The following is a 269787-nucleotide window of genomic DNA, read 5'->3' as shown; positions in this document are numbered from 1 at the left end:
CTTTGATCGCTATATTTGGGGTTCCTGGAGATCATGATACGTCTTTTAATAGTACACAATGGAATGCAATCGCTTTCACTTCACTGTTAGCACGACGTACAATATTATTGTCCTGGAAGGCTCCGCATCCCCCGACCATGGCCCGCTGGCTGAAGGATCTTATGTTCTTCTTAAAACTTGAAAAAATCAAGTTTAGTCTGAGAGGGAGGGCTGATGGGTTTTTGAAGGTCTGGCAACCTTTTGTTTCTTATTTTAGATCCTTGGAAACAATTGCACCCGATTGAACTTTATTTATTTATTTCCTATTTTATTACTATTATTATTTTTTTTTTTTTTAATTGTTAGTTATTTATCTACTTATTTTTTGTAACATCCTATGTATTCGCATTTTTTTTTTTAATTACTTGTTGTTTAATTATTTAATTAATCATTATCTATTTTATCTTTTTATCTTTTTTGTGGGCCTATGGGTGGGATATGGGGTTTAGGCATTATAGGTTTAGATAGATAGATAGATAGATAGATAGATAGATAGATAGATAGATAGATAGATAGATAGATAGTTTTAGGTAATATATAATTATCTTTTTACAATCTATTACAAGAATAAATATATATATATATAAACGTATAACAGAATGAATTATTAAACATAAAGAAAAAGGATTTAATGTAACATAAAGCTTAATCACGAGGTCTGTCTCATCTTAGAGAAGCCACCAACGTAATTTTCCAAGGTTAGAATAACATAAATGAAGAGCCCTCCAGAAAGTGGAGAAAAACTGATGAGAAAGCCCATACATCCTTCCTAGGAAATGGTGCTAAATTAAATGAGAGAATCTGCTAAACACCCCTCTTACCAAAGCTGTGTTCAGAATAATGGGAGAATCAGAATTACTGGTGGCTTTAGTTGATTGGAGGAGATGAGAAAGTTCTGAATATTAAGAGTCAGATGTCATGATGCATTAGATATGGTGATGTAATAAGGAAAATCAATAAAAGGAAGTGAAGTTTTCATTGACTGCTGACTTCATGGACTGTGACAACTGTGCACATAAAAATGTTCTGCATTCTCAGTTGGGCTCTGTGACAATCATCAAGATAGAGAAAAGTTTTTTCCATGACAATAGATTGATAGATCCAGGATGTTATTTTAAAAAGAGTTGAACAAAAGCAAGGAAACGCAGTTGAAAACATGTTAATGGTAAATATTGCACATATTTTATGAAGTCTTTCTTCCCGCAGAGAACCACAGACATGTGGAATAAGTTAAGAAGTAGTGTGGTAGATATGGGGACTTTGGAAACTTTCAAAACTTAACTTGATGTTATTTTGGAGGAATCAGGCTGATAGGCTTGGCTAGCTTTGTTAGGCTGAATGGCTTGTTCTCACTGAAGGGTTTAAAACCTTTAATTACACAAATAGTAGTTACCTTTTCTTTGTATATATGGCTATCATAATGGAGCAGGTTTCTAAACTTGAGAGTGCCGCCGCAAATATGTGGATGTGAAACAGTCTGGTTTGGTCCTCAAGTATACCTTGTAATTAACTCTTTGAGGGCTGAATATTTTTTCCAAAAAATCACAGTTTTCTGAAAAGCACAAAAAACAAAGGTTTCACACATAGATGGATAGATAGATAGATATTTTATTAATCCCAAGGGGAAATTCACATAATCCAGCAGCAGTATACTGATACAAAGAAACAATATTAAATTAAATAGTAATAAAAATGAAAAGAATTAAAATAAAATTAATGTTCGCATTTACTCCACCGGGTGGAATTGAAGAGTCGCATAGTGTGGGGGAGGAACGATCTCCTCAGTCTGTCAGTGGAGCAGGACAGTGACAAAAGTCTGTCACTGAAGCTACTCCTCTGTCTGGAGATGACACTGTTCAGTGGATGCAGTGGATTCTTCATGATTGACAGGAGTTTGCTTAGTGCCCGTCGCTCTGCCACAGATGTTAAACTGTCCAACTTTACTCCTACAATAGAGCCTGCCTTCTTAACAAGTTTGTCCAGGCGTGAGGCGTCTTTCATCTTTATGCTGCCACCCCAGCACACCACCGCATAGAAGAGGGCACTCGCCACAACCGTCTGGTAGAACATCTGCAGCATCTTATTGCAGATGTTGAAGGATGCCAACCTTCTCAGAAAGTATAGTCTGCTCTGACCTTTCTTACATAGAGCATCAGTATTGGCAGTCCAGTCCAATTTGTCATCCAGCTGCACTCCCAGATATTTAAAGGTCTGCACCCTCTGCACACAGTCACCTCTGATGATCACAGATTTTATTGTTCGTATCTGATAGTCAACACTAAAATGTTTATCGATACCTTTGGCATTTTTATGTATTTGAAGAGATGTGTATTTATGTTGCTGTTAAATGGAAAACTGATAAATAAAAGCGGAAAAAAAAAATATATATATATATATATTAAGTGTGAGATTATTTAATTTTCCTAACGTATGCAACTCTGCATTGTCCTGATATGTACAAGTGCATTAGTGAGCCTTGTAATGTACTGGCACCCTAACCTGATACTGCTGGGATAGGCTCAGGCTGACCAAGTCCATAACACTGGAATCAGGTATAACGCAATGGGAAATACGCATTCAGGAAATAGAAAAATGGACAAGTGTAAAGTTTAGTGCCTTATTAGCATTTGCTGCTGTGCTTGCTATAAAGAGCAACTCTAGTATCTACTTTTTATTTTTATCTATATGGTGGTGCGGTGGTTAGTACCGCTATTCCAAGAATCCAACTTACTAGGTTCAAATTCCACATTTGGACACCATCTATGTGTAATCTGAACATTCTCTTATGTTTCTGTGGGATTTCCCCTCCCAAAGACATGTGTGTTAACCACTGTAAACTGGCCCTCTGTGTAACTGTGGTGTTTAAAATACAATGGCACCCTGTCCAGGGTTAGTTCATATTTCAGGGGTAATGCTGCCAGAGTAGGTTGTGGCTACCTGTGACCTTGAATGTGAAAAACTGGATTAATGTTTGGCATTTTCATTGTTAATATTCTTCCCTGACGTTTTTTCTGTCCCAGCCTACCTAACTCCTTTGTCTGAAAACACTGAAGAAGATCGCTTGCTCTCTCTTCATACTACCAACACTGAGCTTCAACACAGGATTAGAACTGCTCCATATCCACTGATTTTCAGGATTATCTTAAAGACCTACAGCTTTACACAGCACCATGTTGCTTAAGTAACAAACTAGAAATACTACATTACTGTAACTGATTTTATTTTAAGAGTACAGTGGAACCTCGGGTCACGAACGTCTCAGAACACATAAAAATCGGGTTATGACCAAAAAGTTTGCCAAACTTTTGCATTTGTTCACGACCACACATGCAATTGATGAACAAGCCAGTTTCCCTTCCGGTTCATACGTGCCAATGATTTCCGCACGTGTTCAGTCTCTCCCTGTGCATTCGCTGTGAACTCTTTGTGCTCTATTTCATTTCCCTTCTGGTTCGTACGCGCCATGATTTACGTACATGTACCGTCTCTCCCTGTACAGTACATTGTTCTCGGTCAGACGTGCATCACACAGAGGGACTTTACCTCAAAACTATCTCCTCTCCATCCAGTTCATCCTCACTTCCTTCATGCCAGAACTTGACTCATGCAAGGTTAGTTTTCTTGGTTGTTTATGGTTAGTTTTTGTATAAATTATGGATTTTTCAAATGTTCATTTTTTTCCCTGTGCTTAAATCTCATTAAAAAAAAATGTTTACAGCAAGCGGATCGTAAGGCTGTAGCGTGAACTCTTAAATGTTAGTTTTCTCTGTTCAAAGTTTTCTCAGTGTTTTTCAAACTTTTTACATTTAGTTTACTATTACACTGTGTATTCTATGGTATAATTAACTATTTTTGTGCTTAAAAATCTTTAAAAAAATATATTTACATACAGCTCGTACGGTCCAGAACGGATTAATTGTATTTACAGTACATACAATCCTATGGGGAAAATTAGTTCGGGTCACGACCAAATCAGGTTGTGACCAGAGTTTTGGAACGAATTACGGTCGTGACCCGAGGTTCCACTGTATTTCTAATTTATTTGAGTATAAAATGCAATGTCTGCTTTTACTTCACTGCATTTTCAAATACCTATGGCTACTTTTAATTTGATATATATTTTGCTGAGCACATTCACTAGTGCAATATTAAACCAGAAAACAAAAGGGCTATTGTTTTACTCAGTTAATTATTTAAAATATGGGCTTTCCCCACTTTAAAAAATGTGTGTATATGAAAAACCTGGGACAGTTTTCGTGTGTCCTGCTTGTGCTAATTCCCAATCATCTACTCAGTAATTCCAAGTACACCTCGCCACTGCTGAGAGGGTGGCAGGATGAGATGAAGTCAGATGTACACAAAACCCCAACCATACTAATCCCTAACCTTGATTTCTGTCTATCCACAGTAACTTAATGGTGACACTGCTGCATTGTAGTACATTAGGGGATGGTATTTACCCTGTACAATGATGAATAAATAAAAATATCAGTAATAGATAATTGAATACATAAAAATATCCATAGCAAACTGAATACATAAAAACATGTCTAAAATTATACCATCCTTATATGCTAACACTATTATTGCGCAACAAGGGGTGGATAACTGAATACAGGAGGGGTCTGACAGTCACAGCTCCATCCTGCATCCCGCTGCAAAGAGTAATCGCCACAGCCTGGAGAATTGTGTGGGTCTGGATGTTGTGGGAGGTGCTGGACATTGGTGGTGTGCAATCCCAGTCTCAGCTCTTTCCAAAGCTGACTCTGCTGTGTTTAGACAGCGTCTTCATTGCATGCCTCAGAATTGACGGGGCTCATCCGTAGGCTGCAGAGAGGTGTACTTGCATGCTTACAATCCGTGGTGTGCCCACCTTGTTATGTGTGTTGCTCAAATGTCTTCTCAGATGGGTTACGACGTCTCAACATACGACATTTCGAGTTTACAAAGCTCACTCCCATAAAAACTTAAAAAAAATTGAGAAGTGAGTGTTTCGGCTTATGCTGTTAGCGTCGTACTTACAGACTACATGGGCGAACTAGTAGTACATGGCGTTTGAGTAAGGGAGTTGGCAAACTAGTTTAGTTCCGTGCAGCACAAGTGCTCCATTTGTGTTGCTTTGTTTGGCAACCTTTTGGCCCTCATCATGGCTCCTAAACGAAAGTCAGAGTCTTCAGATGGTAGTGCTTCGAAGAAGAGGAAAGCCATCACAATTGAAGTGAAATTAGACATTGTAATGACATCAGAAGGAATAAAGGTAAGGAATTTTTTTCACACTCATTTTTTTCTGTTACTAGAGTACAGTATATTTATGTCCTTTGCCTTTTTTCTGTGGCTTAGTTGTGTTTTTATGTTCTAGATTATGATTTTGTAAATGGATTCAGATAGGTAAGTGACTTAGGCTAGGGTGTGTTTCGACATAAAAATTCAGGTTACATCAGGTTATATCACTGTTGTAGGAACGGAACTGTGTCGTAACCCGAAGACCCCCTGTATGAAACGATTGAAAAAGCACAAGAAAAACTGAAAGTCCATTCAATGAATGTGAAACTAGAAGTGATAAAATATAGGTTAAGCATGTTATTAAACATTATTAGGGTTTGTCCTCTTGACTAGTGTTATTAAACCAATTCTGTCCGTTTTCATGTAGTTCTTTGTTAGTTGAACAAAGAGGAGCCATTTTGGGGCCAGGCAATCTTTTAAAATGTTTTCAGTTTTAATGAATTCTACTTAAATGTTCTTGTTACAAAAAAAACCTTTTACTAAGAGGATGTTAGGAATGGATTAGCTCCTTCTTGGGTTTTTAGTTGCCTATATGCCTCTCCTGCCGCACCCCTGAATTATGATGCAATCATTAAGATGTCCAGCGCTGTATATCAATACTTCAAGTTGCAGTTACTTGGCTCATACTATAGTAATATTAATACAAATCACACTCAAAAAATAATCTGACTTATTTTAAGCTTGTAATGTTTTTGGCTATATATAAAGAGGTACCACAGTGGTAACCCTATTGTCTCACAACAAGAAGACTGGGGTTCACGTCCGGGCGATCCTGGTGTGCTGCTAGCATGTTTTACCTGTGGGTTTCCTCACTGTGTTTTAGTTTCCACTCATAGTCCAATGACGTGGGTTACGTGGATTGGCTTATGTGCAAATTTTCCATTTATTTGAGTAACTTTTCAGAAAGATTTCAGCTCTTGTACTCAACTTTGGGTGCTGAGTACTTTATACAACACTGCACGACACCTCTGGTCACATTATGCTATCTACTATTCATTCACACATAGAGAGTTTTAATAGCATTCTCCAACAGCATTTAGTCTTGATTGACCAACATCCTGTCTATATGACATTATTCTGTTGTCAGGTACTGCTGCTAACTGCAGTAGTCAACTTGTCATTCTCAGCTGTCTGTTATGTGTATTTTATTTATCTTAATTTTGTAGTGTCATTAGAACAAGTAACTATGAATAGGGTTGTATCAGAATTATGGATATCAGCATGCACATCAGAACAGATGTGTATAAAAATACAGTGGAACCTCGGTTTGCAAGCATAATTCGTTCCGGAAACGTGCTAGAAGTCCAAAGCACTCGTATATCAAAGCGAATTTCCCCATAAGAAATAATGGAAACTCAAATGATTCGTTCCACAACCCAAAACTATTCATATAAAAATGATTAATACAAAATATAAAGCAAAAATACATAAAACAAATGAACCTGCACTTTACCTTTGAAGAGAATCAAGGCTGGTGTAAGTGAGTTTCTAAACTCATGTGGGATTCAACCCAACGGGACGACACGCAGAAGAGTGTCCCAAAGCAATCGCAGTCTCCCAGCGCTGTAGCAGTTCACCGTATAAGCACATCCAAAAAGATCGCGGACATGCTATAAGCGCCTGCCGTCAATGGGTGATACAAGGAACATTATAAAGATAAATAACAGCGCTGTTGCTGTTTCAAGCTGAATAAAGCTGGTGCTGTTAAAGTACTGAGACTCCACTTCGTGTTTTGAAGCGCAAGATGGGGGACTCGGATTTCACAGCACACACATGCACGCGCACGCGCACGCACACACACACACACAAAAACACAGTCACAATGCTGTAGTAAACAATATAAGCTCGTACGGATGGTGACTATATGAGTGAGGCACACAGACTCAGACGGAGAATAGGAGACGATTGCCCTCAAGAGAAGAGAGAGAAAGAGAGAGAAAGAAACGCGCGTGCGAGAGAGAGAAGAACCATCAGCTCAGTTGTGATCACATGACACTCAGCAGACAAAGTGTATCCATACTACTCGTATTGCAAGACATCGCTCGTTTATCAAGTCAAAATATATTTAAAAATTTAGTTCATCTTGCAAAACACTCGTAAACCAAGTTACTCGTAAACCGAGTTTCCACTGTATTCCAAAATGATGCCATGTTGGTACAGATATCCAGCCTATTGGTGACATGAGCATCTATGTGTTGGACCATGTATTGACAAGAAGTGCTGACTGGTGTTCTCTGACACATCCAAATAAAAATCAGGCATTTGCTGTTCCTGTGAAACTGTGATCTGAAGACAGTGTGAAGTGGACACTGTTTGGAATCTCAGAATATTGTATACTTGTTTAATTAAAGGTAGGTCCAGAGACAGAGCTGACAAAGGGGAGGAGAGGGCATCATTTACACAGATACACCAGGGAAATGGCAGCTATCTGTCATGTTACAAAATATTACCATGTAGGCCTGCCTTGATGTGTCAATGTGAGGTCACAATGTCTATAATAAGAAGCAGTTTCAACCTGGTATCCTAAGTGAATCTTACTGTTGAAGTGAGGTGCCATTCATGCACAACTGTTCATTTCCATGTGCCAGTTTGGTGGTCATCAGCTTGATAGGCAAAACAGGACTAATTGCCAGTTTACAGCAGCTGGAATTGCTGAACTGCAAATCCATGTCAAATGCAGCCATGAACTGGGACCAGTTAGCGGCACACATCAAAAGTCACTTTGAATGCACTGAACTCTTGGAAAGAGCTGATGGAGGTGCTCTAGCAGTCTGTGGCATGGTCTGCTGGTTCTTCTCTAATGTTGCTCTTCTGGGACTGTCCAAAATGGGTCCAAAGTGAATAATTTGGTACCAAGGACCAAAAACTTAAAAGACTAAAGGCTAACCAACAGCTGATTTTAAGAATATTATAACAGTTTTGATAAGAACAGGCCATTCAGTTCAACAAGCTCACCAGTCCTATTCACCTCGATTGTCCAAAGTCCAAATTTAAAGGTTCCTAAAGTCACATCACACTACTTGGTAGTTTATTTCATGTGTTTATGAGCCTTTGTGTGAAGATAAACTTTCTAACACGTGTGAAATTTGGCATTAACAGGCCCTATAATATTGATGAAGGATTTATTTTAAAGTAACACCAGAAATTCACTGCACTAATTCCCTTCATAATTTTAACCAAATTGTTCATTTCACCTATTAATCATTCTCCACTTGTTTCAAATGAAAAGGTTCATCTCCTTCAGTGTTTCCTCATGGGTCATACACCTCAGTCTAGTTGCTCTGCTCTGGACATTACCTAACGCGGCTATCTCTTTCTTGCAATATGGAAACCAAAACTGTACACAGTACTCCAGATGAGGCCTCACAATACAGCTTAATCATAACCTCCTTTGGCTTGTACTCGATACATCATGCTAATCTAACATTGTATTGCTCTTTTTGGTCACCTCTGTACATTGGAAATAGTTAATGATAAGTCCACTATGACTCCAAGGTATTATCAAGTTTTAAACCTCTTAATGTGTATTCAAATGTAACATTGTTACTTGCTACATATAATACTTTACATTCCCTTGCATTAAATTTCATCCACCACAAATCTGCCCAAGACTGTATGCTATTCATTTTTCTGTAACAATTTAACTTATTATACACTATCAGCTTTTCCACCAAGTTCAGTACCATCTATACATTCTTAACAAGCCTATTGATTATTTTCTTATCCAGATTTATATGTGTTAAAAAAGAGCAGCAGCCCCAGCACTGATCCCTGAGAGACACCAGTTTTAACATCACCAAATTCTCAAAAAGTTCCTCTTAAAATAACTCTTTGATTTTGGTGTTTAAGCCTATTTTGTACCCAACTACACACATCACCCTTAACTCGCACTTCTTTTTAGTTTTAGTAATAACATTTGAAGTGGTACCTTATCAAAAGCCTTCTAATCACATGCTTTTGTTGTTTCTGTATTGAATTCTCCCAGTCAGATCCCACGATAACTATTTGCGAATAAACATTTTATTGACATATTTTGCTCAATCTGCTCTTTAATAATTCCTTACGTTAATTTACCTGTGATGCATGTTAAACTTAGTAGCCTATAGATACTTGGATCTACCCGATCACCCTTTTTACAGTATATAATGAATGGCACAGTGTTTGCTACCTTCCAGGCATAAGGAATTTCTCCAGTATGCAGAGATTTTCAAAGATATGTGCCATGGGTTTTGGTATGTACTCATAAGGGTTTAATACATGTACTCAAAAAGGAAGTAAACGCAGCCAGATGATAAAATTAAAGGTGAAACAGGAGCAGAAAAAGGTCCTAACCATAACTAAGATCTCCATTCCCTAACCACAATGATCAGCGATTCTTTGTGCAAAGTATTCTTTTTATTCAAAAGCATGGATACAAAGTAATGAACACCACTCTTAGATAGATAGATAGATAGATAGATAGATAGATAGATAGATAGATAGATAGATAGATAGATAGATAGATAGATAGATAGATAGATAGATAGAAAAATGTTCTAAAGCATAATCAGATTTGTAAAAAATGGAATCATGAATCTACTGGAGTCTCCAAGCAAACGAGGATTAGAATGTGGAGCTGAGGTATTGTCTGTTCCTGGCTTTGATCTTTGGGGTTGAATTAACATAATGCTTATTTGTGTTATAACTTGATTTATGGATTACTTATTTGCTATTTTTTCATACTGAAATATTACCTGGGTTACTACAAGCACCAGACTCATGTAGTTTACTTTACCACACTTGTGGGAAGACTCACGAATTTCAGAATGCACAAAGGAATGCAAAAAACAGAGGAATTAACAGCTGGCAAAAACATTCAAATGTGTCGCATTACCGGAGGCATTTTGGTGGCATGTTTAGTGAAGATTTAAACTACAGGTTGATGAATTCAAAGAACCTTTAAATTTACTTTATTTGTTTCTAATCACTGAGGTTTATTGTAGGTTTATTGTAGTTTTAATTCTTGAGCAACACAATTTATTGTTGGATCAATTAAGTAGTTGCTGCATTGGATTTTAGATTTCTACAGCCAGCTCCATTTAGACTTCACCAATTGATGCTTATTATAATAATAATTCATTACATTTACAGTATACAGTAGATAGATAGATAGATAGATAGATAGATAGATAGATAGATAGATACTTTATTAATCCCAAGGGGAAATTCACATAATATGATCATTGTCTTGATGTCATACGCAATTGCGGCACCAAGTCATGAGCAAAGCAACCAGTGCTGTTGCCAAAAAGAAATATTAATGATAAAGATTTAAGTTATCTTCAGTTTCGTTGTTCCTTTGTAAAAGTGACAATGACAGTAAAGATCTATCTATCTATCTAAAAACCAAAACACCTAATTTCAAGAAAGGTTCAAATCATAACATGGTGGTCCATTCAAATGGCAAGATAGTATTTTGCAGTGATTGTCACCAGCATCATATCACCTTCACATTCATACTGCAATATGCATCTCACAAAGGCTGGAAATAAAATAAATCATCTCTTTCTTAACAGATAAAGGACTCCATAGATACTTCATATAAAAAATATCATTTATGACGTCATACACAGGCACAAGTATGGTTTTAATAAACACGGCCTAGAAATGGTACTATCTGTGGGCTTCCAAATGTTAATGATGGCCAAACAAATTAAGAAAGTCAGAATTATGGATTTGGTGAGAGAGGACATGCAGGTGAAGGGTGTAACAGAACAAGATGTAGAGGACAGAAAGATATGGAAGAAGATGATCCGCTGTGGCGACCCCTAATGGGAGAAGCCGAAAGAAGCAAAAGAAGAAGAAGAATGTCAGAATCACTCACTTAACTGTGCAATTGATGGATGCGTCATCAAAGCATTTTGGTGTCCTGTAGCTGTAATGTGCACACCGTTAGGTCACCATGAGCTGACCACATACTGATACCTTTGTACATGAAATCTACTACACTCATGAATATAATAGACAAGAAAGACTTATCAGTTACATATCTGGTCATAATAATATCTCTTTATTTATTCGTAATCATGGTATATATTAATTTACCACATGAAATTGTGCTCTAAAGTGAAGCGTTTTATTTCAAAATGTAAAACTACCTAGCATGTTCTTGTGTTTTTTAATGGATGTGATAGTGCTGCTGTCCAAATGTGAAACCAAAAGCCTTAGAATATCGAACACACACATTTCCCAAGCTAGGAGTGTTGTTGAGTATCGATACACATCTTGTGATTGCACAGATACTGAAAAAATGTGTTGTTTTAGGAAGGAAAAAAGGAAAATGCAAAGCATTTTTGTGCGATTCAATCATTTTAAAAGGAGACCTCATAGCTTGTCTTTCTCTGCAGCAAATCTTCAGCCACGCAGCATGTTTTCATTTTAAAAAGTCGTCTCCAAGTGATGTTAACATTGAAATTACTGAATGCTGAAGCTCAGATGTAAATTTCTGCCTCTGTTCTATAGACAACTGGACAATAACCACTGAAAAAAGTCACACTTATGATCACTCAGAATGTGCTTTAAAACTCAATAATTGATTTGTGGCTCTTCACTGTGGTTTGGCTCAATCCTAAGACTGTGCACTTAGTATTGATGTGCAATTGCCTTTGGCAAAATCAGAGGCATATGTCAAAAATAAAATGCATTGTAATCAGTTCAGTTCAGATGTATTGTTATGTGTACAAAGTACAACTTTTGTGTGCACCTTTCACCCACACACATCTTGCTGCCACTGGATATGAACCTCACTCTGTAGGCTACGTAAAATAACACAGAATGCAATTGGAAAAAATAGATGCAATTTATGAAAAAAAATCATATGATTTGAGTGCACATTTGTCAATAAACCATTGTGTCTCTGCAAGTGATTTAGTTTGTATGCCGGCAAAGAATTATTTGATATCACTTGTTTCAGGGCACTCTGACTGCTCTGCAGCTATATATTCGTGGTAGTTTTGTGTAAAGCATCTTTTGTTACAAGCCATGTCAGAATGTAACCACTGCAGAAACAGAGCACAGAAACGTATGGTATATAAAGCCTAAAGCAGTGGAAATCTGGTGAATTCAATCAATCAATCAATCAATCAATCAACATTTATTTATATAGCACATATTCATACAAAAAAATGTAGCTCAAAGTGCTTTACAAAATGAATAGAAAAATAGAAGACACAATAAAAAATAAACATAAGTCAACATTAATTAACATAGAATAAGTAAGGTCCGATGGCCAGGGTGGACAGAAAAAAAAAAACTCCAAAAGCTGGAGAAAAAAATAAATCTGTAGGGGTTCCAGACCATGAGACCGCCCAGTCCCCTCTGGGCAATCTACCTAACATAAGTCAAACAGTCCTCTTTGTATTTAGGGTTTTCATGGAAGGACCTGATGATGATGGTCACGTAGACTTCTGGCTTTCAGTCCATCAATGTTGGTGCATCATGATGCTTTGAGTAGGTGGTGGTGGCGTAGGTCGTACCCAGGCTAAATCTGCTGATAGCCGTAGTGTGCAGGCAAGTGAACACGAAATGTATTTGTACTGTAGTTCAAGATAACATTTATTAATTTTTTTTTACTTGTGTTGTCACAAACATACCTCAGAAACACGGAAAGTCTATTTTTCTTAAATCAAAACCTTTGCTGTGGCATCTCTGCAAGAGAACCACCTCTTTCAACCTTCACAAACATATGCAGTTTTTAATATCTGGAAAAAATGTGGAATTAACTTGCTTAGAGATCTTTATATAGACAACGTCTTTGAATCCTATGAACAATTACATTTCAAATTTAACATTCCAGCTACACATTTCTTTCACTATCTTCAAATCAGGAACTTTGTTAAACAAAACCTTCCAGATTTTCCTCATCTTGCACCCTCATCCATGCTGGAAAAAATATTGCTCAATCTCAAGGAATTAGACTCTATCTCTGCAATATATAAAATCATTTTACAATCCCTCCCCTTCAAAGATCCAAGAGGACACTGGGAAAAAGATCTCTCAATTAACATATCAGAAAAGGAGTGGAAAGTAGCAATGCAGAGAATTCACTCGAGCTCCATATGCGCAAAGCATACAATTATACAACTCAAAATTATATATCGAGCACATCTGTCTCGACTAAAACTCTCCAAAATGTATCCAGGGCATGATCCAACCTGCGAACGTTGCAACCAAGCCCCAGCCTCACTAGGTCACATGTTCTGGGCCTGCACCAAATTAACATCATTTTGGACCAAAATTTTTAATTACCTTTCAGACAGCCTTGGACTTACAATCCCTCCTAACCCATTAACAGCTGTGTTTGGGGTTCTTCCAGAGGGGTTTAAAGTGGAGAAGGACAAACAAATTGTGATTGCATTCACTACACTGTTGGCACGCAGACTCATTCTGATAAACTGGAAGAATCCAAACTCTCCTCTTTTAAGTCAGTGGGAAACCGATGTGTTATATTATTTGAAATTGGAAAAAAATCAAATACTCAGTTAGAGGATCCGTACAGACTTTTTTCAAAACATGGCAGGATCTAATCAGTAATATTTTAAAATAATCTCATAAAGCACAGAGAATCTATTAATTTATGTATGTTTATAGGTCTTAAATTTCATGCCGTTTGGCTTGCTCTCTCTCTCAGGGGTGGGGATCGATTTGTTCTTAACTCAATTTTTCTTTATGTAAAACTTGACTGATTTGTATGGAATGCAATAAAATTAATAAAAATTAAAAAAAAAAACCTTTGCTGCTTTGAAGTGGGCATAATCTATAAGTTTTAACATTTTTGTTTTCATGTCTGGACCCCATCACCATTTCCCACCATTTTAAAATACAAGAACAGACCAGATTCAGTTTAGAAAATGAACTTTTGTGGCAAATCATGGCCTCACCCTACATCTGCTCTTGATGTTAACATTGAAATTACTGAATGCTGAAGCTCAGATGTGAATTTCTGCCTCTGTTCTATAGACAACTGGACAATAATCACTGAAAAAAGTCACACTTATGATCACTCAGAATGTGCTTTAAAACTCAATAATTGATTTGTGGCTCTTCACTGTGGTTTGGCTCAATCCTAAGACTGTGCACTTAGTATTGATGTGCAATTGCCTTTGGCAAAATCAGAGGCATATGTCAAAAATAAAATGCATTGTAATCAGTTCAGTTCAGATGTATTGTTATGTGTACAAAGTACAACTTTTGTGTGCACCTTTCACCCACACACATCAGGATCCGTACAGACTTTGAAAATATACTATGATTGTGAACTTAGTAGAAACACCAGAATGAATGTCATGCAGTTCTGATTTTTCACAGATAGCTTTTTAAATACCTAGTTTCTCATCTCTGGGTGTCTGGTTGTGCTTTTTTTGTTAGATAATAATAAAAACTATATTTCTAAATGTTGTTCTTTTTGCCCTTTCACCCCACACCTCCCTTTATCCTAAAGCAGACTGCCTGGAGTAGAGGCTTACATATTAATGAGAGACCTGTGACGTTAACATTATTGTATAAATCATTGTTGTGAAGGGCTGAATTCTGCATTAAACTTTAAAGTGAATGCACCTGACAGGGTTGGTGAATTAGTATTTCACCATTTTTATTAGAAGACACATGAATCATAATGCTCTCACTAAAATCAAAGTGCCCAATTAGACCTCTAACATTTTTTAGGTCACCACTCATAACATATTAATTTCTTATGGACTTAGAGAGCCAATAATGTCTTTCTGAATCATTTGGTCAAGGGAAATCGTCATTTCTATTTGATTCCTGGTCCAACCTTTGACTCTTGTGAGTTTTTATTACACTATACTTGTGAAGGAGGATCACCTGTTAACTCTGTATGATTGATGTCATGGCTGAAAATGGCCTCACCCTACATCTGCTCCAATATGGTTTCCCAGCTTTGTGTTCTCTGCTATAAATAGAAGTCAGTAAGCAGCTGAAATAGTTACAGAACTGACTTCCTAAGTGTGCCTGGGCACTGCGGCTCAGACGGCTGCTCACATTTCTCTTTCAGCTCATCCTGGGAAGGAGCTTCACATTCCCAAAGCCTAGAGAGTGAGGAAGCATATCATTAAAGAAACAAGCCACCATGGCCCTACCTACAGATCAGGATGAAGAACAGAGAATGTACCAGCAGACATTACTTCAAGATGGCCTCAATGACTTGCTGGAAACAGACAAGTTTGTGGACTGTGTGTTGAAAGTCAAAGGAAAAGAGTTTCGATGTCACAGACTTGTCCTGGCAGCCTGCAGCCCTTACTTTCGGGCCATGTTTTTGTCTGATATGGAGGAGAGCAAAAAGAAGGAAATAGTTATGGAAGACGTGGAACCAGAAATTATGGGACTGCTCATCAAGTACATCTACACCTCTGAAATAGAGATCACTGAAAAAAATGTCCAGGATATTTTTGCAGCTGCTAATATGTTCCAGGTGCCTTCCATCTTTACCGTCTGTGTGTCTTTTCTTCAGAAGCGACTGGGTTTAAGTAACTGCCTGGCAGTCTTCAGGCTTGGCTTGATGTTAGATTGCCCACGTCTTGCCATATCTGCTAGAGACTTTATCTGCGAACGCTTCCAGATGATTTCAAAAGATGAAGACTTTCTCCATTTGGCACCCAATGAGCTGGCAGCGATAATCACAGCTGACTCCATAAACACTGAAAAAGAAGAAGCCGTCTTTGAGGTGGTTATGGATTGGGTAGCTGTGGACAAAGCCAGCCGACTCAAGGAGCTGCCAGATCTACTTGACTGTGTCCGCTTTCGTCTGATCAATAGTGAATACTTGGCTACAAAGGTCGAGAAGCACGAATTAATAAAATCCAACCCTGAAATTATTGAGAAGCTTCAAATGGTCAAAAATGCCATTGCAGGAAAACTTCCCGAAAGAAAGAAGGCTACTAGTAAGAAAAGTATTGACAAGAAGGGTGGAGATGGTACAAAAGATGATGAAGAAGAAAACTTTCTTCCAGGAATATTAAATGATAACCTGAGATTTGGCATGTTCCTCAAGGACTTGATCTTCATGACTAATGACATGGGATCAGTGGCTTACGACCCCATAGGAAATGAGTGTTACATTGCTTCTTTATCAACACAAATTCCTAAAAATCACTGCAGTCTGGTGACCAAAGAAAATCAGATCTTTGTCTCAGGAGGGCTCTACTACAATGAAGATAATAAGGATGATCCTTTCAGCTCTTTCTTTTTACAGGTATGATATTATGTCTTTTATCGTTTTGCCAGGTGAAAAAAAAATGTAGGATATTTGCTAAGTCGATTAATATACAAATTCAAAACTATATTCTAAGAAAAACTGTTAACCTTTAATTTGTAGATAATCATTAATTTCTGCTGTATTTTTTTCTGGTTTAGCCGTTCATAATATAAGTGAACACCTCACATTGATTTACACGTGATTTTAAATTACAGACTGGGTTGGCACATTTTAGTTCAGATAATGAAAAACTGTAACACAAGGGAGCAACTATAAGTTATACCACAAAATTCACACAACACATCAGTTGTTTGTATTTTTTTGTTTAATTCATTTTGGTTTTATTATTGGTAGAAGTAATAATGTGTTTCCATCATTTTCAGATTTGCTGGTTTTCACCTTAGGAGAAACCCTGAGCTGACACCAGCAGCAATGGTCATAAGTGGGGGACAAACCCAGAATAGGGTCTCAATTTAGAATACGCTTTGGGGTTATTGCCGATTGGTTATTAGAGAAACCTTTGCAATTACATTAGCATTGATGAAATCTGTTATTCTGTTCATGTGGACTGTAAGGCGTTGACAAACCTAAAGTTTAGTTCAGGGTTGAAAAGGGCCACAATGATACAGCAAGCATGTCCATTTATTGTTCTTGTTGTGTGTGTTGTTTTTTTTTTGTAGAATTATGGTTATTCCATGTGACTGATTGGAAAATTAAATTGTAATTTCTTAAAAATGTGTCCATTACTGTCTTTAGTGAAGAGAGCAAAGTGGACCTAACAAGGATAGAAAAATATGAATGACTGCATAATAGGGTAAGCACATCAGGGTGTAGTTTGAGAAACAAACACCTTACAGGTCCTCAGTTGGCTTCTTACTTAAACACACCCCAAATATCAGTGTCATCTGCAGCAATGATAACATGACTCTGAGATGCTGGCAAGAGTTTCAAGAAAAGGCCATATCTGAAACTGACAAATAAAAGGAAAAGATTAAAATGGACAAGAGTATACGGATATTGGATGGAAGATGACTGGAAAGAGTATTATGGTCTCCATCCTGGAGTTGTCTTTTCACTGTTACAGACAACACAAGTGTTTGGCATGTGTTTAAGGAAGAAGTCAACTGAGGACCTGTAAATCATTTGTTTCTCACACTGCACACTTTCATACCCTAATCCTCTTATGCGGTTGTACCAATGGGCTTCCCCCTTCTTTTTCTATTTTCACATCCAGTTAGCCCTCTTTTCTCAAGACACCTTCACTTTCTTAGCAATCTGTCACATGAAATACCTTTTTTTCTGACATGTTTCTTGAGAAAGTTGTGTCATTCTGCCCATTTTTGAACGCACAACTAGAATTTAGGTTTTCCAGTGCCTTGCAATCCAAGGAGAGACAATTTACATGCTTTATTGATCAAAATAACAGGTTCCGGGCCTACTAATGCAATTAACAAGGTTTCTCTAATTAACCAATTAGCACTTAAACAGGACTAATTAAAAATAAGCTAAGGGAGTTGACCATTAGGACACTAAAGGAATGGCTGGTGAACACACAGCTTTGCAGTCATATGTGAATGATACATTTAAAATCAGTCATTTCTAGCAGTAACAGCAATTAGAAACATTACTATTGACTTGGGTGTATTTTTAAATCAATGTAATAATATCTTGATAAAAAGGTATCAATTTCCATCAAAAACATCATTTCTGGGTGTGTACAAACTTTTCACTGATAGTATGTGAAATACACACACACTTACAGTCTATTGTGTTTTAGCCAGGGTGTCATTCCTGGCTCAAGTAGATGTTTCCTGTTTAGCTATTCTTGGCATTTATATTTAACTATTGCTTTTCATATTATGTTAATTCCACTTTTTGTTTTGTTTTGTATGTATTTTTTATTTAATATGGTGTTGTTTATTAATTATTTTTCCATTTTGTGTTAAGTTTCTATGTTGTAGTTTGCTTTGTCTACTCTACTTCCTGTATGTTGAGGCAAAAGAGGCAGCTAGTATTTAAGATGAAGCTTTGACATTGGTTTTGTTTTGTGATTCCTGTTTGTTCTTGCTATGTTTTCCTGGCTTTTCCACCTCTGCTTTGTAAAAGGCATCATCTCTGGATTGTAATTCATGGATTTGTTCACCTTAGGGTTTGCCTTTTGCACAAAGTCTGTTTTTTTTCATAGAACCTTTTGAAATAAATAAGTCTTAGCCCAATTTCTGGGCTAATGCAGGCCGAAACCTGCCATTTCACTAGAGTTAGAGTACCTCGAGTAAAACCAAGTTTTTTGAATGCCTGCTCCAATTACCTGCTTCATTAGGACAGAATAACATGACTCTGCCACATTCACACAGTGCCAATTTGGAATCACCTGTCCTGTTAACCTAACTGGCACATTACTGGGGATGCGAGAATAAAACTGGACTACCAGATTAAAATCCAATACAGACAAGGAGAGAATGTATAAACTCTACACAGTCATTGACCTAGTGCTGGACTTGAACCCAGGACAACAGACCTACAAGGCAGCGACGCAGTACTCTGTCTACATGACATCATATACAGCATACGCACACACACACATACAAGTAAGTGTGAACTGTATACATATATAATATAGACATTTATATGAAAGAGAAAACACAATGGATGGGTCATAGCTCAGAGAGACTGCATTCAAATTCCAATTTCATTGACTGTACTGTACTGGAGTTTACAAGTTTGTCCTGTGATCGACTCAGGTTCACTGTTGTTATGCATGATGCCACTGGGATTGACCATCTACCTTCTCTGATTAAGTTTATGAACATTTCATCCAAATTCTTATCCAGATAATAGGCAGGAACACCAGTTCAGCTCCCTAGCCTGTGTGGAAAAGTGATTTTGATTTATGCTCTTAATATACTTCTGTCTTAATGGTTTTAGGGTTCTGATTTGAAACAGAAAGCTTTGCTGAACTCCTTTTCTAGATATGGATAATGTCTCCAAATATACTCTTCTCCTTAGTAGTGATGGTTTTGGTTCCCCTTAGCCTATAACAGTTGGATGAACCCTTCAGGCCAGGAATGCAGATGGTTGCTCTTCTCTCAACATCTTGTATATCTGTTTTGACGGGTGAAGACCATTGCAGCAACCAATTATAGCAGTAAATTTAATTAATTTTTAGCATACAAAATTCCATACGCTAGAACAATTTGGACTATAGTTCCTTTTTGGCTGAATTAGGTGTAATTCTTTTCAGTCAACTGTATAATGATTAGCATGTACCATGAACCGGAGTTCACTTTTCCCTGTCTTCCATTTCTTTCTAAAATAACAATAGTTATCATAACTGAGTTAATCCAATGGAGTTCCCAGGATATTTTTTTCATTCTCAAATGGAAAGTACAAGTCCCTCTTTAACTAACAGAGATAATTCATTTTTTTTTTCTTTCTTGCAGTATGATCCAATAGGCTCAGATTGGCTTGGAATGCCTCCTGTGCCATCTGCTCGTTGTCTCTTCAGTATGGGCGAGGCAGAGAATCTCATCTTCATCATTGGAGGAAAGGAACTGAAGGAAGGAGAGAAGACTCTGGATAGCGTGATGTGCTATGATAGAACGTAAGGGAGACACAGGGTGGCCTGTGACAATAAAAAGCTAAAGTCTCCTTCTTAGACACACATTTTAAAAGCATAACAGGGTCCAAATTAATCTGATCCAAACATGTGCAGGTGATGTCACCTAATGATGTCTAAATTTCATATGATCAAATGGACTAACAGAGGCTTTCAGTTAGCTCAAGTGGCTTAGCAAGTAGCTCTTGTGTGGGTCAAGTGATGCAGTACGAGCAGTGTATGTCAAGTCCAGTAAAGGTCAGTGACCATTTGTTAGATCATAAATTATCCTATTGCTTAGACTGGTTCAGAGTCTTTTTTTCACTCTGGACGAAAAGGATTTAAATATGTGTTCAGATAAGGAAATTAATACGTTGTCACAAAATATGAGCTTTGTGCAAATACATAGTAAAAGAAGCTACCCTGAAACATGAATGCTTTTTCAAAGCAAATTGAAGTGTTTCTACGAGTGTTTATAAGTACGTTTTTAACTAAATATCGTTTTCCTTGGGTTTCAGTTGGTGTTGTTTGACCGTTGTCAATTAAGACTACATAAACTGTCATGAGATATCTGAAAACCCGTTCCTGAGTGTTCTGGACACTATAACAAAATGCATGCTGTCCATTTACTAAATATAAGTAACATTATATAAAATCTTTATACTTAATTGGTCCTAAATATTAGATTACAATGGACATCAAAAGTTTTGCTTTCTGAATAATTATTGATCTTGGCCTGGTGATCACAAAAATCACCATTAAATTGTCTTATCCCATAGTGTTTTATTGCAATCACCTATTTTTGCGATTTCCTCTCATTTTATGAGTGTGTATATATATATATATATATTATATATATATATATATATATATATACTGCTCAAAAGAATTAAAGGAACACTTTTTAATCAGAGTATAGCATAAAGTCAATGAAACTTATGGGATATTAATCTGGTCAGTTAAGTAGCAGAGGGGCTGTTAATCAGTTTCAGCTGCTGTGGTGTTAATGAAATTAACAACAGATGCACTAGAGGGGCAACAATGAGATGACCCCAAAACAGGAATGGTTTAACAGGTGGAGGCCACTGACATTTTCCCTCCTCATCTTTTCTGACTGTTTCTTCACTAGTTTTGCATTTGGCTACAGTCAGTGTCACTACTGGTAGCATGAGGCGATACCTGGACCCTACAGAGGTTGCACAGGTAGTCCAACTTCTCCAGGATGGCACATCAATACGTCTCATTGCCAGAAGGTTTGCTGTGTCTCCCTGCACAGTCTCAAGGGCATGGAGGAGATTCTAGGAGACAAGCAGTTACTCTAGGAGAGCTGGAGAGGGCCATAGAAGGTCCATAACCCATCAGCAGGACCAGTATCTGCTTCTTTGGGCAAGGAGGAACAGGATGAGCACTGCCAGAGCCTTACAAAATGACCTCCAGCAGGCCACTGGTGTGAATGTCTCTGACCAAACAACCAGAAAGACTTCATGAGGGTGACCCAAGGGCCCCATGTCCTCTAATGGGCCCTGGGCTCACTGCCCAGCAGCATGCAGTTCGATTGGCATTAGCCATAGAATACGAGAATTGGCAGATGCACCACTGGTGCCCTGTGCTTTTTACAGATGAGAGCAGGTTCACCCTGAGCACGTGACAGAAGTGAAAGGGTCTGGAGAAGCCATGGAGAACATTATGCTGCCTGTAACATCATTCAGCATGAGCAGTTTGGTGGTGGGTTAATGATTGTCTGGGGAGGCATATCCATGGAGGGTCACACAGACCGCTACAGGCTTGACAAAGGCACCTTGGCTGCCATTAGGTATCAGGATGAAATCCTTGGACCCATTGTCAGACCCTATGCTGGTACAGTGGCTCCTGGTGCATGACAATTCCTGGCCTCATGTGGTGAGAGTATGCAGGCAGTTCCTGGAGGATGAAGGAATTGATACCATTGACTGGCCACCACACTTTCCTGACCTAAATCCAATAGAACACCTCTGGGACATTATGTTTTGGTCCATCCAATGCCACCAGGTTGCACCTCAGACTGTCCAGGAGCTCAGTGATGCCCTGGTCCAGATCTGGGAGGAGATCCCCCACAACACCATCTGTCATCTCATTAGAAGCATGCACCGATGTTGTCAGGCATGTATACAAGAACACAGGGGCCATACAAAGTGCTGCGTACAATTTTGAGTTGCTGCAATTAAATTTTGGCAAAATGGACTAGCCTGCCACATAATTTTTTCACTCTGATTTTTGGGGCGTCTTTGAATTCAGGGCTCTGTAGGTTGATCATTTTCATTTCCATCAAACGATGTGGCATCCTTTCGTTCCTAACACATTACCTAGTCTATATCAGTATAGATATCCAGGAGGATTTCTTTTTCCCATTGAGATCTGATGTGTTTTCAAAGTGTTCCTTTAATTTTTTTGAGCAGTTATATATATATATACACAGTACATCATAAGAACATAAGAAACTTGACAAGCTAGAGAATACAATTCAGACCGTCAGGCTCGCCTGTTTAGCTTTCATCTAATTCTACAAGTGAAATACCTGTGATGATCTAAGAGTAGTGGCACTGCTCCTAGGAAAGCCACTCAGATATACCAAATGCTGTACTATTGTGTCATTTGGGAATGGAACAGCCATGCTAAAGAGTCTCCTTTGGTTAAAAAGAACAGGCCGCAAAAACAAGCCTTTGATTCCAGGGCAGAAAAGTGTGGCACAATAAACCACTTGTCGACCTAACAAATATATTTTGCCTTTATATACTTTAAATCTTAAACTGATGAAAAGTTCTCTGAAAGCAATGAACAAGGAAGGTGAAGGATTTCAATATTTCAGACAGATGTTTCCACGAATATCTTATGCCAAGTTAAAGGAAGGCATTTTTGTTGGTCCACAAATCAGCATTGACAAGAGGTTCAAATATCTGCTAGTGAAGCCAGAGGAAATCACATGGAAGGCATTCAAGGTTGTTGCTGAGATTTTTCTTAACAACTACAGAGCAACAAACTACATCCAGCTGGTTGACAGCATGCTTCAAGCATACAAAACTATCCCAAAAGATTAATTGTCACAATCACACGTGGACTTCATCCGTGCTAATCTTGGTGCATGCCATGATGAACTTAGTGAAATATTTAGATATATTTATAACGTGGAGAAGCGGGATCAGTGCAATTGCAATCCAATGATGTTGGCCTGCACTAAAAAGAGACGTTTTACAGTAAATGCAGAGTACAAGTGAAAATCAGCAGCAAAACATCATTAGCTTAGCTGTGTCAACATCATTAATCAGTTAAACACACTAAAATCAATACAAGTTCATTTCATACTTCATACAGTCAATCTGAGATTAGATTTGTCTTCAGCTTAAAGCATTTTTAAATAACCAAACATTCTTCATTGAGAAAAACTTGAAAAAAAAATCTCATTCGGTATTATTATTATATGTTTATAGCTCTGTCTGTGAGTGCATTACAGATATAACCATATTAGATTACCACACATTTACAACTACAGTATACACCTATAGCTACTGCATTATATCTGCGTCTAAAACTGCATTCAATTATATTGCATCTACAACTGGATGTCCATAACTATATTGCAGTATGATTATAACTGTTTAAATAATTGTACATCTGTAGCTGTAGGTTTATAGCTCTATTTAATTATGTAAAATGTTCTGTTTCAACAGGTCTTTTAAATGGGGTGAATCTGACCCACTGTCATATACAACCTACGGACACATGTCGGTGTCTCTCAATGGACTGGTCTACGTCATTGGAGGCAAAGGAGAAGGAAAGTAAGGAAATATTTAATGCCCTGTGTTTGTGTTGCAATGTAAATAAATAAATAGTGGTAATTTAGGGTGGAGTGGTTGCTCTGAGGCCAAGGGTCTACGCTGGTATCCTGAAGGTTGCCGGTTTGAATCCCCATCACTGCCAAAGGAGATCCTACTCTGCTGGGCCCTTTCAGCAAGACCCTTAACCTGCAATTGCTCCAGGGGCGCTATACAATGGCTGACCCCAAGGGGTATGCGAAAACTAACAAATTCCTAATACAAGAAATTGTATAAGGCGAAATAAAGAACAACAAAAAAAAACTGAGGTTATTAGCTGAGTTACAACTGAACAGTCTGCTCCAGTATTTTATGCAGTATATTGCATTTCACAGGCAATAATGATGACACTTATTTCATGCATTTATTGAACGAAAAAAAAAATGAAGGTAAGTCTTCAAATCCCTTGCACCAGTGATACTGCCTTTTCTTTTATTAGTGTATTATTGAAGACTTAAGAAAAATGACAAGACAACAATCGCATTTCTTTTCTTATTGTACATGCACAGTATGTCCATGCTCAGAATGACACCGGAGCTGTTTTGAAGTGTTTAATGTCTAAACCCATTTTATCCTGAGCAGGGTCATACTGAAGCTAGGGCCTAACCAAGTAAGCATACAAGAACCTTTTGAACAGAATGACCATTCTTTTGGTTGACTACCTAGTCTTGGTAGAAGAAGCTGAGAAAGGCTAATGGCAGTATGATAATAACCAAAGGCCCGGTATCATTTTATTTCCAGGCTTAGTATAGCTTTACAAGATATCTGCAGCAAAGCAGTATGTCTTCCATCTATAGGGAATAAAACACAATACTACATCCTAATGGGATTAGCCATGGGTGAGTGATTTATGTACAGTACATTTCTTTGTATTACTTAATATATCAATAAATAATCATTTTTGATTCAGGAAATGTATGAAGAGAGTATGTGCCTACAACCCAAAGAGATTCGAATGGACAGATTTGGCTCCTCTGAAAACTGCCAGGTCTCTCTTTGGAGCTGCCGTCCACAATGGGAAGATTTTTGTAGCAGCCGGTGTGACAGACTCTGGGCTTACCAGCACTGTTGAAGTTTACGATCCTGCCAAGAAAAAGTAAGAAAACCTGCCTTCACTGGGATGGGTTTTGGAGGGATAGATGCCACTACATATGTAGCACTGAACATTCATGGTAACCCATACCAAAATGCAGTGAGACTTACCATATATATTTAGGTTGTATGAGGATAGTCTCAGAATTATAAGTATTGTTGCAAATGTTTACAGTATTGTTTTGTTATTAAATTTGAACAATGCTGATTAGTTTAAAAAACTTACATTTGCTTTTAGGAATGTTCACATACTGTATAATGTGAAAAGCACCTACCATTATAGCCATGTCTGTCCGTCCATCTGTCCACATGAAACAACTCAGCTCCCAGTCTATTCAATTTATTGAAATTTGGCAAACTTATTCATTCACAGAAATTCATTGGGACAGTTGAAACTTTGTTTAGATATCATTTTTGAAATTTCAGAATCTCGTATGGAGAACTGGCAAATTAGTTTACTGTATCAACCATTCCACAGCCACACTTAATGGCAAAATGGTGAAACATCTGCAGTCATGCACACTGAGAGAAGTACACCTAGCGGCAGGACATGGCATAGGTCAGCTGTAAGCAGGGATCAATTGCCAAATGCTACTATATGTAGAAGGTATGGCATTAGTTCTACTGAATTTGCTAATAATTAAATTCCTTATGTATTCAACACAGTTTTAATGATATTGTTAGCTTATTCATCATTGTTCAAGGTAAGTACTGTGCCTTAACTATACCAGAATGCAGGGAGAGGTCTCTTCAGCAAAGATTTTAAATCTCTATTGGGCACTTCTGTAAAATATTTTATGTTTAAGAAATGTGTTCTAAAATTATCCCCAGATTCTCCATATCCAACAAGTAAACACTAGCACATGGATCTTTTCATCACTTGAGTTGGAACCAATTTCAGCCACATGGTATACTTTTTATTTTTACAACAGAGAGGCTTTAAGATATCTGCACATAAAGAAGCACAACAGTTAATGGCTACTAAAAACTGGGAGGTCAAGAAAAGTTGGAGGGGTGAGATTCCTACTCAGCTTCAATAAGAAACACATACCTCCATAAGTCATTCAATTTATCTGCAGGAGACATTTGTAATTGTTAATTTTAGTAGTGAAAACTGCAAGAAATAGAAGATAAATAATTTACTAGATACTAAGGCACAACAAGAAAATACAGTATTATCTGAAAAAGATAAGGAGAAATTATCAGCTACAAATTACAAATTAAACCATGAACCTCAACCAGCTTGTGTCATAATTATTTACATCTGTGCACAGAGGATGTTGCTATCTGAGATTAATATGTGGATGTTAGACAGTAACTTTGACTCAAAAGAGGCAGGTGTCACTAAGATGTGAAACTCCTTTTTTCCATAAAATGTCACTGTAATGTCAACTACTTCTTCAGCAATGGCTGCGACAGACAGTGAACCTATGGTGTCATCATTCCCACTAATAAAGAAAAAATATAAAAGATTAAAAAACTAATTCCTATCCAGGTAAGATGCAAAATGAAAAAAAGAGCATTATTCTTTAAACCTGAGGATGTGAACAATCATATCAAATCACTTTCCTAACCATATAATGTAGACTGATCTGCTTCACTTACAGTAAAAAGTGTGTGATTAAACTGTTAGCATTTTATGTTGATAATGTCAACTTGCTCTGAAAATGTTAAAATTAATTTAGCATCAATTTAGCCTCAAACCTTCATGTCATTATATGCCTAAGTTGTGGTTTAATAAGTTTAAACAGATGGTTTTTAAAGGTAATGCACTGCAGTTTGAGAGTAATGGTACAGTTTGGTAACATTTTCTTATCTTGTCTTCGTCCTTCAGATGGGAGGAATTTCCAGAATTCCCACAAGAACGCAGCTCCATGAATCTAGTCAGTCTTGGAGGTTCTCTTTATGCCATTGGAGGCTTTGCAATGGTTCCCAATGAATCAGACGAGATTGTACCAACTGAAATGAACGATATTTGGAAGTAAGTGCCACCAAATTTCAATTAAAACTAAAGCCTCAAAAATGATTGCATCTGACAGGTTAAACTGCAACAATAATCAATCTGATTTCCATTGTCTAAATGATCAGTCCATAGGCCTACAGCCATTTTTTTCTTTTGCCTGGTCTGGAACATTCCCTTGGCATCTCCCAAGCTTTCAACAAATTTTATGTTAAACCCATGTGCAAACCTATTTACTGTATTATTATTTAAAAGTCAATGGCAAAAACAAAATCTTTTAATAACTTCATCTAATCCAATATTAGACCATAACCGGTACCGCATCAAAATTTAAATTCAAAAACAAAATCCAAAAAATACAGTATTCAAAAACATCCCTAAACTACAAATTCCCAAAAGATTATTAAGTACAAATCCAGAAAGCCAAAGATTCTGTCTTTGATGTTGAAACACTGCTCCAAAGGCCACATCAAAAGTCTGCTGAATGGGGACTCACACTGTTTTGAAATAGATGGTGACATTACACGACTAGTCCTGCCAACAGTTCAGATAGTGGAGAACCCATAGGCGCGCTTTTTTTCTGTTGATAATATTTCCCATTAAAGTGAAAAAAGGTTTTAAGGCAGTGACTCAATAATATCATTATGTTTTTAACAGATAATGTTTTTTGTGTACCCAAGGTGATGGTATCCTTTAGGTTTGTTAGTAATGTCTCTGTGGCCAGTAAGACAGGTATTGATGTAAATTGGAACACCACGTCAAAAGAGACCATTATCTTGTCATCTCTGATGGACTGGGAATGAAAAAGTTTTAATGCCATCTCGGAATTGTGTACGGAATGATCTGAGTTATTCGTTAAGTGTTTTAATGTCTGGAAAAAATGTTTAGAGAGACCTTAAAGGGGATCACCTTGTAAGATGCCGATTGGTTGCTCTCGTATGCATAGGATAAACATCTAAGAAACTGGGTACACATATCCATGGCTATCAAAATGTTGTGAAGAGAAAAGATCCAAAATAAATAGTGTTCAGCCACATTGGCTCACTCGGACAAAACTTTAATTGGTGTGAACGCTGGCCCGGACACAGACAGACGGACATCATTAGTTCACCCAACACACCCTTTATCATGTACAATATTTACAGTCAGTGCACTTCCCAGTGCCTCCAGCACCGTTCCCCCAAAGTCCAGGGTCCACAGTCCAATTACCTTTCTCCTGGCCGCCTCCAGTCCTCTCTCCAGCTCCGTCTCACTTCCACACGACTTCCGCTCTCGACTGAAGGAAGGCGGCCCCTTAAATAGTAACCCGGATGGGCTCCAGCTGCTTCCCGGCACTCCTCCGCAGACACGCCCCAGTGTGGCGGAAGTGCCGGCTGCGCACCCGGAAGCCCTCCAGGTGTCCCCTGTCTTCTTCACCCCAGCACATCCTGGTGTGGCGGAAGTGCTGGGCTCCAGGGTTGTACAGGCACCAGGGCGCCGCCTGGCTTTGGCCACGGGTCCCTACAGGGCTGGGCTTCCAAGCCCTTTACCCGTGGCCCACAACATAACCAGGGCGGTCGCCCCCTTGCGGTCTGGAGGAGGTACAAGCCCTCCTCTGATCCTCCTGGTCGTCCCGGCCGGGCTCCAGCCCCGGCCGGATGCCACATTGGAAAGCATCTCGAGTTTGGACAAAGGGAATTTGGTGAGGCATGGCTCACCGATGAGAAATTGATTAACACATGCATTGCACTGAATTCTGCTTATGCACAGGTCAGAGGCAAATCCACTATGCCATCAATAACTGACTCACACCTCCTACAACATGAAATGCTCTTCTCCCCTTATGTCTAATAATTCATCCTCAGATAAATATGCCTGACAATCGTCAAAAGCTCAGAAATAAAATGCATTTTGATATGTTCCACTCTTTTATCTACAATAAATGTAGATATATATACATACAGATACAGATGTAGACAAATACAAGTATCTAAAGGTAATAAAACATCATTGGACAACAGATCAAGAGAATGTGTTGGCTTTCTACCACTAGATGTCGCTGGGATGTTATGGTTTGAACATTCCCAAAGATCAAATCTTTCTGAGAAGCAATTGTTTTAGTTCATTGAATCTCTCAGATGTTCCATTTTGCCATCCCTAGATTCTATGCAACAAAAAAACTTAAACTTTCTAACAGAAAAAAGAGGAAACAGTGCACAAAGAAACGGATTCAACAATTTTGCAAAAGCCTGAGGCCTACCCGCTTTATTTAGAATGCAAAGGCCTAATCACAGCATCTGGAGCCTGTTATCTAATGAGAAGTCTCACTTTGTCACCACTAACAACAATTAAAAAATAAATTACATAATTAAGGAAAAATGTGGAGGAAAATATTTAAAGTAGCAGAAGAGATTAACAAAGGGTAATTCACAAAACAATTAAGTAACAACGACTAAGAGAAAAATGCAATAATAAAATGCAAAAGACACAAAACAAAAAATTAAAGGGTAGGTATGACCCATGCCAAACTACAACACACTGCATATTACTATACTTTCTCTTTTTATTTCTTCATTGGGAATATGAAAACCCTCTGTGGTATATAACCTTAAACATCAAAAAGCATGGGTCCTGCAGATCTTTTTACAGTTAATATTCAGTTCACCATATTTCTATCATAAAAGTCTGCTAGCCACCTCAACAAGAACTTCTTTGGTTAAGTTAGGCTTACCTAACAATACTTTAGCCAAAGTACATATACTGTATGTTAGAGATGCTATAAGCATGTAACTGGGTAATTGTCATGTGGATTACGTAACATGAGAACTTTACAGTTTTCTTCTTGGTTATTATGAAATTGTATGCTGTTGTTCAATGTGGGTCTTCATTGAAGCCCATTGTATCAGAAATGCTGTCTCCATATATACATACATATATACATTCTGTGGGAAGCAGCCCGGACACAGACAGACGGACATCATTTTATAAATCCAACACACGTTTATTCTACAATTTGGAAGTGCACAAACCCAGTGCCGTAGCACCAATCACCACAACAGTCCAGGCCTCTGTCCACAATGCCTTTCCTTCAGACCGCCTCCTTCTCTCTCTCTCTCTCTCTCTCTCTCTCCCCATCCATCCATCCATCCATCCATCCAGACCTCGTCCTCTTCCACTCGACTCCAGCCCTGAATGAAGGGAGGCAGCCCCTTTTATGCCCCCCCAGATGTGCTCCAGGTGTGCTCCGGCAATCTTCTACCAACACGCCCCAGTGTGGCGGAAGTGCCGGTTGTATCCCCGGAAGCACTCCGGGTGTCCCTGCTCCTTTTCCCCCCAGCACTTCCTGGTGTGGCGGAAATGCTGAGGTCCAGGACTCTCCAGGCATTGGGGCGCCCCCTGGCGGTGACCACGGGCCCCTAAAGGGTTGAGCTTCAAAGCTCTGCACCACTGGCTCCCAAAGCAACCAGGGCAGTTTCCCCCTCATGGTCTGGAGAAGGCGCAAGCCTTCCTCCGGTCCTCCTGGGCGTCCCGGCTGAGCAACACCCCCAGCCGTGTGCCACAATATATATACATATGCTCATGGAGTCCTGAATGAGGCACATTACCTGCATTGTGAGGGAGCGTCAACTACGGCACTATGACCATGTGGCGCATATCCCTGAGGGTGATCCAGCTCGTAAGATCCTCGTTGTTGGGGACCTGAGTGGCTGGATCAGGCCAAGGGGTCACCCACGTAACACCTGCCTGCAGCAGATAGAGGGTCATTTCTGGAGGGTGGGACTGGAACGCGTGTCTGCCTGGGGGGTTGCCAACCAGGATCCTCTGTTGTTTCGTCAAGTAGTGGGTGCAGCAACGCACTGTACCAGTACATGCTCCCCATCTTGACTTGACTTGACTTAAATTACCTTAAGACTTAGCTGGAATGAAATTTCAAAGTAGCCTCACTTCAACTGATTTTGAGGTAAATTCCTGAGTGTTTTATGCCTAAAAACACAAATGTGAAAACTATCACACCATACATTACCAAATATCCTAAAATAAAAACTTTATGATCATATATGATCATACTTTTCAAGTTATCCCTTTTACTTGTAGCAGTTAATACTGTTTTAGGACTCTGCCCTTATGGGAAGGATTTATTTTTCTAATTGTCAATACATAAAGAGTTACATTTTCAAGGACATGTTTTCAAGGTTTTAGCACAGGGATGGTCACTGTAGTCCATACAGGACTGTCGTTAACAGTCTGATAATCTGAGCCGATTTGTGGCCTCAGCCAGGATTTCTTCATAAGCAAGAAGTATCATCTGAATAAATGTTTACCATTCAATAAATGAGAGATATTATGTTAATTTATAAACTATTTATTTTTGCACAGCACTGCACTTGAATTATTTTGAAATAACTTTACATAATGGGTTGGGCGGCACGGTGGCGCAGTGGTAGCGCTGCTGCCTCGCAGTTAGGAGACCTGGGTTCGCTTCCCGGGTCCTCCCTGCGTGGAGTTTGCATGTTCTCCCCGTGTCTGCGTGGGTTTCCTCCGGGCGCTCCGGTTTCCTCCCACTATCCAAAGACATGCAGGTTAGGTGGTTTGACGATTCTAAATTGGCCCTAGTGTGTGCTTGGTGTGTGTGCCCTGCGGTGGGTTGGCACCCTGCCCAGGATTGGTTCCTGCCTTGTGCCCTGTGTTGGCTGGGATTGGCTCCAGCAGACCCCCGTGACCCTGTATTCGGATTCTGCGGGTTAGAAAATGGATGGATGGATTTACATAATGGTTCAAAATACAGATTGTTTATAACATTGCAAAGATTCTTAGTAGACAAAACGTGCAAGTTAAATTTTGTTAGCCGATTAAAGACAGATCCCATGGCATCGATAGGTTAACCATCCCAGAAACTTAGTGGAATTCACGTGTGCAGATTTAAAGGATTGACTCACGAATTTCCAGAACTGAAAAGAGACTTGTGGAGAAAGAGAGGATTCTGGAAGTAGTATGACATTTCCTTGAAAACCAAAAGAGGAAGGGTTTTCTGTTTACTTATAAGCTTAGTCATTACTCTCCCGATATCACACACATTCAGGAACATCTAAAATTGTGTTGCATTCCAGGCATTTTGAGGTATTGAGCTGCTCACACTAAAAAAATAAGAATGTGTTCATTTCTCATATCATTCTCATATGCACAGATCAGTCCCATGTTGTGGAAGATTCAAGGGGTCAGAGGTCCCAGAACCTGCTTGAATGGTTCACGACCAACAAGGCCCAAAGTGTTTTCAGTTTTTACACAGCCAGTTTCCCACGTCTCCCTATACTATAAGTATTCTGGAACTTTTAAAACTTTGTACTACACTACTGCATCACTTTGTTCTTCTAAATTTTACATTACAATGTCTTCCTCAGTTTGGATAGAGTGAGACTCTTATACTTCTAGACATTCAAACAGCTTAAAATGCAAAACGTATTAACATAGAAACTTTTAACTAACATACATCTGGAGCTACAGAGTGAATCTTAAGGACCACAAGGTCACTGCTGCCTCCAAATCTCTCACCCCTTAGTCAAGGAAAGGAACAAGTTCTCCAAACGTGTGTAAACAAGCATACTCTTTTTAGCCTTAAATACTTAATGAACCTACGGGTATTGCACCCTTTCTCTTGTTATCATCACCAGGTCTTGTCCTCACACATGATGAAATCATTTGTCATATGTCATTCCCAGGTTTGAAGAAGACACAAAGCAATGGCTGGGTATCCTGCGAGAGATCCGTTATGCTTCTGGGGCCACCATCCTCTCAGTTCGCCTGAATACACTGCGGCTAACCAAGATGTAACTTCATCTAAAGAAATAAATGATACTGTAGGTTTGAAGTGAGTTTTAAAGGACTACTTTTTAAGCTGTTTTTGATTTCACCCACCAACACAGTAGGACCAAATTAAAATTACAAGCTCTGCTTATCTCTTTCTGCCAGGCCTGCGAAGGTCCACAGAAAATCATCCTCAACATGGGATGCCATCAGCTTTCATAGACAAGTAACTATTGTGGGCTGCGAGTATATAAATTGAATTGTGTGCCCTAAGTCTCTGCTGTCGGTGTCATGTATCTGTAGAACAATTCCCAGGATTTATTTGTACTCAATCAGGTTTATGCTTTCCAAATAACCAACTAAAAGAGTTACAATCTGCGTGCAAGGCAGCTGGATGATATACAGCAGATAGCATGGTTACCTCAAGAGTGTATACTTCAATTAGAGTGTCATCGGAGAGGACTATGCATGTCCATCCCTCCAGTTTCCTCCCACAGGTCAACGGGCAATTGTACTTGCTGTATGTTTGCCCTGAGATGAACTAGCATCTGACCAGGGCCATGTTCCTATCTTGTGCTCTCACTGCAACATTAGGCTGCCTCTCCCATTAAACGTGAATTACAGTCTTGGCTTTGTCACCACCTTTGTGGAGTTTGCATTCTCTCTCAACCCCAATTATATGTATTTTTCTTTAGCTACTCCTATTACATCCTACTGACATGCAACCTGTTTGTCAAATTTAAATTTGTCCTGTGTGAATACAGGTGGGCATATGTGATAATGTGCCCTGGAATGGATTGCCACACACTTAGGTTTGACTCCAGCCTTACTACTCTGACCTGCCATTAATGAAATGGTTTTAATTAAGGATAAGTGATTTGATGATCGCTGCCGCCTCACAGTTAGGAGACCCGGGTTCGCTTTCTGGGTTCTCCTCGTGTCAGCGTGGGTTTCCTCCGGGTACTTCAGTTTCCTCCCACAGTCCAAAGACGTGCAGGTTAGGTGCATTGGCGATTCGAGATTGTCCCTAGTGTGTGCTTGGTGTGTGTGTGTGTGTCCTGCGGTGGGCTGGCGCCCTGCCCAGGGTTTGTTTCCTGCCTTGTGCCCTGTGTTGGCTGCGATTGGCTCCAGCAGACCCTCGTGACCCCGTAGTTAGGATATACCGGATTGGATAATGGATGAATGGATATGAGGTATAAGTGGATAAGGATAAATAGAAAGGGTCATACAGATTTGAAGAGTATAACAACCCGACGGGACTTGTCTCTGTAACTGTGTTTGAAATAATGAAATAAAGAGATGAAAAAGAGCTGGGGTTGCAGATGGAATACCCAGTTAATTGCAGTTAATGAAAGGCATTAATTAGCGTGCAAACCCACCACTGATGCCAACTGTTTCAACGAGGAAAACAGAGACTTGCCTCCATGCAGTTTACACATAGAATACAGAGTGTGACTGTGTAAAATCTTTAAACAGAGGTTTTCTAGTGAGTGTGGATGAAAAATGGGGTATGAGTGACCTCAGACCAGACTTAGTGTTCTTTAATCTGGGTCAGTAACTTCTGAGCTGAGCTGTGCTGGAAGTAGACAGACATGCGAGCGACTCTCTTTGGTTTCTCCTGCACCCCCTTTAGTGTATGCTCAGTAAGTTCTGCCCCTTTATACTGTCAATTAAGGAATTATTAGTAAAAATATGTGGAAAAATGGTTCACCGACAAAAGCGCCCCGACAAAACCGCGACCGACAAATGAGCGCCGACAAAATCACCAAGAGAGTGGGACGCGTACGTGCGCATTATGTACACATTATGTGTTAGGTTATAACTGTTGATGGCATGCCGCGAACAAATAACTCAGTCGAGGGTTGGCATAACGCGTCATATACAAAGCGGAATTACCAGCAGTCAGGCAGCCAGCAAGTCTAAATACGCTCAACTATCAAGACGTCTTGCTGCAATTCTTCCTACATATGCAGGGCGTGATCTTAAGGACTATCTGCGTGCCGTGCTGATGGCATGCCGCGTCTCATAATATTGACTTCTAAAAAGAAACATTATTATATATGCTTTAAACTAGTACAGTAATTCATATTTAATAAAACTTTCGCGATTTTGACGGCGCGTTTTAATCGGCGCTATTTTGTCGGCGTGCATATGTCTATCGCGCAAATTAGGGTCACCTTCAAAACAAGAGAAAAGATGTTTACAATAATTATTTGTTTATTTAGTGCTCCATGTTAACAATATTTTTTGTTAACTGGGCAGAACCAGCACTCATGCCCCACACTGCAATGGTTCTCTAGGTCAACCCTGGGGACCCCTTGTGGAAGTTTTTCATCCTAACCAGTTTCATAATCGGTGTGATTTTTAGCTTTAAATGATCTCATTACTTAAATTAGCTGACTTTTTTCCTTCCCTTATTTTACATTCAGAAAGTGCACTAATATGAGATTTAAATTTATAAAAAACAAAGATGTATTTGCATTCTTACATAACACCACGCTGAAAGGTAAACGTGAGCGCCTATTTCAGTGTTACCTATTTGTGTGTTATTAGTATATGATGGCTGCAATAACAGAACATTAAAAAAGAACATTAAAAGGCACAAAGAGTTCATTATTGTCCGTCTATATACATCACTTCTTGGTTCAATCAGTAAACATTTAACATAACCAGTTTGTAACTTCTGGACAGAAATCAAAACCATGAAATCTGAAAAAGTCCGATTAAAACAAGAAACTGGTTGGGTGAAAACTTGCAGCCTGGTGGGGTTCTGGAGCCGAACCCGAGAGCCACTGTGGCCACCTGGCATACTCAGATGCAATGATTACAAAAGCCACTAGAGGGCAGCAGGACTCCAGGACCTGTAAGTGTGAGAACTGGCAGCATGTTATTTTACAGTTTGTGCTTTTATGAACTGAACACCTACCTGCGTAACCATCTCAGGTTCTGCAGCCTTCAGGAAAAAGGACACATTAAAAAAAAAATATGAAAAGCTGTACCTTTCATCTTTGTGAAATTTAAACATATGTAACACGTAAATGACTTTCTTAACACAGGAAGAGGACTAAGGGTTACTTGTATTTTTATCTCCTACCTTGTTGCAGATATTTGTGAACAATCTGTTTTTTATACTGTGCTCATGAAATCCTAAATAAAATATTTGCAATGGTTTTGTGTTTACCATTATTAAAAACAGTGGCATATCCTGATGTTTGGCTAGTTTCTCAGCACCATGGCTCCGTTCGATACAGTGGAGCAGAACTTTGAGGGTGCAGGATTTTGTTCCATCTATTCAATTCAATTCAATTCTTTACTGTCATGTGTACAAGTACCATGTACAATGAAATGCTTGCATGTATGTTCCCCCGCAGACAGTGAACATAGACAAAAAACACGCAATAAATAAATAAATGAATATCCATCCATCCATCCATCCATTTTCCAACCCGTTGAATCTGAACACAGGGTCACGGGTGGATTGGAGATTCTAAATTGTCCCTAGTGTGTGCTTGGTGTGTGTGTGCCCTGTGGTGGATTGGCGCCCTGCCTTGCACCCTGTGTTGGCTGGGAATAAATGAATATAAATAAGTAAATAAATAAAACCAGAATCCTAGGAATAAATAGAGACAGTGGCAGAAGTATATGTGCAGGCAGCAGTGGAGGTGACACAAGGTTACCGATTGTTCATGAGTCCGATTGCAGTAGAATGGGTAGAAACTGTTCCTGAACCTGGAGGAGCGCGACTGAATGGACTTTAGTCGCTTCCCAGATTGGAGGAGGGTGAAAAGAGACAGTGCTGGGTGGCTGGGATCCCGCCTGATCCGGCTCACTTTCCAGAGATAGCGTGTAGTTTGGATGTCATGGATCGCCGGGAGCTGTGTGCCCGTGATCTGCTGTGCTGTATTTGATGAAGAGAAAATCGTCGGAGCAAAAGACGCACCAAAAGGTCTTCATCCGGAATGAAGGCTCTTAGGAGTCAGAGGATGGGCAAACAGAGTACTGTATATTGTTTTATTGCAATGAAACAATAACACAGACTCAACCCAATTCAGCCAAATCAGGTCGAGCCCCGATCAGTTCAAAAATCACAACTTATATAATCATTTCTTATCATTCTGACCTCGCTAGACCTATTCGTTCCTTTCCCTGACTCCCTTTCTGTAGTCGGTCTAATTAACTTTTATTAAAACCACCAATATTTCTTATTTTCTGTCAATTATCTTTATTTTTCCTGTTTCACTTATTTTTAGGTCGGCTGAGCGCCAACAGGTGTTTTCCCTTCTTCCACCCTTGCGCTGTCTTTATCTCATCATCCTCCCTTCCTGGGTCCTCTAGCTAGAGCTAAGCTTTAATTAAAAAAGAAATATGGCATGTGCCTTTATTTAACCATTTGTTTAGCAGGCCTAACTTGTATTAATATTTGCACTAAGGTTAATGCTTATATATTTTTCTATATTTATTTATGCTAATACATGAATACACTAATTTTATTTTCCATATATTCACCACATGCTGCAGAGCTCTGCAGTCCTGAACTGAGCAGTTGCTGTACCAGGATGTAGTTTAACAAACAGCAACTTATTCCCACAGGTCACTGCCTTCCTTTTTTTAAATTGATCTAACCATTTAGTAGTTTCATACTTCTGTCAGACAAATACTACAGCATTTGATTTCCCATTAAAACAACATTTATTTTACACATTTTGGTCAGTTTATTACCATAATTGGCGGAAAGGCGGTAACACTTTAGTTAGTTTAGGTTCTGCAAAAATGCATCTCTGCCTCACCCGTTGCACAGCTGCACTCGAGTCCTCACCTGGGATGCTGAGGTGGTCCGTCGTGTGGTGGATGTGGCAACGCGCTGTATCAGTGTAAGCTCCCAACATCAACTCAGTTACCCTTATATAACAAGACCTTCACGCAGGCTTCTTCTGGTCTTCATCACCCTTACAAAGCATCAGTTGATAGGTTCTGCATCTCTGAGCAGTGTGGAGTATTGACATGATTGTAAAATGACTTGTCAATATGAAGGACTCACAGGTCTAAATATACTAAATATGTAAGAAAGAGAAATATGTCTCAGTGAAGCCACCCCAGACCACTCCAAAGTGGTTCTGTTAGTAGATCACATTTCAGAGATTAATAAAAACTTTACAACAACAACAACAACATTTATTTCTATAGCACATTTTCATACAAACAATGCAGCTCAAAGTGCTTTACATGATGAAGAAAGAGAAAAAAGACTAAGTAAATAAGAAAATAGAATTAGGGAACACTAATTAACATAGAATAAAAGTAAGGCCCGATGGCCAGGGAGGACAGAAAAAAAACTCCAGACAGCTGGAGAAAAAAATAAAATCTGCAGGGGTTCAGAGACCACGAGACCACCCAGCCTCATCTAGGCATTCTACCCAACATACAGTAAATGACCTCAATCAGTCCTCATGGTATTCAGGCTTCATGAGGAAGAACTTGATGATGACGGTCAAGTGGACTTCTGGCCTTTAATTTATCAATGTAGGGACATCACGGTGCTTTGATCAGGTGGTGGTGGCGCAGCTTCTGTAATGCTCTATTAATCTTATCCATTTATTGACAACTAGTGGGCAGCTCAGTGGTGTGGTGGTTAGCGCTGATGCCTCACAGCTCCAAGCTCAAATTCAAATTCATTGTCAGAGTACCGTGAAATTCTTTCCTGCAGGTCTGAACCGCATGCAGATGTTGCCAGTGCCAGTACCCTGGATTCAAAACCAATGTGAGAAGTATACAAGTTCTGCGTGGGTCTAATGCCCACATCTTAAAGATGGGTATGCTAGGTATACTGGCAATTCACACTTGGCCCTGTTTAAATGTGTGTCTCAGCAGACTCTGCAGTTCCCAGGGGTTGATTCCTCATTTTTGTCCCATGCAAACAGGATAAACTCCTACCAAACATAACCAAGAAATGGAAGAAAACGGATTGAGATAGTTATCTAATTAACCAAGAACAGACATGGAAGACAGCAATAATAAGTTTCAAACAGGAGCTACTGTATCATTGTGATGTTCACAAAATCAGTGAGCGATGCACATATCCCTACATATTAAACACAAAATCTGTTTTAGCAAGGATGGTATGGCGGGCACAGTGGTTAATGCTGCCTTCTGATACACACAAAGACCCAAACTCAAGTCCTGGCTCAGTCACAACAAGTGTACAGTTTGAATGTTCTCCCTGATCTTAGCGGGTTTCCTTCAGCTAAGGAAGCAGCCAAAGACTGACAGGTTTAAATGATTAGATAGATAGATAGATAGATAGATAGATAGATAGATAGATAGATAGATAGATAGATAGATAGATAGATAGATAGATAGATAGATAGATAGATAGATAGATAGATAGATACTTTATTAATCCCACATTAAATAACAGATGCTTTCCTCAGGGATTTAAATAATGACGGATTTTTATCATTCAAGGTCATTGGAGTCTTGCAGATATTTTTGTAACATGGAAAGGAATCTATATATATAATTCACTAAGGCAAGACACCCATGGAAAGCACGCCGGAAGGGGCGTGGATACACTAAGCCGCCAACAAGTAAGACACCTATGGCACACGTAGGGAGGAGCCACGCCCACCAACTCCAAGACCATTGGATATGACGACAACTCGCAGAGCCACGCCCACCAACTCGGACGCGACGACACAGAAGGAACGGCATCATTTATATTCGTCTGTCGTAGAGGCCTCATGTACCTCTGAGCCACCTTGACTGTTCATAGAGGCATGTTTCTCGCGGAGGTGAGTCGCCATATGCAGCGTGTAAAACGGTTTGTGAGGGGTATCCCATGGGATCCTTAAAACAATCCTTTACAACTGAGGTTAAAACACAATGATGTAAGCAGTCTTTAAAAACCGAGTTTTCGGTTACAACGCACGACAGCGTGCACCATAGCAAACTGTTTTTACACGCTACATACAGCAATTCACATCCGCAACAAACATGCGTCTTCTTCACTCACGGACAATTATATGTTGCTCTCTCCAGAGTTCCATCTTTTCATTCACTTTCTGTTGTATCCTCAAACCCTCCCTTTTTAGACGACTGTGTCTTTCCAGAAGTGTTCAACCATCAATAAATAATTATGCAGCGTTTGTTATGCCGCGGGTTCACTATTGTGTTGTATTTTGCTCTCTACAGAGTTCCATCTTTTCATTCACTTACTGTTGTATTCTCACACCAACCCGTTTTAGACAACCGTGTCTTTCCAGAAGTGTTTAGCATTCAATAAATAATTATGCATGAGATTGAGTGTGTGTCTAGGCGTGGGTAAGCCGTTGAACCCCATTCGGGCTGCAAACCGTGGAATTCCCACTAAGTGCGACTCATATGCTCCCAATTCTTTGTACACACCCCCCCCAACTCGCTACTACTGTGGTCGGGTGTCTTGGTGGATTATATACAGAAAAGCAGCCAACACCGCACAGAGCAATGAAACGTCTACGTGAGTCACAGGTACATCTGGACTGTGCAAAGACGACAACGACTCAAGTGACGAGTTGGAGGTGGGCACATGAGCGGGCAGTGCATACTGAACGAGAAATCAGCAGACTAGCATGACGGAGGGAGCTGAATGGACGTCCTTCTCCTCTCCTCCCGTTCCACACTCCTCTCCGTGCACCCCCATCCCTCCGTCTGGCAGGAGAAGGCGCGATGGCGGTCCGCCAGTTTTCAGTCACGGACGATTGTGTGTTGGTTCGTTCCATGCATTGTTACAATGTTGCTTTTCTTGCTGATTTATTACATTACCGATGTTTCAAATGTTCATTTTCTCCCTGTGCTTAAAAATCATTAAAAAACTGGCCTGGTTATGCGGCGTATGGTATGCCGCAGGTTAGCCAGTGGTCTATATTTCCCGAAGCGCAGGATACTTTGAGTTCTTTCTCGTGCACATCCTGCTTTATGATATCAGAGTTTAAAGAGGATTGTCAGAAGATGAATGTTTTGTTGCTGTTTCAGAAACAGAAACCTTACAAGATCAGATCCTGCAAATTATGGATGGAATGTGTGACAGCACGGCATTGAAGGTTTGCATTGCTTAATGAAGCACCCAGTGTCGAAGCTTGTATCGAAGCCTCATTTCTATGTGACTGATGACACCCAAAGCTCTGAAAATGTCTGAATCACCAGGCTTCAAAGCTTTGTGCTGTCGCACAAGCTATGAAAGAGGATTTGAAACTACAGGTCACATTTTATACAGAGAAGACATTAAATTAGATATGTGGTCCAGAAGTGTGGAACTTGCTACTATAAAGCAGACACAATGGGATAATATTGCAATGTGTCATTAATATTCTAGCCTACTATAGATCCCTAATTATTACCCGGTTTTACAAGCATACTCCCTAAACCCTATGATGATTCTCTTTGTCCAGTACTGTAATTATTTTCCAAACACAGATGGAAAAATATGAATCTTTCACACTGTTTCACAGCGAAAAAAATCCCAGAAATGAAAAAGTTGTCACATAAATATGAAGCATTGTTGGCTTATAATGCATTGTAGCGTTGTGCTGGTGCTCGCCAGCTGCGATTGCCAATGGATTCTTCCTATTTACAATGCTATTGTAACACTGCTAACAAATGGCATCAGCCTGGGGATGAGGTGCCAGCAGTGTTAGTTGCCATTCCATCATACAAATTAACTTTAACCTGAAAATTGTTCCAGGGGCACTGTACAATGGCTGACACTGCGCTCTGGCTCACAAAGGTCATACAAAAAGACCCCATTTCCCTTTGGGAATTAATACAGTGTTACCAGGTGAAAATCAAATCAAATCAAATTATATGGCAAGCATGTCATAGTTGCAAATTAATTCCAAGTAGTATGGAAGCAGCAAGCTAAACGAGCAGTGTAATGAGAAATAATTCATTAGCGGTCGGTGCAGGTGAGCACTAATATTCATAATGGCAACAAATTACATTTTTAGGACAAGATTGTATAAAATTGCTGTCCATAGTAACATTTTTATTTATTGCAGCATTTTAATGACAACATAATTATCATAAGATCAAAATGAACACAGAGAGCGTTTTTAGGCTTTTAGTGCGCTTGTCTGATTGAAATTATGCAATTTATCAAAAGCTCGTTTGCTTCCTGGCCGGCAGGGAAGCGCTCACGGCTGCTATTATGTCTGTACACCACAAGGTGTCGCTGTTTTCCAAGCTTTGAGTCTTTTTCTGGCACAATAATAGCAGTAGTGTGTTGTACCGCGTTAGCCATAGATTGATACAGGAGAAATACTGGCACAATAAGAAAGAAGCCTCTAAATGTTAACAGGGCACATCACTACTGTAAACAGCTGAACTGCAATGGAAAAAATTCAGGACGGACATTATAAACAGTAAAAAAAAAATGGTGACAGCTGAGACGCGTATCTTGTTACGGCTCCGCTCTGTTACACTCAATTTGACTCCGTGGTTAACGGGAAAATCCTTCAGACTCATTTTCATACAAAGGAATTTCTCAGGTGGTCAGGAACAGCTTGCAAATGACAGCTCTTGTTTAAGTTTCGTTCTGTTCCTATAAAGTGAAATGGTACGGAAGCGCCTCCTGTCTGAATCATTCTGGACGGGTAAAATGTTAGAATTGCAAGCCGCCCTGTTTAAAGTGGAATGCCAGGACATCATCCAGGCTCGGTCCGTCTCGCACAATAATCCAGTTTAAAAAGAGAAGCACAAAATGTACAATAACAGTAAACACCAATAACTCAACACAAACCATAACGAAACATCTAACACGGTCCCGTCAAGTCTAAACAGATGCATAAGAGGATTGTGAGGCTTACAAAACTTTTATGAACAGTTTGTTTTCCCAAAACATTGATTGAGTTTGTCTTACCGCAAATCATTTTCTCAAAATCTTCCGTCATCCAGGAAGCAAAACTGTCATCTAAATGTGAATGGCAAGTTATTGTGGTCCATTAATTAAATACATTTAGCGGCTGTGGTGTGGAATCCAAAAATTACCTTCAAACTTTCGTATGTGCCGCTCAACTGTTCCCATCAGCCTCTGCGCAACATACAGTCACACAGCCGATGGCCTGCTGGGAAATGTAGTTCAAAGTCGTGCGCATGCACCCAATTCACGTAGCAGATTATTCATTCCTTCATGAATTCGTTCATTTTCAAAATGATTCATTTTCAAAACTGAAGTTAAAAGACAGTTCACACCAACCACAACAGTTGCATATGGAAAGAACATGCAGTCACTACATTTAGAGAGTTTGGGCCCAGTGCTTCAAAGTGAACATATGGATAACATTCTCATTTTAAACCCAAAAGCATCCCATCCCCAAGACTTGGATGCCATGAAGAAGCATTGTCCATTTGAGAAGTTTTACTGCCACTCTTTCTACATGTGGATATTCCAATGTCCACCCACCCATCTGTCTACTTGTTTAACAGCTCACTTGTCCCAGTTCAAGATTGCAGAGAGTAAAGTAAAAACCAACCACAATACAGGGTGCCAGTCTGCTATAAGAGTGATTAAAACACACATCCACTCTCACTTATACACAGCCAATTTGGATTTGCCAATTAACTTAGCTTGTACACCTTTGTGATGTATAGTGGCAAGTAAAAAGTATCTGAATCCCTTGGAAATTACCACTTTTATGTATAAATCTGGCACAGTGGTAATAGTTTGAAGACCACGGTTTTCATGCCAGGTCCTCCTGGTGTGGAGTTTGCATGTTCTTCCCGTGTCTGCGTGGGTTTCCTCCCACAGTCCAAAGACATGCAGGTTAGGTGACCAGGCAATGCTAAACTGTCCTGTGGTAAAGTGAGGTCTGCAGCTGATTGGCGTCTTTTAAATAAATAATCTCTGCACTTGTGTCTTCAGGTGGAGGTGTGGTAGCAGGGCGAGAGTGGCTCCTGTGCGCAATGCGGGAGCACATGGCCCTGCACTTTCTGCAAACGTCCAGGATCCCCAATGAGCCTACTGGATGCCGGGAGCTGCTGATTGCCGCAGCTGTGCCATGTCCCCATTTTAAAAGGGAAATCGTGAGTGTGAGGAAAGAAGAGAACGGAGGTTAAAGGGAGAAAGAGAGAGAAGAAGGCAGGAGGTGGAAGGAGCCGGTGCGAGAGAATGAGCGAATGAGCGAGCGAGCAGAGACAGTATATGGTATGGAGAGCCCCTGGAGAGGAGCGGGTGGCCAACGCTCAGGGGGCTGCTGGAGTGGGATCCTTCCACCGGAGTTACATGGGCAAGCGCGGGGGTGCGGGGGTAAATCAGGTGGCCACAGAAGCCCAGGAAGGCAGCTGGAGTCAGAGCCTTGAACTGAGAGCCCCATTGTGAGCACCACAGCCTTTGGAGTCCCGAGCCTAGGTCCATTTTAGGTAGCCTTACCATAGCCATGGGGTACAACAGGGACCTGTAGGAGGTCAGCTGTGGCTGTCGGTAGAGCAACTCCTCTGCTGCAAGGCCCATACAGGATGAGCAGGGGAGCCGCCAATTAACAGAACGATGCACCAGGTTTTTAGAAAAGGACGGTTTCCCTGCCAGATGGTTTTAACGGATTTCTTTATTCTGGTTTTAACCCCCACCTCACCTTTCTTTTATCAGATTATTTATTGGACAATTGTTTTTTTTTTTCTTGAATTTCTTTAATAAAAGCACTGAACCACTTTGTATGGCGTTCTCATTTGCCAAGCTCATCCCTCAGAATCGTTATCGGCGGTGGCCAGTTGAAGAGGCTCCTGGTGGGATCCGGTAACGTGGAGCAGACCTGCACCATCACATGTCCTTAGTGTGTGGGCACCTGTAGGTGTGTGTGTTCACCTTGTGATGAACTGGCACCGTGTTCAGGGTTTGTTCCTGACTTCAGGCCTCTGCTGGCTGGGATAGGCTACAGTACCCTCTGTGACCCTGTTCTGGATTAAGTGGGTTAAAAAAATTATATTATTGTACAAATTTGTCTTAAAATATGGTCTGATCTAAGTTACATTAATATATCTTTTTTAACTTAGAATGCACAAAGTATTCTGTTATTTCTGTACATACTGATTGGACGGTTGGGAGACAAAGTCAGAGAGGCGAGATTGAGTTGGACATGTGCAGAGGAGAGATGCTGGGTATACTGGGAGAAGGATAGAGCTGCCAGGGAAGGGGAAAAGATGAAGGCCTAAGAGAAGGTTTATGGATGTGGTGAGAGATGACCGGCAGGTGATGGGTGTAACAGAACAAGATGGAGCGGACAGAAAGATATGGAAGAAGATGATCCGCTATGGTGAACCCTAACGGGAGCAGCCGAAAGAAGGGGAAGAAGACGTTGCGTTTGTCTATACTTGCGACTTAAGGTTGATTTATATTTCCGAGTCAAGCCAACAGTGCCGCTAGGCGCATTGCCTACTACACCATCGAAAGCAGTTTACACTTGTGAGTCGCACCACTGGCACATGCCTGAACGTTATTTGGCAGTTTTTGTAGCATGCAGGAAAAGCGAATGATCCACTAAAATGCAGGCAGTTTTGCTCTCCAGGATCACTGCTGCACATTTCTTTCTATAGATGAATGTGTTTTCTACTCTTTCATTACATTTACTGTATACAGTAATCCCTCCTCAATCGCGGGGGTTGCGTTCCAGACCCCCCGCGATAGGTGAAAATCCGCGAAGTAGAAACCATATGTTTGTATGGTTATTTTTATATATTTTAATCCCTTATAAACTCTCCCACGCTGTTAACATTATTAGAGCCCTCTAGACATGAAATAACACCCTTTAGTCAAAAGTTTAAACTGTGCTCCATGACAAGACAGAGATGACAGTTCTTTCTCACAATTAAAAGAATGCCAATATATCTTCCTCTTCAAAGGACTGTGCGAGTCAGGAGCAGAGAATGTCAGAGAGAGAGAGAGAGAGAGAAAAGCAAACAATTAAAAAATCAATACGTGCTTTTGGGCTTTTAAGTATGCCGAAGCACCGCGATAAGGCGGCATTTTTTAGAGGAGCGTCCATATCTTCTAAGCAAACAGCCCCTCTGCTCACACCTCCTCCATCAGGCGCAGAGAATGTCAGAGAGGGTGAGAGAGAGAGAAAAGCAAACAATCCAGAACCGCGTGGGAAGCATATCTTATATCATTGAGGAGTTTTAGTTAATATGTAATACGTGCTCTGATTGGGTAGCTTCTAAGCCATCCGCCAATAGCGTCCCTTGTATGAAATCAACTGGGGAAACCAACTGAAGAAGCATGTACCATAAATTAAAAGACCCATTGTCTGCAGAAATCCACGAACCAGCGAAAAATCTGTGATATATATTTAGATATGCTTATATTTAAAATCCGCGATGGAGTGAAGCCGCAAAAGTCGAAGCGCGATATAGCGAGGGATCACTGTATACTTGCCTATACGTCGGGTCTTGAAACCCAAAAAATCGATCATAAAATCAGACCCCGACTTATATGCCCGTTCAAAAATGCGACACATTGTTTTTTTAACATTTTCTTGCCTCCTCCAATTTCACATCAGTTTCTCAGACACATCAAATTTTGTTGCAGCAGCGCAGTTATCAATTTCTTTTGGCACTTCGATGACTTTTTAAAACCAGCTTTATATTTTCTTCTGATCGAACGCTCCATCGTAGATAAGGGGTGCTCTTACGATAAAGGTGTATGACGGTGAGAGACACAAAAAACACTAAACAATGCAAACGTTGCTTCGGAATAGTTCAGGTATTACCGTGAGTTATGCACAGTCAACTTATACGACCAACATAATAAAATACTGGAAATTATACGGTAAAATCAAGCCCCGACTTATCTGCGGGAGAATTTAAACACGAGTATATACAGTACTTATTTGGCCGACACCCTTATGGTGTCTTATTGGTTACATTACTTTTGGTTTTCCAAATGCTGCACAGGCAGGTCAAATGACTTCCTCAGGATCACACAGTGTCAGTAGCAGAATTGAAACCTACAACCTCAGGGTTTGCAGTCCAAAGCCTTAACCAGTACACCACCTTGCCTTATTTTGGTATGATTTGCATACATTCACCAAATTCCAAACTGGAAGACTAATGTAAAAGCACTTAAGGAATGATGTAATTAACAATGGCTTGCCCATTCAAGAATTTACGTTTTTTAGCTTTGAAAAACTCTGGTGTTGCCTCAGATCATTTTCTTGTTGTAGGGTGAAGGTGTTACAGAACTGCAATGAATTTGTAGGCATCTACCGGAACTTAAACAGATGAAATATTTCTCTACACCTCAGAATTCATTGTGCATTGTCAGTGAAGTGAAGTGTGTCAGTAACTGTGGCAGCTGTACATGCCTAAGCCATAACACCCCAAGCACCATGTTTAACAGATGAGGTGGTCTGCTTTAGATCTTGGGCAGTTCCTTCTCATTGCCACACTTTGCTCTCTCCATCACTCTGATGCAGGTTCATCTTTGTCTCATCTGTTCACAAGACCTTTTCCCAGAATTCTGTAGGCTCTTTTAAGTCCTTTCTCACAAACTGTAATCTGACCGTCCTGTTTTTCTACTTGTGGTTTGCATCTTGCAGTGTGTCCTCTGTATTTCTGTTCATGAAGTCTTCTGCTGATAGTCGTCTCTGACGCACACACATCGGCCACTTGAAGACTGTTTCTGATCTGTCAGACAGGTGTTTGGGGCTTTTTCTTTACCATAATGAGGATTCTTTTGTTATTGGCAGTGGAGATCTTCCTTGACCTAATAGTCCCTTTGTGATTACTGAGCTCACCCATGCATCTTTCTTCTCAATGATACTCCACACAGTTGATTTAAGTCATCCTAGGGACTTTCTGATGTCTCTAATGGTTGTGTTCTTGTTTTTCAGCCTCATAATGGCTTCTTTGACTTTCATTCGCACAACTCTTGTCCTCATGTTGAACAATGGCAACTACAGACTCCAAAGGGTAGGAGCAAGCCGAGGTATCTTATGAAGCAATGAAACATACCTGACGAATCACAAACACCGGTGACGCCAATTGTCATAAACATTATGATGCTCTGAAACAGGAGGGACTATATAGAAAAGGTGTTGTCATGTCTACATGGTGTGACTGAAATGTATGCAAATCCCCTTAAATGAAAGTCTGCAATGTGCACTTTAATCACAATGTATGAATCGTTTGATATGTAAATTTAAACTGGGGAGGAGTCAAGGAAAAATGGGTCTTTGTCTAAAAACGTTATGGAGGGCACTATATCAGTATTTATCATTGAGAGGGGAGACTGCAAAAGTAAAATACAGACACAAAATCATATTCATAACAATATAATTTTAATAAATTGATTCCTTTATTAGTATAATGAAAGACAGGTTCAGTCTCATTAGAGGATCAGCTAAAAGCAGCATTATATTGTGCAGAAATAAACAAAATCACAAGTTACAGAATAATCAGAACTCGGAAACTTGTAGCTTCTTCTGACTTTCTGTTATTGTTCTTTTAATACAGTCGTCCTTGGAGAGTTTTCTGAGATTATTTGATTGAGAACAAATAATAATAAACTGACTCTTGGTTTAAGCTACCTAGCATCACAGGATTCGTAATCCGCGTTAGAACCATTAGGTTGGTATGAAAGCACTCATCCCACAATTCAACACAGTCATTTTGGTACACATATGGCTTATAAGCCTTTTTAGTAATTAAAAAATAGTTTTTCTGAACTAATGTGGTGAGTTGGGAAAGTAAATAAACAGGTTTTAAATATACCAAATTAGATTTCAAAATCACGTTACAGTACATGTTCCAATCAAGCGTGAATATTAATTTAAACTGTAAAGTTTCATTAATCACAGAGGTCTTCTGACATGAAATAATACAGTGACGCTTTTCTTCCTGCATTCGTTTTTGCGCTTATCTACCTCTCTTATACAAATGCATATAATAAATAAAACATGCATGGTGGTCAGTAAGTCCATCAGTGTCTATAAGCAGCAGGGAATGTGAAAGTGAACTCAAAAGCTGGGGAGTAGTGGGAGCCCCCGACCATATTCTCCATGACTGCATTAAGCCACCTCAGTTTAGTCATGGGCGCCGTCATTCCATTCTAAACGCTGCAGGACAACCTGATTAATATATTTAGAGACCAACTGATAGCTATCAGCTTCTCAATTTGAGGAGCTGTGTCCCACCACATCCTAACCCAAATTGTGCCCAACTGGTTGTAAAAACACTGCCACCTGCACATTTTGTTGGAAGTTGCATCCTAAGCTGTAAGCTACTCATACCGTTAAGAAGAAAATGGGGCATCTGTGATGCAAGGAGCATGTGGAGCAACAGCAGCAAAGGGTTACGGTGAATATTATTACACCATGTGCTATGTGTTTAGCCATTTTTTCTTAATGTCTAAAAACAAAAAAATGAGTTTGTTATTGAAAACCAGACTGTGCAAATTTTCAGGCTTTTGAGGAACCTTCAGGGCCTCCAACTCTCTAAATAAACAAGTAGTTTAGCTTTTTGTCCCCAGAGCCAGCTCAAAAGGGACCGAAATGGCTGACCTCAAGGCTGACACAAGATATCTGAGCCTTCACAAATGACACAAGATCAGTTTGAGGCCAGATCTATAAATGAGGGAGTGGGGAGTCCTGACATTGAGCACCAACTTCGGGTGCAGCCACCATCAAGGATGATCAACACGTGTGCCACACGGATGCACTGCGTGTCCCGTTTCACACTTAATGAATTATCCTGCAGTCAAGGCAGCAACATGAAAGTACGAAGTAACTACAACAGACCCACCGCCACAAGCTGGGACAAAACGTGATCTCCTCCTGCAAATGGCTCCGCTAAGAGCGCTGTGCAATTCAACTTCGCGACCCCTACTGTTTGCACAATAAGGCACAATGATCTCATAATAAAATTCTCCAATTAGATTGTTTCTATAAATTACAAATGTAAGTGCAAATAAAAAATAAAGGGAAGGAGCAGCCAGTCTAACTCTGTAAGAAGTTCTTTCCTATTATGCGTATAGCGTTTTTTTTTGCTTTTGTGTTTTATTTAGGTGCTATTACACTGTTTAGCTCACAGTAAATTCTGGATGATGATCATTATTATATTTATGAAAAAAACAAACAAAAAACAATATTAAGTAACATTTTTAGTAACAATGCCTATTCTGTAACGCTGTTCTAAACTGCATACCTCAATGGAAGGTTAAAAGGGAACGAGGCAAAAGCATCCAAACCTATGACGAGCAGAACAAACACCACCACAAATTGCTTAACATAAGCAAAATTAAACAGATTTGACAGTTGCAGTACATCCTGCAATTTGTAACCTGTTTCAAAAATAAAAGCGTTTGGTCTTAATCTAAGAAATTAAGATCACAGAACTTTAGGGTCAAGTCACTAACACAATGCAATGGGTTCTAGTGCTTGAACACCCTCACGTTAAATATATACGTGTGTGTGTGTGTGTGCGCACACCCATCTATAAACATCTTCAGTATATGTGATAATTTTGTTCATTAACCTTACAAAGCACCCTGAAAAGGCTGACTGTCAATACCGTTTATGCATTGATGACGTTACAGTATCATAAGTTGGTTTTTACCCTTCACATGACACAAGTTCATTCAGAATGTGCATAAGTTTGTGTGTGTGTATATATATATATATATATATAAAATCGGCCTGAAAGGGGCACTGCTGAGCCCCACATCATCATTCACAATTGTATTACAACATTCCCAGTTCAAATAAAGTGCTTTTAACTTAGACAATACCTTCAAGCAGGCTTCTTCTGTTCAAAACACAACACAGCACAACACTTTTCTTTCCTTGTCTCTTCCTTTTCTATTTCCCCGACTCCTTCCTCCACACCCGACTCCAACCAACCTAAGTGAGGAGGAGCGGCTTCCTTTATACTAATATAGGACTATTTCTGGTGCCATCATAATGTATCCAGAAAACACTTCTGGGCCTGGTAGAACTCCTCTAAAACAAGGAATGCTCTTTTCCAAAGTACCCCTCTAGCAGCCCCTAAGAAAAACAGCAGCTCTGCAGATATGCACATGTGATTCTGCCACTTATCATTCTGGCAGGGAAACCTGGGCCCAGGGACTGCTTCCCTTCATCAATCCAAAATTCATTATAAGAGACTTACCCAGCCGGGCAAGGTATCATCTTTCTTGGCTGGGATATCCTTCAATATACACACACACATATATACATATATATGCACTCTTCCAGTAACTAGGTATATATATATATATATATATATATATATATACATATATATATTACATATATATACACATACAGTATATATATATATATAGCACCCACATAATGGTTTGGGGCAAAGATATATTTTTCCCTTGATTTATCCCTCAGCTCCATAGCTTAAGATTAATTACAAATCAAACAATTCAGACGTGATTAAAGTGCATATTGCACACTTTAATTTAAGGGCATATGCATACATTTTGGTCACTCACAGTATGTAGAAACAATAACATGTATTCTACATTCAGGGCACCATAATGTTTGGAACATAGTAATGACAGGTCTGTTAAAGCCGACATATTTAAGACTTTGTCACATATCCCTTGCATGCAATGACTGCTTGAAGTCTGCAATTCATAGAGGATCTTCTCTGGTGATGCCCTGCCAGCCTCTAATGCAGTGATTATCTTGTTGTAAGGTGAAGAACACATCCCATGAGTTTAATGGTATTTATTAGAATGTGAGCAGATCAAATATCTCTATAGACCTCAGAATTCATTGTTTGGCTGCCGTCAGCAGTTCCAGCATCAATGAAGGTAAATGTACCAGTACCTGTGGCAGCCGTACATGCCCAAGTCATAACACCCCCAGAATCACAATTAACAGATGAGGTGGTCTGCTTTAGATCATGGACAGTTCCTTTTCATCTCCACACTTTGTTCTTGCCTATATTCTGCTCATGAAGTCTTCTGCTGAAAGTCGTCTCTCACACGTCCACATCTGCCTCATGAAGACTGTTTCTGATCTGTTGGACAGGCGTTTGGGGCTTTTTCTTTACCTTTACGGGGATTCTTCTGTCATTGGCAGTGGAGGTCTTCCTTGGTCTACTAGTCCTTTAGTGATTACTGAGCTCACCAGTGGGTTCTTTCTTATTAATGATATTCCAAACAGTTGATTTAGGTCATCCTAAGGTTTTACAAATGTCTCTAATGGTTTTAGTCTTGTTTTTCAGCATCAAAGTGGCTTCATTGACTTTCATTGGCACAGCTCTTGTCCTCAGGTTGAACAACGGCCACTACAGACTCCAAAGGGTAGAACCTGAGGTGTCTTATGAAGCTAAGAAACACACCTGAGGAAACACAAACACCCGTGACACAAATTGTCCCAAACATTGTGGTGCTCTGAAACTGGGGACCATATAGAAAAAGAGTTATCATGTCTACATGGTGTGACTGAAATGTAAGCAAATCCTCTTAAAGTCTTTAAGTCTGCAATGTGTACTGAATTATTTGATTTGTAATTTTAAACTGTTGAGCAGAGGGGACAATAAAAAAAAGCTTGTTTTCCCAAATATTATAGTGGGCACTATATATTGTATGTCACATATTTATACATACATATTATATATATATACACATACATACATACATACATACAGTACATAGAAACATGCACATACATACATTACCTTGAAGAATGATTCAGCCCCAAAACTATTTTCACATTTTATTGTCTTAAATTCTGAACTTATATTAAAAGTATGATTTTTTTTTCAGGCTAACCTACAAAACCGTGTACATCCAAATCAATGCCAATCATACCATATCAAAATAAACTGCAAATCTTTTAACAATGTGCAAAAAAGAAAAAACTAAGTTGTGTAATTTAAGACGTATTCATACCCTTGGGAAATACAAGGCTTACTTTGCTCATGTGCAGGGTATTGCCTTGCCAGTTCAACCAATTTGTTAACAGTTTCCACCTGGTGAATCACCGGTTCTCAATTTATGAGGATGTATTCCCCCTCTCTTGGGGAGGTCCACCCAAGCAAGCCAATATGGAGACAAAAGATCATTCAAAACATGGCAGGGATATCATTACAGAGAAGTGCAGATTTGTGGAAGGGTACAATACCATCTGAAAGGCACTCAACGCTCGGTGTAGTCCATCATTAAGGAAGTCGATGAAATATTAAACTATAGCCATATTGCCGAGGCCAGACTGCCCCTTAGTTGTTGAACAAGAACAGCACTGTGACAGCAGCTGCCATTCTGATAGAGGTGCAGAAGTCAGCAAGTATAAAAGGAGCATGTTCATGGCTCAACAATCTCCAAGGCATTGCACAAAAATGGCCCTTATTGAAGAACGGACGAGGAAGAAGCCCCAGCTGAGAAAAGAAAAAAGCAAACAAACTGTATGCCCTTGCCCATCACTGGGAAGCTCCAGCAAAGATGAGGCAGAACATCTTGTGGTCTGATGAGCCCACTAAAATGCAACTTTTTGGCTTCAAGAATATGTGGTATGTGGGGTGTAAATCTAGCAGTGCACACCAGCCTCGTATCACCACCTACAATGTAATAAGCAGTGGTGGCAGCATCATATTATGGGGGTGTTTTCCAGCAGCAGGAACTGACCACCGGTCAGAATTGATAGGAAGATGACTTATACACTGTTCAAACAGAAAGCAAGCCCTGGGTCAATAAGCTGAAACCGTGGAGGAGGATTTTCCTTAAATAAGACAATTACTCAAAGCACACTGCTAGAGCAATGATGGAGAGGCTTAAAAATGAAGAAAATGGATGTCTTTGAATAGCCCAGTCAGAGTTCTGATCTTAACACCAACAAACATTTGTGCCAAAGCTTAAAAAATGCTTCACTCCACTACTCCCTAACTAAACTGACACAGCCTGAGCAATTTTACAAGGAAAAATGGAAAAATCTGGCACCATCTAATTTTACAAAATTAATAGAGACATATCCAAAATAAATATTTGCTGTAATACTTGCAAAGAAGTGCTTTAACCAAGTATTAAAATTGGGGGAATAAATACTTACTATACATGTTGTCGACATTTTAGTGTTTGAAATTTTTTTAAAGGTACCTATTTTTTTGTGTGCAGCACTGTTAAAAAGCATGTTTGATTTACAAATAAATATTCACAGTCAGATTCATCAAAATCCCAGGGTGACAATCTTTTATGTGAAAAAATATTGGAGCTGAATACTTTTTTTAAGGCATTGTACATAAATAAATAAAGAGTAAAGACAGATGTAAAAGGAGCTATATTATAGATACTGTAGATAGATAGGCACACACCAAATACAGTATACTGTATATATTTGTATTTGTGACTGTTTATATAGCAGATTACATAAACTCTCTCTCTCACACTCACACAAACACAAACAGTGAATTCAGAATGTATTTAGACCCTTCACTTTTGGTACACATTGTGTTGTAGATTTAGTTTTAAATGCATAAATTTGCCATTTATGCCCATCAATTTACAGTCAATCACACATGATAAAAAAGTGAAACCATATTTTCAGAAAGGTTTGTAAATTTATGAAAAAATCCAAAACGAAAATCTCTTATTCCTATAAGTATTCAGAGCTTTTTCTGTGTTCAGGTTCATCCTTTTCAATTTAATTCTCTTTAAGATGTGTCTAGGATGTGACTGTGGAGTCCACCTGTGGCAAACTGAATTGACAGGGTATCATTTACAAAGGCACACAGCTGTGTATATAAGGTCCACAATTCACACTACATTTCAGGACTCTTCCTAGAGTTGGACGTACAGACAAACAAATACTGTAACTGGGCAGGAAGGTGACCAAAAAGTCAATGGTTGATCTAACAGACCATCAGAAGTTCTCTGCTAGGATGTTAGACTCTGTTGGAAGGATGACCATCTCAGCAGCTAGACAGAAGCCACACTTGAGTAAAAGTAGATTAAAGGGGAAAAAAGGATTCTCCTGTCTGATCAAGACCAGAACTGAGCTTTTTGGGTAGAACTCCAAGCACCATGTCTAGTGCTCATCACTTACCTAATAACATCCCTACAGTGAAACGTGGTAGTGGCAGCATCATGCTATTTGGATGCTTCTCAGAGCTGGGGACACGGTGAAAGATTGGTTGGACTTGAAAGAATGCATCCAAATACAGAGAGATCCTTGAAGAAAGCCTGCTCTAGAGTGCACAAAAACTTAGACTGGAGCAATTTTCAACTTTCAGCACAACAATGACATGAAGCAAACGGTCAAGAGAACATTGGAGTAGCTTGGGGACAAGTCTGATTGCCCTTGAGTGGCCCAGCCAAAGCCCAGACTTAAAACCCATAGAATATCTGTGGAGAGAACAGAGGATGGCAATTTACCAACACTTCTCATATAATCTAATGGAGCTTAAGAGAATCTGCCAGGAAGAACAGGATAAACTGTTCTGATCCAGGTGTACAATGCATATTGAGGCCTAACCTAAGAAGACTCAAAGCTCTAATTGACCCCAAAGGGGCTTGTATAAAATGCTGAATTAAGGGTCTGAATATTTCTATGAATAAAAGATTTCAATGTTTGATTTTTAATACATTTACAAATCCTTTGGAAAACAAGTTTTCACTTTGTCATTATGGATTATTGAGCGTAGATTGATAGGCAAAAATGGCAAATTTATCCTTTTAAAATTAAACCTACACCCTAATAAGGTGTGGTGAAAGAAAATGGGTTTGCATTCTTTCTGAATCTACTATACAGTATATACACTCGCCTAAAGGATTATTAGGAACACCTGTTCAATTTCTCATTAATGCAATTTCCACTCGCCTAAAGGATTATTAGGAACACCTGTTCAATTTCTCATTAATGCAATTATCTAATCAACCAATCACATGGCAGTTGCTTTAATGCATTTAGGGGTGTGGTCCTGGTCAAGACAATCTCCTGAACTCAAAACTGAATGTCAGAATGGGAAAGAAAGGTGATTTAAGCAATTTTGAACGTGGCATGGTTGTTGTTGCCAGATGGGCCGGTCTGAGTATTTCACAATCTGCTCAGATACTGGGATTTTCATGCACAACCATTTCTAGGGTTTACAAAGAATGGTGTGAAAAGGGAAAACCATCCAGTATGTGGCAGTACTGTGGGCGAAAATGCCTTGTTGATGCTAGAGGGCAGAGGAGAATGGGCCGACTGATTCAAGCTGATAGAAGAGCAACTTTGACTGAAATAACCACTCGTTACAACCGAGGTATGCAGCAAAGCATTTGTGAAGCCACAACATGCACAACCTTGAGGCGGATGGGCTACAACAGCAGAAGACCCCACCGGGTACCACTCATCTCCACTACAAATAGGAAAAAGAGGCTACAATTTGCACGAGCTCACCAAAATTGGACAGTTGAAGACTGGAAAAATGTTGCCTGGTCTGATGAGTCTCGATTTCTGTTGAGACATTCAAATGGTAGAGTCAGAATTTGGCATAAACAGAATGAGAACATGGATCCATCATGCCTTGTTACCACTGTGCAGGCTGGTGGTGGTGTAATGGTGTGGGGGATGTTTTCTTGGCACACTTTAGGCCCCTTAGTGCCAATTGGGCATCGTTTAAATGCCACGGGCTACCTGAGCATTGTTTCTGACCATGTCCATCCCTTCATGAGCACCATGTACCCATCCTCTGATGGCTACTTCCAGCAGGATAATGCACCATGTCACAAAGCTCGAATCATTTCAAATTGGTTTCTTGAACATGACAATGAGTTCACTGTACTAAAATGGCCCCCACAGTCACCAGATCTCAACCCAATAGAGCATCTTTGGGATGTGGTGGAACGGGAGCTTTGTGCCCTGGATGTGCATCCCACAAATCTCCATCAACTGCAAGATGCTATCCTATCAATATGGGCCAACATTTCTAAAGAATGCTTTCAGCACCTTGTTGAATCAATGCAACATAGAATTTAGGCAGTTCTGAAGGTGAAAGGGGGTCAAACACCGTATTAGTATGGTGTTCCTAATAATCCTTTAGGTGAGTGTATATATATATGTGGACAGATAGTAAGGTCCTATTTCCAGACTGGAGAGGGACACGATCCTCAGGTGGCCAAGGAATGTCAGAAGGGGTGAGGCAATCTGGAGAAGCCAGTGATAAAAGCTGCCCCTAAGAGTGTGGAGGAAGGCAGGGGCACAGAAAGAGCACTTAAGGAGCACCTCAAACATGTCTGCTTACTGCTAAAGTCCATGGGTGTGAGGCCAGTGGCAGTCCTCCGGTTTGTACACAGGCCTTCAGTTTGCTCAAGGTTAGTATGGCAGATAGGCTGCTTCTGACCCCTGAGTGAGTGTAGTGAGAAAAGGTTGGCGGCACGTATGTGCAAGCACAGGGAATGAAGAAACCGCTAGGAGCATGTGGAGCTGCAAAAGGCCAGTGTAGCATTGAGAAGCAGCTGAACAAATGGTCTTTCTAACAGTCAGCTATCACCAGAGTGCTAAGTCCATTCCTCTATTGTTCTCACCCCTGGGACATTACAAAATATACTGTATATAGATACAAAAACAGATATATAGTAACAAGTTATTTCCATGCTAAAAGAAAACAAAGTAAGAGACACAACATGAGATTCTAAACCCCTCATCAGGTGTAATGAAGTAATGAAGGCTATAGTGAGAGTCAAAATGCTGCATTTCTTACTCTTTCCTTTTCATTATGGAAATAACCTATAACTTTTTTTTTTCCTTTGCAGATGCACACGAAAGCAGCCGTTCACTAACTCCATTGTATTTATATACATACATACATATACACACATACACACATACTGTATATTGTATAAATGTATATACATATGTATATACATATTATACATCACCTTTGCATATACATATACAGACAGCTTATACTTTTCACTATGCACTGCACAGTTTTATAAACTTACTGTACTTTACAGAAGCTTTCGGACAAATGTAAGTGCCTACCATGTTTCTAGACATATTTGCACAACTGAACCTTCCCTGAGGGGTAGCTCAGTGTTTAATTGAATTTATATTTCACCCTAGTAGCAGAAATCACAGCATCTGGTTATTGCAATGCAATAATAATTTTACCTAGCAAACAGTTGCACTTGGTTGCTTTAGGAATAGCAACAAAAGTGCCGGACGTTTGTCCTCTACAATTTGTTTCCTCCCTAATATTCAACCTGCCTCCTGCAATAATTATTCCGTAAGAAAAAAAAAAAAAAGCTTGTAATCCTAGCTTAAAACACGTGGTTGAATGCATGTCAGACTATGTACATTCTTCATTTTCTAGGATTTGCTAAAACGGATAAGCATCAGTCTTAACTGCTGAGATAAAAATGCATATGCCGGCAATCATATTAATGGTAATAGACACATCAGTAAATAACAGCACCATTGTTTTGCAAATATTCCTTTACACATACAAACGTAAAGGACAAGGTCAACTGGTTGTACAAAATGACATTAGGCATAAAAATGTGACACCAAATAAAATTAGGAGGAAAACGGAATATTACATAAGCGAGCAAACAAGAAAAAGAAGACAGTTTTATCTTTTTAAATTAGATTATGGGTGGACATGTTTGTGCCTTAATATAATTTACAAGCTGACTTTTTTTTCCTGTGATAGACCAACCGATGTTTAGGGTTAAGCGCATAAATGCATCTTTGAAAAATGGTGGTCCTTTGCCATCTGCAATTAACTACTATAATGAGTTTGTTACCAAAATGTTATTTCACCTTGCATAAGATGAAACTCCAAAGAAGTTTTGTCTTTTTATTTCCAGATAAAGAGGTCTCTATGTAATTAAAAATGCATACATATAGACAAACAGTGTACAAAATGAAAAAAAGTGCCTGATAACAGAATTTCCATAAACACAGCTATTAGACTTGCATGAGAAAGTCTGTCGCTTTGTTGGGAGGCCAAATCAGTCTAAGCCCTACAGTACTAACCACCCACCCTGGGCATCAGCCACTGACAGTCTCCCAGAATAAATGCAGGTTTTTCATACCCAGCTTGCATCATATATTCAGATACGATACCTATACATTTGTGTGTGTCACTAGCTTAGTTGTTGTTTATTCTCCCGGCTGGGAACAGAGGGGGTGGAGGGGGCAGATGTGGGGTAGAAGGTATCGTAGCCATGGGATGAAGTAAGGGAAGTGGCAGGGAAGCAGGGTGAGAAGGTACACCAGCAGTGATTGTGTTTGGATTGATGCCTACAATGGAATTGGGGCTCTGGCAAGATGGAGACAGGCCCATGGGATTCCCATCAGCAGGGTTGCTAAGCCGGAAGCACTTCTCTTTGTGGGCCTTCAGCATGTTGGAGAAACGGAAACGCTGGCCACATACATCACAAGGGTACGGCTTCTCTCCTGTGTGTGTCCGCCGGTGGCGCTTCATGTTGGGTCTACTGGTGAAGCTCTTGCCACATATTTCACAGATATATGGCTTCTCTCCTGTAATGAAGAAAAGAAGTGGACATTTTAATTTTACTTCTAACCACAGAATTAAGCAATGACTTTTGCTTACTCTAAATGTTTTACTTTTTGGTTGCTACTTTAACAAGAAATTGATCATCAAAAAAAAAAAAAAATTAAAACATGTTCACTTGTTAGAACTTCTTGTATATGGGACAACTTACCAAAGAGCACAGTTGACAAGAAACATTAATATCTTACGTGAACAGTATTTGACCAGAATGGCCTAGTTCTTGTCAAAAATTTTTATTTTCATAAACTAAAGGCAGCATTTTGTCAAAAGCCTACTAGCTAGTCAAATACTTTAATTCAATTCTGATCACAACAGGTTATTTTATACTTACAAGACACAAGATTGAATGCCAGCAAGAATTTTGTTCAGAATGCAATAAAAATGAATCATAAAATTGGTTTCATTCAGGTATCCATTATAAGATCAATCCCTGCATAATTAAATTGATGGGTGTGCTCTTAACTAAACCAGACAGTAGGACAATTCAGTACAATATTAACAAATTTTTATGAAACTATAGCTTTTAGGTTTGTTAGTGACATCAGGAAGTATCTGACAGTTAAAATATTGTATAATATTTCAATTTTTATTTATATTCAATTTTCAAAAATTTGTAAAATCATGTTTTTGCTTTGTCATTTCCAATAGACAGATAGATAAGTAGGGCACTACATGATCATGTTTTTCAACCAGTGTGCCGTGGCAAAGTGGTGCGCCATGAGAGCTTCCCAGGTGTGCCATGTAAATAACAGTGTAGTGCACTTGGGTCTGAACCTAGGAGGGATAATATCCGCAGGTGGTTGAGACCCGTCTGAGGAAGGCAGGACTACCTGGAGAATAAAGGCAGCTCCATAATCCCTATGTTGCAGACATAGCACTTAGGGCACTTTGGACGTGTCTCCTGGCTGCTAGAGTCCATCTGCCTGGGTGTGTGTTCAAGAGCAATCCAACACTGGGCTGGTGCATAGTGGGCATAGAAGTTCCCTCTGAGACAGAGTGTTCCTGGCAAAGATGCCACTAAAGAGTCTTACTAAGTGCCCTGTCTGTGAACACTGATCTTGGAGTTGCTTTTTAAAAAAAAAAAAACGGTTCTCCGGTAGTCCTGCCCCTTTGGACAGTTGAGCATGTGTATGAGATATCATGTGTTTGTGATTAGTACAGCAATGGTGTGCCTTTGGATGTTTGTAGTTACAAAAAGAGTGCCACCACAGAAAAAGACAGGGAAACACTGTTAGATAGATAGATAGATAGATAGATAGATAGATAGATAGATAGATAGATAGATAGATAGATAGATAGATAGATAGATAGTTAGTTTTAGGTAATATATAATTATCTTTTTACAATCTATTACTAGAATATATATATATATATATATATATATATATATATATATATATATATATATATATATATATATATATATATATATAGCATATAACAGAATGAATTATTAAACAAAGAAAAAGGATTTAATGTAACATAAAGCTTAATCACATGAGGTCTGTCTCATCTTAGAGAAGCCACCAACGTAATTTTCCAAGGTTAGAATAACATAAATGAAGAGCCCTCCAGAAAGTGGAGAAAAACTGATGAGAAAGCCCATACATCCTTCCTAGGAAATGGTGCTAAATTAAATGAGAGAATCTGCTAAACACCCCTCTTACCAAAGCTGTGTTCAGAATAATGGGAGAATCAGAATTACTGGTGGCTTTAGTTGATTGGAGGAGATGAGAAAGTTCTGAATATTAAGAGTCAGATGTCATGATGCATTAGATATGGTGATGTAATAAGGAAAATCAATAAAAGGAAGTGAAGTTTTCATTGATTGCTGACTTCATGGACTGTGACAACTGTGCACATAAAAATGTTCTGCATTCTCAGTTGGGCTCTGTGACAATCATCAAGATAGAGAAAAGTTTTTTCCATGACAATAGATTGATAGATCCAGGATGTTATTTTAAAAAGAGTTGAACAAAAGCAAGGAAACGCAGTTGAAAACATGTTAATGGTAAATATTGCACATATTTTATGAAGTCTTTCTTCCCGCAGAGAACCACAGACATGTGGAATAAGTTAAGAAGTAGTGTGGTAGATATGGGGACTTTGGAAACTTTCAAAACTTAACTTGATGTTATTTTGGAGGAATCAGGCTGATAGGCTTGGCTAGCTTTGTTAGGCTGAATGGCTTGTTCTCACTGAAGGGTTTAAAACCTTTAATTACACAAATAGTAGTTACCTTTTCTTTGTATATATGGCTATCATAATGGAGCAGGTTTCTAAACTTGAGAGTGCCGCCGCAAATATGTGGATGTGAAACAGTCTGGTTTGGTCCTTAAGTATACCTTGTAATTAACTCTTTGAGGGCTGAATATTTTTTCCAAAAAATCACAGTTTTCTGAAAAGCACAAAAAACAAAGGTTTCACACATAAAATGTCTGTTGCTGCACCTGTTTGGCATCTCTGCCAGCAGCAGTGGCTGTGTGGGGCAGCTCAATGGCCAGCAGGAATATGAGGCAGGCCAGCCTGGCTGTCTTTGCGCGGTGGTGGCAGTCACAGTGTGGCGCAATCTGGTTTGTTCCTGTTGTTATCGCACTGCGATCAGCTGATGCTGGTACCTCACTTTCGTTTTTAATCTTCATCTCCAGATCACCTGCAGTGAAATCGGAATCCGACTAGCCAGAGTCTGATTCAGTGATAATATGCAAAACGCCATCCACAGAGTATTCCGCTTTGTGCATTTGTTTTGGTCTCTCACCAGATCTCGATGCCATTTTAGAGGTTACTTGCTCTTCACTACTCACTCACACACATGGAATCGAGGTCAAATCAATGAAAACTAACTTTCTAGCAATGAGAGTCAAACTAAAAATTAATGATGGGTTTTGTCTCAGTTTACAGCTAATTACCCTCCTCTACCCCTGAATTTCGACAAAAGTCGACATCCGCCCTGAAAGAGATAAAAGGAAAATTCATTTTTGAGCTGCCAATAAGCATCATTTCAAGCTGCAAGGGTAAAAATCATTTGCTAAATGTTAAGTAAAAATCTCCAAGCTTTATCAGAAACAAGAAAATATTGGCCGATTTGTTTTTAGTATCCTTTGTGCAGACCATGAAGGTCAAAAGAAAGAGTGCCTCCTTATATTGTAGCTTTCCTATATACTGTATAGTACCACAAAGGATGAAGGCACATTCAAACCACTTTTGTGAATGTTGATGAAATTCCTTTTTCTTTTTATAAGGTTTTTCCTGCTGGAATATTAAACAAGGTACATGGGGGAAATTGCTTATTCATATAGATATTTTACTTTATGGCCATAAGTGCAGGAAGGTCGGGAAGTTTGGCTAAATTTATTGAAGTCAAAGGGGAAGGAGAAACTGAACTAGTTTTTAGTGGATTATAATGGTCCGGGGCAGTGTAGGTAAGAATCTGCCAACTATGCTGAATCAATTATTGTGGCCAAAAATGTGACCTGAGCTGTGAGGCAGCACTGCTAACCATTGGGTCACCATGCCTCTATTAGATAAATATTCCAAGTCTTTTATCTCTCTCTGTGTCTCCCAAGCTCTGATCATTTTAACTTATTAACACACTCTGAGTCCGCGATGCAAGTGATCAGTGTTACATACTCGAGGGGGCTGTCCTTGTCACTCACTACCTGATCTGCGCTACATAGAGAGGATCTTAACATGCATTATTCAGCAGTGAAGACACAATGTACAATAAATTTATGCAAAACAACTAAGTATTTTCATAATATTCTCATTATAGTCAGCTAATGTACTCCTCAAATGAAAATACTGCAAGTTGTGTACCCACATATACAGTTCAGATCATGCCATGCTATGAAGTGTAATATTGAGGTGTTTTTTTTTTGGTTCTCAAACTCAATCCTAGAGGCCACACATGACTGCAGGTTTTTGTTCAAACCAATGTCTGTTTTTTAACCGGACTCCAAGTCTTTTTTAGCAAGCTGTTATTTCTCGTTATCCATATTTTGTAGTAAATGCAGAAAATACAAAACTAAGCTTGTAGGTAGTTTTTAAACTTGTTTTCTAAAATTGACATTCAGCTTTTGCAGGTCTAATTAGTTATTTAATTGTTTACTAATTATATTCACAAGGGGTGCTTAATTCCTGGGAATATGTTCTGTTTTAGAAGTGCAGCACATACTTGAACACAAATTTGTTGGTACCCCTCTATGAAAAAAGAAAAAAACACAACTATTTATGACATAACTCAAAACTGACAAACTTAATTAGCACCCATCATTGTTTTTGTTCGTATTTAACAAAAATCAGACTTTGCTTTAGAGTTTTGATTCAATAGAATATTTCAAATAATAACACAAGTAAATAGGGCATGGACAAAAACAATGGGACCTAATATTTTATTGCACAATGTTTAGAGTTTGCAATCATTGCAACCAAGCAAATTCCTGGAGCTCTCCATGAGATTTTTGTATCTGTCCATAAGTAGTTTGGCTCACTCTTCCTGAGTAAACTACTCTAGCTGGGTCAGGCTTGAAGGATGACTTCTCCAGACGGCATGTTTCTGTTGTGTCAATAGACGTTCTGTAGGATTGAAATCAAAGCTACTTCAGAATAGTCCAATGTCTTGTTTTAGCTGTGTATTTTAGGTCATTATCCTGTTAGAGGGTCCATGACCTGAACTGAGACAGAGCTTTAACACTGAGCAGTACGTTTCGCTCCATAATGTCTTGGAAGGTCTTGAGATTTCATTGTTCCCTGCACAGACTTAAGGCACCTTGTGCCAGACGCAGAGAAGCAGCTCCAAAACATAACCAAGCATGTTTCACAGTAGGTATGGTGTTCTTTTCATTCAAAGGTTAGTCTTTCTGTCTGTGGACATAAATCCAATGTCTTGCCAAAAATGTAATTTTGTTTCATCTGTCCAAAGGACATTCTACCATTCTCTTGACATTTGTCAATATAGCTTTTTTATGTTTTTTTTTCAATAGTGGAGTCCTCCTGGGTCTTCTTCCATTGAGCCCATGGTCACTCAAAAAATGACGAATGGCGTGATCAGACACTGATGGTCCTTGACCTTGGAATTCAGCTTGTATCTCATTGGAAGCTGTCTCGGTATCCTTCTGTCCATTCTGAGATTGATTTTGCGCTTGTGGTCATGGCCAGAGAGACTGGCTACAGTCCCATGGTCTTTAAACCTATTAATAATATTTGTAACTGTTGTCATTGAAACATCAAGCTGCATGGAGATGGTCTTATAGCCCTTGCCTTTAACATGCTTGTCTATCATTTTCTTTCTGATCTCCTCAGACAATTTTCTCTGGTCCATATTCACTGTGGGACACATGATAACATCAAACGGCAGAGTGGCTAAATTTCTCAGTTTAAATAGGCTGAATAACAGATTGAAAGATTGGAAATGTATGATACTAATTAAAGAAAAGGGCTTGTTTGAAAAATCACTCAAATCCAATGATGATCTTTTCTAGGGGTACCAACAAATGTGTCCAGGCCATTTTCAAATATGTTTGTAGAATAAGCAATACTTGATCTTGTTTAACACTTGTTTTGCTTTACTTGATGACATATCAAAGGCATGCAGGTAAATGGGACATTTGCATTTCATTTAATCACTATGCAGAAGGCATACAGCACTTTTTCCAATGAGCTGCAAGAGGGCCAACAAATTTGTCCTTGTCTGTACTGTACTTCAGTAACCATTGGGAAATGTTAAAACTAGAGAAATATGGTACAAAATAATATCTATATGTAACTTGTTTTAAAATGCAACATTCACCCCCAATATACACTGTAGAATAATAATTTATACTTTCTACATAGAAGCCATTGTACCAGTGCAATCATCGTTCAGTTCATAAGGTAGGGGTCGTTGGTAACTGAAGTTCTAGTCGGTAGAGAGCAGAAAGTATTCTTCTTGGCACAGAGTCAAAGTCACATCTGTGCTGTGTAGTTTCTGGCTAAAAGTTCTCCGATATCCATTAAATACCCACGTGTTTAACATATTTAGTGAGCTTTTTGTGGCACATACCAGGTATGGGTAAACTACCTACTGAGCAATTTGAATCTGCTATATATGAACTGTGTTCTTCTAAGACCCCAAACACAGCACATTCATTTGACCATCTGTGGACAGTGCATCTGCATTAAACACTTGAGCCTTTCCTGAAAGCACTGTCCTTACTTCAGCTGCATGTGTGCTAACATAACTTGGCACACAAATCACGATTATCAAATATTTATTTCTCAGTTCTGGCTACATTAACAAGCACGTCAGATAATCTGATGCTGAAGTAGTGGCAGCCTTTCAGCAGTCAGTATCGTCTGCCTGGGTGTCTGCTCTGCACTGTGCTAACTGTCATTATTGGTAAACAATAAACAGAGCAAACTGCACAGGGAAAGGGTGATTTAGTATGAAAAAAAACACAATAACAGAGAAATTAGCATTTAAAACCATAGCAAAAATACAAATGTTCCAAAATGTCTTAAAAAGGTAAAACTCACACTGCCGTGTGATTCTGAATGTACAAGAGGAAAGAAAAAGAAGACCTGCTAATTAAATGAGATTGATTAGAGGTAAAGTGACTCACAGATTGTGAAACTGGCTGGAACAAAAATCTGGAGCCATCCGAGGACTGGGTTTGTGAGCCACCAGTATGAACAAAGTAACGTATATGGGCCTGGACAGAACTCTGCTAATGGGCCCCTCCTCAGCCTCACCATGTTACTAACATTTACTGTATAACATTAAACCAAAGGGAAAACATTATATATATATATATACATACAGTAATCCCTCCTCGATCGCGGGGGTTGCATTCCAGAACCCCCCGCGATAGGTGAAATCCGAGAAGTAGAAACCATATGTTTGTATGGTTATTTTTATATATTTTAAGCCCTTATAAACTCTCCCACTCTGTTAACATTATTAGAGCCCTCTAGACATGAAATAACACCCTTTAGTCAAAAGTTTAAACTGTGCTCCATGACAAGCCAGAGATGACAGTTCTTTCTCACAATTAAAAGAATGCAAACATACCTTCCTTTTCAACGAATTCGTGTCAGGAGCAGAGATTGTCAGAGAGAGAGAGAGAGTGAGAGAAAAGCAACCATCAAAAAATCAATAAGTGCTTTTGAACTTTTAAGTATGCCAAACCACCGTGATAAAGCAGCATTTTTTAGAGGAGCGTCTGTATCCTCTAGGCAAACAGCCTCTGTGCAAACAGCCCCTCTGCTCACACCCCCTCCGTCAGGAGCAGAGAGAGTGAGAGAGACAGAGAAAAGCAAACAATCAAGCACTGCATGGGAAGCATATCGTATATCATTGAGGAGTTTTATTTAATACGTAATACATGCTCTGATTGGGTAGCTTCTAAGCCATCCGCCAATAGCGTCCCTTGTATGAAATCAACTGGGCAAACAAACTGAGGAAGCATGTACCACAAATTAAAAGACCCATTGTCCACAGAAATCCGCGAACCAGCGAAAAATCCATGTTTGCTTTCATTTTTTTGTATTTGATTTTGTCTATGTATCAGTGGTGTTGTTACATGTCTTGTGTTTTGTGGGTGATCCTCCAAAGGTAGAACCACATGCCCATCACCATCAGGGACTGCCCTCAGCCCTATAAAGGAGAAGGTCCACCACAATTCCTGGCAGTTTATTTGAATGCACCTGGGAGATTCTGATGAGTTACTATGTCTTTTGACCACTTTTTAGATTTCTGCATTTAGGACCTTGTTTGCACTGGATTGCCTTGTTGTTTTAAGCAACTCCATTTTGCCTTTGTGCTCTATGAAGCTTTTCCTGTTGAAGAGCATTTTTGTGAAAATATACATTTCATTTTACAAAGATCCTGTGTTTGCACTTATATCTAGCTGGGTTTTGATAGTTTATTCCCTTCTAGTGAGCATTTTTAGCCATTTTTTGACTATCTAGCCATAACTCTCATATTTTGTAACACTGCAAACTAAATGAAACACAGTATCCTTTCACCATCATGTAACATAAATACACTAAATAGCAGGCGCTGTCTTACTGCACTTATTTTTTTTACAGAATCTACCCCATGTTTTTTTAGTTGTGAAGCCATCAATGACATCAAACACCCATTTGGACAAGATTACAACACTGTTCAGTCTTTCTTGGCACATCAGTTGCGCATAAAAAAATAATTTCTCATGGATTTCAGACTGTTATCTTGAAAAGAAATGATAGGTCAGTCACTGTGGAATAACATCAGTCTGTGCCTTTATTCTGTGGAGGTGAGTGAGGCAGTAGCAGCAGGGAATGAATCTGCATAATGGCCCACTTGGTTCAAGTAGTTATGCATTCCCACCTTCTATAGTGAAATGCAGTTGTTGCTGCCACCCTTGCCAAAATTGTTACTGATGCCACAGAAAATTAATTTCTGTATGGAGGACGACCCTAGGCCCCCACAGAGCTCAGGGCCCAAAAACTTTTTCCATTCCACCCCCGTCAAAGCCCTTGAATTATGGGCATTTATTTTTTAAAGAAAATGGCCATAACAACAAAAGTAGCAATCAATAAATACAGCAAAATTGAGGCTAAGAGCTCTCACCAGTGTGTGTCTTCATGTGCTCATCAAAATACTGCTTCATGTTGAAGTCCTTTCCACACCACTGGCACATGAACTGCTTGTGTCCAATGTGAATGCTCATGTGCGAGCGCAGCTGGTATTTGTACTGGAAGCGTTCACTGCAGTTCTGAAAAGTGAAGGGGGAGAATTAATTAGTGACATTTGTAATTCCTGATGGTATACAAATGCAGTCTGGCAGTCAGCATCTGTAATGGCAGAAAACATTTTCAATGACACTAATGCACCAGTCAAGGCTGCTAAAAGAGAATGTTCTGGCTGAGCTAAGTAGCTTTGTGGTATTGTGTGAGATGTACAGTTGTTGTTTAACTAAGAATATGTGTTAATACTTGAATAGCTGGTTTTATAGTAAGCATTCTTGTATAAACACAAGACAATTAGGCTTGCCCACAAATATCCAGGAAAAACAAAAAATCAGATCCCAGAACTCTAGGAATGATGCCTTCATATGCCTTTTTCTATCTAGAATTAAGCAAACATTAAAGTAAGCTAAAAGAACACAGAGAATGTAGGTTGATAGGATTATGGAGGTGACACAATGCTGCAGTGTATGCCTAGTGTTAAAAAAGAAAATGAATAAGACCATTAAAATTACAGTGTTCATAATAATTTCATTCATTTACTTCCATTGCTGGAATTCCCTAAGATTTCATATCATTATCCAAGTCAGGAGTTTATATCTGACCGTAACATCAAATCAAAACAAAATAAACTAACTTGAATGTTGTGTGTGAGTCAGCACATATATACTTGGAGACATTTGTGAGTTCCTATGTTCCTTCTTCACTACTTGGGTCTGCTGATGAATGGCATCTGTTGATACAATCTCTGTGTGGCATCAAATCCAGATTTTCATGTGTAGTTCCTAGCTGATTAAATGAGCCACCCAGCTCCATTCGAAATTCTGACGCCCTCAGCGTGTTTAAGAAGCATTTAAAGACTGTCTAATTGATATTAGCTTTTAGTTTTTTTAGGTTTAACCTAGGAATTGTTACTCGCTTGTATTTTGTTCTGTGCTCTTCACTTATGATGATAAATTTTATACCCTTTGTCCTCCAACATGTCTCCCCAAACAGTCCACCAGACTGATGCTTACTTGATTATGTTGACCTCTTTTGTAAGTCACTTTGTATAAAAGCACCTGTTAAGCAAATAAATGTAAAATAATATCAACCTGTTTATTAATATTTACATAATATTACACATAGTTTAACAACTTTTTCCAAAGCAGGTGTGTCAAAAACAAGTCTGTCCAAGCACAACTCAGAAGAATGTCATCCAATGGCACAGATTTTTCAGAAATTTGGAATGCTTGCCTAGTTTTGTAAATTTTGTTTAAAAAAAAAAAAAAAAAACACACGGGCGGCACGGTGGCACAGTGGTAGCGCTGCTACCTCGCGGTCAGGGTGGCACAGTGGTAGCGCAGTCAGGAGACCCGGGTTCTCCCAGTGTCTGCGTGGGTTTCCTCCGGGCATTCCGGTTTCCTCCCACAGTCCAAAGACATGCAGGTTAGGTGGATTGGCGATTCTAAATTGGCCCTAGCGTGTGCTTGGTGTGTGGGTGTGTTTGTGTGTGTCCTGCGGTGGGTTGGCACCCTGCCCAAGATTGGTTCCTGCCATGTGTTGGCTGGGATTGGCTCCAGCAGACCCCCGTAACCCTGTGCTCGGATTCAGAGGGTTGGAAAATGGATGGATGGATGAATGGAAAAAAAACACACAACATGGTGTGTGCCATGTGGTGAGCCTGTCAACCATTTCTGGAATCTACTGGTAACAGATGTCTAAATAAAAAATTGCACTTTTGGCTTACTAAAAAGTCACCATTTTTAAAGGAAATGGCATAAAAATTGTTTGTTTACATGAAAAATAAACTGAACTCAACAGCACCTTAACTCCACAGTCCTGGATAATACAGTATACCCATCTGTACTTTTTGTTTGTTTTTTTTTTAACAAGATTATTCATCTTTTTTACCATTCATTTTCTACCATTACACACTCCTATATCAAACAACAAATAATGAGGGCATGTGTTTTGCTGAACAGTCAACATGGGTTTTAGTTGAGGGAGACCACTTGTACTATTATACTACAATTGAAAGAATAAGTAAAAACTGAATTTTATCATACAATATTATTATCTCAATTTTCTAAAAACTTTTAATACAGTACTACATGAGAGACTACTGATCAAACTAAAAAAAGCTGGAGTTTGAGTGTGTTGCTCAGTGAAACATTAGCCCAAACACAGACTGCAATGGGTAATTGTGCAAGAAACATTTTCCAAATTAGGTGATGTTTAAAAGTGTGGTCCTTCAGGGGTCAATGTGTGCACTTTTTACATTACATAAACGATCTTGAAAATTTGTGACTAACAAGAGACTAAATTAGGTGGAAAAGCAGATACCCTGAATTATCACAGATGTACCTGAGCAGACTAAGCCTAAGACTAAGCACATGAAGATGCAAATAAATGTGAAATGTTAAAAGTAAGCATTACAAATATTACACATGATCACAGAGATAAATCCTCAAAATACACCTTATGATACAGACTTAGAGGAGTCATAATGGACTAATCACTGTCCCTATCCTGCTAAATGGAGCAATTCAAATATTCTAACAGGATTTGGATATCCACAACATGCTGTGCCAGGCACACTTCCAGGAAGGTTATTCTTCAGCTACACACTGCTCTTGTGAAGCCTCATCTGAAATTCCAATTACAGTACTGGACTCCATTTCACATAAGAGTGTTAAAGACAGTCCAGAAAAGAGCTGCTAGGCTGACTCCAGGGTTGCAAAGTAACATGGGGATGGACTTTTAACGATTGTGTTATGTGTTGTTTTACATGTCATATTCAATATTTCATATATAAAAAGGTACACAAACAACAGTGCAATTCACGAAATATAAAGATTAATTTACCTAATAATACAGTAATACCCAACATTGAATAATGAGGAAGATTAACCTTCTTCTTAAGGCTTTTAAGTTGTGCCAGTTTATAAATTAAGTTCAGACTGAACCAATGAGCATGATCACACATTATTGTTATTTTTTGTCTCTTCCATTCTTATTTTTTATTATTCATATGTGTGTGGAATTTCTCTATATATTGTTTTGTAAATATATCTTAGTATATTGTAAAATTAAAAATTCTTTTCAATTTTTCATTTTTATACTGTTACAATTTTTTGTAAAAGTTAATTATTTAATTACTGTCATTGTCTCTTTTCATTAAATAATCTGGTTTCTGTTACATCTCTCCATCCTGTTTATTTGCATTATGTGTACAGATATGTGACTTATATTGTATCTTATTATTTACAATTTTTACATTGTTTTACTTGTTTCTTTTTTTTCTTGTTTTATTTTTTATGGTAGGAGGGTAAATCAAAAAATAAAGGCAATTTGAAAATCAGGCAGTAACCACAATGGACAGAGGCAGATGCAATACAACCTATTTAGAGTGGGATTTGTTGCTTGTATAATTTAGGTTAGTGTCTTCCTGGAAGATAAACATCTTTCCAAGTTTCATGTGGCTTGCACAGAGGGCAGCAAGACTTTCTCTAGGACTGTTTGGTGCTTTTCTATGTTTACTTTTCTATTCTACTCTCAAATATTTTCCAGGCTGACATGCAGAGGAGCATCCCCATAATTTTATTCTTTCACCAAAACCATCCATCCATTTTCTAACCTGCTTATCCAGTTTGGGGGTGTGGGAAGCTGGTACCTACTGTGATGCTGATGCACTCAGGACAGAAACCAAATCTGAACTAGGTGCTGTGCCATTCCATTGCAGGGCTTACTCACACTCCCAAATACCCTCAGTCACACAGTGCCAGTTCAAAGTATGCAATAAATCTGACCTATACATCTTTGTGATGTGGTGGGCGTATTGCAGGACTATAAAAAAAAGCTTGTGCGGTATTATGCTGTTGCCAAATACACTGCTTAACATGAAAGATAAAATAGACTATGCTGGTTTCATCACACTATAGAAACTCCAAAGTAATGTTGGTTTCCAATTGTTGACAAGTTTTGATAACAAAAGCTGTAGTTTAATTAATCTCTAATGCAATTCGTAGGTGTTACTTTCCCTGACAATTCTTGTTTATATGCTCAGTTTTTCTAATCTAGGTAGCAAAAGACTAAAGTAGTTTTAGAGCTGCCATGGGCATCTTTCTTGCTTCTACATGATCTTCTACTTTGATTTACAGCTATGTGATATTCTTTAATTTCTTCATAATGCATTTTAGTGTGCTTGAGGTACTGTATTTTCAATACCCTTAGCTATGCCAGGAGTGTTCTTTCGACTTCATGATATAGGTTTCTTGGGAGACTTAGTAGCCAACAGTGGTACTTCTCAGAGACAAGTACATTTATTCTCAACTGAAACTCCTTCATCACATATAGCTAGGCTCAATTTAGTTCTTTGTGTGACTTTTAAAGTTAATTAATGGCACTAAAATGTATTTTGCTTAAACATATGTTAAGGTTCTATAGTGTATCACAACTAAATGTAAAAAGGTCTGGGTTTTATAGGCACAGCACTTGTTTTATTTCAGCATCATAAACTTGTACAGAGTGTGCTGGAGACTTTGCCCTGCAAGATAGGAGTCATGACCAATGAATAAGGTGAGAGTCCTATCTTCAGTTCAAAAGCATGATCATGTGTGAATGGGCTTCCTGTTTGTGGACTACTTTTATTTTCTGGAAGTATTTATTTAACAATATTTTAGCAAAAAATTCATGCATTTTTCATGTTATGAGCATACAAATAGATGACTTGGCATGTGAATTATGTGACATAAATAACCTGAGATTTTTCCATGAATGTTTTGATACTGTTCGCTGTTGTGCAATGTTTGGTCATCATAGAATCCTATTCTATTGGAAACACTGTTATGTCACTTTTATTGAAAACATAAGGTTACAGATTTTTCTTGGCCATCGCTTATAAACATGGAGTAAGTGACATATAAAAATATCACTTTTGATTGGAGTATTGCTTCAAAGGTTAGTATGAAACTTTGGAGACATAACCTAAGAGTATGGCGAGTCCCCAGTACTAGATCATTATGTCATCACCATATCATGAAATACCAGTAGGTGTTACATTAAATGAACCACCAAAATCTTTGAATTATCATGCAATAAGAGGTTTTATTTATTCTGCGACACTGCTTGACTCCCTCTAGTATCATATCTCTTAAAAAGACAAACCATCATGTTCTTTACAGGGTGGTATTTAGTTAAAAACATGTTTTTTTTAATTCTTCCAGGCCATATTGTATTATCCTTTTTCCAAAAAAGGCAGGGCACATACTAAAGACAAATTGCCTTACAGTTAATTTAATAAGATATTTAAATTAAACAGAAAAAAAAATCAAAACTAATACTAATGAAAATAAATATACTATGGAAAAGAGAACAGAAGCACAGCAAAAAATGCTAACTAATGAGTCTTTTAGAATCCCCTCAGGTAACTGCATCCATAATGGGCACATGGACACAGTGCCTGTAAGTACTAATTCAGAATGAGAGCACCACCCAGTATAATGCTGCCTTAACTGGGGCTGGGAATAAAAAAAAAAAAAAACCTATGGCAATGGAAGGGCACGAATGTAGTCCTGAGTGTATGGTATTGTTCGTTATGTCTAAATCTCTCTTACTGAAGATATTAGGAGTCAACTGCACTGAAATGGCTTAATGTGAGTTAAAATATTTCCAAAGAAAGCAACTAAACCAGAAATATGTATATCCTTATTTGTAAGTAGTAGTTGCTGCTGTACTGCTCCATCATTGATGCCACCTTCCTGAAAATTCAGTCATGAATATTGACTTTAGCTGTGGCGAAAGAGGCTGGATGATCCCAAGAAGTTATTTTCAGGTTTCTTTATGGCTTCATGTAGAATTATATTCCATATTTTTGTCAGTAGTGGATCAATTCTTGAAAGAATGAGCACTGCTCAATTGCACTTTTTTGGCTATTTGTTGAGAACACCAGAGCCTTGAAAAAGGTATTTTCCTTAGTAACAGACTTTCACAAATGTGTTTTCACAACTTCCTCCTGACAGTAAGGGCCTACATTTATACTGGGGAAGGCTGGCATAAATAAGGCCTGATTTTTAACCACTCAAACAGCTAAACTACAAGTAGTGAATCTCTTTAATTGGGCTGAGCAACAAACATATAAGAAATGTAAAATAAAGCAATGAATGGTGTGCTGTTACTCCCAGACACTTACCTACACCCTATACTCAAACCCAGAAAAATATGTGATCAAACGGTAAACAGTTACACTCAATTTACATTTTTATGTTAAGCAAACATTTGCTTTCATATACTTTGCATATTTTGAATTTTGCAGAATAATTTTAGTACTTCAAAGTTAGCATAATTTGTTTTTATCCATTTGTTTTCATGGTATACTTTTGTTTGCCTAAGACATAATAATATAACTCCTTGATGTAAAAACATTGATAAGGAAAAGCATTTTATTGCCTTTGGCCTTAGAAGTTTCCTTTAAAGCAGTAATATAATTTAAATCTTTGATGAAAGGAAACTGTCTTTTATGATGCATCAACCCTTTGATTTGTCAGTCTTTATTCTCATAACTTCAGGAAGGTGACAGCATTATGATTCTTACTGTTTCACATACAAAGGTAGATAACTAACTGTTTAGCTACTCAAACTGCTTCCCTATAAACATTCAGATTTTAGATGTGTAGGAGGAGAACGGGTATCTTGGCCATGGAAGAGCACCAGTTATTACCCAGACAGGAGGCCCTAGAGGAATGATGGATGGATTGGCCGAGCAGGCATAAAGATAAATCTTTGCCCAGCCGGTACAAAATAATGGCTGGACAAGTGGAAGCCGGAACCTGGGAGTGGTTACATCCACCATGAGCTAGGTTGCAATGGTATGAGAACCCAGTCGGGATACCTGCAGGGGTACTAGGGAAATGGAGTCAGGAAGTGCAGCTCTGTAGGGATCCCTTGGGATCGGTTAGAAGGCGCTGTTGGGGGAGGACTACCCTACTCTGTCTATGGCCCAGAAGTGCTTTCTATAGGAGACAGAATGGCACTGGAAGCATTCCTGAGTCTGGCATAAAAGGATGGCCACTGTCAAACATAGGTGAGTCAGAGTTGGGAGGCAGGAGGCAAAACTCGGAGGAGGAGAGGAGGAGGAAGAACTGATGATTTATTTGTGTTATATTTTGAGGCTTACTACTAAGATGTTTGTGAAGAAGTTCCTTGTGAGAGAATAAATAGCCTTTATTTTATTCATATAATGTGTGGTGTACAGTAATCTCTCCTCGATCGTGGGGGTTGCGTTGCAGAACCCCCCGCGATAGGTGAAAATCCGCGAAGTAGAAACCATATGTTTGTATGGTTATTTTTATATATTTAAAGCCCTTATAAACTCTCCCACACTGTTAACATTATTAGAGCCCTCTAGACATGAAATAACACCCTTTAGTCAAAAGTTTAAACTGTGCTCCATGACAAGACAGTGATGACAGTTCTTTCTCACAATTAAAAGAATGCCAACATATCTTCCTCTTCAAAGAATGCGTGTCAGGAGCAGAGAATGTCAGAGAGAGAGAGAGAGAGAGAGAGAGCGCGACAGAAAAGCAAACAATCAAAAAATCAATACGTGCTTTTGGGCTTTTAAGTATGCTGAAGCACCGCGATAAAGCGGCATTTTTTAGATGAGCGTCCGTATCGTCTAGGCAAACAGCCTCTGTGCAAACAGTCCCTCTGCTCACACCCCCTCCATCAGGCGCAGAGAATGTCAGAGAGAGTGAGAGAGACAGAGAATAGCAAACAATCAAGCACCGCGCAGGAAGCATATCGTATATCATTGAGGAGTTTTATTTAATACGTAATACACGCTCTGATTGGGTAGCTTCTAAGCCATCCGCCAATAGCGTCCCTTGTATGAAATCAACTGGGCAAACAAACTGAGGAAGCATGTACCATAAATTAAAAGACCCATTGTCTGCAGAAATCCGCGAACCAGCGAAAAATCCATGATATATATTTAGATATGCTTAGATTTAAAATCCGCGATGGAGTGAAGCCGCGAAAGTCGAAGCGCGATATGGCGAGGGATCACTGTATTGCAGTGTTTGTGGTTGCTGCCCCTTGTGGTTACAAAAGGAATTTTGAGATAGAATCTGACAGTGCAACAACATACTGTTACTTCTGGCACTTTGCAAATAAATCTGACCCCAAGTTTGTGTCATAATCTCTTCCTTTAAAGAGTCCCTTATTTACTGGGGATTCAACTGTTTTTTTTATCTGCAATATAATAAAACACTAAGCTCTGTGTGTCCAATCCCTCAGAGCAATCTGATTGGTCAGTTTGACTTTGGTGTGATTGAACAGTTTGGCTTTTGTGACGTGACCAAAGAGGAAGTGTGAGACGCAAGAAGAAGAGTAAAGGTGTACACAGTGATACTTGCCTTCAAACATCCATCCATTATCCAACCCGCTACAGTGGGATGCAAAAGTTTGGGCAACCTTGTTAATAGTCATTATTTTCCTGTATAAAGCGTTGGTTGTTACGATAAAAAATGTGTTAAATATATCATATAGGAGACACACACAGTGATATTTGAGAAGTGAAATGAAGTTTATTGGATTTACAGAAAGTGTGCAATAATTGTTCAAACAAAATCAGGCAGGTGCATAAATTTGGGCACCACAAAAAAGAAATGAAATCAATATTTAGTAGATCCGCCTTTTGCAGAAATTACAGCCTCTAAACGCTTCCTGTAGGTTCCAATGAGAGTCTGGATTGTGGTTGAAGGTATTTTGGACCATTCCTCTTTACAAAACATCTCTAGTTCATTCAGGTTTGATGGCTTCCGAGCATGGACAGCTCTCTTTAACTCACACCACAGATTTTCAATTATATTCAGGTCTGGGGACTGAGATGGCCATTTCAGAACGTTGTACTTGTTCCTCTGCATGATTGCCTTAGCGGATTTTGAGCAGTGTTTGGTCGTTGTCTTGTTGAAAGATCCAGCCCGCGCAGCTTCAGCTTTGTCACTGATTCCTGGACATTGGTCTCCAGAATCTGCTGATACTGAGTGGAATCCATGCGTCCCTCAACTTTGACAAGATTCCCAGTCCCTGCACTGGCCACACAGCCCCACAGCATGATGGAACCACCACCATATTTTACTGTAGGTAGCAGGTGTTTTTCTTGGAATGCTGTGTTCTTTTTCCTCCATGCATAACGCCCTTGTTATGCCCAAATAACTCAATTTTAGTTTCATCAGTCCACAGCACCTTATTCCAAAATGAAGCTGGCTTGTCCAAATGTGCTTGAGCATACCTCAAGCGGCTCTGTTTGTGCTGTGGGTGGAGAAAAGGCTTCCTCTGCATCACTCTCGCATACAGCATCTCCTTGTGTAAAGTGCGCCGAATGCTTGAATGATGCACAGTGACTCCATCTGCTGCAAGATGATGATGTAGGTCTTTGGTGCTGGTCTGTGGGTTGACTGTTCTTACCATTCGTCGCTTCTGTCTAACTGAAATCTTTCTTGGTCTGCCACTTCGAGCCTTAACTTGAACTGAGCCTGTGGTCTTCCATTTCCTCAATATGTTCCTAACTGTGGAAACAGACAGCTTAAATCTCTGGGACAGCTTTCTGTATCCTTCCCCTAAACCATGATGGTGAACAATCTTTGTCTTCAGGTCATTTTAGAGTTGTTTTGTGACCCCCATGTTGCTACTCTTCAGAGAAAATTAAAGGAGGAGGGAAACTTACAATTGACCCCCTTAAATACTCTTTCTCATTATAGGATTCACCTGTGTATGTAGGTCAGGGGTCACTGAGCTTATCAAGCCAATTTGAGTTCCAATAATTAGTTCTAAAAGTTTTGGAATCAATAAAATGACAACGGTGCCCAAATTTATGCACCTGCCTGATTTTGTTTGAACAATTATTGCACACTTTCTGTAAATCCAATAAACTTCATTTCACTTCTCAAATATCACTGTGTGTGTCTCCTATATGATATATTTAACTGACATTTTTTATCGTAACAACCAACGATTTATACAGGAAAATAATGACTATTAACAAGGTTGCCCAAACGTTTGCATCCCACTGTATATCTTAACTACAGGGTCACAGGGGTCTGCTGGGGCCAATCCCAGCCAACACATGAAAAGTATAAAACTGGACAGAAGGCAAGAAAGGTACCTTGAAAATAATGACAGAGTATAAAAAGCAGACTTTAGGGAAATGCCCTCAAGAGACAAAGCGCTAGTCAAGAGACATTTACACACACACAGACACAGAGAAAATGCACTGAAGGTAGACATAAGGCAAGAGATAGAATAACTTAAAAATATACAGCATGCTATCACCTGTCTTCATTGGGTATCATGGCTAGCTATTAATAAATCTGCAAAAATTCCTAAAATTCATTATGTCAGTCAGGAGTAGCGAGTGTTGTTTAAAGAGGGGCAAAAATGAATTTGAACAATTTTAGTACCAGGCTGCCACAAAACAAAATGTGTAAAAACTGAGGGGTAATGAATACTTTCTGAAGGCCCAGCATATGTGACACGACTTAATAATGCAAGTGGAAAAATTACAGCATGCAAGAATTACATGTAAAAATAACCTTACTTTAAAAAATAATCTGTCTAATCAGGGTTTTGTGGGGGATGAAGCTTATCCAAACAGGACTGGACACATGGCAGTAGACAGTCCATTGAAGGGCCCATTCATTCACTCACAATGGAGTCAACTTGGAGTTAAGAGATAAGCAAACCTAACATTCATGTCGCTGGGAATATGGGAGGAAAACTGCACAACCTGGAGAAAAACCCATGCACACATAGGGAGAATGTTCAAATTCCTCACATAGAATTACTAGTAGCTGGGTCCATGAGGCAGCACCACTGCACCATTCATTAATTAAATTAGCCTTCAGGTTTATAAACATTAATTAATGCATTATGTAGTTTGAAACAGCACCTCTACTGAACAACGAAATGTCATAATGAATAAGTTAATCTGATTGGTCACTTCTGTATATGACACATGACCTCATTTGAAATTATGTCAACATGTCATGTCCCCTTACATGTGATTCCCAATTTACCATGATGTCATTAAGGAAGAGTAATAAAACAAAATGATTAAAAAGATAGCAAATAACTGACCATTTCAAGCACTATTTAAATTTTACTATTACACTTTGTTTCACTGAGGCTGATCAGTTTTACTCTTGCTAGTCTTGCCTTCTGTTCTAAATGTATGAATAATGCATTCAGGAACATAAAACTTACCTCACATTTAAAAGGCTTCTCTCCAGAGTGCTGAAGTGAGTGAACCTTCAAAGACATACTGCGCTTAAAGGACTTCCCACATGTTTCACAAGTAAATGGCATGTCCTTTGTGTGAGCTGGGAAAAGAGGACAACACAACAAAGCATGGGTGTAACTGAAATGCAGTGATTCATATTTGAAGTTCTACTCAAAGAAGGGTCACATTTAAAGGAGTTCATTTAAGGGAGCAGATTCATTCACAGTAACTTTGACTGGGTTTAGTATTCCAGTAACATCTTTTATATTATATGCACAGCACTCAGCTCATGCAGAACAAGAATTTGCCTGATTTACTAACATAACATGCTATATACAGAAGAGGTGAAGAGACTTGAAATAGTACATTTCAGCCTACTGAAACAAGTACAGATGAATACAAAGACAAAACGCACGGATTAGATATTTCTGTGGAGGTTTAAATAATAATAAATTATTAGTTAAACAATCACTCTTTGTTAACAACATGGTATAAATAAAACACCTGACCCTCTTCTGCTAAAAATGGATGCCACAACTACTTTCTTCTTACTGAATTTAAATGAAAACTCAAAATATTTTTCATCACCACAAGGACATGCAGCTTTGGTTAATTAGTGACTATTAACCAGCCCAGTGTGAGTAGTTTTTTCTCTACAGTTGCACCATGACCCAGGGCGGAATACTGTCTTGGATTCAGTGCTGCCGGAAAGAGCAATGACATCTTACAAGCTTGCATTAGAATAAGTGGATAAAGATGATGAACAAGTAAAAATATATAAGTGGGACAACCTATAGCAATGCCACAAAGTCATGTGAAAAACATCTTACATATTAAACAAAAACTTTAGAGTCCCTCAAACACAGCCCCCTAAAACGTGCAACGTGTAAATGTGTACATGAAGGCAAGAGGAACCAGAAGAAAGTCCTCCATGATGGCATCTAAGGTATTAATGGAATACTTCACCCAAAAATTTAACTTTCTATTATGTTATTTACACTGTATACTTTCAGTAGTGTTTGACAAGAAAAAAAAAATAATCTCATGTTTTAATGAAAGAGGACAGAATTTTTTTTTTTTTTTTACAATTCAAACATCTGTGCTACAGAATATGTTACAGAGCACTCGCAATAGTGCATAAACTGTGCCTTAACAAACCATCATCTGGTGATCCATTATTGAAATCAATTAAACTCATTGTGTTTTGGACCCTGCATCAACAGCATTGAGTAGAAGGGAAAAATCAAGTTATTATGAGCAAAGACCCCTTGTATGGTGTGATATGTTGCATATAAGTTGATAAATATTGTGCATATCTTTATTTGTAAGCTAGACAAAGCAAATGTAATATTATTGTTTCAGGAGGCATGTTTTACTTCACTGTGCTTTAATGTTTACCTAACCAACCTCCCCAAGTTTTTAGGACTGACTCATGATTTAGAATTTATGGTTTGGGGGATGGACCATCTGACCAGCTTGGCAAGGACGGTTGTGTTTGGACTCCAGAGCACACAGGAAATCCAGCACAGGAAGGCTAAACTGACTAAACAAAGCAACTGGGGGATGAGTTGTATTTGAGCACTTTACCTCTCTCTCATGATCTGGCCATTAAGAGAACACCATGATGAAGACAACTCTACCTTGGCAGCCACATTGAGACAGGTATTTAGCCTGTTTCAATACTGCATTAAAAGGCCATGTGGTAGCAAAGCAAGCTAGACTCAGGCTAAGGATATGGTGCCAATATTCACATAGTATTCTGTTTCCTCAATATTTTGGGGCATTTTATCAATGATATACAATTAAATGTGTAACTTAACTCCTGCCTGTTTATTTACTCTGTGGTTACAGATGTAGCTGGAAAGGATGCAGTGGGATGAAATGGTAAAGCACCTGATCACAGAGTGGTACGTATATGGAATTGTAGCCATTTCATTAAGGTCTACACAATAAAAAGCATAAAGGGGTCAATAGAGTCACCATAGGAAATTTCGTGATAATACACCCTCATATATTAAAAACTAGCAAAATACCCGCGCTTCGCAGCGGAGAAGTAGTATGTTAAAGAAGTTATGAAAAAGAAACATTTTAAAAATAATGTAACATGATTGTCAATGTAATTGTTTTGTGACTGTTATGAGTGTTGCTGTCATCAAGGATTTGATTATCATTATTTCTTTCAATCAGGTTCGTATTTGGAGAATGTGTTGTGTTCAAATTATATTCCGTGTTTGTCAACCGTTGTAAAGATAACAGGTTTCATTCATCGAAGTGTTCACTACCCAAATCGGTACTCGTGAATCTAAGATGTTTAACAGGCATTCCCAGTATTAAGTTGTGGATTTGCCTGCGAATATTTAGCGGCAGCGTGTCTATGAACTCAATTTAAACTTAAGCTTTACACCTTCTTTTCCTATTGATATGTCTATAAAGGCTTGTTCAGATTCAGAGGGTTGTTCCTTTCTTACTGCATCAATAAACAGCTCGTCTTCCTCTTTATCTGAGACAGCACACACTGCATGCACGGATTTAACTTTCCTAGTCCTGCAAACTTTAGCAAAGTGGTTCAGTTTACCACATTTTTTATGCTGTCTTTACCTGGACATTGACTTTTTCCACCGTGTGCTTTGTTTCCGCAGTACCTGCATTTATGAATATGCTTGTATGCGTCACACACTTCATATTCTTTTTCTGCCTTCTCAATTGTGTAATACGTTTTTTGTTCAGCGCTCTTTGGAGTTCTTGCTTTTTGTGTGCGTACTGCGTTCACAGTCAGTTCATGTGAGCCGCTCGGAATACATGCATCGAAGGTTCTCAGCTGTGGTTGTGCTCTGTCATGCGATCTTGCGATATCCACGGCTTTATTTAATGTTAGCTCAGACCCGGCACTTAAATGTTTCTCTCGCACTTTCGCTGAGTTTGTGCCAAACACTATTCTATCCCTGACCATCTCATCTTCTCTTGCATAAGCACAATTTTAACTCTGTTACAAAGCGATCAAAAGTCTCGTTTATACCTTGCATCTTTTCACTAAACTTGTATCTCGCGAAAATCGTATTCGTCTTAGGCATGACAAACGCCTCGTAGCGGCAGAGTGTCTATTGGATTGCTGGTGACAGACGGCCTTATATGGGCAGGCACTCAATTACGTGGGAGGCATGGGTATGGGGGACACAATATAGGCAGGCAGCCAACTACGTGGGAGGCGTGGTGATGGGTGACGCAACTCCGCCTCACACGGTGATCGAGCTGCAGGCTATGGCCGTAAATATGTACGTATGTAAGATTCAGTTATGACCGTTACGCGTAGAATTTTGAAATGAAACCTGCTTAACTTTCGTAAGTAAGTTGTAAGGAATGAGCCTGCCAAATTTCAGTCTTCTACCTACACGGGAAGTTGGAGAATTAGTGATGAGTCAGTGAGTCAGTCAGTCAGTGAGGGCTTTGCCTTTTATTAGTATAGATCAGAGTGACAAATTTAATTTGTGGAGTTATTATTTTTACATAGAAACAGATCATTTTTATTTTTAAATAGAAACAGATAATCTTGCAGCTGTCCTGCAAAATATTTACTTAATTTTGACTGATCAAGCTTCACAAATGGAAGCAGCATATGGGAGATGGAATCTGTGGGCTATCAGAAATTCATGTTTCTTGAAGGGATATGGGGCAATGTTAAATTTATGGGGAATTTAAACACACAGAAATACATGAAAGTATTCATTCATATAAATGTCCGCAGGTGAGATAAAATATAACACGATTAAATTCTCCTTGTGAATCAAGTGATACTGCGCCTCATACACCATAGTCATGTCTGTGCTCATGTTTTGGTCTCCACCTTACCAAAACAACCAAGTCAATACTAAATGCCTCCTGAATAATGCACATTTTATTCAAGATTGTACTGAGCTGCTTATATTGCATTTACGCTTTATAAGGTACTGTATGTTCTACATGGTACTGTAAGGATTCATTTCTGTACTTTATTTTTTCAGTTTCCTTACATTAATTGTTCCACAATTGTTGGAGAATCAATTATGTTATTTGATTAGCTAACTAATATAAGTGCATTGATTTATTTAAAATAGATAAAGTTGTTGAATGAACTTGTGATTCACTGATTACAATAGTCAACCAAAATGTTTGAAAGAAAAAAACACAGCAATATCAACATCAATCAAAAAGAATGATCCTCTTCATCAGGACATTAGATTCTTCTGACATTAATAAGAAAAACTGATGTAACAAAGTAAAACACAAAAGCCTTAAGTATTTCCTGAAGCTTAACTGTCTAGCCTGAGCATGTCTGAACATATAAAATCAAAGCCACTTTCCCGCACTCAATAGCTAAAGCAGGATCTGGAATGATCACATTAAAAGCACAGCTTTCACTCAAACCATGGATACATGGCAAGAGTTCAAAATTTTTCTTTATCAACAGTAAAAATCAAACTTCAGAATGTTTGAGCAATTTTGTAAGAATAGACATAAGCCAAAAACATTGTATTCTAGAAAAGTGATAGCTATGCCACTATCAAGTACTCATTAAAAGGTGCTGAGTACTATGTGAATCACTTATTTTCTTTTTTAATTGTAGAAATTTGTTTTCACTTACACATTATACAGCCTTTTGTGCTGAATAATGTCAAAATATCCATGCAAAAAACTCCAGGTTGGAATGAACACTTTATGTAGCCAGTACCTTTATAATATAGGCATCTTGCCTCTTCTGGCACAAAACATTAAACCTAACAGGAGCCTTAAAATTCAGTGAAGTCAGTCACCTGAACTGTTGGTATATGAACGAAGTTTAACAAAAACAGCTAGGTCTTCTAAAATTGACCTTAGAACTAAACTGGAAAGTAGAAATAGCACCCCTATGTTATGGGACAGCCAGGGTTTCAACCCTAGGTCAAGTCTATTTTCACTTATTTCTTTTGTTCACCTTTGAATTGTCAGTCAGTCAGTCATTTTCCAACCCGCTATATAATAACACAGGGTCACGGGGGTCTGCTGGAGTCAATCCCAGCCAGCACAGGGTGCAAGACAGGAACAAATCCCTGGGCAGGGTGCCAGCCCACCGCAGGGCACACACACACACACACACACACACATCCACACACCAAGCACACACTAGGGACAATTTAGGATCGCCAATGCACCTAAACCTGCATGTCTTTGGACTGTGGGAGGAAACCAGAGCACCCGGAGGAAACCCATGCAGACACGGGGAGAACATGCAAACTCCACACAGGAAGGACCCGGGAAGCGAACCCAGGTCTCCTTACTGAGAAGCAGCAGTGCTACCACTGCGCCACCGTCCCTCTTTTGAATATAATTGTAAAAATGTTTGTGTTATATGGCTTCCTCTTAATGAATACTACTTTGTTTATTTGTTATGTTTTATTGCATCATGTTGTTTGTTTATCTATTGGTTCTTGTTAATTTCTTTGTCTTCTTCATGTCGAGCCTAAACAGACAGATCCATCAAAGCAACAGCTGTGGGACCAACCCTAGACCTTTAAAAGCCCACAGCCACAATCAGTTATCTACTCATGTCTTTAGGTTCACATTTTGGAAATTGCAAGAGCATTTGTTTTCTGAAATTTTGGTTGGGAATGTAGCTTGTTAAATGTTAAAGATTTACTGGATTTTAAACCAGATTTGATTGCTTGGTTTTCCTTTTAGGTATAACCATTTTTGCCTCTGTTACACCTTATGCTAGGAAAGGCTGACTGAGAAATGGGGATGTCCCGAAGAGGAAAAATTAACCAAAGCCAAAATCAAAACCACAGATCTGTCCGATTTGTAATAAAGAGAAGTGAAGCAAAGGTCAGGAACCAGAAATGCTTATAAACTACACTTACTCATCAGAGATTGTTTTTAAGGATATCTGCAAACTCATAAAAACATGTTAATTACGTTGCTTCCACAGATGTATTATGTACTGTATCACCTTACACTGCAACATCACATCACTAAAAATGGTGCTGCTCCATAAAACACGCAATGACGAAGAAAATTGCACAAATTACTTTTTTAATATCTATGATCAAAAATAATAATAGAAAAAAGTAAAAACAAATATGATGAGTGCCTCAAAAACATTAATAGGAAAGCAGTTTTTAAAATACAGAATCATAACAGCATTCTTTTCTGCTTTTGCTCTTGTTCTGTATTTTCTTGTAATTTTTTAAAAATAAATCTATAGATATAACAAGGTAACGTTTTTTGTTTTCATAGGCCAGAGGTTTTTCCAGCTTTATCTCTCTCCTTTGTAAATATTTTGATTATAAAAGCCTACGCAGGCCATAAGCCTTCTTCTTGAGTTTGGGCTACTCTGCTTGGAAGTGGTAAGTCCTGAACTATTTGTAAAATACAGGTATAGTTTTTGATTTTGATGTTTGTCACACTTTTGGATATTGTGAACAGGCAGGATTACAACACCCTATAATGCAACTGCAACATCTTGTTTTAACAGATTATGATCTATGACTTTTAAAAATGTATTGTGCAAACCTCTGCAGGACACCTGGTAAGCTATTTGTTGTTTATTGGGTTTAGAGACGCAAGTAGTTTGAATCTGATGTTTATGTTTGTATATAACACACTTTGACAAAGGTTTAAACTTAATGTTGCTTTATCACAAAGCCATTTCGTTATTTCTCTGGGTGTTGGCAGTTTAGTTTACTGTGTCATTCATTTCCATAGGAAATCCTTCCCAAGACTCCTCAGAGTGCGCTCATTTGTAATATCATCTCGGTGATGTTATAAAGCTCATTTCATACACTGCCAGGGTATCCACAGTTAACAGACAAACTTTTAATTGCTGTCCGATATATATCAATTTCCTGTTTAATTACTGTTTGCTCTTGTTTTTTCTGAGCTCAAAAATTTTAATCTCAGTTTGGATACAGGTGAAAGTACATTTTGACTGCTGGCTTTCATCTTGACCTGTTTTCTGGCCCTCACATCTTCCAGTCATTTTAGTTTTTTCTCTTACTGTCTTGCAAATCACTAAATAACCATTTGATGATGCACCGCCAACATAAGCACCTACTTATTTTAACTAATCCCTAATATGTACATCACCACAGGACTGAAGAAAAATGAGACTTAAGGAACAAAATAAAGAGCTGAAACAATGTGCCAAAGCAAAGTCAAAATGTAAATGAAGTTAGATAACATGAAATGACAATTACTTTGGCTTTTTTCAGGGGTCAGATCAACTGACAATTTTGCTATTGTGGAGACCCACTTTAGTAGCACGGTAAAACAAGCCTTGATGATCTTATCCAAAACGTTACATAACTAAGTCCATATGACATGATCATGTCCTCATAATATCACCAGGAACAATGAACGATTGTAAGCCAAAACATTACATAAATGCAAATCAAAGAAGAGGATTAAAACCACACACAATGTCCTCAGCCAGCTGACAAACCTGACAACACAATATTAAAACAGAAGCTATGAGTGGCCAACATGACTCACACAATTACAAAAATGTGTACTTACCAACCATATGTTTTCTGACATGTGCCATTGTGTAGAACTTCTTTTCACAAATTTCACATGAGAATTTCTTTTCTGCATAGCCATGGACAATTTTGTTGTGTTCATGTAGAGACCAGAGCTTCTTGAACACCTTCCCACAGGTGACACACTGAAAAGTTACGCATAATGATTTATTATTTAAAAGAATTAAGAACATAGATTTTTAATTCTTTACATTAAACGATTATTTAATTTATTTAAAATTCAATTTTCTGTACCAAATTCACTCTCTGAAACTGGCAAGCAGACTGGTGACACAGCTCATGTTGGGTATGATACAAAAGTTAAGAATTACTGTACTTTGTATACAATGTTGAAGCTGTACTTTCATCATTGAGCAGAAAGCTAAAAGGGTTCAACCACTGTCTGGGTTGAGTTTTCAACTCCTCCCATAGACTTGCAGTTAGTGTATGTAGACTGGTGACTCTAAAATAACCCTGTATCAACAAGCAAAGTTGTGTGTACTCTGTTCTTACTTAGAATAAGCTCCAGCCTTCACAGCTTTAAACAAAAATAGTACCTTCTATCAGTGATTTAGCACTCACTTCCACCCTTCAGAAAAATAGCCTTGGGTTTGTATACTCAAAGCCATCTTTGCAAGAGATTCTGCAGAAACTCTGGTGTCTTCCCATGTCTTACAATATGCTGTGATGTAGATTTGGTACTCTCCACTGATCCACCGTGTGTGTGCAGGTGTGTGAGAATGACCGTGACCTCTGAAGGACATGAACTCTGTGATATCATAACATGTTTTACTTGTGTATTTTGGTCATTGTATTCTTTATTATTATACTTTTTATATTATTATTATGTTTCTGAAATTTTATTTTACTTTTGATTCATTTTGGAAATTTTTCTTTTCCATTTTGTTTTTTTTTGTTTTACGCAACACAATACGTGATCTCAGTTGTTACATTGTGAAAGTATAAATACGGCAGCAACGTCAATATGCGTTATCCCTCAGTAAATAATTTTAAGTAGACACTAATGCTAGATTTGATTTCTCCTTTTCTTTTGATTTTCAATTCTCATCTCATTCTTTTGCTCTTGGTTGCCGATATTTATCAATCTCCCTGTTGTGACTCATTGCTCAGTCTCATTGTCACCTCACAATAATCCTCAGAAGTTTATGTCCCTTAACACAACCTTTTAAAAGAAACAACAGTGAACTTAACACATACTAATAATTTAAGAATGATCTGCAGTAGGATTTTGTTTCCTAGTGGGTCACAAACACGGCAGAGAGTTAAATGTCATGTCGATCTCCAGAGCAGATAGTCCTCTGTCTGTGCACTAATGTAGACTAATTTTTTTTCATTTTTGACTCTGCCCAACTCTACCACATTCACATCATAATCAAATCCTTCCGTGGTTTGAACTTGAGGCATGTTGCCTGTCTCAATATACTGAAGGAAGACATCATGAAATGATTAAAAAAAACTTTAGCTAAAAAATGCACTGTATTGTGAAATTTAGGATTCAAGGCAAAATTCTTGCACCAAAGAGTGTTTATGTCCAGTCACTATTCAGGGAGTGGTGGTCAACTCCTACAAGTACTTGGGAGTCCACATTAATGACAGGTTAGACTGATCTCGGAAGACAGAAAAACTATATAAGAAAGGGCAGAACAGACTCCTCTTTGGGAGACATCGTTCCTTTTAATGTGGGAAGTGACATCCTTCACATCTTCTACAGTATAACTCAGTGATGGCCAGTGCGATTTTCTGTGTTGTTTTGTGCTGAGCTGGTAACATCACTTCAGGCAAGGCCCACCAAATCAACAAGCAAATTTAAAGGGACAGGCTCAGTTATGGGCCACATCTGGACACTTGGGAGGTTGTAGCAGATGAGAGAATTAAAACAAAACTGAGTGCCATTATGATCAATACTACACATCCTCTCTCTGACATACTGAAACTGAGGACTTTCAGTCAACAAACCACTCAACAGACGTGTGTCAAGAAATGCTACGGAGGCTCCTTAAAACCAAAAGCAATACGCCTGCATAAGGTTTCACTGGTACTGGGACTACCAAGTCAGATATATTCTTTTTTTTTTTTTTTTTTTAAATAAATTTTTCTTCCTTTTCTGGTGTGTGTTCAGACCATACTTTGGGGATAAATAAAAAAATATTATATATATTTATATACATACACACTTATCTATTTTTATATTTATTTAAACAGCCTCTGTAAAACATTCTCCCTCAGGTAGAAACAAAGCTTTATATATCCATTATTTTTACTTGCTGTTCTAAACCAGCTTGCTTTTATTCGCATACACTGAAATGAATACAGGAACAACAATTAATAGGAACAAACAAAAAAAATTACATTTTAGCACTTTTTAAAAATAGATTTATTAGTGATACTTGGTGCCTGTTACGGTCCCAAGAAAATCAAAATGGTATGATCAAGAGATGGCACCAAATGGGACAGATAACGATCAGAAACTCTTACAACAGAAGACAGGAGAAGATTAGCTTTCCATCCAGATCAATGTACCAAAGATATCCTGAGTGAAACTGGTAAAACTGGGAATAAACTGTGTGATTTGTACCATAATTACAGCAAAATCACTGGTAAATCTTGGCAACAGACCGATTTGCAGTCCCTGGGTGATTTTCTGAGTTGGCCCAAATTTTGCTCTCATTGAGTCATTTCACATGCAGCATGAGAGCTGTTGTGATGCCCAATTGCATCTTATGATTAGGCTGTTGTACATTCAGAAGAATTTCTCATTTCAGAAATTTTACTCAGCTATCTTGTAGTGTGAGCAATCCCATTACCCAATTTTCTGATGTCGCCATCAGATTTCTCAAAATTTATCAGGCAGCCATGGCATCAATACAAACAGTAGACATGGCGTAAAAATAAAAATTTTTTGTGGACGCAGAGCATGGATGCCAAGTTAACCAAGCTCTATTAGCAAATGTAATGATGAATTTACTTTGAAAAGAACAATTTTAAAAGCAGTGAGTAATGACCATCATTGTATTTAAGTATGTATATTTCAAAAACCTAACATGATAAATTTAAATGGCTACTGATAACAGTATTTTACGAAACATTTACCGGAAGATCAAGAAAGAAACAGACACAATGGTAAACTAAATAAATTATATATTGTCAATTCTCTCTGTTAATAGATAGACTGTATTATCCGCACCTTCTCATCCATCCATGTGTTCAGTTACTCCTTTTTCTCTTCTTTGTACTTTCAGATCACATTACAAAAAGTCAGCAATACAGCTCTAGTCTTTGTTGAGTTTCAAAAGCCTGTGGACATACTGATTTTTTGAATAGTAACAGTTCATTTTCCACAGTAATACGTCAGCCTTTGCTCTATGGATGGGTGGAGTTTGGCGGTGGTGTTACACAATAAGGTAGGAGCCGAGTAGACAGCTCCATTGATGTCACCAGAAAGTGCTCTGCTTGCAGTGTTTAGAAGCTGAAGCTAAAGCTGCAGGGAGGCTGCTTCTAAGGTCTCTAGTAATCCAGACGCTTCAGGTTCATGGTTGACCACAGGCAGTTACCACAGTGTAAACCTTGAAACTGAGATGGGTGTGGTGTGAGCTTATGATCATATAAAATACCATATTATTTCCTGAACATGTGTTCATACCTGGCCATAACAAAGAATTATATAAACAAGAAAATGCCCTAGAATCCTTGACAAAGACATCTGGCTTTTGCTTGTTCATAGTACAAATGATTTTTGATCAAGTAAGTATAAAAGAACCCAACAGACCTCTGTGCTGTCCCAGTTGCTAGTTTCAACTGTTTTTATCCGAGCGTGATAGCCACTTTTAAATATAAAAGCTAACATCCCTATTGAATGCCATACTTTCTTCATCTGGGAGAGTGAATTAAACTTTGTCAATTGTGCAGCTGTTCTTTTAAAACACAACTCCAGGGCTGTGTGCACTGTACTGGATATAGAATGTTGGTTATATACCATTTATAGTACTCATTGCACAAAAAATAGAATGTGATTTTAAACTATGCTTCCTTCAAATAACATTTGATTAATCTCCAAGGGAACATATTATACCATTAATTGAACTGAGCAATTGCTACAGCAACAAGAAACCAGTTCCTTCAAAAGTTTAGAACATCCTTACAAATAGAAAGTGTAACGGTTCATTTTTATTCTTTTAATACTGAAAAATGTTATAAGTAAAACATAAATAGCAGTAGTGATAATATTGTCATATGTAATGAGCATTGTGAAATTCTTATGTGAATATCCAATACACTGCCACTCTCCAGTACAACGATAAACAGATAGGTGGGTATGTGAATCAAAGAGTTCAGCCATTTCCTAGATAAGCCCCTCAATGAGCAACACTGGAGCACCACAAAACACACTCCTCTCTCCTCTTCTCTTCAACCCGTACACAGCACCAGGTTATGTCACTTGCAGGAATTCCCTAATGATTCTATAGTATTGGGGTGTACTAATGAAAGAGATGAGACTGAGTATAGGAGTCAGGCGTAGAAATTCCAGAATTGTCTGAAACTCAACATCAGCAAAACAAAGAAAAACTAGTGACTGACTTTCAATGCACTAAACAGCTTCTGTGCCTCGTCATTATTCAAGGAGTGGATGTGGATATACTGCATTGCTACAAGTACTTGGGGGGTCCACATCAATCTGTGGCAGGACTGGTCATATATGTCGAATGCAGAAAACTCACGCTATTGGTCCAAGAGATTAAGATATGCTAACACCCACTTAATAAAGTAACCACAATGCACACTGCCTTTTTTTTCTATGCGGGTGCGACATTAGCATGTGCCCCTAACCTATCTCTCTCTATTGTACCTATGTGGCAACACAGAAATACCCAAACTATTCCGAAGCAACGCTTGAACTGTTTTGTGTGTGTTACACCCTCATACACCTGTATCATAATAGCATCCATTATCTACACTGGAGCGTTCAATCAGAAGAAAATATGAAGCTAGTTTTAAAATAAATGTTGTTGAAGTATTGAAAGAAATCGGTAACTGCACTGCTACAACAAATTTAGATGCATCTGAAAAACAGATGCAAGATTGGAGGAGGCAAGAACATGAAAAAAAAATTAAGTGTTGCATTTTTAAACAGGCATATAAGTCGGAATTTGATTTTATGATCAATTTTTTGGGTTTCAAGACCCGACTTATATGTGAGTATATACGGTAATAACCCTCAAGCTTAATGCACTTTTCACTTCTGAAAGCAAGCAGCAACGTCACCTTGGGTTAAGCTCTCAAGTTGCTCATTCACTGCATCAATCAATTCAACATGCAAAGTTTCTTTCATTTTTGGGAAAACCAGAAATCGCAAGGCGCTAAAATCAGGTGAGTTCTTCCAAGCCAAAGTTTCAATGGTCACCTTTTGTAATATGTGCCGTTGCATTGTTATGGTAGAGAAAAGTTTTGTTCAGAATCAGGTAGGGGTGACTTCAACTCCTTTCACTCTTCCCCCTTGTACCAGTTGCTATGATTTCCTGTGGGTAAGAATTTTTTGTTATAAAAATCAGGAAAGAATAAACTTGATTTCTAATAGATGTGAACACTGTGGTAGCTCACTGAGGATTGAAGGCTAAGGTCTCGTAACCTGACATAAATTGAGGCCCACTGAATCATCAAGATGATTAAGAAAGCAGACTCAGGTATGGGATGTACTCTCAACACCCTGGAGGAAATAGTGAAGGGGAGAATGAATGAATGAATGAAAACAAAACCGAGTGTCATTATCAGCAGCGCTACACATCTCTATGACACACAAACGCTGAGTACTGTCAGCCAATGAATTATTCAGCAGATGTGTGTCAATAAGTGATACTGGTGCTCCTTTCTAACATATAATGCCTCATTGTATGATGAAGAACGACCATTCAGTCCAACAAAGTTTGTCAGTACTTCTGACTGCAGTTTAAACTGTAATGGAGCATCACGGCCTGTGAAGAGCCTAGCTCCAATACACCTTTGTCCAGAATAAAAAGTAATTAGAACACAAAGAACTCCTGCAATAATATGGAGGTTAAAAATGATGTACTTTGGAATAATTACCAAAAAAATGCATACAGTGCACCCGGAAAGTATTCACAGCGCATCACTTTTTCCACATTTTGTTATGTTACAGCCTTATTCCAAAATGGATTAAATTAATTTTTTTCCTCAATTCTACACACAAAACCCCATAATGACAACGTGAAAAAAGTTTACTTGAAATATTTGCAAATTTATTAAAAATAAAAAAATTGAGAAAGCACATGTACATACCTCGTAAGTATTCACAGCCTTTGCCATGAAGCCCAAAATTGAGCTCAGGTGCATCCTGTTTCCCCTAATCATCCTTGAGATGTTTCTGCACCTTAATTGGAGTCCACCTGTGGTAAATTCAGTTGATTGGACATGATTTGGAAAGGCACACACCTGTCTATATAGGTCCCACAGTTGACAGTTCATGTCAGAGCACAAATCAAGCATGAAGTCAAAGGAACTGTCTGTAGACCTCCGAGACAGGATTGTCTCGAGGCACAAATCTGGGGAAGGTTACAAAAAAATTTCTGCTGCTTTGAAGGTCCCAATGAGCACAGTGGCCTCCATCATCCGTAAGTGGAAGAAGTTCGAAACCACCAGGACTCTTCCTAGAGCTGGCCGGCCATCTAAACTGAGCGATCGGGGGAGAAGGGCCTTAGTCACGGAGGTGACCAAGAACCTGATGGTCACACTGTCAGAGGTTCTCTATGGAGAGAGAAGAACCTTCCAGAAGGACAACCATCTCTGCAGCAATCCACCAATCAGGCATTTATGGTAGAGTGGCCAGACGGAAGCCACTCCTTAGTAAAAGGCACATGGCAGCCCGCCTGGACTTTGCCAAAAGGCACCTGAAGGACTCTCAGACCATGAGAAACAAAATTCTCTGGTATGATGAGACAAAGATTGAACTGTTTGGTGTGAATGCCAGGCGTCATGTTTGGAGGAAACCAGGCACTGCTCATCACCAGGCCAATACCATCCCTACAGTGAAGCATGGTGGTGGCAGCATCATGCTGTGGGGATATTTTTCAGCGGCAGGTAGACTAGTCAGGATAAAGGGAAAGATGACTGCAGCAATGTACGGACACATCCTGGATGAAAACCTGCTCCACAGCGCTCTTGACCTCAGACTGGGGTGATGGTTCATCTTTCAGCAGGACAACAACCCTAAGCACACAGCCAAGATATCAAATGAGTGGCTTCAGGACAACTCTGTGAATGTCCTCGAGTGGCCCAGCCAGAGCCCAGACTTAAATTTGATTGAACATCTCTGGAAAGATTTTAAAATGGCTGTGCACCGACACTTCCCATCCAACCTGATAGATCTTGAGAAGTGCTGTAAAGAGGAATGGGCGAAACTGGCCAAGGATATGTGTGCCAAGCTAGTGGCATCATATTCAAAAAGACTTGAGACTGTAATTGCTGCCAAAGGTGCATCAACAAAGTATTTAGCAAAGGCTGTGACTACTTATGTACATGCGATTTCTCAGTTTTTTTATTTTTAAAAATTTGTAAAAACCTCAAGTAAACTTTTTTCACATTGTCATTATGGGGTGTTGTGTGTACAATTCTGAGGAAAAAAAATGAATTTAATCCATTTTGGAAAAAGGCTGTAACATAACAAAATGTGGAAAAAGTGATGCGCTGTGAATGCTTTCCGGATACACTGTATTTTCAGTAGACTATGGAATGATGCAGTAAATGTCTAAGTGAATGGCAGTAGTGTACATTAGCCAAAAAATGTTATTCTCCTGAAGGGAATGTAACAAAATCATCCAAAATTCCCACCATATCCCCTGAAGACCAATCTGTGCATCACAGCTCACGGTTCTGTTTCACATCCACTTTTTCAGTCATTAGCTTCCAAAGTTGACTTAAGTAATAAGCGCCCATAAGCACAAGATCCGCCACAGCTGTCCACTTACAATTTCTGTAACACAGTCATTACTCTCCATCCTCCATAATTTGTATACTGACAACCAGCAGGCTATTTCCTACTGTGTCATAAGGAAGAGAGGGTAATTTCAGGCACCTGCTAGCAGTAGACAGCATATCGTGTTTAAGTGAACACAACTTCTGTCTAATTTGAATTTTCTCTGAAATCAAGGCAGGTGAAACTTTAAAATGAACACACAATTTGCAAAATAGCAAGATAAAAAATCATAAACAGAGGAAAACTATAAGCTGCATAATATCATCTGTACAACAATCCTTTTGCTTACTCTTTTTTTCCCCATTTAGTCTGATGAAATTGTCATCTAACCATAGAACTTCCTTTGTCTATTGATAATTGTTAATTCTAATTTTGTTAGCACTGTGTAATTAAAAAGAACTTAATTAGCAGTAAAAACAGGTCACTAATTAAGAAAAGGGTTTGAATGAAAACTCGCGTCCACTGTGGCCCTCAAGGACTGGAGTTCTGGACCCCTGTTCTAGATTATCTGAAATTCCATCTAGCTTGGTTTCCTCTGCAAACCTAACCCACTTGTTATTTACAGTGGTTTCAGAGCATATTCAGACCCCTTCACTTTCAACACATTTATTAAAAATCAAAAACTGAAATCTCTCATCCATAGAATTATTCAGCCTCCTAATTCAGTATGTTCTAGAAGCCCCTTTGACATCAATTACAGATTTGAATCTTCATGGGTTTCTACAGCCTTGTACAAGTGAATTTGGACAGTTTATCTAATTCTTCTTGGCAGATCCTCTTAATCTCCATTAGTGTGGATGGGAAGTGTCTGTAAACTGCCATTTTCAGGTCTCTCCACAGATGTTCCAAGGGGTTTAACTGCAGGCTTTGGCTAGGCCACTCAAGGACAGTCAGACACTTGTTCTGAAGCCACCCCAGTGCTGTCTTGGCTGTATGCTTCAAATCACTGCATTGATGTGCTAAAGGATGAACCATCATCCAAGTCTGAAGTCACGTGCACTCTGGAGCAGGTTTTCTTCCGAGAACCTCTTTATTTCGTTGTATTAATCCGTCCCTCAATTCTGACCAGTCTCCAGTCCCTGGGGCTGAAAAGCATCCCCAAGGCATGATGCTGCCACCACCATGCTTCACCACTGAGATGCTGTTAGACAGATGATGAGCAGTGCCTGATCTTCCTGAGCCATAGTTCTTGGAATTATGCCCAGAGTTAATTTTTTGTCTCATCAGACCAGAGTCCTTTAAATGCCATTTGTCAAATTCCACGTGGGCCAGCATGTTCCTTTTACTCAAGAGTGGTTTCTGCCTAGCTACTGTATCACTAATGCCTGATAAATGGAGTGCTGCTGAGACGGTCTTCCTTCCGACAGGTTCTTCAATTTCAGTCACGGACTTCTTAAGTTTTGTTAGAGTGACCACTGAATTCTTGGTCATCTCACGGGTCAAGGCCTCTCTTGTCTGGTGACTCAGTTTGGATAGACAGTCAACTCTAGTAAAAGTCCTGGTGGTTCAAAACTTCTCCAATTTTGCATTTATTGAGGCATCTGTTGGTGAAGAAAGATGCAGGGATGTTGACTTTGCTGACGATACTGTGATCTTCGCGGAGTCAATGGAGGCTCTGATTGGGGCGCTCGAGAGACTGAGTGAGGAGTCCGAGTGTCTGGGCTTGTGAGTGTCCTGGATAAAAACCAAGATCCAGGCCTTTAATGACCTCTTGGGCACAGCCATCAGCAGTGTGTCTGTTTGCAGAGAGAGTGTCAACCTTGTCGAGAGGTTTACTTACCTCGGCAGTGACATTCAAGTTTCTGGTGACTCTTCTTGTGAAGTCAGATGGATTGGGAGAGCATGAGGGGTCATGAGGTCACTGGAAAGGGGTGTGTGGTGCTCCCGATATCTATGCAAAAGGACGAAGGTCCAAGTCTTTAGAGTCCTGGTGCTTCCTGTCTTACTATATGGTTGTGAGACATGGACGCTATCCAGTGACCTGAGACGAAGACTGGACTCCTTTGGTACTGTGTCTCTCCGGAAAATCCATGGCTACCGTTGGTTTGACTTTGTGTGGAATGAGCGGTTGCTCATGGAGTCCCAAATGAGGCACATTACCTGCATTGTGATGGAGCGTCATTTACAGCTCTACGGCCATGTGGCACGTTTCCCAGAGGGTGATCCGACTCATAAGATCCTCATTGTTGGGGACCCAAGTGGCTGGACCAGGCCAAGGGGTCGCCCACGTAACACCTGGCTGTGACTGATGGAGGTCAATTCCGTAGGGTAGGATGGGACCGCATGTCTGACTGGGGGGTTGCCAATCAGGATCCCGAGCTGTTTTGACATGTTGTGGGTGAGGCAACGCACTGTAACAGTGCATGCTCCCTATCTCTGTGCTTCTGATCACTCAAAGCTTTATAAAGGTTTTTATATTCTTGCCCTGCTCTATATATCACCACCTTTTTGTGCAGAGGTCTACAGAGAGTTCCTTGGACTTTATGGCTTAGTGTTTGTCTTGACATGCAGTGTGAATTTTGGCACTTTATACACACCAGTGACAGCCTTTCTAAAATGGTGTCCAATCAATTCAGTTTGCCACAGGCGGATTTCTATCAACTTCCTGACACATCTCAAGGATAATTAAAGAAAACAGGATGCACCTAAGCACAATCTAGAGTACTACAGCAAAGGACCCGAATATTGACAAGAATGAGAGAGTTCAGTTTTTGATTTTTGAAGATAAAAAAACAAAAAACTCTCTCTTTCTGACAACATGTTTTCCCTTTGTCATTGTGGGTTATTGAGTGTAGACTGATGGGCAACAACTCATTGAAGATTGCAGAATGTGAAGGGTCTGAATACTTTTTGAATCAACTGTATATTCTTAGCCCCAAGGAATACCACTTTAAACATTGCTTTATTCAGAAGAAGTACCTCACTTTGACCGCATAGAGACGCAGCACCTTGAATTTTTACTTAAGTAATAAGATGAGATAAGATGATAAACCTTATCAAAATCTTTCTGAAAATAAAGATAAATAATATCATAAGCAGCTCATATGCCTTTGGCGTTTCCTCCTAGAATTCCAGCACATGAAATTCCTTGTCTGAACCCATAATGCACCTGGTGTTCTTGTCATGTGATGCATGATTTTTTTGTCAATAATTGTGTCCATTAATTTACCTGTGTTACATCTTAAGCTTACTGGCTTATAGCTAATAGGATCGGTTCATCCACTTTTTATATATAACGTGACATGATCTGAACAACTTTAACGTTAATGACGTGTGTTGGCAATGTGCAACACCACCTCTAAGAGCAGCAGAGGTGGCAACTTGGTGAAATCCATAATCTTAGTGCTTCTTACAATATGTTCATTTACTGATTTTACTATACTTTAATATGAGGCACAATATATTATAGACATTTTCTAAAAGTACAAACATCTAACACCATGGAAATCTATGTCTGGCATATACCACTAGGCATTATACTTAGAATGCATAAACAGTGGAATTCTTTAGGAAAATGTGGAACAGCTTGCTAAGATCAGAGTTATTAATTTAAGAAAGGAAAAACATAGCACCTGGATATTTTTCTCACAGTCCGTCTGATGGTGCAGCAAGAGTTCACTTTCCAAAAGAAACCTTTTGCCACACTTGTCACAGATCTGCATCCTACTATGTGTGACATTCATGTGTTTCTCCAGGTACCAACGGTTATTGAAAATCCTTGGGCATTTCTTACAAGGAAAATTCTGTTTTTCTTCCAGTTTCACTTTGGGGCCCAAGTTTCCTGGGGACTTTTTCTTCCTGCGCCCTTTCTTAGCTTTACTACCACTTTCCAACAGCTTGGGTGAAACTGTAGCTGTGGAATCCCCAGAAACTCTGGTTCTCCTTTGGGGTCTTTCTATTTTATCCTTCTTCAGTTCTGGAATGTTGTTGTTGTTATTATTATCTTCCTCCTCCTCCTCTTCTTCCTCCTCCTCTTCCTCTTCTTCCTCCTCCTCTTCCTCTTCCTCCTCCTCACTTGACTCTACCAAATCCTCCTCTTCAGTCTGATCATCTTCAGCATCCTCCCCAACATTTGCATCATCATTCTCATTGTCATCATTGTCTTCTTCCACCTCATCCTCTTCTTCATCTTCTTCCTCCTCTTCTTCCTCTTCCTCTTCTTCCGAAATGTTTTGCTTAGTGTGACATCGACTCAACATTGCTGTAGCTTCTGTGGAAGGAGCTTTACCTTCCATCCCTTTGGACACATTCAAAGTTTGGTTGTTGAGGTTGACCTCCACAATGATTTGCTCCCTATTAAAAGAACCATGACTGTCAGAGTCTTCAGACTCTTCAGCAGCCCCCTCGATTTTGCATACCTCTTGTCCGTCACCTTCTTCTTTTTTGAAATACTGCTTTTGCTGGGCAGCAGAATGGTGCTGCTTATCAGTGTTGTCCTCAACTCTTACAGAGTACGGATTATTGCCTTCCCTGGCATAGATCTTGGTAATTGGAGGGTCAAGCTCTTGCTTAATTTCTCTGTAAAACTGAGAAGAAACAGACTTTCCTCGATTGTCTTGTGAGGACATATCACTTGAGCTGGTCAGGTTTAATGACCGATTGTTAATAAGTTCTTGACAAGAACTAGCAATATCATTCATCTGAAAGACTGCAGCAGCGTTTAATACATCCTGCACATTGCAGGAATTCACCAGAAGCTTGGAAGTATAGATGAAATTGAGAATTTGCTGGAGACCTTGTGGTGTTAATGCTTCCAGTGAAAGCTCCACCCTCTGAAGCTGCTTATTCTGGGTAAAGAGGGACTGGAAGAACTGGCTATAGGCTGCAAGAACCCCTTTGTGAGCAGGAAAGGTATTCTTTTGTCGCACCAGGACAATGTCCACGTCGCAGAGATCTGGCTGAAACAGGCGTTGCTCATTGAGTCTGTCCATCAAACAAGTGAAGTGGAGGGCGACATCCTCCACCAGTGAGTACTCAGTGGAAGGGTAATCAGCTGTCTTTTCCACTATTAGCTGAGGATAAAAAAAGAAAAAAAAAATTAGCTGAGGATAAAAAAAAAAAGAAAGTCTGAATCTGAACAGAATTCTTTTCCATGTTAATACAATGTCAGAATACCATGGAGACATATTTAAATCAACTTTGAAAACTCAACACACAAAAACAAACAAATGAAGTAGAAAAAGAAAGCATAAGTTGTAATATCTTCATTCAAATTTTCAGCTGTAGCTAATAAATTAATAAATATATATTATATATATACACAAACTGGATTCCAAAAAAGTTGGGACACTATACAAATCGTGAATAAAAACTGAATGCAATGATGTGGAGGTGCCAACTTCTAATATTTTATTGAGAATAGAACATAAATCACGGAACAAAAGTTTAAACTGAGAAAATGTATCATTTTAAGGGAAAAATATATTGATTCAGAATTTCATGGTGTCAACAAATCCCAAAAAGTTGGGACAAGGCCATTTTCACCACTGTGTGGCATCTCCCCTTCTTCTTACAACACTCAACAGACGTCTGGGGACCGAGGAGACCAGTTTCTCAAGTTTAGAAATAGGAATGCTCTCCCATTCTTGTCTAATACAGGCCTCTAACTGTTCAATCGTCTTGGGCCGCCTTTGTCGCACCTTCCTCTTTATGATGCACCAAATGTTCTCTATAGGTGAAAGATCTGGAATGCAGACTGGCTATTTCAGTACCTGGATCCTTCTCCTACGCAGCCATGATGTTGTGATTGATGCAGAATGTGGTCTGGCATTATCTTGTTGAAAAATGCAGGGTCTTCCCTGAAAGAGATGACGTCTGGATGGGAGCATATGTTGTTCTAGAACCTGAATATATTTTTCTGCATTGATGGTGCCTTTCCAGACATGCAAGCTGCCCATGCCACACGCACTCATGCAACCCCATACCATCAGAGATGCAGGCTTCTGAACTGAGCGTTGATAACAACTTGGGTTGTCCTTGTCCTCTTTGGTCCGGATGACATGGCGTCCCAGATTTCCAAAATAAACTTCGAATCGTGACTCGTCTGACCACAGAACAGTCTTCCATTTTGCCACACTCCATTTTAAATGATCCCTGGCCCAGTGACAACGCCTGAGCTTGTGGATCTTGCTTAGAAATGGCTTCTTCTTTGCACTGTAGAGTTTCAGCTGGCAACGGCGGATGGCACGGTTGTTACGGCTGGCTCGTGAGTCGCAACATAAAACAGGCACAACACCACATATTTGGGGAAAACTCCATTTATTTACCCAAAATGAGAAAAGTTCACATAACAAAACTAAACGTCTAGGGGGTAAAATAAAATTATACACGCGCGAGTATTTAATGGGAAAACTAAGAAGAGGGGGAGAAAAAAAACACACAAGCCAACACAAAACCTGCTCCAGCCCCAAAGAAAAAAAACAAGTTTTTATACATCGTGACTCTCCCAGAGGCTTAACCAGTGATTAATATCACCTGTTGCCCAGCCAGCGATTGCACTTCCCGCAAAGCCAGCAGAGGGGGCAATAAACAGGCGTAACAACGGTGGATTGTGTTCACTGACAATGGTTTCTGGAAGTATTCCTGAGCCCATTCTGTGATTTCCTTTACAGTAGCATTCTTGTTTGTGGTGCAGTGTCGTTTAAGGGCCCGGAGATCACGGGCATCCAGTATGGTTTTACGGCCTTGACCCTTACGCACAGAGATTGTTCCAGATTCTCTGAATCTTCGGATGATGTTATGCACAGTTGATGATGATAGATGCAAAGTCTTTGCAATTTTTCGCTGGGTAACACCTTTCTGATATTGCTCCACTATCTTTCTGCGCAACATTGTGGGAATTGGTGATTCTCTACCCATCTTGGCTTCTGAGAGACACTGCCACTCTGAGAAGCTCTTTTTATACCCAATCATGTTGCCAATTGACCTAATTAGTGTTTATTGGTCTTCCAGCTCTTCGTTATGCTCAAATTTACTTTTTCCAGCCTCTTATTGCTACTTGTCCCAACTTTTTTGTGATTTGTTGACACCGTGAAATTTTGAATCAACATATTTTTCCTTTAAAATGATACATTTACTTGGATTAAACATTTGATCTGTCATCTACATTCTATTACAAATAAAATATTGACATTTGCCATCTCCACATTATTGCATTCAGTTTTTATTCACAATTTGTTTAGTGTCTCAACTTTTTTGGAATCCGGTTTGTATATATATATATATATATATATATATATATATATATATATATATATATATATATATATATATATATATATACACACACACAGTGGTACCTTTGGAATAAGTCCAACTTGGCATATGTCCCGTTTGGACGCTAAAAACTTTTCTTGGTATACGGCCTTTGTTTGGAATATGACTCACGTGCTAGAACACCGCGTGCTACCCTTGTTTACTTCTCTTGAGACAAAGCCACGACTGCCCATGAGCATCAGTATGCCAGTTTCTAGCATTATATATCCCAAAACTAAGACACTATGTTATGATCATCACCACCTTTTACAAGGGAAAAACATCCCAGTTCATGGATTACTTCACTGTTAAGATTCTGTGCACTCAAAATGGCGAAAGGGTATGAGCCCTTTAAAAAGACCCATAAATCTGGCCAGGGCCTTCCCTAGTTAGCCCAAAAGCAGACCTCACTATGGTAGCCTGACCCCAAACTGTACTTGCAGACGTTGGCCTGTATAGGCCTGAAAAGAGCCTGAAAAGGGAATAGGCTTTTAAAGTTTAAAAATATCCTAAATGTCCAAAATATATCAAAAATGCCCTTCAAGAAAGAGAAACTATAAAATATAATCTGCCTTGAATGACTAGTCTAAAAACAGAATATATATAGTGAAAGCTATTTATTTATTTAAAACTAGCCAAAGTACCCAGTGATGCCTAGTTAAGAAAAATCGTGGGGAAAAAACTGCTTTATGAAAATTTGACATGGCCAAAAAAACATCTTATGAAGAGACAAAATGACATATTTTTAAACAAAAACTGTAAGCTTGCAAGACAATGAAACTGTTATCCAAATTAATTGAGGAGAAAACGGTACACAAAAGTTTGTGTGTGCTGATAATGATATCCTTGCCCCCAGTTCACTCATGCTACCTCACTGCAATTGTAGTCCCTGTGCCGACACTGGTTTTTGAGTTACCCCTTCCCATTCCAACTCCTCTATCCGATATGGAAAATAGGCTTTATTTTAAGTGAGACCAACAACAAGGCACATTCAAAGTTTTGTGAAAATCTGTTCAGGTATTTTTTGTGGTCAACAAACAAACATACATCCTGTCTAATGATTCTATCTAAATAGATAAAGAAAGGACCAAAAAAAAAAAAATCACAAAAAAAGATTTGCCAAAAGAAGCAGTCTACAGCAAACATGACCAAAGATGATATCTTTTATTCAAAAAAAACAACAAACAGAAGCAAATTATGCAAAAACCAAAAAATTATTACTCACAATAGATGCACTCTTTTCAAACATTAATGAACCACTGAAAGATCCATGCCTCAGTTTCACACTACATAATAGCTGTGATATTCAGGGTGGCCCCGCCACTCGATGCTTCTCAGGGAAAATTTTCAGTGCGAGTTTGTAAAATGCTCGGAGTGTGCCTTTACTTTACTTTCTGTACCATTTGTTTCCAGTACATTTGCCATGGAGACAATTGGATTGTTTAAACTTTTTAACTGTAGTATTCTATATATCCCATTTAATGATGTTTGCCAAAGAGTTTTACTCTAACAATTTTGAGATCTTTAGATCTACTCAGATACAGTGCATGTTACGGATTATACTGTTCATCTGTATGTTGACTAATGTATTTCTTAACTGTTTTATAGAAATTACGCTCATTTTATAAATTGAAAGCTCTCCCAGCCTTATTTAGTCTGGCATAGAGAACCAACCTAGTCTTATGCAGGACTACATCAAGCTTGTTTTAATAAAGGTTGTGCATCTTGGAAGCATTAGAATGCTGATCTCGTCCCCTATTTCAAAGGGAATTTCCACCAGATTCCACCCACAAAACACAAAAAACAAAGGCAAACACATAATAGACAGTAAATAAATAGTAAAAAAAACAAAAGAACAAACATAAATACTGTAATGTACCAGTTTAAAGTTATATGTATTTTAGGTTTTATTGTTGCTTTTGTTAACTATGAGTTCTTATTTTTCATTTCATTCTATTTTTGTTGTTTTCATATGTGATTTCGTAAGTCCATACTTTCCCTTTAAATGTCATATTTCTTGTTCTTTGTGGATGAAGCCCCGGGAGGTGGGCCACCCTGGCATCATCACTCCTGAGCCCTACCTTTTTTTATGACTTAAAGGGTAAGTTTGGTGTTTTTCATGCCAAAGTTATTTGTACACAAAAATGGTATTTATGCATTTGCCACATGAAATTGGATTTTGGCCCGCACTACTAATGCAGTTTGAAAGATTTCTTTAACAGCCAATTAGGATAAACGTATGACTAAGGATAAGCTAAGGAAGCTGACCATTAGGAGAATGAAGGAACTGTTGCTGGAAATAATAAATTAAAAGATACTTAAAGCTAAGTATTAGAAACATTAGTAATGATGTGGCTAAATTTTTTAAATCAACTAGAGATATTTTGATAAAAGAGGTATTAATTACTATCAAAAACAAGAAAACATAAATTAAGGAGTCTGAATCAAAGGTTTTGTGCAACAAAGCAGTCTAGGCCTAACAAAAATGAAAATGAAAACCAAGTGTCAAAAGTACTTCCAAAGTATCCAATAATTACAGTACGGTGAGCAACAACGTAGAACCAGAAGAAGAAGGACAAGCTGAGAGAATAAAGCCAGCAGTCAAAACCAGTATGTCAATAAACTGAAGGGAACAAAAACAAATGGGCAGTGTCAAGAAGGTAGAAGGAGGGAACAAAACAGAAGTCAAAGCCACAGAAACCTAACACTAGGACTTACTTGAAAAATAAGCTAACACTAGAGCTCTGATGTAAGGAATAACCAACTGAGGTGAACTAGGCATGCAGCACACTGCAATTATTTATATCAAATGACCTGTGACATCATGGATACAAATCTTGCAATAATAAGAACGGAAAAATGGCAATGTATTGTCAAAATGGCATAATGTAAATAATAAAAAATAAAGAAGGAAACCAAAATCAGTACCTTTAAAATGTAAATTAAAGTGAAAACTAAGGTGAGAAATAAAATTTCCAATTTAAAAAAGGCAAACAAACCAGAAAAAACATGCATATAAAACAGAATAACATCACACTACGGCTGTAACACATTACTTGCCAAAATTAACAACTGTAGTTGTTGGATCTCGTAGCACTAAGGATGTCAGATTACAGTAGTAAGAATCACAAGGGGATGACAGATTACAAGGTGACCTTGTGGGATTTGAGAAAAGTTTCAAATGACCAATGTAATGTGAGCTTGTTGCACTTTGACAGTCAATTAACATACTGTCTGATAGTGCTGGCAGTTGAACAAATAAGTTTCAGGTATGGCGAATTCGGGCATAGACGTGGCTCATCTTTTTTTCTCCATTTTAAATTGTGTTGTGGTATGACAATCATGAGACGTCATCGAAAAAACACACAAATTTTTCTTGTTTCTTTGTATGCAATGTACATCCGACTCAGCACTCCTTGGGTATCAACTCTTGCAACACACACAGGACCACTCCTGCAACTTAAGGGGAAATCAAAGCTGTCTGATAATGGTCATGATGAGTCGGAGACTGTATCTCCCTAACTCCTTAAGGTTACATAAATGAACGCTGCAACTAGAAAAGCTGCTTAGTGCGAGAATATCTTGAAGAATCCCACTCTTGGACTACATCACTTAACCTGCTTCTGCTTCAAATGTTATGAAAATATAAACACCCTGACAGTATAGACACTATATGAAGACTGAATGATATGATAACAACATGCACAAGACAGAAACCAGCTAAAGGAATTCATTAATGATTTTACTTGTTTCCATCCATCGCTCAGGGTTACAGTTAATGCTTCTACCACAATTTTACCATTATTAGATATCAATCTTACTATTGACTTTCCAGGACCTAAAACTCACTTTATTATAAGATAACTGACCCACACAGGTACCTTCTCTATACCTCATCTTGTCCCCAGCACATTAACAACTCTCTACCTCTTTCATAGTTCCTTCAACTTCACCGCTGCAGTGATGAGATTGGCTTCTGCAATGAAGCAGTCAGATTGTGCAGGTTCTCCGTTGACAGAGGATACAATTCTCATTTTGTGGACAGGACCCTCAATCAAATTAAGAGTAGACCTTATCACATTTATTCTAAGAGGAACCCTGATAATGAAACCCTCTTCCTGCCAGGTACCCCATTCTACCCTAACACACTTTCTCTCCCACAGGTGAGTAAATAATATTACTCCATTTTAGAGACTGATTGTACCCTGCAGGAATCCAGGGTGCAACAGCTGCCCAGGAGAACTGTCTTCTGCTGTCCTGGGGAAGGTATTGCCCTGCTGATGGTCTCTCCCCAAGTCTTTCCATGCAGTTGATGTCCTAGCCAGGTAATGATATAATATATAATGAATGCAAAGATGTATCATCATCTCTGTCATTTCAAAGACTAAAAGCTGCAAGAAGTTTTTTTCTGTCCTAATACTGAATAAATAAGTCAGTAGCAGAGGCTTTAAAAAGCTGATGACAGAATTAATAAAAAAAAAAAAAAATTTGATTTTTTGATCCATAAAAAAGAAATGAGACACCTTGCTAACAAATGAGAAAAGTGTTGAATCAGACAGCCAGAGAAGATTTAGGTCAGCCAATTGCTTTTTGTGTATCGCAATATGTCTGTGAAAAATAAATGCAAAGATGTTAAAACTACTGAGAACAAAATCTAGCACATGCTCACATGTCTTTAAGTGCAACAGTAAAGCAATAAAACAAGCAGCTGGAGGGCTGTGTGGTGTAAAAGGAAAATGATTTGCCATTTAAGGCATAATGCTCAAATTTATATTCTATATACAGTAATGCTCCTCACAAAGGTATACTTGACTGAGCTAAAATAAATCTTGAAATTGACAGGGTATCCTTCTTATTTCTCAGAAGATCATTCAAAAGTTTTTGACCTACTACACTACTCCTAAATTATTTTGATACAAAACTACACATTCAAACTTATTTTTCTGTCCATCCATTTTCTGAATTTTTTTTATTATTAAGTCAGAGCAGTTGATGCAATTTCTCTGCATTTTCGTCACAAGACAGCAATCAGCACTGAATGGGACTCCAGTCTCCGCATACATAGGTCAAAACCTCAAACAAACTCAAAACCACTCATACTGTGTCAACTTAGAGGCACCAAAGAGCCCAGCATATGAAAGGCAAGGAAAGGGATCTCCTCCATCAGGCCATTTTAAGCACAGTTACCCACACACATTTAGTGTGTTTCTACCACAGATGTGAGCAACACTGGGGCACCACAAGGAGCAGTCCTGTCTGCTGTTCATTCTGTACACCTCAGACTGTAAATATAGCACCAGGTTATGTCACTTGCAGGAATTCCCTAATGATTCTACACTATTGGGGTGTACTGATGAGGGGGGTGAGTCAGAGTATAGGAGTCAGGTGGAGAATGGTCTGCAGCTCGACTTCCATAAAATCAAGGATATGGTTAACGATTTTTCTTGCATCAAAGAGTCTCTATGTCCCATCACTATTCAGGGAGAGGACGCAGAGTTGGTCCATTCCTACAAGAACTTGGAGATCCACATCAATAACAGGTTGGACTGGTCTTGTGACACAGAGGAACTGTATAGGAAAGGGCAGAGCTGCCTCCTTTTCCTTAAGAGACTGCCTTTATTTAAGGTGCAAAGTGGCATCCTTCACATCTTCTATAACTCTGTGATGGCCAGTGTGATTTTTCTAAAATGTGGTGTGCTGGGCCAGGAACATCAATTAAGAAAGGCCCACCAAATCAATAAGCGAATTAAAAGGACATGTTCAGTTATGGCACACACTCATGACCCCCGGAGTTCTGAAGATAAAACTGAGTGCCCTTTTAGAACAATGCTGCAAATCCCCTCTCTGAAACACTAACACTGAGGATTTTCAGCCAACGAATCATTCAGCAGAAGTGTGTCAAGAAATGTGTAATGCCTCACTGTGACGGCCAAATCAGAGATTTTCTTTCTTTTGAATTTTCTTTTTAGTAATTCTGGTGTGTGATTAGACCAGTATATATTTATTGATCTACCTAGATATGTATTTATTTATAGAGCTTCTGTAAAAAGCAAAATTTCTCCATGGAGACAAAGTCCTGTCTATCTAGTCATGATATGCCACCATGCACAATATTCAGGAAGAAAACCATAAGTGGTAAAAAAGCCGATGTAGACATGGAGAGAACATGCAAAGTCTACAGAGGAAATAATTTCATAAAAGCTATATTTTACAATATTGTCAAACAACTTAAGATTATTCGATTAGAATAAGGCCCCAAAGAATGTTCCATGATTTTGCTGGTTAGGGCTACACTTTACTTGATCAATGAGATGTTACTAAACATTGCTTGGAGTCCACCTGTGGTCAATTCAATTGGTAGGAAATGATTAAGAAAGGAACACATCTGTCTATAGAAGGTGGTCCCAAATCTCACAATGTTTATCAAAGCAAAAAACAAGCCATGAGGTCAAAGGAATTAGCTGTAGAGCTTAGGGATAAGGCACATATATGAGGAAGGATCACTCTGGCTAAGATTCAAAGAAGCGGTGAGGAAATGGGAGAAACTTCCAGAAGGACAACCACCACTGCAACACTCCACTGATATGGTCTTTATAGCAGAGTGGTCAGACGAAAGCTTCTCCTTATTAAAAGACACATAGAAGTCTATAGTTTGCATAAAGGAACCTAAAGGACTCTCAGACCATAACAAGATTCTCTGGTCTGATGATACTAAGATTAGCAACGTGTCGAGGAAACCAGGCACCTCATCAGCTGTGCAATGCCTTTCCAACAATGAAGCATGATGGCAGCAGCATCATTCCATGGGTTTACCTATCAGCGGCAGGGACTGGGAGACTAGACAGGGTTGAGGGAAAGCTGAACAGAGAAAGTTACAGAAATATCTTCAATGAAAACCTGCTCCAGAGTGCTCTGGACCTTAGACTTGGACCAAGGTTCACCTTACAACAGGACTGTGACCTTAAGCACAAAGCAAACACAACAGGGAGTGACTTAGGGTCAGCTCTGTGAATGTTCTTAAGTGGCCCAGCCTAAGCCCGCACATGAACTCAACTGAACATCTCTGGAGAGATCTGAAAATAGCTGTCAACTACCATCCAACCTGACACAGCTTGAGAGTATCTATAGAGAAGAATGGCAGAAAATCCCAAAGTTTGTTACATCAGACCCAAGAAGATTCCAGGCTGTACTTGCTACCAAAAGTATGGATGAAAGAGTCTGAATACTTGTGTCAATGAGATACTTCAGCACTTAACCTTTAATAAATTTGCAAAAAGTAAAAAAAAAAAAAAATCACTTTTTCGCTTTGACATTCTAGTATCGAGTGTAGATTGATTAGGAGAAAAATTAATTTAAATGATTTTACTGTAAGAGTGCAATATAACACAATGTATGAAAAGTTAAAAGGTATGAAGATTTGTTCAAGGCATTGTAGAATAAAGATGGCTTGATTGATTTATTGATGGTGAAATCAAACCAAAGCCAAACAAGTTCAAAGGCTATCACCACAACATATTAAAATGGAAAAAATATAAACCAAAGGAGGAATTGTCAGGCAAAAACGTGGCAGATAAAGGGAAGCTAAGGCATAATCTTTAGAGCCTCATGAACTACAAAAACAAACCTGAAGCACTTGGAGAAAGATCACCAAGTTAATTCAAAGAGCCTATTAACATTATAAGGGCAGTTGATGTCAAACAAGCTTCAGCTGAAAGCAGAAAACCGTTGTTGCCAGGCAACAGTAAATATAGGGCACGGCCTGAGAAACAAAATGTATAATGGAGGTACCATGAAGGTTTTAAAACTGTAATCACAAAGTATAAGTTGTTCTGCATGTAAAGATGCTGAACTGCAGAGACACCAGTGGCTTTTAAAGGAGCTTCTGGTTTATTGTTCTTAGGCATAAAAAAAAGAGGCACCTCTCATTCACTGACTCTTTTAAGTAAAGCTGAAACGGAGTCCAGGATGAGCTTTAAAGCTGCCTTCTCTGAAAGCACCATTTAAAGGATAAGTTGGGTACTTCTGAAGCTGAAGTTATTCTTTCACAATTATGACATACATTTGCCTGAAACGTACTGTTTAGTGTAGTATTAATTAAAGTGGATTCAGACAGTATTCAGACGCCTTCACTTTTTACACAGTTTGCTATGTTTCAGCCCTGTTCTAAGATAATTAAATTTTTTCTCTCATCAATCAATGTTCAATAAACCTAAAAAACAAAGCAAAAACAGGATTTTGCAACTTTATTAAACCTAAAATCTCATATATTTATACATACATACATACACACACACACACACACACACACACACTTGGCATCTCTGCCGTTCGCGAAACCCCCACTTAAACATTGATACAATGGGAAACAAATAGTTTTTTTTAACCTCCTATTTGCTTGATCAGCTGCTGGCTTGCTGCTGCTTCCAGGCCGCATGATCTGCATCTTGTGCGGCACTTTGAACATTTAAAAGCCTGTACCGCAGCTGTCCTACTCTTTGTGTTTCATTTCCGGCAGCGGGCGTGGTTATATCTTTTGGCACAAAGTCCCGTCTCGCGAGACGCCAGTTCTGGATATTTTTTCGTTTAGAATTTAAAAATGGAATAAGAATCTGAAAATCTAACAACATCACATTAAAGTTCAATAAATACTGAAACGAATGATATCAAACATATATATGTAGGTTTTAAAATAAGGCCGATTTAAAGTGTAACAAAAAACGTGACATAAAGACGTCACTGTTGCACTTTCATGCTTAGGATTTTATATATGAGTATATACATAGTGAAAGTCAACCCGCACACAGACAGAAGTTTCTTCCCCATCTCCCATAAGCACATTACAGTCCCAAAAGCACAACACACAATACACAACTCTTTTTCTTCTATTTCTTTTTCTCTTACCTCCACTCCACCCAGCAAGCTTAGTCTCCCTCCTCCCGACTCTGGCTCCCCGTGTGGTGTCTGCTGGCCCCTTATATAAGGCACCCGGAGGCATACAGGTGCTAACTAAAGGATTTCTGACAGCACTTCCGAGTGTGGTGGAAGAGATGCACTCCAGGGCTTAGAGTCTGCTGCAGCACCCCCTTGGTGGAGTCCACGGACCCCAACAGGGCTGTACAAAACTCCAACTCCCATGGAGACCTGTGGGAGTCTTAGGCACCGTTGGAACCCAGGGGGGCTGCCATCTAGCACAACAGAGAAGGTAACACTCTGGCCATGCTTGCTCCCCAGTTCCGTTCAGTGTGGAGGCGTCCCGGCGGGGCAAAGGCCCCATCCATCCGCCATGATATATATAGAAACAGAGTACAGATTTTTTTCACTTCCATATAAATGGAAGTTTGGTAATGGAATCAAACATTTGTTATGTTGACAAAAGCTGTTTTTAGAATGTTGTCTGTTTGTGTGTGTGGAATACCAAAATTGATTTCAATGTTAAAATGACAATTTTCATTGGAAAATTATGCAGGTGTGTGTTGTGTAAAGCAAAGATACAGTAGAACATTCTAGAACAAGCGGTTTCCAGGACAGCCGTCCTGAATGCCAAAACCTATGTATAATGATATATTCTGAAAAAATTGACCTCTCTTTTTCGACCAGGTTGCTTTATTTTGTTACCAGGTCCAGGGATATTGTTTTTGGACCAGTTTGGTCAATTACTTATCCTTGTATCCTTCAAAAATGGTTTGACCTATGTCAAGGATTACTGCCATTGAAATGGTTTAATTTAACCTGGATTTTTGACAGGATACAGTGGGACGATGGCCTACTGATTTGGAAATATAAGCAATTTTTGAGATACATAATTAAATATACATGTATGCACACAGAAGCACACAAACACACTGAAAGAAATTTATAAATGAAGATACAGGAGCTTACGTCTTGTTTGCTCAGTAATGAAAAGAAAAAAAATGAACGCGCACACACACATCGACATACCACAACAGATCTGTAAAGGTCGATGCACTTACGGGCATTAAGCTACCCTGGACCAGTCTATCTGTGCAGCTTGTTTACGTCATTTGCCCTAAAGAGTTTAGTTTCAAATTAAATATTATTGAAGTTGCTCATTTGATTGAATCTCCTGTTCATTTTACTCCACATTTATGTATGTACATAACAGATATTATGCAAATTAATGTGCTTGATTGTATATTACTATACTGTACAGTACAATCTCTTCTATTGCATTATAAGATCCTCTGTTTAGTGAATTCCTGTAGTATCACTACCTGCAATTTACATGGAAGTGCTGCATGGACCATTCCATACCAGTTTTGTAAGTATGTCCGTTATGAAAAGACCAACTTCAATAATAAAACTACTTTTTTTTTTTTTTTTTTAACAACTTGAAGTTCATAGTTCAATTTAATTGAAAAGTGTATATCAAAATAAAACTGATTTAAATTAGAAGTTATGTAAGGTCTCAAAAAATTAAATGAAAAAAGATATTTGACACTGTGCATCCAGAGTACTGTAATTTATTCAGGAAAATTCAATTTTAGTTTTGGCTAAGAATTTTCATTTCGATGCATCACTAGATCTTCCATGCTAGATTTCATGTCAAATGAACAGCTGTTTTGTATATACCATAATAAGATATCATAGTCTATATTTTAGTACAACATTCAAGAGTAAATGAAAAAGAACTGGCCAAAACAAGTTAATAAGCGAGTGGAAATTCTAATGCTGACGCTAATAACATTATCTTCAGGCATGCACAGTCCTTTTAATCACAGTTATTCCAGCAGCGTCAGGTCTTTGTCTGTTAGATAGATCTTTATTTGAGTTTGCTTTTTGTAGAAGCTCTTTCAATAAAATACAGTATTATTCTTGTTGTGTTCTACTATTTCTTCCTTTATATTTGTCGTTCTGGGTATAAAGTGTTAAGTATGGTTGTCAGTGTATTTGAATTTAATTTTTTTTTTCCATTCCAGGAAAACTTAACACAAGGCAGTGACTAACCCTGTTCAGCACAATAGCTCATCATAACATCAGGACTAACATAATAATACTAATAGCAAAAATCTATGTACTGTAGAAAGTGTTTCCCACGGATACACTAGCTGAACTATTTTTTTTTTTTTGCAGTAACTACAGGGGTATAAAGTTGATCAGTCATACCATGAAAATATGGGAAAGAGTGATGGATGCTAGGCTGAGAAGAGAGGTAGCGATCTGTGAGCAGCAATATGGTTTCATGCCAGGAAAGAGTACTACAGATGTGAGGGTTACTTTAAGAACATAGATGGAGAAGTATAGAGAAGGTCAGAAGGAATGGCACTGCTTGTCTGTGGACTTAGAGACAGTGTTTGACAGAGTGCCGAGAGAGGAGTTATGGTACTGTATAAGGAATTCAGAGTAGCAGAAGTACATGAGGGTGGTGCAGGATATGTATGAGGACAGTGTGACTATGTTGAGGTGAGTGGTAGGAATGACTGCCTGGTTCAAGGTGGGAGTGGCCTAACTTCAAGGATTGTCTCTGAGCCCTCTCCTGCTTGCATTGATGATGCGCAAGTTGACAGATGAGGTCAGATAGGAATCTCCTTGGATTATGATGTTCACCAATGACATTGTGATCTCTAGTGAGGGTAGACAGCAGGTTGAGGCAAACCTGGAGAAATGGAAATACACACTGGAGAGAAAGGGAATGAAAGTCAGTATGAGTAAGATAGAGTATATGTGTGTGAATGAGAGGGAAGGTGTTGGAAGGGTGTGACTGCAAGGAGTAGAGGCGGCAAATGCAAACAAATTTAAATACTTGGGTTCAACAGTCCAAAGCAACAGAGCAGTGAAGAGGTGAGTGCAGGCAAGGTGGTGATTTGTGATAGAAGAGTAACTGCATGAGTGAAAGGGGAGGTCTATAAAATGGTAGGGAGAACAGTGATATTGTATAGTTTGGAGATGGTGGCACGGATGATAAGAAAGGACACAGAGCTGGAAGTGGCAGAATTAAAGATGCTACGATTTTCGCTTGGATTAACTAGGGTAGATAGGATTAGGAATGAGTATATTAGAGGGACAACACAGGTATGACAGTTTGGTGACAAAGTGAGAGAAGCTAGATTGAGATGGTTTCGGCATATGCAGTAGATAGATGAGGGGTACACTGGGAAAAGAATGTTGATGATGGAACCACCAGGCAAGAGGAAAGGAGGAAGGCCAAAGAGGAGGTTTATGCATGCAGCAAGAGAGGACACAAAAGCAGTTGGTTTGGCATTAAATAATGTAATAGACAGGGATAGTGGGAGACGAATGATCCACTGTGGCAACCCCTAAATGGGAACAGCTGAAAGAGGAAGAAAAGAAGACACTATTTGAACTTTTGTTATGTTCTAGGTAAGCTAAATATAACAACAGGATTATATGATGCAAAGGTAGATACATTTACCTGTGTCTCACCAAGGACAGCAATAAATATGAAACGGTCATTGACTTATATTGTAAATTTCAAGCATAACCTCTCTGTACTGCTGATCACAGTGTTTTTCAGGGCAAATTTAACACTGGACTGTCCTGTACAAATAGCCCACGAATAAAGGATAGCTTTTCAATCAGCCGGAAAAATCATGTAAGGTGATCACTGTTGTTATAAAGGTTACAAAGTCACTTTTACAGCTTTGCCGGCCTTATAAATTTGCTGAGCTAAAAGAATTTACATTTTTCTGTTTTTGATAAGGTAAGGGGAAAATTAACTTCATCAGGTAGAGCAAACCATGATGGTAGAGCAGTATTCAGTCTGGTCATTTTTCATTTAGCTCAGCTTCAACTCTTGGATAAGAATTCTCTTTCTATCATGTTATTTTATATTTTGAAAGAAGCTTATGTGTTATGACAGATTATTCCTTTCAGCATCTGAAAGGCTCACTTGCAATCAGCCATGTTCATGAAAACAAAGACCATCTGATGGCAGCTGACACAGCAGGACAGTAAAGACGACAATCTCGTAAAGACATAATTTCAGCATTCATTTTCTGTACCCATGATTCAGTTATTTTATTTAACTTCATCTTTAAAAAAGAGCTAATGAACATTCTGCTTATTTAGTTTATTGCAGCTTTTGAACTTTATTTTATATTACTAAAATAATTTCCAGCATCGTGGACAATATGCTTTTTATTATGGGCACTGGCATTCTGTTAACCCAGTTGTCATGATGCAGGTCTCAGTTGTAAGAGGTGTGGCTTCAAAAGTCACAACCTCCAGAGGTTAATTCATGAGAGGTTAAAAGGTCCTACTGGTGGATATCAAAGTTTTGTCAATGGCATTTTGACTTTTACTTTTGTTTTCTGAGCAGCTTGATATTCCGGTCTTCGGTTCTTGTACATTTTGCTTTGACTACGTCTTGTTTCCTAGTATTCGTCTTTACAATACTATCTCTTTCAAACTGGACAGAACTCAGATAAGCACCTGGGAGAGGAGTAACACCAGGTAAGACAAATTATGTACCAAACAGAAACTCCTCTCCAAGATCCTTAATGACAAGGTGAAACCATTTGAAACCACATAAGACCCACATCACATTCAGAATTCAGGCGGAGTGGTGGCTCTGAGGCTAGGGATCTGCACTGGCAATCGGAAGGTTGTCGGTTCGAATCCCGTAAATGCCAAAAGGGACTCTGCTCTGTTGGGCCCTTTAGCAAAGCCCTTAACCTGCAATTGCTGAGCGCTTTGAGTAGTGAGAAAAGCACTATATAAATGCAAAGTCACTTATAGTGGCCAATTCCATAAGGTGTACAGGGAAAGGATGCTGCATAGCCAATGAACTGTTTTATGTCTCTACTCTAAGTGGGAAAAGAAATCCTCAGAAGAATACCAATGCTGTCATTTCTGCCCCGACCACAGCTACTCCATTTCTGGCCAACACCATGTAAAGAGACCCAGTGAGAAAGCCAACATCATTTAATGAACAGATTCCTTGGAGAAATATTGTGTAGTCAGCTTATTTTAAGGATGACTTCAACTATTATTGTTTTTCAAGTAAATTTGCCAAATCAATTAAAGAGGGTTTTTCTCACCTAGGACACAAACTCTTTACTGTCTTATTGACTGTTACTTTAAAACCTGCACTCCAAGTTAAACGATAGAAGACATTATAATGAGTGAAAGTGCATGTGATCCTAAACTGTGAGTGAAACCATTCAAGACCCTCTTGCTATGAGTAAAACCACCCAAATGCCTAGGAGGCAAGTGAAACCAACATTAGATACTGAACAGTATGTGAAACTCCTTAAGGTAATACTTCACCCAAAAATTTTTTTTATTTTTATCAGAGTTACTCACCCCAGGTAGTTTATAGTAATTGTGGAGAACACTTTTCAATGTCATGTTTTTTTTCTCACCTTCTATCCAGTTTTATACTTTAAAATTTTTGTAGGCGACTTGACAGTGTGCATTTTATGCCTTTACTAACATCTCTTCACTGGTGCCCCCTCTTTCAAGTGTGTTCCTGTAAAGTTGACTTCTCAGACTCTGTAATCATTTTTGAGGTGCCTTTCTCACCACCCACCCAATTTTATACTTGCCATCTCTGAAGGTGATACCTTGTACATCTTTACTCCACCTTGCAAATCACACACTTCCACTTCCTCTTATGAGTCATGTCAGCAAAGCAAAACAGATCACACCAAAACCAAACTGACCAATCAGACCGCTCAAAGTGACTGGACACACAGTCCTTAGTGTTTTATTATATAGTAGACAAACCTCCTCTGGAACAGCGCACTTGTGAACTAAAGCAGAAAGCACTGAAATGTGGCTAAGCACATGCATTTTAGACACAACTCCTCCCTTCATTCACTGTTACAAGTCTAGCCCAGGGAGAGCTTATTCATCAGCTAAAATTGTGCTTCACATGATCTTAACAGTGTACAGTTTACTGAGACACGTATACAACTAAAGATTAAAAATTAAAGAAAAGCAGGTGAAACACTATTGCTATTATCAGCTTGCAGTTAGATATATTTTCTCAGTTTATTTTAGTTATTTGTCATGTCTGTTATTTCTATTGGTTTCATTTGCAATTATGTAATTATTGTTCTGTCTTATTAAATGTTCTAATGTTCCTTGTACTTTTTTGGTAGAGCCCTAAGAGGCAGGGCCACCCTGATATCACTGCTTCTTAGCCTTCCTTTGGCCGTATAAGTGAGCCGAGAAGGTTCAGAAGCAGAAGATCGTTTACATGGAGTTTGTATTATATTCTTTGTTGGATCTTCTTGGTTTTCTGATTATTCTCATTTCAATTACAGATCGTAATCTTTGGATTTCATTTTCCATTTGTTTGCATCAACCCCTTGTGTCACTTTTTGATCTGTTGAGCTTTTCTTTGAATTTTTCTCTTTTTGATAAATAAATCCTTGATTTATAAAGATTCTTGATTGCCCCTCTGTTGCATAAACTGGAGGTTTACAGTGATCCTCCTTTTTCTGGGTCTTTTGGAATATTTTGATACATTTTGTGTTATTTTGCCTGCTCTCCATTTTTGGGCTTACTCCAGCTAAAGCTAGCAGCTACTACTTAGAGCCTAGCTGGTGTAGCTTTTTTTGTGAGGTTTCACACTTGTTTTTGCTTTTGTGGAAGGCTCTACATTATACCAATTATCAGGAAGACAGCTTGCTTTAGAATCGTAAATATCCAAGATGTTTTCACAGGCACAACATCAATTTACCCACGAGGTTTCACAAACTCTTGCTAATCCTGAGGTACTCCAGTCTGTCATGTTTCCGGTGCAGAGTTGCACAAAGATTACTTAGAAAAGTCCTTTTAAACACACTTTTTTCTTGAACTTAACAGAACAATATTTGAGTCTTTTAAAGGCAGAGTGCAAACACGATAACTTCACTTGTTTGACACTAGTTGTCTCTTCCATAAAATGAAAATAATTTACAGACATCTCCATCAGCGCTATCTAACATCAGGAATGATCTACAGCAGGGGTACCAAACTCCGGTCCTGGAGGAGCACAGTGGCTGCAGACTTTCATTCTAACCCTTTTCTTAATTAGGTGACTTGTTTTTGCTGCTAATTAACTTCATTTGAATTCATTTTAATTGACTTGCTCCTGAAGACTCAGACCCCTTAATCTAGAGGACTGGAAACTCAGATACTGAACAGATTATACAGTAAGCTGCCGAGTTTTGAAATTTTCTGCTAATGTGAGACACAGCATGAAACACCACAGGCCTGCTGTTGATCCCTCCCTGTCAAAGTGCCACCCGTCTGAAAGTGTTTCCTCCGTAATTGAATCAGCTCTAGAAAATGAAAGTGCAGCCTGACTGCTCATAAGTTGTGGATATGAATATAAATGTAACGATGGGAGGCAAGTCTACATTACATGCCTAACCAATCTGGAAGGTGGTCACTCAGAATTGTGTTTCACAAGACATCTTCCTTTTCTTTCCAAATACAAGGGATTTTTTGGGAGTTTTTCTTGTCTTCTTAGGGAGTCAAGATATTGCGGGCTGTCAAAATAACAAGGCTTCTTAAAAGCCCATTGAGGCATTCCTTGTGTGATTTTTTTGGCTATGCAAGAAATAAATTGCTGCTGTTGTATAATTCAAATGCTGGCTCATACCTAGGGGCATTCCATTTTCATTCACATGAGCGTTTTCCAAAAGGGTCTTATTAAAAAATATTTTGGTACAATACATTTGTTTGGGACATTGTGAGCATATAACTGGATGATTTGGCATGTGGATTACAAGACACAAGTAATGTGACATTTATTCATGGACATTTTGATATCATTTGTCATTGTCCAACTTTGATCACCATAATATCTGATGGAATAGACGCCTTTGTTATCTCGGTTTTGTATGAAAACAATACAATACAAATTTTTTTTTCAGCCAACACTAAAAATTACATGCAGTAGGAAACACACATACTGTATATTATATATATATATATATATATATATATATATATATATATATATATATATATATATATATATATATATATATATAAAAAATCAGTTTTGGGTGGAGCATTCTTTTATGACACAAACACAAAAAAACAACAACAGAATTGTAGTGGGCTATGAATGACACCATGCTAGACGCCATGTTATAAGTAAAACCATACAAGATACTGCCAAAACAAATGAGTAGCAAATACTAGAGGGCAAGTGAAATAACATAAGACAAAATGCAGTGAGAGTGCAGGTGGCAAGAAATGGGAAATACCTTACATGAGTCTGCGCAGTGTGTGGAAACCCACAAGACATATGAGCAAAACTGACATAGACAATGGGTAGTCATTAGAACTCCACCGAGGCTAGGTACATTGGTGAAATTACTTGTGATCTTAAAAAAGCCATAAACACTCTGATCTATGTAGTACAGAAAGTGACGCTGCATTGCTGCATCCAGGCTATAAATAGAAACATCACCTGATACTGGAGGCTCATGAAACTTCACCCACATCCTGAGTGGAATGTGAAACGATATTTGACCTTGGGTCGGAAGTAAAACTGATATTATACATAGACAATAAAAAAACAGAGTGGTAAAGCATTTTTAATTACATCCGGCCCCATGTGAAATGCATTATTTGTGGCCAATGAAAGACTTCTGGACCTCACCACTCCAAAACACATAAAAATGAATGCAAATGTTTCACTTATTCAGCAAAAACAGGTTGCAGCCATTATAAAGTATAATATTCAAGGGAAACATCTTCTATTTTAAATTTAAAAAGACTGTCGGGGAGATTAAGGAGAAATGTGTCAATGAGAGCCATAAACCAGAGACCACCCAATTGATCAGCTTTATTAGAAGAGCAAACTTCACATTAAACAGATTTATAGCATTTTACATTTTTAATAAATGAATCAGTTAAATTTATAGCCTTTCAGCACTCACTGTGGGTACTTTACTAAAATTTCTATTACTTATTTTTTAAAATAGAGTAAATCAGTCGTCACTACCTTATGTTATGGACCCCCATGACTCCTTGTGAAACAGGACAAAGCTATATGAATCTTTGAAATCAGTGGTGCCAGACACTGCAGAAGATTTTTATGTTATACTAGAGTTATAAAGAGTAGCAAGTGATAACTCTGTAGAATAAAGGGTGAGGACAACAAAAATAGGCAAAGCTTTGGCCTTGCTTGTTCTTGAGGACTGATGAAACACTGCTAAATGGAGTTTGCTTTTCTCATTTATGTTGCAATACTTAAAAATAAAATAAAAAGTATCTAGTTTCTTAATGAATTGCTGCCAAAGTTTATGGATTTTTTGTTACAGTTAAATAGACGTGTGCCTGTGTGAGCAAATTATTTTACTGTTCTGTATTTTTATGCTATTTTTTTGTCCAAATATGTGCATAAGCATTCTAAGCCTGTATATAATGAAAAACACTAGAAGAGTCAAGTAGAGCAGGTTTTCAAAAGAGACTGTATGCCATTTTTGCATCTTTTGTAGCCTTTTTCTATAGTTACTACCCTAAGACATTTTAAATAATTTAATTGTCTGTTACAGTTATTTCAATTTTTATTTAAAATTATGTCATTGTTCCTAATCATATTGTACTATACTTGCTCAATCCTTCATCCGTTCCTCTAGTACAGGGATTTGTGCGATTCTAAAGACTCCCAGGTTAACGTCAAGGTCAGGATAGGGAGGTAGTGGAGTGCAGAAGAGGTTGTCAAGCTGGTTGAGTCTCAGTTGAGGTCCTGAAACCTGGTGGGCACAGTAATGTAAAGAAGGACTTGATTGAGGTGCTACAATAAGGCACAGGGGAAGGAGTAAAAAAGAAGGTGCAGGTAGTGATTAAGGGGAAGTGAGCCAGCAGGGCAGTTGGTATGCAACAACAGGGAGCCTGGAGCAGAATCAAACATGCAGTGGCGCTCAGTGACTCATAGCATGAGCTTGGAAAGATGATCACTATCACTTAAAGTTCTTGATCCATGTTGTCTACGATGATCTACCAAGTCCTTCAAACATGTTCTGCTGAGGGATGTTGGAGAACCCAGCATGCATGCTGTGCCCAGAGAAACAAATCTTGAGTTGCTCTAAGATGGCTTTGATGGAAGGGGGATACCTTTGACGGCACAATCAGGTTTTGAGAACCACAGTAAACAGCGTTGTCATCAATAACAAGTGCCAACTGGCCAAAATCAGCGAGGGCCATCACCTTTATTATTAGCGCAAGGGAGAAGCCATAAACAGTAACTGGGCTTCCCAAGTCTGTCTAAGAAGGTTTACTGGCCCCAGAACTGGATTAGGAACTGAGCGCTGATACAGACAGACAACTCCATTTCCCAGAAGAAGTCTCATCAATATCACTGAGACCAGATATTGTCTTGCTCTCCAAATCCTCCAAGCAGCTAATACTTTACTGTTCTATTAAAGGATCGAGTCTAAGAGACCAATGAAAGAAATAGAGCAAGATATGTACAGCAAAAAAAGCAGGGGAGGGAAAATGGGTGGCGGGCAAGGAAGGATCATAAAGATGGCCATGGAGATCGCTGACAACCCTAGGTGGCTGTGGATGAGAAGAGAAGAGCCATGGCGGAAAGCAGGATCTGGGCACAAGTCAGGGCTTAATCAACCTGGCTGGGTCACCTGCATGATAGGAAGTTGCTGAGGGTCCACTGTGGTACTTTTGAGTTTGTGAACTGCCATGTGCATCAAGCATGCTAGTAATCAGAAAAGGCATCAGATTTGCACTGCTTATAAAAAGTATGCACCCATTGGAAGTTTTCACATTTTATTGTTATAGAACATTGATTCACAGAGGATTTAATTTGTTTTTTTGACATTGATCAAAATAAAAACAGATCTCTACAAAGTGGTCTAAATTAATTACAAATATAAAACAGAAAATAATCACATAATTTTTCACCTCCTTCACGTCCATACTTAGTAGAAGTGCCTTTGGCAACCATAGCAGGCTTTAGTCTATATATACAGGTCTTTCTCTATCAGCTTTGCCAATTTGGGCTCTGCAACTTGTTGATCAATGTTAGAAAAGTTAAATTAAACCCACTGTGATTCAATGTTATGTAACAATAAAATGCGAAAACATTAGAACAATCTGATCAAGAACAGGCCATTCAGTCCAACAAAGCTCACCAGTCCTATCCACTTAATTCTTCCAAAGTAACATCAAGTCCAGATTCGTAGGTCCCTAAAGTTCTACTGTCTACCACACTACTGGTCACATATTCCATGTGTCTGTGGTTCACTGTGCAAAGAAAAACTTGCTAATGTTTGTGCGAAATTTACCCTTAACATGTTTTCAACTGTGTCCCCACATTCTTGCTGAATTCATTTTAATGTAATAGTCTTGATCCATTGTACCAATTCCCTTCATAAAACTTCCAAGTAGGGGTGAGCGCTTTTTATAAGCACTATAAATCTACATTAGTCATTAAAAAAGAACTTGGAAGGGAAATTACAAAGCATAAGACTATAAAGTCCGATGACAAATCTTTTTTACAAAAAGCCAATTGTAGCAGTTCAGACTCTGTGAGACATCTTAGACAAAATGAAGATGACTAAGCATTTCTCCAATGGCCATCTGACCAGATTTTAGAGGCCAGTAAGAGTTAAGGAGCTGGGTTGTGTTTTTTTTTCCCCTATCTTATGTAAATGTTGGCCTATGCTGTATGACCTCATACTGGACACAGAAGCTGCCACTGCTGAACGAACAACTGCCTCATTTGTCTATTTCTGCAGCCTGTTTGTGTATTGTTTCTAGAAAGGAGTAAAATGCAGCCCTGTGCCAAGAGTTATTTTTGAACTTGCAGTTTACTCAGGAAGGAGAGCAAGTGAAACCCAGGAGAAGGTGATAAAGATGACAGCTTTTGATTTTAGTGTTTTGTTTGAGATATTGTTGCTTTTGTCAGCTCACTATTCTTTACTGCCTTGACGCATCTCCTAGTGTTATTGGATGTGTTTTGCAGAAGAGATACAGGAGTCTGACAACAATGTTTTACCAACTGTAAATGTAGAGGCCATCATGTATTCAGTGTGTGAAAGAAGCAGTGACCTTCTTTTAAGCAACTAGGAACCCTGGCAATAATCAGAAGCTGCGTTTTCAGAGCCATCTGCTTGAACTGGGAGAACAATACAGTGTTGCTAGGTAATGTTATAATCCCTTATTAAATAGCAGAGATGCAGGGAGGATATTGTTGGCATTGTCATGCCAGCTGGCACAGGCACCAGCGACTCTTCACCTCCACTTATACATAATTGTTCTTATTTTGCAAAAGCTAAAATTCCCCTGAGCAGCAGAAAATACTTGCTGAACATCCTTTAAAATAAAAGGAAAAAAATCACAAATATATTCTCTTAACCCAATCATTCAACTCTTTTTTTTTTACTGCAAGTACCAGTCTTAATCAAGACACACACTATCTCACACATACTCATTCACACTGGTCCGATTTAGAGTCTCCAATCAATACAACGCTCTCATCTATGGGATGTAGGAGGAATAATGGAGTACCTGGTGGGAAACATACAAGACATGGAGGAATCATACAGTGAATATTCACTGAATATGAGTTACTGGAGCCATGTTTCTCGTCCTGCTTACCACCCGTATCTATGCCCAGCTACCACCTGTGGATGTCTTTTCCAAGCACATTCCTCTTTGGTAATTGTCTAAAAGCTTTGCCTCTTTTGGTACCAATCCTCCTGTATTTAAGCTTCATTTTGTTTATTCAGCTATCTAGGAAGGTTCCCCATCATCCCACATGTAACATTCCCCCCCCACGATAGATCCCAAGATCTGCTTTTTATTAATCTTCCTCACTGATCTCCACGTAGCAGGAAGAGGAGACATTACAATAGTAACTCTGCAAAGACAGGCAGTGTCTTCACAAAATATTCAGAACCCTTTACTCTTACCACATTTTGCTATGTGGCAGCCTTATGCTAAAATCATTTAAATTCACCTTTTCAAACAGCACTTAATAACCCAGAATGTTGAGGCAAAAACAGGATTTTAGAAATAGCTCCAAATTTATATATATAAAATAAAATTCACATTAACATAAGTATTCAGACTCTTTGCTATGACACTTAAAATTTGTCTCAGGTGTATTTCATTCAATTGATCATTGTTGAGATGTTTCTACGCCTTCTTTGAAGTCCAGCTGTGGTCATTTCAAGTGTTAAGACAGAATTAGGAAAGCCACACCACCTTGTCTGTAGAAGTTCCCAACAACTGAGCAAAAACCAAGCCATAAAGTTGAAGGAATTGCCTGCAGATGTTGATGATAGTACAGTATTTTGATGAGGCACAGATCTAGAGAAGGCTATAAAAAATCCTCCAGCATTGAACGTTCTCAAGAGTATAGTGTTCCCTATAATTCCTAAATGGCAGAAATTTGGAACAACCTAAACTCTTACTAGAATCTACCAAGCTAAAGTGAAAAATCAGGGAAGAAGGGCCTTGATAAGAGAGGTGACCAAGAACCCAGACAACCTGTGTGGAGAAGGGAAAAACTTCCAGCAGGTTAACCATTAGTGCAACACTCCATTGATACAGACCTTATGACAGAGTGGCTAAACAGAAGCCTCTCGTAAAGTATAAGGCACGTGAAAGCCCATTTGGAGTTTGCAGAAAAGCACCCTAAGGACCCACAAACTGTGAGAATCAAGGTTCTTTGCCAGTTAAAACAAAGATTGAAACGTCTGATCTCAGTTCTAAATGTCATATAAGCAGAAAACCAGGCGCCACTTATCACCTGCTAATTTCCATTCCAACGTTGAAGAATGATGGTGGCAGCAATGTGCTGTGAGGTTGTGGATCGGAAGACTATCAATAAGATGATCAATATCATTAATGAAAACCCACTCCAGTGCTCCATGAAACTCAGACTGGCCCAAAGGTTCACCTTCTAACAGGAAAATGACCCTAAGCACAAAGCAAAGGCAACACATGAGTGGCTTAGGGACAACTCTGGAAATGTCTTTGAGTAGCTCAGCCCAAGCGCAGACTTGAACCCAATCAAAAAATGTTTGGGGGACAAAAAAAAAAAAACAGAAAATAGCTACCCTCCATCCAACCAACCAAACAGAGCTCTAGGCTGTAATTGTTGCCAGAGGAGCTTTAATGAAGTACCAAGTAAAGCATCTGAATACTTGTGTCAATGTGATATGTCAGATCTTTATTTTTAATAAAATTCTCTAAAATCCTGTTTTTGCTTTGTCATGATGTGTCTTGATGAGAGAAAAAAATTATTTAAATGAGTTTAGCATAAGGCTACAACATAATAAAGTGAAAAAAGAGAAGGGGTCTGAGTATTTTCTGAATACACTTTAATTATGATAATGGCCAATCTAGTTTATAACAGACAGGAAGAGAGCAACACAGTGGTGAGATGGTTTTCCAAAATTCCCGGAGACATGTTTAAATCCCTGGCCACATTCAATCTGGAGGTTTAATTCTGGCCACTCTGATTTTCTTCCCACATCCAGGCATGCAAGTTTGAAATGTAGCTCCGAGTCATTATGGATGTATGTTCTGTGATGAACTGGTGTCTCGTCCTACATTGATGCATCAATGTTACATAGTCAATAAAAAAATGTTTGAAAGAAACTGCTGTCACAGTTTCTCAGTATTAGCACTACACTGCATTTGTGGTACTCCTGTTGACACACCGCATCAAGCTTCATCCATCCCTTTTCTAACCAACTGTCTTCACAGCACTGGGCATAAATCAGAAGTCAATCAGAGATGGAGTACTGCAGGGTACACAGGGTATGCTTCTCACATTCATAGAATGTTTTGTATCTTGCCGAGTCCGCCAACAGTCCCACTGACTACCACATTACATCCTTACAGGTGTACTGATCAAAATAAAAAGGGATCCTGTTAACCTACAAACTGTGAAAAATATAATGTGCCGTGGACATTTTAATTTGCTAAGTAACTGCCATCAAAATGTGGCAGGCAAAAAGAATAATCTTCTTTCTCGTTACAAGTAAAATATTATTGTATATACTATAATTTATCAGCCACCCACCAGCCTAAAGACTCAGTCATTTTATGCAGTAACATTTAACTTTTCAGTAGTCATACAGTATCCATTGTGTAAGATGCACCAAACATCATTAAACTTGTGTTTGTATTGAAAACAGCAAAATTGTTAAGCCAAGCAAGGTACATCTGAAATTATGTAGACAAAGGCAGATTCATTTTAACATACAAACACACCGTTTCCAGAATAGTCCAAACTATTATATAAGGAAAATGCTTGCCTCTACACAGTGTTTGGCCACTCCCACTCTGTTAGCAATGCTTTTTGACGATCTTCAGTCCAAACAAATACTTAATATATGAACAATATGTTGCATTCAGTCAATTGTTGTTTACCTTTTTTCACTGAATAGCCCATAACATTGACACATACATACAGCTACAATAGTAAATAATTAAAGCATACAATATTTACATACATGAACATTAGAACAGATGTGATGAGAACAGGCCATTCAGCCCAACAAGCTTTTCCATCATGTTAACCAAAATATCCTCAAGTTGGTAAGGTTCTACTTTACACCACACAATTTGGCAATGTATTCCATATATAAGTAATAATTGGGATCCACTGTTATAATTCCATTCATAATTTTAAATACAATCACCAAACTGAAAAGGTTCAACAGCTCCTTCAGCCTCTCCTCATAGCCCATACCCCTTATTCTCAGAGTCAGTCTAGTTGCTCCCCTCTGGACTTTCCCCAGAGCTTCTATGTCTCTTTTGTAATACAGACACAGTACTCCTGGTGAGGCCTCAATGGTGAGTTATATACTGTACCTGAAGCATAACATCACTTGACTTATATGTTACTCATCACGATTTTTACAACAAATATACTGTCTTTGCTAGTGATCTTGTTCTCCAAATATTTTCTTAGAAATTCACCATGCAGCCTGCTTAGATTAACTTTTTTTTTTTTTTTTTTTTTACTGCGCCCCATTATACTTTGCAAGGCCAGAGTGACATAACAGAGCTGTAGCAGCCATTTATGGAACTTTCACACATCTGTACAGTAAGATAGTTGCTGTAGTATTTTTATTTGAGGGGTGCATTAGCTGACCATACTTAGAATGAAAACTGCCACCTGATATATAACACTGATCCATGTGGCTGGCAGTGCAGTGCTGCATGGCTAATTTGAATTAATATTTAGCCATGTGCCCATCTACATTCCAACACAAGCCTTAAAAAGGTACCCTCCCACTCCTGGAGAAAGAAAAGGCAAATACAACCCTCTGAAATATTAACAATAATGAAAGGTTGATTTTCTAGATGCTTCTGTCTTTGTTATGCAAGTAAAAAATCCAGAGCTTTGGAAACAAAAAAGACGTTTCATCTGTGTCTAAGGCCATGGCTTCAAACAATGGAAATAGCCAATTAATGCAGCAGCTAATGTGTGCCCAAAGATTGGAACTCTGTGAGGGCAATGATATAATATATATTTTTTACTTATTGCTAGTTTGCCACCATTTGTTGTATTTTGTTTGTGGTTATCTTTCCATATGCATCTTTTGTTGTTTGAAACACAGTGGCGCACTGCTGCCTCACAACTCTAATGACATTTTTGGCCAGAATAATCAGTCCAGCATAATTTGCAGATTCTCCCCTAGCCCTCAGGGACAATTAAAACACCATTGCATCATTATAATCCACTCAAAACTAGTTCAGCTCCTCCTTCCCTATGGATTTCAATGCACTTCATGCAGTTTGGTGAAGTTCCTGAACATTTCAATAACTTTGCCAAACTCATGGCAAAGCAAATTCTGCAGAGTTCACTTATCATTAATCATAATATATGTATAACCTAACATTCTATTACGTTTCTTGATCGCTTTTGTACATTATGAGTTCTAGATGCTTCTCGTAAGATGACACACAAATTATGCTAAATACACAGTACAGAAGAATGAATCACAATGATCAACACAGACAAATCCTGACAATTTAAAGTGTTGTAATGGTAAAATTCAGATATGTCCAGCCGATGACAAAAGGCAGAAAAAACAAAGCCCCACGTAACAGCATTCCAGGAGACAACTGGGTCTAAAAGTCACAGTTCTAATGACCTTGGCTAACTAATTGCCTTCTCCAAACTGGATATTCTATAATACTTACTAGGCAGATGCTGTTGAATCTAGTGAATAGTTGAATTAAATTTATTTCAGCCCAAGGCTTCCAGTACCTTTACTGCTACCTTGCATGTGTTGGAATGTTAGTGTTCTCAAGAGTAGGTGAAGAAAATTTTAACTGAAGGATTAGAAGTTGAAATGTGGTTGGAAAACTACGAGCAGGAAAATCAATCTTTCACCAAGTCACAAATAAAAGGACAAGAACCAAAAACCATTCATTATCGAGGTAAGAAAGATACAGGTAATTTTTGTACAAGACACAGATAAATGAGAATCCAACAGAGTCTAGCTGCAAACCAAAGTTCCTCAATTCAAGGTCTCCGCTAAACAGTGGATTGGCAAGTTGTAATGAATATGGCAAGATACAGTGAATGTAAAATTTGGTTGATATTTATTAGTTATGTGTGTGTCTGGACCTGATTTTTTTTCCAAAAATATTAAATACTTTTAGTACAATTATGAACTATCCCAGTCACCTGAGGTCTACTGATAATGTTAACCCTGGTGTTGCACACTAAAGCATGGAGAGTCTCTTACACAGACTCTATTTAGAGTACACCCAGGGAGTAACAAAAATGTGAAATGTTTGTTGATACAGGCTCAGCTTCCCTCTTTAGAACAGAGGAATAGCAGCAGGAACCTGACATCATTAACATTCTAAGGCTCACAATCCAAGTCAGCCAGAATGCATGTGGTTATTTAACTAACAAGGCTTGAGCTATAGCAGCGTCCTGGACATTGCCCCTGGCTCCACTAGAGAGTGATGAATAATTAGTTATTACTTATTTAGAAGATCTGAAATGCAATAAAGGAATACTCCACCCACAAATTATTTTATTTATATACTGTATATTAGTGACACAAGTGCACATGAGAGAAAGTCAAAGGGGACTTAACTGAATGTTGTATGCCAAGACAGGGGCTGCCTGGATGTGTAATGCTCTTTCTGCTTCCGCTACAGATCCCTAGTATGGAAATCGCTCTAACCCTTGTCTGCTTCTTTCACAGGCTCCACTTCCTCCTCTGACATCACTTCCGGCAACCTCCAAGAACCCGCCTCTTCCTCCTCCCCTCCTTATAAAAGCCCAGCCGATCCCACTCCCTGACAGTCCTGTACTGGACACAGTCCCGGAAGACTGCTATTTGTCTTTGTTACTATTTTTTTTGCCAAACTTAATTTCCAGTATACAGGGAGGAACCCCAAACTTTTTCATGCCTCTCTTGTCTTCTTTTTTACAATATTATATTTTTTATGTTACTTAACTAATGTGGCTTGTAGTGATGAATGCATGTGTTCTGCAAGTTTTGAACATACAACTGGATAACCAACACAAATGTGACACAAATAATGTGAGATTTTTTTTCTTTTTTCCTCATGGAGGTTTCCCACATCATTTGCCTATGTTCATCATTGGTCATTACTGGCTTGTATTATATCACACTTTATATCTTCATTATGCACAAAAACATATAATTACAATTTTTTCTCGCCATTACTGCAAACTACATATGGTAAGTAACATTTTCGTATCAGTTTTGGGTGGAGTATTCCTTTAAACAGAGATCTCCCCAACTCTGATGTGAACTTTTCACTTCTTTTATTTGGACTTGGTGTATGGGATGGATTGTAGGCTTTAATTAACGAATATTATGATTTCCTGCTCTTTTATTAAATCAAAATTACTAAAGTACTGTGCAAGGAGGAGGATCAAGTTTGACACACAATAATACGTTTCAAAGATGCCTTTTTGAATCTTATATTATCTATTTGATCATTAACAAGTTTATAAATTCTAGGGCAGTTTTTGCTTGCAGAGATTCAACATGGCAGGTTTAATTTCACCATTTGTCAAGTCAAACAGCTCAACTGTGCAAACAGGTCATTCCTATTTTCATTTATTAATATGGAATAACAAACAGAACAAGCCATAAATGAGCTTTTTAATACATTTTAACACTATCACTCCACACTATTTGGTAATTTTGTTGCTGCTCACGTACACATAGAATATCATTTCTCTTTTCGCTGGTGTGCTGCAGATTACCTGCATTATGCGGCTGATGAAATAATGCAGAGAAACGCAAAACTGTGAATGTGCCCTTAGTGTAGCAAAACATGCAGCACAATCATCATCGTACTTCACAAGAAGCATGGCAATTTCTTACTTTCATGTATTGTCTTTTTACTACCTTTGTGGTTATTAAGTTTGTTTAATAGATATTGATGTTAAATGCATAAATGCATTTAGTTAAAGTATCAGTGCATTCTGCCGGTGTCTGCATGGATTTTATCCTTGAAGAAACGCACTTAAGGTTGTTAGAGAATCTAAACTGGTCCACAGTGAGTGTGCTCTTCGATGCTCTGATGATGCCAAGATTGACTTTGGTTCCAGCAACTGCAAATTGGATTAATAGTGTTTGAAAACGAATGGATGGAATGCTTTAAACTGGAATGCATGCGTCTGCATTGTGTATCTTCTGACAGAGAAGCAATCGGAACAGTCAATGTTATTGGTAGTGACATCCTTTATGTGCTCTTTAACTCTGTGCAATTTTCTATTCCAGGGGTGCTCTGCTAGCCTGGTAAATTCACATCAAGAGAGGCCCACCAAATCAACATGCTGATAAAAAAGGGAGGCTCACTCATGAGACACACTCTGCAACCCTTTAGAAGTAGTAAAGAAGGAGAGAATGAAAACAAAACTGGTGGCCATTATAAACAATGCTGCACCATCCTCTCCCTGAAGCACCAGCATTGGGTGCTTTTAGTTAATGTCAATTGTTTGTCAATTAATTATTCACCAGAATTTTGTAAAGAAACATCAGAGGGGCTCCTTCGTACCTACCACAATACACCTTTATAGCGTCTCACAGTGACTGCTCTTGAAAGTTAGAGGTTTTCTTTCCGTTATTTTTTGTAATTCTGGTGTGTGTGTGTGTGTGTGTGTGTGTAAGGAGGGTTTTTTTTTTTGTTATAATGCAATATTTACTGCAGTTCTGTAAAAAGGTATATTTCAACCATGGGACAAATAAAAGTACTATGTATCTATCTGTAGGTGCTAAGTGTAAACATATCAGATGAAGAAATGTTTTTGTTAGGAAGTATACCAATGCAATGCCCTCAGAAAGCTAAATCGAAGACCATCCTGCATTATCCTCCTCATCAGAAAGGTTCTGTTGTCTCAGACTCTATGTCTACACACCTCCCTTGTCTAGAAACACTGTATTTAACTCATTCTTTTGGCAGGCAACAAAATAACAGGGTTTGTCAGGCTCCATGGAAACAGCTGCAGAATTGGAGATGAAAAGCCGAGTTGAGGTAAATTTAAAAGCATTTATCATCTTGAAACTTTAATCCAAACCTAAGTAAAGTCCTTTATTGCAGATTTTCCCATTGTGTTTTACTGTATGGTCTATAATTGTCCCTTGACTGCAAGACCTTTTCTTCTGCTTTACATGGGGTTAATTCATGCCAGTTAAGAACAAAACCTGCCCTATTAGCAAACTGTCCAAGCTGATGAGTGACAAGGTAATCACACGTTTCTCCAGCCACCCACAGATGCAAATTGAAACAGCAAAAATTACAATACGCTCCAGGATTCTAGTCTTTTAATCATCCTGTAGGTTAGACCTATGCAGTTAGGTATGGAGTGGTGCAGAATCCAGCAAAAACTGGCCTGTAAATGTCAATATAAGTATTTTAAATTAATCATATATTTCATTTGACAAACTAATATGAAGCAGAAATCAAACTGCAGCAAAGTCCGATGTAGGGGAAAATATAATTGGAGGTGGATACGACCGAAGTAGTGCCTGTTTTACTTAAAAACAAACAATCTGCTCTATATCAGTCTACTTTATATTTTCTCCACACAAAATGCAACAAAAGGCAAACTAGGTAAAAAGTATCTTGTGTATATATATATATATATATATATATATATATATATATATATATAAAAAAAAAAGTAAAATAACCCTGACACCTTACCTCTTTCTGTTTGCTTCCCTGCTCCATAACATTATAGGTAACTTCTTATATATCATAAAAAGGACAGTTCATCAACTGGAAACTACACCATAACTTTAAGGCATTTGGCCAGTCTACTTTTGGAAACACTCACAGTGGGTTTGAGACTGTAGAATAAAACTGGAGTCCTTAGAGTAAATACAAGCAAACATGTGGGAAATGTGTAATTTAAATATACTCTGATCCTAGTACACATTGACTCGTGTGGTTATTTCAACTCCATGAAACATTTAATTACATACTGTGCCTATAAGTATTCACCCCATGTAAGTTTCCACAATTTATTGTTACTCAACAGCTTTTTCTGACACTGATCAACAACAAAATGACTTCAGACACTGCAACTCCACCCATTCTTCTTTTCCTAACTGCTCAAACTCTAATAATGGAGATTGCAAGTGACCAAACTTTTGATATCCAGCCACAAATTTTCCATTGGACTGAGATCCAGGCACGGACTTGGCTACTCCAGGGAATTTACATTGTTGTTCTTAAGTAAATCTTCTGTAGCTTTGGCCTTATGCTTTAGGTCATTTTCTTGCTGGAAAACAAATTCTCCCAAGATACAGGTTTCTTGCAAACTGCATCAGATTTTCCCTGTATTCTGCTGCTTTCATTTTATCCCCTACCATCAGAAGTCTTCAAGTTGCTTGCCTGCAGATTCTTCATGGAATGGTGAGGATGATGTGTTTTTGATAAGGGGTCGTGTTTAAACATAACATTTAGTCTCCTAGCAAAAAAGACCTCAGTTTTGGTCTTGTCAGATCACAGAATCTTCATCCAACTGACTTCAGAGCCTCTTATGTGCCTTCTCACAAACTTTAGCTGAGGTGTCATGTGGGTTATTTTCAATAGTGTCTTAAGAAGCAACGGTCACTGTCTGCCTATTTTTTCCATTCTAACTCACTGTAGCTTGTAAGTCCTTCAGAGTTTTCAGAGGTCTCATGGACACCTCCCACAATAGATGCCTTTTTGCATAATAACTCTGTTTAAGCTAGACTGCCTGTTCTAGGCAGATTTACAACTGAACCATATTCTTTCCATTTCTTAATCATTATTTAAACGAGACACAAAGCGATATTCTGGGACTTAGATATTTTCTTGTTTCTGTCCCATTTTGTGCTTTTCAACCCACTTTTCACTTAGCTGTTTTTTTGTCTTCATTGTGTAGGGTAGGCCACCATACTAATTAATCACATGTTGGATCTTCCAGATTAGGTGTATTTATATAGCAGTCAACTGAAACCCCAGACAGGTGATCTATTCTGTTACTGCACCAATGATATTTTAGGTGTGTCACAATAAATGGGGTGAATACTTATGTGAGTGATTGGTTTCTGTTTCATATTTATATTTATTGTAGACAACTTTGCAGATATCCGATTTCATTTTCACATTAAACAGTCTTTTTCTGCTGATCAATATCAAACAAGCTAAATTAAAGCCACTCTGGTTCAATGTTAAATAATAATAAAATGTCAAAATATCCAATGTTGTGAATATTTTTACAGGCACTCTAATATTACTGAGGTGTTGGATGGGGATGGAAACACTGAAGCAAAAGGCACTGATGTCATGTAACAGAAAACAAGAAATACACCAGAATTTGTGCTCAGGACAAGCCTACGCACATCAAAAGGGGCAATCAAGGAGCTCTGAAGATGCTTGTCTCCTATCTTGCCAGCAAAGTAAATAACTAGCTCTCAAGAAAGTGAGTAGACAATAATACTCTTTGTGAAGTTATAAAAAGAAACAAGATTTGTCTAGACACCAACTGGAGCTTATTTGGTTCTGTACTTAGAATTGCTGAAGCAAATGCTAAAAGGAAAATGAAGACACACAGCCTTAACTGCTTGTTTCATTTTCCATTTTTGTACTTTAATATATTACAGATAAAAATGTAGCTGATGGGAGTCAACAAGTCACTTCTGCTCTACAAAGTTATATATAAAGGATCAACAATTACCGATTTCTAAAAAACTGGTGGTGGTAGCCAGAATATTTATGCAACTGCCAGCTATCATATTGAGAAGTATATATGCCAAAAAAAGGTAGCTGAAACTTCCCTCTGCCCATTCTTGTGGCTCTTATTCATAATCAAGAAATTCTCTGCATATGATTAGATTGATTGTCTTCTAGTTGACTGGCTTCCACAGGAAATTACCTAAATTTGGAAACTGAAAAAAATGTTAGTTAGCCCTTAGCCTGCATGGAAAATGACATTAACTAGCACGTGGCTCTTTTTGTTAGATTGTTGCATTACCTTTAAAAAATTTTCACAAAAAGCCATTCAGCCCAAAAAAGCTTGCAAAATCTATCCACTTAATTTATCCAAAATAATATTGAGTCAACTTTTGAAGGTCCTACTTTTTTCCACACTAATATAATCAATGTGTCTATGGTTCTCTGTGCTAAGAAAATCTTTCTAATATTTGTGCAAAATGTACCCTTAACAAATTTTCAGCTATGGGTTCATTTTAAAGTAATAGCCAAAGTCCACTGTACTACTTCTTTTACCCTCTCCCAATAACATATACCCTTCAGTTTCCACAGTATCTTACAGATTGTTTAAAAAGTATTGCACAGTCAACAGCAATGATTCATCAAAAATTACCAGCTTTAAGACCCATGTTGTCATTCCTCCAGAAGAGGAGCAGCTGTGAGGCTCAGAAAACTACTTTTAACTGCTATCCTAATATGAAATCAATAACAAGGGAGGTGAAGTTCAATGCCCAATCAGTTTGCAATGCTGTGTGCCCTTCTTCACTGAAATGAGAAACATTTACTTCTGATACAGCAACTCAATCAGTTTCAAACACATGGGTTCACCTTTCACTATCTTGACTGCAGAAGCAACAGTGCCAGCTATGATAAATAAGTGACCACTAGTACAATGAAGATGAAATTAAAAAGCTGTGTGCTCTTTACCTAAAATATCTCACACTGAAATGCTGATCCTACGCCCTGTTGTGGGAATTTTTCCCCTAGACAGACATACAGCCAGACTTACTTTGAATTGGCTCTCAAAATCATCACTATGTGGTTATTTCTAAAAATTAAAGCATGCACCTTGAGACAACCTCATTTTATGGAGAGCAACGTCCACGCAAAAGTGTCGATAAACTACAGTAATTTCAGTCTTTTTTCACTGCCATAGCCTGAATTGATCAATCTTATTACACCATTAAAGGAATATACAGATAGTAGTAGTAGAAAAAAAAAATGTATTTTGATGCATTCTTGTTTATCACGGTACAGGAGGGTGGAAATGAGTTGCATGTTTGTCAGCCATATTACCCTCTATAATACTCTCCCCCTTTGATAAAACTGGAAATACCGTTGTTGTTAACAAGCAATTCTAAAGAGTACACACTGCCTTTACTGAAGGATGTACAAGGAAGGCTGGATTTGGATGAACCACATCAAACAAACTGCCTGGAAATAATTTAAAACAGTGCATTTAAAGACTCCCATCATTGTGTTAACAATCACTTTTTTCTTTAAATTTACTGTAGAGAACTGCCAAGAAAATCCTTCCTCTAACCCATATTATCCAATTCAAGGCTGTAGGGAGCTGTAGCCTATCTTGTAAGAATCAAACACAATATAGAAACCAGTCCTGGATGGGGTGCCAGTCCATCCTTATGCACAAATGAAACTGACAAATAGCCTATTTTAAGGGGTCGGCAGAAAACTACAATGCCCACATAAAACCCCTAAAAGACAGGGAAAATGTGGACAGATGCACACGCATACTTCAATTTGGAGTGTAAAATAATAATTCATGGGAGATAGCAGGAGTATTAGGTGAGAATATAGTGTTGTCTGTTTTCTGTGCATGATCTTGAGCCAATAGATAAGATTAGGCATTAACAAGACATGGGAATCCATCCATGTATAAGCATCCTTAAAATGGTGGTAGCTACAAGTAGTGGTGGACGCAATACAGTCAGAATATCACAAAAAAATAATAAAATCGCTTGAAAAATTTAAAGTGAGATATAGATTATCATCGACTTGCGACCTATGCGTCTTACGACTGCTGTTGTGTCTAATGAGCAGATGACAGTTTTCACCACGCCAGCTCAATATGCCGTGACCCATTCATCTCAATCTCAGTGTATTAAATGCAGCGGTTTTGACTACGTTCAGCTACATTTATCGTACAATTACAGGAAAAAAAGGCAATTGATCTTGACTCAGAAATTAAGGCAATCAAGCAGTATGATGGTGGAAGGAAAGAAAAATCCGATCACAAGTGATTAAGTTATCCCATTGTAACAGGTATTCACTGGACACACTGTATTGTTGTGCTCTCACTTTGAATCCGGTTAACATTCGAAACTTCTGCATTGTGACTCACAATGTGCCGCTTCATGCAAACCACAATGAAGGGGTAATGAAACCACACTGAACTCCTTTATCTGTTTACGTTTGTAATTAACAGGCTGAAATGTTAAAACAGAAAACATAAAAGTGCTCAAATCATGCCGCTTCAATTTCTCCTTTTAGAGTTAACACAATGAACACTAGAAGAGACTCACACTGATGACGTAAAATAACACAGACAAAGAAAGAATTTGTGAAACTGTTAAATGTTCAGCACCCATGCGAGCAACAGTAATAACAAAACAAAATAAAATAATTAACAAAAAAAGATCTACAAAATATATTAAGAATGATGATAAAAAAGGATATAAAACAAACAATATGATTTTTTTACACTAAGCTCCTGCATAATTAATTGTATAGAAGGCTTATATTTCATTTTAAAGTGTTAGCCCTGATATTTTTACAATTAAACTTGAGACCACATGTTTTACCTGTTCGTTTTTTTATTAACAAAATTACACAAGGTTCCCCACTGTCCAGATGCACAAAATGAAAAGATCGAAACTTAATAAAGCAGGTTCTCTTTTAATTTCTGCTGAAAAAGCACCTTTCTTTTCTTTTACTAGAAGTTCACCTGGACAGAGATTACATCTGTTGTTCCTCTCCATGCACAGGACTACTTGTCAGATTCCGTCTTCTTGGGTTATTACTCCAACTTCTTTAATGTAAAAGCCAAAATCCAGTTTTCTCTCTCTTCTAATGTTTGCCTGGCTGCCCTCTTTCGGGGAGGAAAATTAAATACGCGCTTCTCAGGTATGATAACACTTATAGTTAAAGAAGCACTGCAACCAAATTACAGATACTGAAAAAAATCATATTTTTTTTTGATAAGCCAATCTACCAATCAAGTTATTTGAAATGAAAATTAGCCAATTTAGATCAGTTAAAATTGATTGGACCATCACTTCTTAAGTTCCACTTTTAAAGCTACGGTGATGTCTGCAAAAGGCCTTACTGTACCAGAAGCAACCCAAGTGACAATGTCAACCCAGAACAGAGTGCAGATGTTACTTCAAAGATAACACCACTGCAGAGTACAGCGTTTCATAACTGTAGCACTCAACTGATCTGTAAACACGAATCATAAAGATACTCTAAAGGCAACAAAAAAAGAGATGGAAAATGGAAAAAGTGGGAATATAATTCCTAATTTTTTCACATGTTAACTAAAAAAAATAATGCAGGTAAAAGCAACAAGTGTTTCTGCAACTAGAAAATATATATGTTAATGAATAGTAAATAATGCAGACCTGCATTGCACTTGGGCTAGCAATTCATCTTTGTTTTGTGGAATTTGCATCTTCTTCCCTTTCCATGGGAGTCTTTCTTGAGGTACTTTGGTTTTCCTTTCAAATCCCTGATACACACAGGTAACTAAAAAGCATGAGCATGCCTTGTGGTAGATAGACAGGTACACATGTTTCGGATTGGTTACTGTTGCAGGGATAAGCTCTCCCATAACTCTACAACCCTAAAAATGGATTAAAGTCCAGATAATGGGTGAAAGAGACCACAGTTACTTGCAATTAACAGCTGATTAGAAAATCAGTTAAAATGAGTATAACTGAATGCCATGATTGCAGCTGAAGAGCCTATTAAACAGCCACTTAGATTAGCTACAGACAGGAATAAGTTAGCCTCTAATAGTTGAAGGATAAGTTGTTTCCTTACAACCATGGTAGATATTAATTTTCCATATGAAACTGCATTCTAAAGTGAAGCATATTTTATAAATTAAAAAAAAAATAAGTAGCCTGCTGTTGCACTTTATAATGAATAATGGTTACTGGGATCCCAGCATGAAAAAGGCATTTTAATTTACTGAATATATCAATTTTTCAAACCAAAAATGTTACAGAGTATTAATTCACATTTTGAATTCCTTCGGATCAGAGGTGTGACTTCGTCTTGGAGAGGTATTGCCAAGCGCAGTTATTGATACTGAATGTTAATGCTCATATGTGAATCATCGTCTCTGTTCTGTAGACAACTTGACAATAATCACTGAATAAAGTCACACTCTTTCACTACAGTATATGGAATTTTATTTCATTATTTCTCAAAGATGCTGCCTGCTGAAACTATAATGCATGCATGTGCTTTGGTGGTCTAGCAAGAGAAACATTGCAATCAACTAAATAACTGAACAGACATTATATGTATTGTATTTAGTTTTTATCAGGTTGAAGTTTAGTTAGTTTAGTGTAGTTGTTGTAGCACAAGTACAGTGCCAACTTCTGCATAGATGTTGCACATTTTCCAGGGTATTTTTCTTTCAAAAACCATAGGCTTTTATAAAAAGTTTATGCAATGTAATCAGTTCAGTACATTGTTATGTGTATAAAGTACAATAAAACTCTTATGTGCACTGTTCAACAAAAAGCTGCCAACTTGGCATGAATCTTGCTCTGTAGGCTATTTGGAATAATAATACCAAATGTTATAGCAAAAAATATGCGCCATTTTGTAAAAAAAAATCTCACGATTTAAAGATGCATCTGTCTATAGTTTGAAACAATGGCAGAACATAGCCATTGAAGAAACAGAATTGCAGAAGCAAAAGTAGGAAATTATGCAGAATAGCAGCTTCACAAATGGAAGGTTATCCTAGCAGAGTAGTGACCATGAAACATATCCTTACCTCAAGAAAACAGTATCAAGAATCTGTGATAAAATGTATTATTTCTAGTTTACTTTGGTTGTCACAATAATGGCACATGATCTTAAATTGAAACCTTTGCTACTTCAAAGTGGATGTATTCGCTATGTTTGAAGACTTTTTTTTTTTAACATTGGGGCCATAGTACTCATTAGCTCATTGTTTATTATAAAACACAAGAGTAGGGTAGTTATTTTTTTTATTTATGAAATATGCTTTACTTTAGAATACAATTTCATTTAATATATGCCATGACTGTGAAGAAATAACTTGGAAAAATACCAGACTCATCCCAAAAGACAGAAGAGAATTTGTCCCCAAGGGGAAACCAAAATTATACAGAAGCCAGAGAGAGAGAGGGGAAAAATTATAAAGAGTATAATTATATAAAGTGTGTATAACATACAAAAAAACCCAAACACACATTATAACTTCAGGTTTGGATACTAGAAAGCGGATGCTGTCAATAATACAGCTTGAAGGTGGCTGTAAGATGGTCAAACCAGTCCAGATACACATTTGAAGGCATTAACATTTGAATACTGCAGTTTCAGCTTGTAGTGCTCACAAAAGGAACATACTATTAGAAGCACATTATACATATTACTCCATGTGCTGATACCAGCATAGGAGAGACATACCTACCCACAATTACAGCAGCGCAGAGAGCTGAGGAGAATTCGTGCCAGCAAAGCAGTGGGTCCAGATGGAGTATCGCCACGACTGCTGAAGGCCTGTGCGCAGGAACTGGGGATTCCTCTACAGCACATCTTCAATCTGAGCCTGGAAGAGGGGAGAGTCCCGAGGCTTTGGAAAACATCTTGTATCACCCCAGTCCCAAAGGTATCACGTCCTAGTGAGCTGAATGACTTCCGGCCTGTTGCTCTGACGTCACATGTAATGAAGACCATGGAGCAGCCGTTGCTTCACCACCTGAGGCCACAGGTCTGCCACGCCCTCGACCCTCTGCAGTTCACATACCAGAAGAAGGTGGAAGCGGAGTATGCCATCATCTATATGCTACACCGATCCCTTTCCCACTTGGACAGAGGCAGTAGTGCTGTAAGAATTATGTTTTTGGACTTCCCTAGTGCCTTCAACACCATCCAACCTCTGCTCCTTAGAGATAAGCTGACAGAGATGGGAGTAGATTCATACCTGGTGGCATGGGACTATCTTACAGACAGACCTCAGTATGTGCGTGTCAGGAACTGCAGGTCTGACATTGTGGTCAGCAACACAGGAGCGCCGCATGGGACTGTACTTTCTCCAGTCCTGTTCAGCCTATATACATCAGACTTTCAATACGATTCAGAGTCCTGCCACGTGCAAAAGTTCGCTGACAACACTGCTATTGTGGGCTCCATCAGGAGTGGGCAGGAGGAGGAGTATAGGAAGCTAATCAAAGACTTTGTTAAATGGTGCGACTCAAACCACTTACACCTGAACACCAGCAAGACCAAGGAACTGGTGGTGGATTTTAGTAGGCCCAGGCCCCTCATGGACCCCGTGATCATCAGAGGAGACTGTGTGTAGAGGGTACAGACCTATAAATACCTGGGAGTGCAGCTGGATGACAAATTGGACTGGACTGCCAATACTGATGCTCTGTGTAAGAAAGGTCAGAGCCGACTATACTTCCTTAGAAGGTTGGCGTCCTTCAACATCTGCAATAAGATGCTGCAGATGTTCTACCAGACGGTTGTTGTAAGTGCCCTCTTCTACGCGGTGGTGTGCTGGGAAGGCAGCATAAAGAAGAAGGACGTCTCACGCCTGGACAAACTTGTTAGGAAGGCAGGCTCTATTGTAGGAATGAAGCTGGACAGTTTAACATCTGTAGCAGAGCAACGGATGCTAAGCAAACTCCTGTCAATCATGGAGAATTTACTGCATCCACTGAACGGTGTCATCTCCAGGCAGAGGAGTAGCTTCAGTGACAGACTGCTGTCACCGTCCTGCTCCACTGACAGACTGAGGAGATCGTTCCTCCCCCACACTATGCGACTCTTCAATTCCACCCGGGGGAGTAAATGCTAACATTATTCAAAGTTATTGTCTGCTTTTACATGTATTTTTATTACTCTTTAATTTAATATTGTTTTTTGTATCAGTATACTGCTGCTGGATTATGTGAATTTCCCCTTGGGATTAATAAAGTATCTATCTATCTATCTATCTTGTAAAGGAGAATTCCGTCATACACATTCAATTCAGAATGTAATGAACAAAGTATTGTGAAGCAACTAGGAACCAAAAATATTTATGAATTATACCATCCAAAAATAGAAATACACTTTGTTCAATGAGGACTGCTCTCTATTATGCTTTAAATGATATGTCCAATTTTTAAAACAGCAGACTTTCTCTTTACAGATTTTACATTCAAAAGAAATCTTTTTCTTTAGTTTTGAAGTAGTAACAATTTTTTGCTTATATAGCAGGTGTACAAGCTACAAAATGATAGTAATGCAAAGTTTTTAACATACCGTCATGCTGTATGAGTGAATTCTTGCAGCGATGTTACAAAATAAAAAGCCACTGAAATCCATGAAAGAATCCAACAAAACCATGGAAACATTTTCTGTTCACAGCTCAGTCCTGGCGAAGGCTGAAAAGACTAAATTGCCAAGCACTGCACACAAGTCTTTTTTCCAGGAAAAAAGTATTATTTGCTAGAAAGCCAAAAAAGAAACTCACTTAATAAGTCTTAAGGGCAGGGGCTTGTTTTAATAAGTAATCACATTTTAGATAAGATTTGCTCATTTTGACTATTGACAAATGAAATGTGGAGGCAATGTAACTATTATTTTTATCACTTAACACATAATGTAAGGAAAATCTAATTGAGAAATGCATCCATTAATAATTTTTTTTTGGTTTTATTCCTCATAAATATCAGTTGGCCTTAGCAGAGTATATTAATATAATTACAGCTGATTAGGCTATTTTAATAGTTCCTTAGCAATGTAAAAAAATTTAAAGTGATGTCTTTAGATATGTGTGTATATATTTTTAACTGATAGGATGACCCCCATCAACAGCAGCTAAGTGATTCTGCTGCAGGAACAAGTACAGAAACTGGTTGTCAGACAAGAAGTTTGTCTGCTCTTATGCAAATTCATATTTGCAAGCAGATCACTGAGACATTTGACCCTACTGCTGCATTCATATGAATTTCCAGATGGACTCTTTTGAGTAATGAAATGCAAGGTTGCTGTTGATTTGTTACTTAGCCTGTAAAAAAAAGCAATTAAAAATGAACTATATATATTTCATGAAAATAAAGATTAAATTAATTGTATTAAATATTTACCACTTCACTCCAAATGCAATTTGACCACAAAAATTGCATTTCTCGCTGACAAGGTTATATTTTTCACTTTATACAACTGTCTAAGATGAAAGGCCAGTGGTATGTCACAACGGTATCTCTATATCTCTCTATCTATATGTATTTTTTCCCCTAGTTTGTTTTGGGACAAAGAAGCTGTGGTAACAAAACAACATAACTTAAATCTTTGATGCAAAAAATGCAAATAAGAAAAAGCATTCTGCTATGATGAACCTGTGCATCCAGTAAACTGCCTTTGGTCTTAGAAGTTTCCTATAGGACGGTAATATAATTTAACTCTTTAATGTAAGGAATTGGGCTATTAGTTTGAGTAAACCCTCTGATGTGTCAACATATTCTTCAAAGGGTCTCCTCACAACTTCCAGATTGTGACACCAATAAAATTCTAGCTGTTTGATGTACAAATATAGATAGCAACCTGTTTATCTAGCCAAATTCCCATTCTATTATAAAAACAATCTTTTGGGAGGCAAATTTAGAGTTAGGCTGGACAGTGCAACTGTACACTGAACCACTGGCTTCTGCTTAAAATATAAACTTGGTCCAAGCAGGTGTCAGAATCTATTCTTTTGAAAGAATCTGAAATATCCCTAATTTACTGGTGACTCTACAAAGCCCACTTCTTGAAATTGTGGCCAGACTAAATTTAGTTACTAGGTTGGAACCTTATGGTCTAGTTTTTGTAAACCTAGGTCTTGAGTTTTGTGGAGTCCGGCAGTTTGTACCAATTGTTGCCTAGGCAATGTGTAAGAGCAATTAAAATGCAAATGTTATGTTATTAAAACTTTTGAACATAAATCAAGGTTAGCAGTGCTCAGACTGTATAATGTACTAGTGAGATTGCATTTGGAGTTCTATTTGGTATTCTGGTCACAATACTATGAAAAGACAGGAGCACTTGAAGCTGATCAGTGCAGAGCAACAAAGTACATCCAATGACAAAAAGGCACACCCTACTCAGACAAGGCTCATCGAATTAAACCTTTTTAGTCTTGAGCAGAGAAGGTGTTTGTGGACCTAATCCAGATCTTCAAAATTCTTAAAGGCTTCAATAAAGTTGATCCAGAAGTATTCTTTTGATTAAATTGCAAATCATGTATAGTAGAACATCAGGGGAAAGTGTGTTTAGGGCTGAAACCTGGAAGCACTTCTTCACACAAAGTGCTGTGGGACTCTGGAACAAACTACAGGGTCATGTGGTTGAAGAGACACTCTGACAACCATCAAAAAGTATCTGGACAAAATATTGGGAAAAATTAGCTATGAAATAACCGAACAAACTTGATGGACTGTATTGCCTTCTTTTGTCTGTCTCGCGGAGCCAGACTTGAATTCTCAAACGAGAATACACATCTAGGGACAACCCATTAAAAGTGTATAGTGAATAGTGGCAAAATCCTACGTTAGAAGGGCTATACCCTCTGGGCTTCTTTCTAAAACATCTGCCCCCAATTTATCCAGTCTGTGCATTTTAAACCACTACCAGGGTAACAAAGACAGAGAGCAAAATATACTGAACAAAATACTTGAATCTGAGAGAAAAAAAAAAAACTAAAATTACTGTCATCCATTCAGGAGCTCAGTAGCCCAAGGTAACTGAAGCTTAATAATTAATGTGCACGTTGTAATGAGCACTGTGACAGAAAAGACAGGCAGACACGCACATAGACAACCAAAGCTACTGGGCAGCACACGTTTGAGAAGTACCTCTGTCTACATCTTTCTGTTGGTTTAACTATTGCATCACTATGACATAAGAGCAAATAGAATTAAATAAGCATTATGGTCTACAGATATGCAACATGTAAAAACGCTGGAGCTATTTTGTCATGGTATGTTTGGACTTTCAATTAGTAAAGTTTAATTTCTTTAGTTATTCATTTAGACATATAGTCAGAAGAGGAATATTGTGCAGCCTCATCTGTGCATCTACTAATATTGTTTGGCAGATTTGTTGATTTGGGTATTTTGAGTACTCAAATCTGCATCTCCTATGGCTCTTTGTTATCAGCTCTCCTAACGACAGCTCTTTTGACAAAGCGTGATACACCATTTACTTCAATATGCATATTTTGCTGTTTATATCTTCATAAATATATAGAAGCTACAAATTCTCTCAAGCTCACATCAACTCCTACACTATCATTGAACACTGAATAACAGACAGCATACACACCACCTGTAACAACATATCGTTCATGTGTTAGCTTTTTTTAAAACATGCAATGTACTCTCTACACATACAACACACATTTATATGTCTCATAGAGTGTTTTATTAGGAGACTCTTCATCATAAACAGAAGCTTGATTTTTGTTAGACCAGATTAACAAGAGCATCCTCTGATATTTGCTGTTCAAAATCACTGGCTCTACTTTGAGCACCGCATTCCCGGGGATTGGATTGGTTTAGAAATGTTGCACTGTGAGACAACTAATTGTTCCCATCCAGTTTTAATCAAAACTCACTCATGTGTGTCTCCTGATTCAGCATGACTATATTTAATATAACATTCTAGTGTTCTAGGCCAGAGATCCCGAACTCTGGTCCTGGAGGACCACAGTGGCTGCAGGTTTTCATTCTAACCCTTTTCTTAAATAGAAATGAAATGTGAAATGAGCGAGGCAACAGAAGACCAACTAAGTCAGGGCCTCAAACTCCAACCAGTTGGTTAATTAGGCGCCATGTCTTGTTGTTAATTAAACTTGTTCTTTATTTCCTTGGATTATTGCTGCTCTCATTGTGCAATAGCATACATTTCTGGAATTGTTGATTTTCTCTTTTCTAAGAGCAGTTTAATATGTTTTGGGGACCTGAGCAGATCAACATTCCGGAGTCCTTCGACTTTCTTTATTTTCAGATATTGTATGAAGGACACAGTTTGCTGGTCATGTTTTGGCCCATTTTGTATCTCATTATTGTCTGGCAGCTAATTAAGGAAAAATAAATAATTAAGGGGTTTGAGTCTTCAAGAGCAAGTCAATTAAAATAAATTCAAAAGAAGTTAATTAGTAGCAAAAACATGTCACTAGTAAAGAAAAGGGTTAGAATGAAAACCGGAGGCCACTGTGCTCCTCCAGGACCGGAGTTAGGGACCCCTATCCTAGGCAATACCTAAAAGAAATTAAAATGAGAGTTGCATCTTTTTAATTTTTATGAACTTGCTCACTCCAATAAAGCACCACAGGCACTATATGCTCAAAAATCTACTGTGCTAAAAGATACTGTACCTGGAGTAACCTGTTCAGGTCTGCTATAAAGCACCATGAGAAGTTGCGCAGAGAAGACCAAAGGTCACCCTAACTAAGGCAACTAAATTAATTTTCTCTTGGAAAAATTTTTTTCAGTTAGATGGTAAATAAAGGACACCTGCTGGAATTTAAGGAGAATTGCATTCGATACAGAAACTGGAAGCACTTCTTCACACAAAGAATCATCTGAAACTACAAAGACATCACTCAATGCCATAAACAGTACATACAAATACTGTATCAAAAAGGCCTCTTAAAATGTTTAAACTTGTGACCTCTGGGTTTAATGCTGCCCTGGAGCGTAAAATAGCAATTAAGTCTTCTTCAATATGCTTAATGGCCATTTAGGTAAAGGTTAAATTTGCCATTTGTATAATACTGGATTAAAGATTAATCAGATAAACTTATTATGCTTAGTTGAGATAACACATATTGAGGGATTTAAAAATATTAAAAATATAATATTGGCTTTGGATCTTCATCTTAACAATTGCACACTTTTTCCTTTTGGAAAGTTATGATGATCTTTTTTTGTTTCTGAGAAGCTCAATACTATTATAATGAGACAGCGAAAAAATTGCTGCTGATTCCTTACTATCTTTGCCATTAGTTTTCTTCCTTCCTACATATTTGTAGCATTCGCCATCTGTAATGCTCTCCATCGTCCTTACAAACTATGTTCTATTTTCACTCATTTTATTAATTTCCTCACTCTTTTAACCTCACTCACATCTTTTGGCAAAGAAATCCACAGAACCAACATTTTCTGCCACACAAGTGAATATCATAAACAAACTCTGCTTCTTAGTCAGAGAAAGATTACTAAAAAGTAGTTTCAGGTAGACGGAGCATCAGTTGTTCCTAATCAGAACATGGAAGAACACTGCTGAAGCGTCTCCTTTCTTATGCCAACATACATCAGAAATGTCTAACACTTTCTCTGGTACTCCTGTTTCGTTATCCTGGGAAATTTAATATAGTCAAGTTTGATCCTTACCTTTATTAGTGATCAGCTGCAATGTACAGTAAATTCAGAAGGAATTCATACACCATCTCTGTCTGCACATTTTATTGTGTTGTAGATTTCATTTTTAAAAGAACATTTGCCATTTTTACCCATAAATCTACTCTAAATAACCCATAATGAGAAAGAGAATCCATGGTTTCATAACGGTTTGCAAATGTTTTCAAAAATCAAAAACTGAACTCTCATTCATGCAACTATTCAGGTTGTTTGCTGTAACAAAAAGTATGCTTAGGTACATCCTGGTTTCTTTAAATCATCATTGAGATGTGTCAGGAACTTGATTGGAGTCTGCCTATGGCAAAATGAATTGATAGGACACTGTTTAGAAAAGCCCTCATCTGTGTATATGAAATGCCATAGCTCACACTACATTTCAAGACAAAAATTAAACCATGAAGTCCAAGGAGCTCTTTGTAGATCTCTGCACACAAGGGTGGTGAGACATATCAGGGCAAGGGTATAAAATCATTTCTAAAACTTTGGTGTTTCCCAGGAGCAGAGTGGTTTCAAAAATTGGGAAATGAAAGAAGTTTTGAACCAGCAATAATCCTCCTAGAATTGGCCATCTCGTCAAACCAAGTACCTAGGCAAGAAGGACCTTGGTCAGGAAGGTGACCAAGAACCCAACTGTCATTCTAAAAGAACATCATAAATCATCAGCAGAGATGAGAGAACATGTCAAAAGGGACACCATCTCAACAGCAATCAGACATTTATGTTAGAGTGACTAGACTTAGTAGTGAAGCCACTACTAAGTCAAATTTTACCAAATGGCATTTGAAGGACTCAGAGCAAAATTATCTGGTATGAGGAGCCAAAACTGAACACTTGGGTTGAACACTAAGCATTATGCCTAGCAAATACAAGGCACTGCCCATCACCAGCCTAATACCCTCCCCTACAGTAAAACATGATGGTAGCATCAGGCTATGGAGGAGGTTCTTAGTAATTAGAAACAGGGAGATTGGTCAGAATTGAGGGAAGGATTAATGCAGCGAGTCTGGGGCAAAGGTTCAACTTGCAGCGCTACAATGATCTGAAGCAAACAACCAAGACAACATTGCAGTGGCAATGTGACAAGTCTGTGACTGTCCTAGAGCAGACTTAACCTCATGGAACATCTCTGGAAAGGCCTGAAGATGCAGTTTACAGATTGTTCCCATCCAATTTAATAGCTCTTGAGAGGATCTGCAGTGAAGAATGGGCTAAATTGCCCGAATTTACATTGTACATTACTTATAAAGACTTACCCAAAAAGGCTCAAAGCTGTAACTGATGCCAAAAGGGACTTTAACCAAGTACTAAATTAAAAGGTCTGCAAAATTACAGAAATCAGATATTTCAGTTTTTGATTTTTAATAAATTTACAAACCTTTCTGAAAACCTATTTTCACATTATCATTATTAAATATAGCTTGATGGGCACAAATTTATCCATTTAAAATTGAATACATGTATACAACACAATAAAGTGTGCAGAGAGTGAAGAGTTCTGAAGATTTTTAGAATTTACAGTACTGTACAAACATACTATATATATTTGTATACACACACATATACTTGCACACACAAATATATACATATAGTATATACATAGGATCTGACCTGCATGAATGTTTAAATGAATTAAGCTGAATTAAAAATATGATGGGAATTTTTTGTATTACAAAATATATTTTATATTCCAAGCTGGGATACTGTTCACATACAGTATTCCCCCATGGACTGTAGATTGTATGAATGATGGTTTCATATATACATACTACTTCTACATTTTATTTCAGTTTTGCAGTATGCTTATAAGAATATTTATACAGGTGATAATTTTAGATCATTTTGATTTTAACAATGCATCTGAAGCTTTAACTTAAAAAGAAATGTTCCAAAGCCTGTCTCTATTAGAAAAGCAGTGAGACATACCATTCTCGTGTTAGCCACACCAATTCATTTGCAACTTTGTCCTACCTGGTATTTAAGTGGAAAGCCAGAGATTTAATTTCAAAGTCAGACCATGGGATTGGGTTACACATCTCATTCTCTAAAAGAGCACCTAAGGCTTTCCCCGGCTTCTGTCTTAGAAAGCTCTGAGTACGCTCATAAAAACCAAATGGCCAAACCATTTTGCAGTTTTTAAGTATAATATCTTCATTCATCTATTCTTTACTTTTCCAACATTTTATATTTGTACTGCTGTCAAGCACATAATCATACGGGTGGAAATTTTCATATCTGGAGTGCTCATCAAAGTGGTAACAGATGGTGACAGCAGCAAATATGATATCATACTACAGTTTGGCCTCAGCATCCAGGACTTAACTGTAAATCCTACAAGAGTTTCAACTGAAAAATCTATCATCTGAAAAATAGATGGTGTGCGAGTTTTAACAAAAATACAAACTGATGAGCTGTTAAAAATATAACAGCCAGTCAGACAGTGCTGGATGTTACTCAGAATATAATGTGTAAGAATAGGTAAAGACCTATACTGCTGCCAAACTGACAGACCATTGCTGGCCTTGAAAAGTAACGCACCTCTGTGCAGGGAACTTTTTATTTGAAAGTTTTTTTTTCTTGCATATGAAAGAATAGCCAGCAAAAAAAGTAATGCATACCAGGAGAATATTTTCTGTAGTAATCAAGGCCATACTTCAATAAGAATAGTATCTAAAGATATTAAAGATTATCACATAGGTTGCTGGAGGTGTCACTCAGTCTAGATATAGTTCAGGAAAGTATCTGTATCTAATAGTGAGATCATGCCTCCAAATTGAGCGCACATGATTCAAGGAATTTAGGGGAGGGGGTGGTTTGGGTGTTCAAATGTACAGACTTAAGCAGTTTTCTTTCCAAAGATTCATTCAATGTGTTCACATTGAATTATTGTATGGCCTATCACTATCACAAAACACAATTTGTTAATTTAGTTTTCCACAAAAACAAATATATCTGACATTAGGTAAGTAAATAAAATACAATTTCTGCTTGTTTTAAAGTAATGTAAATTGCACAGTAACTCCAAAAAGAAAAAACATTCTAAACCAAATAAAATATATCCACTTTAATTAAAGGACAAATGCTTATGTGTGAGTTTGTGTATCTATATGTCCATCCACTTGAAGGTTTAGAAAGAATAAATTTAAACAGGCAGAACACGTAGAACAAGAGGAAAAAATCAAAAATTATAATAAAATACAAAGTAAGGGCCTAAAAATAAGAAAATTGATCTTATCAGTCTGTTCCGTTGTCTGGCCACATCCAGAAGGTTTATTGCTGTAATGGTAATGGCTGAAAACTCTGCATGGTGGGCAATAAACAAATTAAATTGATGTGCACGTTGGGAAACCAAAGTCCTGATATGACTAGGCTTCAGTTGCTAAACCAGGCCAATGTGGTAGCAACCACCACCACATTTTTACAGAAAAACAGTTCAACTAGAAGAGTAGTCAGTTCAATGGGTGACACCGAGAGGAAAAGTTGAAAAAACGGCAAGGAAAAGGCACTCATGAATGAAAGGGTTCAGATGCATATTATTATACCAGACCAAATGGACAAACCATGTATTAAATCAAAAACATGGAGTCAATATTGATTGCTTAGATTACTTAAATTTTAACCCATGTTTGACAAGCAGCACTGCTCATTAATTATTATTTGCAAATTATTATATACAAATACAGCTAATGAGTAACATATATACATAATTACATCAAAGTAATCATTTATGACCAACTTAGTTTAAAAAATAAAAAAAGAAGCAGAGGCTAAAACAAAGCTTAATCAGGGGAAAATGGATTGATAAATACAAGGAAATACATATGGATTATGATTACTATTCAGTCAGTGTTTGATGTCTAAAAGTATCAACCATGGTCAATACAAGGCAATTTATATTCTATTAAGAATCTTCTTTTACACATTTAAAAAGATATCTGTCTGAACAGACAAATGTTTTTCATTGTTACCTCAGTTCCACATCTCTACATCAAATTTCAGGGATGGCACTTCCATAATACTGAGGCATATATTGCCCCACATCTGTACTACAGACCACTGTTGTTCTTAATGCTTTTTCTTTGTCCGCTCTCTCAACTATGTGCTCACCATCTGTGTTTAAATAATAATTCATTACATTTATATAGCGTTTTTCTCAGTACTCAAAGCGCTATCCACACAGGAAGGAACCGGGAAGCGAACCCACAATCTTCCACAGTCTCCTTAGTGCAAAGCAGCAGCACTACCACTGTGCCACCTGTGACCTCCTCCTATCCATTGTTGCAACATCAGCTTTCTCAGTAAAACAAAGTGGACTATACTTGTGAAAATTTTGCTTTTAATGACATTTAAAACATACTTTTTCCCAGCAATAATAATTTTCTTTTATTTTTATAACCTTCACAAAATTTGCCACAGTAAAGTCAAGTACTGTGGATATCTCACTTGACACCACCCAGAGATGAACTCTGATGACACCAAGCCTGCAGCCATGTCAAGTAAGTAGCAAATACTGGGCACATATTTCCCAACAATTGTGACAAGGCAACATGGGTAACAAAGTCTACTACATATTTTATTTGCAAAGATCTTTGTTCTTTTTCATGCAATAGGGATTTTAGGATTCTGCAACATGATTCAAAGTACATTATTGTATTATGACATTTTTTATTAGATACAGCAGTTCCCAAAATGTACAACAACATTAAAACGGAATTAAAACCATTACTTTATAAAGCAGAAATATTTGCCCTGACATGTGATTCATGGATTTCGAGAGACACATGGTGCAACATTACAGTAAATATGTTTTCGGCCCCCCACCTCACCTTCAAGCACCATGCTGTTAAACACAAGCCTTACCAATAATATACAGTTGATTATTTAAAAAAATTTAGACAATACAGTACAGTTACATATGTACTAAAAAGTAAAATGAGTTGTAATTACTGTACTATACTGCAATAGTAACACCAAGTCTTCATGTCCACTAGTGTAGCAGAAGCAATGGCTTCTAAGATTTACTGCTCATTTTATTTGATATACTTTACCGTCATCTTGTTTATATGTAGTTTATGGTGGTGGCCTAGAAAAATTTTTAACCTCATGATTTTGTAGACAAAGTACATCTTGAATATTCAAACTCAATGGCGCACAATGGTGATTAATTCTGGACAACAGCAACCAATATGAAAAGCGTCCCAGGAAGAAAGAAAGAAAACTATCACATAACTTGTGTTGCATAATCCGAATCTCAGGGCTATGGAGTCAGTAGATAAATCCTTCGACTCCAACTCCTTAGTTTCTGGTCATTCTGACTCCGACTCCTCTGTATTTAATATGCTAATGTATTTTCCATGTTGAGTAAAGGAAGGCAACATACATGTAATTTAACAACAGAACTACTGGCTAGGAAGCTGACTCTCTACCGTATTGGCCAGTTTAAACAAAAGACAAGAACCCCTGAACACACATCAGGCCATAGCACACACCTACACCTACATCATTACACTTGTTTACACTCAAATTAACTTGTTAAACACATTGTATCTAAAATAAAATGAAAACACTTTTTGTAATGTACCATAATCCAGATTACAATATGTGAATGTCAGGTTGTATAATAGCTCATCTGAACTTCACACTAGTAGTAACACAACTATGTACTGGGTTTTTATTCTTACATCAGATAAGTAATATGACTATTGTTTGCGAAATGGGACATTTGAACTAGCTGTATTATTTTTCATTACAATTTAAATTTATAAGGAGTCGGAGTCAGTACATTTTTTCCGACTCCGATATTCATTTGTTTGGTGAAAATGTGCAAAATGTGTGCATTTTTTGATAAAATATTAACAGATCCTGAAAAGGTAGCATTCATGGTAAACAGAAATGATGCCATTTCCTCAATGCTGTGTACTTGAACTAAAGACAGGACTCTTAATCAATGAATGAGGGGGAAGAGATATATCTTAAAGTCAAATGCACAGTACTGTGGGAATGACAATGTTGTGCATTTACTCAATTTACTCAAAAAATACATTTCCATTTAATTATTGATGACAACCCCATGAATAGTCAGATCCCAAATCATAATCCCATGTATTGCTGTACATATTGAATTGGTAAATATTGTTGTAATATCAAATCAAAGGTCTCTTGTCAATTTCCACGCCTAATTACAAGGACATATGAAGAAAACATTTGTTGATCTGTTCTTAACTAAATTTTTCTTTTTGTAAAAACTTGATTGCTTTGTATGGACTGTAATAAAATTAATAAAAAAAAAAAAGAAAACATTTGGTGTATACTTATGGTACACCCAAATTATTAACTCATATGGTGCCCATTTTTTGCATCATGCTGCCCATTTAAGGTTTAAATATTAAACTGAAAAAACATACCATGAGGAAAATTTTGCTCCACCAGCTTTAAAAAAAAAAAAGTGAGTTTTTTTTACATAGCTGCAAAGCCACAGAGCAGGACAATTAACCAAGACTGCCCCTACATGGCGCTGACATCTTTAGAAATAATCATGAGCAGAATTATTCAGATGCTCTTGGCACAGACAGAACCCATCCCCAACTCTGCTCCTGAGACATAGGCATGGATCCTTGGAATATGGAATGCAACTGGCTTAGCCAGTCAAGTCAAAGTTGAACTCCACTCCCGGTGACATACCAGGCTTCTGACTGCAAAGATGTCTTCTTCACAGCCAGCACATTCCACTTGAGCTCTGCTACACATGCAGCACAGCAAGGTTGGTAATATATATTTTTATTTTTTAGCTTTACGTTCTATTAACTGTAAAGTACTGTATATGCTGATGGGGGAAAAAATAGTATGAAAAGCGGGGAATCATCACTATATATTTGGCCCTCCTGAAAAAGAAAAACAGATTCACTCTGTAAGTTAGGTGATAAATATTGGTAGCGAAAAACACAGCAAAAAGCACCACCAATAAAAAAATAACATACTGAAACAGTCACATGGTTTTCTTTACACTTTAACTGTGAATATGAACTGAGAAAACAGATACATAATAAATGGCTATGAATCAGATAAACAAGTTATATATGAATAGTCATGCAATTTGCCTCCTTACAAGGAAAAATGCACTCTTGATCTTCAAAACATTTTACCTCTAGAATATAAAAAGGATTTATAACCCAGCTATAGCTTGACTTCCAATCACACACAGGCTAATATATTATTTTGAAGTAGTATACCAATTTAGAAAACAAATTATTTTTCAAAACAAAAACTGTATAACACTTAATTTAAGCACAGATTTCTGTTACCCATTCCCCATCTCTCATCTCTGAGCAGATCTTCCCTACTACACAATACAACTATCCACTTGCATGTTCACAGCTATGACACCAGCATCCGGTGATATGTAATGGCAATACTGCAATTGCAAACATTTTTTTGCAGTTTCCGTTTTTATTAATACCACCTGGCTGCTGAGCTCTTCTAAAATACAATTGACTGCTGTAACTCTGCACCCAGATCAATTCAATAATGTTTCATTTAAGAAAGGAAGGTGTCCCTTGTATAAATTTAGAACATTAGAACACTCTAGACGAGAACAGGCCATTCAGCCCAACAAAGATCGCCAGTCCTATCCACTTGTTTCCTCCAAGAAAACATCAAGTCGAGTTTTGAAAGTCCCTAACGTCTTACTGTCTACCACACTACTTGGTAGCTTATTCCAAGTGTCTATCATTCTTTGTGTAAAGAAAAACTTTACCCTTAACAAGTTTCCAACTGTGTCCCCGTGTTTGCATGATTAGCGATCAACCACACAGACAAACAAACAGAAATGGCTTACTATTTTAATTATATAGATTGTATTTCTTATAGTCGGAATTCCCAAAATTTCAGATTTGCATTCATGACTTGTTTATATGTGATTTATGGTATGTAAAGAAAACTGGGAGACAGAAAAAAGTTTGGGGTAGCCACCCCGTATACTTGAAACAGATGCAAAAATCAGCAATCCAAAGGTCATTACAGACTGAGTTCAAGACAGAATTAATAGGAACAAGATGGCGTTTTTATAGGTGGTTCGGAAGGAGTTAATGTTATTGGATCTAGAACCCGAAGTGATATCATTGGGTTTGGAACTGGAAGTGATGTTTGCAGGCTGAGGTGAGATTTCCCTCGGGTAGTCTGAAGGAAAAGGAGTGAAGGGGTTAGTACACACTGCCACCCCCTGGTTTGGCATGATATTACCATCTGTTTTGTCCATAGAACATTAGAACATTAGAACAATCTAGACGAGAACAGGCCATTCAGCCCAACAAAGCTCGCCAGTCCTATCCACTTGTTTCCTCCAAGAAAACATCAAGTCGAGTTTTGAAAGTCCCTAACGTCTTACTGTCTACCACACTACTTGGTAGCTTATTCCAAGTGTCTATCGTTCTTTGTGTAAAGAAAAACTTCCTAATGTTTGTACGAAATTTACCCTTAACAAGTTTCCAACTGTGTCCCCGTGTTCTTGGTGAACTCATTTTAAAATACAAGTCTCGATCCACTGTACTAATTCTCTTCATAATTTTAAACACTTCAATCATGTCACCTCTTTATCTTCTTTCGCTTAAACTGTAAAGGCTCAGCTCTTTTAATCTTTCCTCATAATTCAACCCCTGTAGCCCTGGAATCAACCTAGTCGCTCTTCTCTGGACCTTTTCTAGAGTTGCTATGTCCTTTTTGTAGCCTGGAGACCAAAACTGCACACAGTACTCAAGATGAGGCCTCACCAGTGCATTATAAAGGTTGAGCATAACCTCCTTGGACTTGTACTCCACAGATCGTGCTATATACCTAACATTCTGTTTGCCTTCTTAATGGCTTCTGAACATTGTTGGGAAGTTGATAGCGTAGAGTCCACTATGACTCCTAAATCCTTCTCATAAGGTGTACTCTCGGTTTTCCGACCGCCCATTGTGTATTCAAACCTAATACTTTTACTTCCTATGTGTAATACTTTACATTTACTGACATTAAATTTCATCTGCCACAAATCTGCCCAAGCCTGTATGCTATCCAAGTCCTTCTGTAATGATATAACTGATTCCAAATTATCTGCTAATCCACCTATCTTGGTATCATCTGCAAATTTAACCAGCTTGTTACTTATACTCCTATCTATATCATTTATATATATTAAAAATAGCAGCGGCCCTAGCACTGACCCCTGTGGAACACCACTTATAACATCGGCCAGTTCTGAGGAGGTTCCTCGCACCATCACCCTCTGCTTCCTGTGTCTGAGTCAATTCTGCACCCATCTAAAAACATCTTTTAACTTGATGCCCAAACTCTCATGTGCCACCTTATCAAATGCTTTCTGAAAGTCAAGATAAATAATATCATAAGCTCCACTTTGATCGTATGCTTTTGTTGCAACCTCATAGAATTCCAACATGTTAGTAAAACACAACCTTCCTCTTCTGAACCCATGCTGACTGTTCAGAATAACTCCTGTCCTTGCCATATGTTGCTCAATCTTATCCTTAATAATTCCTTCCATTAATTTTCCTGTGATGCATGTTAAGCTTACTGGCCTATAGTTGCTTGGATCTGCCCTGTCACCCTTTTTATATAATGGGATGATATTTGCCATTTTCCAGTCCTTCGGAATCTCTCCAGTGCTCAGTGATTTCCTAAAAATATGTGTCAAGGGTTTATATATGTACTCTCTAGCCTCCTTAAGAACACAAGGATAAATATTATCTGGGCCTGGTGATTTGTTTGATTTTTGATTTATTTAAGATTGTGAGATTTTTAAGACTCCAACAACACCCCAACTATGCTGTGCATTGAAAATCTGTTAACACAGGCAGGGATGGGCTGTATGCTGCCAGTGCAACTACGAGTTTGCAGGCTCACCATGTAATGCATCTGTCACCCGATGGTTGATGCAGGGAACATTTAAAACCAGCCACTGACCTGGCCTTGCACTCTTTTTTCTTTCGCCAGAATGACTAAGGTTCAGCCGCTGATCCACAGCCAATGACCCTATACGATTAGGGAGGCTATATTTTCCTAAAGTTAAGAAGCAAGCTAATGCAGGACAACCAAAAACGTCACTTATAATTCCAAGAGATAAACTTAAAAGTGGTGAGAAAGCCTTCTGCTGTTATGTGCCTAAAATCTGGAATACCAATAGAAATTCGCAGGGCTAATAAGGTAGAACACTTTAAAAAAAAATGCTAAAAAGCCATTATTTAAATATGACTTTTATTATGGCTTAATTTTAGTGTAACCCTGATATTCTATATATGCATTTAATTATCGTATTTATCATGGCTCCACAATCCATACTAACCACTTCTTTCTCTGCAGTCCTTTATTCTGATTTTCTGTGGTGGCGATCTGCGCCACCACCACCTGATCAAAACACCATGCAGTCCCTACATTGATGGATTGAAGGCCAGATGTCCACATGACCATCGTCATTTAATTCTTCCACGTGAAGCCTGAAAACCATGAGGGCTGATTTAGATCATTTATGTTAGGTAGAATGCCCAGTGGGGGCTGGGTGGTCTTGCGGCCTCAGAACCCCTGCAGATTTTTTTTTTTTATTCTGTCCTCCTTGGCCATCGGACCTTACTTTATTCTTTCATAATTAGTATTGCCTAATGTTATTTTAATATTTTTCTTTTTTCATCTTGTAAAGTATTTTGAGCAGCATCATATAAAAATGTGCTATAGAAATAAATATTGTTGCTGTTATTTTTAGTCAACATAGCCAGATTTAAAACAAATCATTGTTTTACAAAAATAACAGTCAGCTTACTTCTAGACATGAGAAGATATAAGCTACAAGTAAAACAGAACAATTACAGTATATGTGCCTTTTTGGGTGAGACAGGTGAGAACAGGAGAGGGTTGCATCTCACACTTTCTCACACAACAAAGTAAAAGAACAAGAGAGGCATAAAGAGACTACAGCAGGGCACACAACTGCCTTGTTAACAAACCATAGCTAGCCAGTTTGAGTAAGACAACGTGAAAGTACACACGAAAGTGCATCTCTCTTCCTCTCCCTACATTTCAAATTAAACTGAGGCTATGTTCACCATACTACATCTTCATTTAAAAACAGCATTTTTAAATTGAAATGATCTTGTCCATAATATCGTTTTCATATCATTTATGAAAATATCTCCACCCAGACTAATACGACTGCAAATGCATATGACGTAGCCATTCGCTTATTACAGGCATGTATGCAATAACAGAAACAGGAAAAGGAAGTGCCTCATGCTAGACAGTCATTTACAACTGATATTTATACAAAGAGAAAAGAAATGTTAAATATAAAAAAAAAAAAAAAAAGATTGTTTTGCTTTGAATGATGACGAGGTGGAATTGTTATTGAGAGTAAGGCTTAAGTATAAGGTGAGCAAAGCAGCTGAGAAAATGTAATGAGCTAGATCCAATCAGAGATGGCCATGCAATAGGCACAAACCAATTGGAGCACAACTAGAGTCTGCATTTTCAGAATTCTTCAGAATTTCACCAATCCACATTGCAACACTGAGACTGCGCTTTCAGAAATATGAATATTTACAATTGTTAAAAATGATGTATCCATCCATCCATCCATTCTCTTCCGCTTATCCGAGGTCGGGTCGCGGGGGCAGCAGCTTAAGCAGAGAGGCCCAGACTTCCCTCTCCCCGGCCACTTCTTCCAGCTCTTCCGGGAGAATCCCAAGGCGTTCCCAGGCCAGCCGGGAGACATAGTCCCTCCAGCGTGTCCTGGGTCTTCCCCGGGGTCTCCTCCCGGTTGGACGTGCCCGGAACACCTCACCAGGGAGGCGTCCAGGAGGCATCCTGATCAGATGCCCGAGCCACCTCATCTGACTCCTCTCAATGCGGAGGAGCAGCGGCTCTACTCTGAGCCCCTCCCGGATGACTGAGCTTCTCACCCTATCTTTAAGGGAAAGCCCAGACACCCTGCGGAGGAAACTCATTTCAGCCGCTTGTATTCGCGATCTCGTTCTTTCGGTCACTACCCATAGCTCATGACCATAGGTGAGGGTAGGAGGTAGATCGACTGGTAAATTGAGAGCTTTGCCTTACGGCTCAGCTCCTTTTCACCACGACAGACCGATGCAGAGCCCGCATCACTGCGGATGCCGCACCGATCCGCCTGTCGATCTCACGCTCCATTCTTCCCTCACTCGTGAACAAGACCCCGAGATACTTGAACTCCTCCACTTGGGGCAGGATCTCTCCCCAACCCTGAGAGGGCACTCCACCCTTTTCCAGCTGAGGACCATGCTCTCGGATTTGGAGGTGCTGATTCTCATCCCAGCCGCTTCACACTCAGCTGCGAACCGATCCAGAGAGCTGAAGATCACGGCCTGATGAAGCAAACAGGACAACATCATCTGCAAAAGCAGTGACCCAATCCTGAGTCCACCAAACCGGACCCCTTCAACACCCTGGCTGCGCCTAGAAATTCTGTCCATAAAAGTTATGAACAGAATCGGTGACAAAGGGCAGCCCTGGCGGAGTCCAACTCTCACTGGAAAGCGGGCTCGACTTACTGCGGCAATGCGGACCAAGCTCTGACACGGTTGTACAGAGACCGAACAGCTCTTATCAGGGGTCCGGTACCCCATACTCCCGGAGCACCCCCCACAGGATTCCCGAGGGACACGGTCGAATGCCTTTTCCAAGTCCACAAAACACATGTAGACCGGTCGGGCAAACTCCCATGCACCCTCCAGGACTCTGCTAAGGGTGAAGAGCTGGTCCACTGTTCCGCGACCAGGACGAAAACCACACTGTTCCTCCTGAATCCGAGGTTGACTATCCGGCGGACCCTCCTCTCCAGAACCCCGAATAGACTTTTCCAGGGAGGCTGAGGAGTGTGATCCCTCTATAGTTGGAACACACCCTCCGGTCCCCTTTTAAAGAGGGGACCACCACCCGGTCTGCCAATCCAGAGGCACTGTCCCGATGTCCATGCGATGTTGCAGAGGCGTGTCAACCAAGACAGTCCTACAACATCCAGAGCCTTAAGGAACTCGGTATCTCATCCACCCGGGGCCCTGCCACCAAGGAGTTTTTTGACCACCTCGGTGACTTCAGTCCCAGAGATGGGAGAGCCCACCTCAGAGTCCCCAGGCTCTGCTTCCTCATTGGAAGGCATGTTAGTGGGATTGAGGAGGTCTTCGAAGTACTCCTCCCACCGACCCACAACGCCCCGAAGTGAGGTCAGCAGCGCACCATCCCACTATATACGGTGTTGACACTGCACTGCTTCCCCTCCTGAGACGCCGGACGGTGGACCAGAATCTCCTCGAAGCCGTCCAAAGTGTTCTCCATGGCCTCTCCAAACTCCTCCCATGCCCGAAGTTTTGCCTCAGCAACAACGAAGCCGCGTTCGCTTGGCCTGCGGTACCTATCAGCTGCCTCCAGAGACCCACAGGACAAAAAGTCCTATAGGACTCCTTCTTCAGCTTGACGGCATCCCTCACGCGGTGTCCACCAACGGGTTGGGGATTGCCGCCACGACAGGCACCGACCACCTTGCGGCCACAGCTCCGGTCAGCCGCCTCAACAATAGAGGCACGGAACATGGCCCATTGGACTCAATGTCCCCCACCTCCCTCGGGACGTGGTTGAAGTTCTGCCGGAGGTGGGAGTTGAAGCTACTTCTGACAGGGACTCTGCCAGCCGTTCCCAGCAGACCCTCACAACACGTTTGGGCCTACCAGGTCTGACCGGCATCTTCCCCCACCATCGAAGCCAACTCACCACCAGGTGGTGATCAGTTGACAGCTCCGCCCCTCTCTTCACCCGAAAGTGTCCAAGACATATGGCGCAAGTCCACGACACGACCACAAAGTCGATCATCGACCTGAGGCCTAGGGTGTCCTGGTGCCAAGTGCACATATGAACACCCTTATGCTTGAACATGGTGTTCGTTATGGACAATCCGTGACGAGCACAGAAGTCCAATAACAAAACACCGCTTGGGTTCAGATCGGGGCCATTCCTCCCAATCACGCCCTTCCAGGTCTCACTGTCATTGCCCACGTGAGCATTGAAGTCTCCCAGCAAAACGAGGGAATCCCAGAAGGTATGCCCTCTAGCAACCCCTCCAGAGACTCCAAAAAGGGTGGATACTCCAAACTGCTGTTCGGGCGCATACGCACAAACAACAGTCAGGACCCTTCCCCACCCGGCGGAGGGAGGCCACCCTCTCGCCCACCGGGTAAACCCCAATGCACAGGCTCCAGTGGGGGCAATAAGTATGCCCACACCTGCTCGGCGCCTCTCACCGGGGGCAACTCCAGAGTGGTAGAGAGTCCAGCCCCTCTCAAGGAGATTGGTTCCAGAGTCCAAGCTGTGCGTCGAGGTGAGTCCGACTATATCTAGCCGGAACCTCTCGACCTCGCGCACTAGCCCGAAGAGGTAACGTGGGTCCTCCTCCCCATGGGCTCACCACCTATGGGAGGGGCCAAGGAGGTTGGGTGCAATGTGAGTTGGGTGGTGGCCGAAGGCGGGGACCTTGGCGGTCTGATCCTCGGCTACAGAAACTGGCTCTTGGGACGTGGAATGTCACCTCTCTGAAGGGGAAGGAACCTAAAAATGATGTAGTGTTGATGAAAACTGAAAAGAGAGACTAATATTTGCATTTTTTTTAAAAGAAAACAGTCGTGCAGATGCAGAACATGAGGAGCATACAGTAATGCACATCTCATTCGCTTTAGCACATCCCACTTGCACAGCAGATGAATGAGAGTGCAACAGAGAATGTGTCTTCTTGTGCTTTGAGTGAACCATTGTAAGAGGTAGAATTCTTCTCACTCTGGAGTGAATTAGAGGTACCGAGAGTGCCTTGGTGGGTGTTTTTGTCTTTCTTGTACTGCCATGTAAAAGTGTAACAATGCAGGTACATTAGTTAGTCATGCTGCCGTGACTGAGGCAGATCAATAGAATGAGAGACTCCTCTTCCTCAATATAAGAAAAATGCGTGTCATCCTGCATGGTGCCAAGTTTAATTTTTGCACGCTTTTCCTTTCATTTTACTGTTATACTCCTGTTCTGAAGGGAATTCTTGTAAAATTAAAATTTGTGTATGTTGAATTTACATAATTGAAATTTCTTTTATACTAATGATAATAAATGTAGTTGCATCTAGAGAATATACTGTGTAGAACACAAACTGAATGTCTGTTCAGAGATTTACTGGGTTCAAAATATATTTGTGGAGGAACTTAGTATCAAATGGTAATGATTTTTTTTTAAATAAATAATCCAAAATGTATAATTATTTATTTATATCAATAATCTGCTGTAGAGTGGCAAGTGAATCTTTCATTCTGCTTGAGCCACTCCGACTAAACAAAGACATTCTTAAGCTAAGCTATATAGGCATAGATAAGAAAGACAGCTAGCAAGTAAAGTACAAAATCATCCTGTAGACCAGGGCTATTCAATTACAAATTCAGTTGAGCCAGATTGTCAAACCAAGAAGGTTAGCTGGGCCAGTCATTTTAGCGGCAAAGCAGCTCATAATGACAAATTTTAAAACCAACACAAACAAATTTATTGAAAAACATAAGGTTTATTCGTTGTTTCTCTTTAAACTTTGGTCATTTTGCAGAGCAAAAGGTGCATACAGAAAGAGCTGAATTAACAGAATCTGAGGTAGCCCCTATTTTTTCCACTTACAAAAGAAAAAAACTGACCTAGGCTACATATCTGACCTATCTGATCACAAAGTGCATAAAACAAAATAGTGCACAGTAGTAGGCTATTAGAAATAACATTGTTTCCTTTTGAAACAAAACAAACAACTTGCACACATTTGACCCAGGAACATCTCAAAGTGCATAAAATAAAAAGTGCACAGTATTCACAACTATAACAACACTGAGGGAACATATTTTAAATCACCATGTGTGATTAGGCATGCCTCTGTTACACATCCCATATTATGTTGATGTATTGTAGGCTACAGTTACCCTGCTGATTTAGTGGGAGAAGTGACATTTTTTGTTTTGAACGAGAGCAGTGACTTTAGGCTCGTAAGTTGTCAATGCAATTCGAAGGAATTGGTGGAGAGTATGGTCAGTCAGGGAGCAACGAGAGTTGCTTTTTATGGAGTTCATGTGTGAAAAACTTGACTCACATGTATATGTTGATCCAAACATAATGAGCATGACGATCGCTACTTTCTTAATGTTAGGGAACTGATGTGCGTTGACATCAGTCCAAAACATTGCAGGCCCGTTAGTGGAAAGCTCCTGTGCCATGGTTACAGATGACTGCATGTCAACAAGTTTGAGTGTGAATTTCCCCTCGTCAATGGAAGGGACCAGTTTCTTAGCTCTGGCGGATAAGTCCCCTTCTATTGCAACAGTGAACGGGTCTCTGACAAAAACGGCCAACTCTGTGGGCAGATCAAGTCCATCCAATCGACCAGCAAAGTTATTTTTCAACATCGCAATGAAATCTGTCATCACATCCGTGATTTGTGCGGGGGATGAGATGCATTTGCGGAGTGTCGGAAAATGCAGCATTCGCCTGTGCTCAAATCATTTGCGAAAAGGTCCAGTTTAACTTGGAATGCGCAAATCTGTTCCACAAGGTCGATGACAGTTTTGTCTCTGCCTTGTAGTCCCAAATTGAGATCGTTCAGGTGTTTGAATATGTCGCTCAGAAAGCAGGCATCGGCCATGAAGTTGTCGTCCAGTATGCGACTCAAGTGCGTTTCTGCCTTTTTTTTGCTTGCTGCCGCGGAGGAAAGTTATGATCTCTTCTCTGAGACCGCAGAAACGCTCCAGTGCTTTGCCTTTGGACAGCCACCTCACGTCATTATGCAAAAGAAGGTCGTGGTGCTCAGCAGACATTTCTGACAGCAGCATGCGGAATAAGCGGTGTTGGAGGCTTGATGTGGAGCGAAATAAATTAATTATAGCCATAACGCTGTCCATTGTCGTTTTGAGCACCCGCTTAGTTTTGCGCACAACACGCCTGATGCACAATGCAGTGTAAGGAGATCAACTGAGGTGCAACAGCGGACCAACGTGCTGCCAAACCATTCACTTTCCCTGTCATGGACGGAGCCCCATCTGTCACAAGCATGCACACACGCTTCATATCCACACCACTGTCTTTAAAAAGGCGGAAATTTTCCCAAAGACTATATCGCCAGTTGTGTGTCCTTCTAACGGCAGTAGGCGAGCAGCTCCTCTCGGAAGCATTTGCCATCAAAAAAACGGACATATATGCACAACTGAGCAGTATCAGTTTTGTCTGTGGACTCATCTACTGCTATAGACATAGTATCAGCTTTCATCAGGTCTCCTAACAGCGTTTCATACACATCTGCAGCAAGAATTTCAACCCTACGAATGTTTGAAGTATCTGACAGGTGCGTTTTTATAGCAGATACCACGCTCATTTTAATTTTATCGTCATTTATCACCTCATCCACGACAGCCAGCATACAGTCCTTCACGGTTTCAGAGTCTGTGAATGGCCTTTTCTTTTTTGCCAGTATCCAGGAAACACGAAGGGATGCTGCAGTAGCTCTCTCTTGGGCTGTGAATGACCGCACCATGGTAGTACTGCTCCGGTTGTAAGATGCAATCAAACTCTGCACTTTTGCAGCCCTCTCTTGAGATCCCTCTGGAAAATTGGTGCGAAAAGTGTGGTGTTTCTCAACATGATGCCTCCGCACATTGTAATCTTTAAATACTCCAACGCACTCATTACAAATTAAACACATCGGTTTGCGTTTGGATGTGGCGTAAAATAAACAAGTATTTGTCAGTCCAGGCAGGGTTAAACTTACGGTTTTCATTGGCAATTTTACGTTTCAGTGTTGAGAAAGACATATTGATAGTAATCTAAGCTACTACCGGCACGCTCTGCATTGTTTGCGTGTTGCAGGCTATGTAATTTACGTAGGAATGCGCGTTTTTGGCGGGACCATAGACATAATAAATACTTTATATTTATATTAATATATATATATATTAATATATATATATATATATATATTAAATAACAATTTATGAATAATATATATTAATTTACTATCTATGGGCGGAACCACGGGCTGGGCCACTCGGAGGTTGATTCTGGGCCGCATGTGGCCCGCGGGCCGCCAATTGAATAGCCCTGCTGTAGACTGATATGCTACTTGGAATGTCAGAAACTTAAAGTACATAATTTATCACATGATTCAAGCTACACTATCTTTTAGGTGAGACTTCTTCATTCTGTAATAGCAATATATAGGAATATACATACTGCATGTACAGTATAAATCTGGTTATGTATTGTATATATTTACACACACACACACACACACACATATATATACAAAAGTACTCAGATGTTTGTGATACTGTGGCTAGATGGAAATTTTCCTCAAAGGACAAATAGTCATATCTACTGAATCTATCTATGTGGCAATTAAAAATATTTAAGACCATGAGGAAAAAGATTCTCTTATCTGACAAGACAAACATGGAACTCTTTGGACAGAACTACAAGCACTATGTTTACAAAAAATGCTGTTCATCACCAGCCCCATACCATTTCTATGGTGAAGTATGGTGGTGGCAGCATCATGAGGATGCTTCTCTGCAACAGGGACAGAAAGACTGGCAAGAATTAAGGTAGGATGAAAGAGTGGTCCATGAATAAAACTTGCTCCAGAGTGCACACGACCATAAACTAGATCAACAATTTACCCTTCATCAAACAATGACCTGTTGCATAGAGCCAAGACAATGCTGGAGTGGCTTCAGAACAAGTCCTTGACTGTTTAAGAGTAACAGAGCAAAATCCTAGAATTAAACGCTATAGAACATCTGTGGAGAGACCTGAAGATGACAGTTTATAGACACTTCCCACCCAGTGTAATAGAGCTTAACAGGAAATGCCAAGAAGAACGGGAAAAACTGTCAAAACCCAGGTGTGCAAAGCTTGTACGGACTCACTCAAAGCTGTATATGCCACCAAAGTGGCTTCTACAAAGCACTAAATTAAGTGTTTGAATAGTAATATAAATGAAAGATATTAGTTTCTGATTTTTAATAAATTTGCAAACCTTTTTGAGAAAATGTTTTTACTTTGTCATTATGGGTTATTGAGTGTAGATTTAATTGGCAAAAATGGAAAATGTATCCATTTAAAATAAAACCTACAACACAAAATGTACAGAAAGTGAAAGCAGTCTAAATACTTTCTAAATCCACTGTATGTGTGTGTATATAATAAACACACAATTCATATATTATACAAAAATACAGTACATAGAAACATCATAAAAAATGTCTTCACTCAAACCAAACCAAAGAAAGAGCCATTACTATCCTGTGCTGGATTAAAATAATCTATGATGTAAACTTATTGTATTTGTAACATAAATCAGAAAAGTAAAAAAAAAAAAATACATAAAAAAAGTCTCCCAAGTAGCAAGTTAACACTAGAATTACCAAAGCCTACGAAAAAACTTGTAAACCTGGCCCACCTTAAATCCTTCACACCTCCCCATCGGCATCTTTTGTCAGGCACAAAGTTCTCCCAGCTCAAGCCTTGATTACCTGGGAGTCAGGTACCTAGAGTTGTATGGGGAAATAATAGATTGTTATTTGGAACACATGCATTTCATGTGTGATTTGTTTCTACAACTATCTATGTAAACACATTGTTAAAATAAAATGACAAAATGTAGATATAAACTGTATAATATGTGAAACCTGAAGTCCAAAGATCAAATAAACACTTTCACAAAAGGTACAAGAATGATACAACCGCTTCCATGGTGCAGCAGTAAGAACTGCAGACTTGTAATCAAGAGTTCCCTGGTTCGATCCTGACTGCCTCATAAATTTACTGTTTTGAGTAGTGAGCTGCTCTTATTGTTAACATTATACGATAAAAACATACATTTCATTTGTGCCTATAACAGCTGGTGTAAATTTGTAGTACTTGTGAAAGTTAGTGTTATTTTTTTCCACGATGACGATATATATTTACCCCACCCCGGGATCTGACGTGGTTAGTTTTTATTTGAAACTGGGAATAACTGTAAATGTGAATAGTGTTTTGAGACAATGGAACTCGAAATTCTCTTATCTGGATGGATAAAAGCTGACACACAAACGCTGGTGAATCTGCCTTCTTCCTACCTCATTGTCACTTGAATTTTTTTTTTATTCAGTATTACTGAGTGTTCCTGCTCACGCTGAATTAGTAAACGCCTTATGGTCCACCATGTCAAAGCCGCACTAACAAAAACAGACATATAGGTATATATATTATTTATGACCTGTATGGTAAAATTTCGGAAAACATTGTGGCACGGATGCAACATTATTCATATTCATTCACATGCCTTCTCACCGCTGTAATCAGAGACCGTGTCCCCCCCGCCCCCCCATTCTGTGGCGGTGGGGGGGGATGGAATAGTAGGCTGCTTGTCTTGATAGGCACATTTACAAGTCAAAAGACACTGACGGAGAAGTGCAAAGGGATTTAAGGTGGGCTGGGTTTACAAGTTTTTTCGTAGACTTTGGAAATTCTAGTGTTAAGGTAGTGAAAGATAAGATTTCAAAGAAAGCAGGAAGGAATCACTTCTGTACTTTTTAGCTATGGCACTGGAGAAAATCCTAGCATATAAAATGGAACACAAGATCAGTTTCATGATTCATTAGCCCCATGTATGCACTATACTAGACCATACTCAAGTTGTTGGCTGTTGCTGAAGTAGGTTTGTCACATCACAAAAAAAGATGCACACAAAAATGCCCGTAAAATGAGATTAAGAGGGTGTTGAATTCCTACAATTTAGGGAGTTTTCAGATTTTCAGAGGAACAGATTAAAATACTCACTTGGATCAAATACTACATATATTTTAATCAGAACATTCTAGGAACTGGCAGTACACTATTAAGGTACACAGTTTTGCATAATTCACAATCTCTATTCCAAATGAGAGTTTTTGTAACAAGACAGATAGACAGATTCTTTGACTAGATAAACTTGTTAAACACATTCTAACAAATTATTAGCTTATACAGTGTGTGTGTGTATATACAGGTGTGTATATATATATACACACACATACACATATATACATACATACACATATATATATATATATATATACACATACATATATACATATATATATGTATATATACATATACACATACATATATACATATATATACATATATACATATATATATATGTATATATGTATGTGTATATATATATATATATATATATATATATATATGTATGTATATATATATATACACATACATATATATATATATATATATATATATATATACATATACATATACATATATATATATATATATATATATATATATATATATATTATATATATATATATATGTATATATATGTATGTGTATATGTATGTATATATATATATATATATATATATATATATGTGGAGTTTGCATGTTCTTCCCGTGTCTGCGTGGGCTTCCTCCGACAGTCCAAAGACATGCATGTTAGGTTCATTGGCGATCCTAAATTGTCCCTAGTATGTGCGTGGTGTGTGCCCTGTGGTGGGCTGGCACCCTGCCCGAGGTTTGTTTCCTGCCTTGCACCCTGTGTTGGCTGGGATTGGCTCCAGCAGACCCCCGTGAAGATATAGAATATAGCGGGTTGGATAATGGATGGATGGAAGGAAATTATATATATATTATTTAATAATATAATAGATGAAAATCCGCGAATTAGAAACCATATGTTTGTGTAGTTATTTTTATATATTTTAAGCCCTTATAAACTCTCCCACACTGTTAACATTATTAGAGCCCTCTAGACATGAAATAACACCCTTTAGTCAAAAGTTTAAACTGTGCTCCATGACAAGACAGAGATGACAGTTATTTCTCACAATTAAAAGAATGCAAATAGATCTTCTTCTCTTCAGGAGCAGAGAATTTTAGAGAGAGAGAGAGAGAGAGAGAGCGCTCGCAAAGAAAAGCAAACAATCAAAAAATCAATACGTGTGCTTTTAAGTTTGCCACAGCATTTTTTAGAAGAGCGTCACTATCTTCTAAGCAAACAGCCTCTGTGCAAACACCCCCTCTGCTCACATCTCCTCAGTCAGGCGCAGAGAACGTCAGAGAGAGAGAGAGAGCGAGATTAAAGCAAAGCATCAAAAAATCAATAAGTGTGCTTTTGGAAGCACCGCGATAAAGCGGCATTTTTTAGAGGTGCATCCGTATCCACTAGGCAAACAGCTTCTGTGCAAACAGCACCTCTGCTCACAGCCCTCCGTCAGGCGCAGAGAATGTCAAAGAGGGTGAGATCGAGGCAGAGACAAGCAAACAATCGAGCACCGCACGGGAAGCACATCTTATAGCATTGAGGAGTTTTAGTTAATATGTAATACATGCTCGGATTGGGTAGCTTCTAAGCCATCCGCCAATAGCGTCCCTTGTATGAAATCAACAGGGCAAACAAACTGAGGAAGCGTGTAGCATAAATTAAAAGACCCATTGCCCGCAGAAATCCGCGAACCAGCGAAAAATCCGTGATATATATTTAGATGTGCTTACATTTAAAATCCGCGATAGAGTGAAGCGCGATATAGCGAGGGATTACTGTATATATATATATATATATATATATATATATATATATATATATATATATATACATACACATACACACACACACACACACACACTGTATATTGTCACACACGTGCACATGGGAGGAAGCTAAAGGGTTTGAGTAAGGGCAATTCCACCTGGCCCTCTTGACGTAACTTCCGGGACCGAGCCTATGGAAGACCACCTTGCTAGCTCCGACCCCTGTGATGTCACGTCTGGGCTCAAACCAATGGCTGAAGACCTTCATGAGCCTGACCTCTTTGATCTCACTTCCTGTCTTCCCCTTTAAAAGCCTCCACCTTTTCCCTATTCCCTCAGTTCTGTTTTGGACTTGGCTTTGTGCACACCTGTGCTATCATTTAAACTACAATTTGCAGTCATGAAACCAAATACAGTGGTACCTCGATATACGTCCTTAATCCGTTCCAGGTCCTTGGACTTATACCAAACTAATTTTTCGCATAAGAAATAATGGGAAAATGATTAATCCGTTCCCATGAAAAAAAATCCTATTGTTATTGGCATATTATACATTGATGGGGTTGTATAAAATAATTTAAACACTGCTTAATACTAAAATACATAAATAGAAAAGCAATTACCGTAGATCCCGGAATACAGGCCGACCCGGTATATTAGCCGAACCCCTTCTCTACCTACTAAATTACATGTATTTACCAATGACCGGTATTTAAGCCGACCCCCTTCTCCAAGCAAAATTTTCTAAATTTCCTTAAAAGTGTCTCTTCGGGTATATTTATAATGTTTATCGGCGAGAATTTGAGACTGCCGGCATTTTTGATATATAATGTAATGAGTATAATTTACCAAAACACCAATAATTTTTCTAATGTACTAACTAAAAAGTTATAAAAAGTGCCTAGCCTACTTCGATTAAGCAAGGAGCATGGCGGAGCGCATGGTCGCTGCGGCTCAGGGCTCTCCTTTTCAGTGCACTTTTTTGTTGTTTTTGTACTTTTTTTTTTTTGTCCTTGTTTGTGCACGATCGGTTTGGCGAACATCTGCTACACCATTCAGAACCTTATAGACACAGCTGTCCAGAGCCAGACATCTGTTTCGAGTGTTTTTCATCACACGCACAATATCCCTGACAACATAGCGAGACCAGCAGGCTCTCCGTGGATTGTTGTCGGGTCTAGGAGACGACACAGACGGAGGAGGGAAAGAAAGCAGAAGCGGGATCCGGCGTTATGCTAAAGCTAAAAAAACAACCATACAAGCCCTATACAGAACTTTTTTCTGCACTGAAGGAGCTGCTTTTAATCTCATTGTAGATGCGTATAGTGACAATAAAAGGCATTCTATTCTAGAAACAATTTCATACTGTACTCACCATTTAATTTGACATCTTTGGGCTGCAGGAACGGAGGAGATATTTCCACACAATGTCCATCTTCTTTTCGATTGCGATCGCTTTCTTTTACCTTCTCTTCCTTCCTTAGCAATTATGTGTCTCGCTTGCATGGTCTTAATGAATTTTATATATATATATATATATATATATATATATATATATATATATATATATATATATATATATATATATATATAGGTAAATCACTGCAATGACGGAAATTACATCCACAAACACATGTATCTGTAACTGACACTACTAACGCTCTCGGTTGTTTGTTTACAATCGCGCAAGCGGATACACAGGACCGCTTCAGTTTCGTAACGCAAGATGTTGATCATAAATCAAAACAAAAAATTTCATTTTAAACTTCCCGATAATTTATTATAAATTTTATTAATAAAATCAACAACTAAAACACTTTTTTGAATAAATTCTTTATTTAATTTAAAGTACTGGCATGCAAAGTTACTTCTTCATCTGAAAGATGGCTCTGTGGTTTCGTCATTATTTACTTCCGTATTCATCGACAAAACCGGCATTGCGCTGGAAATCTTGAAGCTGAAACGATACTCGTTGTATAAACCGACCCCCAAACTCCAAGCCAAAAATCTAGGACGAAATTCTCGGCTTATATAACGGGATCTACGGTAGATGAAATAAATAAAAATTTAACCTCACTTTACTTTTTAATAACGTCTTTGTTTTTCACAATCGTAGATACCGTCGTTTTCGTCAAACGGTATGCAACAGCCATGTCCCAGATACGCATGCCACCTTCATACTTTTCAACAATCAATTCAAATGTATATGAAAAAACACAAAATCACGTTGTGACGATGTGGGTTTGCTGTATGCTCCCATCTGCTGTCGGGGAGCCCTTGAACCCAACACCGTCGGTAATGTTACCGATGAGCTTAGCAGTGAGGCACAACAAAGTATGGGGATGGTGAAAAAGTGCAAAGTGCTTTTATTAAAACAATCAACAAAACAAGGTGTTCAAATTAAAGTGCAGTGTCAAAAGTTACCATAAATAACCTATAAAATCAGAAGTGAAACGTGGAGGTTAAAACAATAGAAAAAAGTCTTCTTAAAAACAACAAGGTTAAAATACAACAGGACACATTCTTTATAAAAAAAAAAAACACACAACAAGAAGCCCGGTGCCTTTTTACCCAGCGGCCCTTGCTTCCCAACAGGGGAGTCGCCTTACTTGCAGCTGACCTTCACTCTGCCTACTTCAGCTTTTCAGTTCACCTCTCCGATCCCTGGCTCTGGTAGGCTCCTCCTGACAGCAACTTGGGATCCACAGTAACCAGGGTGCCTACGCTGGGGAATACATTCGCCCAAGTCCCGACTCCCACGGCCTTACGCGGAGAGACATCCTCCTTCCGGTCAATCCCGCTCCATGATCACTCAGCGGGAGTGACTACTACTACTATTCCCTGGGTGTCAGCCCAACACCCAGGCTCCTTGTTCAGCTGCTACGCTCTACTGCACCGTCTCTCTCTCTTTAATTCTCTTTCTTTCTCTCACAACCTCTCATCCGTTCTTTTTCCTCCCCTTCTAGCCGAGTCGCGCTTCTATTTATCAAGATAAGCAGCCCCAGGAACAATCATGAATGCGGATGGTCTCTCACCTGTGCACATAGGTGAGAAACGCCCACATCATGAATCGCCCCCAGAACCGCTTCAGCCACAAAACCACCACGCCCCCTCATCAAGCCGCTAGCACGGTGATTATTTATTTTAAAACTAGCCTTTGACAGGAGCTGTGGACCCGCTATACCACACACGTGAAAATTCAGACTTATAGCACGGGTTGTTCACTGAATGCTAGCAACTGGTGCACTGATGCTCGTGGGAAGTCGTGGCTTTGTCTCAAGAGAGGTAAACAAGGGTAGCACACAAATCATATTCCAAACAAAGGTCGTACACCAAGCAAAATTTTTTGCATCCAAACAGGATGTACTGTATACCAAGTTGGACTTAATCCAAAGCGGACGTATACCAAGGTACCACTGTATATGGGTGGCAGCCCCAAACCTTGCTATGGCTCTTTGTGGCTTTTGTGAGAATATATACACATATATATATATATATATATATATATATATATATTAGTTATACATATAGTTATACATATATGGTGTGAAAAACTATTTGCCCCCTTCCTGATTTCTTATTCTTTTGCATGTTTGTCACACAAAATGTTTCTGATCATCAAACACATTTAACCATTAGTCAAATATAACACAAGTAAACACAAAATGCAGTTTTTAAATGATGGTTTTATTATTTAGGGAGAAAAAATCCAAACCTACATGGCCCTGTGTGAAAAAGTAATTGCCCCTTGTTAAAAATAACCTAACTGTGGTGTATCACACCTGAGTTCCAGTAGCCACCCCAGGCCTGATTACTGCCACACCTGTTTCAATCAAGAAATCACTTAAATAGGAGCTGCCTGACACAGAGAAGTAGACCAAAAGCACCTCAAAAGCTAGACATCATGCCAAGATCCAAAGAAATTCAGGAACAAATGAGAACAGAAGTAATTGAGGTCTATCAGTCTGGTAAAGGTTATAAAGCCATTTCTAAAGCTTTGGGACTCCAGCGAACCACAGTGAGAGCCATTATCCACAAATGGCAAAAACATGGAACAGTGGTGAACCTTCCCAGGAGTGGCCGGCCGACCAAAATTACCCCAAGAGCGCAGAGACGACTCATCCGAGAGGTCACAAAGACCCCAGGACAACGTCTAAAGAACTGCAGGCCTCACTTGCCTCAATTAAGGTCAGTGTTCATGACTCCACCATAAGAAAGAGACTGGGCAAAACGGCCTGCATGGCAGATTTCCAAGACGCAAACCACTGTTAAGCAAAAGAACATTAGGGCTCGTCTCAATTTTGCTAAGAAACATCACAATGATTGCCAAGACTTTTGGGAAAATACCTTGTGGACTGATGAGACAAAAGTTGAACTTTTTGGAAGGCAAATGTCCCGTTACATCTGGCGTAAAAGGAACACAGCATTTCAGAAAAAGAACATCATACCAACAGTAAAATATGGTGGTGGTAAGTGTGATGGTCTGGGGTTGTTTTGCTGCTTCAGGACCTGGAAGGCTTGCTGTGATAGATGGAACCATGAATTCTACTGTCTACAAAAAAATCCTGAAGGAGAATGTCCGGCCATCTGTTCGTCAACTCAAGCTGAAGCGATCTTGGGTGCTGCAACAGGACAATGACCCAAAACACACCAGCAAATCCACCTCTGAAGGGCTGAAGAAAAACAAAATGAAGACTTTGGAGTGGCCTAGTCAAAGTCCTGACCTGAATCCAATTGAGATGCTATGGCATGACCTTAAAAAGGCGGTTCATGCTAGAAAACCCTCAAATAAAGCTGAATTACAACAATTCTGCAAAGATGAGTGGGCCAAAATTCCTCCAGAGCTGTAAAAGACTCATTGCAAGTTATCGCAAACGCTTGATTGCAGTTATTGCTGCCAAGGGTGGCCCAACCAGTTATTACGTTCAGGGGGCAATTACTTTTTCACACAGGGCCATGTAGGTTTGGATTTTTTCTCCCTAAATAATAAAACCATCATTTAAAAACTGCATTTTGTGTTTACTTGTGTTATATTTGACTAATGGTTAAATGTGTTTGATGATCAGAAACATTTTGTGTGACAAACATGCAAAAGAAGAAGAAATCAGTAAGGGGGTAAATAGTTTTTTACACCACTGTATATATATATATATATATATATATATATATATATATATATATATATATATATATATATATATATTATAATATATATATTTAAGAAATAGTTAAATTATACTGCTATCATAAAGGATAACTAAATCTAGAAGATCTTTGAAACGATAAACAGGTTGTTAAAAATTGTAACATCCTAGCAGATGGCTTCCTTACATCAAAGAGTTAAATTATACTCCAGACATACAGATCATTTTATTTCTTTACGGTTCCAGCAAGGGAAACATAAAAAATGATGGACACAATCATTAAATTTAAGGAAATTGCAACTGAAAGAAATACTCTTTGAAGTACTTCTACTGGGTCAAAAACAGGTACGAGATGTAACCAGTATGTACTTTACATACATTTTCAAAATCAATCAATCAATCAATCAACATTTATTTATATAGCACATATTCATACAAAAAAATGTAGCTCAAAGTGCTTTACAAAATGAATAGAAAAATAGAAGACACAATAAAAAATAAACATAAGTCAACATTAATTAACATAGAATAAGAGTAAGGTCCGATGGCCAGGGTGGACAGAAAAACAAAAACTCCAAAAGCTGGAGAAAAAATAAAATCTGTAGGGTTCCAGACCAAGAGACCGCCCAGTCCCCTCTGGGCATTCTACCTAACATAAATCATCATATTTTCATGGAAGGACCTGATGATGATGGTCACGTAGACTTCTGGCTTTCAGTCCATCATTGTTGGAGCATCATGATGCTTTGAGTAGGTGGTGGTGGCGCAGGAGAAAGAAACCGGAAAAAGAAACAGAAGAGAGAGTAGGGGTCAGTACGGATTTTAGAGCCACCATGAATAGTTATTATGAAGAATTGAACATACAGAGTATCAGGATTATGTTAAAGTGAAGTTATAAAAGGCCATGTTAAAGTAATGTGTTTTCAGCAGTGTTTTAAATTGATCCACTGTATTTGCCTGGCGAATTCCTATCGGCAGGCTATTCCAGATTTTAGGTGCATAGCAGCAGAAGGCCGCCTCACCACTTCTTTTAAGTTTAGCTTTTGGAATTATAAGGAGACACTCATTTGAAGATCTAAGGTTACGATTTGGAATATAACGTGTCAGGCATTCCGATATATAAGATGGAGCGAGATTATTTAAGGCTTTATAAACCATAAGCAGTATTTTAAAGTCAATCCTGCATGACACAGGCAACCAGTGTAGTGACATCAAAACTGGAGAAATGTGTTCGCATTTTCTTTTCCCAGTTAGGATTCTAGCAGCTGCATTCTGCACTCGTTGCAAATGATTTATGTCTTTTTTGGGTAGTCCTGAGAGGAGTGCGTTACAGTAATCTAGTCTACTGAAAACAAAAGCGTGAATTAATTTCTCAGCATCTTTCAATGATATAAGAGGTCTAACTTTAGCTATGTTTCTTAAATGAAAAAATGCTGTCCTAGTGGTCTGATGAATATGCGATTTAAAATTCAGATTACAGTCAACGGTTACCCCTAAATTTTTTACTTCCGTCTTAACTTTTAATCCTAGTGCATTAAGTTTATTTCTGATAACCTCGCTGAATCCATTATTGCCAAAACATGAATGTTATGTCCACAAAGGTTTTCTTTACACTTTTTGCCTCAAGATTAATCCAAGGTGGCAATGATACCACCTAAACAACTGCAACGAAATGCCACGTATTGTATATATGGGTGAGAATTGATCCATTAATTTGTACATTATACAATTCTTCATTCAGACTCAATGGAAATACCAAGAAAATTTTTTACAGCCCCTGCATTTTTTCTTTTATGTATTTTATTTTTTAATTTGTCATTGCTGATATATGACTGAAGTTCCTCTGTTGGCAGGGTGTCCTTATGAAGGTCAAAGTCAACTTTTTTTAAATAATGAATGGGAAATTCATCTGGACATCAATGATATAAAGGCGGCACTGGGTCTGAAATGGCAAACAAGTGACTTACTTAGTGGCCAAGTCACATAACCAGCCTCGTTCCAATGAGCAGAGGAATATGAAAACAATTGTACTATTGTTAATTACTGGTAAGGAGCATTGGAATGGCATTTATTATAGAAAGGTGCTATCTAAAATATGAAGCTGAATGGGTGTTTGTGAGTGTTTGTCCAGTAATCAAATCCACCACTGTTGAACTTCTCTCTGCTAAATTGTGCACTGATTCCCCATTTTATAGAGGAAGATGAAAAGCTGTGTTTTGTTTCAAAACCTGAGGGTGCCACCACCCAGGGCTACACCAGGTACCCCTACTCATTTTTGACTGGTATCCAAATGTGTAAAGAATACCAGAGAAACAAAGCTGAATAAGTGTTTGTGTGTGTTTGCAAGTCCACAACAATGAACTGATCTCCACCACATTTTGCACAGATTCCCTATTTATATAACAGAATACTACAGGCTATGTTTCCTACTGAAATTTAGTTGGTGCCTCTATTGTGGGCAGCAACATGTACCCCCAAGCAGATATGGTGTTCAACCAGTCAAGGTGGGCACATGTCACTCATCTTTTTTAAATCAATACATTGGCTCCCTGTATCAGCGCATATTAAGTTCAGATTCTTGAGGTTTTCCTGCAGAGTAGTCAATGGGTCAGCATCTTTGTATATGGAGACATATGTATGATATCTTTAAGGGGAAGAAAAAGAAAAAAAAACTTACTGTATGTACAGTATGTTTACCTGTTTAACTAATACATTATGTAACATCTGCACCCAGGATAGACACCAAGGTAATGATAAGAATGACAAATTAATACTTTAATTTTGTTCTTAATAATCTGAATTGCCCATGGGATTAATTAAGGTTATCTAATCTATACTAATAAAAGGCAAAGCCCTCACTCACTCACTGACTGATTGACTCACTCACTGACTCATCACTAATTCTCCAACCTCCAAATTGTAGGTAGAAGGCTGAAATTTGGCAGGCTCATTCCTTACAGCTTACTTACAAAAGTTGGGCAGGTTTCATTTCGAAATTCTATGCGTAATGGTCATAACTGGAAGCTATTTTTCTCCATATACTGTAATGGAGTTGAGCTCGAAAGCCGTGGGGGACGGAGTTTCGTATGACACGCCTCCCACGTAATCACGTGAACTGATTATCAACGCAGTATGTAGAAAACCAGGAAGAGCTCAAAAAAGCGCTGAAGAAAACATGATTTATATAATTGAGAAGGCAGCGAAACAATAAGAAACGAGCGACTGACATATACAACCATATTCATGAGTGCTGCTACTTCGGAAACAAAGCACAGTGTAAACCTAAAGTTTAAATTAAGTTCATAGACACGCTGCCGCTGGCGTTTGTAATTTAGTGCCTGCCCATATAAGGCTGTCCGTCGGCGGCAATCCAATAAAAAAAAACACTGTCGCTAAATACTCACGGGTGAATGACTGTGCTTATGCAGAGGAAGATGAGATGGTCAGGGTGGTGTTTGGCACAAACTCAGCGAAACTGCGAGAGAAACTTTTAAGTGCCGGGTCTTAGCTAACATTACATACAGCCGTGGACATCACACGAGATGGTACCAGCACAGCTGGGAAACTTCGATGCAAGAACACCAAGTGGCTCACGTGAACTGGCGCAGTGCACAGACAAAAAGCAACAGTTCCAAAGAGTGCTGAACAAAAACTGAATTACACAATTGAGAAGGCAGCAAAAAAATATGAAGCGTCTGATACATACAAGCATATTCATAAGTGCAGCTACTGCGAAAACAAAGCACATGGTGGAAAAATTCAATGTCCCGCTAAAGGAAGACAGTGTAAAAAAAAAAAACCTGTGCATGCAGTGTGTCACATCTCATATAAAGAGGAAGACGAGCTGTTTATTGATGCAGTAAGAAACGAATCAATGAATGAAACCTCTTATCTTTACAACGATTGACAAACACGGAATGTAACTTGAACACAACACATTGTACAAATACGACCCTGATTGAAAGAAATAATAATAATCAAATCCTTGATGACAGCAATACTCAATAACACTCACAAAACAATTACTGTATATTGACAATCATGTTACGTTATTTTTAAAATGTTCCCTTTTCTTTTTCATAACTTCTTTAACACACTACTTCTCCGCTGTGAATATATATATATCTCCCGATCTACATACTCTCAAATAGACAAGCCACACGCCGTGGCGCAATTGTAGAGGCTTCGCCTCTAGCGCCAACATCCAAGGTTCAATTCCCGAGAGGGGATGCACTGAGTATGTACGCTCGCTTCCCGATTCATTTTACCCTCGCATCTCCTTGGTTTGGGACGTATGAAAAAATATACGGTTAACGCAGAATCATGTTACGTTATTTTTAAAATGTTTCCTTTTCTTAGCACAAGCACAGCTGAGAAGCTTCGATGCATGTACTCCATAACGCGTTAAAAAAAATAACGCATTTAATCACACTTTCAATTCCAAGCAAAGGGGAACTTTTGTCAATGCACAATTTCCTGGTACATCGATTACACTGATGCACACATCACAGCTACAAAAATGTTAGAGTCGGAATAAAGTGCGTTCCTATGACTGATCGGAGGAAAATTTCATTTCAAACACTACCCGAGCGAAGCCTTGATAAAAGCATGGTTTTGTGCACACTGAAAAGCAAGCAAAATTAGATGCATTACAGAAAGCTGACTTTGTGGCTCTTACTGGGGATCAATTAACTTCCATGACCGTTAGTAATTCTGATTACATCCAATTACAAAATGTTCAATGATCACACTGTTTTAGCCCAATGTACAAAATAATTTTGGCTGAGGTTACTCAGAGTTTAAAGATTAAGTTGGTCAAATTACCTTTTATGTTTCTGACTTATATTTTTAAGAATAAAAACTGCACTTTATGTTGAAATTTTGGTTAATATTTAAAGACAATACCATTCTGAAAATGTACTTAAAGTACTTAAACTACCACATTATTTTTAAGTCTGCCCAATTTTAACCAGGGATGATATTTTTGTTTCTGTTTTGAATTCAAATGCAGTTTAAAAGCATTTTTTTTTCCAGAAATTAAAACAGCTTGAGTTTACAATATTTATGTCCATGTCTATTATTTGATTCTGTCGCCCACTAAAACCCTTTTAAATTAAAAAAAAAATTTGCGATTTGGGGCAAATTTAAGTGTGTGATTACATACGATTAATCAAGATTAATTCTTACATAGCCTCTAAATAATTGGATTAATTCTTTTAATCGAGTCCCACCCCTAATATATATATATATATTATATATATATATATATATATATATATATATATATATATATATATATATATATATATATGTAGATATACACTCACCTAAAGGATTATTAGGTACACCATACTAATACGGTGTTTGAGCCACTTTCGCCTTCAGAACTGCCTTAATTCTACGTGGCATTGATTCAACAAGGTGCTGAAAGCATTCATTAGAAATGTTGGCCCATATTGATAGGATAGCATCTTGCAGTTGATGGAGATTTGTGGGATGCACATCCAGGGCACGAAGCTCCCATTCCACCACATCCCAAAGATGCTCTATTGGGTTGAGATCTGGTGACTGTGGGGGCCATTTTAGTACAGTGAACTCATTGTCATGTTCAAGAAACCAATTTGAAATGATTCAAGCTTCGTGACATGGTGCATTATCCTGCTGGAAGTAGCCATCACAGGATGGGTACATGGTGGTCATGAAGGGATGGACATGGTCACAAACAATGCTCAGGTAGCCCGTGGCATTTAAACGATGCCGAATTTGCACTGAGGGGCCTAAAGTGTGCCAAGAAAGCATCCCCCACACCATTACACCACCACCACCAGCCTGCACAGTAGTAACAAGGCATGATGGATCCATGTTCTCATTCTGTTTACACCAAATTCTGACTCTACCATTTGAATGTCTCAACAGAAATCGAGACTCATCAGACCAGGCAACATTTTTCCAGTCTTCAACTGTCCAATTTTGGTGAGCTCGTGCAAATTGTAGCCTCTTTTTCCTATTTGTAGTGGAGAGGAGTGGTACCCGGTGGGGTCTTCTGCTGTTGTAGCCCATCCGCCTCAAGGGTGTGCGTGTTGTGGCTTCACAAATGCTTTGCTGCATACCTCGGTTGTAACAAGTGGTTATTTCAGTCAAAGATGCTCTTCTATCAGCTTGAATCAGTCGGCCCATTCTCCTCTGACCTCTAGCATCAACAAGGCATTTTCGCCCACAGGACTGCCGCATACTGGATGTTTTTCCCTTTTCAAACCAGTCTTTGTAAACCCTAGAAATGGTTGTGCGTGAAAATCCCAGTAACTGAGCAGATTGTGAAATACTCAGACCAGCCCGTCTGGCACCAACAACTATGCCACGCTCAAAATTGCTTAAATCACCTTTCTTTCCCATTCTGACATTCAGTTTGGAGTTCAGGAGATTGTCTTGACCAGGACCACACCTCTAAATGCATTGAAGCAACTGCCATGTGATTGGTTGATTAGATAATTGCATTAATGAGAAATTGAACAGGTTTAGGTGAGTGTATATGTAGATTTGTATATATACAGTATATATTTAGATATATATATATATATATATATACACATATACAGTATATGATGTGTATATATATATGTTTATATATGTGTGTGTGTGAGTGTCTGTGTGTGTATTTTATATATATATATATATATATATATATACACACATATATATATATAGCAACCCTCATGACAACAATTACATTGTCAATCATATTATATATATTATTAAAATGTTTCCATTTATTTTTACTTCTCATGCTAAGTGGGTATTTTCATATATATATATATATATATATATATATATATATATATATATATATATATATATATATATATATATATATATAGATAGATAGATAGATAGATAGATAGATAGATAGATAGATAGATAGATAGATAGATAGATAGATAGATAGATGACAACAACACTCATATCAATGACAAAACAATTACATTAACAATCATCTTACATTCATTTTTTAAAATGTTTCCTTTTCTTTTTCATAACTTTTTTAACACACTACTTCTCCGCTGCGAAACGCGGGTATTCTGCTAGTCTAATAATAGTTTACAGATAAGAAGTCGGATTTAATGATCCAGATATTTTCCAATGACTTTTAATCTGTTTAACTATTTTGCAAAACCAAAAATCCTTTCTGTAACAGTCACGGAGAGAAAGACTCTTTGCATAGATTAACAGACTGTTAAACAATAACACATCCTAATGATAGTTTCCTTATCTATGTTTGCACATTAAAGGGTTAAATTTTACTGGCATCACACAGGCCACACTGCTGAAGCGGTAACAGAAACTCCGTTTATAAACCCATTTCACTATTCAATGACACATTTTAACAAAAGGTTCCTTTATCTACATTTGTACATCAAATAGTTAAATTATATTGCTGTCACACAGGATGTACTCCTGAACAACATTCTTTATTTACAACTTTCTAATTATATGCTTTTAAATTCAGCATTTTTAAATTACTATTGAGGGAAACTCCTTTTTTCTTAAAAAAATTTGACTTCTGCCCAACAGCTTTGGTCCAGGGCAAATCAAGTATAAGGGAAAAAGGTCTATTGCAATCATGAGTAGCATCCGAGTAGCAGATTTTGCATTAAAAGCATATTTACTGAATGCCTCGATTTTGCCAACTGGTTGCCAGGGTAGTTGCTGGTTGGGGTGCAGAAAAAACAGACTTTTTCATTTTATTTATCAGGTTGGCAGTTTATATGGCCAAGAGTTTCCCTTTAAGACAAAATGTTTTATCTGATTTTTACCACCAAGACAATTCCAGGATATGAGATGTATACCAAAATTTTGTTGTCATTGACAAGCATTACGAAAACTAACCACACATTAATGAGGAATGACTTATTAATTGCAGCATCATCCTGACATTATATTGGTCTAGCATATCAGAAATAATCTTGAAATAAAGGCCAAATAATTTTTTAACGCATTATTGACAAATACTGGTATGATGTTCAATTTATTGCACAACCCTCAAAAATTCATGAACAAAAAAAGAAACAACAAACACATCTACAAACAAACTTATTTCACAACTACACTTTTTTCTGTGTGAATAACTTTGTAAATCAGATTTATTATTTTACACATGCTTTGAGTAAAAATAGGGAATTAGGGAGCATTGGGGGCAGGTGAGTCAAGTAATGGGAAAATGTCTGGGATAGGTGGGATAAGGGAGTTGTGTTGAACTGGTACTAAATATACACCTCAGTACTGGTCTCAAAACAGTACTGAAGCCATTGAAGTACATCAAACCCCTGCTCCCACCTCCCCATCTAATAGCAGTTCTGAAAAATTATGCTTTATCTATCTATAGCATTGTAGACAAAGGAGTCCATAAACCGAGTTTCCAGCACATCAAAAATTGAGCGGAGAGGTTCACCTATTGTGAAGTCTCCATCAAGTCGAAGGGCAGAGGATTAGAAAAATTGAGCTACATTTAATAGCCAAGCACAAGGTCCTTGAAAGCAGTTAATTCACTGTACCAAAAATACTGAAATGCTAGTACTGTACTGTTTTAAAAACAGTTTTTGGTACTTTATCCTTTTTCAGTACCAGTATACCATACAACCCTACTTGGGATGCGAGAGAGAAAGTGAAAGCCTCGAGGTCATATTGCACATCTAAACATGCACAACATTCAATATCTAGAAAGAGCAACCAAGACACTTCCGAAAGTGGCAAAATGATCAGGCAAACAAAACAAGAAAGGAAAAACAAGAAACAGCATCAAAGTCAGAAAGGGGTTCAATGGACTGCAACGCAACCTGACACTAGGGCCTATTTGTTTAAAAGTTAAGATAAGATTTGCTTTTAGGGATGAGAAATGTTAAAACTGCTACGTCCTATCACATTGCATGTACAAGATGGAAAGTAAAAAAAATTACTTTCTCAAAATAAATTGAAACAATGAGAAAACCTTCAAAACAGAATCTGCATAAGTCACAAAATAGCTCAAAATATATGTATAAACTACATGAATAAGTACACAATACAATCAGAATAATGGTTTCTCACTAGCCATGGCAAAGAAACCAACAACTCAAAATTAAGGCGAGTACATTTTTCCAATAAGAGGGTCACAGAGAGTTAAAGCCTATCCCAGCATGTTCTGGTACAAGGCACTGACTAGCCTGGGACAAGGCACCAGTCTATCCCATGATACAGTTATGTACAGATCTAGTCAAGATAAATTAGTCTAACAAACACATTCTGAGGAAGTGAAAGGAAACCAGAGTATGTACTGAAAACTACAAAGGACACTGGAACTTAACCTGCTTTTTGAACCTGTGAAGGAGAAGTGTTAATTAGTGAAACAGTCTCTGCACAACTACATTATCATCATTACATTTCAAACCGAGTTTGTCCAATTAAGAATCACTTGTATGCAACACAGAAAAGAACCCTGGCAAAGCAACCTAGTGTCAAGACACCTTCATGTACAAACCAACACTCACTGATACCAGAGCAGCCAAATCCTCAGATACGCATCTGTCTTGTTACATTATGTGGAACCAGAGCCAGTCCCAGTGTCGGGCTTCAAAGCTGGAATCAATTCCAGATTAGTGATGAGTGAAACCCAAAGCATTTACTTCCCCGCGAGTTCAGCAAAATCACGGACGTGTTCAGGAAATTCACTGAATTTTACGAAATGTAATGTGAAAGAAGAAACCAAACTATCCATCCATTATTCAACCCACTATATCCGAACTACAGGGTCACGGGGGTCTGCTGGAGCCAATCCCAGCCAACACAGGGCGGAAGGCAGGAAACAAACCCTGGACAGGACGCCAGCCCACCGCAGGGCACACACACACACCAAGCACACACTAGGGACAATTTAAGATTGTCAATGCACCTAACCTGCATGTCTTTGGACTATGGGAGGAAACCAGAGCACCTGGAGGAAACCCACGCAGACATGGGGAGAACATGCATACTCCACGCAGGGAGGACCCGGGAAGCAAACCTGGGTCTCCTAACTGCGAGGTAGCAGCACTACCCACTGCGCCACTGTGCTGACCAAAACCAAACTAGTTTTGAGTAAATTAAAATTGTGTAACTGTCTAATAAGTGTCCCAGAGGGCTACAGAAGCATCTACCATCTATACTGGACCCATTACTCTGGCCAAAAATGTGATCTGAGCTGTGAGGCAGCAGTGATAATAACTGAAACATCTTACGTTAATCAAAAGATACAGACGGAATGACAACCACAAACACAATACAAAAAATGACCAGGAACTAGCAATGAGTACAAAATATATAAATCATTGTGTTCACAGAGTTCCATTCTTGGGACATACATTGATAATGCCATGAAGTGGCAGTGGGGGGCCTGGCTCCTTCTATTGTTCATGTCTGCAAGCACAGCAGAAATATCTATTTTGTTTCCGCTGTATCTGTACAGCTGCTTTGCACTATTTGTTTCTATCAAGAAGATCGAAATACCTTGTAAATAGTAATAAATCTTAGGCCTGTGTATGCTAAAGCCAGCTTATGAAGTTGAGGGGTCAGGATGCCAGGAGTAATCCATGTTTGCAAATGTTCCGGAGGCCTACACATTCTTCACTATAGGAGTGCACTCAATACTATAAAAGTGCCAGTCCATCACAAAGCACACTAAGCGTACACAGGCACACTCACTCATACTGGGCTCATTCAGACTTAGCCACTATCGTATCTGCACTTCTTTGGGATGTGTGTGTAAAAACAGAAAATCTTTAGAAAATCTTACATAGACATGAAGAGTATAAACTGCACACAGGCAGTGACCGGGCAAAGATTTGTAACCAGGACTATGAAGCTGTGAGATAGAAGAGCTAATATAAGTTTAAAATCAACAAATAGGTACAAAAAAGAAATTCTACCAGGACACTGAGAAACCAAACAAAACTCTCAAAAACCAAGACCACAAAAACTGCCAAAGCACAATGAACACAAAAACATCAAATGTTCACATTGTTATTGTTATCATCATTATTATTTACAATTAATGATAATTACTAATCATTTCTTGTACATCTGTTTAATGTGGTTTTCTTATACCAAACCAATTTCAACAGATTTAGTTATACATAATTAGCTGCTTGGCAAAGAAATTTCTACTGCAGACAAACAAAAGGCATTTAATGTTAAAGCTACAGGAGCACAAAGCAGGCATGAAAATAGCAACAGCCACAATATGAAGCACACAAGCCATATTTAGCAGCAGATTTGTGAATTTCAAAGACAGCTCTGAGGAAAGGACAAAGTGAGGAAAACAAAGCAGATAATGTTAAATACACAGTGCATTATCTTATAAATATACACAGTAAGCTGAAGAGAAAAAAAATACATGTACATTTTTCTGTTTAATATTAGCTGCGTAAGCTATGCAAGACATGTTTTGATATTAAAAATATTTCAGATGAAACTTCACAACTGTTCAACTTCATAAAAGTTTAAAACGGTAATACCACAAACTAAATGGATTTTCAGTGTGTTCTATTTTTTAATTGTGTTGTCACAGTCTATATATTAAGCCAACATCCACCTTGAAAAATCTTATGTCTGGATTAGAACATTTAAATTTGGAGGGGGGGACTGGGGGGGTGTTAAGGTTATGTGGTTTGCTCTTATCCCTTCACTTCATGTGTTCTTTTTATTGTGGTGTCAGAAAACAACTAATCATTCAGTGTGCAAAAGCTGTTAAAAACAAAAAGAGGATGTTAGACTGCATAGCATGATTATTGATGAGGGAACTCCAAGTTCACTTCACTGTAAGTTTAACAAAATCATGGAAATGCTCATAAACTTTGTCAAACTTGGCAAAATGCATTGAAATCAATGGGGAAGGAGGAACTGATCTAGTTTTGAGTCGCATATAATGGTGCAATGGTCTTTTAGATATCCCTGAGGGACAGAAAAGCATCTGCCAAATGTGAGCTGAGCAGCAGTGATAACCACAGCACCACCCTTCCTTAAACAACAAAAGACACAGATGGAACAATAACCACAAGCAAAATACAAGAAATAGCCACAAACTACCTATAAGCAAAAAAAAAATCATCAAAAAATACGAGTTCCAATCTTTGGCTGTGCCATAAATGGCAGTGCAGGACAGGCTCGTCCTGTTGGTTGAAGTCGCAGCTCCAGGAGGAGCTGAAACATCTTGTTTGTTTTCAATCTGTGCAGATGCTTTGCACTTTTTTCCTTCCATGAAGGAGACACAAACATCATGTAAATAGTAATAAACCTTTCATTATTATTATTATCATTATTTCACAGTGTCTCGTTTTTTCTGACTTTCAGATTCCTTTAAGGCTTGTTTTGACTCAGAGCTGTGGCACGTGGCTAATTATGCATGCATTTGGCTGACATACAAAGTTATCCATATGGTGCGGTGGAGAGTGAGTGAGCACACTGGGATAGGTGTTATATATTCAGCGGCAATACTTATAAAATTGTAATTATGGTCAGTTAATGTAAGCCTCAAATTAAAATACTGCAAGTTTTTAAAAAAAACACACCACATGCAGGGTGCAAATCTAGCACCCTGTAATGACATCACACATACACAAAGCAGACGTAAAATGTAAGTACACTTAAGGTACGTATGTGTGAAAGTTCTGTGTATGGCTGCAGTGATGTCACACTGGCTTCGCAAAGCATCATGCGGTGCTGGAAAAAAATGTTTGGTGAACTAGGTCACTGGTGAACACAGCACATTTGTTGTGAAAATGTTTTGACGATTTTTTTCAATCAACTATTCAAAGCACTAGTGAGGCCTCACTTGGAACATTGTGTATAACAGCACTAAGGCAAGTTAAGAGTAAAATAACTGATTCTGGGATCATGACATATGAGCGTTAAGGAATAATTTAGTAAGCTGCATCTTTTAGTTTAAGTAACCAGAGTTCATGTTGAAAAGTAAAGTGTTCCAATCAGTACAGCGGATTGTAGTTATGATTTGAAAATGGATTCCTTAATAAGAACTCAGGTGGAACATAGGTGGAAGTTGGTTAAGAGTAATATTGCACAGCTGTGGGAAGCTTTTACCTAACCAAAGAGAGATACAAACACGCAGAATAAATTACCAAATAGGGTGGTAATAGTAGAAGTATTTTGTCCACCTTCAAAACACAGCTTGATGATATTTAAAGAAATTATTTGAATAGGGATTGATAAACTATGGTGGACTGAATAGCTCATTTTTGTGAAAAGTTGTCCTTATGTTAAGCCAAAATTGGCATCTGCTTTTTGTTTTTGATTTGATATTCTTTTACCTTCTTTGTGACCTTTTTGGGGGGTTAGAGTGCAGGGTCAGCCATTGTATAGCAGCCCTGGAACAATTTTTCGGGTTATGGTACTTGATCAAGGGCCCAATGGAGTAGGATCTCTTTCTGGCAATAATGGGACTACAAACGGCAACCTTCCAGATACTAGCACAGATCCCTGGCCATAGAGCCACCACTCCGCCCACTGACATTTCTGAATACAAAGTTAAAAATGTAAAGCCGTTTATTTAATCTGTTATGCTATATAATAATTGCATACAAAGAGAATCCAAGACTCATCATAGACACAGTAACAGGTGTGCTCTGCAACCTACCATATGAAGCTAGGATGGGAAGCATTGTTCATCAAGTATAATTTGACTACAAATGACAAGTTTATAATGGGACAAACCTGCAGCTAGCATGGTACAAACTGGGTACTGTATGATCACATTAGGTTTCATTTTATGTTCATTTCATTTAGATTGGGTTCCAGGGCTTGTCCTAGTTTTACTGTTTTCTCAACACCTTCCAATACCAATTAACTCTACAATAACAGACAAATAAGTTGCATAATAAGTTAAAAAAATATAAATTACTCCAATACCTCAAACTAAGTTGCAACTTTAACCACTAAGAACAGAAGACGGTGGGTATTACGGAAATTAAATCCACATTTTATTATCCTTAAGAGTTTGAAAATGAAATCATCCAAGACTCTTTACATAATCTTATCAAATTTAAAGCAGATGACAAAAGTCACATCACAACACATATAAGAAATATGCCAGAAGTGGAAGTTGCTTTACAAAGCGTTTTGCTGGGCTTTCTCATTAGATGGGAATTGAATGATTCATTCCCGTAAATATACTCTGAATGTGAGGCGGCATACTTTTATTTATAAGAAATGCTTATTTTCTTTGTGATATAAAGTATTCCTACTGATGTAATAAAGCTACTCTATAAATATCCTACTGTTCTATATGACAAAAAGTATGTGCACACCCCTCAAAATTATTGCATTTAGGGGTTTCAGGTATATAAAAATCAAGCACAAGGCCATGCAGCCTCCATTGACAAACACTGGCAGTAGAATTGGTCTCACTAAAGAGATCAGTGATGTTAAACGTAGAACTGTCATAAGATGCTACCTTGGCCACACGTTAGCTGATACATTAATTTCTTGCTCTGCTAGATCTGCTCTAGTCAACTGCAAGTGCGATTACTGTGAAGTGGAAGCATCAACAGCTCATCCATGAAATGGTACACCATGAAAACTCACAGAGTAAGGCTGTCAAGTGCTAAAGCACATAGTAAGTAAAAATCACCTTTCTTCTGTTGCATCACTCACAATCCAAACTACCTCCGGAAGCAGCATCAAATTGCACTGGGAGCTTAATGAAATGGGTTTCCATGACCAAAACGCTGCACACAAACTTAGCAGCCAAATGTACAATGCCAAGTGTCAAGGACAATAGTCTACTCTTGAATGACATCAAAACGAAGAAGTTGCTGGTGGACTTTGGCAGAAAGCATCAGAGGCACTACAATCTCCTCAGTATTAACAGAACTGAAGTGGAGAGGGTAGACCTTAACCCCACTGAAGACCTTTTGAATGAATTGGATTGCAAGCCAGGTCTTCTCATCCAAAATTAGTACCTGGCCTTACAAATGCTCTTTTGGCTAAATGGGAACAATTTCCCACAGACACACTCAAACATCTTGTGGAATTCCTTCCATGAAGACTGGAGGTTGGTAGGGCTGCAAAAGGGGTTGCCAGCTTCTTATTAATGCCAGTGATGGTCAGGTATCCACAAAATTATGTACACCCACATTTCTGAATAAACAATTATAATTGAAAAGTAATCTTCTTCTTTCGGCTGCTTCCATTAATATTTAATGGATATGAGACCTCAGCAACATATTTAAAAAGACAACATAGCAATGGTACAAGCTGGAAATATGCAACCAAAATCACAATATGAACATGTAAAACATCAAAAAAATAGAACTGCAATTTTAGCTTTTTATAGTCACTTAAACGGTAGAGAACCTTAAGATGGTCCACCTGGAAGTGCTGTAAGCACAGAAAAAATATCAAACACAAGCATCTACCAAGGCCTCTTTTACAGAACAAGTGAACCATTCCAAAAATGTACTGATTTGTACAGATACATCAGAATGACCTTGTAATTTTCCAACACTGTATCAATGACATATGAGGCACTAATGGAAGCTGGTTAACAGTAAATCATGCACAATTTTTCGGGAAATTTTCTTCGCATAGAGATCTGCAATTATGTCGAACAAGCTACTGATCAGAGATGTTAAAAAATGACTCCACCTAAAAACATTACTTTTTTGTATCTTTTGTTTGAAGTGATGACTAAGAAAGTTTGATCTTGTGTTCACAGAGTTCAGAGATGAAAAACTTTCTGATATAATGGGCTCAAACTGGCACCAGCGGGAACCAGTGGTCAACAACAGCACATAATATTAAAATGCTCATGAAATAACCTCAAGTTACTCGTGTCACATAAACCACATGTCAGGTATCCAGTCAGATGCTTGTAATATGCAGTATACATGTACTTTTTGCTAAAATATTGTTAAATATTTAACAAATATTAAATTAATATTATGTATTAGTCAATAAATTAGTCCCGTCTTCACATTCACTTGAATGTGCTTCATTTATTTAAAAATATTTTGTTCACTATACATCATGATATAATGAAGTTAATAAAGAAGTATTTAAAATATATACAAAATAAGGCATCACCACAAAATGGGTGCAATTTGTCTATGGTAACATACATTTTGAGACAGGTTTTAACTATAATCCTAAACAAGCCGCTAATCTAAACTGTGCCAACCTCATTATGTCTACAAAGCCATTATTGGCACTTCCAATGTTTAGAAAACATAAAACAGTAAATGATCTCACATATCATTTAAGAAGCCACAAACACTGCTTGCAATGACAAGTTCAGCAAGGTAGATACAGTATACAAATACTGTGTACCCAAAGAATCAGAGTGGAACATTGGAGATAACAATCAACCGGACAGCTCGACTTTGGCTTTTTAGAGGAAACCAACACAAAAAAAGAATAAAGTCTAGGGAACCAACTATTGTCAGTTGGAAACAGATTGGTGGACTATTATATCAAAAATGATGAGCTATTAAATATGTTATAGAGTAGTATTACATTGAGAAAAGAATGCCCAAATATAAAACAGTATAGCTTACGAATTTAAAAAATCTTAACAATGAAGCCAACGCTCTAAAATTCTTATCGTCCCGCACATATAAGACTGAGGTGGCACTAAACTACAGGGTGACACAAAAAAAAAGTAGTTCAGTGCATTGTAAGGAGCTCAACCCCTTTAGTTCTCTCATCTGTGAGCTTGCTGAAGAGAAGACAGGCCATATTCATTGGAAAAACACATTTTGATTGTGGAACTGTATGTTCATGCAGGCACCTTTAAGTTGACAACTGAAGGATTCATACAACAATATCATATTGCAAGTGCTCCTGCAAGGCACACGGTATGAAACAGTGGCATACCCCTGGTTCTGTGAGCAATACACTGAAATTAGAAAGCCCATCCTAAGAGGACACTACAGACTGTATAGAAAGAATTCCACAACAAAGCCATAATCACAACAGATGGGTGTGCCCACAAAAGTCATGTCAGAAGCTACTTCATGATTTGCAAACTACTTCTTTGTGTCCCACCCAATACCATGGACATTTACAAGCACTTCACATGTACACGGTATACATAATCATAACTCTTACTTCACTCCTTAAGTAAATCCATCCATCCATTTTCCTAACACACTTATTATCAAAGGCAGAGTTGTAGGGCAGCTGGAGCCCATCCCAGCAATCATCAGGCACAAGGATGAAACAATGCAAGAACAAGTTATTAACCCATCATAGGGTAAACAGCCACACATCACAGGCCAATTTGGAATTTCCAATCCAACAAACCAGTCTTTGGAGCGAAACCAGAGTGCAGAAAGTAAACCCATGCAGACATTGGGAGAACATGAAAACTCCCAGTTTTATACTGCCTGTCCTTGGAGGTGACTCAGCATGCTGCTTAAGCCTTTACTTCTCCTTCTCAGAAGTCTTACATTCATATTTCTTCTTTTAATCAGGTCACCAAAACCAAACTGACCAATCACACCAAAGCTAAACCGACCAATCAGATTGCTCTGTGGGACCGGAAACATGCACGCACACGCGCACGCACACACACACACACACACACTCAGACCTTAGCATTTTGCTAAACAGTAGATAGATATAAACCAAAATGCAACAAATTCATTACAGGAAACAGATAAATTGTCAGGTAGTCAAATAAAACAATGCATCATGGACATGAACATACATATTTAAAAGAAAAATAAATTGTGAAAATAAATACACAGCACCAAAAGCCTGTCAATATCAAGTTACAAATAGAGAGACAAACCATATGGAAGTTTAACAAAGGCTTAGTAAAATGGAAATGTCCCTTGGCTTGGAATCTCCATGTGTGCAAATTTTGCAGAAACCTTTAAATGGGATCAAGCCTTATTTTCACATTTTATTTTCCTGTTAAATACGTATGTCATATCGATGTTGTATTCTTGAATTTGACTACCTCACAACTGATCTGTGTTCCAGTTATGTATGTGTTGTCATTATAACATATTTGCATATATATTTTATTGTTGTTTGAATCATTATATCTATTAAATGATTTAAACTATTTCACTCGTTTATTACCGTGTTCACTTGATGTACACCTTCCTAAATATAGTAGTCGTCCAACGACTCCCATGTTTGTGTGATTTTACTCAAATGCATGAATGTGATTTATTCACGATGGTTAACCCTGCTTATACTTGTCACTGCCAGTATGTTTTTATTACAAGCAGCTCTTTGATTGTTCTGTCGGGTTATTCCTACTTTCCCAATTCTGTCAGGATTGGCTTCTGTCACTGCAACAATAAACAGCACATCAAATAATAGGGTTCACCGTTCAGAGAATATTATTTTTCAGAAAATGTAATTTTCATTATAAAAGACAATTCTAAATACTGAATTTAACCCATTTGAAAGATGTACTTCTGTTTTTTTTTTCGGAAAAACTTTTACACGCACCTCTGAAAGATGGGCAGCTCTCACACAAATCACACCCTAATAAAAAAATACTAAACTATCAAATAACACACGACTTTCTACGCAAATCGCCGCTTGGAATTGTTTATTACTACTCCCCCAATGCCTACAATATAGCGCCTTACACAGTGCTTATTTAATGGACGAAAACGGTTCGGCATAGCGGCCTGCCGGGTTCACAGTGGCGTCACAAGTGACGAGAAGGCGAACCGTAATTACAACTAACTAAAAACAAACAAAAAAAAAACAAAACAAGAATCGAGTGGCCCGCAGGTTTGAACACCAATGTGCGACCCGAGAGCAAGCGACTTGAACACCTGACGTGCTCATAAACTTTCACGCGATTCCCGGAGGAGGCTGCGCAGCCAAGGCCGCTCAGCCAGTCGTCGACTCCACTCGCTGCATCCTTGACTAACGTATTTCAAACCGTCCGCCACATGGATTTTTTTTTTTCATTTTCACCCCAGGTAGTCCCCCGACACCTAGCAGCAACAGTGGCACCTGGGCTCTCCGGCTGGAGTTTGCATACCTGCGGTCGGCAGCGACCTCGGCACCATCCGAGTCGGAAGGAATTTAACTCCTTCGTGGCAAGAGCCGCGCCACTCGAGCGCCTGCTTTTTTCCGCTCCGATTCTTCTTGTGTTGACTTCGGTTTTTTTGACGTTTTAAAAGTAGAAATTTGCAAACTGTAAACTTCATATGCTTCTGCAAAGCCGCCCACCTCAAATCCCTCTCTCACTGCTACTCCTCCTCCTCCTACGCCTCCTCCCCGCTGCTGGCATCCTCCTTCGGGATTCAGGTAAGTTACCGAGGCCCGACTCGCCCCCCGGGTGCTGCCTGCAAAAGATCAAAAAGCCGCAAACATCCACGAAGGGCTGGCACGAGAAATAGAAATAGAAATATGCAGCGCTCTACCATTTTGATCCAAGGTGTCCTGGAGTAAAGGAGTCCCGCTTCTCATCCTTTCGCTCGCGGCCGTGATTCTCCATGAAAAAGGCTCGTGCTCTGTATTGTTACATTTCTTCTGGTTCTCTTTCCTTCCTTGTTATATGACTGTTAATTTTGCATCGCCTTTACATCTGTCTTTTTTTCGCCATGTTAGCGTTTAGGAAAAGGCAAAAATGCAGAGACTGCCTTTGCAGAAGGGACCGGTGATTGGAGCGCAGGGATCATATGGGGTTTGTGTCTGGCGCTTTAAAGGGACAGGGATGTTATATTCCAGGGAGCCGTGCGGAGTGGGCAGTGCCAGGCCTTGGTGCCACACAGCCTTACTGTCCGAGCTCCGGTTAACCCTACCTATCCTGGAACGGGTAGCATTGCAGGGACTTCAGAACATTCCTTCCGTTCATGCCGAGTTGTTTTAAAGCGCCTTGCGGTTTTTTAAAATAACTCTAATCTAGTTTGGTTGCCTTTTTATTGCACCGCATCAAAGTGAAAACGACACTTAGCCGTGCAGGTTTTAGTAAGAAAAAGTGTGTGCAGTGCCAGTGCTCCGTTTTAACGAAGAAGTTGCGACAGTTACAGTATAGAAAGGTTTATAGATTTGGTTTTCCTCTCATGTTCTTTTCACAAATCATTAAACAGTATATATTGCATAGCACAGGTAATAAACAGTGACAAGGAATAAAACAACAATATTTTTATACATATATGAATTAATTCAGCCCTTTTCTGTCCATCCATTCATTTCACATACTTCATGTGTCCAGTTCAGAGCATGGTGACTGGATCCTACCCAGGCAGCATCGGGCATAAGGGAGGAACAAACCCTGGATGGAATGCCAATGCGTCACAGGGCTCACTTACTGTCACTTGTAGCAGGCCAGTTTGGGATCAACAATTAACCTGTGTGCACATTAGGGGTGAGAATCAGCATTGACTCATGGGAGACTCTGAAGTCATCCGGAAGAAGGTTCTATGGTCTGATGAGAGCAAAATTGAGCTTATTGGCCATCAAACTAAATGCCATGTCTGAACACTATCAAAAACACACCATCCTCAGTATGAAGTAGGTATGATAACATCATATTCCCTGTCACAATTCAGGGAGTGGATGTTAAGGTGGTGCACTCCTGCAGGTACTTGGGGGTTGACATAAATGACAGGTTGGACTGGTCTTGGAACACAGAGGAACTATACAAGAAGGGGTAGAGTAGGCTCTTTTTCCTTAGTAGACTGTGTTCCAGTAATGGGGAAAGGAACATCCTCCACTTTTTCTATAGCTCCGTGATAGCCAGTGCGATTTACTATCCTGTGGTATGCTCAACTGGTAACATCACATCAAGAGAGGCCCACTAAATTGACAAGGCAGGCTCAGTTACAGGACACACTCTGGAGCCCCTGTAGATCATAGAGGAGGAGAGAATAGAAACAAAATTAAGTGTCATTATGAACAATGCTGCACATCCTCTCTCTGACACAGTAACACCGAGGACTTTCAGCTATTGAATTATTCAGCAGATGTGTGTCAAGAAACATCACTGGGGCCCCTTTATGTGAATAGCAGTATGTCTTTAAAAGGCCTCAGTGTGACTGTCATGGCCAAGTCAGAAGTTTTCTTTTATCTTAAATCTTCTTTATTCTTGGTCATTCTAGTGTGTGTTCAGGCCAAAGTGTGTGTGTATGTGTATACAGTATTTATCTATCTATGTATTTATTTATTTAAAGAGCTTCTGTAAAAAGCCAAATTTCCCCATGGGGACAAATAAAGATCTATCTATCTATCTATCTATCTATCTATCTATCTATCTATCTATCTATCTATCTATCTATCTATCTATCTATCTATCTATCTATCATGTATGGATGCATCTCTGCAGCAGGCCCTGAAAGGCTTGTGAGTGTAAAATGAATGGAACAAAATACAATGACATGCTGGAGGAAAAATCCGATGTAGTCTCCAAGAAATCTCAGTCTTGCAGGAAGATTTTCCAATGACAAAGACGTCAAGCTACATAGAAATGAAAAAAAAAAGTTAATATTCTGGGGCCTCGTGTAAACGGTGTGTACTCACAGAAATGTTGCGTACGAACATTTTCACGTTCAAATCGCGATGTATAAAACCTAAACTTGGTGTAAAGCCGCGCACATTTCCACGGTACCTCATACCCTGTTGTACACAAGTTCTGCGCTCTGTTTTCCAGACTGGTGGCACCCAGCGTCAAAGCAATACTACTGTTCCTGTGTGGTTACCCTTTCTTTCTTAGATCCACATTCCTGACGCGGCTTTATAAATATGCTGAAACTAACCGCATATTGTTTATTAGTGTAATGCATCTGATTGTAATTAACCCGTAACAATATAATGGTCCAGGGAATAGTCATAGTATTCCAAATACCATAACTGCTTTAGCGTTGTTACTGTCAGTGCATGTTCTTTTTCTCCTTTCAGCTGTTCCCGTTAAGGGTTGCCACAGTGGATCATCTTTTTCCATATTACTCTCGCTGCACCATTCTGAGTATTTATATCAATGTATCTGAGTGGGGAATCACAGCAGCAGCTGATCGGAAAAAGAATTATCGGGATATAGCATCAAGCACATGCTTCAGCCACAGCAAAATGCTTCAGAGACTTTTCTGTACGGACCTCGCGGTTCAGAAACAGTTTCATCCCAAGAACATTAAACACAGTAAATCAGTCCATCAAGTGCTCCTTGTAGAACTGTTTGTACTTATAAGTACAATCACCTCACTGCAAACTTGCACTACAGTTATAATATTGTACAACCTGCCCCACTTTATAAAACATGTATTTACATATGATGACGCAATCATTTTTAAGATGAAATGCAGCAAAATATGTTGATTATATTATACAGATAAAACTTTAACTTAATTTAAATAATTTGTATTGTTAATAATTAAACATGTAAGAACACGGTGCCACAGCGCTAGCTAGTTCACGGATTGATCCTACCTCGTGCAATATTCTTGCTGGGCTGGCACGACACTTGAAAGAATAGATGGATAGAATAATTAAACACGTACTACAAAGATATTTCAATGTTCCTTAAAAGTTTTGAAGAATCGTCTTTGTAAGCTTACAGATGGCTTAACGTCTATTACAGAGCTGATTGTGTGGTGATTGGGTATTTGGAGAAAGAAAAGTAAGGACAGGAATTGGAGGTTAGTACGTTTGAAAGAGACAGTACTGCTGCAATAATTTCATCGAAGGTCGCGCACAATCATTGCACTACCATGTTCCCATGTTTAATAACATGCTTTCATTCCTATCATCATGAAAAAGATATCACGTATACATCTCAGTATTTTAATTATTCAGAGAGCTGTAATATTACGAATGTAATGGATTTTGTGTCCTGTCGGAGAAAGAGAAGGCGTGGAAGCATGTAGTGATTCACACACATAGAGCACATAGAAGATCAAATACAAAACAAAGCATTTAACGTGCTACTTTAGTTAAGATGGGATTTGAGAAACTAGTAAATTAAACGATTTTAAGCTCAAGTTTATGATGTTCTACTTTAATAACAAAATAAACTACGTGATTAAAGTGGGAATTTCGAGATTAAACTTGACAATTCGTGCTTTTTTCCTACTGTGTGCCTATTTTTTTTTCCCTGTACCCTAATAAGCTTTCATATGACACTCGGATGGTGGGCTATGACTCACCTTTTCACAGCGACTTTGATATGTGACAACTTCTTTTTTATTTCGGGCACTGTGTGACTTTGTGAACTTGAGCTTTTGAGTTTCTTCGACACTCTGTCACTCGATCAACTTCCTTTTGTTGATTATACCACTGTTTAAACAAATAGTATGTTTTTCCCTTGCCTCTACTTGGTATTCGCTGAAATTCTTATATTTTCCCCCATGCTTTTCCCATTGTCTTTTCACAGAAGGCTGAGCTTAAGGGCTATTTATATTGATTTGCATATTCAAAGATGCTTAATTCTGGGGAGGAGTTGGGGCGGGACAGCAGGCACGTGCACCAGCATTACTTTTCAAGCTGATCGGGATTTGTGTAGCGGAACAACGTGGAAGTTTGCGTACGCACAGATTCCTGCATCTGGATTTATCTGTGCGTACGCACATTCCCGCTTTTGTGCTTACACCATGTTATAGTGCGAGTTCTACGTACGACGTTATACATGAGGCCCCTGGAGTGGCAGTGTCAGTCCTTTATCAAGTGTCACAGAGTAGGAAAACTGTCTTAAGTGGCTCAAAAATTTCAGAGTGATGCAAATCTGGTCCTACTCTTAGGAGTAGAAGTAAAAGTATTTATCAGTTTTCTAATTTAGGAAACTATTTCTACCTTCACCAGGATTTAGGAGATCTTGTGAGCTTGTCTTAATTCACTAAGAGCTGCCAGAAAATGGTGCAGAGGCAGAGATCAGCACACACATCCAGGAAAATAAACACTAGACAACAATGACCTCACAAAAAGGTATTGGTATGCCAGAGATGAAATAATATCTTAACAAATTGTGTACATTGTATGACTGCTCCATCTATACGGAGAAGGTTTGCATTGTCAGGTGAAATGAAAGTGTTGGCAACATTTTTTGGCAACAGGGAAAATGCAGCTTTACAATAGTGATGATTTGGGTTTGTCACAACCATTTCTTGAATTTTCGATCAAACTTTGAACATACTTACAACACATGAGGTAATGTGCAGATTTTTACATATCTCTAACACTCTGTGTGAGGTAATGTTAATCCAAACTACATTCATGTAAATCTCTGGAGATGTTGGTGTGATTGATTGCATTCACTTAATGGTCATTGTCCCCAGTATGGACGAGCACACATATGTGAATTGCAAGCGATATAAAAGTATTGGCAGACAACTCATCATAGATGCAATCTGTCTTGTATTAGCCAGCATATTTACCCCGAGGATAGTTCGGGATGGATGAGTGATTGACAGTAAAGTGTCACACAGGCTATGCATTCCACAAACCCACATTCCACATTTGCTTTACACTTTACAGGAAGGTTCAAAAAGGCAGGTGGACATTCCTAAAGCATTGGATAAATAAGAGTCTCGCAGAAGATTGGGGGGGATCACACAGAGAGAAATGGCATATGACTGTGAAAACAATCGGGAACACTGGAAGAGTGAACGTGACTTTAGTAAAGTACAGGAACAGCCGCAGCTAGTTTCAGTAACTTATTTTATGAGGTGTTTCCTGTGGCTGTAAGAACAGGAAGGTGATTCTTCTAAAAGTATGGCTGTGGATCATTCATTGCTGAGTAAACACACCCATTTTCAGGCTTTACTCCCGGTGGGTATGTGTGGCTCTGTCTTTCCATCTCAGTGTTCGTTACTGTGTTATTCTTGAAGTTGTTACAAAGTGACAACAATTAGTCAAGTTACTTTTATTGTAATTTCAACCATATACAGTTAGTACAGTACACAGTTAAACAAAATAATGTTCCTGCAGGACCGTGGTGCTACATAACAGGTGAGGGGACGCTGGCCCACACAAGTTGCTGCCGCTCCTCCCTGTTAACACTTTTCGCAAAATTTGCATTAATTCTACACTTTCTCACGCTTGCTTTATTTCTTTTATTGTACATATAGTTCGTGGATACAGCCGACTTGAATTGCATGGATTTGGCTTAATATTTACAGATTTTATGGACTCTACTTTGACTGGGAACAGCTGAGTCTGTGGATCGCGGGACGAGACCTATGAACATTTCTTTGTACCTGGCATATATGACCTCGGGATGATCTGTCTCCGTGATTATATTCGCTATGCTAGTCTACTCCCGATTTTGTTAGTCTTGGCAACAGCAGATCCAGCTTGGCGCCAGTCACACAAGGAGTTCCTTAGGGCTCTGTCCTCGGCCCTCTTCTCTTCTGTATTTATATGCTTCCCCTTTGCCATATTATTCTTAGCTATGGACTGGGCTATCATTTTTATGCAGATGATACTCAACTCTACTTCAGTGTTAAAAGTAGAACTTCATCAGAGCTTTCTCAGCTCACAACCTGCCTTAGTGAAATTAAAACCTGGATGGAGCAGAACTCTTTAAAATTAAACTGCAACAAAACTGAACTCCTGCAAATTGGGACTAAAATGCAACTAATAAAATGAGCTCCTTCCCAGTTACTCTTGATGGTGATCTCATCAGGCCTGCCTCTACTGCAAAGAATCTTGGTGTCATTTTTGATTCCTCCCTCTCTTATTCTGCCCACATAAATCACATTAAGAAACTTTCTTACTTTCACCTCCGTAACATAGAAAAGGAGAGGAAGGAACGAGCACGGGCTAATGCTGAGAAACTTGTCCATGCTTTTATCACATCCCGCATAGATTATTGTAACTCGCTGTTGGCAGGTGCCCCTTCTAATCTTATATCACAGCTCCAGCTTATTCAAAACTCGGGTGCAAGAGTCCTCACTCGAACCAGCAGCAGCGAGCATATCACACCCATCCTGCTTCGTCTTCACTGGCTCCCTGTGTGTTACAGAATCGAATATAAAATCCTACTAATAACCTACAAAGCCTTAAATAACCTCGCGCAAAACTACATCAGTGACCTTCTCCATCACTATGTGCCTGCCCGCCCACTAAGGTCCACTGATTCTGGCAATCTTGCTGTGCCCCACACTAATCTAAACTCCATGGGTGACAGGGCCTTCAGCTGTATAGCGAGTGCCCAGACTCTGGAATGACCTACCAAAATTAATCAGGTCAGCTGACTCCATGAATTCTTTTAAAAAACAACTCAAAACTCATCTGTTCAGGAAGGCTTTTAGCTCTACTTGACTTTACTACCCTTCTCTCAGTTTACCTCTCTGTCAAGATGCTCATGTAACCTGTGTGTGTGTGCTAGACCATCAATTATGGTGTCTGTTAGGCTTTCTCTGAATTTACTGTCTTAATCTTCTTTATTTATTTATTTGGTTTGTACAATGCTATACACTGTATACTCAGCTGTTCTTTCTTATATTCTGTAAGTGCCTTGAGCATGGGAAAGGCGCTATATAAATAAAATGTATTATTATTATTATAAAACACAGGACTATAGAAAAAGCTACACATCTCCACATAAAGTGCATGTGTGCAAGCATGTGCAAATATTGCAGGACAGTGCAAAGACAGACAGTGGTACAAACAAAGACAGTGCAGCGCCAATCAGTACACATTTATATCAAAAGGTACAAAATGTAGTAGGTTGTGCCAACAATGTGAGAATATCTTAATAGAAGGAACAGATGTAAGCATGGTGCAGGAATAAGGTAAGAGTATAATAATAGATATCACTCTATTATAAAAAAAAAAAAAATACTTGCAACGAGACGAGACTTTTCCCGGGATCAAGACGAGATCTTTTGAAGAGAGACAGAGAGACTTTCACTTCCCGTGAGACAGACAAGTCACATCATACTTGCAACCTTGAGTCGCAAGTCTCATGATACACATGCAAAGCTGGTAGAGATAGTGGATGTAGGAAAATTCGAAAGTGTCATAAAATGAGAGTAAAGGTCGCATTAGCACAAACAAACGGGAAATATTACTCGGGGAATATAAAGGAACAGCGAAAACAGATAAAATATTTAGGTGCTATAGAGGCTTTTAAACATTTAAAGCTCCGCACAAAATGCTGATTATGTGGCATGCAGCTAGCCAACAGCTTCTCAGGCAAAGTGTAACAAATGTAACACCATTTAAGAGGGGTTTTGGAAGATCGGCCGCATCTCCTTAGGGTGCGCTCAGCCCCCCTCTTCATAACGGCGCCTACTGCTGGTGGGGGGGTCGGGGGGATATGGTGTTTCCCATTGGATCACCGTTTAAGAGGGGTTTTGGAGAAGTGACCACTGGCAGGGGGGTAGAGGGGTTGGTGAGCGAAGTGAGCAGGGGGCGAAGCTCCCTAGTAATAATAAATATAAAGACCTTGACTGGGAAGGTGTGTATGTGTTACCAGTCTAGTACCTGAGTGTTTAGGAGTATTCTGGCTAGAGGAAAGAAACAGATGACACATTCTGGTAGAGAAGGCTCGAATGCTTCAATACCTTTTTCCAGATGGCAGGAGGGTGAATAGTTTATGTCAGGTATTGTTGCATGCATTGTAGCACAATATCCTAGCTTTTTATGTTTCTTCTTCTTCTTTTTCTACTACTGCTTTGAATATTATTGTTATTTTATGATGAAGCCTTAGCGTTATTATCAGAAAATTATAAAACATCATCATGAGTGCTATTTTGCAGTTCGGGGTTCCATAAAATTGTGACATTGTTCATTCTCAGATGTGAACTCCTGCTTCTAGTTGGGAGTGGGTGTGGAATGCTTCATCACTACTCCTAATGTCCTACTCTGAGGTAAGACAAATTCTCATCCTAGTCAGACTTTTAGTACAAGTCTTCGGACTAATTCTGAGACGCTCAATAAACTGATAGAGACCTGTGCACAAAAACTCATGGCTGCCAAACATGCAACTAATGAATACTGATTTGAGGAGGCTGAATACTTTATCTGATCAATTACTTAGTGTTTTATGTTTGTAATTTAGCTCACTTTTTAGATATCTGTTTTCACTTTGGCATGAAAGAGTCTTTTTCTGTTTTTCAATGTCAAAAAAGTAAACCTATAGTGATTCAGTGTTAAGTAATGATAAAACATAAAAACTTGCAAAGTGGAGGTGAATGTACTGTATTATTTTATATATTGAATGTTATTTGGCACTGTATTTCTTTTACACAGCTTTGCAGGTTTGGCACACAAGTCCTTCTTCTCACCATAAGGCAGGTTCTTTGACAACCTTGACAGGTAACAGTGATGACATTTAAAAGCCATCTCTCAATTCATGCCGAGTCATTTTAAATCACCTTATAGTTTTTATTAATTCTGTTTGTTTCCTTTTTGACAATGACACTTGCAAAGTGTCTAGACGCGCAGGTAGTTTACAGTGCAGATTTTAATATGAAAAAGCCACTTGGAGGGTGGTTTGGAGTCTGAGCAAATGCCATGAATTATTAAAAGGTAGTTTATTTTTTCCTTTAATCAAGGTTTTTTCCTCACTATTTGTGTCATGGACTTAAACTTTGTGGAAGATGCCATATTGCTTCTGGGGTTATTTTGTACAGACGGTAAACCCAAGAATATTATAAAAAATGACCTTTCCAGCACTAATAGAAGTACATGCAGCAAGTTTAAGGGTAGTAATTATTGTTAAAGGAATACTCTACCCAAAAATTATCTTTCTTTACACGTTACTTATCTCATGTAGTTTGTTGTGGTGGCTGAGAAAAAAAACCCTCGTATTTTCATGCATAACAGAGAGGAACAATGTATTATATAATAGAAGCCAACAGCAACCAATGCTGTACAATGGGAAACAATGTGAAGAAGTTTCAACAGAACAAGAAAATCTTACGTCACTCGTGTCACATAATCCTCTTGTCAGTTATCCAGTCATATGCTCAAAATGTGCAAAAACACATGCTTTTTTTGATCAAATAATTGTTAAATATGTATTTACGAAATACCATATACCATAAACAGGCAACTAAAGCTGCATGGAATTGACTTGTTTATTTGATAAAATGAAATTTAACTTTTAAGTGAATGCGTAAAGTCGGTATCTTTCTCCGATTTTTACCAGCAAGCCAAGAAACTGGATTATTCATTCCTCATCTGGCTGCGGTTCCCTAAAGGATAAGTTTATTATTTTTCAAGTCAAAGTTATTTCTTCACAAACATGGTATGTGTGAATTTCCCCCCACAAATATGTAAAAGTTACATATTTTCTATAAATTTAAAAAAATATATGGCTCATACTGGCATTTATAATAGAGGCAATTGTACCTGAAACACCATCACAAAATAATTGAGCTGCCTGACATCTCAATTAGACTCTGATCAAATCTCAGCCCATTAACTCTGCTGTGCCGAGTCTGCATGTTCTCACCATATTAATATTTTCCCTGCTGTGAACTGGAACCCTAGTCATGGTTAGCTCGGCCCTTATGTCCAGTTCTGCCACCACTGGAAACCTTCACAGCATGATGCTACCACCATTATGCCTCATGGTGAGGACGGTGTGGTTTTTGATAATGTAATATGGCATTTAGTCAGAAGGTTGAATTGCTTGATTTTGGTCTCACAGAACCTTCTTCCAGCTGACTTCAGAGTCTAACATGTTTCTGCCAAACTCTAGCCAAGATGTCATGTATGTTTTTTCTCTTTCTCACTCTCCCATAAAGCTGCAACTGGTGAAGCACCTGATAAATGGTTGTTGTGTTTTCCAAAAGCCACAGATTTAGTCATATGAGTAACCCGTGGAACTGAAATGCACATCTCTTAGATCAATATTAAGGGAGATTTAAGCTAACAAAGTTTGGACATATCATTTTAAAGCTCTTTTCCAGGACTATATTTTGCGTAAATATTCTGCTATTCCCAAGATGAAAAATGACCATGTTACGAGTGATTATAATATTAAAAAGTGAATAGTGAAAAATTGGTCACTTTTTTACTAAAGCTAACTTATAATATGAACATCTTCAGAAAATGTGGTCTTTGCTTTTTGAGTCGTTGCTGTGATATTATTTATCTGAAGCGTGCATCAAAACCACAATTTCTTACAGTGCTGTTGAATAGCAGTTAAGTGATCAGTGAATGGTACGGGGTTATTATGGTTCAAGAAATCTAAACTAAGACTAAAGCCAGAACTAGCAGTGGAAATATAACTTTAATTGAAATAAAAATTCAATTTGCAATCAAATTGAATAGAATTGGAATGCAATCCACTGAAACACTAACAGGAGATCTCCATTGAACTAATTCTGTGACATCTAACACCAGTGGTGATCCAGGTTTGTCATATTAAAGGGGGTGAATACTTATGAGATCAATTAATTTTGTTTTATCCTTGTAATTAAGTTAGACCACTTGGTAGGAATCAGTTTTGATTTTGTCATTAAAGGGTCTTTTTTTGTTGAAAAAGAAAAATGAAATATACTTTGATTAAATATCGTAACAATAACATGTGAATACTTGTTACAGACTTTGTCAATACTGATTGACTCCTGTAGCGGCTCTGAAAAGAACAAACATTGACGAGAGGCTTCTGCTGGCCTCTAGTGTTTCAAACAGGTAATACATTCTTTGCATCAAATAATCCATTTCTTTCCTCTGATCCCACTAAATCCAGTTTTAGGGTTGTGATGAGCTGGAGCCTATCCTAGAAGTGTCAGGTGCAAGGCAGGAATCATATCAGGAAGGTTGCCAGTCCTTTACTCATGTCAGTTGTCAAAAGTTAACACAAAGCGGCTGCTTTTACAGAATCATTGGTGTCTATGAAATTTACTTACTGAAGATGGTCCTTGTATGTATCTGTTTTCAACTAATTTGCATTACTGAACATCATCAAATTATTATTGCACTTACATTTCATAAATATTTCATGCATGATTGCTTCTGCAAATTCTAATTAGTGCTAATTATGGATGAGTCTGCATCATAATATAATGCGCGTAATTAGTGTGCTTCATTAACAACAGCAGAAATGATGGAATTGTAACGGTTCAGGAGTGACACCAATACATTTCATCAAGCAGATTAAACTGTAAATGTAAGTACACTGCTGTGAAAAAGCATTTGCCCCTTGCCTATTTTCCTTAGTTACTGCAAACTTTAACAAAATAGGATTTCAGCCAAAATCTGATAAAGGGAATCTGTGTGAACAAATAACACCTTTGTTATTTTATATATTGAATGTTATGTAACTCAATTATCTAACACCAGTGTGAAAAAGTAATTGCCACTTTTAGCTGTAAAAACTACAGTCAGATTTCTTTAATATCGACCTTTCACATTACAGCAGAGGGAATCTGAGACCACTCATCTTTGCAGAGCTGCTTTAACTTAGAAACATTTGTTAGCTTTCAGTCATGAACTGCTAGTAACATGTCCTACAACAGCATCTCTGTTGTGTTTAGGAGTGGACTTTGAGTAGGTCAGGTGAGAGGCCAAGTATGGGGCCAGGGTGGCACTGGACCACCCAATCTGAACCGAGGACTTTTATTGCATAGAAATGAAATGTAAATTATATACATCAATCAGCTGCTACCTTAACAACACTTGCCTAATAGTGTGTAGGTCCCCCCCTTGTGGCAAAAAACAGCTTTAATCAGTCAAAGCTTGGACTTCACAGGACTTCTGAAGGTGCCCTCAGAAATCGGGCACCAAATTTTAGACAGCAGATTGTTTTCCAGCAAATTCGACAGACCAAGTCAACACCCTGAACTCTTTGCCATGTTCCTCAAACCATCCCTGAACAATTTTTGTAGTGTGGCAAGGTGTATTATTCTGCTGAAAGATGCCACTGCCATCCATCACCATGAAAGGGAAGCACATGGTCTGCAACAATCTTTAGGTAGGTGGTCAAAGTAACCTCCACACGATTGCTAGGAACAAAGGTGTCCCAGTAGAACATTGCCCAGAGTATCATGCTGTGTCTGCCAACTTGCCTTCTCCTACTGTCATCTCTTCCCAGTTAAATGACACACACACACTCCAGGACATACTTCCTTAGAGGAAGGATGTTGCTGTCCACCTTATAATAAATTCTACCCAATTTCTAGCCTCATTACTGGACCAGGTCAGTTGTCAGCCATCTTGATGCGATGTTTTGTGTTTTCAATCATTGCCTTGCTGCATGACCCAAACATATTTCAGCATCAGCTCATAGACATATTACCAGATGTTCTCTTTAAGAATTTTGATAAAAGTAGCATTCATAAGACACTTCAATTAAGTCATCCAGGTCCTGAGGTAGATAGCCCATTTTTGCCACTGACCTTTTCTGAGCCAAGAGAATTGTTTTTTTGTGAATTCATTTTGGCAGACCACCAATTTCTGAAAAGATTAATAACTCTTCCATTTTTTTCAGTTTGGGGATTATGGCTTCTGCAATAGTTCATTTGAGTTTCAGAACCTTCAGAAATGGCTCTGTTGCACATTCAGGACAAGCCATGATAAAATCTTATGACACGTGACTGATCAAGCAGCACTTCACTTTGAAGACAAGTACCTCTCTAATGATGTGGACAAAAGACAATAATGACATCAGCAAAAGAAGAACTAGATTTTCAGATGTCTCTCCCCAATAAAAAAAAACTCCTCCAATGCCCCATCTGTCCCATGACCTAACCCTAATCCAGAATCGGACAATTAGCCATCGAAGGACACACAGACTACTGATGGTCAGCATACCACATGTACTTCAGAACAGGTAATCCACCTTAAGATAAACTTGTGCAGGCCTGGTCAGTACTTGGATGAGAAACCAAACAGGAAAGTCCTGGGTTGCTAATTTTAGAGGCACTTACCCTGTGGTCTGACTGTGGATCCTAATACCCCAGTGCAGTGAAGGGGACACTGTGTTTGAAAAATGGAACTGTCCTTTGGATGAGATGTAAAATCAAGGTCCTGATTCTCTGTTGTCATAAACGTTTCCTGGGCATCCTTTGTAAAGAGTAGGTTGAATGTCGATGTCCTAGGTAAATTGCTCACCACGGCCTTGCCATTCTGGCCCCCTAACAGACAGCCAATTAAAGACTGGGGATTATCCATCTCTCATCCAATTCACTACCGAACAGCTAATGTGTGATAAGCATACTGCTACAAAATGGCTGCCACCACATCATCCAGGTAGATGCTGCACATTAGTGGTGGTTGAAGTGGCTCCCCCCTACCTTTATAAAGCACTTTGAGAGTAGTAAGGAAAGCACTATATAAATGTAAAGTTATTATTATTGACTGCTGAGAGATACAGTAATGAAGCAAAATTCTATAATCTTTAGAAACCATCACAACTACCATAATCCAAATACTGGATTTAAAAAAGCTTACATAGTAAAGGAGAAGGAAGAGGCAGGGTGTATCAGCCGGTGGTGACATGAAGGAAAATCCACAGTAAGGAAATGCATTTTGATATATGAGGCTTTTCTAATTGCCGTTTTACGCAGTATATTGAGAGTTAAGGTAAGGTGAACAGATGCAGTAAGAGGCAAATGGCTTGAACCTGGAGCATAAACAGAAACTAAAGTATTAACTATATTAAAACTATTAACATCTTTAATGTCTGAACATACCCAAATACAAAACTAAGAAGTATTACAAGAACACTAACAGCAAATGACACAATAAACCAATACCCTTGTAAATATACAGGAACCTGACCAGACCATCTTGATGAATTTTAATTTTTCATTTTCAACCGGAATATAAAATATTTAAAACTCAAATACATTACAAGTGGTATTATGTTGTGGAAGAGGGGGAATTTAACTAAAATGGAATTTACTGTCATCAGAAAGTGATTCTTCATACCACATAGTTATCTTAATTTCTGCACATTTAGTAAGAATCGGAATGAAATAAATGGACATGGTGTCCAGGTTATCATCTAATTGCTTACATTTTGTAAAATGTAGTTAACACATTGTCTAATACAAATTAACTTGTATTTAGCAGTCAATCTGTAGATGGACTCCACCTATGAGTTATCTCATAAACCATCTTCAGGGCTGTAGCACCAAATATGAGCATATCTGTGGGTAACACTTGTAAATAGAGCATAACTTTCTTCAACTATGAAGTCGCAAGTTGCCACCTTTTGGGCAGCTTAAGCAATCACCATTGCTGTGCTATAACCTTTGGCAGAGATTGTCCAAGGTGGGAGCAATCCCCATTGCAGACTGGTGATGACAATTCTCCAAGATGGCCAACCTGCCCACCAAGGGTCTGACAATTGTCGTGGCCTGGGTCTCTAAGACACTAAGTCACAGAGTAACAATGAAAAATTAGTGTGGCATCACAGAACACACTATTTCACTTTCAGTTCATTTATTTAAGCATATTTTGGATAATATTTATTTTTCACAAAAATAATTTACATATGTAGAACCGCATTCATCTGAATATTTATCAATGATTGGCGTCTCATCACTATGAAATTCAAATGGCAAGTGTGACACTGGATTGCCACAAATTGTTCAAGATCAAAATTGTTCAACCCAGTCAAATTATCATGTAACTGGTGCATATAAAGTCATTACTACAGAATTTTCTGTTTTATGCATCAAATATGAGCTAACTACATTTTTTTTTGAGAAAATACAGTACATATTTTTTAGTTTTGCTCAATAACAAGATGCATAAATTAGTATATTAAAATAACACCTAGATTTTAACATTGTAGGGAGATTGCTGTGGCAGTCAACGTGTTAAAACAGCTCTTGATATTTTAGTCTTTAATTGTGGAAGTGTCTAAATTGGTTATACAGAAAACACCGAATGTCTGAGCCATTTTACCACTAAATACACTATACAAAAGTTCAAGATTGCACCACTTTGTACAGCATAAGGCTATCCTTATACTTTATCAGCATAAGTTGCCAAGTAAAGAAGTTTACATTAGTTAATGTTTGAGAATATAATATGCAAAATCTAAATGCAAGTCTGAGGAACAGTCTCCCCAATGCAAAATACATTGTGACATAGTTTGTGATTTGGTGAAATTGCCTTCATGTCAGATGCTTGTAATAGTGAAGCGAAAAAAGAACATTTTTTGTCCACTGAGATCAAACAAACAAAAAAAAAAAAAAAAACTTCTTTCAGACAGCTTAAGTTTGTCACTACTGCCTATACACATAGTAACTTGTTTAGCAATGTTTCCATACAGGCAATTAAATACACAGCCAAATAGTATAAAATGATCACATTTAAACACAAGCTTTTAAAAAATTTTTTATTCCACATGTGTTTAAAATGTGTTTAGCATAAAACATTACTTTTTCTGCTTTGATCAAGCTTAAGGCATCTTTTCAAAACCAACTTATGTGCATGTATATAAATTTTATATACACAACCACACACATAAGATGAAGACAAAATCTGGAGACAGTATTGAAACATAAAATATCTATTTCCTCACATTTAGTAATTGAATAAAATATTTGGGCAGTTATCAGTTCTACATAGATTCATGGTTTCATCATTTTTAAATAATTCACATAAGAGAAAATGAAATAAAAAACATACAAATGTATTTACAAAAAACAGTATATTTACCATATTAATAATAATTCAACATAAGCTAAAGAAAGCTTTTTACACACATAATGCAACATGCTACCATGCTCGTGTACCCATTATACATTATTTTAATGTATTCCTTTTAACAAAAATAATCAAGGAATCCAGGATTCTGTCTAGCCATGTCAACTATATCGGCTGGTTTCACTGCAACTGCGACGTTTGGAGTAACTTCGATCACTTCTGGTGTAAGAGCGATAAGATCTAATGAAAAAATAAAAAGGCAAATGAGTAGGTAGCTATCATTAATAATTTAAACTTAATTCACATAAAATTTATTTTATCTCTTTAACTATTACAAATTACATGTATGGGTATTAAAATAAAAGGCTGCATTAATTCTCATTTGTCAGTAAGGGGAGAATAAACAATTTCAGATGGAAACTGAAATCAATACTATGGTTGCTGAACCTTCATTTTTTCAAAGTAAACATACTTTACTGTTTATATTTAATCAGCTAAAGAAACTAAAAATGTAAATATTCTCAAAACAAAACGTCCACATGTATCTCTATGAATTAAAATACATATGGCCATATTACAAGAAAAGACAAAGGGCTCATAAGCAAAATGGATGACAGCTATGCAAAATAAGTTTGAAACGGGATGAGGTCAAATTACAAGTCTGGTAGCAGTTTCTGCAATGAAGCAGATTTAGTCAGAAATACAGTATATACCAACATAGTTAGGCAGCAGAAACTCTCTCTGTCATATCTCTTTGTGGGATGTCATTATAAAGTAATTAAAACATTACTAATAAATATACTGTTTCAAAAAAAAAAAAAAGTTTCCTCACCTAGACCTTCGGCCATAACTTCGAGATTTTCGGTAACTGCCTCTGCTTCTTCTACTGCTATGACTTCTACTTCTGCTGTAGTAGCTGTCATATGTGTAAGACCTTGAAAGGGAAAGAATACAAAAAAATATTGTAGTTTATCACAAACCTTTCACATCTGGACACCAGTCCTTCACAGGGCCAGTTCACATACACAATTTGGTATCATCATTTAACCTAAAAAGCACACCCTTGGGGATGCTGGATGAGAAGACGACGACATGGGGACCAGTATGGAAACTACACGCAGATAGTAACAAAGAAAAACTACATATAAAACATATTTATTACTAAGAACCACAATATTTAGACAAAGAATTTCTAGTTGAGAGGTTGTATGAATTTTGCTTTAAATGTACCAGGATTGTCATTTTAGATATTTCTAATCCATTCATCTCTTGGCTCACTAAGTGGTCTTTTATTTTTATTTAACTTTTAATGTGATTATCTGTGATGTATCAAAGTATGGGTTTTACTATTTAATTTGAAACAGGAATGCAACTTTGTTAGTGGTAAAACAATATTCTTTGCCCATATTAAATGACTTCTAATTTATCCCAAGGAAGTATAGTCCTACACAGATATATCTTCTCTTAGGGATGATTAGTTTCCAAGGTCTATAAAAGAGTAATAATTTAATTACAGAGCAGATAACACAGTAACTGACTGTCATACTGTGCAAACAGAAAGACCAGTGTACTACAGACCTGGATCTTCTTGATCTTTCATACGATCTGCTTCTGGAACGACTTTTACTGCCAGTCTTACTGCTGTTAGAAGAAACAAAAAGAGTCCTGTATTCAATATACAATTCACACAGGAACAGTCAATGTCCAAAAATACTATCTGCAATCTTGTTAATTGTAATTAATTATATTGTGGGGTGAAAAATGGTGGGGGACCCAAAACAAAACACACTACTACACTAGACAGTTTCTCAGGTGGCATTTAAACATGCTCACAGGATAGTTTAGCCGATTTGATAATATTTTGCTAAGCATTGTAATGTTTATTAACAAAATATAGTTTTTCAGGTTTAAAGCGAGTACATTTACTGCTGTATAACAAGATAAACTACATGTCTTTAATCATATCAAAGAGAAGCTTCAGTGCCACGATGCAGTGTCAGGCAGCTAAAGGTATTTTAAATGGTAGATAAAAAGAAAAAGCAGACTTAGAATAACATGCACAATAGCCTCTAAACTGGACCAGCACTTGTGATGTGTGGGTGTCTCCTCATTTCCCCCAAGACAGTCTTGGGGTTTCTACACTTAGGGATTCAAAAATGTTTGCAAGGTTACAGGCTTCTCAAAACAACTCCTATAAAATTAGTTTCGCAAGCAAACAGACTGGAGATTCTACTTTTATTCAGTCTTTCTACAGTACAAAGAAAAACAGCACAATATTTTAGTAGAACCAGTTTAGAATGCTAACAATTAATGATTTTGTCAAATATATAAAACAGTACCATTTCTTACCTTCTGCTTCGGTAACTTCTGTAAGTGCTACTCAGAGATCTGGAACGATCTCTACTATACCTTCTTCTGCTGTGACTTCGAGAATAACTTCGAGACCTGTTTATGTATGTAGATTTTAGTTTTCTTTGAACTTGAAGTATACAAGTTATGAAATATACATTGATACCAATGCAAAATTAAAAATATATAATCTGTAGTTTATTATAAACCAAACAAAATTACATCTGGTAGAGAAATTTAAAATAAATGGCTGTCATTAACATAAATATTCCTAACTAAATCATACATTGGGGATTTGTTAGAAATTCAACACAGAAGTATTATCAACCATTACCTCTGTAGCTAGTGCAATGTGTGTGTGTGTGTGTTTTTTTTCTTTTAAACAGTCTTGTTCTGTCTGCACTGCAATGGGGAAGTTGGATGTAGCCAAGAAATAGTGGTTGAGAGGTACTAATGTGATGATGCTACAAAGGTAATCTACAGGCTATTCCCTCCTCTCACCTTAAATTAACCACCTTAATAAAAGGATCAGTGTCTCTGGGTCTGTGTCTCTGTCATTCCAAAAGATGGTGCATCACAAACATTTTCAGCAATAAAATCCATTGCATTTGTTATTCCAATAGATGGCACATCACAAGCATTAAAACTGCTTTGAGGATTACCATACCAGGTGGTATATGGCAGAGACATAAGCATCGCATGATGTACTGCACACATAAGTAATCGACATAGACCTCAGCACTAACATTTAACCCCGTCTTAAATGGGTAACACAGCTAGTACAAAATATAATACAATTTTGACTTCCTTTATTTAACCACTCTGCCCAAAAGGGGTCACAAACATATTCTTGTTTTCATTTTATACACTAACAATCAATTGAAAAAGTAGGTACAAGCCAATAGAAACTGTTTAATTTGTCAACATATTAGAACAAGCAAATATTAGATCTTCATGCAAACAGTACATACAGATAAAACTGATATACTTGAACAAATGACATTAAATTGACATATTGTATTCATTCTCATAATCTAAACTAACAAAAATGTGGATTTGTCACATGGAAAAAGTAAGTACACCCCTACATTTATCACCACTTCAGACCCATCAATGTTAATCAGGTGATCCACATTGGATGCCAATGATTAGAACTTCCTTATGGAGTATTTAAAGAAGAGAGTGTTGATTATAGTTAAAGAATAGAGTGCAAACACTGGCTTATTGCTTAACATCAAAAAACTAAGACCATGTCATCTTTTATGATGAAACCTTTACAAATAGATGGGAAAGAAGTTGAGGTAGTATCAGAGTTTATCTTCCTAGGATCAAACATTTCTGCAGATGGTGACAGCAAACAAGAAATGAAAAGACATTTACTGCTTGGAAGGAAAGCAATGACAAATTTACAGAAGATATCAAGAAGTAGAGACATCACTTTACTAACAAATATTAGGATAGTTAAAGCTATGGTCTTTCCAGTAGTAACATTCGGCTGCAAATGATGGACCATACAGAAGCCTATGCGTAGAAATATCAATGCCTTTGAATTGTGGTGTTGGAGAAAATTATTGAGTTCCATGGACTGCAAAAAGTATAATTAATCAATACTTAAAGAAACACAAACAGATTGTTCCTTGGAAGGACTCATCATGAAAACAGAGGCCACATAAACTGGAAAAGACCCTGATACTGGGTAAAACTGAGGGAAAAAGGAGAAAGGGGCAACAGAAGTTTAGATGGTTGGACAGCATTTGTGAGGCCACGTATATGATCACATGACAACTTAAAGAAGCAGTAGCTGAAGGGACACATACTGTGCTGAAGTCCACAAGATCATGAAGGGTCAAACTCTACTAAACATATGTAGGTGGAACTAGTCTTGTATAAACCACAGAAAACGACGGTCTGTTGTCCCTTTTGCTATTGACGTGTGGTGCCATCATTTCAATAATAGTAATAATACTTTCTATATAGCATCTTTCCGATGGTCATATTGATTCCAAGATCAAAAAAGCTCCCTAAAGCCCTCAAAAAGAAGGTTGTGGGTGCCTAAGTCTGCCAAGGAATTTTAAAAAGGTCACCAAATTAAATGAAATCAAGCAATCCACTGTAAGGAAAATCTACAAGTGGCATAGATTTCAAATGACAGGTAATTTGTGCAGAACTGACGAGCCCAGCACATTCTGCCCAAGAGTACTAAAAGAAATCTCCAAGAACCCCAAAATTTCATTGTGTGATCCACTGGTAACTCTTCCAAAAGCTGGTGTCAAAGTGCTTGCATTAGGGATGCTCCAATCGATACCGCTGGCAATCAAAACCGGCCAGTTTTTCACAAAAAAGAACTGATAGGAGATCTGTAAAAAGCCCAATCACAAAAACCAATATTTTCAGCCCATGCTTTTCTAAACTTTTACAGTAATTTAGCTGTAGTGCTCCTTTACTCAAGGTATTACGGTAGCTGAGCCAGCACAAGTGTCTTTTTAATTTTTTTTTCTTTTGCAGCAAATGTACTGCACTGTAAACAAAGAGCAGAGAGTGAAAACTTGTATTATCAGTGAATGAGAGATGATTGGTATATTTGCCTTTACTTTAAAGAAAGTGGAGTAATAAACTGAAGAAAAAAAAAAGTAATCTGAGAAATCAACCTTTGCAACTAGACAAATGGCAAGAAAAGGTACTTTAAGGAATTTAGACCTTTAAATTAAAATGGACACTCCTTGAGTTTGAACAGCGTGCTTGTTTAAAATGCACCAGCTTACTATTTTAATTGGAAAAAGATAAAGAAATTGTTGCTTAGTAAACAACAGACTTTAAAAAAAAAAAAAAAAAATTTGTACTTTATTTGTTGCTGTGTGTCATACTGCATAGGTGTGTAAGAAGCAAGTACTACATAATTACAATGCTAATCCATATTTTATAATTACACCTCAAGACTTACCAATGTCTAGTTGATGCACTGAAAAAAACAACTCTATAAGTAAAGCAATGTATATTTTAACACCAAAAAGCAGTACTGCAATTCATGATAAATGAAAACATATGTGCATGTAATATTTACATTTAAGCAGCATATAATTGTCAATATCAATTAATTGATTGTGTGAGAATATATATTTTTTGATGTTAGAGAAATGGTAAAAAACTACTGTTTTCAATGAAGCATTGCTTAAGATAGATGCATAATAGAAAAAACTAAACAATATGACAGCTTATAATTATGAGGGGCTTTTTATTTTCTTTTATACCATATATTATGGATTTTTTTTTTTATATACTTTTTTAGTTAATGTATGTATTTTAAGGAAATTTTATTTTAGTATTTTATGGTCAGTGAACAATAAGCTTACAGAATTTCACTGTTAACAAAAAATGAACACCCGTGGCCAATGTTTTAATTATAAAAATACACTTTAATATAGGACATAAAACTTCTATTTGTCTGGTTATGCAGGAGATTAGTTTTTTTAAGGGATAAAGAAAAAGAAAAAAAAATCTGAATTGCTATTTGAATTGGCGCATTAAGTGACATGAAATCGGTATCGGCCTTAAAAAAACCTGATAGGGACATCCTAGCTTGCATCTAACTTTAGAAAGAGATTGCACATATTTGACCTGCTTGGGAGGTGTGCCAGGAAATAGTCTTTGCTGTCCACAAAAAGGATATTAGAGCAAGACTACAGTTTGCACTGAACACAATGACAGACCGGGCCTTCTGGAACAATATGCCCTGATGAGATGAATCAAAGATATGAGTAAGAGATGTTTGGCTGTAGTAACAGTAGACATGTCTGGCACAAACCAAAGACCGCATTTCATGGGAAGAATCGCACACTAACTGTGAAGCATGGTGGTGGGAATATTAGTTTTGGATTTTTTGCTGCCTCAGGACTTGGGCAGCTTGCAGTCAGACTACAAATTCTGTGAATTACGCATCATATCAAAGTGTGTTTGAGGAGAATGTGTGCCCATCTGTCCAAAAGTTGAAGATGAACTGGGAATTGAACTTTTATTTAACATTAAAATAATCCAAAGCAAACTAAGCAAATAAACCAAGGGATGGCTCAAAAAGAAGAAATGAAGGGTTATGGGACTGTCCTAGTCAAAGCCCCGATTTGAATCCAATTGAAATGTTTTGTGGGGATTTGAAACAGATGTTTCTCTGTTCAAAAATGTTGAAAAAGTTTCTTTGGGGTGTACTTACTTTTTCATATAACTAATTACATTAACTAGGGGGAAAAATAAGTTACAAACAGAATAAAATCCACCATTTAGAAATAGTTTGACAATGGCTTACCTATAGGAATAGCTGTAACTCCTAGATCTTGACCGGCTATAAGAAACTGACACTGTCCTTGACCTCGTTCTGTGGCTTGAAGCAGATCGAGATTTACTTCTAGATCTTGTTCGGCTTCGAGATTTGCTTTTCTCTTCTCCGGAAGGTGATCTTTCCTCACTTGAGCTATCTTGGTTTCTCTGCCTCTGATTCATTCTTGCAGTTTTCCGAACCTCATCAAAGAGGGATCCTGGCCGAACTTTACTTGTGCTTTTAATTTCTATCCTGAGGCCCTGAGGCTTGTTCTCCCCAGCATCTCCTGCGCTATCCATGCTTTTCGTTTCAGCATTCACTGTGCCGAGCTGGTCAAAAGAAAGCCCTTTTAGAGGCTTCCATTTTGGATCAGAAAATACATTTTGCATTTCATTCTGGGAATGTCCATCTGTTGTTTCTCCTGAGGCATTACTTAAAAGCACACTGGAAAGTGTACTGGCATTAGTATCTGTGGACTCCATCACCTGTGCAGTATTTTGCAAAGACTTTACCTTGTTTATAATCATTTCTTCAGATTTCTTTTTAACCAGTTCATCATTCTTTACATCAGTACACTGCAGCAGATCATCACTGCTAGGAGAATTCTGTTCAGATGTACATAATTCCATACAATCATCAAAAGGTTCATTCTTTGCAGGTGCCTTTGGCATATTTTCTTGCCTAATGTTGTGCTCCACAGATTTCACTGTCTTATTCCTTTCTTCTTTGGGGTTTTTTCCACTAGCAGTGACCTGTTTTGATAACTGTTCATTTATATTTACGTAGTCCATCTTTTGTGCACTCTGAGGAACAGACTGCGACAGTCTAGAATCTGTTGAAGTCTTGGTGGTTTCTTCAGTATTAAGACTATTTTTCTCTGACAAACCACTCAAATTTTCAGCTTTACTTTCCTTTGTTTTCTTCCTTGTGGCTATAGGCACATATTTACACTTTGTGTCATCTTCCTCCTCCTCTTCGCCAAACTCCAATGGAGGCTGCCAATGGAATGTTTCTTTTGGTCTCTGGATTTTTTTCTTTGTTTTGTTATTTTTAGACTTTGTCCTTCCTCTTTCAGATTCATATTTTGTTGATCTACGCTTTTTGTGCTTGTGTTTATGCTTTGATTTTTTCTTACGTCTGACTTTTTCATTTCCTGAACTATAACCTGAGCCATCAGCAGCAGTGGAAGTTGTCAATTTTGGGGATTTTTTAACTTCACCTTCTGTGTCTACAGTTGTTATCACACCTGACTTCTTGCTTGCTTTGCTATACTCTGAGTGATGGTCTTCAGTGTCAGTGTCTGAGCTGGCTTCCCCTTCCTCTTTACCAGATGAACATCTCGATTCATCTTGGGCCACTTTTTTATTCTCTGCATCAGTTCCACTCTCAGAGTCCCATTTACTGCTAGGAAATTCTTTTCTGCTGCTAGCCTTTTCATCAGTTTTACCTGAATCCATGTGTTGCAATTCAGAAGACAAAACAGTAAAATTTGTGGGTTTTTTTGAATCATCACTGTCACTGTCCCAGCCAGATTTGGACTTTTGCTCATCCATAAGTAACTCTGCATCTGGTTCACCTTCCTTTTGCTGATCCATTATGATACTTCCTTTATTGGACTTTGAGTCTTGTTGTTTTAGTTTTTCCGAATCAGCACTAGGTCGAGTATTTTCTTCTACAGTGCAATGTTCTCCATCCGAAGAATACTCTGAGGAAGATTCAGCAGATTTACTCTTTTGCTCTCTAACACTTTTGTCTTCTTCATACTGGTCACCTTCAGGGCTACTTTCTTTGGTGTCTGTACAACTCCTGGTGCTTCTTTCTCTGGATTTTGATTTATTTGTTTTGTTTCCTTTGTATGAATCATATGAATTAGATCTGCTGGAGCATGAAGAGTGACTCTTATACTTAAATGGAGACAGGGATGCAGAACTGCTGCGACTTCTACTTTTTGATCTGGTATATGATCTACTATATGACCTACTTCTGGAAGACCTGCTTCTAGATCTCCTTCTTCTGTAGCTTCTGTCACTGTTCCTTGAGTAATCACTTCTTTCACTGTCTGAATACCTAGATTTATGATACAAAGAACTGCTGTGCTCTTTTATGTTTCTTATAGCATAGCTTGTTTGCACAAATGTATCTGTAGTTGGTTTGGCCTTAATTTCCTGTATGCGAACATAAGAAGGCTTCCAAGGTTTTTGCCCAGGTTTCCACCTTGAAGGTGGTGGGCTGTCACTTAACGGAAGCACAGGAACACTCTCAGTTACAGCAGTTGCCACAACCTTTTCATTATTCTGTGGTATTTGTTTTGGAGGATCAATTTTGCTTTTGCTGCTTTCACTTGCTCGAGAATACCTTGGTGATTTAGAAGACCTTCTCTTGCGTGTTCTTGATACAGACCTTGATCTAGACCTGGATTTACTTTTCGATCTCGATGCAGTCCTAGACCTGGACCTTGATCTGCTGGTAGAATATGATCTTGATCTGCTTTTTGATCTTGTGTAAGAATGAAAACTTCTGGAAGACAGGGATGCATTACGAATTTTGTCAGATCCTGACCAGTCTTTTCTGGACAAAGGTCTTGATGATAAGGTGGAAGATCGAGATCTTCTATGATTTCCCCCTGAAACCTTGGATCTTTTGCTTGAAGTATAAGATGATCCCTCATCAAGCACTGAGGAATCTCTTCTTTGTCTTGTTTTGGATACTTTTTGCCTCTTTGAATGTTTTGGCTTCTTGGTTTTCTTTTTATGTTTTCCTCTCTTCTTTTCCTTTTTGTGCTTACTGTGTTGGTCATTTCTTTCATTGCTGTGATCAGAGTAATAATCATGGGACAAGGATCGTGAACAAGATCTTGACCATGCTGCACTCCTGTCATCCCATTTGCTTGAAAAGTGTTCATTAAGTCTACAGTAAAAAAAGACATTCAAAATGAAAATACAGTTTTATAGGCATTTCAAATAATTTATATTTGCTCAAGCTAAAGGGTATTTAATAAGCTATTATTAAAGAGAGATTATTTTTATTTTTCATTGTACTCTGCATGTTGCCTGGAAGTCGATCAATTTTTAACTAACTGTGTATCTACTAGATTTCATCCTTAGTTTGTTTTGTAAACATAAATATCCACCTTTTCTAATACAAAAATTAATAATAGCAATAGACATAAAATAACAGTGAAAGGATAATTAAACAAAATACCAATTACCATATTTCAATTACTCACTGCCTAGCATTTCTTGGTATATTCTCAATTAAAGGCAGATTTATACTTCATTGTCAAGTCACAGGCTCCGCCGTCGAAAGCGGTTTATACTTCTGTGGTGCCCAAGTGTTAGTTGGATGTGTTTGTAGCATGCAGGAGAAGCAAATGAATGATTAATTAAAATGCAGGAAGTTTTTGCACTCCAGGATTACTGCTCTTCTTGCTACTAATTTTTTTCCGTAGGCCAACGTATTTGTTGCTCACACTTTTCAATACATTCACTGACTTCCAAACCGGGGCACTAACAGAAACACTTTTCAGAAATCAGCAGATTGGCCAATCAGAGTGGTAGGGGTATCCATAGGATTTGCTTTAATGTGAAGCCCAATCACACTGTTGAGAATGTGTGTGTCAGGCTACACCATAGGTACAGCGTAAGTGACGTAGACTACGGCATAGGTTCAACAAAGAAGTATAAATTAGCCTTAGGCTTTAATGGTAAAAGATACTAATGGACAGCACAAATGCTAGGCAGTTCGTATTTAGAAAATTGTGCTATGCCAGTCTGCTTACTAAAGGATTATTTAACTATCACTGATTTATTTATTTATTTAAAATCTGCAGTTGAAATAGTAAATATTAACTGTTTGATCAATTTAATAAAATACAATTTAAATACAATAACTGTAATACAAATTAGATCTAGCAAGTAGGACAAGAGGCTGCATTTTACAAAAGCAAATATTTCCCATTATTTCAGTGGTATGAGTACACCCTGTAGTTTTCTCATTGTATCTTTCTGTACAATATACAAATAAATTATGTAAAAACAATTAAAGACAGAGTGTTCCCTGAACTATTAATTCACGTTCTTCTTAGGTATGATCTTGCTCACTATTTTTCTTATCACAGGAAGCTCACGTCAAGCATACACACAATGGCAAAGTCCATCATATTCCTTTTAAGGTCTACATAATGGGATTTGAACTGAAAACCATGTTTTCTAATCCAACTAATTGAAATTGATTCTTAAAAACTAGATGGGATCAGTGCTTAAATTGCTTTGCTTCTAATCCAATTGTTTAGAATGGGATTAAAAATGTATTAAGTAGACACACTTTTGCTACATTACACCAACATATCTCTGAAAAGGTGAAGAAGATATTCATGTTTTAACAAAGTATATAAACACGTTGTCTTACTTGTCTCCTTTACTCCACTTTTCACTAATGGCTGGTTTAAAGGTTTTAGTTCTTTGCATTTCTTCTTTCCAGTGAGGAGGTGTCTCACTGCTTTCTTCATCATCTTCAGATTTAGAATGAGATCTTGACCGTGGAGGTGTATGATATCTCTGCAGAAAAAGTTTGAAATTTATATTAATGCATACAAGTTTGTGAGCTCCTTTTCCCCCATTAATGTGTCAGAAAACTATAAAGTTAGGATATCTCCATTTTATATTAATGAAAAAATAAATATTAATAAATAAAGCACTATAAAGACAATTTCCTCTTGGGGATTAATAAAGTATATCAAATCAAAAAATCAGATAATTAGTATGGCTTTTAAAACATAATTCCCGAAAGAAAAAAGATTTTGAAACATTTAGGTTTGGAATTTAAATGAAAAAGTGATATTATAAAATATTCAACATAATTAATTTCAAGCAAAATTCTAAAATATTAACAAACAGCAGCTGCAAAACATATTAAAATTCATCAGAAACAAAAAATATAAAGGACATTTAAAACGGAAATATGGCTAAAAAAAATAAAACAAAACAAAACAAAAAAAAAAAAACGCAGAGAGACTAAGAGTGCAAATGACAGACATTTCTAACTGTTGACAAGTCACTGAAGGCTTACAGCTTAGTAATAGTCACTGGTTATGCAACACACAAGCTTAACTGAATTATTATTATTAGCTTTAAAAACTAGATTTTTGACTGCAATTAAAATTTAGTTGTAACAGAAGAATGCATATCATATCCAATTCTATCAACACACTACAGTTCATTTTTACTTAAATTTGTTCATTAGTTGTGTGGTTTCTAAAAGTTATGTATAAAATATAGACCATATGAAACTGTAACAACATTAATCTATACAAGCAAGTGTGACAGTCTGGGTCCATGATCAGTTTTCTTCCAAGGAACCTCTTGAACGCAGATTTGATAATGTTCCCAAGGATGAGCAGGGCAAATGAGCACACACACAGTCAGCAATAAACAAATAGTCAAATGAAAGCTCATAATTCTAAAAAGTCCAATTCAGACTTGGATGTGCAGTTTTGTCAAAACAGTCAAGCACCAATCATTTCTTCCCCAGTATTCGTTCCTCACTGCCTCTGGCTCATCATACCACTGCCTGCATTTGTGACAGTTTTGGTCGGCTTCACTATGTCTAGTTAGTTCCAGAAGTCTCTACAAACCGGATCCATTGATAACATACCCCAGGATGAGCCAGGCAAATGAGGACACACACAGTCAGCAATAAATAAAAAGTCCATTAAAAGTAAATAATTCTAAAAAGTCCTCTAAGCTTGGGTGTGCGGATTTGCAACAACAGTCAGGCACCAATCCTACTTGCTGTTTCTTCTTCAATCTTAATTTTTCACTGCTTCTGGCTCATCCTCAGATATGTTATTGTCATATTCAAGAAGTGAACCCAGGAACTGCCAATTACTAAAGTAAAAATAAGACTTCACTTTCCTAAGTTTCTATAATCCATTAAAATTAAACAAAAGATTTCTTACATTGAAAATTACACAATTCCACACCAAACATTCGAAACTAAAACTTGAAATACTTCATGTTACATACAGAACATACCATTGTACCTCGGCCTTTCACTTTGCGACCAGACTTTGTAACTGTTGGCTTCTGTTCACTTTGCACTGCTGAGTCATCTAGATTTGTCCTGTAGATAAAATATTAAAAATAAATAAATACATTTCTGTTATAAACACATACCATTTCAATTGTTCAGTGGTTTTAGACGCTTTTGTAAATATAAACAATATGGGTTGGCACGGTGGAGCAGTGGTAGCGCTGCTGCCTCGCAGTTAGGGAGACCCGGGTTCACTTCCCGGGTTCTCCCTACGTGTAGTTTGCATGTTCTCCCCCGTGCCTGTGTGGGTTTTCTTTGGGTGCTCTGGTTTCCTCCCACAGTCCAAAGACACGCAGGTTAGGTGCATTGGCGATTCTAAATGGTCCCTAGTGTGTGCGTGGTGTGTGTGTGTGCCCTGCAGTAGGCTGGCGCCCTGCACAGGGTTTGTTTCCTGCCTTGCACCCTGTGTTGACTGGGATTGGCTCCAGCAGACCCCCGTGACCCTGTAGTTAGGATATAGCGGGTTGGATGATGGATGGATAAACAATATGAACTGAAATAGAATAAACAATTGGTCAATACTGACCAATTTTTCAGACACCTGAAGAAAAAAAATGACAGTAAGGCATTTATGCAAATACGGATTATGACATTTTAATAAGCTACTGTTTGTAAACTCTTTATATCCAAAAGTCGAAACAAATATGAATAACAATGTGTAATCTTACAAAAGAAATACAATGGAGTGGATAAGTAAATATGAAAATGGTTATACTGCTTGAGAATACTGTATAAACTCTAAATTAGGGTTAGAACAATAAAATGAATATGTACCATAATACAATGTTAAGGTCATGAAGCCTTGTTTCATCCCTTTTTCCTTCATATAAAAATCATTTTGATTCCTTTAATTCAAATTGTGGTCAATGAAATTGGGTACCCTAAGTACATTCATACACATACCCATTCTCATTAATACAGGGCTAATTTAAAATCAATTACTGACCTAGGACAATGTATAGAACTATTCCAAGTGTGAGTGTGTTGGAATTCAAACTCAGCCTCCTGAACCTGTGAGGTAGCAGCAGACCCAAGTGTTATATTTTTTGTAAAATGAATCTACAGTAATTTGCTTGCTTTACAAATGCAGTTACATTTTTGCATCAAAAAGTATCCACTGCCCTATTTATATTCAGTTCTGAATATAATTAAAAGCTCTGGGTCATGATACTCAAAGCATGTATCATATGTAATAATGCTGTTAGGACAAAGGGTGTGTAATAATCGTTTTAAACAAAATAAAGGAATGCCCAAGTGTAATTTTTATAAAAGAAAAATGGTGTTAGAACTGTGTTACTCTTTGATTAAATTACTTCATAAAATTAGCTTATGACATTGCTTTTACGTAAAAGTGTACCTGAAGTCTAATGATAGAGTTAATGCCAACAAATGCATTTTAAAAAGTCATGTTTTTTGAGCTCTAAATAGTATGCAAAATAAGATTATTTGATATACTTTGTTAATTCCCAAGGGGAAATTGTCTTTTTGCACAACCTTTGGGGGTCACAGTGCAGGTTCAGCCATTGTACGGTGCCCTGTACAATTTAACTAGCCTAAGATTATCACTCAAGTCTGACCCAATAATATATTTTCCTATTTCAATATATTAAATCATGCACAGTAAATGAAAACATGCAAACAATGTTGTACACTTCCACAACTTTATAAACCTGACCAGACTACACAAATTCTCTTGTGCGACAAAGGACTTTTAAAAATCTGCTTCACAGAATGAAGATAATTTAGGCCAAGTTTCATCATCATGCCTTACACTCTTATCAAAGCAATTCAGACCATAACCACTACGTAAAAGTTTATAAATTTCGCCACAGAAACACTAATGGCCAAGTTATGAAGATGGAAACAATGTAAATGAAAATAAAACCAAATGTATTAAAACTCCGTATTGGTAAACAAACTTTGTTGCTTTGCTAGAAGACAGTTAGGATGAAATACAGTTAAAGCTTATTAATCCATGGTAAATGAACAAGGTATGAAACATTTTTCATAAAATATACTTAATGGATATTATGATGCCAAATCCCACCCCATACTGGTATGTTTAAATTTGCCAACACACAACAAAAAGTTTATTAATATAATCCTTTCCAAATGTCTTTGATACTCACTGATCTGACTTGGCTGCAGGAACAGGCATATCTCTTCTCAGAAGAAACCTATTTTCAGGCACTGGAGGGATTTCTTCTGGTCGAACAACTGGTTTTTCTCTCTTCACAATTAATTCATTTATTCTCTCCTCATCTACATTCTTCTTGACAAAATCTCTAAAATAGAGTAATTGACATATAGTTTCTGAATGCCAAGGTTTTCTATGAAATACCCAAAATACAAGTGAATCTGACAAGTCAAACATACAGTACAATAACAGAATGGAGAGGCATAAGAATTTGAGGTTGAAATTATATTAGAATGCACTATACTGTATAGTGTCATTCAACCATTCTTGCAGTCAATTTTAAAAGTTCTCATGTGGTCAGTGACCTTGGATATGTTACTTTTATTTTCAAACAATTTTTACATGCAGAATGCTCCAGTCACATTTTAAATGCTGTTGTGGAACCACTTTACTGACATTTTAAAAACATGAAAACACAGCAAATCAACTATGAGATGAACATCAGAATTGAAAAAAGTGCAACACCAGTATGTTTAAAAAAGCAACAGTACCACTTTGCTATTTTAAATCAGAAAACAGTAATAGTAAAGTACTGCAAATAGTAAAACTGTATCACACCTTATGAAGACTATACAGCCAAAGCTTTGCATATTTAACCTTCTTTCCTTTAAAACACGGAAATAACCCTTAACATTTTTTTGAGAAAAAATAAGACCAGAATCTACAATATAAAAGCATGCATTTATTCCACCAAGAATATACAGAATGGTGGGAATAAACAGAAGGATTTACAAACTTACAAAATAAACAAAACAACAAATACGTGCACTTCCTGAGTATTATTAAAGAGTTAAGTTGACCTGTCTATTACGTGCCTGGCTAGTCCACTTTTCACTAGTGTACCGAACCCAGACCCCAATTCCATCTCCTTACTTCCTACAAGTTCAGCCCACGACTTATCTTTACTATTTTCTCTTCTCCCATAATCACTTTGGTGGATTTGGAACTCTTATGGTTGCTCTAATAAACTCTCTCTACTGACTGAGCTACAGCTTACATTTAAAGTGGCAAAGCAACTCCAGGTTGCCTGTCCACCATAATAAATAGCTGTAATGGTTCCATTATTGAGTTCCAGGAATGAGCCATAACATTTGTTACATATAGATGCTCTAAGCCACCAGATGGTAATTCTTCTCTTGTAATATTTTTATAATGGTGTTGTTGAACGCGATATACATGCAGAGCAGGGTTGAATAAATGAAAGTACTAAAATTTGAAAGTCTCAAAAAAATGATAGTAAAGATTGCATTAGCGCAAACAAACAGAAATTATTACTCGGTGAAATAACGGAACAGCGAAAAAAGATCGAATATATTGTTTGGATTTAAACTTTAAGTCGGAGACTTGTAGATAGTCTAATTTGTGTTGCAATCAGGGAAAGGTAGTCTTTCTTCCCAATGAGGAGGTGTATCTGCAAGAATTAAGATTTGTTGTTTGTTGAAAAAGAAATCCACATACACGAGCGGCAGAGACGCAAAGTGGCTGGTGCATAGCGCAGACCAGGTGGGTTGGCAAGCGAAGTGAGCAGGGGGCAAAGCCCCCTAGTAAGAGTATAAATTCGGATACATGTAGAAATGGGTATCTACTACTCGACTAACCATTTTCATCTTTACTAAATGCAAAATGCAAAGGAAGCAAGGGGATTCTCCAAACAGACGACCCAAATAAATATAACAATGTAAACCTAAACAAACAGATATAATGGCAATGCAGCACATATTGAAAGTATACACTATATATTCCAGTAAACTGTTATTATTAATATGCCAGCTAATTTTTATTCCATATTGTAGAATATATTAGATATTTCAATCTTTAGTCTGCAAGAAGGAAAAACATATATTCCCTTCACTGTGAGTTTGACATGCATGTATAAAAATGATACAGAAACTACAGTATGATGAGACTCTCTTTTAAAAACAGGTTACTTTTACTTTAACTGAGAAAAAACACAAGCTAACTTTTCAATGATAAAGGTCATATTTTTTTATAGTCCAGGATAAACAAGACTTCAAGAACAAATCATACTACTACTACATTCTACAGCAAACTTAAATCTGAGGTTGCCAATACAGTATTACTTTTTGCTGACCTGTGTACATTGCTACTCTATCCAAGACCTGAAACTGCCAGCTCAGAAATAACATATAATTTAGATGATTTCTCACTATGAAAGACAAGAGTAATTAAGAAAACATATCATTAAAATAACTGATTATGACTGTTTGACTTGCTCGTAAACTGGTTTCCAGTTACATTTAGAGCGACCTTAAAGGTTTTGTATCTTTACTTAAGAGAAGGTACTAATGTCTAAAAGTCTGGGCATACACTGTATGACTACTTAATGTATGTTCACTTAAAATTTGCTAGGCACTCTATATCAAAGTCATCAGTTTAGGTTTAACAGAATGTAAAGAGTACTAAATGGCTACAAATATATTTTCAAAAAATCAGCATATAAACAAAAACTTGTACATACCTTGTAGCTTTCTATGAATACTTAATATACGTTTTTCTAAATACATAATACTGCCACCATTTGTTCCTGTCAGCAACCCCTTTTATTTACTAGTTTACATCTGGAGAGAGGCAAATAGCAAAACTCACCTTCTTTGGCTAGATAGTGCTCTTTTACTAACACTTTCCCTTTTCTTTAATTCTTTCTTGACTTTCTTAGAATGTTTGTGCTTTGTTCTCCTTTTTCTCTTTCTCCTCTTAAACTTTTCTTCTTCTGTATCACTCTCAGAAGAGGACAATGAAGGTGAAGAAGACTCAGAAGAGGTGTCTGAAGTATTTGAGGAATGGGAAATCTTCTGCTTACGTTCCAGAACTAGAACACAATAAACTATAAATATATAACCACAAACTATTAAAAAAATGTATTGCATTTTCCCCCAATTGTGTTACGTTTTTTCTATTAATGGTATAAACCTTGTGCATAATGTATAATGTATATAGACATAGCATGAAATGTTTTAGGGATGATTTTTTTTTTTTTTTTTAATCAAATTTATATCTAGTATATAAACACACTACAATAAGGAAAACATAATCCCATCAAAAGTGCAAAGTACAACATTTTAGAAAAGTATAATTAACACCCCAGCCCTATCTAGTTCAGATAGTCATAGATGGCCTTTGATTATAATCAAAATGTATCAAATCTACACATACCATACATTCTACAGTTGTTTTCTGGAATGCATAAAACATACATACAGTAGGCACTTATCATTCACAGACTAACCTTCTTAGACACATAATTCATGAACTGAGTACTGAACTTAGTGCCTTTCCATTTTTTCAATAACTAACATTAAGCACCATTGTCAAATGATCAAAGACAAATGCTGACACAAATGTATTAAAACACACAGTTGAACATAATCAAACTAGAAAACTGGACTGAGAAGGTGATAAAGACCAACGATGCAGAGACTGGAGCCTGTGCCTGAAGGATGCATTCTGATCACTCTACTTCAGGTATTTGCATTTTTCATGAAGCTTAGGAATATAAATATAAATTTGAAAAAATATAGTATTATTCATTTACAAGTAACATACTTTGAGCAGAAGCAGTTTTTCAAAAGAAAGCAATTGCTACTTCACTATCAGATATAGTGTAGCTTACATTTTAACTTATTAGCTAACTCAGTGGAAAAGAAGTGAGGACTTCTGTTCCAAAGATGCTGTATCTGGAATATGAATCTCGCACTTAGTCGCTGTTCGTGCAAAGTTTGTGTCTGCATAGGATTTCCTCTCACCCCCAAAGATGTGTAGGTTAAATTAACTGGCAATTTGAATACACAATGAAAGGTCTGAAACTTAAAAGCTTATGAGAAAGACCTGGCAGTCATTTGACCACAGATTCTTCAGTATGGACTGTATAGTCAAACTGTAAACAGAATTCTAATAGGATATTAAATTATTAATCCCAGTGTTGTAGTACAAATCAAGTTATGGGATACTTAAGCCATACTGCACACTAATGAGACCTCATCTAGAATACGTTTTGTCATATCTATTCCAATGTAAAATTCCATCATTGGGAACTTCCATTGATGCTTAACCTAACTGGGCCCCAGCTGTGACTTCAGATTTACTTATTGTGAGTGAGTTGGGTTTAACTGCGATTATGGTCAGATGAAATAATTGTATTTGATAAATGAACAAATGAAAACATACAGATATTAAAAGATATTGATGAGTTACATAAACATAATCAAACAACTTCAGTTCCACAAAAACAAAAATCTAATTTTTGTGTGTAGAAAAAAATATCAAATGAATACTACTACGCTGCATTTTGCAGTTGACTTAAATGTGTTACAAAGGTAAGAGCAATATTTACCATCATTTGCTGACTTAGTTATTAACTGGCCACAATCAATCACACGAACATCTGCATAAGGACGGCTTGCAGCATCGGTCTTCAGATTTTCAATCTGCTTAATCACCTCAAAGCCAGAGATAATTAACCCAAAAACAACATGCACGCTGCAAGAGAGAAATATAATCTTATAAAAAGAACACACACTTATTTTAGCATGTAATTTAACTCATTGTATTTTCAGTGAGAGAAAACAAATGACCAATTAAAAAAAAAATCCAAAACATATTTGACAACAATATAACAGATTACTAGTGTCTTTCATCATTTGTTATTATGCTAGTTTCTGCATTACCATTTAATTTAAAATATTACATATCTTATTACAATATATTTTGATGTTTAGTTTTTCATCTCAATAAATTGATCATTTAGGTGGAAAACCTACGACACAGCGGATATCCAAATTTTTTCAATGGTGATAATAAATTCAAAACGTTCTACTATACATGCACATGTCTGTAATTATTTGATCACAGTCCATGGTATAATAAATATAAAACTACATGCACATTGTTAACAGATAAAACAAAGCAGTATTTCATTCATTGAATAACATTTTACATATAAAATGTATTATTTTTTAGAAGTCATTAATGAAATAACCACTCTGAAATAATTACTTAGAGAGATCCATAATATTCGTTATGAACAGCAGTATTTGCTATTTTTACATAGAAAATGTGGTTTAAAAATTGTTTTACATTAATAATTCATATTTTGATTACAATTCATAATTTACAGTTGACTCACTTTGATCAATAACTTTTAGTCGTTAAAAAGTAAAACATTATAATACAAAATAAGAATTAAATCTCTCAGAAAAGGTGTGATTTATGCAGTGTGTGTAAGAATTTATTTTAATGGTGAAGAGAATACATATCACAAACTGCGTCTTTACATTACTGAAAAGTGTTCTATGCATTTTTGTTTAGCAAAAGGAAGTCCCTTGCTAACTGTCAGGCAAACAAGCTGCCAAGAACAGCTTCTCTGATTGCCTCTCTTAATGATTAAGATGCTTTGCACAGTACATAAAATCATAAAAAGAAATAAAAATAATATAAAATATAGAATACAGTCACAATGCTACTAGTGTACAAAGATCTACCATTAAATTGAACTGAAAAGTGAACAGCAGTGATACAAATGTTCAAGTACAAAGACACTGAATGATACAGAAACCTCAGAAAAAGTGTCTGGTCTGCAGGACCACCAATAGTCCAGACCCAAAAGGTTCCAAGGGCACATGAATAATGATCAAATTTGTAAGCTTGTTGTGTAACCCTTATTTCATAAACTGTCCAACAACTAACGTTTAGTCAATAGTGGACCTCTTTTGTATGTCATTTAGTTAATTATTAGTTTAATGATAAGTCCTCAAAATATCCCTAATAAGACTTTGCACATCATTAAGTATTATTTGATAAAGCAGTCTATCCATGCTTAAACACATTAAGTTTCACATCTTAAGGAACTGCATTTGATTTGTCCTGCGGTTTTGCAACTATTTTCCAAACATTTTTGAATTAATGATGCTCAGGATGATGCAGAAGGACATGTAAGGAATATACGTGCATGAATGCAAATGTACACATTACTTCAGGCTGTGAATCCAGCTCCAACCTGTTCAGCAGCATTCTGTGGACTCTCAGAAAGCTGTCATGAGATGAGGAACACAAGCATATTTGTGAACATTTCTTATGTGGTACATACATGCACCTATCTATATGTACTTCCTTCATTCGGTAACTGTTATTTTTGCAAAATCATGTTAAAGCAGGGAAAGAGTGGAACGATGATGCACAGTTCATTTAAAATGACAAAAACAATGACAGGCACACTTTGTCTTACCAGTTTAAAGTGAAAACTGCATCATCTTCCACACAACATTAAAAAACTGCTAAGGTTGGTGGACTATTGTTTACTGATGCAGATAATGTCACCTATGCAAAGAATGACTGTGTCATGTTCAAACAACCACAAATATCTAGAAGGATGTCAATGTTACTGAACTGCATGTTATTTGTGCTTGTGCAAAACATGCTATGGTCAATGAAATTGTCTGGAGTGTCCTTGTTTTCCGTTTTATAACTTGTCCTTTAACATAATAGTCTGGTTTTTATGCACTAAATGGATGGTTATTTTGAATACTAATCTAGTAGTCTAGCTTTTCAAGTGCCAGTGAGGTGTCCTGATGTTCATCCCTGTTTGACTTAGTACAATTGGCACACCAGCATCCTTTTCACACCTAGCAAGCTGAACTGCACGGTGGCAAGTAAATAAGGTGGACAACTAAAGTACTTTGAAAAAAAGTACTTGTTATAAAACTCATTGCTGAATAACTGTCTACATAAAGCCTACTAGTAGGGTGTAATTTTTACTTACTCTTCAATAGTTAATAAAAAGGTGAACTGTAGTAAGGGTTCAGATGGTCTTGGACAAGGAAGTGACCATGGGGGGTGTCAGGCTTCGGTAAGAGGGCCTAACGTGAATCAGGCTTTTAATAAATCTTACTGGTACTGGACAAATTCCTACACTAACCACTAGTTCATCCTATAGAAAAAATTCTATCAGCTGCAGAGTCAGCTCTTGATTAGTCATTCTAATACTCTAAAGACTGCTTGATATTTCATTAAACGAGACTATGCATTAATGCACCAAAAGACACAGAGTAAGTTGTACAGATTTACCAGTCCAACTAGAACACCTCATACACTAGTTTACCCTAACGTTTGAATAGTTGCAATTTATCCAGGGCTAGCTTTGGGGGGAAAAAACATCTAATTCTGAGCAACACAGGCACAGCTCGGATTTCGTAAATTAGTTTTTCTAGCTCCTATTGGTATTATACTCACATCCATTTTATTATTACTGTCTCCATACAGTATGCATTTTCCACTGCTTGCTGGCACCCCATGTCTTGGCAAATGGCCACCTATTATTTTGGTTAACAAATTGAAGGCTGTTAGTTAGGAGATAGCATATCATGAATCAGCAGTTGTACCAAACTGGTACAAGACGTCTGAGTCACCATCTGCCACATTATTTCCTGATAAAAAGTTGAGTTTATCTGTATCACTTATAATAAGCCACAATTCTCACTTATAGACTGATTCTACCTAATTTTAAGTTGCTTTCCCTCATTTTGCAGACCTCACTTTCCCAGGCAATTGGGATCAATTACTACTAGGGCTGGGTATCGGAACTGGATGCCCCGATTCAATTAGATTCTGATTCACAATGCTCCAATTCGTTTTGACATTTCTTTTATCTTGACCAAAATGGCTTGCATGGACATCTGAAGTAGTGAATTTTTAGAAATGACTTAACCATGCAGAGAACATTAACATAATGCAACAAATCTAAGTAATGCTTTATTTGAAGGGTGTCTACATAGTGATTTCATAACATATGCATAAGCACTGAATGACATTTAAGAAGAAATACTTGATTAGTAATGAACAGTTAATATCAGTATTTGTGGAACAAAATATTATTGCTCTTAAAAAAGCTTTTCATCACTGCACTCAATCAAAATTAGCCATTCATTTAATTACCATATGTATCGCTACACCAGAGTCTACACATATTAAGGGGGGGTTCCTTATTTTAATACAATGCAACAACAATGTAGATCATCTTGTGAATAATATTATAAAATAATCAAATATTGCTTCTTAAATAATAAATGTCATTCAATAACTTATTTGTGTCATAAATCTCCTTGTAGACATGCACCTTTCAACTAAACTGTCAAAAATTAAAGATAAGAGTGGGAAGACTTGTGTCTATCTATAGTTCTACAGGTCACACATATCTTCAGTTGCTCACTTGTACCAATCACATTTATCAGTTTAGAAAATGCGTCCCAACAGTTCTTGAGACAAAAAGGAAGTATGTTAAAACAAGGATCTAGACCCAATGCATTTTGACAAGTGCACTGAATGAATGGAACATAAAAGAAACAGAACCGGCCATCGTGACTGGTAATGGAGCTAGTCTGGAACTACTTCATGTTGGATGCTTTGAGCACACACTTACTTTTGTATTTTAGGCTGCTCTGAAAATTCCAAGAATTGCCTGTTTGCTTTGCCAAGTGAGGTTCAATGTGGGGTCCCTTATCTTTACAGATGAGAACTGCTATAGATTATGTTTTTTTTTGGGCACAATGCAACTAATTATTAATTAAACGGAAACTGGGATCTACCCATTTTCTCCAGTGTCGATTGATTAGGCTCTGCTCATTTAGATGTTGACTGAGATTAGATTTATGGGTGACCTAGGGATAAATGATTTCTCAAACTTTGCCGTGTTACAACTATAGTTAACTATAGTTGCACATCTTACATATGGATTTGCTTTATCCAGTTGTTCTTTATCAATGAACCGTTAATTGTCTAAGACAATGGTTTGATTTAAAGAGGACACACCATTTTAAGTGACTAGGAAAGTGTTTTTTCCATAGAAAGTCTTAACAGGCACATTAGCTGCATCTACTGGATTGAATTCCAAAAACGAAGATAAGCAATACTGTAATCTACATATAGTAATAGAATGGAATAGAGATTCACAAGATCAATCTTGAGACTAAGAATCGATATCGAATTGTTTAAACAAAAACTAACGATTAAAATCGGGGGTTGAATCAATATTTACACCTAGGTCTACCTACTACTACTATAAATACCAGTAAAGCAGGGAGATTTAGGCTTCATATAGTGCATGTTAAGACCTTACAAAAGACTCATCACCTGCAGGAGATTTTTGGAACGGAACAAATACAAGTAGTCATCAACTTACGACCACATTTGGTTCAAAAGGACCAGTTGTAAATAGATTTGGACCATAAGACAGACCAGTATATGTACTCAAACCTGACTGTATATATAGTAATGTATAAGAAGTCCCTTAAGTCATATTGTGTGTTTTATATCCTTTTTTTATCATTCACTTTTTTCCTCCCTCATACGGTTTGATCACTTTCATTTTTGTGTTGAGGTCAATTGCCTTTTTTTCCTGTAATTGTAAGACAAATGTAACTGAATACAGTCAAAAGTGCTGCAGGTAGTAAATAGAGATCGAAATGAAGGAGTCACAGCACAAAGAGCAGGCATGGCAAAAACTGTCATTTGTCTGTGAGACAGAGTAGCATTTGTAAGTCAAATGGTTATAAAGAGCCTAGGTCATAAGTCAATGACTACCTGTAGTAATATTGATGGTGCAAGAGACCTAGGCTAGGATACATAAACAGAATACATGAGAAATGTCTAGTTGATATTGCTTATATTTTAATTTTCCTGTCCGCCAACATTAAAGAAATGCTAACTATTACAGGGTTCAGAACAAGCCGATGATCAATAAAGTTGGATTTCCAAGGCCAAAATTCTCATGTTTAAAATGTCCTTACTGGAAAACCACAAAGTACTTCTGTGAGCCTAAAGAGTAAAGCACAGGTAATAACAACAATAATCAGATTTCCAAACTGGATATTATGATACCCAGTAGTATGATACCCAGTGGTATGGTATAGATCCTATGATAAATTCTGAGAATTTAATTAATAAAACCTGTATATATAAAATAAAAAATAAAAGTAGAAGAACAAGGACACCCATGATTCTGACCACCTATATAAGAAGTTATGGCTCAAAATAGAAGACAAGTAGAAATAACTATTTAAATGTCTTACCCATCAAGATGAGGTGCTGTTTTTGTTGTTCTGTGATATGACAGCACATAGAGGTTTACAAGTTTTGAAGTGTTTCAAGGTATGGTGATGAAAAATTAGATGGGGAGAAGGAGGAGTAGAACAGACAAAGAGAGGAAGGGAGGGAGGAAAAGACAGAAAAAAATTAATTAAAAAATAGAATATTTCAAAAGTAAATCAGCTGTACCAACAGCAAAGTATTAGCTTAGGATACAAAAAAATCTAGACAAAAGATTCCTTTTTTGCCTTTTAAATTCTGTAGAAATACTTTAAGGAGTTGGATCAAAAACTGAACCCCACCCCCTCATAAGCTGTATATAAAAATGTACTTTTGTTATTCATATCATTTTAGAAGACCTTATCATTAAATCCACAGAGAAAGAAACAGACAGAACACCTGAACCCTCAAATCAAAATTCCATTTACAAAAAGTCCTTACTTAAGATTGACTGATTTGGTTGTTTTTTGAAACTTGCAATAGGTTTGTTTACTTCACTGAATCAGATATACAATATTTGTGACACTTCCAAATTTTAGATTTTACACCATTAGAACTATACATTTTAACTATTGATAAAATTAAAAAAAATTTAGATCCTAATTTCCCTCCTGCTAAAGTCAATGATTATCCTAGCTAACCATGGGAATAAGTGGGAAATAAGAGAGAATTAGTTTTTGATCTCTTTGATTAAAAAAAGCACATTGATTCAAAAACATTTTGTGTCACAAAGCTCCAATGCTGAACATCTCAAAACTGTTATGGAAAGTTCAGTATTTCTATTTAAATCTAAAAACATTTACTGTACAGAGACACAAAGAGAGAATGAAAAATAAGCACAACCTTAGAAGAAAACTTTACCTTTGAAGTGCAGGATGTAAGAGTGTTTCTGAAAATTTTACACAAAAATTGCAAGAGAAAAATTGTGATACATTTTTAGACAAAAATTAGTCCAAGTTTTTGTATTTTTATATAGCATTCATCAGAAACAATTTAAACTGAATACATAAACTTGTCAAAATAAAGACATACTTTCTAATGCATTAAGAAGTACACTGATAAGAGTCACTAGACTTAATACTTGGAAAATCATGCATGCAACCTTCATTCAGATATACAAAATACTTTTAACCAGACAGACATATTTAAGCAGTATTATAAAAAAGCCAACTGACTCTAAAACAAAGTTAAATAAAATAATAGTAATAATTGCTTCTCTCTCATTTCTTTCAGATTGCCGTTTCTATATCTAACATCTCAGATCTAGCACTAAAAATAGTACCTTAAACTTGAGGTATTCACTGCAATTAAAAAAATTTGGAGGTATTTAAAATAAAAAAAAAAAAACTACATGCACAAAACATTAACAAATCAAATGGCACAAAAACACAAAGTGATAAAAATCCTAAAAATTATGGAATGCCAGCATCCGAACAATTTAAAATTATTAATGTACTTTGAAAGTACTTTGAATCAAGGAATCAGTAAAGTAGTTCAGAATACCAGATATATAAAATGTATATTTTTCCTTTTCAAAAAGGTCCAATAGTAACTGATAAAATTAGCTGTCAGATTTTGTCAGCAAATGAGATCAGGTTAAAAAAAATCCTGAAAAACACACTCAAGACTCAAAATACGTCATTTTCCTAATTTTAATTATATGAATTTAAAGAATGAAAATCTTAAAAAGGTTACACAAATAGCACCTATTCCTAGTCATTAATATTATATATTTTTTGTGTAAGGTGTCGTTTTGGAGAGATGTGGATTATTACACAATTACTACAATAACTGTGTGCTGTAATTAGACTACAATTGCACAGAGCCTTTTTAAAGGCAACTGTGTACTTATCCATAAAATAAGGTACACTTGTATTCTAACAATAGGCAAAGGCATAACTCGAACAATGGAAATGTATGCATTTTTCTCACGAAGGATTTTATAATTTCAGCTAAAAAGGAATTGAAAATTAACTATTTTTATAATAAAGCATCCCTTTAAATCTATTAAATAATGTAAATGGCAATGATCATATGTTTATGTAATTGAATGCAGTGAAATAGAACAGCATTCCCCAATCACACTATTTACTCTAATGTGTATTAGTTTAATATTTACACTTATTAACTTACATGGTTCCTTACACCATAAAATTCATCTTCAATTAATACATTTTATTGCACCAGTTACTTTTTAGACAAACATCTATGAAAAAGAATGTCATTCTGAAGTGCATAACGTTATTTCTTTTAAGTAGTGAATAACATTATAATACAAAGCAATAGGTGGGCTGAACAGTCTATTCTCATTAGAACTGTTATAATGTCCTAATAATATATGCTCTGTCTGCAACAAGACATACAGGAAAGTAAAGTTACAATTAAACTAAGCTGTTATATAGCAAACAAATAAGGTAGAAAACAGTGGACAAGGAACCTGTGAATTACAGTAAGCATAATGAAAAAGCACAGCTACACATTCAAAACAGGTCAATTCAGAAACTTTTACAGACTTGCTAGTATGTCTTTGGATGGTGCAACTACATTTAGAAGGCACCTAGTGTAGAAATGTACAAGGGCACAAGTAAGATGAGGCTTACCACTATTCACTGAGTAACCAAGTACTTCTCATTAATTTGTAATAACTAAATACATATGCAGATCATTACATTTTTTCTGCAGGTTATTATTAAAATTAACTTTTGGTTGAAATTCCTATTCTTTAATGTAATAAATAAAAATACAGATAAATAGCAGACTTTAAACATTTAGTATAAATACAGGCAAAAATGACGTATAAACATTTTAGTTTAAAATCGTTTAAGACTCATACGTTCAAGGAGGGAAAAATTCCTGTGCTTGAACTTGCATTAGAAACGGAGACTTAAATCAAGTGAATAATCATGACTAGACAGTTTTTCACATGTAACAAATGCAATCTGCTTTCCCATGCCTGTCTTGTATAACTGGTTAACATACAGTATATTATCCTCAATAAATGCAGCAATTACCCCCAACACCAAAATGCGTGAACAAATTCATACTTACATGAAAAACTGTGACCCATTTGTATCTTTGCCCCTGTTTGCCATTGACAATAGGAACGCTCGATCATGTTTGAGAACAAAGTTTTCATCTGTCCGAAGAAAGGAAGATCAAGTCAACCCCTCTTTGATATTGAATATGATGAAATCACTTAATATTTAAATTAAATTATAAAATGGTGGAAAGCAAAAACCAAAATTTGTACTTTCAAGCTACCTTATACTACCAACCCCAAAAAAAAAAAAACAGTATTCTCATGTTAGTGAACCTACCTTTGTTTTTAAAATGGTTAACTTCAAGCTTGTTTTTAAAATATAAATGGAAAAATAATTTAATAACCCAAAAACAAATAGAGATAACAAAATTGACCTAATAACCATTTTTGAAAAGCTAATCAATTTGGCTTCCAAAATCATACACAATATACAAGACAAAAACAAGAGACATTTATGGACCAAGAACCTATACTGAATAAAGTAATAATGTTTAGGTTATGGCAGGAATATTACAACAATCTTTCATGCATTACTTAAAACAATGTATTTTATAAAAACTAAATAAATAACAAAAAACAATAACCATGAACCAATCACAAAACTTTATAAGGTAAGAAATAAGAAGCAAACTAAATAGTTTGTACTTCTGGGTAACAAATACTGAACAATGAATTGAATATTCTCATAAAATGTAATAATTAAATGGAACAAAACAGGTTACCCTTCAAATAACCTTAATTTATAAGTTATCAAAGAAGTACACAACTGTATCATTAATATTGTTTTATCTGAACTCTATCACTACCATGTGTGAAAGTGTGGGGAGGTGGCAGGGGAGTGGGGGGACTTTCCCAAGCATTGAATCACTTAAAAAATCAATTATTTTTTATCATCTATGATTTTTTTTTACTTATTCTTGATGGGAAAGGTGCAAGGGAACAATGTTTGAATTGTGTTGCTGAGCTTTGTGTCTCTTACCTTTTCATTTTGCAAAAGACCACATTCTCTATAAATAAAAGAATACGTTGAAAATTTTAGGCAGGAAGATAGGACTTTCATTAAAAAAATGCCTAACCTCCATGCTAAAAAAATCCTTTAACTTAAAGACTCTCTCCTTGTGTTGATCTTAAGAGGAAATAAAACAATCAAACAGTATCACTATACCAAAACCATGCATTTATATTTACCATGCAGCATTAGCTTCATGCAGAAGAACTGAAGCTGAAAGCAGAGGGTTTTTTTTTTTGTTTTTTTTTTTAAAACAATTCTGAAAGGGACTGAGCAATTCACTTTTATTTTACCAAGGACTTTTAATAACCTTTTTAATAATACTGAAAATAATTCTTACCTTCAAAATATCCACCATATATTGATTCTCCTCCTCTTCCATTACCTTTAGCAATGACACAAATATCAAGTATATATTTTATTTACAAAAGCAATTTTAAAGCAGCATTGTACATTAAGGTTAAGAATTACTGACTTAAAAAAGGGCACAGCGAATGAAGTACAGTTTACATTTACAATGGTTTGAATAAAATGTGTTGAAAGCAAATCTTTTAAAACAAGAAATAGTATTGTTAAAGGTAAAAAAAAAAGTTAAATTAAGTAGTTTGTATATCCTATTGTACTGCAGTACAAAAAAGAGAAGACACATACGAAATTGTTGTGTTCTGTATTACTTTGGCGAAATCCAAAGAAACTGACATATCAAAAGTGAAAATGACCACAGGATATCAAAAAAAAATTATGGATGTATTAAATCGGTAAGTATATCACATGCAACTAGTAGGGCAATATTCAAGTTCAAAATGAACTGATACTCGTACCTAGGACATAATCTCTAAAAGTGCCACAAAAACGTTTTCAGACACTTTTAGTCCTGGTACTTTAACTCCCTCTGGAAAATGTTTCAGACTGCATTTCTCAAGGACCACTTGCTTCACCTACATCCTTCTTCCTTCTTCAATACAAAGTCTGAATTCATGTTGAACTCTGAATACTATGATGTTGGTACATGTAAGTTGATGTTAAGAGGATGGACTGGCCATGTTGGCAATACATTTGTGTTAATTCTAGAGATAGGATTTCTTTCACCTGCTCAATACTAGGCCAGGGACATCACTGGTCAAACGTTTTCTGCCGATTTTTACAAAACTGCTACATTGTTATATACCACGAGATTTCAAAGATCCCATATGAAAGAGTGTTTTTGCTATTATGATATATGAAAATGTGACTGCTCCCCTTTAAGAACACTAAGCTCATGAGTTCCTCCAGAAACACTGAAAACCTGCCAAAAAGCAGTGACGTGGTCAAAGCTGGACCCTCCAGAATAACAGATTTTAGGCACCTTGATCAAAATCATCCAAAATGATTTACTCAAATCAAAACAAGAAAAAAAGAAAAAAAAAAATCTTTTGCCATGGCCACCTCAAACAGACTAAAAACCCGATGGTTAAAATGCAGAGGGCAGTGTAGTTTAATAGGTAGTATATACCCAAGATCACTGAGGTGGAAATGCTGCTAATTTGAAAAATGTGATTCCCATTAAACACCAGCTCTGTATGTCAACTGATCTCCTGAGCAAGCCAAGGAAATACGTCTATGTTGAACACTGGTAAAATGTGTGTTGTTGTATGTAAAGTTTTAAACGTAAAGCTAGAAAAGGCATCCTCATCTGAACTAAAGAGACTGATAAAACTTTGGAAGCATACAATAAAAGGTGGCTTACAGAGTGCATCCAAAAAATTTGATGAAAAATTTGCAAAACAGTCAATTTACAATGGGCACAATCCATACATAACCGAAAAAGCAAAGCAAAATTGAAGGAGTAAATAATGATATGGAAAGATATTCTGTATTCATCATTAGTCCTCTCATTTACAGACTAAGACCAAGGTAATGTTTGCAGAACAGAAAAACGGATTGAGTACAGAAACATGTATGTCTATGCGTAGACATAGTACTTAAGTAGCGAGAGTAAGGTCAGAATCAAACAAAAATTTTCTGCGAGATATGGATACTCAACAACCTCTTGTAACTTGCTCAGATAAAAAAAAAAAAAAAAAAAAAACAGGTTTGTATTTATTGCACTGAATCGCAAGGTAGCCTGAGCTAGTGCGCGAGGTCGAGAGGTTCCGGCTAGATATAGTCTGACTCACCTCGACACACAGCTTGGACTCTGGAACCAATCTCCTTGAGAGGGGCTGGACTCTCTACCACTCTGGAGTTGCCCCCGGTGAGAGGCGCCGAGCAGGTGTGGGCATACTTATTGCTCCCCGACTTGGAGCCTGTGCGTTGGGGTTTACCCGGTGGGCGAGAGGGTGGCCTCCCTCCGCCGGGTGGGGGAAGGGTCCTGACTGTTGTTTGTGCGTATGCGCCGAACAGCAGTTTGGAGTATCCACCTTTTTTGGAGTCTCTGGAGGGAGTGCTAGAGGGCATACCTTCTGGGGATTCCCTCGTTTTGCTGGGAGACTTCAATGCCCACGTGGGCAATGACAGTGAGACCTGGAAGGGCGTGATTGGGAGAAATGGTCCCCCCGATCTGAACCCGAGCGGCGTTTTGTTATTGGACTTCTGTGCTCGCCACGGATTGTCCATAACGAACACCATGTTCAAGCATAAGGGTGTTCATATGTGCACTTGGCACCAGGACACCCTAGGCCTCAGTTCGATGATCGACTTTGTGGTTGTGTCGGACTTGCGGTCATATGTCTTGGACACTCGGGTGAAGAGAGGGGAGCTGTCAACTGATCACCACCTGGTGGTGAGTTGGCTTCGATGGTGGGGAAGATGCGGTCAGACCTGGTAGGCCCAAGCGTGTTGTGAGGGTCTGCTGGGAGCGGCTGGCAGAGTCCCCTGTCAGAAGTAGCTTCAACTCCCACCTCGGCAGAACTTCAACCACGTCCGAGGGAGGTGGGGACATTGAGTCGAATGGGCCATGTTCCGTGCCTCTATTGTTGAGGCGGCTGACGGAGCTGTGGCCGCAAGGTGGTGGTGCCTGTCGGCGGCAATCCCCAACCCGTTGGTGGACACGGCGGTGAGGGATGCCGTCAAGCTGAAGAAGGAGTCCAATAGGACTTTTTGTCCTGTGGGTCTCTGGAGGCAGCTGATAGGTACCGGCAGGCCAAGCGGAATGCGGCTTCGGTTGTTGCTGAGGCAAAACCTCGGGCATGGGAGGAGTTTGGAGAGGCCATGGAGAGCGACTTTGGACGGCCGAGGAGATTCTGGTCCACCGTCCGCGTCTCAGGAGGGAAGCAGTGCAGTGTCAACACCGTATATGGTGGGGATGGTGCGCTGCTGACCTGACTCGGGCGTTGTGGGTCGGTGGGGGAGTACTTCAAGACCTCCTCAATCCCACTAACATGCCTTCCAATGAGGAAGCAGAGCCTGGGGACTCTGAGGTGGGCTCTCCCATCTCTGGGACTGAAGTCACCGAGGTGGTCAAAAACTCCTTGGTGGCAGGGCCCGGGGTGGATGAGATCGCCGGAGTTCCTTAAGGCTCTGGATGTTGTAGGACTGTCTTGGTTGACACGTCTCTGCAACATCGCATGGACATCGGGACAGTGCCTCTGGATTGGCAGACCGGGTGGTGGTCCCCTCTTTAAAAGGGGACGGAGGGTGTGTTCCAACTATAGAGGGATCACACTCCTCAGCCTCCCTGGAAAAGTCTATTCGGGGTTCTGGAGAGGAGGGTCCGTCGGATAGTGAACCTCGGATTCAGGAGGAACAGTGTGGTTTTAGTCCTGGTCGCGGAACAGTGGACCAGCTCTTCACCCTTAGCAGGTCCTGGAGGGTGCATGGGAGTTTGCCCAACCAGTCTACATGTGTTTGTGGACTTGGAAAAGGCATTGACCGTGTCCCTCGGGAATCCTGTGGGGGTGCTCGGGAGTATGGGGTACGGACCCCTGATAAGAGCTGTTGGTCCCTGTACAACCGGTGTCAGAGCTTGGTCCGCATTGCTGGCAGTAAGTCGAGCCCGTTTCCAGTGAGAGTTGGACTCCGCCAGGGATGCCCTTTGTCACCGATTCTGTTCATAACTTTTATGGACAGAATTTCTAAGCGCAGCCAGGGTGTTGAAGGGGTCCGGTTTGGTGGACTCAGGATTGGGTCACTGCTTTTTGCAGATGATGTTGTCCTGTTTGCTTCATCAGGCCGTGATCTTCAGCTCTCTCTGGATGGTTCGCAGCTGAGTGTGAAGCGGCTGGAATGAGAATCACCACCTCCAAATCCGAGACCATGGTCCTCAGCCGGAAAAGGGTGGAGTGCCCTCTCAGGGTTGGGGGGGAGATCCTGCCCCAAGTGGAGAAGTTCAAGTATCTCGGGGTCTTGTTCACGAGTGAGGGAAGAATGGATCGTGAGATTGACAGGCAGTGATGCGGGCTCTGCATCGGTCTGTCATGGTGAAAAAAGAGCTGAGCCGTAAGGCAAAGCTCTCAATTTACCAGTCGATCTACGTTCCTACCCTCACCTATGGTCATGAGCTATGGGTAGTGACCGAAAGAACGAGATCGCGAATACAAGCGGCTGAAATGAGTTTCCTCCACAGGGTGTCTGGGCTTTCACTTAAAGATAGGGTGAGGAGCTCAGTCATCCGGGAGGGGCTCAGAGTAGAGCCACTGCTCCTCCGCATCGATAGATAGATAGATAGATAGATAGATAGATAGATAGATAGATAGATAGATAGATAGATAGATAGATAGATAGATAGATAGATAGATAGATAGATAGATAGATAGATAGATAGATAGATAGATAGATAGATAGATAGATAGATAGATAGATAGATAGATAGATAGATAGATAGATAGATAGATAGATAGATAGATAGATACTTTATTAATCCGAAGGGGAAATTCACAAGACCGAGAGGAGTCAGATGAGGTGGCTCGGGCATCTGATCAGGATGCCTCCTGGACACCTCCCTAGTGAGGTGTTCTGGGCACGTCCAACCGAGAGGAGGCCCCGGGGAAGACCCAGGACACGCTGGAGGGACTATGTCGCCCGGCTGGCCTGGGAACACCTTGGGACCTTGGGAAGAGCTGGAAGAAGTGGCCGGGGAGAGGGAAGTCTGGGCTTCTCTGCTTAAGCTGCTACCCCCACGACCCCACCTCGGATAAGCGGAAGAGGATGGATGGATGGATGGAATCGCAAGGTGTAGTTTTGACCTGCACAGCACGAGGTAATTCAAAATATTTTTTACTATATGCAGTGTCAGAAGCGGCAGTGAAGTTAAGCAGCAGCAGCACAAGAAACTAAAAATTCCATAACACAAAAAAAGAAGTTCACATGCTATTGTGGAGTCAAACTTTGCTATAAGACGATTAAAACAGACGATTAACAGCCAGTATTTAAACTACAGTATATAGGGATAAACACCATACACAAGGGGGTACAGAAGCTGTCGCCCATTGTCACTTACAAAGCAGTCTCCCCAGTAATGAAAGGAAAAATGTCTCAAACTATAAGATGTTTAAAACTGACATTTGGCAAATAAAGAAACAGGGCACAAAGTTAGAAAAGATAGTGATGACAATCCAGAAGATTCAGAATTAAACAAAAAAAAAGGGCAGAGTTAAGACATGGGATTGATATGGAAAAAAACATAAGCCAGTGGAAAAGGCAGAGGTTTGCCAGATATATAGCAAAAAAAGACAGAAGGAGTAAGTGAAGAGTTATGCTTTGATGAACAATGTTAAAAAGTCCAAAAGGCAATTACCTTCAGTAAAATCGCCTCCCTGGATCATGAAATTTTTAACAACACGATGAAAAGTGGAACCTTTATAGCATAACTTCTTGCCTGTAGTTTTTCCAATCCCCTTTTCACCTAAAAACACACAATTTTTTTCTTGTTTACAATACATATCCAAGTATTTAGCTATGTGCTACAATATTTTTATTTGACAAAAAAAAATTAAATTGTAGTTTAATAAGCATACTTTACAAGCAATGTACACTTTTGATGCAATGACTGATACCGTATGCATGGTTCTGTTGTAAACATTTGTGGAAATTTAAACTTAGTGTAATGTTCCAACTGGCTGAAGAGGTTCTTGATGTTTAAACCATTTAGAGACAAGTGAAACCTTTGGAAATAAATTCAATTGCGAGTCATCACCTACAAAAGGGCACACCAATAGAAAAAGATAATATGAAATGGCTACTCTGATACAGACTGAAACAAAGGTCCCAGGGCTTCATGTATAAAAGAACAAAACAATGTTGCATAAGCCCATTTCCACACTCACTTTGAGAGGCATAAAAAACTAAACTTGGCATAAAGCCACACACACACAGCCTCACAACTTTTCTGCTCAGTTTTGCAAAGTGGCAGCACCCTGCATCAAAGCAGTGCGACTGTTCTGTGTTGTTCACCTTTCTTCGTATTCACATCCATGTCGCATGCTTTATCAAATACACCAAAATTAATTGCATTATCATTTACAAATTTAATTTACTTGATTGTATTTATTCTGTAACAATATAATGGTGCATGGAATGGCCAAACTATTCCAACTACCTTGGCTGCTTTAGCGTTGTTAGAAGACATTGCAAATGGAAGAATTAGAAGAGAGGTTTTTTAGCCACAGAAGCTTTTCAACATGAACTGGCTGACTGATCAGGTATTTCTCAGTCATTACAGTCACATTAGTCAGAGATGAATCACCAAAAGAATGAGCTGGCATTACATCATATAGAGCTGGAGAGCCTATCGAAATGGCAACTCTGCACAGTCACAGGTGCTTTTTCCACAGGTGCTTTTTTTTTAGTGCGACAAAAGGCATGCAGTCCTTTAAAGGATAGTGAGGCACCTCAAAGAGCCATATAAAGAGCAGAAAAACGATCCATTGTGGCACTTTGTGCTGATGCTACACTATAAAAGCTCCTTCATTGAATTAATTTTCTTATGTAAATAGAAAGCATTTCCACTCTATTAATGTGGTGCTCTATAGTGTGCAGAAAGTGTTGCATTGTTCCAAGGATGTAGCATGCTACATAATGAGGCACACAATTGTGGCTTGCCCATATCTGAACAGATGCAGTATGATGAACTGGACCCTGACCCACCAAATCATCAGCCAAATCAGATAGCACTACAATTTAATTTGAATGTAAAATGAATGTAAAAACAGGTTATCAGATGCAGGATTTATTTTTTAACCAATTCATGCAATTTGTGGTCAATATCACATACTACAGCTCCTATATTCCATACTTCCTTGGCCAAATCTCTTACAGCATCCATTACTGCATTTTGTGACTCCTGAACAGCGCCCAACAGCCCACAGCCAAATGGTTACCTAGTGGTTTCCAAGGCAGAGGTGTGCATGCAGCCGGCACCCAAAGATGTGTTAGGCACAGCAGCACCATCACCACGTGGGTTTGTCTCTTCGGCACAGGGGTCAGCATTTGTAACATTGTCTGAAACATCATAAACAAACAGTGGGCCTGTGACTCGCTTTTCACTTTGACTTTGATATCTGACAGCTTCTTTTTTACATTCTCATATACGAAGTATAGGGAAAGTATTGTAATCTTCCAAAGATTCGATGTCAAGATTTTGATGAATCTCAACATTTTAGACCTCCCCGACTTTCTCATATAAGAAATATAGGGAAAGTATTGGAATCCTCCAAAAATTCCACTTTGAGATTTTGATGAATCTCAATGCCTTAGACCTCCCTAAGTCCAAAAATACCATTTTTGGAATTGTCTGTGTGTGTGTTTATGTAAACATGATAACTTGAGTTTGCTTTCACTTAGGTCAACCAAATTTTACATATAAGTATTTGGTACAAAACGTGTATTTCTGACAACTTTTGGGCTATTTCCATTACCACAAGTGGTACTTTACCTCTTATTCATGCAGCTGCAAAGTCCAATTTATTCAACTTTTATAATAATTGTTCAATATATTATTAATTTGATTTTATTTGTTGTTGATGGCTCTTTAATGTACATAATATAAAAATATAATCGTCTTGCGGTTTACTTCTCAAATATCCATCCCCATACCCGAGTATACGAGAAAGTCTACGGGAGACCACTCCTGATTTTTTTTTATTATTTCAGGCACTGTGCAACTTACTGAACTTGAACATTCTTTTTTTTCCCCCCACATGCTTTTGCCATTGTCTTTTAACAAAACACGGAATGGAAGGGGCGATTTATATTGATTTGCATGTTCAAATATGTGAAATTCTGAGAGGAGTAGGAGTGGGGCTGTAGGCACGCGCGTGTGGGTTAAATTTCACATTCATTGAGATTTATAAAGGGGAAGTGCATGGAACTGAGGCTACCAGTCTATACAGTACAAAAAATATTTCAACATGCAAACTGCAGACAAAAAAAATATTTTGCATAATCTATTTTTTTTAAAACATTATTCATTAAATAATCTAATTATTAAGCATGCATGTGTAACCTAACTGCAAACAAATTAGAGCTTTAACCTTTAAGAATATTTATAAACATATAAACACACATTTTACCTTATAAAGACATATACTAATGCACTGGTATTGACTAACCTGGCATATCTTTTAAACTTTGTAAATACAAATGTTTGCAAAATGCTAAAGAATAAAGAAACTGCATTAATAAAGAAAACACTCAACAAAGAAGAGATAAATGCTCATCTTTAGTCCTACTCAATGCAATACCTTAATCAGAGGTAGACTTGTACCTTTTATTTAACTCATTTATGTGTTAGTACCTTTCCTAGTCAGACTTTAAAATGTTCCTATAGTATGCATTTTGCTTTTCCACAAACATCAAGACAGAATTTAGAGTTCTCTCTGAAAGGAGAACTCAAAACAGATCTCATTTTACAGAACTTTTGATTGTGTAAATTAGCTTTGTTTTACCCTACAGATGATGTCTGTTGTGTAGGAAATATGTATGTGTTTCTTCATTGCAAATTATCACATATAAAAGGCACCATGGTTATGAAATAAATAAATAAGATGTACATCACAATTAAAGCGGAAGAAATGATGTTTCTTTGCAGGGCAGCATGGCTGATACTTTGTGATAGGGTGAAAAGCTCAGCAATTAGTCAGAGTCTGAGTGCAGTCACTGTTCCTTGGGATCAAGATGAGCCAGTTGAGATAGGTTGGGTTATATGGTAAGGATGGCCCAAACCCTGCAGCTTCTATAAGAGTGGAGACTCTGCAGCAGACCTATTACACACTGAAGGGATTATATTTCTCAGGTTTGAAAATGTTACAGTATTTAAGTAGAAGAACAAATGAAAATAATGCACATATGGCTATGATCAATAGTGTATCCACATTTCTGCATAAATATTCAAAATAAATAAGAAGTAAAAATATGCTAAGATTTCAGTTTAAACTACAGATTAGACTGTAACTGAAAGGTAAATTGCAATGAGAATTCATAGAAGATGCATTCCTTTAGGGCTAGCACTGAGCACATCTGAAGCAGAACAAAAATTAAACAGAAAAATTTCACTTCCCATACCTGTACATAACCACAGAAAATTTTTGCATGTCTTTGGACAAACATCTGAAAAAAGCTGGAACACAATGCGGCCCACTAAATGGAGATAAAGGCAAAAAGTTCAAGATTTACTTTAAACAGAAACTGATTAAGGCATTGTCAGATCTTACTTTCTATGTATATTTTTATCAGAAAAAAATCAATTCATTCAGTCTCCAATTTAATTCATTCAGATTAATTTCAGTATTAATATACTTTCAGATATTTACTGTAATTTCATTATCTTGAAATTAAAATGTACTTGATGAATGCTTGATCATTTTCTTTCAGACAAGTAGTGCATAACATAATCATATTAACATAAAGTCAACCTGCCTGCTAAAGGACCACTCTACAAACCACACGTTGACAAGATAAAACAAACATATTTATTTTTGTCACACCAAGTTCTTGCTACAATTTGGGTGAACCCTGTAACATTCTGCTCTTGCCAGCATTCTTAATTTTTTTCCTGCCTCCTGTGGCCCATATCATTCCACTTTACCTTCAGTAAACCCATCAGTCTTGTGACATTCTAATCATCACAACGAAGGAGTCACTTGTTGGAAGGCAGACTAAACTTGCTGTGGATACCTCACTACAGGTTACTAAATCAGAGTAAGGTTTTTGAAGCATGATTCATGATGCATTTCTTCCTAAATCAATCATGAGTAAAATACAAAGATTTGAGGGAACAATTACCGATATATCAAGGCTGCAACTTTTAAAAACTAAATATCAGAAAGAGGTTGAGCGTAAACTATAAAATTTCAGGGAGCATACTATTTTGTTCCTAACACACAAAACAGTAGATGCACAGGAAACATGGCCCAGTGAATAGCACTACTGCCTCACAGCTCAACAGTTCAGGGATTAACACTAGAATCCCTGAACCCTACAAAAAAAAGGTTGTAATTCCGGGCCACCTTAAATTCCTTCACACTTCTTTGTTTTGTAAAGGTGTCAATCAGCACAAGCAGCCTGCTATCCAATCCCCCACTGATGCAGCTGAAGTTCTCCCGACTTGTCTCTTTATCTGGGTGTGAAATGCCTTGAGTTGTATAGGGAAAATATACTGTATCGTTATTTGAAATACATGCAGTTCATGTGTTACGTGTCTACAACGATCTGGGAAAATGTTGGACGACAGGAAATCCGAGGCAAGAAATGTTGAACACATAACTAAAACATACACTTCATGTCATTGTTACTATAACATGGAAAAAGTTTCTAACATGTGAAGACTTTAGTCCAAATATCAAATAAATGAGTGCTTTTATTCAAGAATATAACCAAAGAAAAAGAAATCAATTTACATGTTACTGTCATTGAGTTAAAAACGCAAGCTCAAAGGTCAATTGACAGAAAATTGATGTCTTCTTGGAAGGTGTAGGGGTAAGGACTGCTGCCTTATAACCAAAAGGTTGCGGGTTCGAGTCCGAGTGTTCCTTGTTTTGAGTAGTGAGCTGCTATTATTATTACTAACATATAATAAAAGCATCCATTTGATTTGAGTCTGAAACACCCAGTGTAAATTTTTGCGACCTGTAAAAGATATCGCTGAAAGGATATAAGCAGACATAGAAATGCTGGTGAATCAGGTCTTTTAGGTATCTTCTTGTCACTTGAATTTTTATGTTATTCAGTTTTACTCTTGAATAAAAGCACACTTGTTTCGTTATGCCTTTGCAGAAGTGTTTATTTTATATTCTAGTAACCACTTGAATGAGATCAAATCTGTCTCTGCCTCTCGCGCATGCACACACATACACATCCATGCATGAAAACGTCATTATTTGAAAACATTATGGCATTTGAATGTGAGCCGTCATTTAAACATTTTTTTTCCCTCCGATTTTGCATGTACTCCGTGTTATGGTCCATGCTACTGAAAATGCAGACAGGCTTCTTCTTTTTGGGCGCATACACTGACAGCATTGCACTGCCAGATCTAAACACTAGCATGGTGAATTGCTTGCATACTAAAGTGACTTTAGCTGCAGGTGGAAGTTCCCATCCCATTTTATTTATGGTGCTAAGCAGTGTTGCGTTGTGGTGCAGCAATCTATTAGCCAGTGAAAGCGATGTTAAGAAGTTGTCTGTTATGTTTCTGCCTTTGACCAGAAATAGCTCCATAAACTTTATGACCACAGTCTCGGAAAGTCTTTCTCCCGTGGGATGACTGGGATCTTTTTCTAAATAAGGAGTGGCATTGCATATGTGCTTTGTCTCCAAATCTGCCTCAATCCAAAACTTTATGCCAAATTTGTCAGGCTTGGTTGAGATGTACTGCAAGGACAACGGACTTTGGTTGAAAACAGTTGCTCATCAACAGTAATATGTTGCTCTGGGTTGTAACTCAAAACACAGTTCTCAACAAAACAATGCCAGATGTCCGAGATCATAGCAAATCTGTTGTTTTTCACAAGGTCTGTACAGGTGTCTTTGTTGTCAAAGCGCAAATGCTGCATGATAGTCGGATAGCGGCCAAGGGCCATTGTATCTTTGATTGCCGGTACAACAAATAGTTCTGAGCAGGCATCAACCACAGCACCAATTGTGGTCATTGCTGCTCTTGTGAAAAGAATGGAAAAGAAATCAGAGAGGGAGAGGCAAGTTCATTGCACCACATGAACGTCACTGACAGAATAAAAATTTACACCAGGTGTTACAGACTTAAATCAAATGTATGTTTGTATTATATTATAGTAATAATAATAGCAGCTCACTACTCAAAATAGAGATAGCAGTTCTTACCTCAGCACCAGCCAAGCAGACATGTCAACTTCCTGTCGATTGATATTTGGGCTTGGGTTTTACTCATTGACAGCAACATGTAAATTGAATGATTTATTTTTCTTTGGTTAAATTCTTGAATAAAAGCACACTTGTTTTGATAAACCTTTTTGAAAGTGTTTATTTGACATTTGGACTAAAGTTTTCACACATTATACACTTCACATCATTATTACTACACCACTGACAATGTTTCAGTTTTAGTTATGTGTTCAACATTTCTTGCCTTGCATTTCCTGTCATACAACATTTACCCAGATCGTTGTAGACACATAACACACATGAAATGCATGTATTCCAAATAACGATATATTATTTACAATATACAAATTAAGGCACCTCACACCCAGATAAAGAGACTTGCAAGTGCTGGGAGAACTTCGGCTGCGTCTGTGGGTGATGGGATAGCTGGCTACTTGCTGCTTGTGCTGATTGACACATTTGTGAAACTGATGAAGAGGTGCAAAGAATTTAAGGTGGCCCAACAATATGACTTTTTTCATAGGCTTCAAGGATTCTAGTGTTAAATAAAGATTGTCTCTGTGAACTCTTGTTGCAGAGGGTCACTAGCTCTATTTTGAACCTTTCCCAGATGTCCATGCTTCTCAATATATCTGTAAGGGAGAGCCCAGACAATGCCATACATATTATGGATGAATATTTTGTTAGTTATAGTATGTATTTTAAGAGAGTTTATTTATTTTTGTATTTTAATGGCCACTAAACAATAAACCTACAAAACTTAATTTTGTCAATAAAAAATGAGCAGGAAACACCAGCAGTCTATGGTTTAATAATAAAAATACCAAAGTTAACACTTCAATTTAGAACACAAGGCCCTAAAAAATATAAAGGTGCATCCGTACTAAAGACAAATAATCAAATGAGCAAAGTCTATATTGCATAAAACTACTAAAGGGATAAAGTGTAGCTGAAAATTTCAAAGCTCTTCCAAAAATCATTTCAGTTAATTACATGTGCTTTCAGACAAAGCCGAAGCTTTATCATCTTTATTGCATAACCATTATAATAGGCAAAACAGAATATAACAACATTTTATCAAGGTGTAGATTTTAGACTGCAAGAGTTACTAATTTTGTCTTAATATCAAGTATCCAGACACCAGTGAGACATTTCACATACCTAAGAATTCTAATGCAGTATTCGGAGCTATAAAATATAAAAAATACATTTTCAGCACCAACAGACATGCATTCATCAAGTATATGAACAACAAATCTGTAAAAATAAATATATACCCATTGAGGCATAGTTAAATAAAGTGTTATAAAGTATTTACCCAAAAAAAAAAAAAAACTTGATAGCAGAAAAAAAAACTTTAAAATAAATAAACCCATAATTAATGTTAAAGATGTTCTACCTGGCTCTCTGTTGATTTCCACATCAAAATAGCACTGGGGGCGGTCTTTCAACCCCATTCTGAATACTTCATCTGACAAACCTGAAAATGAAAGGAACAGTTCCTTGAGTAAAAATGTTTGCTAGTGCTGCAGAAAAAGAAGATTCTGATAATGTTTTAACAAGTCTTCCAACATACAGCAATTTGTACTCCATTTTGATATTTGTATATTTAAGTAGACAAGCACTTAACAAGCAGCAAATATAATTATGTTTCAGAAAAAAAATGTTTAGGGTGAACATGGTATATAATGTATATTAGGGTACTCTGGTTTGCCTCCTACTTCCCAGACACTAGAATGTTAAATTAAGCAACGTGTGTGTCTAACTAACCTGGCCTAGTGTAAGTAATTTAGCATGTCCAGTTGTGGATTGGAGCTCCAGTCAGGTCTGGTATCCATTATGGGTCTGATAATTCCTGGGGGTAATGTACTAAGCGGGTTAAGCAAATGAATGGAGAGAACAGAATCAATGTTTGCAAGACATTACAAATCTTAAAAAAACATATGTAAACTTTTACTTTTAAACCTTCTATGTTGTATATCATTACAGGACATGTTCAAGATGTGTGTCTAGACTTGGTTAATTAATGTAATCAAACGTTGTTTTATAAAGCAGTCAAATTCATTTAAGTAATTTTTCATCAAGATTCATACATTTTAATATCCTTTAATTTAAGTTACCTATTACTTCAGATTTCCTAAATTCTTTTTGAAGGATGTTAGAAGTAAGTATAGAAAGAAGAAATGACTATATAGGCCATCCATTCAAGCAAAATTTTGAATTGAAATAACAGAGAAAATAAACATTTTTATATATTTGAAATCTTTCCTTCTTTTAAGTTGCTGTTACCACAATCACTAGGAAATACAGGGTGGTCCAGATCTAATTATGCAGATCCAGATCGTATGGATGACTGATTTATGTGGGGACGATTCCAGTTCGGTGCAAAGATGATTCTTCATGACGTCAGTTTGCACACTTCGATGGCCCGGGATTTTTCAGGTGATTTTCTATGTAATAAACTTAATAAGTTATAGCATAATGAAAATTGCATAGTTAGATCTGGTCCACCCTATACAGTGGAGGAAATAATTATTTGACCCCTCACTGATTTTGTAAGTTTGTCCAATGACAAAGAAATGAAAAGTCTCAGAACAGTATCATTTCAATGGTAGGTTTATTTCAACAGTGGCAGATTGCACATCAAAAGGAAAATCGAAAAAATAACTTTAAATAAAAGATAGAAATTGATTTGCATTTCATTGAGGGAAATAAGTTTTTGAACCCCTACCAACCATTAAGAGTTCTGGCTCCCACAGAGTGGTTAGACACTTCTACTCAATTAGTCACCCTCATTAAGGACACCTGTCTTAACTAGTCACCTGTATAAAAGACACCTGTCCACAGAATCAATCAATCAAGCAGACTCCACACTCTACAACATGGGAAAGACCAAAGAGCTGTCCAAGGATGTCTGAGACAAAATTGTAGACCTGCACAAGGCTGGAATGGGCTACAAAACCATTAGCAAGAAGCTGGGAGAGAAGGTGACAACTGTTGGTGCGATTGTTCGAAAATGGAAGGAGCACAAAATGACCATCAATCGACCTCGCTCTGGGGCTCCACGCAAGATCTCACCTCGTGGGGTGTCAATGGTTCTGAGAAAGGTGAAAAAGAATCCTAGAACTACACGGGAGGAGTTAGTTAATGACCTCAAATTAGCAGGGACCACAGTCACCAAGAAAACCATTGGAAACACATTACACCGCAATGGATTAAAATCCTGCAGGGCTCGCAAGGTCCCCTGCTCAAGAAGGCACATGTGCAGGCCCGTCTGAAGTTTGCCAATGAACACCTGAATGATTCAGAGAGTGACTGGGAGAAGGTGCTGTGGTCTGATGAGACCAAAATAGAGCTCTTTGGCATTAACTCAACTCGCTGTGTTTGGAGGAAGAAAAATGCTGCCTATGACCCCAAAACACCGTCCCCACCGTCAAGCATGGGGTGGAAACATTTTGCTTTGGGGGTGTTTTTCTGCTAAGGGCACAGGACAACTTAATCGCATTAACGGGAAAATGGACGGAGCCATGTATCGTGAAATCCTGAGCGACAATCTCCTTCCCTCTGCCAGGAAACTGAAAATGGGTCGTGGATGGGTGTTCCAGCACGACAATGACCCAAAACATACAGCAAAGGCAACAAAGGAGTGGCTCAAGAAGAAGCACATTAAGGTCATGGAGTGGCCTAGTCAGTCTCCGGACCTTAATCCAATAGAAAACCTATGGAGGGAGCTCAACCTCAGAGTAGCACAGAGACAGCCTCGAAACCTTAGGGATTTAGAGATGATCTGCAAAGAGGAGTGGACCAACATTCCTCCTAAAATGTGCGCAAACTTGGTCATCAATTACAAGAAACGTTTGACCTCTGTGCTTGCAAACAAGGGTTTTTCCACTAAGTATTAAGTCTTTTTGTTAGAGGGTTCAAAAACTTATTTCCCTCAATGAAATGCAAATCAATTTCTATCTTTTATTTAAAGTTATTTTTTCGATTTTCCTTTTGATGTGCAATCTGCCACTGTTGAAATAAACCTACCATTGAAATGATACTGTTCTGAGACTTTTCATTTCTTTGTCATTGGACAAACTTACAAAATCAGTGAGGGGTCAAATAATTATTTCCTCCACTGTATATGCATGTTGATTACAGCTTCTTAACAGGATATATTTTGAATCCACATAAAAATGTATACATACTACATTTTTTAAGTTTGTAACAGGCAGTCTCAAATAAATTTCATTAGCAGGAGGCTAAACCTAAAGCAAAGAAACAAGGAACGTGAAAGGCTTAGTCGTGTCAAGTCATAAATGTCATCATATGATTAACCTAAAAGGCAACTCCAATAAGAGTGTGCTATGTTAAACATACTGTATATAATGTATAGTATATTCAGTCTGGATTTAAATGCTGAAACCCACAGGGCCTTCCTTCTACTTTAACATGGGTTATTGTAACGTTTTAGGCTCCTTCTGCTAAAAACTCTCTCACAGTAATCCTGTAGATACTATTAAAGTGGGTTTTTTTCCCCCTCTCTCTCTCTCTTTTTTTTTATATAAAGTGCTATTCACCCCTTAGATTACAGTTTATTTTTGTTCTTTTGTTGTCTTAAAATTCAAGTATCATGAAGTGCCTGGGAAATTTCCAAAAACAATGGTGATACACCTGTTCTTATACTTATAAAATTTGACATGAAATTATCTTCAATGATTCTTTTTGCATCAAATGATGTCGCTTGAAACATGCTATTATATATTTTTATAACACTGGGAAAATGCTTCAAGTTCAGGTGTAAACCAAATACTAAAATATTAATAGGCCATGGTAAGTCTTCAAAAGGTTATAATTTGATTTTATGTAAAATATTCCAGGTGGTTCATCCAGTTCATTTCCATACCTAACTAATAACAATATGGACATATACACATAGCATTCATGCACTCTATAAGAATTGCTTTATTAGATTCATAATCAATATTTTAATTATAATTAAACACATTACTGCAATTTCTGAGCCAAGGCAAATATTGTTTGATTTGGATATCAAACAGAGGTTTCTCTGCCCATATCAATATGTTTTTGTTAATACAGAGTAAAGGTTTAACCTTAGATACTGATGGAAGATTAAGAACACTGGGCTATTTATTACTTTATGTATAGTAAATCAACATTTGTTGCTGGATGGTTGTGTTGAGGCATGTGTTCAAACAATGCACACGTAATGCCAATATAGAGATTAACATCCTAGCTTTAAAGGGTTGTCTGCTACACTGGTACCTTATTTTGAATGAGTGATGAACAAACACATTCATGCTTACTAAAGGGAGATGCACAGAGCACTGAATATAAAAAAATATTTTACAGAATTTCCTTTCCATTGCTAAACAAACAAATGCAGTCTAATTATGTTATCTTTCACACCACAGTCCCAAACAGCATACATGCGTGACCTAAATAAACAAATTTGCAACTCTAGATTGCATTTTATAACATGCACACGTACCGGTCCCGGTACATAACTACGATTGGACGACGTCACAGCCATGTGTGCATGCCCCTCTGTCATGCACCTCGACATACTACGCATCAAATGAAAATTCAGAGTCTCGTCTTTCCGATGATATAAACCATTTTGACACACAACAACCACAGCACTGACACTAAATCCTTTTTTACAGAGAAGTAAATACTTTTAAGAGCTGATGTTTCCTACCTTTGACTACCTTTGAAGACTCTCTGCAAGTCAAACATCAATATTTCCGAGCAATAAACACACGATAGATCCTCAAAGGGACAAAAACTCCAGAAAACGTTTCTTAACTTGAGACTAGCTCCGACATTTTTTTTCATTTCTATTGGTCATATCAGACGTAATTTGTTTCTTTCGGCAATAACCATGCTAAAGCATGTTACACGGAAGTGTTAGCTTCTGATTGACACCTAAGTTGGCCAATTACGAGGGGTCTGGAGGGTGACTGGCACCTCGTATAGCCAAAGAGTGTCACAGACAGCTGAACGATGACGCACAACTCCAAACCCTGGTAGAATCTACCAGTTTGATTGGACGCTGTGAGTGACACTCCAAACTTACAGCCAATGAGCAGCCGAGCACGCCGATATGTAACTGGCCATGCCAACTTGTAAACAAAACCGATCGGAGCTGCGCGAAGCTGGCATTTGTGCCAGTCTGCAGACTTGGTGCGTGGTTGTTTATTGTGATTTCGCCAAGTTTTTTCACATTTTAAATATGGATAAACGTACAGATAAACGTAAACACACTCTCGATGAAGTAGTAGAGGCATGTACGCGGCGTGACAGTGATCAATCGGACCAGAAGAAGTCTGAGGCAGAGAGCGACATGTGACACGCCCTTGTGCTTTCTGCCTGCTAGGGATTGCTACAATCAGTGGCACATGGAAAAACGCTGAGCTGTGTTGTAACAGTTTGTAAAAAATGTATATAGTTTGTGTGCATTTTATTAAAAAAAAAGTAAAAAATAAAATATATATTTTTTTGGCCCATAAGACTTGTTTTGACTATTTTTATATTGAAATGTGTATTTTTTATTGTTTTTATTATGGAATATGAATTTCCATGACTAAATTGAGTGACACTGTGTGTAGATATAGATTCCTTTAGGTGTAAGCTTTCAGTAGAGCCCTCATTGATATATGTGGGTTGAAGCATTCAAAAGTTATTGCACTTTTTCCATACGTTCCAAAATGTTGATAATGGATAAACCATAGGTCCCTCTAAAAAGCACCTGGACATGCCCACATAAAAACTGGTGTAAAAATGTAATTTATACAGGTATTCTTTTCAAATTTGAAACGTGAGTAGTCAACAAGTTATTCTGTTGGTACATAGTGTGTTTCTGTCCCCACCTACCTACTGCAGCTATAGAGGCCTTTATTTTCACAACAAAACTTAGGCGAGAACAAAAAAATTCATTTTTTCTGTAAGTTCTAATGTGCATAACTTTTGATCAGTCACACCTACAGTGATTCTGACTACTAAGGGTGAAACTAGAGAATGTTACTTCTACAAAGAGACCAAACATGTGTTTATACTCCAGATAGTTCAATAACAGCAATGATTCTAATTTGGAGAGGTCAAATTACAATCGATTTAGCAAAAATGACCCCACTTGATAAGGGGTTAACAAAGTTAATTCTCTTGACTAATATGAGACAAAACGATTAGCACCGTGGCCTGCAGGGGGTGCACCAGCTGGCCAAATCTGACATAGATGGACACCAGGCACACGTTTCAGCACAACACACTGTTATTTAAAAGTGGGAATGCTTTCCAAACGGTTTCTACAAGCAGTACACTAAATACAGCACACAGTAGTAAGGCACACTTTTTCTTTTCTCTCTCCTTCTGCCTCCACTCCTCCCTGAAACCTTCATGTCCTTTCCTCCCGACACTGGCTCCCTGAACGGGGTGAGGAGGCTCCTTTTATGCTGCACCTGGGAGCATTCCAGGTGGCCCATTAGCATGTTCCGGAACTACTCCCAGATTTGGCAGAAGCACCAACACTGTAGGGCTCTAGAACCTCAGTGGCTCTACCTGGCGACACCCACGGATCCCAAAAGAGCTGCAGTGAACTCCAACTCATAACATACCCTGCGAGAATCTGTGGTGCTGCAGTGACCCCCTAGAGTCCTGAGGGGAGATGATGCCCTTATTACTCTCTCCCCCGTAAGTTGGCATCCCAGCCAGGTAAGGCCCCTGGCTGTCCGCAACAGCATCTATAAATACTTTCTATTAAATTCCAATTTAAAATCCTTAATCTCAGTAATATAGACACACATTTTATGCTTAGGTCCTAACCCTTATAATTCACTTAATAAATGAATTATTTGATGTAAATGTTAACTATGGCAAGAAAAACTGATACTATCACTCAAGAGTGTGTACTCTCAGCTGTTGTCGTGAAGGCAAATTCATTCCTTCCACTTATGACTGCACTTGTCCAGGGAATAGTTTGCGTAACTCCATTTCTGTGTGTCTTTGTAGAATGAACGTCTATCGAAGTATGTGGTAACTCTTACAGTTAACAGGCTCCAAATGATTCCCAAGAATATTGATATGCTTGTACCACTAAACAAAAAACACACAAAACTACCTTCAATAAAATATACAATTTGTGACACATTTTTCCTTAACATTAAAACAAATTCTTACACATATAATAAATAAACTTTTTCTGAGAAATGTATTCTTATTTTCAGTGTTATTAAATATGGTATCTCTTTTTAATGAATAATGATTACTAACTTAAAAGGGTTAACTATCAATTATGAAATGTGTTTAATTTCACATCACTAATAAATACATATAATTTCAAACCATTCACTACACGATTTCAAAACAACCCTTTTATCCTGCAACAACATGTAAAACTCTTTGCTATGACACCTCTTTATAAAAATGTTTTAAACAAATAGTACACGTAAAATATTTCAGCTCCAGAATGAAGGTTAAAGTATCACAGATATTATGTGGATTAAAATACTCTTGTCAACACCTCTGAGATTGATGTTGAATGAATGCCAGGGACTAAAGTGGTGAGCAGGAATCATTGCAGGGAAAAACAATATTGTATGCTACTGTTACAACCTTCCCAGCTGATGTTTAAATATTAATCAAAGATACCTATATCTTACAATATGTCTCATCGCCTGGGTCACTGTACAACTCACCCTTCCCAAGTCACAGACATACTTTCAGTAGTCAAGTAGTTGACCTACAGATCTCAACATGGCTCTGCTCCTCAATATTTCCAGTATCTGATCTTTCTTGAGGTTGTTTCTGCCTATAGTCTGTCTATTGAGTGGACCTTTCACTTTACATGATTAACATATATATTATGATTATCAGTTCTTACTTCTAAGCTGTGGAATGAGCTTTACAATGATAAGGGTCTAACTACAGCCTAACCAACATCACCCTTAACATGCCTACTGAGGTCAGTTACGACAGATCTTCAGATAGACTAGGATAGCCTTTCCTCAACTCTAATTGCATAACTGCATCCATATAAGGATGTTCCGTGAGAAGGTGGCATGAAATAGGCCTTGGACTGTATGTATCAAGAATTATGCAGTTGACTGGGTGAGTTACAAGTGGTGTTTGTAGGTGATACTGAAGGTACTATGGCCTCCAGTTACACTATATTGTTCCCATGATTATCCGTAGGCGTCAAAATCAGCCTTGCCTCTTAAATACACATTTCTTTATAAAGCATCTTGTACAGTTAACAAATGGTAGAGAACTGCATTTAATGTGGAGCAAAGTGTGGCAGTAGTTGGTTCAAAGCCAACTTTAAAAGGCAGGTAACAAATGGTGAAATGGACAGCAATTTTTACAAGCTCAACTAATCAGAGAAAACACTTCCTAAAACTTAATGAAGTATTTCGTATAGTGCATAAAACAATAACTGATTAAATCAGATAGGCGCCAGGAACAAATATGCAACTTGGAATATGTCCTGATCATAAATGATTTTATGACAGTACCAATCTAGTAGCCTTAAAATGCATACATATAAAAGATGTTGAAGAAAAATGGTTAACACCCCTGAAAACATCTATAAAAACCACAAATTTTCACTCTCGATCGTTATCATATTATGCGTTGAAAACGAACGATTTCCACCATAATAAATCAGAGGTTTGAAAAATTATCAATCACCATTACGTTTTGAGTAAGAACTGTCTGAAAAAATGACTCCGCGCTTCGGTTGCTGGGACAAATTCTAAATAAATTGCCGCACCTTCAAGCCCTGGTAACGTAAAGATATCACTGGTAAACTTAGTTTGAGAAGTCGATTTTGATATAAACCGGTTGAACAATTTGCATTAATCACACCGAATATTAATACTTCCGGATACAAAATCCAAAACAGCCACGTAAACATAGAGCTCGTAGCTTTCCACCATTTGTAAACCGTAGTTAATATTTAGACTTTTTCATCTGGAACATACATCTAAGCAAATGTATTTTTTTAAAAAGTCGGTACTGAAGACACTTCACTAAGATGCAGATCCCTATACACTAAGCCGCATAACATCAACTACAACGGGTAAGAGATTTAATGACTACTGCGATTTCAAAATAATGCTGCGATCACCAATGGACAAAATGAATCGACGTTCACTTACAAATGTAGAATGTTCTTTTCAGTTTGTGCTTTTCCATAAAGCTCCATGTCTTTATTTATGCTGTGCACGCCATACGCATTCTTGTAATAAAATGATAGCTCCGAAAACCTTCAAAGACCATCCAAATATGTCTAATTACAGATCAAAAGCAAAAGTAATGGAAATGATCAAAGCAGATACGCATACAGAACTGTAGCAGTAAATCATTAAAAATATAAACTTGAATTGGAACTACTTCCTTACCAAAACGCACTGTCTCTACTTTGCCATCTTGACTCTCAGAAGACTTTAGAGTCCCATTTATTCGGTTAACAATGCACACCGTGTGTTCCGGGTAGCTGGCACTACGCTTTTCCTACCAAAAGAATACTGCTCACCTTCTTGAGCCCCTCGGAAAACACAACACCAAATTATCCCCTCGTCGCATTTACCTGCGGGCTTGCAGGCGTCCTCGACGGCTTCAACTAGCCATACTGTTGACCTGCAGAACGTCAGCGAGAGCACGATATCTCTTCCTCTCTCGTGATACACCCATGGGTTGACGGGAAACTGGAGGAACCGGTTCAAGCGTGCATCTCCCTCAGCTACTTTTCGTTACACATTGGTACAGCATGAGTGGGAGAGGTGCTGTCAAAATTTAGAAAGATTCTCCCGATTTACAGAGGCGTTCTGACAGACGGTAGGCAAAATACCACAACGTAAAAAGAATATATTATACCAAAGAAAAAGGTTAAACCAAATTCTTGATGTAGTAATTATTTTTGCAAGGCAAACACTATGGCTTTTATGCCATAGTAATGTGACAAGCGACTCTACACTTCTAAATTAAAATGCAAATAAAAACCAAGTTAAAGATAAGGAGCTGTTGATACTTCTTATGTTTTCTAAACAGTTACTACTTTCAATACCTCAATACGTTACAATATATCCAATTTCCTTTTTTGTTAAACTCTATATTATTATTACAATCAATAACCAACAAACCTTAGATTGGACTGACTTTAACTGGCAATGCTGCAAGTGCTAAGGTGATAGTTAATTAAGTGCTAATAATCGTGTTAAATTCTGATTAACAGTCCTTGTTACATGCAAACATTAATCCTTAAAGGTGACTTGTCTTCTCTTATAGAGTATCAATATGCCTATTAAAAACATTTGTCCAAAATATTTACACATTGCCTTTACTCTAAGTGCTGACCACATTATGCTAATCACATTTTCTAAACTGTTCTATTACATTATCCCAACTGCTGTTCTGGGTAGGTCCAAAATAATTTAAATTCATAATAATTATGCATATTTTCTGTCAATTAAAACAATAGTTGCAAATAATCAGTACTCGTTGCTCATGAAAAGAGATCATTTGCCTTGCTGTGCATGCACATAATTAGCACAATGACACAAGAAAGGGATGGGAAAACACACACATATATATATATATATTTATATATATATATATATATATATATATATATATTGTGAAGGATGGCCGCCATTTATCCCGCCAATACCCCAAGCCGCCAGGTGGAGCCCTCCTTGCAGCATGGAGGTCCCCAGAAGACCAGCAGAACATCATGGACAATGGAGTTTTTATGCAAAGCCCTGCTGGATGCCGTGGGGGCCACAGGAGGGAGCTGCAGGGAGGACCGAGGGCTTCTTCATGCCCTGTGACCCGGAGGTTCGTCATAGGAAGAGCGACGGACTTCCGGGTTGAAGAAAATAACTTTTACCTGACCCGGAAGTGATTGAGGATCACATGGACTGGGGATTGAGAACACTTCCGGGTCAGGGATTATAAAAGGACTGTGGGAGCTCCCAGACGGCAAGCTGAGCTGGGTGGAAGGGTGGCAATGCGCCTGGGAGCTGGAGGATTGTGTATTATTGATTTATTGGTGATTTATATGAGTATTGTGGAGGAGAGTGTGTTTTGTACACTGTGGCGACAAAATAAAGTCAACTTGAGGACTTTTACCTGGTGTCTGGAGTCGTGGACAGGGGTTCAAGGGAGCGAGAGCGCCCCCTATCGTTCACTATATATATATATATATATATATACTGTATATATATCATTGCATAACATGCCCTATAATTGAAGATTTGTTTGTATTTAAATGCCTTCATGGTAAGCCAATGCATCACATCATTGCATGTTGAGACAATGCTTTAGACTACGATAATGTAAGCTTAATAACATTGATTTATTTTACCCATAACTTTTTGCTAAAGCTAGTTGTTCTTTTACACTCGTGTGTTGATATCTTTGGAGACTGGTCCTTGCATCCTTTCCAGAGTGTTGATTCTGTAGAAAAACCACAGTCTACCTTTTGTTAGTTAACCACTCTTTTGTACAGCATATCTTAGTATGGAACACTACCTAGACTGGAAGCAAGTGCTCATGACCTGCTCCCTTGCTAGCTTAGAGAATATGTCTTATTTTAAATGTACTTTTACATTTTTTAAAATAACTTTCCTTTTATCAGAGTATGGGGTAGTACTCAAAAGGAATGTAGTGCACACATTATCTGAAGACTCTTTCATCGCACCTATTCATACTGTATCATTTTTCCACTTTGAATTCAAAACATATACATTTATACACACTGTTATGAGTTGCTTCATCCTTTCAAACTAGCACACATATTTTCACACATTATCTGTAACAAAGCATATCCTCAGACTGTTAAACTCTTTAAATACACTTCAGTCACAGAGATCTATTTTACATAATGCACAACATACTCGGCATTACAGAAACTATCTTTAACTCATTCGTTTTATTTTCTAGAATTCACTGTACTAAAGCATTAACTGTAAACACTCTTTGCCTCTCATTTCCGTTTGTTGGGCAGCAGTGCTAATCACTGTGCCACCATATTGTCATCCAGTCATTGTTGAACCCGTGATATCCTAACACAGGGTCACGGGGGTCTGCTGGAGTCAATCCCAGCCAGCACAGTACACACACACACACCCATACACCAAGCACACACTAGTGACAATTTAGGATCGCTAATGCACCTAACCTGCATGTCTTTGGACTGTGGGAGGAAACTGGAGCCACACAGACAAGGGGAGAACATGCAAACTCCGCACAGGGAGGACCCGGGGAGCAAACCAAGGTCTCCTTACTGCGAGGCAGCAGCGCTACCACTCCGCCACCCGCCACTATACTGCCCTTTCTTAAATTACCTAACAACTCATGTAAAGCATTTAAAACAATATCCATTGCATATATATGAACTTTCACATTTGGAACCTATTTAATAAGTCAGCTGATACACACTAGACTTAGCTATGCTCAATGCACACACACTGCACTTCCCAAAAGCATCACAGTATACTCCACATCATACACTCATACCAGCAGCACTTTATTCTTCAAAGAAATTGCGTCCTTTGTGTTTTTTTTCTAATTTTTAAAAGAACATTTTTTCCATAAGACTTGATCAGGGTCTGAAGGAAAGATGTTTTGCACATTTATAAACATTTCCATAAGCAAAAGTATTCATATACATATTCAAAACTCATTTTAACCCAAATTAACTCAGAGCTCTAAACATTTTGAAATTTCAATTTAATACAAGTACATTTTAGACAAAGTCCCATTCTCATGTCATCCATCCATCCATCCATCCATTGTCTAACCCGCTGAATCCGAATACAGGGTCACGGGGGTCTGCTGGAGCCAATCCCAGCCAACACAGGGCGCAAGGCAGGAACCAATCCTGGGCAGGGTGCCAACCCACCGCAGGACACACACAAACACACCCACACACCAAGCACACACTAGGGCCAATTTAGAATCACCAATCCACCTAACCTGCATGTCTTTGGACTGTGGGAGGAAACCAGAGTACCCGGATGAAACCCACGTAGACACGGGGAGAACATGCAAACTCCACGCAGGGAGGACCCGGGAAGCGAACCCGGGTCTCCTAACTGCGAGGCAGCAGCGCTACCACTGCGCCACCGTGCCGCCCCATTCTCATGTCATCTCTTAAGCATAGAACAGCATCTTCAAACACATAGGAGCATTCTTTCAAAATGTTTTAATCCCTATTTTTATCAACCTTAGTATGTACTAGTTCCATAAGTGCTGCTATAAATTTTTCTACATTTGTCTAATATATGTAAACAGTTAATTTAGTATTAACTTATTACAAATAATATTATGTCCCCTTGTGCAAATTGGCCATCTGATCTGAGCACATGGACAAAAGACTAATCAAACTATCCAACAATTGGATATATACAACTGAGAAAACCCTGCACAGATACAAAACACCACATACAAATACTACACAAAAACATGCAAACCTACAATCAAGCTCAGTCCTCAAATTGTTAGAAAACATACAAACACTAACCAGCGCTGCATGTTAAGATGTAAAAAGAAACAAATAAAAAAACAAACTCACTTTGATGAATACAACAAATAAACAAACATACACCCCAGAACCTCTGATGACATAACCTTAAATTGCTGCTGCGAGTTCTAGCAAGGAGCACAGGCCGCAGAGTCTATTCAGCCACAGAGAGAACATATAAACTACTTTATTTTTCCATGCGATTTGCCCTCCCACTGGTTGCAGCCTTTGAGTGCTATTTTGAACAAACAGGTATTTTGAGCAGTAAGTTATTTTGACCACACAGGTATTTTAAGTGACATAGACATTTTTTAAGCTACACAGGCTATTTGGGATCCCTTTAATCTTCACAGTATCACAAAGAACACCAGCTATTTTCCCCAAGAATTTACAACTTTATAGGTTGTATTAACACAGTCTGTTCCAACTCAACTTTAAGATAGACAAAGGGTTTTTATGTAATCAACAGAATTTGGGACACCTGTGTAAATTGTTTTCTTCAACTTGCAAGGCTTAGTTTACTTTAATTACTGAAGAACATCTGTAGGTTGTAGCCTATTAGTTGTTCCCTGAAGAAGGACCATTTGAAATATTCTGAAATGTTCTTTTCTATGTTTTTGCTAACCAAAACTTTAAATTCAAACCTCTGGCAATAGACCTTTTCAACATTTTAGGTCATGCATTGCATTTAAAAAGAGGTGGTGTAAAACTTTTGACTGGTAGTGTATATAAATCATGCAGGATATCTATACTGATATGGACTAGGTAATGTGTTATGAGCAAAAGGATACCACATTGTTTGATGGAAATGAAAATTATCCACCTACAGAGGGCTGAATTCACTCAAAAATCAAAGTGAAAAAATGTTAGTCCATTTTGCCAAAATTTCATTGCAACAGCCCAAAATTGTACTCCCACATGCTTGTATGCATGCCTGACAACGTCGAGGAATGGTCTTCATGAGACAATGGATGGTGTCCCAGGGGATCTCCTCCTAGATCTGGACTAGGGCATCACTGAGCTCCTGGACAGTCTGAGGTGCAACCTGGTAGTGTCGAATGCACCAAAACATAATGTCCCAGAGGTGTCCTATTGGACTTAGGTCAGGCGACCATGGGGGCCAGTCAATGGTATCAATTCCTTCATCCTCCAGGAACTGCCTGCATACTCTCGCCACATGAGGCCAGCATTGTCATGCACCAGTAGGAACCCAGGGCCCATTGCACGAGCATAGGGTCTGACAGTGGGTCCAAGGATTTAATCCCATACCTAATGGTAGTCAAGGTGCCATTGTCTAGCCTGTAGAGGTCTATGCATCCTTCCATGGATATGCCTTCCCAGACCATCACTGACCCACTGCCAAACCGGTCATGCTGTTACCGATGTTACAGGCAGCATAACGTTCTCCCCGGCTTCTCCAGACCCTTTCACGTCTGTCACATGTGCTCAGGGTGAACCTGCTCGCATCTGTGAAAAGCACAGGGCGCCAGTGGTGGACCTGCCAATTCTGGTATTCCATGGCAAATGCCGATCAAGCTCTACGGTGCCAAGCAGTGAGTACAGGGCCCACTAGAGGACATCAAGCCTTCAGACCACCCTCATGAAGTCTGTTTCTGATTGTTTGGTCAGAGACATTGACACCAGTGGCCTGCTGGAGGTCATTTTGTAGGGCTCTGGCAGTGCTCATCCTGTTCCTCCTTGCCCAAAGCAGCAGATACCGGTCCTGCTAATGGGTTAAGAACCTTCTACAGCCCTGTCCAGCTCTCCTAGAGTAACTGCCTGTCTCCTGGAATCTCCTCCATGCCCTCGAGACTGTGCTGGGAGACACAACAAACCTTCTGGCAATGGCACGTATTGATGTGCCATCCTGGAGAAGTTGGACTATCTGTGCAACCTCTGTAGGGTCCAGGTATCTCCTCATGCTACCAGTAGTAACACTGACCATAGCCAAATGCAAAACTAGTGAAAAAACAGTCAGAAAAGATGAGGAGGGAAAAATGTCAGTGGCCTCCACCTGTTAAACCATTCCTGTTTTGGGGGTCATCTCATTGTTGCCCCTCTAGTGCATCTGTTGTTAATTTCATTAACACCAAAGCAGCTGAAACTGATTAACAACCCCCTCTGCTACTTAACTGACCAGATCAATATCCCAGAAGTTTCATTGACTTGATGCAATATTCTGCTTAAAAAGTGTTCCTTTAATTTTGTGTGTCCAAACTTTTGACTTGTAGTATACATGTTAATTCATACATCTACTTAATTTTTGAGCCCACTTTACCCTGAGCAGTATCATAAGGAAGCTGTAGCCTAGCCCAGTAAGCACAGGGCACAAGGCAGGAACAATCTCTGGACAGAGCATCAGTCCCTCGGAGAGTGAAAACACAGACACACTTATAAAAGGGCCAATTTATCATATTTGTTACAATATAAGTTTTACCTTAATTTCTGATAAGATACTTGATGCATAACTTAAAAATCTAAAGGATATTTCAGTATAGTACACCTTGTCAAATTAATATTGCTGTTGGCAGAGTGCAAAATGAATTCAAATGACAATGCAAATTAATGGAAAATACAAATTAGAATTTATTTCATATTATCTTTTGAATTATACTTTAAAGTGGCTTGTTGTTAACATACTTTTGATGGATGAAAGGTAGATTTATTATTTTTTTGGCACACTTTAAACTGTTTACTTTAAAATGATTCACCAATTAGTGGGAGTCATAAGTATGGATACATTTTTAAACCTACTTTATTTAATTCAGAGTTGCAAGGGGCCAAATGGTTTCCAGCAGCACTTGGATCAATTCAGTCCACATAGGGCCACACATGCACACACACATACATTTTTTTAAACAACGGGGGTAATTTGAAATATCATGTTAACCTAACCTGTATGTCTTTAGGGATTTGCAAAGAAGACTGCATCACCCGGTAGAAAATCTACATAGATAGACACAGGGGTAATGTGTAAACTTGACACAGGCATATGTGAAAAAGGGATGGGAACCAAGGATGCTAGGTCCATGAGACAGAAGTACTAACCACTGAACAAACAAGTTGCCTCTCACCTAACTTATAATGTGCAAACAAAATGTGTGAGGAGCATTGCCTCTAATAATTTAAGCTTCTTTTTTATAGCCAGTGTCTACCCTGTAAATATCTTCTTCTTCTGCGTTTGGCTTCTCTCGTTAGGGTTTGCCACAGTAGATCATCATCTTCCTGTCCTCTGCATCTTGGTCTGTTACATCCATCACCTGCATGTCCTCTCTTAGCACATCCATAAACCTTCTGTTAGGCCTTCCTCTTTCCAAGTAAGTATAAAGGATCAAATCCTAGCCTCCCTGCTTATAGCTCCAGTGCAGGCAAGACTCACTAGTGATTTAACAAACTAACCTAAATAAGATTTTCTTTAGGAATTATTATAACTGTTATTTGTGGGGTCAGTTCCATCATTTAAACGTGATGGGCTTGCACATCAAATACCTCTGTTTCCCATTTAAATTATTCATTCTCAATACAGTACAGTACAGTATAAATCATCCCACCTCAACCATAATTGTAACTGAGATTGAGAGAAGTAATTTTTGTACACACTGTAATAGCACAGCTGTGAATCTAGCTGACCCAATGTTTGTCACCTTGAGGGACCAT

The 269787-nt window shown here is 38.2% G+C and overlaps 3 protein-coding genes across 13 annotated transcripts; 1 reads left to right on the top strand and 2 right to left on the bottom strand.

Moving 5' to 3' along the window:
- The first annotated feature begins 15322 nt into the window (after positions 1-15322).
- On the top strand, positions 15323-32917 carry klhl40b (kelch-like family member 40b). Its single transcript, XM_039753698.1, has 6 exons — positions 15323-16570; positions 20014-20174; positions 23873-23980; positions 24927-25112; positions 26943-27089; positions 32765-32917. The coding sequence occupies exons 1-6, from the start codon at positions 15449-15451 to the stop codon at positions 32874-32876; spliced, it is 1836 nt and encodes a 611-aa protein (XP_039609632.1). The 5' UTR covers positions 15323-15448; the 3' UTR covers positions 32877-32917.
- A 25656-nt stretch (positions 32918-58573) lies between these two features.
- zbtb47b (zinc finger and BTB domain containing 47b) lies at positions 58574-194356 on the bottom strand. Of its 3 annotated transcripts, XM_039753694.1 has the most exons (7): positions 194110-194356; positions 166432-166519; positions 98394-99833; positions 86815-86962; positions 79275-79390; positions 67915-68059; positions 58574-59290 (listed from the first exon to the last, which is right to left on the bottom strand). In XM_039753694.1, the coding sequence occupies exons 2-7, from the start codon at positions 166459-166461 to the stop codon at positions 58899-58901; spliced, it is 2271 nt and encodes a 756-aa protein (XP_039609628.1). In that variant the 5' UTR covers positions 166462-166519; positions 194110-194356; the 3' UTR covers positions 58574-58898. The 3 variants fall into 3 exon arrangements, with proteins under 3 accessions (XP_039609628.1, XP_039609629.1, XP_039609630.1); XM_039753695.1 differs by lacking the exon at positions 166432-166519; XM_039753696.1 differs by lacking the exons at positions 166432-166519; positions 194110-194356 and adding an exon at positions 193725-193791.
- Positions 194357-209018: 14662 nt separating this feature from the next.
- Positions 209019-262282, bottom strand: nktr (natural killer cell triggering receptor). 9 transcript variants are annotated; one of them, XM_039753686.1, is made up of 17 exons: positions 262195-262282; positions 253000-253080; positions 248805-248879; positions 245041-245148; positions 239668-239712; positions 238327-238414; positions 235263-235292; positions 229535-229680; positions 227791-228028; positions 225116-225271; positions 222929-223016; positions 221304-221452; positions 216885-219803; positions 212588-212683; positions 211817-211879; positions 211071-211172; positions 209019-210478 (listed from the first exon to the last, which is right to left on the bottom strand). In XM_039753686.1, exons 2-17 carry the CDS (start codon positions 253055-253057, stop codon positions 210400-210402), a joined length of 4440 nt encoding a protein of 1479 aa, XP_039609620.1. In that variant the 5' UTR covers positions 253058-253080; positions 262195-262282; the 3' UTR covers positions 209019-210399. The 9 variants fall into 9 exon arrangements, with proteins under 9 accessions (XP_039609620.1, XP_039609621.1, XP_039609622.1 ...); XM_039753687.1 differs by having other exon boundaries at positions 262141-262248; XM_039753688.1 differs by lacking the exon at positions 262195-262282 and adding an exon at positions 262007-262105.
- Between the last annotated feature and the right edge of the window lie 7505 nt (positions 262283-269787).

The sequence above is a fragment of the Polypterus senegalus genome, chromosome 5, assembly GCF_016835505.1.
Source record: "Polypterus senegalus isolate Bchr_013 chromosome 5, ASM1683550v1, whole genome shotgun sequence".
Classification (NCBI taxonomy): domain Eukaryota; kingdom Metazoa; phylum Chordata; class Cladistia; order Polypteriformes; family Polypteridae; genus Polypterus; species Polypterus senegalus.
Note: the sequence above shows the minus strand (reverse complement) of the source record. Positions and strands in the feature narration are given on the sequence as shown.

What these genes read in the sequence shown, in the direction of transcription:
- klhl40b (XM_039753698.1), top strand. Translation starts at nt 15,449, where the DNA reads ATGGCCCTACCTACAGATCAGGATGAAGAACAGAGAATGTACCAGCAG. An exon ending in TCAGCTCTTTCTTTTTACAG is followed by an intron (nt 16,571 to 20,013) that starts GTATGATATTAT and finishes TCTTTCTTGCAG; the next exon opens with TATGATCCAATAGGCTCAGA. An exon ending in GGAGGCAAAGGAGAAGGAAA is followed by an intron (nt 23,981 to 24,926) that starts GTAAGGAAATAT and finishes TTTTTGATTCAG; the next exon opens with GAAATGTATGAAGAGAGTAT.
- zbtb47b (XM_039753694.1), bottom strand. Translation starts at nt 166,461, where the DNA reads ATGCCGATGGGGAGGTGTGAAGGATTTAAG. An exon ending in ACTGTGAGAAAAATATCCAG is followed by an intron (nt 86,963 to 98,393) that starts GTGCTATGTTTT and finishes GTAACTTTTCAG; the next exon opens with TGTGTCACCTGTGGGAAGGT. An exon ending in TGTCAGAAAACATATGGTTG is followed by an intron (nt 79,391 to 86,814) that starts GTAAGTACACAT and finishes CTCTTTTCCCAG; the next exon opens with CTCACACAAAGGACATGCCA.
- nktr (XM_039753684.1), bottom strand. Translation starts at nt 261,800, where the DNA reads ATGGAAAAGCACAAACTGAAAAGAACATTCTACATTT. An exon ending in GGGAGGCGATTTTACTGAAG is followed by an intron (nt 239,713 to 245,040) that starts GTAATTGCCTTT and finishes TCATTGCTAAAG; the next exon opens with GTAATGGAAGAGGAGGAGAA. An exon ending in AGAAGTTACCGAAGCAGAAG is followed by an intron (nt 211,880 to 212,587) that starts GTAAGAAATGGT and finishes TTCTTCTAACAG; the next exon opens with CAGTAAGACTGGCAGTAAAA.